The sequence below is a fragment of the Lissotriton vulgaris genome, chromosome 1_1, assembly GCF_964263255.1.
Source record: "Lissotriton vulgaris chromosome 1_1, aLisVul1.2, whole genome shotgun sequence".
Taxonomy (NCBI): Eukaryota; Metazoa; Chordata; class Amphibia; order Caudata; family Salamandridae; genus Lissotriton; species Lissotriton vulgaris.
The window spans coordinates 1,586,488,069-1,586,776,426 of NC_141685.1; the positions used below are offsets into that span (position 1 = coordinate 1,586,488,069).

Below are 288,358 nucleotides of genomic sequence, written 5' to 3' on the forward strand. Positions count from 1 at the left end.
CAACCAAATCCAGAACAGAAATTCAAGAATGGGAATTGCTACTCAATAGCATTTTATTCAATATGTTTTCAAAATTTATTTCAGCATTTGATTCATAGTCCAAAAAAGATTTTTTTAATAAACACATTAAAGCATTAGCCAAACACTCAATCATTCATTCAGCATTTCAAGCATATCACAAACAACCATATCATATACACATACTTAAGGGGGGAAAGTAGAAGTGAAAGAAACAGTGAAAAAAGCAAAAAACGAAAAAAACACGGTCTACAAATATTTTCAAGAACAATTAAACCGGCTATTTTTGCTTAGTACATTCCTATATTTCTGGCAGATCAATTGGAACTCATTGTAATTAATATTGCACGGTAATGTACGACATTGAGCTCCGGGTTCAACCAATTCGATGCCCAGATGCTCCAGTAGACCGGTTGGGGTGGGGCCTACGCGTTTCGAATCCCACTGGAATCGTTGGGGATTCTCTTCAAGGCCTTATAGAATATCTGTGACAAATAAAGAAAGAAGGAGAAAAGAAAACCATAAGTGACGCATATTAGACCATTTTGTTGGCAACCATGTGATACAACATTGGGCAACATCAAGTGCACTGCTAAGCGATACTAAAATCCAGTCGTTACAGAGGCCTACCAATTAGAGGGGATCCTAAGCGTGTATTGAGAGCAGAGTTCTTTCAAAGTGGAATCCTATCCTATGGATTTAAGGAATATTACTAGATGAGGATGTAGCTATTTTCGTTGGAAACGCTAATCTGGCGTGGGGAAAGGAATATGCTACTTACCAGTATGCATCTGTTCTTGGCATAGAGGGCTGCAGAGTGGTACATTATGAATAGATCGCCATCTGGTGTTGGGCTCGGATGATTGCACTTTGTTTTTCTCTTGGAGAGTCTTTTGTAGCTTGGGGACTCCTACTTTGGTTGGTAGTGCGCATGGGCATCGGCTCCATCCTTAGATTGTTTTGCCATAGTTGGGTTAGATGGAGTAGTATGATAGAATACAGATAGGAATGCCCATGTAAGTGTATCTAAATAAGATAATGTTGGAACAGACACAGGTTTCCGGGGAGGCTGGGAGGGCATGTACCACTCTGCAGCCCTCTATGCCAAGAACAGATGCATACTGGTAAGTAGCATATTCCGTTCGAGGTGTATGGGCTGCAGATGGTACATTATGAATAGACTATACAGCAGTTCTCTCCCTAGCGGTGGTTGCCTGTGTCTGTTGCAACTGTCTGAAATAAAGTCTTTAATACAGCTTGTCCCACTCTAGCTTGTTGTGTTGTGTGCACATCTACACAATAGTGTTTTGTGAAGGTGTGCGGTGTAACCCAGGTAGCTGCTTTGCATATGTCATCTAGTGGAATGTTTCCCAAAAATGCCATAGATGCTCCTAGTTTATGTGTAGAGTGAGCTCTAGGAGGAACAGTTAATGTTCTCTTTGCTTTTAAGTAGCATATTTGAATACATTTTACAATCCATCTGGCAATGCCCGCTTTAGAGATGGGATTGCCCTTATGTGTAGGAGAAAACGCAACAAATAGCGGTTTTGTCTTTCTGAAAGCTTGTGTTCTTTCTATATAGTACAATATTGCCCTTCTAACATCCAATGTATGTAGGGCTCTTTCCGCTACTGTTTGTGGTTTTGGAAAGAAAACCGGTAATTCCACTGACTGATTGATGTGGAATGCAGAAATTACCTTTGGTAGGAATTTTGGGTTTGTTCTAAGAACCACTTTATTTTGGTGTAACTGCATGAATGGTTCTTGAATCGTAAAAGCTTGTAACTCACTTACTCTTCTAAGTGACATGATAGCTATGAGGAAGGCCACCTTCCATGTGAGGAATTGTATTTCACACATATGCATAGGTTCAAAGGGTGGCCCCATTAGTCTGGTAAGTACTATGTTGAGATTCCAGACTGGGGAAGGTGGTCGTCTTGGTGGAATGACTCTTTTGAGTCCCTCCATGAAAGCTTTAATTGCTGGTACTTTAAACAGGGAAAGATGTTGCCTGTTTTGTAGGTACGCCGCTATAGCTGCGAGATGAACTCTGATAGAGGTATATGCTAAGTTACATTGCTGCAAGTGTAGTAAATAGCAAATGATTTGTTTAGTGGATGCGTCCAGAGGGTTGATGTGCTTACTGTTACAGTGTATAGCAAACCTCTTCCATTTTGCTGCATAGCATGCTCTGGTGGTAGGACGTCTTGCTTGTTTAATGATTTCCATACATTCTGGTGGTAAATCTAAATATCCAAACTCTATGACCTCAGGAGCCAGATCGCTAGGTTCAATGGTTTGGGATCTGGGTGCATTATTTCTCCATGGTTCTGTGTAAGATGCATGGGTAATAATCTTAGTTTTTGATGTGGCATCTGTGAGAGTTGTAGTAGCGTGGTGAACCACGGCTGTCTTGCCCACGTGGGTGCCACTAGTATCATTGTTATTGAGTGTTGCTGCAGTTTCCGAACAACTAACGGAATTAGTTGGAGGAGGGAAAGCGTAAGCAAATCTGTTGGACCAATTTATCCATAGTGCATTGCCCTGGGACCGTTGGTGTGGGTACCTGGATGCAAAGTTTTGGCATTTTGCGTTCTGATGATTGGCAAACAGATCTCTCTGGTTGACCCCATCTCTGGAAGAATGGCTGCAGTATTTGGTCGTGCAGCTCCCATTCGTGTACTTGTTCTGACTGTCTGCTTAGGATGTCTGCTATCTGATTTTGAACTCCTGGTAGGTGTTCTGCTAACAGATAGATCTTTTGAGGAATGGCCCATCTCCAAATGTCCTGTGCTAGTTTGGATAGTTGGAGAGAGTGTGTCCCCCCTGTTTTTGAATATAATACTTTGCAGTCATGTTGTCTGTTCTGATCAGGACTGCCTTGTTTGTTATTTGCATTCCGGAGAGCGATGCGTCCGCTGTTATTATCACTTGTGGAATTGGTTCTAGGAACGACCGTCCTTTGGAAATGTTGTGTTCCACCACTTCAGAGAGCGATGCGTACGGTCGTCTACCAACACCAGATCTGTAATCTGACCTTGAGCCTGATTCCACTGTGTCGCTAGACACTCCTGTAGTGGACGCATTTGTAGCCTGGCATGTGGTATTAGCAGTATGCAGGAGGACATCATGCCTAACAGTTGCATAAACACTCGTGCTGGTAGTGAGTGTTGTGGTTGAAATCTTTGTATTAACCCGACCATTGTTTGTATCCTGATCGGATTGGGGTATGCTATTGCCTTTTTTGTGTCTATAGTAGCCCCCAGGTATTGCTGAATTTTGTTTGGTTGCAGGTGTGATTTTTTGTAGTTCACCGTAAACCCTAGGTGGTGCAGCAATTGAATTGTCTTCTGTGTGTTGTGAAGACATTCTTCTTGTGACTTGGCCTTTATTAGCCAATCGTCCAAGTAGGGGGAAGACATGTATTTGTTGTCTTTTTAGGTGTGCTGCCACCACAGCTAGGCATTTTGTGAACACTCTTGGTGCCGTTGTGACCCCGAACGGAAGGACTTTGAATTGATAGTGTTGTCCTTCCACTACAAACCTTAGGTATTTTCTGTGGGCTTTGTGAATTGGGATATGAAAGTAAGCGTCTTTTAGATCCAGCGTAGAAAGAAAGTCCCCTTTCTTCAGTAAAGGGAGTACCTGTTGGAGCGTGACCATGTGGAAATGTTCCGAATGTATGTAAGCATTGAGAGGTCTGAGGTCCAAGATTGGTCTTAGGGACCCGTCTTTTTTGGGGATTAGGAAGTATAGAGAGTATACTCCTGTCCCTTGTTGATTTTTTGGGACCTTCTCTATTGCATGCTTTTGTAGAAGTGCTAGTACTTCTTATTTTAACAATGTCAGATGATCTTGACTCATTGGACGCTGTTTGGGGGGGATGTTTGGTGGGGTAGCTGCGAGTTCCAGGCAATAACCATGTTGGATAATCTGTCTCACCCACTTGTCTGATGTGATGTCTTCCCAGACAGGTAGGAACTGTGATAGACGTCCCCCGACCGGTGTTATGTGGTCTGGGGGAAGTTCTATGAAGTCACTGTTTTGGGGTTGAGGCGTTGCGGTTATTATTTCCGCGGCCTCTACCCTTGTTGTTGTTACCCCTGTAATTACCTCTTGAATTACCTTTGGGTGATGTAGGTGTGAAAGAGGTGGATTGCTGATTTGTTCCTGTATTTTTTGAGCCCCCTCTATGGGTGGATCTACGAAAGGAACCTCTTTGTGTTGGCTGTTGCAATGCTCCCATTGGCTTAGCCGTTTCTGTATCTTTTTTCATTTTTTCTAAGGTCTCATCTGTGCTTGAACCAAAAAGTGTCTTTTGATCAAAGGGTTGGTTCAATAAGGACGTTTGTACTTCCTGTTTGAATCCTGAGATTCTAAGCCATGCATGTCTCCTTAACATGACACTGGTATTGATGGATCTTGCTGCAGTGTCTGCTGCGTCTAGGGCGCACTTAATGGAAGTATTAGTTATTATTTTTCCTTCCTGTATTAACTGATCTGCCTTTTTCTGATGTTCTTTGGGGAGATGTGATGAGTTTTTCTAATTCATCATAATGTGCCCTGTCATAACGTGCAAGTAGTGCCTGTGTATTGGCTATACGCCAGCTATTTGCCGCTTGTGATGCTACTCTCTTGCCTGATGCATCTATTAATTTTGACTCTTTATCAGGTGGAGGAGCCTCTCCTGTAGATAATGAGTTTGCTCTTTTACGAGCGTTTGAAACTACAAGCGAGTCCAGAGGTACCTGCCCTTTGATAAATATTGGATCCTTTGGAGCCGCCTTATATTTTTTATCAATTCTTGGGTTTAACACCCTAGCCCTCACTGGGTCTTTGAATATTTCTTCTGTGTGACTGAGAAGACCCTTCAGCATAGGAAGAGTACCTGATGTTCTTTGTGCATTAGGTAGCGTCTCTAATAGGAAATCCTCTATTTGAGGTTCTGTATGTATATCTACTTTATGATATTTTGCTGCCCTATTAATGAGCTGTACAAACCCTGTGTTATCATCAGGTGGTGAAGGCTTTGAGGGATATAACTCTGGGTCGTTATCCTCATCTGACCCTACGTTATAATTTTCCCATGGGTCATCCTCATCTGGGATGGTTTCATCATCCCCTTGAGGTTCTCCCTCCCCTGGATCACTGTCTACATCAGACTGAGGTGTAGATGGTCTTGGTGTGGAAGGTGTAGGAATATTTGGCATAGTGTGAGGAATAGGAGAAGAGGGTGTGACTTTAGGTCGAGGAGAAGCAGGAGGAGTTGCATTTGTCCCCAGTGTTCTCTTTTTGAAGGAAGAGATTTGTCTTCTATCTGTTCATTCTTTCTCTTCTTCGTCACTACTTTGCCAGTTTGCGGATCGATAAACAAAATCTTTTGTTTGGGATCTGTCTGTTGCTCCTGAATCGGTACCGAAGGCCTTGGTTCCGAAAGGTGCTTATGTTTTCGATCGTCAATGTTCGGTGTTTTCGGCACAGAGTGTTTACTCGATTCCGACTTCCTCGGTATCGAGTGAGTCTTGGACGTCGAATCATGTTTCTGTTTCGACATGGAATGTTTCGATGCCGAGCTTTCCCTTGTATGAAGCTTCGGTGTCGAAGTCGATGTCGACCGTTTCTCGGATCCGACATGGTGGGAGGCCGAGTGTTTCGGTTTCAGTTTCGGTTTCGTTGCCGGGCCCGAGGGCGGGGCATCGGAAACTTTTTTCTGCGGTTTGACCGGGCTCGAAGGCGGGGTCGTTACCACACGGGGTCGGTTTTTTGGTAAGGGGACGTCGTCACTCACGGTTTGTTGCACGTCGAGTTCTTCGACCTCCGACTGGTCCCCTTCCGACCCCGACTGATCCTCATGATCCTCTTCTTCCTCAAGTTGCTCGTCTCCGAACAGCTCCGGGATCGCCTCCGACTGCATTCTGGAAACCTCGTGTCTTCTAGCCCGACGATTTCTAATCGTCAGCTTGGAGGAGAATGCTGCGCAGGCTTCGCAGTCCCTGGATTCGTGTTCAGGCGATAGACAGAGGTTGCACCCTCGTGTAGGTCCTGGTGTGGGAACTTAGCACCACACGTTGGACATTTCTTGAATGGAGTCCTTTCCATGGACTCCGGGCTTGACTGCGTCGAGAAAGGCCTCCTGTTCGTCGACGTAGATCAAAGTTTTTTCTTCGATGTTGAAGTCGCAACGCGCCGGAATAGAAATGAAACGCGTTCGATAACAATACCGTCGAATTGGAAAGGGAATACGCGCCGATAAATCACTTTTTTCTGAAGTTGATCTGGAGCGTCTCAATCCTCATCCGAACCAGATGGCGGAAAAAAACAATCTAAGGATGGAGCCGATGCCCATGCGCACTACCAACCAAAGGAGGAGTCACCAAGATACAAAAGACTCTCCAAGAGAAAAACAAAGTGCAATCATCCGAGCCCAACACCAGATGGCGATCTATTCATAATGTACCATCTGCAGCCCATATGCCTCGAACAAAACACTTACTTGTAAGCCTGAGTAACCGCACGTCTAGATGGCATCTGAGTCTGCACTGCTCACTCGCGCATGTGTGGAAAAGCGCGAGTGATCAGTGCAGACTCAGACGCCATCTAGACGTGCGGTTACTCGGGCTTACAAGTAAGTGTTCCCCCCCCCCCCCCCCCCCTTCCGTTACTTGACTCCACTCTCGGGCCCCCCGATTTTCGATTAATCACAGTCGCTTCCCTTTGCTGCAGATTCTCCCACGCTGCTGATGGGCCTTTGCCTTATTCTTCTTTTGAGGCCACGATTACGGGCTTCACTTAATTGCTGCATCTACCCGGCACGGAGACTCGGACGCATAAGCAAGTGTTTCCTCCCCATTAGTTATCTTACTTCATTCCCGCCCACCCCGGTTTTGGATAATCAGAGTTGTTTTTTCTTTTGCTGTAGATACCCCCACTCTGCGGATGGGCATTTGCCCGATGCTTCCCTTGAAGCCACGATTACGGGCTTCTTGTAATTGTTGAACACACCCGGTAAGAACTGGGGATACATCAGCAGTTTTTCGAGATAGAAATAATACTACTTTTTTTGAGTGTTTTTCTTTTTCGTGCTCCCATAGTGACTTCTGCCGGAACAGTTCGGCACCTCGTGTTACCAGTTGGCTCACCACACCTGGAAGCACGTCTTTGACTTAACCAGCTTCGGTTCTTTAAAGTTTTCAAGACCGGTAAGACCCTTTAAAGCAGTTATGTAAACAGCACGATCCATAGCTTCTCCCCGCCACATAAGTAACTGGTTCCCCATTTTTCTTTACAGCCAAGACTGTTGCATTTTTTTAATCCTGCGGTCCACTTGCACAGAAGCTTCGAAATACAGCCAAGTAACGATAAGGGTAAGTTAGCATTGAGCCCCTTTTTTCTATCCATGACGAACAAGTTACTTACCTTCGGTAACGATATATCTGTAAGAAACATTAGTTAGTGTTAGATTCCTTACCTTAGAATATCCCCAGGCGTCAGTCTGGATCCGGAAACTTTTGCGTAGCAGTACCCCTGCGCGTCGGTAGGCGTCGTCTGCAGGCGTCCCCTGCGGCTCCGCGTCCGTCGTCGGCGTCGTGCGCCGTGATGACGTCGCTGGAGTACATAGACGCCGCCTCCGCGCGCTGACGTCAGTTCTTTGCACACAGCTTTTCCGCGCCAGGAGACGCAGAGCCATGAGAGAACCAACACTGGTGCCATGTAAAAACTAGGGCCCTGAAAGGGATGACCTTAACCCTAGGTATCAGTTCGCAGAACGGGGAGGATGGGTGGGTTCGGTAAGGAATCTAACACTAACTAATGTTTCTTACAGATATATCGTTACCGAAGGTAAGTAACTTGTTCATCTGAAAGAAACACGTTAGTGTTAGATTCCTTACCTTAGAATACATACCCCAGCAATACCAACCCCGGTGGTGGGTCTGCGAACCAATACAAAACTACACCAGAAAGTCCTGGAGGACAGAACGGCCAAAGAAGCCATCCCTCCGGACTTGACTGTCCAGGCAGTAGTGCCTCGCAAAGGTGTGCAGCGAGGCCCACGTAGCCGCTTGGCAAATGTCCTGCAAGGGGACTCCCCGGCCCAGGGCAGTAGTAGCCGCCGTGGCCCGAGTGGAATGGGCCCTCAGCCCAACAGGAGGCTCCTTCCGAGCCAAAGAGTAGCACGCTTTGATGCAGAGGACGACCCATCGAGAGATGGTTCGTTTACAAACCGCCCGTCCCTTCTTCGCACCCACGTAGCCAACAAACAGTTGGTCATCCACCCGGAACTGGCGTGTGCGATCCATGTAAAATGAAAGCGCACGTTTTGGGTCCAGACGATGGAGCCGCTCTTCATCCTTTGAAGGATGCGGAGGCGGGAAGAAGGAAGGGAGGGTGATGGACTGCCCGATGTGAAAGGCCGAAACAACCTTGGGCAGGAAAGAAGGTCTAGTCCTCAGAACCACCTTGTCAGGATGAATGGACAGGAAAGGAGGTTGGACAGAAAGAGCCTGGAGCTCACTCACCCTCCTGGCAGAGGTGATGGCAACCAGGAAAGCCGTCTTTAAAGTCAGGAGACGGAGAGGGCAAGAATGAAGGGGCTCAAAGGGAGCACACATCAGGAAAGTTAGAACCAGGTTCAAATCCCACTGAGGCATCACAAACGGAACAGGTGGAAACATGTGAGTGATGCCTTTCAAGAATCGAGTTACAATCGGGGATTTGAACAAAGAAGGCTGATCAGGAAGCCTCAAAAAGGCTGAAAGGGCAGAAAGGTAGCCCTTGATAGTGCCCAGAGCAGAGCCCTGCTGGGCAAGAGAAAGAAGAAACAGAAGAACCTCCGAAAGAGGGGCAGAAAGAGGGTCCACAGCCTTTGCTGTGCACCATGCCACAAATCTGTTCCACCGACAGGCGTATACCGACTTAGTGGAGGGACGCCTGGCTGCCAGAATAACATCACAGACTTCAGGAGGCAAGTCAAATGGCCTCAACTGCCGCCGCTCAATCTCCAAGCATGGAGGTGGAGACTGGACAGGTTCGGGTGGAGGACCGTCCCCTGCTGCTGCGACAGAAGGTCCTCCTGAAGGGGCAGGCGGATCGGGGGACCGACTGGCATGCTGAGTAGCTCGGGATACCAGTACCTTCGAGCCCAGTCCGGAGCCACAAGGATAACTTGGGCCCGGTCGCGCCTGATCTTCTTCAGCACTCTGGGCAGAAGTGGTATAGGCGGAAAGGCGTATAACAGACCGCAACTCCACTCGTGCCGAAAGGCGTCGCCGTGCGAGTGCCGTCTTGGAAACTCCAACGCGCAGAACTGATGACATTGCGCGTTCTCTTCTGTGGCGAATAGATCTAACCAAGGCTCTCCCCATTGCAGAAAGAGGCCTTGCGCCACGACCGAGTTCAGACGCCATTCGTGATCCATCGAGCACCGACGGCTGAGTTCGTCCGCCCTGGCGTTCAGAGAACCTGCCAGGTGTTGAACCGTCAGAGTCACGCCCTGACGTTCCAGCCATTGCCAGAGGCGCAGAGCCTCCTGGCAAAGGGTCCACGACCCCACTCCGCCCTGTTTGTTGCAGTACCACATGGCGGTGGTGTTGTCGGTGAACACCTGCACTACACTCCCGTTGACAAAGGGGAGGAATGCCTTCAGTGCCAGACGAATCGCCCGCAGCTCCAACAGATTGATATGGAGCCGGGACTCCGCCGGAGACCAGATGCCTCTGATCTCTGCCTCTCCCAAGTGGCCACCCCAGCCCTGGAGGGACGCGTCCGTCACGACAACGTGCTCCGGTTGGGGAAGGGAGAGGGACTTGCCCCTGACCCAATCGCGGTCCGTAAGCCACCACTGCAGTTGTCTCGCAGTGCCCTCCGAGATCAAGACGTGGTCGGACAAGTCGCCCTGATGCTGGGCCCACTGAAACTTCAGGTCCCACTGCAGAGCCCGCATCCGCCACCTGGCGTGATGCACCAGAAGGATGCAGGAAGCCATCAGTCCCAGCAGCCGCAGCGTCAACCTGACCGAGACTCGGGATAGCGGCTGAAAGATGGGAATCAAAGCCTGAATATCCCGAACCCGCCGTTCCGGAGGATAAACCCGAAACTGCGCCGAGTCCAGAACCGCTCCGATGAAAAGGAGCTTTTGAGAGGGACACAGGTGTGATTTCGGCACGTTGATGGAGAACCCCAGGTCGTGCAAGAGGTCTGCCGTCATCTGAAGGTGGTGGACGACTGTCTGGGGCGAGCCCGCCTTCAACAACCAGTCGTCTAGGTAGGGGAAGACTGAAACCCCTAACCTGCGCAGATGGGCTGCGACCACCGCCATCACCTTTGTGAACACCCGTGGGGCGCTGGTAAGGCCGAAGGGGAGCACGATAAACTGAAAGTGCTCCTGGCCTACCGTGAACCGCAGGTAACGCCGGTGGGCCGGCAGGACGGGGATGTGAAAATAGGCGTCCTGCAAGTCCAACGCTACCATCCAGTCTTGCGGGTCTAGAGCAGCCAAGACCTGAGCTAACGTCAACATCTTGAACTTCTCCTTCCGGAGGAAGCCGTTGACGTTCCTTAGATCCAAGATAGGACGTAGGCCCCCCTTGTCCTTCTTGGGCACCAGAAAGTAGTGGGAATAACAACCACGCCCTACTTCTGGCCCAGGAACGCGCTCGATGGCCCCCTTGGCCAAGAGGGCCGTAACTTCCTCCTGCAGAAGTGTCAAGTGGTCCCCCGACACACGGTGGTTCTGCGGTGGCATGGCTGGCGGAGAGGTCTCGAAGGGGAGGGAGTAGCCCCTTCGGACAATTTGCAGCACCCACCTGTCCGAAGTGATCGTGCGCCAGTGAGCGTGGTGATGGCGAACCCTGCCACCCACTGGCGTCACATGGGGCCGAAAGCACGGACTAGGAGGATTTTGGGGTAGATGCTGCGGGGGAAGGTGTGGTCTGACCCCGCCGTTGTCCCCGACCGCCACCACGGCGGTTTCCACGGCCGCCACCGCGTTGGAAGGATTGTTGCGGCGCGTGGCTGGCAGCACGTGTGGGGGCGCCCCTTCCTTGGCCACGAAAGGGACGAAACGAACCCGGTTGCTGACGCTGGGTCGAGAGACCCAAGGACTTGGCCGTGACCCTGGAGTCCTTGAAGCGTTCCAGCGCGTGGTCCGCTTTGTCACCGAACAGGTGACAGCCATCAAACGGCATGTCCATCAGGGTATTCTGGACATCAGCCGAAAAATTGGCGGATCTCAGCCAGGCGTGACGACGAATCGCCACCGTCGTAGACATAGCTCTGCCCAGCGAGTCGGTCGTATCAAGACCACACCGAATTGAATATTTCGCTGCATCTCGGCCCTCAGCCACAGCCTGACCGAGCTTTGCCCGCACCTCCATACACAGAGTGGGTGTAGCGGCCCAAGAGGCAGGCGGTGTTGCAAGACCGCAGGCCCAAACTAATGGACGAGAAGACCTTTTTGCCAAACTGGTCATACCTCTTGGATTCCCGGTCGGGCGGGGCCGACGGGAATGCGGACTGGGAGGTCGAGGCCTGGATCACCAGACTCTCAGGAGTGGGGTGGGTAGACAGGTACTTGGGGTCGTCCGGACAAGGACGGTGGCGCCTGGCCACGTTCCGATCAACAGGCGCACCTGAAGCGGGCCTGGACCACGTGCCCAACAGAACGTCAGACAAGGCTTCATTAAACGGCAGCAGTGGCTCCAGTGGGCATGACTGCGGTTTGAAGACCTCGGTGAGGATGTTAGGCCTCACGGCCGCGACGGGGAGCTCAAGGTTTAAGGCCTTGGCAGCCCTCATCAGCACCACAGAATAGGCAGCTCCCTCCACCGATGCCACGGAAGGAGGAGAGATCAAACCAGGGTTAGGGGAGTCGTCCAAACCACTGGCATCCCCCAAGTCACCTGTCCAGTCCGGGTCATACTGGCACTCGCGAGCCAGAGGGTCCTCGGACCCCTCCCAACCTTCACCGTACTCCTCATCCTCTCCGTATTCGGAGTCAATGATGAAGACCGGCTCCTCGGGGTTCATGGGCCCCATCGGCGCCGGGACCGGCGTCGAGCGACGCCCGTCCGGCGCCGCGTCCGGCGTCGGAGAAGGTAAGGGGACGGCGCCGCCCGGAGCCGGCGTCGGAACCCCACCGCCGGCCGGAACCGGCAGCGGAGAACCGGCGCCGCGCGGGGGCGGCGTCGGGGGTAACCCAGATGGCAACGGCGCCGGGGAGGCCGGAAGACCAGCCGGCGCCGATCCCGAAGGCCCCTGCGGCGCCGGGGTTGGAGCCGTCGGCGGCGCCGGGGTCGGAGCACCCGACGGCGCCGAGGCAGGGACACCCGAACCGCCAGGGCCCCCAGACGGTAGCACTGGGCCCGAAGGCGCCGTAGGCCCCGTCGGAGAAGCGAGCGCCCTCATGGCCATGAGGAACGCCTCGATCTCCTCAGGCGTCGCACCATGCCCAGGGACCGGAGGGTATGAGGCAGGCCGCGCCGGCGACTCTCGCGGAGCCGCGGGGTTGGGGTCACCAGAGCCCCCGGCCGCATCGCGCGAGCGTCGGGGGGAGTCGGGGGTACGATGACGACGCCCCGACTTCTTGTGCTTCCTACCTGACGAGCCTGACGAGTGGTGTCGACTTCCGGAGCGCCCGGCGCGGCTCCGCGACCGCTCCCTCGAACGCTCTCTCGACCTCCGGCCGGACCGGGACCGCTCCCGGTCCCGACGTGGGGCCGACACCCGGAGCTCCAGTAGCTTGCGGGACCGCTCCCGCCTAGCCTTGTTGGTAAGGGCCCGGCAGTCGACGCAGGAGTCCAAGTCGTGGTCGGGGCCCAGACACCGGAGACAGAGGCGGTGATGGTCTGTGACCGACATCGTGCGCTCACAGTCATCGCAATTCTTAAATCCAGGCATCCTATCAGGCACAATAGAGAAAAAAACAATCGAAAAACTTGGTCAAAGACCGGAGTACTGCTCTTCAGATCTGCGTCCACTGGCGCGGAAAAAAGAAGAACTGACGTCAGCGCGCGGAGGCGGCGTCTATGTACTCCAGCGACGTCATCACGGCGCACGACGCCGACGACGGACGCGGAGCCGCAGGGGACGCCTGCAGACGACGCCTACCGACGCGCAGGGGTACTGCTACGCAAAAGTTTCCGGATCCAGACTGACGCCTGGGGATATTCTAAGGTAAGGAATCTAACACTAACGTGTTTCTTTCAGATATTCTGTTTCGGGTACACTAGCCTAAACAAAGCCTCTCTATTTTCAGGCAGCCGCCTATTCCGCATCGCATAGGAACTGTGATATCTCTATACGGGGACATCCGTTATAAGGACACACGCCCTTTTGAGTAAAAGCTGAGTATCAAAATATACTGTTATCACCGCTCCGGTTAGGTCAACCCCACGCCAGATTAGCGTTTCCAACGAAAATAGCTACATCCTCATCTAGTAATATTCCTTAAATCCATAGGATAGGATTCAATTTTGAAAGGACTCTGCTCTCAATACACGCTTAGGACCCCCTCTAATTGGTAGGCCTCTGTAACGACTGGATTTTAGTATTGCTTAGCAGTGCACTTGATGTAGCCCAATGTTGTATCACATGGTTGCCAACAAAATGGTCTAATATGCGTCACTTATGTTTTTTTTTTCCTCCTTCTATTTGTCACAGATATTTTATAAGGCCCTGAAGAGAATCCCCAACGATTCCAGTGGGATTCGAAACGCGTAGGCCCCACCCCAACCGGTCTACTGGAGCATCTGGGCATCGCATTAGTTGAACCCGGAGCTCAATGTCGTACATTACCGTGCAATATTAATTACAATGAGTTCCAATTGATCTGCCAGAAATATAGGAATGTACTAAGAAAAAATAGCCGGTTTAATTGTTCTTGAAAATATTTGTAGACCGTGGTTTTTTCGTTTTTTGCTTTTTTCACTGTTTCTTTCACTTCTACTCCCCCCCCCCCCCCCTCCCCCCCCAAGTATGTGTATATGATATGGTTGTTTGTGAGATGCTTGAAATGCTGAATGAATGATTGAGTGTTTGGCTAATGCTTTAATGTCCCACGTGTTTATTATAAAAATCTTTTTTGTACTATGAATCAAATGCTGAAATAAATTTTGAAAACATTTTGAATAAAATGCTATTGAGTAGCAATTCCCATTCTTGAATTTCTGTTCTGGATTCGGTTGGATATTGGTTATGTGAACTATTCATATCAGTACTGGTATTTTTGTTTTGTTAGATAACTATCCGGCTCAGCCTTACTGATTAGAGCCAGCCCCCTGTTGTAACTCGTGGACAGTAGTAAAAATGTCCCTGGGTTGATTTTCGGCCGAGAGGATTTTTGAGGAGAAATAGTTGGTCTTGGCCAGGAGGATGGCTTTTTTGTATTCATTAGGTACAGAAGTGTACTGCAATTTCAGCACAGAGCAGTAGGCGCGTTGTAGGAGAGTAGGGTCTGCAATCCTATGATCACCCAGATTTTTTGCTTTTGTTTCACTGGTTTACGACTTTCTCTGGCTGTGGGCCTGCTAATCAGACCCACAGCCTGGCTGTTCTCTTTCTAAATTAGGATATGTACCCTAGGTGCATTTACCAATTGGTACTGGGCCACCTTATCAGACCCCGTAACGCAGGGCATAGGTGTACCCAGGGCCGCCAGGGGCTGAAGCATGTATTATGCCACCCCTGGCTGGCCTCCTAAATTTGACACAACTGGCTGCACGACAGCTGGGGCGAAGACGTGTAACCACCCTTCGCTTTAGGTATAGTAGCTCTATATCTAACCATACAATGGACACCCGAGTTCCTATCAGTCACTCCTATGGCAGGCCTTAACGATCCTGAAGGCAGAGTGCGTGGGCTCGTGTGAGCTAGGTTCAGGCCCGAGCCGAGCCCGGTTGCAGCTTGCGGAATCAAGACCCAATAGCTGTTCCATGATAACGCGTACCATATCGGTAACTCCGGTGTCGCGTTATCAAGGCATGTCGAGTAAGGTGTCATACGAATCGGGGTGCTGCCCTCTCACCAATTCTGGCAATGAGGTTAGCATCCCACCCGTCTAGAGGGACACGACATGTACGTAACTGTGAACCCCGGTTAAAGTTAACTGAAGCCTCAGCTCCACAAAATGGATGCTGCCACCACAGACACGAGTCTGACCTCCTGCTGCTGGGAGTCCTTCCAGCGAGGAGCACTTAGACAAAGGGTTTCCTGTCGAGGGCGGCGTTCGCACCGTCCCAGACAGGGTTTGTGTATTCTGGGTAGGTAGGGCTTTGGCGAGAAGGTGACTGCGGAGTGGCACCCCGGTGCTCACTACGCATCTGCCGGTTAGAACCAGTTCCAGGGGCGACAGCCCTGGCCTGGGGAAAGTCCGGCAGGGGAGAGGGGTGTAACTACCCCCCTTCCTGGTCCCACCCTTAGGGCAGGACCTAGTCATGTACCCACCCCTTTCTTTAGAATAAAGACCGGAGCGGGGACCCTTCCAAATGAGATCATCTTTGATTCAAGAACTACTTTCTACGAAAGGACATTCAAGACTCTTCTCAAGATTTCTCCCTTGTGGCTAAGGAGTAGTCACCCTGCATCAGCGGGCACCAACTAAGAACTCTGCGGTTTGCTGTAAGTCCTTCCTCAAGGAACCCGACGGCCCAGCTCGACGAGAACCGGCTTCCCTGGCACCTCTGACCTCTACCCACGTCATCAGCTCAGCTGTGATCTGTGGGTGCGACGAGACCTCGAGGGACCGGCCATCATCAGAACCTGCACGCTCTTAAAACCAGCACGACCATCGAGGTAACTCTCTGGTGAGTGCTCTGGGGTCCGAGAAGCCCCGACCCTGAGCCGCTCCAGCACCGAAGTGCAGTCTCCCAGCATCTCCACGATCTGCGTGGGGCCCTTCTGCTCGCTGCTCAGCACGTTGTCTGGTCACTAGCCGCTGGCTGTGCCCTTCTGTGACGACATCCGAGAATCATCACTGCTGGTCTGGTTGCTCCAGACTGGCCCTTGCTTCCATCTTTGCGAGAAGCACCCCGGACCCTCCTGGTCCACTCAAGACGCCATCTTAGGCCCACCACGTGGCCCTGAGATCTGCCAAGGCTTGTTGCCCCATCCTGGGCCCAGCGACGCCGACAGCATCATCCTTCGTGGGACAGCTCGCACCTCCACCGTGGTCGCCGACAACGCCTCCTGGTCCGTGAGACTGCCGAGCCTAGCGTCGCCCACTCACCTGGTCGAGGTGACGGCCAACCGGTGCCTTCCTGGTACCCTCTGACTACTGGCTAGTAGTACGAACTTGGTCCCCTCTGCTTTCAGGTTTCATCAATCTCCGATCCAGGCTTGGATCTCTACGAACTATTCAGCACTGGTCGCCGGCCAGCAACTCCTTTTCTTCCGGCTCCTGGCTCGTCAGCGAAGACCCCGACGCCTGTAAGACTTGTGCAGCCGCAGCCCTCGTGGCTAGGTAACTCGGCATTTCGGTGCCTGCATAGCCTCCTTACTCTAGGGTCCTGAGTCCCTCGCTTCCGACTTGCCTTATCGGGTCCGCCCGAGACATTAATCTTTCCGTGTCCTCGGACACTTGTTTTAATTGTGCACTTGAAGTATTTGCTAAAGAGATTTGGTTTGTGCTTAGTACCCTGTCCTCATAAAGAGTACAGGGCTGTTGTGATTCTTAATAAATATACTGTTTATTTTCATAACACTTGTGTGGTGTCCTTTCACTGGGTGTTCAAGGGGTACATGTGTGGTAAACAGCTGGCTTAACACGCCCTCTCGAGTCTTTAGCCTTAGACTGCTCGTATCCACGCTACTAGGATAGCTGGTCTATAGGTTGACTTACAACCAAACACCATAAGGGTCGTTGGAACGATACATAGCGGTCGCTAGAATAGCGAACGTTGCATATCGGGCCAACTTCTCACATTGGTGAGCAGCGGTTGGGATTTGAGCTTGCTGTTGTTTTACCACACGTATCCTAAGAATATCTTGTTGAAAGATCGCACAAGTACTGTTAGTACATATAACTAAAAGCTTAGAATACTCTGAGTTCTACTGAACCAGCTGTTGTAGCTCCTCAAGGCTTAGCACACCTTGGCTACAACTCTTAGCAAGGGTACAGTAGGTAAACACGTAGTGTAGGTAGGTGCATCACTTACACCACACTAGAAACAGTATGTCGGACAAAGGAGGAAACTCTGGGTCTCCCCTTGTGTCAGTTGACCCTCCACAGGTCATCCCTTCAGGATATACTGTGCTGAGCTTCAAGGAGTTAAGACGACTGTCACTCCAGGAAGATTCAGCAGGGGTCTAACCCCACAACGTCCTTTCTGATTGGTCTCTTGGAGACTTATGATGCCAGAAGAGCTGAGAAACTTCGTAGCTCTTCTAATCCAGAAGGAGACATGCCTCCCCTCGAGGGAACCCGAGACGATCCTGACCTCATCCACCTCGCAACTGAGAACGAAGATGTGGAGGAGGATGAGGATCTCTCTGGGGATGAGGCAGATAAGGGACAGGTAGAAGTCGTCAGACTAAGCAGGTCCAACTTAAGCAAACACGATAGCGGTACTGGGGGACCCCTGGGGCCACTATCAGGTCAGCTTAACATTGGGAATGGACGAGCCCGATCTCTGTCAAGAGGCTCTGGCAGATCCCTTCAAACCAATGGCTCTCACAACTCGTCTCAGAGAGGGATGACGTCCCCTCAGAGGAGAGTGTACGAAACTAAGGAAAGGGCAGCCAATCTAAGGATTGAAAGGGAAGAACTTGCCCTGGCCAAAGAAAGGCTTGCCTTTGCTAGAGAGCAACAGTTAAGTGGGGTAGTCCCCACTGGTGGCAGCAATGTACCTAGTAATAGGGAAAAGAGTTTCGATACGAAACACCTTGGTAAGATAGTGCCCCCCTTTAAACAAGGGGACGACATCCACAAATGGATTACTGCTTTGGAGAGGGCCTGCACTGTGCAGGGTGTTCCCCAGAGTCAGTGGGCAGCTATCTTGTGGCTCTCCTTTGAAGGAAAAGGAAGAGACAAGCTCCTCACCACAAGGGTGGAGGATGCTAACAATTACCAAATCTTGAAAAATACACTCGTTGAAGGGTTCGGCCTAACCACTGAGCAGTACAGGGTGCTGTTCAGGGATACCCAGAAAACGCAGTCTCAAGATTGGTCTGATTTTGTCGATTGTGCCACTAAGGCTTTTGAGGGCTGGTTGCTGGGCAGTAAGGTTACTGATTATCAAGGATTGTATAATTTGATGATGAGAGAACAAATTTTAAACAATTGTCAGAACCAGTTGTTGCATCAGCATCTTGTCGACTCGGATCTGACCTCTCCCCAAGAATTGGGAAAGAAGGCAGACAGATGGGTTCGTACAAGAGTTAAACAGAACCAGGGCCAGAATCAAGGTGGTCAGAAGAAAGCAGACCAGAAGGGTAAAGATTCTAAAGGGGAACAAAATGACCAGAAGTCTTCGACAGGTCCCCAACAACCCAAAGAGGGTGGGGGTCAGGCTCCCCAAAAGAAGAAAGAAGGCCAATCCAAAAGATGGTGCCAGTACTGTAAAAGTAAGTCTCACTGGTTTAGTGAGTGCACCAAGAAAGGAGGAGGGCAGACTCCTGCCACTGCAGCCCCTAAGGCACCTGTGCCCCCTAGTACAGTCAGCAGTGGTAGTGCGCCTCCCAAGGGTTTAGTAGGGTTAACCCTGGGTTCTGAGGGGCGTGACAACTTAGTTGGCACACTCACTCAGGCTGTCCTTGTCAGTACAGGGGACGCGGACGTATCCCCTGACGTAAGCCCCAATACTTTGGGCAAATACCGACAGACGCCTTTCATAAATGGAAAGATGGCTCAGGCCTATAGGGACACTTGTGCCAGCGTCACCATGGTGACGCCTAACTTTGTGGACCCTGGACAGATCATGCCAGGTACAGAATTCCTGGTGACCAATGCAAGCAATGTCACTACCAATCACAGTATGGCAATTGTAGCTTTCTCCTGGGGAGGGGTAACTGGCCAAAAGAAGGTTGTAGTTAGTCCAGACCTCCCAGTGGATTGTTTGTTGGGCAATGATTTGGAGTCGTCACAATGGTCAGAAGTGGAGCACCGGACTCACATGGAAATGTTAGGTTTGCCAGCACATGTGTTCGCTGTGACTAGGTCACAGGTCAGGAAATGCCCCACTGAACAGGTGCTGGATCCTGGAACAACGGACCAGACACCTCCCAAGAAAAAGAGCAGTAGGGTTAAGGCTGCGCCTTCCCCCTTGCCCCAGGTCGAGGATCAAGTCTCAGAGGAGGCTGACCTACAGGAATTGAGGGAAACTGAGCCTAGGGAATTCGAACTTGATCAAGTTGAATTCTTGGGTTCAGGGGGACCCTCAAGGGAAGACCTGGGGAAGGACCAGTTAGACTGCCCTTCTCTTGAACCCCTCAGACAGCAGGCTGCTGCTGAGGCTGCTGGGAACGCCACAGGTACCCACAAGGTATACTGGGAAGATGGACTCCTGTACACTGAGTCAAGAGACCCCAAGCCTGGCATGACCAGGAGGCTGGTTGTACCCTTGTCTCAGCGTGGTTTCCTACTTACCTTGGCCCACGAGATTCCCTTAGCAGGTCACTTAGGCCAGACGAAAACGTGGGACAGGCTTGTCTCACACTTTCACTGGCCTCACATGAACGAAGATACCAAGGAGTTTTGCCGCTCCTGTGTCACTTGCCAAGCCAGTGGTAAGTCAGGTGGCACGACAAAGGCCCCCCTTATACCAATGCCTGTGGTGGGGGTGCCCTTTGAACGGGTGGGGATCGACATCGTCGGTCCCATGGAACCACCTACAGCATCAGGGCACAAGTTTATACTGGTGGTAGTGGATCATGCCACCAGGTATCCTGAAGCTATTCCCCTTAGGACCACTACAGCACCTGTTGTGGCAAGAGCCCTAGTTGGAGTATTCTCCAGAGTGGGCTTCCCTAAGGAGGTCGTCTCCGACAGAGGTGCAAACTTTATGTCGAGCTACTTAACTGCTATGTGGAAGGAATGTGGTGTTAACTACAAGTTCACTACACCCTATCATCCACAATGCAATGGGCTTGTTGAGAGATTCAACAGGACCCTGAAAGGGATGATTCATGGACTACCGGAAAAGCTTCGGCGTAGATGGGACGTCCTGATCCCCTGCCTCTTGTTCGCCTACAGAGAAGTCCCGCAGAAGGGGGTTGGCTACAGCCCTTTTGAACTTTTGTACGGGCATCCTGTAAGGGGACCCCTGTGTTTGGTGAAGGAAGGATGGGAGAGACCTCTCAAAAAGCCTGCAGCCAACATAGTGGACTATGTGCTTGGCCTCCGCTCGCGGATGGCTGAATACATGGAAAAGGCATCTGAAAACCTTAAGGCCAGCCAAGAACTCCAAAAAGCTTGGCATGACTAAAAGGCTGTCTTGACTGTTTACCAGCCCGGACAGAAGGTGTGGGTGCTGGAGCCAGTGGCCCCAGCAGCACTCAAGGACAAATGGTCCGGGCCCTACACCATCCTGGAGAAAAAGGGAGAGGTCACCTACCTGGTCGACCTGGGAACTCCCCGGAGCCCCCACAGGGTGCTTCATGTCAACAGGCTAAAAGCATATGTCGACAGGAAGGACATGAGTTTGCTCATGGCCCTAGATGAGGGACAGGAAGAGGAGAGTGACCCTCTCCCCGACCTGCTCACTCAGAATCCTGACGATGGCTCGGTAGATGGTGTTGTCTTTTGTGGCAGCCTCTCCGAGCATCAACAGAGCGACTGTAAACAGGTTCTTCAGTCGTTCAGACATATGTTTTCTCTAACACCCAGTCAGACCGATTGGTGCACCCATGAGGTTGACACTGGTGACAGCTTGCCCGTCAAGAGTAAAATCTACAGGCAGCCTGATCACGTTAGAGACTGCATCAAGAGTGAAGTGCAGAAAATGTTGGAGCTGGGAGTCATTGAACCCTCGGATAGCCCTTGGGCTAGTCCCGTAGTTCTAGTGCCGAAACCTCACACCCAGGGTGGTAAGAGAGAGATGAGGTTTTGCGTAGACTACAGGGGTCTCAATGCAGTCACTAAGACTGACGCCCACCCAATACCAAGGGCAGACGAGCTTATCGATAGATTGGCTTCGGCCAACTACTTAAGTACGTTTGACCTGACAGCTGGGTATTGGCAAATCAGGTTAGCTGAGGACGCCAAGCCTAAAACCGCATTTTCAACCCCTGGTGGGCATTATCAGTTCGTGGTAATGCCCTTTGGTCTGAAAAATGCACCTGCCACCTTCCAACGGTTGGTGAATCAAGTCCTTACTGGGCTGGATGACTTCTGTGCGGCGTATCTTGACGATATTGCTGTCTTTAGCTCCACCTGGGAGGATCACCTGGTCCACCTGCGGAAGACGTTAGAGGCACTGCAAGCAGCAGGTCTCACTATCAAGGCCACCAAGTGCCAGATAGGGCAGACACAGGTTGTATACCTGGGCCACCTTGTAGGTGGAGGTCAGGTTCAGCCACTGGAGAGCAAGATACAGTCAATCAGGGACTGGGCTCCTCCAACCACCCAGACTCAGGTCCGAGCTTTCTTGGGCCTGACTGGTTACTATAGGAAGTTTGTCAGGAACTATGGTTCCATTGTGACACCATTAAACGAACTGACAAGTAAGAAAATGCCAAAAAAGGTTCAGTGGACAGCGAGCTGTCAAAAAGCATTCGATGACCTAAAGCAGGCCATGTGCACGGCGCCTATCCTCAAGAGTCCGGACTACTCCAAACCATTCATTGTCCAAACAGATGCTTCTGAGTTGGGTGTGGGAGCTGTTCTTTCTCACCTGAATTTTGATGGTCAAGACCAGCCCATTGCTTTTATAAGCAGAAGGCTGACCCCTAGAGAGAAGAATTGGTCAGCTATTGAGAGGGAGGCCTTTGCTGTGGTTTGGGCCCTGAAGAAGCTGAGGCCATACTTGTTTGGCACTCACTTCAAGATTCAGACCGACCATAAGCCCCTCTTGTGGCTAAATCAGATGAAGGGTGAAAACCCCAAACTGCTTAGGTGGTCCATTTCCCTACAGGGGATGGACTTTACAGTGGAACATAGACCTGGTACTGATCATGGCAATGCCGATGGGCTCTCCAGATATTTCCACTTAGAACAAGAAGACTCACCTGGTCAAGGTTAGCTTATTGTTCCGACGTTTGGGGGGGGGGGGGGTCATGTAGGAGAGTAGGGTCTGCAATCCTATGATCACCCAGATTTTTTGCTTTTGTTTCACTGGTTTACGACTTTCTCTGGCTGTGGGCCTGCTAATCAGACCCACAGCCTGGCTGTTCTCTTTCTAAATTACGATATGTACCCTAGGTGCATTTACCAATTGGTACTGGGCCACCTTATCAGACCCCGTAACGCAGGGCATAGGTGTACCCAGGGCCGCCAGGGGCTGAAGCATGTATTATGCCACCCCTGGCTGGCCTCCTAAATTTGACACAACTGGCTGCACGACAGCTGGGGGGAAGACGTGTAACCACCCTTCGCTTTAGGTATAGTAGCTCTATATCTAACCATACAATGGACACCCGAGTTCCTATCAGTCACTCCTATGGCAGGCCTTAACGATCCTGAAGGCAGAGTGCGTGGGCTCGTGTGAGCTAGGTTCAGGCCCGAGCCGAGCCCGGTTGCAGCTTGCGGAATCAAGACCCAATAGCTGTTCCATGATAACGCATACCATATCGGTAACTCCGGTGTCGCGTTATCAAGGCATGTCGAGTAAGGTGTCATACGAATCGGGGTGCTGCCCTCTCACCAATTCTGGCGATGAGGTTAGCATCCCACCCTTCTAGAGGGACACGACATGTACGTAACTGTGAACCCCGGTTAAGTTAACTGAAGCCTCAGCTCCACAAAATGGATGCTGCCACCACAGACACGAGTCTGACCTCCTGCTGCTGGGAGTCCTTCCAGCGAGGAGCACTTCGACAAAGGGTTTCCTGTCGAGGGCGGTGTTCGCACCGTCCCAGACAGGGTTTGTGTATTCTGGGTAGGTAGGGCTTTGGCGAGAAGGTGACTGCGGAGTGGCACCCCGGTGCTCACTACGCATCTGCCGGTTAGAACCAGTTCCAGGGGCGACAGCCCTGGCCTGGGGAAAGTCCGGCAGGGGAGAGGGGTGTAACTACCCCCCTTCCTGGTCCCACCCTTAGGGCAGGACCTAGTCATGTACCCACCCCTTTCTTTAGAATAAAGACCGGAGCGGGGACCCTTCCAAATGAGATCTTTGATTCAAGAACTACTTTCTACGAAAGGACATTCAAGACTCTTCTCAAGATTTCTCCCTTGTGGCTAAGGAGTAGTCACCCTGCATCAGCGGGCACCAACTAAGAACTCTGCGGTTTGCTGTAAGTCCTTCCTCAAGGAACCCGACGGCCCAGCTCGACGAGAACCGGCTTCCCTGGCACCTCTGACCTCTACCCACGTCATCAGCTCAGCTGTGATCTGTGGGTGCGACGAGACCTCGAGGGACCGGCCATCATCAGAACCTGCACGCTCTTAAAACCAGCACGACCATCGAGGTAACTCTGGTGAGTGCTCTGGGGTCCGAGAAGCCCCGACCCTGAGCCGCTCCAGCACCGAAGTGCAGTCTCCCAGCATCTCCACGATCTGCGTGGGGCCCTTCTGCTCGCTGCTCAGCACGTTGTCTGGTCACTAGCCGCTGGCTGTGCCCTTCTGTGACGACATCCGAGAATCATCACTGCTGGTCTGGTTGCTCCAGACTGGCCCTTGCTTCCATCTTTGCGAGAAGCACCCCGGACCCTCCTGGTCCACTCAAGACGCCATCTTAGGCCCACCACGTGGCCCTGAGATCTGCCAAGGCTTGTTGCCCCATCCTGGGCCCAGCGACGCCGACAGCATCATCCTTCGTGGGACAGCTCGCACCTCCACCGTGGTCGCCGACAACGCCTCCTGGTCCGTGAGACTGCCGAGCCTAGCGTCGCCCACTCACCTGGTCGAGGTGACGGCCAACCGGTGCCTTCCTGGTACCCTCTGACTACTGGCTAGTAGTACGAACTTGGTCCCCTCTGCTTTCAGGTTTCATCAATCTCCGATCCAGGCTTGGATCTCTACGAACTATTCAGCACTGGTCGCCGGCCAGCAACTCCTTTTCTTCCGGCTCCTGGCTCGTCAGCGAAGACCCCGACGCCTGTAAGACTTGTGCAGCCGCAGCCCTCGTGGCTAGGTAACTCGGCATTTCGGTGCCTGCATAGCCTCCTTACTCTAGGGTCCTGAGTCCCTCGCTTCCGACTTGCCTTATCGGGTCCGCCCGAGACCTTAATCTTTCCGTGTCCTCGGACACTTGTTTTAATTGTGCACTTGAAGTATTTGCTAAAGAGATTTGGTTTGTGCTTAGTACCCTGTCCTCATAAAGAGTACAGGGCTGTTGTGATTCTTAATAAATATACTGTTTATTTTCATAACACTTGTGTGGTGTCCTTTCACTGGGTGTTCAAGGGGTACATGTGTGGTAAACAGCTGGCTTAACACGCCCTCTCGAGTCTTTAGCCTTAGACTGCTCGTATCCACGCTACTAGGATAGCTGGTCTATAGGTTGACTTACAACCAAACACCATAAGGGTCGTTGGAACGATACATAGCGGTCGCTAGAATAGCGAACGTTGCATATCGGGCCAACTTCACACGCGTCTCCAGGCGCGCTCTACCTGTCGCACAATAAGCTTCTTGTCCTTAAGCTCAGTGTTGAACCATCTGTTGGAGTCATGCACACGCCTGGTTCTAACGCGTCTGAGCGGGGCCACTTGATCACACGCTGTAGGCAACCAGTTGTTAATGGTGTCTGCTTGGGATGAGGAGGACAAATCCGTTAGAATGGGGCAGGAGGTTGAGAGGGAGGAGTACAGAGAGGGTACATCTACCGGGTTCCAGTTCCGGGACCAGGTATTTATAGGAAGAGGGGGTCTTTTAACAAGACTTTGGTCTAAAAAGAAAGAGACCAAAAAGTGGTCGGACCAGGAACAGGGCGTGAAAACAGGAGGGGATACAGCTATATTAAGTGACCAAAGCTGGTCCAAAGTGAGTCGGAGTATGGATGTGGGATGAGAAATTTAAACTAAGGAGGAGTTCGTTGAATTCTTTTGACATTGCGTCCTCTGCCGGGTCAGAGGGCCAAAAATTAAAATCCCCCAGCAGTAGAACCGACGAGTTGTTGACTGCTAGAGTTGCTAGTAAGTCCTGGACAGCAGGGATAAAGTGAGGTGTCTGCTGGGGGGGCGGTAGGCGAGTACACACGTGATGGGGGTAAGGAAGGAGGGCAAGCGAGCGACTTATCAGTCAACCGCCGTAATGGACAGGGAAGATAACAATTGAAAATGAAGCCCAGAACGAGCAATCAGGGCAACGCCGCCTCCAGCCTTTCCCACGGGCCGGTCGGCAGGTAGAACATAGTATGAAGAGGGGAGGGCCGCTAACACGTTAGGCAGCGAATTTGGGCAAAACCAGGTTTCTGTTAAAAACAGAAGATCTGGGGGCGTGGCCAAGATGGCGGGCTGAGAGGACGCTCTTGCCGTGAGCTCCCGAGCCCCTGGAAACCCTGCACCGTTTTCCGCCGCTGATCTCCCCCGGATCGAGCGGAAAGCACGCCCTGTGCACCCCACGGTGGTGTAGAGCAGTCCGCAGCCCTCAATTTCCCTGCTGCGGCGGTGGTACCGCTAAGGAACCAGCCCGCGGCGAGAGCCGTCTGAAGAACCGACGAGAGGCCGGAAACCCATCGATCACAGACCTCCAGAGATCCGGTGAAGAGGTCTTGGAGCACGGGGAAGACTAGCGGCTTGCGGGTGCTCCGACGGCGAGACCCCGACGTGACCTAGACACGGCCTCGAATTAGCGGAGAGTGGTGACGCGGAGCAGACAGGAAGCAGCTACGCAAACCCGGGGATCAAGTAGGCCGCGAGGCCTGCGCCATAGGGCCCGGCCCCGGGCCCCGCCCTGCGCCCCTACCAGGTGATTCCAGCCCCTCGAACGCTCAGAGTCGCCCCCGCTGCCCGCAGGGCCTGACCCTTCCCCGGTCCCGGAACGATCTACTTGGCCGGCCCTCGAACACGTTATAATCGAGTGGGCCCACGATGGACGATTACTGCGATCCCCGGAAGAATTGAGCTACCCACGGACGCGGCCTAGACGGAGTCGCTGGCTGTGGTGTGGAGCGACGACCGGCGGGGGACCTGTCCCGTGGCGCTCTCTCTGTAACAGAAGATCTCGACCCAGGCCCTGGCCAGAGAGGGGCAACACACATATAGCCCAGAAGACTAGACTGCGCCACACCTACGCTGGTCCCCCAGGACGAAGCGGACTGCCATCTTGGACGAGGGCAGACCGATCACACTGGCCCGGTGGAGCAACCATCGCTCCAGGCAAACGGGGGCGTCTAACCGAGTTTTAGCTTGCATCGGCGCTCCTGAGCCCGAAGACTCCACGAGAGGCGAGGATTGCCGCCCTCTAACAGACTGCTGTACAGGCCCGGACCCCTTCCTCGCCATAGCACGTGGGCCTCGGTGACTCCCCGCCCCCACGATGTCGAATGCCAGAGGATCGAAGAAGGGAGACCGGACCTTGCCGGACATGCTGGGCAGAGGCGCCCAGAGACAAGACAGGAACCAGCCAGCCCCGAGCCCCCCCGACCAGCTCTCGAGGTGCGGAAGGCGGGGAACCCCCGGTAACTAGATCTTTTCTGGAGTCACTGTTCAGCTCTTTGAGGGAGGACTTTCAAGTCCTAAAACAGGAGGTGGCCGGGGAGGTTCGAGAGGTTCGGAGAGAGGTTGACTCCCTGGGAGAGAGAGTGAACACGGTGGAGGCGGCTGGCCACTCCAGAGATGAGGAAATCACGCACCTGCAGCAGGAGGTCCTGAGACTGAGAGATCAACAGATTGACCTACAGGCCCATGCCGAGGACCTTGAAAACAGGTCTAGACGTAACATCCGGGTCCGAGGCGTTGCATCCAGTGAGGAGGGTGAGGATGTGGCCGCCTACCTGGGGGCCCTGTTTCGTGAAATCCTGAGAGAATCTGAAGACTTCCCGATCCGAATAGACAGGGCACATAGAGTGGGTCGACCCCGAAGGGCCTCGTCGCCTCCTCCGGACATTTTAGCCTTCCTGCCGGACTTCCCTCTGAAGGAGCGGATTCTCCGTGAGGCCAGACGACAGCAGCCTTTCCGTTTCAGAGACCATCAAGTGGCTCTGTATCAGGATTTGTCCACAATAACGCTGCAGAAAAGGAAGGCCTTTAAAATTGCTACAGATTTTTTGAGGGAACGTGACACAGTATTCATGGGGTCATCCCTTTCGACTCATCTTCCGCTGGAATGGGGCTCTGCACCAGCTCCGATCCCTCCAGGACGTTTGCGGAGTGCTGGGAATCACCGCGACGGACACAGACACTCCAGCGCCTAGTCGCAGGCGGAGCCCACAAGAAGGCTGGCAGCTAGCCGGGGACGGCGATCCCCGCCGCCGCCCACGAGGCCCGACTTGCCTGCAATCCGAGAGGAAATGTCCAGCGCCATACATGAGGCTTCCAGGACTACGGCGACTGGTGATGTGCCCTTGACGGCCTGAACATACTCCGGGGGGAGACTGCAGTAGCCTTGTCTTCATTGCAGGTGCGGGGGTTCCGGGGGTGGGGGGGCACTGGAGGTTGGCTGGACGTCCACTTGAATAACTTTCCACGGCCTTGTCCGTTGAGGACCAGACTGGGACAATGAAGTACTATGCATGGTTGGGGGTGTGGGGGGTGGGCGAGGGAGTTGAATGGGGGAGTTTGAGGTTTGGGGAGTTCACTGGGCGGCGGGAGAGGGGGGGGCGTTGGGCTTCAGGGAGGGGGGTCTCACGGTTGGGGGGGGGGGGGTGAGGGGACCCAGGGACTGTACTGTGCTATGATGTCATTTACTTTCACTGTGTGCTGTGGCTGCGTTCTGTTGCCTTTGAGTTTAGTCCGGCGGACCGTGCCCGACTTACTGAGCGCTGCTGGTACTCCCCTCACTGATTACCCTTAAGATGGTCACCCTGAATGTGAAGGGGCTGAATAATCCGGTCAAACGGAAAGCTGTACTGTCCCTACTTGAAGACTCGCAGGCAGACATTTGTCTTCTACAGGAAACCCACCTTTTAGCTAAAGACTGCCACAGACTGCGAACCCCGAAATTCCCCACGCAGCTCTTCTCTTCCTGCACTTCTAAATCGGCGGGAGTAGCGATCATGGTGTCTAGGAGGTTCAAGGGGGAGATAATGCAAAAGGTAGCGGAACAAAAGGGGAGGCTTCTAGCTTACAGAGTCAAGGTGGGACATCTGGTATTCACTGTAGGCTCGATATATAGCCCCAACGACCATCAGGAACAGTTTTTGAACAGGGCACTGGAAGACAACCACCCCTGACAGACACATTGTTATTGGGGGGGACCTGAATGTGGTCTTTGACGCGTCCCTGGACAGGTCAGCGCAAAGACGCCTACAATCGGGGGAGCTCTTGAGCTCGATTAGGTCCCGCCTGGAAGAACTAGACATGCATGATATGTGGCGCCGCCTGAACCCCACGACCCGTGCCTACTCATACTATTCCCACGCCCACAAATCCTATGCGAGACTGGACCATCTCCTGGTGACGGGTTCGATGTACGAGCTGGCCTCGGCCGCTGACATAGGAGTCCTGTCTCTCTCTGATCATGCCCCGGTGGAGGGCACTTTCCAACTACCTCCTGTGTCTCCTTCATGAGGGGTCTGGCGTCTCAGGGACACTCTGCTGCACAAACAATCAGTAGTGAAGCATATCCGTGAGTCCATAGAGGAATACAAGCGTCACAATGATAATGATGACACCACCCGCGCGACACAATGGGCCGCCTTAAAGTGCCCTCCACCGGGGCATGATCCATGGCGAGTTTATTGCAGTCTCAGCGGAGAATAGAGACCGTCAGCTAAAAAAAGACGAACTTACGCGCAAGGTGAGGGAGCTGGTGCAGGTGCATCAACGGACGGGAGCCCCTCGAGTCTGGAGGCAACTTAAGGCCGCTAGAAAGCTCCTGTCCGCGCTCGACATGGACAGAGCGGAGTACGCAGTACTACGCCTGAAACACAAATACTACACTGGCGGCGACAGGTGTGGCTGGCTCCTTGCGCATAAACTCCGCGTACAACATATGCAGCATCGGGTGAAAGAACTGTCGGTTCCAAATGGGGGAACAGTCACAGAGGAAGGCCAGATTCTGGAGGGCTTCCGTAGATACTACGCCGATCTCTACGCCGGTGTCCCCCCCTCCCTCACCGCAAGCTGAGACAGACTATTTGGAGTCGGTGGCTCTCCCCTCCCTCACGCCGGACCAGGCCCAACATCTTGAGCGAGAGATCCGGATTGAGGAGGTGGTCACGGCCATTTCCCGACTCAAACACGGGAAAGCCCCGGGGCCCGATGGCTTTATACCTCTCTTCTATAAGACATTCTGCCAAGACCTGGCACCACTGCTGACGCGCCTGTTTAACTCGTTCTCTGAACCGGGTGCTTTCCCTCCGGAGTTCCTCCAGGCGACGGTGTCGGTGATCCCAAAACCGGGTAAGGACCGGACTGAGTGCGGCTCCTACCGCCCGATCTCGCTCCTAAACACAGACCTGAATATATACACCAGTATCCTTGCGGCACGTCTAGCACTCCACCTACCGGGTATGGTTGACCCGGACCAGGCCGGGTTTGTCCCTGGCAGGCAGACAGTCGACAATACTAAAAGGGTGACCAACATACTGGAGAAGGCCTCCCGGATTCCCGGGGAACGCATGCTCCTCTCTATCGACGCGGAAAAAGCGTTCGATAGGGTGCACTGGCCTTACCTAGAGAAAGTATTGAGTAAATTGGGCATAGGGGAAAAGTTTAGGCACCTGGTATTCAACTGCTATAGATTCCCATCCGCAGTGGTGAGAGTGAACGGTTGCAGCTCCCAGAAGATCGCGATAGAGAGGGGCACCAGGCAGGGGTGCCCGTTGTCGCCACTACTCTTTGCCCTCTATATGGAACAGTTTGCTCAGAGGGTTCGCCAGAACCCTGATGTTACAGGCGTCCGCATGGGGGAGTTTGTCCACACCCTTAGTCTCTACGCGGACGACGTGATCTTGACGCTCGATGACCCTAGGAGGTCGCTGCCTGCTTGTATTGAGGAGCTGGAAACCTTCCCGACTGTGGCAGGTTTCAAAGTGAACTTTGGGAAATCGGCAGCCCTCGACATCTCGCTGTCCGACACCACTAGAGCTGACTTACAGAGGCTTTTTCCTCTGAGCTGGTCTAAAGACCAAGTGCCCTACCTGGGAATTCTTTTAGCGCCCTCTCTTCCTGCCATGGTCATAGCCAACTATACGGCCTTAAGCAAGAAAATTAAGGAAGAACTGGCCCGCTGGGACAAAGGCACGTTGTCTTTGCTGGGCAGAATAGCCGCGGTGCAAATGACCCTTCTACCGCAAGTCCTGTATCTCTTTCGGGCCCTCCCGTTACAACCCCCCAAGGGGTGGCTCAGACAGACCCAGTCTGATATCGCACGCTTTGTATGGCAAGGTCGTAAATCCAGGCTCAAAAGAACCTTATCCACGCTGGCGCCTGAGTCCGGAGGGCTTGGCATACCAGACTTGCACAAGTATTTCCAAGCTGCTCAACTACGTTACCTAGTAGAGTGGAGTCGGTGGGAATCAGATAAGCATTGGTTGTTTCAGGATCAAGCGGTGGCGGGCAGGACACTGCAGGAAGTGCCCTTCCTACGCAGAGCCCACCGCCCTCCCAACCTTTATGCGGCTTTTGTCACACGGGTTCTGCTCCAAGTATGGGATTCCGTGTCTACCAAACACAACCTTACCACCTTTCCTTCCCCATTTACACCGATACTCGGAAACCCGGACTTTAGCCCCGGTATGGAACCTGGAGCCTTCGAGCTTTGGCGAGCAGCCCGGTGCTCTGCCCTATTCCATATGTATGGCCCGGAAGGTGCCGTCTCCTTCCAGGATCTTCGGCGGGACATCGGCCTAACCGAGACGGAACGCATGATACATGCAGGCGCGTCACTGGGCGCTTCAGCCGCAGGTACGCGCCTTGGCGGACCGGAAGCTCACGCCTTATGAAAGATGGCTAGTGACACGCTCCTCAGACGCCAAGCTTATCTCGTACCTCTATAAACTTTTACAGCCCCCCCCTTTTCATATCTACAATCCCGGACGAGAATGCAAATGCTACTTACCAGTATGCATCTGTTCTTGGCATGTAGGGCTGCTGACATTCATATCTGTGCATAGATCGCCACCTAGTGTTGGGTCCGGATGATTGCACATTGTTGTCCTGGAAGAGTCTTCGAAGTATCACGAGATAGGTGGCTCCTCCCCTGGACTACAGTGCGCATGGGCATCGCCTCCATCCCCAGATTGTTTTTAGCCATTGGCAGAGATGGAGTGAAGAATGTGAGTGATGACCATGCTATGAGCATATACATATATACTTATGAATGAAGTACTGCAGCTGCTACAGGCGCCGGGGAGGAGGGTGGGCGATATGAATGTCAGCAGCCCTACATGCCAAGAACAGATGCATACTGGTAAGTAGCATTTGCAGTTCGAGGCATGTGGGCTGCTGAATTCATATCTGTGCATAGAATACATAGCAGTCCCTACATTAGCGGCGGCCGCCCGTGCCAGCTGCAGCAGTCTGAAAAAGTGTTTTTAGAACAGCCTGACCAACAGCTGCCTGCTGTTTGGAATGCACGTCTACACAGTAGTGCTTAGTGAAAGTATGTGTGGTAGACCATGTGGCTGCTCTACAGATATCTTCTAGGGGAATGTTACCTAGGAAAGCCATAGAGGCCCCCAACTTTCTGGTGGAGTGGGCCCTCGGTGGGATAGTGAGAGTGCGCTTAGCTTTAGCGTAACAGATCTGAATGCATTTTACTATCCACCTAGCGATCCCAGCTTTGGAGATAGCGTTCCCTTTGTGGTGTGTGGCAAAAGCAACAAAAAGCTGCTTGGTTTTGCGAAAATCTTTTGTCCTGTCTACATAGTACATCAAGGCCCTCTTAACATCAAGGGTGTGGAGCATGCGCTCCGCCAGCGTCTCCGGGTTTTGGAAAAACACCGGCAATTCAATTGTCTGGTTTATGTGGAATTGTGATACCACTTTGGGTAGGAATTTCGGGTTAGTGCCGGGCACCACCCTGTTAGCATGTACCTGGAAGAAAGGTTCTTGGATGGTGAGCGCCTGCAGTTCGCTAACCCTCCGTAGCGATGTAATTGCTACCAAGAACGCAACCTTCCAAGTCAGAAACTGAAGCTCACAAGAGTGCAGTGGCTCAAAGGGAGGACCCATCAGCCTTGTAAGAACCACATTGAGGTTCCATTCTGGAGCTGGTGGGGTCCTTGGTGGAATGACCCTTTTGAGTCCTTCCAGAAAGGCCTTGATAGCAGGGACCTTAAAGAGTGACAGGTGTTGCCTATTCTGGAGGTATGCTGCCATAGCAGACAGGTGAATGCGGATGGAAGAGTACGCCAGATTGCATTGATACAGGTGGAACAAGTAACAAATGATGTTTTGAATGGAAGCATCCAGCGGGTCAATATCGTGGTTAACACAGTAGATGACAAACCTCTTCCATTTAGCCGCATAACAAGCTCTCGTAGTGGGCTTCCTTGCCTCCCGAATGATGTTCATGCAATCGGGAGGAAGATTGAGGTAGCCAAACTCTAGGACTTCAGGAGCCAGATCGCCAGGTTGAGCTGTTGCGGATCTGGGTGCTGAATGTCGCCATGGCTCTGCGTCAGAAGGCTGGGAGTGAGATGAAGCCTTTGATGCGGTACCACGGAGAGTTCCAGAAACGTGGTGTACCACGGCTGGCAGGCCCACGTTGGAGCAACCAGGATGAGAGTCATCGAGTGCTGCCTGAGCTTGCGTGCCACCAGCGGTATCAGAGGTGCTGGGGGAAAAGCGTACGCAAATCTGCCTGACCAGTTCATCCACATCGCATTGCCCTGTGATTGCGGGTGTGGGAACCTGGCGGCGAAGCTTTGGCATTTTGCGTTCTCCTTTGTGGCGAACAGGTCTATCTCTGGATGACCCCACCTTTGGAAGTACGGTTGGAGTACTGATGGATGTATCTCCCACTCGTGCATTTGATGGCTGTGCCTGCTGAGCAGATTCGCCATTTGATTGTCCTTGCCCGGGAGATGCTCTGCCATGAGGAAGATGTTCCTCTGAATGGCCCACTTCCACATGCTCTGAGCCAGATGAGACAGCTGTGGAGAGTGTGTGCCTCCCTGCTTCTGAATGTAGTACATGGCTGTCATGTTGTCCGTCCGGATCAACACGACCTTGTTGCACAGATGTACTTTGAACGCCTTCAAGGCCATGAAGATCGCCATCAGTTCCAACACATTGATGTGCATCTTCCTTTGCTGTAGTGTCCAGAGTCCCTGCACCGTGTACTGGAGTACATGCGCTCCCCATCCCTGGAGAGAGGCGTCAGTCGTCAGGATAATCTGTGGCACAGGCTCTTGGAATGGTCGGCCCTTGCAAAGGTTGTGTGGGTTCCACCAATGCAGAGAGTTGTATGCCCGACCGCTCACCAACACTAGGTCTGTCAGTTGCCCATGAGCCTGAGTCCACTGACGTGCAAGGCACTCCTGAAGCGGACGCATATGTAGTCTCGCGTGCGGGACAATGGAGATGCAGGAGGCCATCATGCCGATCAACTGCATGAACACCTTCGCCGGAAGCGAGTGTTGAGGTCTGAACCGCTGGATCAGCGCCTGGATACTGGCGATTCTCACTGAATTTGGCTGCGCAGTGGCTGCCAGAGTGTTTATTGTCGCGCCCAGATACTGTCGCACGTGGGCGGGCTGAAGATGGGACTTTGGATAGTTCAGAGAGAATCCCAGATCGTGCAGGAGATGAATGGTGCGTGACACATGGTCGACGCACTGTCGTTCTGTCCTCGCCTGAATGAGCCAGTCGTCCAGGTAGGGAAAGACGTGGACGTTCTAGCGACGGAGATGCGCCGCCACAGTCGCTAGGCACTTTGTAAATACCCTTGGCGCCGTGGTGACCCCGAACGGCAGAACCCTGAACTGGTAATGCTGGTCTAAAATCGTGAATCTGAGATACTTCCTGTGGGAAGGATGCAGGGGGATATGAAAATAGGCATCTTTCAGATCCAGCGTAGCCAGGAAGTCCCCCTGCTGAAGCAGGGGAAGCACCTGCTGCAACGTGAGCATATGGAAGTGCTCCGAGAGGATGTACCAGTTTAGGGGCCTGAGGTCCAGGATTGGCCTGAGGGATCCGTCCTTTTTGGGGATCAGAAAATACAGGGAGTAAACCCCTGTTCCCCGCTCTTGGAATGGAACGAGCTCTATCGCCCCTTTTTGCAGCATGACTAGAACTTCTTGCTGCAACAAGGTCAAGTGCTCGCCTGACATAGGACGGCTCCTTGGGGGTATGTCCGGTGGAATGGAAGTAAGCTCTAGACAGTACCCGTACTGGATAAGAGACCTCACCCACCTGTCCGTGGTGATGGACTTCCACGCCGGCAGGAACTGCTGGAGTCTCCCCCCGACCGGTGTTGTATGGTCGGGGGGCAGTGACAAGACGTCACTGTTTGTTGGTGGTGGTGGACCTGGAGCTATTGTTTCCACGTCCCCTGCCCTTGACGTTATTGCCTCTGTAACCACCTCTACCCTTGTTGTTGTACGAGGTTTGGGTGTTACTCTTGTAATATTGTGCGGACTGCGATGCCTGACCCCTTGAGGTGCCTCTGGAAGTGGAGCGGCGAAAGGAACCACTCCGAAACTGCTGACTTTGTAAGGCCCCCATAGACTTGGCAGTTTCCGTATCTTTTTTCATTTTTTCCAGGGTCGCGTCCACCTCAGGGCCAAACAGGTGGTCAGGGTTAACTGTTTGATTCAGTATTGTAGTTTGGATGTCGGGTTTGAACCCTGAAATTCTAAGCCAGGCATGGCGTCTAAGCAACACACTGGTATTGATAGCCCTGGAGCTGTTTCTGCCACATCCAGTGCACATTTGATGGATGCATTCGTAATGAGTTTTCCTTCCTGAATCAGCATCTCCCCCGCCTCCTTGTATTGGTCAGGCAAGTGTTGCAGTATGGCCTCTAAGGTGTCATAATGGGCCCTATCATAACGTGCAAGCAGGGCTTGTGTGTTAGATATTCTCCAGATATTAGCTGCCTGTGCAGCAATCCGTTTGCCGAAGGCCTCAAAGATCTTCGACTCTTTGTCTGGGGGAGGAGCGTCACCAGTAGTTTGAGAGTTCGCCCTCTTCCGAGCGTTGGAAACAACTAAGGAGTCCAATGGCAAGTGTCCCCTGATATATGTAGGATCCGTGGGCGCTGCCTTATATTTCCTGTCGATGCGAGGGTTGACCACACGCGCCCGGGTGGGCTCCTTGAAGACCTCCGTTGCATGTTTAAGCACCCCTTTAAGCATCGGCAGAGTTTTGACTGACTTTTCAGCTACAGAGAAAGTGTCAAACAAGAAGTCCACATCCACGGGGTCCGAGTGCAGCTCGACGTCGTGGTTAGCCGCAGCTCTCTCGATCAGAGCGTTAAAGGCCGCCGAGTCCTCAGTCTGGGACGTTTACGCCGCAAAAAGTTGCGCGTCCTGGCCCGACTGCGGGTCATCTGGGTCGCCTCCGGCTGACCAAGGTTCGTGCTCCTCCTCCGGATCAGAGTATGCCGGATAGTTGTACTCGGCGTCTTCCTCGTCCGCATCGCCTGCGGCGGAATGTGTTGGCGAGTGTCCTAGGGCTTGTGGGGACACATGTTCCACCAGCGCCGAAGATTCCGCAGAGTCCCTTTTGTTTTTGAGAGGGATCTTAAAATGTTCCAACGCCGGCTCCGTCGTGATCTTCCTCTTGAGGAGAGACAGTTTCCCGGTGTTGGCGTCGATGAGTACCTCACGACGTTCCTCCTCAGCAAGCGGTTGGAGCCGAAGCTTCGACACCACCAAGGCAGCTTTCGGTGCCAATACCTCCTTCGAGGGTCCGCCCTGTTTCGGCGCGAAGGCCTTCGGTGCCGACTTGGGAGGAAGGGTGTAACGGATAGGCGTTCGCTCCTTCGCAGGCTTAGGCGTGAGCTTAGGCGTCACAGTGCCCGGGGCGGGAACCACACTGTCTTTTCGTATCCGCTGCAGGGATTCCGCCACCTTCTTCGTCAAGGCCGGAGAGGACTTGACCGGCTCGAGCGACTTCTCAGCGTCGAGAGCCTGATCACCCGCTGGCACCTTCTTCGGGGCCGACGCCCCATGCCCATGTAAGTCGTCGCCCTGACGCTTCTTCGGAGCCGTCTTCGGGTCCCCAACCCCTTTCGGAGCCTACGCGGCCGCGTCGGACGATTTCGCCTTCGGCACCGACCCTGAGGGCTTCGGGTCGGCCATCTTGGCGTGGCTCTTCGAGTCGGCCATTTTGATCTTCTTGGAAGTTGACGCCTTCAGAACTTTCTGCACCAGCGCAACTTTCAGTTTCGGTTTCGCATCCGAGGGTGCGTGACCAGTTGGCTTCACTTTCGTTTTCTTCAACGTAAGTGGCGGCTCATAAATGTCCGTGACCGGGCCTGGAGGCGGGGACGCAGGACTCAGAATTAGATCTTGGGTAAGGCCCGGAGGCGATCCCTCGACCTGGGCCGTATGAAGGGGAATAACCCCTGAGTCTGTTTGGGGATGCTCCTCCTCCGAGCTATCCCCCATAGTGGCAAAAGCCTGATAGTCGTCCCCTACCTCGTCGGTGACTTTGTCAAAGTTCTCCTCACCCGCGTCGTAGGTCTCCCCCTCGGACGCGGGACTAGAGCCCGAACCTTGCCCGTCGTCTTCTCCCTCGACAGATTCTTGGAATATGTCGTCTGGTGGGGGCGCCGCAGTCGATAACCTAGCCTGGAGCCTATGGGCCCGACGAATCTTCAAAGTCTTCTTGCACCGGAATTTCGAACACGCCATGCAGCTGTCTTCGTGGTGATCCGGTGACAAGCATGTATTGCACACAGGGTGCACGTCGAGGTGTGAATATTTGGAGTTACACACCGGGCACTTCTTAAACGGAGTTCGCTCCATAGCAAAGTGTAGTGTAGGCCCGTCCGCGCCGAAAGCACGTGGAAGGGCAGCAAGAGATGGGAGCTGAGAGTCAGAAGAGAAACTCGTACGCAACTATACCGACGCCCAGCCTAAAGACCTTTTGGTCTCGATTAGAAGTTGAACAACTATCGGTTCCGACAGAGGGAACCGAAACGCATCCGAACCCAATGGCGGAAAAAAAACAATCTGGGGATGGAGGCGATGCCCATGCGCACTGTAGTCCAGGGGAGGAGCCACCTATCTCGTGATACTTCGAAGACTCTTCCAGGACAACAATGTGCAATCATCCGGACCCAACACTAGGTGGCGATCTATGCACAGATATGAATTCAGCAGCCCACATGCCTCGAACCGCTGGGAGCGGGAGCTGGGACGATCGTTAAGCCACACTGACTGGGACCACATTTCCTACCGGGCACGACACTCTGCTTATCACACTGGGCTCACTGAAACATTCACCAAAATTTCTACTTACTTGTATCGCACCCCCGAGAAACTTCACGAAATGAACCATTCCATACCCCGGACCTGTTGGCGAGACTGTGGACAGACTGGCACACTCACTCATATACTAGTGAGTCCCTACTGGGAAGAGGTGCTGAATGAGGTAGACCGGTGCTTTGATATTAAATTACCCCGCTTCCCTGCCTATGTTCTGCTAGGTTTGCCAAACGGCTTGATGTACCCCCTAAGATCTAAGAAGGGTAGGCAGATAGCGATTGCCTTGGGATCGGCGATTCAGAATATACTCATTCACTGGCGCACTACCACGCTTCCTACTGTTGTTGGTTGGCTACACAGGTTGTGGCATGTCTTAGGCATGGAGAAGATGTCCCTGGTGGTGGCGGGGGATGTGGACACATTTGAAGAGCTGTGGTTACCATTCCATACACTGTTACGGTCAGAATTTAAAGAAATTACCTGTCCTAGATACTTCAGACTGCTACGGCTGACGTCCCAGTCAGCCCCGTCCACCTGAGTTGCCTGGGATGGTGGCTAGGGGGGAGGGATGGACGACTATGCTGCTATGGCGGAGGAGGAAGATTGTTAGCACAGTACAGTGGGTGGGGGGGGGGGGGGGAAGAGAATCGGGGGGGATGGGAGGAGGGCAGTTGGTTGGGGGGTATAGTTTTCCTTTTCCTGTTTTTTGGTTTGTCCCACCCACAGGTGCACTAGCCATAAGACTCCGGAGCAGGATGTGCCCAACACATTACACGAGCGGATTTCACGTTTGTAACGAACTGTATGCACTATTCCGCGTGGGGCACCTGTGGTTATTTGTTTATATTGTTGCCTTTTTCTTTCAATGCTGCAATAAAATACTTTAAACCTAAAAACAGAAGATCTGGTTTTATGGTATAAAAAAAATGAATAAATCGAGATGGTGCTTTTGACAGCCGATCTAGTGTGGAGGAGGAAGGCAGAAATGGGCGGTGCAGGGCGGTTGGGAAGCTGCAGTACTAGGAGGGGTTAGAGTAGGTGGCATATAGGGAGGCAGGGAAGGGGAAGGGTTGGCTTGGCTGAGGCAGAGATTGTTAATGTGCTCGGTGGTAGGGGTACGTAACGGCCAGGGACCTTGCAGTGAGCAGAGTTGCTCTCGGGAGTAGGTTAAAAAACGGACATAGTGGGGGCCCCTAGCCCCGGCCGGCCGCAGACGGGTGCCGGCCGCAGACGGGTGCAGACGGGCTTGCCCTTGGCGCGCCCGCTGCGCGTGCACATGGGGCGTCCCTTAAATGGGATTAGGTGCGCGAAAAATAGAGCGCTAACCTAGCCTCTTCTGCCCTTCCCAAGATGGCGCCAGCAACCCAGCCAGCCCTCCGGTTTCAAGCGGCACTCAGCCGTGCCGGAACGAGGCTAGGGGAGCTGGGAGATGACGAGGGAAAGTGCGGGTGAACAAAAGAAGAACAGTTTTAAAAATCTGTTTTTAAAAAAAAAAAAAATCCAAAAATTGCTGCCGCAGCACACGCGACCCCCCGGCCACTGGGTTGATGCGTCCCTGCGCTGGATGGCTTAGAAAGAAAAGAACGGACATCAGCGTGCCCAGGTGGTGGCAATATAGGTGATGCGGGCGTCACAACAGCGCAGACGCCGGTATTTCTGGAAAAAAAAATCTTCCGGATCCAGTCTGACGTCTGGGAAATTCATTAGTAAGGAATCTGCGGCTAGATGTAGATCAGATAATACAGCTGAACGGCAGCAAACAAGAGCAGAAAACAGGCAAAAGGGGGCAGATCTTTGAATTACAAGTTCCTCAAAGGAAGATTTGTCATGAGCTAGCTGCTATCGCAATCCACCTAAAAGAGGCCTGCATGGACAAATACTTTTAAAATTTAAAAATCCTTTAAAAACAGTACAGATTGCTAAAATGAGTCTTTGGTACAGTTTAAATTCTACCTCAGTCATCAGAAAAAAGCTAAATGATGCCTCTATCAGGTACATAAAGGGCCGTACATCAGAGCAGAAGTTCCTTGAAACCTAGTAAGTAAATAGGAACAGAAGGTGTTAGGTGTGAAATACACTATGTCAACACTAAACAATGAACAAGGGTGACAAAGTTTACACATCATTTTTATTGTACTGCATTGTTCTGGGACACCAAAAAGCAGTGTATACAAAGAGGGTTCAAAATAAAGACAGTATGAAAAACAAATAAGTTAAGCCAATAAGGAAATCCGAAGCTTTTTTATAGCAATGTCATCTTCTTTACATTGTGGTCTGGTCGCTCTTCTTACTTTTGTCTCAATCATAACCGCATACTGCAGAAATAGGGGCCATTTTGTCTTTCAGTTTGTTTAACATGGGTGATGATCTGGTACACGTTTTCTGGAAAACATGTCAAAAGAAATTACAAAGTTTAATGCCACACATTTTGCTTAAGCAGTTTTACACTATATACTTTTTCTTTTACCATTCTAATAAAGCTTGTATCACCTTTTTATTATGTATAGATGACAGTTACAAAACATCAAATTTGGGGATAAAATACTTACCTTTGACAACATCCTTTCTCATGGATATGTATTCTCCTGAAGACTTCTTATGTGAAACAACCCAATACACCACACAAAGCAGAAATTTTAAAGCAACACCAATTACAGTCACTAGATGGCTCTACTAGGCTTTAACAATGGATCAACAAGACACCCCCACCCTTGAATGGCGATGTCGAGTGCCCTAGAGGAACATCAAAAGTGGTGACAATAGTTCGGAACAGATAAAAGAATGAAAATCAAATGCTCTGGCGATTGGTGGTCTAGCTCTCTAGGCTTGATCCATGGATGTACACTGGGATCCACATCAGTTAGTCCTTAGCAGTCCCGGCATTCTCGCCATGGCAGCTAAGGCCTTGCCTGAGGACTCTGGCTCCCACCACCAATTAGGGCTGAGAATAACACCCCCAGAGCCCAAGTTTAGTGTCGCGAGCGGCGCACCAACTTGGCGCATTGCATTTTGGGCCTGCTTGCAGTAAGGCAAATACACATTTCTGCAAGATTGGGTAAGATGGATCTGAGGAGTTTGGACCCTTTTCTTCTTGAAATACAAGGACAGAGATCTGAGGATCATAAGGCTTATCTCCTGGGTGGCCCAGGAACAAAGCTGAAGAGGACATTCCTGTGAATAATCTCAGCAGAACAGTGGCAAATGGAACTGGACGTTGCTTTTGCCCTCTGCCTGACACCTGAGAGTGTTGAAGTTCTCCCCTTAGCCCTGAGCCTTGTAATTGCACTCCAGTGTCTGAGCACCAATTGAAGTTTGGGATCTTATTCAAAACAGAGCTTCAAGGGGACCTGATGCAAATTTTATTTGGCTGGCAGGTCCAGGGCATCTAATTGAATTTCTGGTTTGTCCCATGTGGAGAAGAGTTTTTGATCTGAAAAACACCAAATCCCTTTTCAGATTAAGTAACTTTTTCTAACTTCCCCACATCCTCGACCTTGTGGGGCCAATCTACATTTTGTATCCAACTCAAGCTCCCTCATGGGCAGCCTCAAATCGGACCTGGACTACCGCACAAATGGATTACCATTGACACTTAGTTCGTACAGGCACTAGTTTCACTTAAATCTTAATAAAAAAAATCTTCTCAGAGTCCCCTTACTGAATGTGTGTCTTTTTGCTTAATACATCTTTGCTTTTTGTAAACTGGAGTGGATTTTTTAGTTTTATCATTTTCTTACTGTTTAGAACTTCTAAATGCTTTACCCATTGTGATTAAGTGGAGCTTCTCTGCTCTGTGCCATAGCTACCAAGAATTAAGTAAAGCTTAAATTATTGAAATCTTTGACTGGACACAACATATTTACTTCATTACTTGTGATGGTCACCAATCTACCTCAATTAATACAACTTTTGCACAGGTAGACCCTTGCTAGACCTTTTGTCTACTATTGAATGCTTTGTGTCAACAATTCTAGGTTTCCACCAAGGTACTTGTTAAGAGACTCATTCCAGATCCACACCGACCCCAAGACCACCCTCAGAGGCACCCTCATCTACAGACCCCCCGGACCACGCACACAATTCAGCGAAGACATCGTCGACTTCATCAGCCCGCACGCCCTCCCCTCCGCTGACTACATCCTCCTCGGGGACCTCAACTTCCACCTGGAGAACAACAACGACCACAACACCACCACCCTGCTGGAAAACCTCGACAACCTCCGTCTCAAGCAGCTGGTGACCACCCCCACCCACTACGCTGGACACATACTTGACCCCATCTTCTCCTCCAGCAAGGACATCTACTTCAGCCACGCCACCGGACTCCACTGGACGGACCACAGCTGCGTCCACTTCAGCTTCAGAAAGAACACGATCCACCACCACCAGCAACAGGTTGCACGCAGAAGCTGGAACAAGATCACAGCCGACCAGCTTGCCGCATCCCTGGGCCAGGACCCCCCCGCCAGCTCAGCGAACCCCAGCCAGGCCGCCAACAACCTCACGAAGTGGATCAGCAGCTGCGCTGACGGCCTCGCCCCGCTGAGGACCCCGCAGTAAGAAAGCACCATGGTTCACCGATGAACTCAAGAGCTCCAAGAAGAACTGCTGAGCCCTCAAGAGAACCTGGCGCAGAAACCCAACACCAGACAACATGACCTCTCTCAAGCTCGCCACTCAAAAACACCACCAACTGATCCACGCCACCAAGAAAACCGCATTCAAAGAACGACTGGACAACACACAACAGCAAGGAACTCTTCAACATCGTCAAAGAGCTCTCCAACCCCAACGCCGGAAACATCACCCCATCACAAGACCTCTGCAACTCCCTCGCCTCCTACTTCCACAACAAGATCGCAGACATACACAACAGCTTCAGCACACAACCAACGCACCCCACGACCGCACCGGCACCCCCCACCACCACCCTCCGCGCCTGGACCCCGATCAACACCGAAGAAACCCAACGCACGATGAACTCCATCCACTCCGGATCTCCAACCGACCCCTGCCCCCACCACGTCTTTAACAAGGCAGACGCCGTCATCGCACCCTACCTGCGGGACATCATCAACACCTCCTTCAACACCGCTACCTTCCCGGAGAGCTGGAAGCACGCCGAACTCAGCGCTCTACTGAAGAAACCATCAGCAGACCCCACCGACCTCAAAAACTACCGCCCCATCTTGCTCCTCCCGTTTCCGGCCAAAGACATCGAGAAGACCGTCAACAAGCAGCTGGCCGCCTTCCTCGAGACGAACTGTTCCCTCGACCTCTCGCAGTCTGGCTTTCGGGCCAACCACAGCACCGAGACCGCCCTCATCGCAGCCACCGATGACATCCGAGCCCTGCCCGACTACGGGGAGACTGCGGCCCTCATCCTCCTGGACCTCTCCGTGGCATTCGACACCATCTGCCACCACACCCTAGTGCAGCGCCTCAGCAACGTCGGAATCCAAGAGAAGGCCCTTGATTGGATCATCTCCTTCCTCGCCGGAAGGACAGAGAGTCCGCCTCCCCCTGTTTAGATCAGAAGCCACCAAAGTCATCTGCGGCGTTCAAGGCTCCTCGCTCAGCCCCACCCTCTTCAATGTCTACATGAGCCCCCTCGCGGCCATCGCACGCCAACACAACCTCAACATCATCTCTTACGCCGATGACACCCAGCTGATCCTCTCCCTCACCAACGACCCCGCCACCGCAGGAGCCAACGTACTCGAAGGGATGAAAGACGTCGCAGAGTGGATGAAGAACAGCCGCCTGAAACTGAACTCAGACAAGACGGAAGTCCTGATCCTGGGCTCGTCACCCTCCGCCAGGGACGACTCCTGGTGGCCCTTGGCAGCGCACCCATACCGACAGACCACGCACGCAACCTGGGCTTCATCCTGGACTCCTCCCTCTCCATGACCAGATAAGTCAACGCCGTCTCCTCATCGTACTTCAACATTCTGCGCATGCTACGCAAGATCTTCCGGTGGATCCCCACCGAGACCAGGAAGACGGTCACCCAGGCCCTCGTCACCAGCCGACTGGACTACGGCAACTCCCTCTACGCCGGAATCACTGCCAACCTCCAGAAGAGACTCCAGCGGATCCAGAACGCCTCAGCAAGACTCATCCTCGACATCCCCCGACACAGCCACATATCCGGACACGAGAGACCTGCACTGGCTCCCGGTCAACAAGAGAATCACGTTCCGACTCCTCACCCACGCATACAAAGCCCTACACAACCAGGGCCCAAGATACCTCAACAACCGCCTCAGCTTCTACACTCCCACACGCCAGCTCCGCTCGACCAACCACGCCCTTGCCGCCGTCCCCCGCATCCGAAGGGCCACCGCAGGAGGAAGGTCCTTCTCCTACCTGGCCGCCAAGACGTGGAACTCCCTTCCGACCCACCTCCACCGACTCAAGACCACCTCGCCTGCAGGAAGCAGCTCAAGACCTTGCTGTTCGAGCAGTAGCGGGACAACCCCCCTACCCCCCCCCCCCGTCCCCCAAGCGCCTTGAGACCCTCCGGGTGAGTAGCGCGCTATATAAATGCTTTGATTGAGATACAAATGAATGGGGGACTCCTGTAGAACAAGTTACTTGCCTCCAGTAATTCTTTTACTAGTAGAAACAATCTAATGACAGATTCCTCCGCTTAGAATATTTCCCAGGCTACAGAGAGAATCTGGAAAATCTTCAGCAGAACTTCTGTGTGCCAATAGGTGGCGTTGTTCAGCTCATTGCGGTCTGGATGAAAAGGGACGTTAGGTACCTGTCTAGGCGCCACCTCAGTGTGCCGATATCGGGTCTTTCGCGATTAGTTCCACAGCCACATAAAAATTGTTACTGTTTCAACCAGTGTTAAGTGTCTAAAGGGATCTTTTTGGGGAAAAGAGCCCAGATCACAGATAGGCCCGGTGAGGAATCTGCACTTTGATAGTCTATTGGAAAAAAGCTTTACTGAAGGTAAGTAACTTGTTCTTTTCCTAGAAAAGTCTAACCACAGATTCCTCATATAAGATGTACCCAAGCCATACCTTCCTGGAGGTGGTTCTGCAAACTGGCTTAGACCACAAAATCCTAGAGGACCGAACACGCAAAATACCAATCATGACAGACCAGACTGTGGAAGAAGCAGTGGTGCTTTGCGCACTTCTGGAGGGACATCCACGAGGTAGCTTGACAGATGTTCAGGACAGGTACCCCATGTGCTAAGTGGTGGTGACTTTGGCCCTTGTGGAGTGAGCATGCAAGCCCTTGCAGGAATGGGGAGCTGTGGAGTGGATGGAGTGCGGGACAGGCGCTTCTTTGCCAGCGTGTAGCAGATCTTTATAGAGAGTACAATCCATCAGGAGATGGTACACTTTTAAACAGCCTTGCCTTTCTCTCCGGTGAACCCGATAAAGAGTTGATCACCCACCCAATGGTCTTTTGTGCGATCAATATAGAATGACCGAGCCTCTCCTTCTTGGATGCATGAGGTGGAGCATAAAAGGCAAGCAAAGTGATACTTTGGGCAATGTGAAAAGGGGTGACTACTTTTGGAAGGAAAAGGCTTGTGGCAGAAGGAGCTTGTCAAGTAAGAAGTGTATGGAGGATGAAGCACAGCTTAAATTTCACTGATCCTCCTTGCCGATATAATGGTCACCAGGAACACGGTTTTGAAAGTCAATAGCAGTAGAGGGCTGCTATGCAGGGGTGGAAAGAGAACCTATAAAAGTAAGGACAAGAGTAGGTGGGAACATATTGCAAACCATTCTAAAACAAAGCAACAACAAATGACTTCAAGAGAGTTTGACCGGCTGCTGCAAGAAAGCAGAGATGGTAGACAAATACCCTTTAATGGTGCCCAGAGAAAGGCCTTGCTGGGCTTAAGATGGAATAAATAACAAAACCTCAGCAAAGGGTGCAGAAAAGGGAGCCCACAGGACATGAAGAGTAAACTACAAAAATGATCCCAAAGGTAGGCATTGAAGGTTTTAGTAAAGAGATGCCTGTCTGACAAGATGACATCACATATGTTGGGAGGGAAATTGAAAAACCTCAACGGTCGCCGCTCAGTCAATATGGATTAAGGTGGAGCATGTGTGGATGCTGGATCCTGCCTTTTTGTGAACGGAGATACTCCTGAAAAGGCAGCCTGACCAGGGGACAGATGCGCATGCTCTTGACTTCCGGATACCAGGTCCTCCATGCCCAATCCTGAGCCACTAGGATAGTTTGGGCCCAGTTGTTCCTGATCTGAACTCTAGGCAGGAGTACTATCAGCGGAAAAGCGTACAGGAGTCTCAATTTCCACTTAAGACCAAATGAGTCTCTGAGCAAGTGCCACTTTGAAAACTCCTGCGTGCAGTAGTGCTGATATTGGGATTTCTCCCCGGGGGCAAACCGATCTAACCAAGGTTCTCCTTAATCGTGGGAGAGACCATGCACCACCTCCAGGTATAGACACCATTTGTGATACACAAATCGACTGCAGAGTTGTTCTGCCCTAGCTTTCAGAGATCTTGCCAGCTGTTGCACGATCATGAACATGTCCTGAAGTTTCAGCTATGTCCAGAGGTGCAGAGTCTCCTCGCACAGGGTTCACAACCCCATCCAGCCTTGTTTGTTGCAGTACCACATGGGGGTGGCGTGGTCAACAAACACCTGAACCAGCCTTCCTCTGATGGAAGAAAGGCAAGTTTGAAAAAAGTAGTTTGGAAGCCTCTACAGCGGGGAAGAAAAAGTGGAGAATTACTATCCTGGAGGGATTAAACTGTTTCTATCCAGCACATTTGCGGTGCTGTATACGCAACCTCAAAAGGACGGAGTTCATTGTTTTGACGCAGGTTAAGAGGTATGCCGTGGACTGTGAGCAATCCTCTTGAAACAGCCTCTGGATTTTCAGTATTGGTGGGGAAATTGCGTAGTGGACATCAATAGCACCAAACATCGTGCCACGATGAGACTATCCTTGAATCATTCTAGCACAAAAGTAAGGTACCTACCGTCAGTAACGCTATATCTAGTAGAGACAGTCTAGCCGCAGATTCCTTAACTTTGAATTCTCCCCAGGCGCCAGTCAGGATCCAGAAATTTTTCAGCAGTACCTCTGCGCGCCAGGGGGCAGCGTTGTACAGCTCAGCGGTGACGTCAGTTTCTTCTATTAAACATTCTTCACCAGAACGCAGAGCCACCACAGAAATTGGTGGAGGAAACAGCATGCCAAAAAAAGAACAAAAATCTTTGAAATATTACTAAAGAAGAAACATCAAATGGTAGATTACTACCAGACCGACAAAACTATGCACCCTATGAACCATTCTGCACTGGTAATAAATGGCATGGCAATAGCCAAACAGAACCTACAACACCACCAGGCTGTGTGATAATTCCCACCATTGCGTGGTATATTGACAGTACCAATATAAAGCATGAAGATGCCAAAACTTTCAAAGAAAGAACAAAAGAAATACTACTCGCTGGTGTCATACAGAGGAAAAAAGAAAACGCCCCACTCTACCAACCATACACATTTGGAAATGAATGTTATTGTATCATCTAAACAAAAGCCAGGTCAAGCGATTTGTTTAGTCCAAACACAGATTAAGAGAATGATCACTGGTATATAAATCCAGCACTGTAAGTGTATAACCCTTACCCCAAAGGTAATTAACGGGTAGGATGGGCAGGGTGTTAAGGAATCTGCGACTAGACTACGTCTCTAACAGAGAATCTGTTACCAAAGGTAAGCAACTTGTCCATCTGATAGACATCTAGCGGCAGATTCATATTTTTTTATTAAATGGGGTTGAAGTTTGCTTGGCTCCAAGATGGCCGCAATTTAGAGGAGTTCCGTGAGCCCGGCTCAGAATCCACACGATCCTACAACCCATTGCCAAGATTTTTCCTAAAAATCCTACCTGCAATCAGATGACTCACGAACCACTGGGTGGCTGAAGCCCGCGACTGCTAAAGGCAGCGCAAGAAGCAGAAGAAAGCTGTCTCATTAACAGTGCCCGCTGAGGCCTGCTTCCCCGGAATATTGCTGGTCTGCTGCTCCATCAGGTACGCTGCGGGCTGTGCTATGTGCCAAGGGCCAGCACGAGACCCTGCAGCCCCCCCACAATATGCACAGTGGGAATGATGTGCAGCTTGAGACATTTGCTGCGAGCAACCGAACCAGAACGGGCCAGCTCGTCTAGAGGGCCACTTGGGGCGGAGGCCAGGGACCTCAACCAGCCGAGTGGTGTGACTTGGCGGTTCAGTGCAGAGGCACGTATCCTGTGGGCGGCGGCGAGACATTCCACTGCTGCGGTGAGCACTGGTGAGTGCTTTGGCTGGGAATAAATGTACTGTCACCACCTTGATTACCCATAGAAGGATGCCACATCCAGGGCTGTTTTTGCTCATCTCAAGTCGGGAAACTAACATTTTTCTCTGGCCTACACTGCTGAAATACTGGAGCCATATTGGGAAGAAAGGAGACAGCTTGGACTGCTGCCAGGCCTCAAGAGGACTGCCTATCCATGAGCAGCTTAGAACAATCTGAATAGATGGATATCCCCAGATATTATCATGGTTAATTTGAGGGGATCCCGGCACCTTCCTCTCCATAGCCCTACTGAGGAGATTAAAGCGGTTACAACACTACAGTGCCCCCGTCCAATACGATAGCCATTGGGGCTGTGCCGCTAAGAAGTATGCTTCGAACGCCGGCGCTCCCAAGTCCCCCTCTGTCGTGGGTAGGTATAGCGCTGACAACGCAACCCGACCTCACCCCCCCCCCCCCCCAAGTGGGGCCAAGTGGGCGCTCAGTGGGTAGAGCGTGGATTTCTCCCAGTTCACCTTGAGGCCCGAGACTTCTGCGAAGTCTTCTAGTGACCTTCAAATGGCAGTCAGGTCCTTGGTGGCGTCCCGGACGTATATTAATAAGTCGTCCGCATACAAGGACACAGTGCATTGTGCCTGCTAGGGGAATTACCCAGTCCTCTCCTTCTCGCCGCAGAAGGATCGCCAGGGATTCGACTGCCAGGGCGAACAGGAGGGGCGACAGTGGACACCCCTGCCTGGTTCCCCTCTCCACTGGGAACTCAGTAGAGATGTATTTGCCCATCCGGACTCGAGAGGTAATACGTGTGTACATACGGCCATAACAGGGTATCAAATGCCTTTTCAAGATCTAAAATTAGGCATGCCACGTTGGGAAGTCGCCCTCCTGTCGTGTCCTGAATGTGGAACAGCCTACATATATTTTGCGACGTGTTACGGCGTGGGACCACCCACATTGGGGTGGGTGCACCAAGGGGGTCAGGATTTGGGCAAATCTCTCTGCCAGGATTTTACCCAGGATTTTGCAGTCCGCGTTGAGTAGCGTGATTGGTCTATAGGAAGACAGGAGTGTCGAATCTGTGTGCTTTAACAAAGAGGACTATCATCTATTTCATGAGGGATCCTGGTAATTCCCCTTTTTCGAGTGCATCATTATACATAATAACCAGACGTAGGACCAAGTGGTCCGAAAAAGTGCTATAATATTCAAGTGGAAAGCCATCCAACCCTGGGGCTTGTTCCTAGCCAGCGATCTAATCACCTGTTTGACAGATTTTTCCATGCGCTAACACTCCGTCAATCGCCCGGAGGTCCCCTGGTCTCGGGGCCTGGTAAATGCTGGAATAATACGCGTGGAAGACCGGTTGGGAGGTCTGGATCTGTCCTGGCTGATCCCTCACTTCCGTAACTTGTTTCTGATCGGGGTCTTGCCTAGCAAGCCAGGCCAGAAATGTCCCCCTCTATTGCCCTCCCGGTGTACCCTGGTCGCGTAAGCTCTAAAGGTATATTTGCGGAGGTCTCTCAGGGTTTCAGCGTATCTTGTTTTGGCTTCGGCTACTCGCTCCGGGGTGGCCTCACGCGGTCCTCTTTTTTCATTAGGGTTGCTAGAGTGGGTTCCGTGTCAAATAGCTCTCTCGAGTATATTTCGCACTCCCACCACTTGCTGTATACAGTGACCCATCGCCACCACTTTGTGTGCATCCCACTCCAGGAGTCGTGAGGATGCTGTTCCCTCATTGATCGCGAAGTGTGCCTGTAAGTGTTCCCTGTGTTCATGAGTGAAGGTCTGATCCGTGAGACAGTCCCGGGGTAGCTTCCATTTGGGTACAGGGGGGGTGAGGTGGACGCAACCGAAGGGTTAGCGAGTGGGCGTCGTGATCCGATAGCACCCTCCCCAAATAATCTGTGTGTTGCACTTTGGAGTGTAAGGCTGCTGAACATAAAAATCTGTCTAGGCGCACTATTAGATCGTGGGGAATGGAATGAAATGAATACAGTTTAGTGGTGGGGTGTTGTGCCCTCCATGTATCTATCAAAGCCCAGTGTCTCACCCATACCTTGAAGAGTTCCATTTGTCTATGTATTGGTGAATGTGCCAGTGGGGGCGGGAACGGTCCAAGTCTGTATCTAAACCACAGTTGTAATCTCCACCTAATATCCAGGGGGTGTGCGTATGCTGCGATCGTGTTTTCGTGAGGCGGCTCCAGAAGACTTCTTGCTGTACATTAGGGGCATATATACTGCCCATCAATACCGATTGCCCGTCCAATAATCCTTCTATCAGTGCGCATCGTCCTTCTTTGTCCACCACCCTTGCCTGTTCTCTAAAAGGGGTACCTGCTCTGATCCATATTAACGCCCCTCTGGCAAACGCCGAGTACCCATTAGCACATATGGTGCCTCTCCATTTCCTCTGCAACCGTACTACCTCTAATGCCGTCAGATGGGTCTCTTGTAGGAGGGCTATGTGTGCCTGCTGCCTCTTTAGCATATATTGAGTAACGTTTACTTGCCGTGTGCAGTCCCCTCACGTTTAGCGTAACCAATGTGAAGTCAGTGTTGGGGACACTCGTCATGCCCTTGATTACTTGCAAACGCCTCTTGTCCATTCCGCTCCATCATATAGTCAGGGTCTCCCCCTCCCTCACAGCCACCCTCCATATGTCCAATATCATTTCAGCCATTTGCTCCCGCGAAAGTACCAGGAAAGTGATGGGTAAGGGGGTACATTAAAACAACTTTCGGTAAACATTCCCAACATAAGGGGCCTATTGTGCGAAACAATAAGTCCAAACTGTACATCTTGTACTGTCTCTAGTTAGTTGCGTGTGGGGGGTGTTGTGGAGTCTCCTCTGGTGGTCAGTGGTCTGGCTACCCACATTATAGTGTATCTGCAATTGTGCTCGCACCTGCCATTACTTTCATTTTTGGTTCACGATGCATGTCGGTGCCCATATGCGTGGAGTATATTACTTTTGCCATGTCGCCTTCGTGGTGCGTTTCATATCAGAGGTTTGTGGGGTTTCTATCGGTGGTGAGATGGAGCCCTCATTGGAGGTTGAGTGTCGCTGCGTTCCTCCTCTTCTGACGTGAAGAGATGAGGGCCACGTTCCCCCTCCGAGCTATCTCCTGTGCGCCGGGCTTCCGCCGCCGCCTGCAAGGCCCTCCTTCGGTCCGCTATAATTTGTTCCAGGTCCGGGGAGTTCCTGGTGCTGGGGGTCGACGGACGATTCATCTGTGTAAGGGTGACCCGTTTAGAGCGCAGTCGTCGCTTATTGGAGAGTCCATGGTGTGGAGTGGCTCTGCGTTCATGCAGGTCATCACTGTGTTGCTCCAACCAATTTCACGCCTCTGCAGGATCTGTGAAGTGCGTAGATCCCCCATGAATGATCTTTAGGCGGGCTGGGAAGAGGAGCACATACTGCACGTGTTTTTGACGTAGAGTTTAATTCACCGCAAGAAATGTGGCCCGTTGACGCTGCACTGCCTGGGAATAGTCTGAGAACAGCATTACATGCTTGTCCTCAACTCTTCAGTGTTCTCGCTTGTCTGGCTGCTCGCAGCACTGTGTCACGGTCTCGATAGTGCAGCAGTTAGAGCAAAAACGGCCTGGGTGGGGAGCCCACGGTCGGCTTCCGGGTCGGAACCGTGTGCGCTCTCTCTACCGAAAAGAATGGCGATAGGTCCTGGGTGAAGGTCTTAATCTAGTTTTCTATACATTGTATGGGGTCTGTCCCTTCCACGCCTTCCGGTAAGTTGAGGACTCGTATATAGCTCCGGCTAGAGTGTCCCTCCAAATCATCAGTTTTGCACTCTAGAAATCCCACTTTGCTCTGTAACTCTTTGATGGCCTCTTGATGTGCCTGTACCTGCGGCCCCATTACGTGCAGCGTTTTTTCCCCCTGGTTTACTTTTTCAGCCAGTTTCCTGTGATCATCTCAATAGGTTGAGGTCTGTGGCCAGCTCTCCAAACTTACTCACCATGGTCACCCAGGAGTGCTATTGCAGCCAGTACTTTGTCCAACTTGGCCGACATATCGTCCGCATGTGGGGGTTCTCCATTCTGTGTTTTCCCCAAAGGCCCTGGGGAGGGCTGCCGCCTCGTTGCAGTCGTGGGCACTGTGGTCTCCCCATTGCCACTCAGGCAAGTTGAGGGATCCCAACAGCGAATCTCTCTCTCTTTCTCTCTCTCTCCCTAGCAGTGTTCTGGGTCCAGTTTGATATTAAGGACCAATGAGACTGTCCGGTATCCAGCGGCCCCTACTGCCGCTTGGATCAGGGTGCGGCCCAGATCTTCCGCTCCTCCTTTCGCTCCTCCGGGATCTCACGTCAAAGATGAACAAAAAGAAATGGGGTGGGGGGTTGGGGATTCAAGCATCTGCCTGGGGTTTGTATTGTACTTGCCATCCTGGCGCTGCGTTGGATCCTGTCTTCGGCACCCGCTACCTCACATGCAACGGGGGCAACTGTCTGACGTGGGCTCCCTGTGAGCGGTATTCCCACGGTCGTCCTCTATCGCTGCCGGTTAGGTACTGCGACGGGCTCCCTCTGCGCGGTCTGGCCTCTGGTCCGCCTCACTCCCCTCAGGACCGGTCAATGTGTACCGCCATTTTGTGTGGGCATGGCAGGTATGTGCCCAACCTCTCCATCCCCGTGGCTCCCCAGGTCCCGGTGTCCTGATCCTCTGTGTTGACCAGTAGAGGGGGGGGGGGGGCGAGGCTGCTCGCCGTTCACGGGTGATGTGCCTGAGGGTGCTAGAAGCTCACTCAAATCACTCCCAGGAGCTCCCCACTGGCGGGGCTGTTGTGGCAGAGACACCGCCGCTGTGCCTCCCAGGGAATTGCCGCAGGACCTGTAGCTCATAGGGCACCACACCCCCTCCGTTGATGGATGCAGGGAGGGGGGGCAAGGGGGGGGCGTTCTCCCTGGGTGTGGGGGGGGACTCCCACATCGCCACCTCCCGGCCGCTGCTCCTCAGAGTCGGACCCATCCCCCCCCCCCTGCGCCTCTGGTCCCGATGTTCCGGCGCTTGGCGCCCACCTCCTCAATCGCCCAGGGCCCCTCTGGCAGGCAGGGATCCCCCAAGTCGCAAGCTCGGTGTACCTTCGGGGGCATCCGGGGTTCACCCGGTGTACTCACAGTGATGCCGGGATAGTGTGAGTGAAGCCTCATCAGCGCCGGTGGGCCCCAAGCGGCGGCGCGGTGCCCGGAGTCGCCGGACTGCTCTTCCCTAGCTCCACCAGGGACGGCGGGCTAGAGTACCACCTAGTCCGGCCTGTAGCTTCGTTCCCGCGGTGGGAATCCGGAGCACCGCCAGCATCCTCACCGGCTTCCTGCCGCTCCGCAGAGCAAACTAGTGTGTTTGCGGCATTCTGTACGTGGCAAGGTGGTGTTTCCTTGGGCAGCCGATCGTAGCACTAGGAGAGTGCGTCCGCCATCTTCGCTGGCTTGGCCACGCTCCCCCGATCAGTTGGGTCAGATTGATGTCTGGAGACTGTTCCTCTTGGTAGTTCAGGGTTTACGTACTACTCAGCTGCCTGGCTTCGGCGATTTGAGGTTTTTTTTCTGACAACAATGGTACGGTCAACAGCTTTAAAGCAGATATGCTGAGGCAAGTGCACCGCCTTGTTTCTTGGTTTGAATCACTTATAGTGTTCTTTTTAACTGGTTTGTTGGTGCTCCACAGGAGGCGTCTGACGTCCTGAGACGCTTAAAATTGTAACTGAAAAACATGCTCCTAATGAGACATTAGTTGCATCCCTGTAGGGACTCAGTCTCCCCTCAGCGCGAAATGAGGGTTCTAAACACAATTTGTTTCATAAGTTTTTTTTATTTTTTTTATTCACATAGTGTATTTTCAAGTCTTTTTCATATCTTCCTTCATATTTTTCTCAATTCATTCATTTCCTTATTTCGCTTATATATGCGGCATTATTTGCGTGAAATCCAATGCATTTCAGGCATAATTCACTACCCTTCATCAGGGAACAATGCCGGTTCAGACGTGTTTAAATCGTCCGTGTATCAAAAAACTGATTTATACTCGCGTGTCAGACTTCCTCATGCATCCCGAAAGAGTAGAGGTACTGACTGACCCTTTTGGAACCGAGCAACCCCCCCGATAGCTGCTCTTCCTACAGGCCGCTATCATTACTGAATGTAGACACTAAAGGCAGGCACACATTTAAAATCAACTACCCACCCGCACTCACCAAAAAAGCCGCTAAACGCTTTAAACACAACTTCCTGAGGTCTCACCCTGAAATCCCCTTTGTCGACACCTACTTCTCACCAGTCAATGGATCCCTTAACATCGATATCATCTTCCACACCTCTCGCAGAGCTCAATGGAGAAAAATGTTCCTTACACTGCTCACTGTCTCCACCACCAGGAAATCTGCTCACTGCTTCACTCTCTCCATCACACCCTCCCAACTCTTCCTAGGCAGAACCACTATTACTATCTACAATAACGGGATTGTCCTAATTCAATCCACAGACAGGAACCTGGAACTACTAGACAACCTGTTCCCCACTTTCAAAGAGAACCTCTCCAACCATCGGACCCCCACTCACATCCCCGCCAGTATTATCACACTAGACCTCACAGCCCCCACCGACAACTCTTCTTACCTAGCTCAGCACCAGAACGACACACACCTCACCTCCTCCCCCAACACAACAGCCACTCACCCACCTGCTGCAACCACCCCACACTCCGCAATCACAGACATAAATAACCTCCCATCACACATCAGCCGACCCCACACTCCCATCCCGGTGACACCCACTCATTATACTCCCACCCATCCTCTCCCCCCTGACATCATAGACCCCGCCCACAACCCCTCTAACCTAGTTCAGCACCAGATCGACACACATCGCGACAAATCCCACACCCTGTCCCCCCCCTCTCTCAGCCCCCACTTCCACACGCTAACTAACCATACAGAGCACTCCACATCTACTACCGTATCCCCCCCGCCCCACGACAGGACCATCTCCAACCTCGACTCCCCCCCCACTCTCAGCCCTCACTTCCCTTCAGGCTCCCCTTTCACCACCATCATACACTCCACTTCCACCCCGCTCTCTCCGCCTGCCATGAATCCCCGCCTCCACGCCCCCAATCTCCTTCATACTTCATCCACTCCCATCGCCCCCTTACCCTCTCAACCTAACACCAACCCTAACGACAACACGGAGCCCTGCATGAACACTAACCCTCCCCCCCACCCGCACGCTAAGTCCCAGGTCAGCCACCCAACCATGACTTCCACCCCCAGCACTAATACTCACCCCACGCTAGACAAGATTATGTCCTTCCTCCTACAACTCAAAGAAGAAATTCACACCATCAAGGAAGACATGCACATCATCAGAGAGCTGATCACCACACCCCCTAGACTCGCCTCACCCACCACCATCTCCCCTCTCAACATGCTCCCCTCCCGTCCGGACGACGCTCCTAAGCCATGTCCCACGCACCGGACCGCGATCCATGCCCACAATCGCAACAAGCACAACCGCCACATTCACTGGACCGCGATCCCCTCCCACAATCGCAACAACCGCCCCCTTCGTTCATGCAACTCCCACTCGGACCTCGACACTCTCTCCCTCCTCCGCTCCTACGACCAAGCTCCCCTAAACCTCACAACGGCTCCGCACCTCCCCATCCCCACAATACACTCAAACCCCCGTAGATCCTCCACTCTCAACAACAGAATATCCGTCCCTAATAACCTTAGAAAAGTCCCCCTCTCTATAGCACCCTCATCCTCTCCAGACACACCCCGTCTCAAATGCACTCTCATAAACTGCAGATCGGCTTCTAAACACTCCGCCACCATCGCTGATCTCATCCTCAGATTGGACCTTGACCTAATCATCCTGACTGAAACCTGGTTAACCGAATCCTCTACACCTATAATGGACATTCTGGTCCCCCCTAACTACCACATCATTAGGCTTGACAGGTCTGGCAAGATAGGTGGCGGAATCGCATGCATATACAGGAACAGCCTTTCTGTTCTGAAAGTCCCCATGCCGTCCCTACCCTCTCCAACTTCCTACGAATACATCTGCCTCGATATCATCAGTGATGGCAAACCGATTTGCTCTCTCCATAGCATTTACCACCCTCCCAGAGACCACCTCACCTTCGCCCAGCAAATGATGGACCTGATTTCAACCAACGCAGGACGACAGCTCACCCAAATATACCTGGGCGACTTCAACCTCCATTGGAACGATGCTAACGATGCGGTGGTAAATAGTCTTAAAAGCTTCCTCAGCGCCCTGGACCTCACACAATTATGCAACAGCCCGACCCACGTGAAAGGCTCCATCCTCGACCTCATCATCGCCAAAGAGGGTGCTATTCAACTTGAGGCTATTCAACCCTGTGACTGGTCAGACCATCATATTGTTACATTTCACATCAATGAAAAAGTCAAACTCAACTCTGTTCAACCCACCAGACCTAAAGTCTGGAAAAGAGACCTGAAAAGACTCAACCCATTATCCTTACCTCAGAACAGTCGCGACCTCCTACTCCCCCCTACTGGCGTTACAGATGTCCAATCTCTGACTGACCACTATCTTAGTGCAGTGACCTCAATAATTGATGAGGCTGCTCCCATGCAGCTAAAAAGAGTCCCCGCTAAAATCTCCAAACCATGGTACGACGGGAGTCTCAATGAAGATAGACGAGCCATGAGACTGGCAGAGCGCACCTGGAGGACAGCTCCCTCTGCACTACACCTAAAAACCCTGAAGACAAAGAGAAACGCCTACTTCAGGAAAATAAAGCGCTCGAAAGCAAACTTCTTCAGCCTCCAGCTTGACCAAGCAAAAAACCGCCCTAGAAAACTGTTTGAGTTAATCAGAACACAAGCCAAGGAACAACCCCAACCTCTCAGTACCTTGCACGAAGCACCCTCATGTGATGACTTCGCCACTTTCTTTACCCAAAAAACTGACAACATAAAGAACGACCTCCGCGCGGACGCAAGACTCCACAGCACTCTCAATTGCATAACACCCACCGAACCTAAAAACAATGCAACTTGGTCAACCTTTGAAACCTACTCCGAAGAAGAAATAGGCAAACTGCTCAGCACCTTGAAACCTTCCAATCACCTCTCGGATCCCCTCCCTGCCAACGCTGTCAAAGATTTCATCCCACTGCTCCTTCCCCTCTGGACTAAAATCATCAACAGCTCGCTCCAAGAAGGAACTTTCCCTGACTCCCTCAAAATTGGACAAGTCACACCTTTGCTAAAGAAACCTACTGCCGACCCATCCGACTTAAACAACTACCGTCCCATTACCAATATTCCCACTCTCGCCAAATTACTGGAAAAATGCGCTCAACTACAACTGACTAAACATATCGACCAGTTTGATCTCCTCAACCCGCATCAATCAGGGTTCCGTGCAGGACACAGCACTGAATCAGCTATGACGCACATAATTGACGACGCCCTTCAAATTCTAGATCAAGGTGATACCTGCCTCCTCATCCTGCTTGATCTCTCTTCAGCATTCGACACTGTCAAACACGAGAAGTTACTCGAGCTTCTGAGCACAAGAATGGGTCTTTCTGGGACTGTTCTCAAGTGGTTCACCTCCTTTTTACACAACAGGTCGCAGAAATTCAAGAGTAACAACCGGATGTCCTCTCCAATACCTGTATCGTTAGGCGTCCCACAAGGATCTTCCCTATCACCAACCCTGTTCAACCTAGTTATGGAACCTTTCACCACCTTGCTCCAAGCATCCAATGTACTCTTTCACATGTACGCAGATGACACCCAACTATATCTCAAATTACAATCCCCCAACGACATTTTACTACTGAACTCTACGATCAGAAGCACTCAATCCTGGCTTGCTGATAATCATCTTAAACTCAATGCTCTGAAAACAGAATTCCTGCTGATCTCACCCCCGGCGAAGATCCCCATCACGCAAACCTGGCTTAAACAGTTAACTGCACTCAATGTCCAACCCATCATAGTGGACTCAGCGAAATCTTTAGGCATAACCCTCGACTCCAACCTTAACATGCAACATCATATCAGCAAGGCTACTAAGGGAGCAAACTTCCAAATCAATACACTGAGGAAGCTTAAACCCTTCCTGCCAGCCAAAGACTTCCAAACTGCAGTACAAGCTCTAGTTATCCCTCGAATTGAATACGGCAGCATCGCCCTTTGCGGTCTCCCGTTAACCAGCACTGCACCCCTAAGAGCCTCTCTAAACGCTGCAGCCAGACTCATCACTGGATCAAAAAAACACTCACACATCACCCCTGATCTGAAAACACTGGACTGGCTGCCTTTTGAAGCCAGAATACATCTGAAAATCGCCTGCATGACACACAAGGCTCTACACCCGAGCTCTCCCAGATACCTCACTCAGAAGCTGTCAATCTCTGGCGGCTCTAGAATCACTAGAGGCACAGACAACCTTCTGCTAAAACCTCGAAGATTCCGGAAGGTAAAAACATATAAACGCTCTTTCTCAGGAATGGCACCCAGGATCTGGAACTCACTCCCCCCTGAAACTAGGCTCATCTCCTCCTTCACTCTTTTTAAGAAAGAAGTAAAAGCCATTTTTATGGCCAAATACACTTGACCGATTAGCGTGGTTTTCGGAAGACCCTACTCCGACCTGTATTACTTTGCTCGAACTCTATGCATGTATGATCATGTATGATTATGTATTTCACCTGAATTATTGTTGCTACTACCATCTACGCACACATTTAAATCGCTGTTCGAACTTTATGACTATGTATCTCACCTGTATTATCGATGCTACTGACTATCTATGCACACATTTAACTGTTATATTTGTATTATTGATGTGTTGTTCTACCTATGTGTAACCCCAATCTCTTGCTGGCATTATCGATGCTACTGACTATCTATGCACACAGTTAACTGTTATATTTGTATTATTGATGTGTTGTTCTACCTATGTGTAACCCCAATCTCTTGCTGGCATTCCCAGCCGTGTAAAGCGCTCTGATATCTGCAAAGATCCTGTTCGCGCTATATAAAACTTTCAAATAAATAAATAAATAAATAAATAAACTCTTCGCTAAGATATTAGTGAACCGACTGGCCTCCATAGTGCCAATGGTGGTTCGCCTGGAAAAGGCAGGATATTTCCCCTGTTGGAGAATAACCTCCAATCTCAGAACAGTCTTTGATGTCATTCAAAGAGTAGACCCGGATGTCAGAGCTGCAGCAGTCTTTAGATGATGAAAAAGCCTTTGACTCTGTGGAGTGGACATTTTTATTAAGGGATTGCTCATTTGTATCGGGGTTGGCGAAGTTCTCCTACAGTTGGTTGCTGTGCTACACAGCCCCGGTAGCCATGATACGAATGGGTAATATTGTCACATCACTAGAGGGACTTCGCCGAGATGCCAGTTGTCTCCCCTATTATGTGCACTAGCGGCCAAACCCCTGGAGTGTGCCTTGAGGCACTACCATGGGCACAGGAGATTGAGCTTCCCAGGCTATAACCTAATTGTTTCAGGCAACGCAGACAGCACACTTCTTTATATCCTAGACACAGAGAAGTATCTTATGCCTGTGCTTAACGAGGTTACTCATTTTGGGAAATTGTCGGTCTTAGAGTAAATTGGGATAAATCTATTGTTTTCCCCTTGACTCCATCTAGGACTCCTGTGAAACTAGACTTCCTGTTGCAGTGGACAACAGACTGCCCTATTTAGGCATAGAACTCTATACAGATCCGGATAGAGTACTGTTGGACAACTTTAGGAAAGCAATTCACAAATTGGAGGACGATGTAGCTCGATGGATTAAATTACCCCTTTCCTTGATCGGGCGCATCTCTTATGAAGATGGTTGTGCTCCCCAGATTCCTGTTCTTATTTCAAAATACCCCAATAATACTGCTGCGTACCATAGTTGCTACCCTAAGCTCTTTGATGATCAAATTGGCATGGGCTGGTAAGCAGCCCAGGGTTAAGTGGGATGTTTTTACCTTGCCCGTTAATATGGGTTGACTAAACCTAGAGTTATATTACAGAGCGTCGCAGGACTCACATGCACATTATTGGCTTCACTGCCCCAAGGAATTGCTGCATCTAAATATTGAGAGGGATGATGCTGTTTGACACTACCTCAATTGCTTTTTAGGAACCCAGTGCAGTGGAATAGCACCCTTGATTCTTTAAACTCAACGATGGATGCATGATCGAACTTGCTGTACACCCTCCAGGTCCTGCTGGAATGGTGCTCATGGTAACAGACTTAAAGAGAGGGATGTCGCCTGGGCATTACAGACACTAGGTATAATTAAGATGGGTGACTTCTTTCATGAGGGAGCTGCATGCTACTGGGAGGTCATTTTAGAGGAGGGCTATGAGTCTTCGATTCTCATCAGATATCAGTTCCACAGTGCCAGACATGCTCTACGAGCATACTAGGGGAGGATATGTAGGAGCCCCCAGAGATGTCAGCGCTTTCCTTTTTAATACGTACTCCCAACCCTGCTAAAATACTTACTAGAATCTGTGGATTTTGCGCAGGATTCCAAATATGATGAAGGCGTGCTTAGAAAGGCAGAGAACTTAATTGAGTACTTGATAACTGCTGGTAGTATTGTTGCGAAGTGACAACATAAGTCTCCTTGAATGGTAGACAACTAATTCACTTTAAATACATTACTAGAGTGTATTATACACCAGAGAGGCTTTATCAGTATGGATTCCGAGATACGGTGGAATGTCAGCGTCGTCACGAGCAAGAAGCTGGGTTCATACACATGGCATGGTACTGTACGGAGATCCTAGAGTACTGGGTAAAGATTTTTTGTGCTTTGAATGAGATTACGGGGCTTTCCCTTGAACTTGATTCGTTGCCTGCTTTACTGGGCCATGACACCGGGGTTGATAAAGGCGTTTGAAAACTAGTAGCAATGGGGCGGTTGCTTGCTAAACGCTGCATTACAATGCGCTGGGCTAAGGGCCCAATACAGACTATCAAAGATTTGAATATGGATATGATGTACTGCAATATGCAATCTGACATACAGTGAATTGCTCTCCTTTAAAAACTGACACAAGGGTTTCTGGGGGTTATACCAGCAGTACTTAGTGGGAAAAGGACTGGGGAACAAAGGGAGACAACTCAATTATCCTGTGATGTGTCTGTATCATGGAACACACACATTTTATGTTGCATATGTACGAGTCTACTTGAGAACTTAAATGCGGTTATATATATATATATATATATATATTATTACTGGTCCTCGATTGAATCCACTGGTCACCGGTTGGTACATTGCTATGATGACTGACTGTACTGTTGCCCAATGTGTGCCTCTAACATGTATATTGCGGTGCCATACTACATTCAGCCAGAATATGAAAACAAGTTACTTACCTGTAACTTCAGTTATCCAGTATTGGTATCTTTCATAGATTGACATGCCTGAATCATCCCCAGTCTCCGAGGTGTAGTCCCACAGTATATAAAAAAGCAGTGCCAAAAGTAAATTACAGTAGTAGGCCCTATGAGAAGGCCTGAGGCCTAGATTGTAGTAGCCTATCTACCTCATTATGCTAAAAAGACCAAAGTCTTTGCACCAGCCAATCAGCTCACAGCACCCTCTAGAACCCTCTCTGCAGAGCCAGTTCTCCTCAGATTTCCGTAGCACAAGTGGGAATGAGTATCCCAAACTTAGTGAACTGACTCTCCGGGGAGGAGAGTGGGTGCATGTGAAGCTATGAAAGATATCAATACTGGATAACTGAAGTTACAGGTAAGTAACTTGTTTTCTTATCCAGTATTGGGGTATCTTTCATAGCTTCACATGCCTGAATCAGAATAGCAAGCAGTAAGCCAGGCAAAAGTCGGTTGCGGATAGTGGGAGACTTATTGTGGTGCACCCCCATAAACTTATGTGCAACAACCAACAATTGCAAAGTAAATGATCCACTAATAACAGTATGTCTAAATTCAAAAGACCAGTCATCTAGTACTCCACAGGAAAGGAATATTAGCATAACATAAACAAGCAATCTGTTAAATATGCTCATCTTTTATATCAACAAAACTACTGAATAGTATACACACATTAGAAAAAGAACCAAACATTGTTACCCGAGTATGTTCTTATGGAAACAGGCGACGTAAAACCGCTTGGCCAACTACTGCATCCTCTTGATTTGCTGATATCAGGCAGTAATGTCTTGTAAACGTGTGGACATTCTTCCATGTCGCAGCACGGCAAATGTTCTCTAACGTCACTCCTGCAAACAAAGCTGTAGATGCTGCTACAGCTCTTGTAGAGTGAGACCATACAGTCCTTTGTAGTGGTCGGTTAGCTTTAACATGGCAGAAATGGATCGCAGAGGCTATCCATCTTGAAATTGTGGCTTTAGTGACTGCTTTCCCCAGTGTAGTTTGGCCATAAGCCACAAATAGCTGCTCTGACTTTCTGAAGCTCTTTGTTCTTCGAAGATAAAACTTTAAAAATGGTTTAATGTTCAAAATGAAGTGTTCTTTCTGCCGGGGTTGTAGGATTTGGGAAGAAAACCCTCAAATTCACTGGTTCATTCAGATGGAACCGAGAAGGCACTTTGGGTATGAAAGTTGGATTTGTTCGGAGAGTGACATACTCTTGAGAAAAATGTGAGAAAGGTTCTTTGATAGTGAAAGCCCGAATCTCTCCTATTATTCTGGCAGAAGTTACGGCTAAAAGCAGGGCGACTTTCCATGTCAAGAATTTGAGGTCAGCTTTATGGATCGGTGTAGGAGAGTAGGGTCTGCAATCCTAGGATCACCCCAGATTTTTGCTTTTTGCTTCACTGGTTTAAGACTTCTCTGGCTGTGGGCCTGCTAATCAGACCCACAGCCTTGCTGTTCTCTCACTAAAATGACACGTGTATCTTAGGTGCATTTACCAATTGGTACTGGGCCACCTTATCAGACCCTGTAACTCAGGGCATAGGTGTACCCAGGGCCTACCAGGGGCTGCAGCATGTATTATGCCACCCCTGGCTGGCCATCTAAATCTGACACAACTGGCTGCACGACAGCTGGGGCAAAGTGGTGTAATCACCCTTTACTTTAGATATGGTATACCTATATCTAACCCTAAAATGGACACCCGTATTCCTATCAGTCACTCCTATGGCAGGCCTTGACAATCCTGAAGGCAGAGTGCTTGGAATCGTGTGAGATGGTGCTCTGGCATGAGCTGAGCCCGTTTGCAGCTTGCGGAACCAAGTCCTAATAGCTGTTCCATGATAACGCGTACCATATACTCTTAAGTGCATTATAATCCTCGCGGTTAAATGCTAACTCTGGTATCGCTTTATCAAAACATGTTGAGTAAGGTGTCATACGAATTGGAATACTAACCCCTCGCCAATTCTGGCGACGGGGTTAGCATTCCACCCTTCTAGAGGGACACGACATGTATGTAACTGTGAACCCCGGTTAAAGTTAACTCGAGCCACAGCATCACAAAATGGATGCTGCCACCACAGACACAAGTCTGACCCCCTGCAGCTGGGAGTCCTTCCAGCGAGGGGAGCTTGGACAAAGGGTTATCTGTCAGGGGCGGTGCTAGCACCATCTCAGACAGGGTTTTGTGTATCCTGGGTAGGCAGGGCTTTAGAGGAAGGTGACTGCAAGTGGCACCCAGGTGCTCACTATGCATCTGCCGGCTAGAACCAGTTCCAGGGGCACACCAGCCCCTGAGCTGGGGAAAGTCCGGCATGGGAGAGGGGTGTAACCACCCCCCTTCCTGGTCCCACCCATGGGCAGGACCTAGTCGCGTGCCAGCCCCTTTTCTTAATATAAAGATAGGAGCGGGCCCCCTTCCAAATTAGATCATCTTTGAATCCTGAAACTACTTTCTACGAAAGGAACTCTCGACTTCTTCTCAAGATTTCTCCCTTGTGACTAAGGAGTAGTCACCCTGCATCCGCAGGCACCATCCAAGAACACTGCGGTTTGCTGCACGTCCTTCCTCCGGAATCCGACGGACCAGCACGACGAGAACCAGCTTCCCTGGCACCTCTGACCTCTACCCACATAGTCAGCTCAGCTGAGATCCGTGGGTGCGACGAGACCGAGGGACCGGCCATCTTCAAGACTGCACGACTCTTGCCCAGCACGACCGCCGAGGGATCCTCGAGTGGGTGCTTTGGGGTCCGAGAAGCCCCAACCCTGAGCAGCTCCAGCACCGAAGTTCAGCCTCCACGAGATCTGAGTGGGGCCCTTCTGCCTGTTTGCTGCTCACCGCGTTGTCTGGCTACTAGCCCGCTGGCTTGTGGCCTTCCCGACAACGACCAACAACATCAACACCGCTTGTCTGGTTGCTCCAGACTGGTCCTAGCTCCCTTCCAAAAGAGGGGCACCCCGGACCCTCCTGGTCCACTCCAGACGCCATTTTGAGTCCACCGCGTGGGCTTGAATTTGCCAAGACTTGTTGCCCCAATTCTGGGTCCAGCGACATCGACAGCAGCAACCATCGTGGGACAGCTCGCACCTCCATCCTGGTCGCCGACAACGCCTCCTGGTCCGTGAGACTGCAGAGCCCAGCGTCGCCCACTCACCTGGTCGAGGTGACTCCATCCGGTGCCATTCTGGTGCCCATCTAATCACTGGCTAGTGATTCAGAACTTGGTCCCCTCTGCTTACAGGTGTCTTCCATCTTCGATCCAGGCTTGGATCCAGCGAACAATCTTCACTGGTCGCCTGCCAGCAACTTCTTTCAGGCTCCATAGACTGCAGCGAGGATTCCCGACGTCTTTTCAGACCTATGCAGCCGCAGCCCCTGGGCTAGGTAACTTCGGCATTTCGGTGCCCCAGCATAGCCTCACTTTCCAAGGGTCCAGATCCTTTTTCGTTTTCAGCCTAACTAGTCGGATTCGTCCCATATCCTTAACTTTGTAATTCCTAGCAACCATAGACTTTGTCCCGCATCCCGCGTGAGAGTGCACACTCTGCACCAGAGTCCCCTAGGCCTCCTGCTAGTAATCTGAAGGTTCAGTAGTCCAATCCTAGCGATTCCAAAGCCTATTAGTACAGTACTTACCTGCTAGTAATTTCGCATTCCACTTTCGTAGTATATGGTTTCTCATGCCCCTCGGGCATTTGCGTAAATTGTGCAACTTAAAGTATTTTCTTAAGAGTTTTGTTGTGTGCTTAGTACCCTGTCCTCAAAGAGTACAGGGCTGTTGTGATCTAAATAAATACACTGTTTATTTTCATAACACTTGCGTGGTGTCCTTTCACTTGGTGTTCAAGGGGTATATGTGATGGTATAACAGCTGGCTTAACACGCCCTCTAGAGTCTAGCCTAAAGACTGCTATTGTCCACGCTACTAGGATAGCTGGTCTATCGGTTGACTTACAACCAATCATCAATAAGGGTTGTTTGGACTGATATGCAGTGCTCACTATTCTAGTGATCACTATGTATCAGGCCAACTTCTCACAATCGGTTCGAACGGGTCCTTCATCAGCTGTGAGAACCGTGGTGAGTTCTTATTCCGGTGATGAAGGTTTAATTGGAGGATACGTCCGAAAAAGACCCCTCATGAAATGTTCTATCAATGACGAAGAGCATAGTGATGGAGTGTCAGTCACTTTCCTGAACCTGGATAAAGCCGCCAAATGGACCTTTATCGACGAAAATGAAAGACCAGAGCGAGCCAAATGTAAAAGATAAGGCAGCATTTTCTCAGTTTGAGCTTCGATAGGGTGTAAAGCGTTTGAAGCACACCAGGAACAGAAACGCTTCCATTTGAGACGCTAGGTCTTCAACGTGCTCTGGGCTCGTGCTTTCTTCAAGATGTACCGTCAGTCTTGAAGAATTTGTAGGTATTGGAATTCTAAGAAGTTAGGAGCCATGCGTGCAATTTCAGAGATGGAGGGTCTGGGTGAAGCATTTGACCCCTGTTGCATGACAGTAGTGTTGGAGCCGGTAGAAGTTTGATCGCTGGCTTCTGCGAAGCAACATGAGCTCCTGAAACCAATATTGACGAGGCCATCTGGGAGCAATGAGAAGGAGACGGCAGCTCTCCAATATAATCTTGTGCAACACTCGCGGAATCAGCGGGATCGGAGAAAAGGCGTAAGCATAGATCTGACCATCGCATGGACAGGGCATTCCCTGTTGAGGGTATCTGCTGGCGTAATACCGGCATTTCTTGTTCTGGTGGGTCCCAAATAAATCCAACGTTGGTTTGCCCCAAGTCTGAAACACCTTGATCAATTGTGTGTTGTCCAGCTGCCATTCGTGGCAATCAGACAAGGATCTGCTCAGTATGTCTGCCAGGGTATTGTGCAGACCTTTGACATGTTCCGCCTTGAGAGTTATGTTGTGAAGCATTAGCCATTCCCATAACTCTTGAGCTTCTTTTGATAGTGTAGCTGACCTTGTCCCTCCCTGCTTGTGTATATAAAACATGCTGGTGGTATTGTCCGTTTGGACCAGGACTGAAGACCTCGCAATTCTGGGGAGGAACGCTTGTAGAGAGAGGAAGATGGCTCTCAACTCTAGACTGTTGATGTGGCATTTCTTATGTTTGAGACCATTTGCCTTGCACCTGCAAGTCTTGGAGATGGCCTCCCCAGCCTTCCATGGACGCATCTGTAGTCAGGACGAAGTCTGGAGGAGTTTGCAAGAATGTGAATCCTTGTTTTAGATTGTGAAGCTATGTCCACCATTGAAGAGCATCCACTATACGTGGGGTGACTTTGATAATGTCCTCGAAGGAACCCGACGCTTGCTGCCATTGAAGATGTAGCTCCTCCTGTAGAGGCCGCATTTTGAGACGTGCCAGCGGAATGAGGTTTATGGCTGAGGAACACATTGCCAGAAGAGAAGCAAAGTGGCGAACCGAAAGTGACTCTTTTGGATAGCTTTATGGCTAATGCCTGTAGACGGAGCGGTCTTTCTTGAGACAAGAAAGACTTGCATTGTATCGTGTCCAGATATGCTCCTAAGAAAAGTAGGATTCTTTTCGGAACCAATTGAGACTTCTTTTCGTTGACAGTGAGACCTAGAGCTGCAAAGAGATTGCGGCACACTGTTATGTCGCTCTGCACCCTGCATTTTGATGGACCTTTGACTAGCCAGTCGTCCAAGTACGGGAAAACCTAGATACCTGATGAGCGTAGTGCTGCTGCTACTGGGGCTAGGCACTTTGTAAAAATCCTTGGCGCCGACTTGAGGCCAAATGGGAGAACTTTGAACGGATAATGGGTGCCAGCCACAGTGAAACGGAGATACTTTCGATGTTTTGGATGGATTGGGATGTGGAAGTATGAGTCTTCCATGTCCAAGGACGCCATAAAATCTCCCTCGTTGAGGCAATTTAGAATTTCCGAAAGAGTGGCCATGCGGAAACCCTGCTTCTTGAGATATTTGTGGAGTTTGCGCAGGTCAAGGATCGGTTGCCATTCCCCGGATTTCGTTTTTTGGAGGAAAAAAACAGGAATAGAAGCCTGTCTGCCTCTGATGTATTGGAACTATTCTACAGCGTTCTTGAGGAGCATCGAATCAACTTCCTTGAACAATAAGTGAAGATGAGGGGGAGGGGGACCCCTGGGCGGAGTTATGGGTGGTTTGGAGATAAGCTCCAGAGTGTGACCATGTTGTACTAAGTCCAGTAGCCACTGATTGGATGTAATCCGCTGCCACTGCTTTCTCACCCGGTGATCACTCCCTGCATTTGGTCCGACCACTTCTTGGTCGAGGCCACTCTTACCATCACTGGCCAAATTAGGGTCCCTCCCTCAGAGGGCGGCATGGCACGAAAATGGAGGGCGGTAGACACTCAGGATCTCCTCGACCTCCTCTCGTAATCACGCCCCTCCCTCACGCCCGACCTCAGTACTGGCGAGCTAGCCAACGACATCTTTCGTTGGCTTGCTTCGGCCAGCGATATTTTAGCCCCCCTCACTAAATTCCCTCGGTCCCGGCACAATCACTCCCACAAGTGGTAAAACTCTGATCTCAAACTGCAACACCTTGAACTTCGCCAATTGGAGCGCAGGTGGAGAAGGGATTACTGCATCACAAGTAGGGAGATTTATTTGGTCGCGCGTAATAAATATAAGAAAGCCATCATCGCGGCCAAATCCGCACACATCACTGAAAGAATCCTTTCTGCACCCATGAAATCTAAGGAAATTTTTAAGTCATTGGGGAACTTACCACTGACAGCAGGACCCTTTCCACCCAGGCCCCCACCCAGGAATCTTGCAATGCCCTCAGTTCCTTTTTTGTGGACAAAATCATTATGATTAAGGACTCCATCACCGTTTCCTTTCCTGACGCTGTTACTACCTTGGTTCCTCATAATTCTTCCTCACTTTCGCACTTCCCTACCCTTGATTCAGCTATCCTAGCGAAACTAGTCACCCGGGTTAAGTCTGGTTCCCCGGATGACTGTTGCCCCCCCTCTATACTACGAGACATCTGCCTCTCCCTTCCCGAATGCATTCTACCCCTGTTGAACTCGTCTCTTTCCTCGGGCACGGTGCCTGGCTCTTTTAAGGAGGCCGTTTTAGTCCCTCTCTTGAAGAAGCCGGGGGCCGACCCTTCGGTCCCAGCTAATTACCTACCCATCTCCCTCTTCCGACCCATCTCCCTCCTTCCCTATCTTTCTAAAATTCTGGAAGCCCATGTTACTGCTAGCCTCTCACAGTTTGTCGAAAGTTCGAACTTCCTGGAGGCCAACCAGGCCGGATTCCGACCCGGCCACTCTACGGAGGCAGTCATCTTGGCCGTGCTCAACACTTTGAGAGGCAATGCCGACAAGGGCATCCCCCAGGCCCTGGTCTTGTTAGATCTGTCGGCCGCGTTCGACACGGTGGATCATGACATCCTTATCCGCCGTGTCGAACCAGCCGGCCTCCAGGGCCCGGCGCTGGCCTGGATCCACTCCTTTCTGTCTGGCAGGTCTCAGTCGGTCAGTCTGGGTACCTTCCGTGGACCTAAAGTACCTTCCACTTGTGGTGTCCCCCAGGGTTCCTCTCTGTCCCCCCTTCTTTTCAATCTCTATCTTCGCCTTCTTCTTTCTCTGAGGCAGTGGGACGTCACCGTCTTCAACTACGCTGACGACCTACAACTCATCTTTCCTCTCTCCACCCCTTCTGCTGTTTCCAATTTTCTCTCTGTCATGTCTCATACTCCTCTGGATGAGCCAAAATCAGCTCAAGCTGAACCCTGGAAAGACGGAGCTCCTTCTTCCAGGCAGGAGCTCCACCCACTGGGGTCCACATTTTTGGCCCAGTGGACTTGGCCCTCCCCCTGCCCCTGTGGCATCCGTGAAGAGCTTGGATGTCATTATTGACTCCGAACTCTCTCTTAAGGCCCAGGTGGGGGCAGTGGTCTCCTCCTGCATGCACCAGCTCCGCAGGATCAGGAAGGTCGCTTACCTTCTGTCCCCCGAAGTCCTGCTCCAAGTCACTCTGGCCTTAGTCCTCTCCCGCTTTGACTTCTCGAATTCCATATACCATGGCCTGCCAAAAACCTTACTCTACAGGATGCAGATCGTCCAGAATCAAGCGGCGCGACTGGTATTCAGGATCCCTAAATGGCAGTCGGCCAAGCCTCTTCTTGCCAAATTGCACTGGCTCCCAATCAATCTCAGGGCAGCCTTTAAGATCGGCTGCCTAGTATTCAAGTCCCTCACTGGTCCCTCCCCAAGGTTTCTGAAATCCCTCATCACTCCGTACTGTCCCCCGCGCACTCTCAGATCTTCTCATCTCCACCTCCTGGTTATCCCCCCCTTCAAACTCGCGAGGGTTGGAGGCCGTAGTTTCTCACATCTTGCCCCTACACTTTGGAACTCTCTCCCTCTCTCTCTTAAATCTGCTAAATCACTTATTCTTTTCCGTAAGTCTCTCAAAACGTGGCTTTTCCCCCAATCTGGTTAATCTCTAATCTGCCATTTCTAGAACCCCAATCAGCGCCAGGAAACCTACGGTGACAGCGCGCTCTAAAAGAACCTCCTAACATAACATAACATAACACTGTTCTTGAAAGGCAGAACTTTACGCCCACAGGGAGGGAAGGAAATAAGGTTGGCGCCCGGCTGATCTCACTGTTTTCTGTGAGTGTCTCGCCCTTGATTGTTTGTGCGCTTTCGTCCACCTTGGCAAGAGAAACTAGCTGTTCCGGACTGTCGATAAGAAGACTGATAACCTTGCCGGTACTGAGGCTGATATTGTCTGCCTGGTTGGTTACCGTAGACGGGTGCTTCTTGGTCAAAGAGTGCTTCTTCGTCAAGGCTGTCGTCGACGAATCGTCGACGAGGGTTCTTTTAGCCACCGTACAGATTCTTGTAGACAGGATAGGTGAATTGATGGCTGTAGTGGAGATCATAGCCGTAGATGGAGTAGAAATGGTAGTTACAGGTGAAGAGACGGAAGAGCTCTTACTTACGGTTTTCTTCGTAGATTCCTTGGTGGCCGAGGCTCCAGAGATATTAGATGGAGATCTCGGTTTAGAGCCTGAAGTGGAGTGGGAGGTTTTAACCGGTTATCTCCCCTCACTTGAATTCTCCTCTTGAGATCTCGCTCTCTTACTGGAGGTAGATGCTCTGTCATCATCATCCGTCGCAGCGGATTTTAGCCACAAAAGTACTCTGGCCGTCCTATCCCTTAAAGTTTTAGAAGGGAAGGTGCGGCAGATCTTGCAATTTTTGCCTCATGTTTAGGATGAAAGCAATAAATGCTTATAATGCAACAAGTCCTTATGTTGGTCATCAACATGGACCAACATGGATCTTTTTATCTCGCATGTTCTACAAGGTCTAAACAAGGCCTTCTTGTCAGACATCCTGAAGCTTAGATGAAGAAAACCGAGTCAAGACTCAGAGAGAATCCCTTCCAGACGACGTGCGGTGAAAATCTGAGGAGAACTGGCTCTGCAGAGAGGGTTCTAGAGGGTGCTGTGAGCTGAAGACTTTGGTCGTTTTAGCATAATGAGGTAGATAGGCTACTACAATCTAGGCCTCAGGCCTTCTCATAGGGTCCACTACTTTAATTTAGGCACTGCTTTTTTATATACCGTGGGACTCCCACCTCGGCGACGGGGGGACGATTCAGGCATGTAAATCTATGAAAGATACCCCAATACTGGATAAATGACTATTTACTTTTTGATGTCAAATAAAACTTTTAAATTGAATACCATAGCTATACCCTATACGGAGGAGGGTATGCAAACTAAGCCTACTTTAATTCAAGAGAGCCAGTCAAAATTAACAAGAGACCAGACATGCTTGGTGATTAGATGAAAAGGACCATGAGGCCCCTTACCAAAACTGTGGCAAGGACCACAAGAAATGTAAGCTAAAAACAACCCTGCCGTCATGGATAAACCTGTGACAAGGGTAGTGGGATAATACTGTGTTAGAAGACAACAGATAACCATATGACAATAGTACATTACCCCCAAAGGGTGAAGTGAGTTCAAGGGCTAGTAGGCCAGAGGCAATAGCTAAAGCCATGAAACCTACAGTTCCCTCAGTCAGCAAAGGAGTATATAAGGGAACCCTGTCCTGAGAAACCCAAAGTAAAGGACTACTAGATCAAATCCACATTGGAACTAGGATGAATAAAACCTTTCAATGCAAAGCCGGAAAAAGGTGCGAGTATCTTCCAGACAGGATTTAGTGTATTGGGATGGGGTGGGGGCACGTGCCAGCGCCACCAGACTCCTTTGAAGGGCACATATTGTGCCCTCTTTGTATACTCAAGTTTGAGCCAATTCAGGGAACCTTGGCTCCTGCTCTTGTGCGAAACTGGACAAAGGGCACAGGAGTATCTTACCCTCTCTGTCCACCCCCTCTTGCGGGAGGGACCCCCAAGTCAATACAACCATTTACAAAGGGTACTTAAGGGCTTACCTGTGGGTGGTTCTTTAGATATATCGTGGGACAAGACTCAAGCCCTAAGACCACGTCACTAATTGACCGTCTGGACATTTGAGTTCACCTGGAACCAAGATTGCACCAAGGAAGACTCCTGCTGCTCCCGGTCTCACTGTTTTGCAAGTCTTCTTTGTTATCTGTCTGTGCTCGTAACAGGACTTTCGACAGACCAGTGGGCCTCAAGAACATCCAAAGTAATCTCCTTTGGAGTGAAGGAGTCACTTCCCAGCATCTGCAGGCACGGCAACAAAGCGGCCTTGTCTGCTGCTCTTGAGGTACCACGGACTGTTAAAGGCTCAACACAGGTCGTGGTTCTGTATCTTCGAGGACTGACCGGTCCTCTCTGCAATTTTGAGGCCAGTATCCCTTACCAGCACCTCTAGGACCGAACCCCTGTGCACTGTGTTGACATGCAATTGCCAAGATTTGTTGGCTATGCACTCCAGAGATCTTCAGGCTACAAGAAGTTCCAGCATTTCTTCCTGCCAAGTACAGTGTCCTCACCACATCCCCTGCCCCATGGGACTTCCTTCTTGGTGAGCTGCTCAAGGTCCTCTTGCGACACCTGTGCCTTCGGCATGTGGGTCCTCTCGAGGGTCGCCTCTGCTTCAGAGGGCTCCTCTGCTTGCTTGGGGCCTGCTCAGACTCTCCTGGTGAGTCCCTTCGACCTTGCTGGTCCCAACGTTGCCGCTTCTTCGTTCCTCACACCACTTGCGGCTGGCTTGCTGGTGCTCCCGTCAAACATCGACCCCCTGGCCTCTGATATCCAACGTGGGACAGTCTGTGAACGGCTCCTCGTCTTCCTCAAGGTCGCCTGGTCCTCACAGCTGCAGTGACAAGGTCACCGTCAACAGTTCCGAACTTTACGACATCAGTGGTCATTGCTCTTCTGTGGCTTCTGGTCACCTGAGTGGCATAGACTGTTTCCTCTGCTTAAAGGTTCTGCTCTTCAAAAATCCATACTTTGATTCCACCGGACTTTGCACAGGCTTCTCTAGCTGCATCTTCTTCAAAGTCCTTCATTGTAGTCTAGAGCCGTTTCGGATGTCACTTCCCACCTATGCACCCGGCTTCCCTGGTGTAGGTTCCCTGGGGTTTGCACGTGTGGGGTGACTCTCCAATCATCGGACTTCCACGGGGTCCACTGGGAAGGGTTCCTCTTAAAAACTTCAACTTTCCCGCTGACTTATTGAGCACGCAACTGTTTCCACTCAGTAGACAGCCTCCGTGGGGTTCCAGGGTACTTACCTTGGGTGGTTCCTTGTAACCCCAGCTCATCTGAGTCTTCTGGTCCAAGTCCCGACTACGGGTAAACTTCGCATTCCACTTTTCTAGTATATGATTTGGTCTCCCCCTGCAGCCCACTGTATTTTGTGCTTACTTACCTATTTGCTATTTAAGTATAATTGTGTATTTGTGTTAATATCTCCGGGTAGAAGATTTACAAATTGTTGGACTTGGCCCTTTTTGGCTAAAGTTCCCTAAACTCTGTTTTACCCCTAGACTTTTTTTCCTGACAGTGTTGCCAACTTAGATGCGTTGGGAACTTTGCCACTGCTGATCAGTGTCAAAGTGCAAGTGCTCTGTGTAAATTGTAATGTGTGTATATGACTTTATTCGATATACAATATCATAAAAGTATAAAAACATTTTAAAAGGGTGAAGGGGAAAATCTCCACCCATAAAGTGTAATGGTAATTAGAGGTCCATGATTGGTATGTTGCCTTACTTATAAAGTCCCTAGTAAAAAGCACTGTATGTGCCAGGGCTAGCAATGCCAATGCTACTAGTGGGCTTGCAGCACTAATTGTGCCACCCACACCAGTAGCCTTAAAGAGAACTCAGGCCTGCCATTGCAGTGCCTGTGTGCAGTGTGTTAAACTGCCATGTTCTGACAAGTGCACCCACTTGCCAGAACTTACCCTTCCCTCTATGCATATCAGACACCCCTATGGTAGGTCCAGGGTACCCCCTGGGCAGGGTTCAGTGCATGTGAAAGGTAGGACATGTACTAAAGTCTGTACCATGGCAAGACAGTGAAATAGTCTTTGTTTTTTGCTGTTGAAAGGCTATCTTGCCCATAGGACAGAATGGGGAGGTCGTGTAATATGTTTTCCAGTCTATCTTCCCAAAGGCTTAAGATGGAGAGGTGAAGTTTAGTATGCCTGAACTCAAAATGTAATAACATCTTTCTATAGAGGTGGTTTTTGCATTATGTATTTAGAAGCCAATCTCTTAGAAGTGGCTAGGTTTTTGTGCTCTAACATTTCTGTGTGCCTCTGCCTGGTTATGGATTGAATGTCTGGATTTGAAAGCGATAGGATCTGGGGTGTGTCTTCACCCAGGGGAGGAAGTGAGACAGCAACAGGCTGACCTGCATCTGGAGTGTAGGAGGAGGATTAGCCCCTAGAGGTGAAGCCTGGGTTGCTGCCATAAACGAATATGCTACTTACCAGTATGCATCTGTTCTTGGCATGTAGGGCTGCTGACATTCATATCTGTGCATAGATCGCCGCCTAGTGTTGGGTCCGGATGATCGCACATTGTTGTCCTGGAAGAGTCTTCGAAGTATCACGAGATAGGTGGCTCCTCCCCTGGACTACAGTGCGCATGGGCATCGACTCCATCCTCAGATTGTTTTTAGCCATTGTGGCAAAGATGGAGTGAAACTCTGTGAATGATGACCATGCTAGAAGTATGTGTGAATGCTGCAGTCGCTACAGGCGCCGGGGAGGAGGGCGGGCAATATGAATGTCAGCAGCCCTACATGCCAAGAACAGATGCATACTGGTAAGTAGCATATTCGGTTCGAGGCATGTGGGCTACTGAATTCATATCTGTGCATAGAATACATAGCAGTCCCTTCATTAGCAGCGGCCGCCTGTGCCAGCTGCAGCAGTTTGGAAAAGTGTTTTAGAACAGCCTGCCCTACAGCTGCCTGCTGTTTGGAGTGCACATCAACACAAGTGTTTTGTAAATGTGCGTGTGGTAGACCATGTGGCTGCTCTACATATGTCTTCCAAAGGAATATTTCCAAGGAAAGCCATGGAGGCCCCTAACTTCCGGGTGGAGTGGGCCCGCGGTGGAATGGTGAGAGTGCGCTTGGCTTTCTGATAGCAGATCTGAATACACTTAACGATCCACCTGGCTATACCAGCCTTGGAAATGGGGTTGCCTTTGTGTTGCGGCGAAAAGGCAACAAATAGTTGTTTAGTCTTCCGAAAATCTTTGGTCCTATCAATGTAGTACATTAAGGCCTTCTTGACGTCAAGTGTGTGGAGCATCCTCTCCGCAACGGACTCTGGATTTTGGAAGAACACAGGTAGTTCCATAGTCTGGTTGAGATGGAACTGAGAAACCACCTAAGGGTTCGTGCGAAGCACCACCCTGTTGGAATGAATTTGAATAAATGGCTCTAGGATAGTTAGTGCCTGGAGTTCACTAACTCGTCGTAGCGACGTAATCACTATCAGGAAAGCCACTTTCCATGTCAAGAACTGAATTCCGCATGAATGCAGTGGTTCGAAAGGGGAACCCATCAGCCTGGTGAGGACCACATTTAGGTTCCACTCGGGAGCTGGTGTTGTCCGCGGAGGAATGACTCGTTTGAGTCCTTCCAGAAAGGCTTTAATGGCAGGCACTCTGAAAAGGGAGAGGTGCTGTCTGTTTTGGAGATAAGCAGCTATTGCGGATAGATGTATACGAATGGAAGCCTAGGCCAGATTACATTTGTATTTATTTATTTATTTTAACATTTGTAAAGCGCGAAACGAAGGCCCGTGGGCATCTCGGCGCTAAGTAACTGCAATGTTTGGCCAACAAGGGGACTGTGAGATCATTGATTAAAAAGCCAGGTTTTGAGTTTTTTTCGGAAAGACCAGAGGGACGTGCTGGTCTTGATCGAATGAGGCAGTGTGTTCCATAGTTTTGGAGCAGCCACAAGGAATCTTCTGTCACCCCAGTTGACAGATTTAGTTCGGGGGATCACCAGGTCCAGGGAGCTGGAAGAGCGCAGTGCTCTAGATGGACAGTAGGGGGTAAGGTTCTGAGTGAGGAACGCTGGGACAGCGTTGTGTAAAGCCTTGTATACCAGGCACAAGGTTTTAAACTTAATCCTCTTCCTCACCGGATGTAAGAGTTAACAAATTATGTTCTGAATAGATGCATCCAGCGGGTTAATGTTATGGTCTGCACAATAAATGACAAACCGCTTCCATTTCGCCGCATAGCATGCTCTGGTGGTGGGCTTCCTTACCTCTCTGATTATGTCCATACAGTCAGGAGGTAAGTTGAGGTCGCCAAACTCTAAGACCTCAGGAGCCAGATCGCCAGGTTGAGCTGTTGCGGATCTGGATCCTGAATGTCGCCATGGCTCTGCGTCAAAAGCTTGGGTGTGAGGCGCAGCCTTTGATGCGGTACCACGGACAGTTCCAGAAACGTGGTGTACCATGGTTGGCGAGCCCACGTCGGAGCAACCAGGATGAGAGTCATCGAGCGCTGCTTCAGCTTGCGTGCCACCAGCGGTATTTGAGGTGCTGGGGGAAAAGCGTATGCAAATTTGCCTGACCAGTTCATCCATATCGCATTGCCCTGCGGGTGTGGAAACCTGGCGGCAAAGCTTCGGCATTTGGCGTTTTCCTTTGTGGCGAACAGGTCTATCTCTGGATGACCCCACCTTAGGAAGTACGGATGGAGTACTGATGGATGTATCTCCCACTCATGCATTTAGTGGCTGTACCTGCTGAGCAGGTCCGCCATCTGATTGTCCTTGCCTTGAGGTGTCCCGCCATGAGGAAGATATTCCTTTGAATGGCCCACTTCCACATGCTCGGAGCCAGATGACAACTGTGGAGAGTGTGTACCTCCCTGCTTCTGGATGTAGTACATGGCCGTCATGTTGTCCGTCCGGATCAACACGACCTTGTTGCACAGATGTACCTTGAATGCTTTCATTGCCATGAAGATAGCCATCAGTTCTAGAACATTGATGTGTATCTTCCTTTGCTGTGGCGTCCATAGTCCCTGCACAGTGTAGTGGAGTACACGAGCTCCCCAACCCTGGAGAGAAGCATCCGTCAGAATGATCTGTGGCACAGGCTCCTGGAACGGTCGTCCCTTGCAAAGGTTTTGTGGATTCCACCAATGCAGAGAGTTGTATGCACGACCGGTCACCAACACTAGGTCTTTCAACTGTCCGTGAGCCTGAGTCCACTGACGTGCTAAGCACTCCTGAAGCGGACGCATATGTAGTCTCGCATGCGGGACTATGGAGATGCAGGAGGCCATCATGCCTATCAACTGCATGAACACTCGTGCTGGAAGCGAGTGTTGAGGTCTGAATTTTTGTATCAGCGATTGAATGCTGCTGACCCTCACTGAATTTGGCTGTGCTGTGGCTACCAGAGTGTTTATCGTCGCACCCAGATACTGCCGTATGTGGGCGGGTTGCAGGTGGGACTTTGGGAAATTCAGTGAGAATCCCAGATCGTGAAGAAGGTGAATGGTGTGGGACATGTGGGCGGCACACTGCTGGGCTGACTTTGCCTGGATGAGTTAGTCGTCCAAATAAGGGTAGACGTGAATGTTTTGTCTCCTTAGGTGTGCCGCCACCGTCGCCAGGCACTTTGTAAACACCCTGGGTGCCGTGGTGACTCCGAAAGGTAGAACCTTGAACTGGTAATGTTGGTTTTGGATGGTGAACCGGAGGTATTTTTTGTGTGACGGGTGCAGCGGAGTATGAAAATACGCATCTTTTAGATCTAAAGTTGCGAGAAAATCCCCCTGACTGAGCAACGGTAGGACTTGCTGCAGTGTTAGCATGTGAAAGTGCTCCGACAGAATGTACTGATTGAGGTCCAGTATGGGTCTGAGGGACCCGTTCTTTTTTGGTATCAAGAAGTACAGTGAGTAAACTCCTGTGCCTCTTTCTTCCGCAGGCACGAGCTAGATTGCCCCTTTTTGCAGCATGACGAGGACCTCCTGCTGCAATAAGTGCAAATGCTAGGCGGACATAGGACGGTGTCTTGGGGGTATTTTCGGTGGAGTGGATTTTAACTCCAGACAAAAACCGTACTGGATAAGCTGTGTGACCCACCTGTCTGTGGTGATGGACTTCCAGACTGCCAGGAACTGTTGAAGTCTCCCCCCGACAGGTGTTGCGTGGTCGGGGGGCAGTGACAAGACGTCACTGTTTTTTAGTGGCGAAGGATCTGGAGCGGTTGTTTCCACGACCTCTGCCTTTGGCGCTGTTTCCACGATATCCACCTCTACTTTGTTTGGTGTATGTGGTCTGCGTGCCGCCTTTATAGTACTGTGTGGTTTGGGAGAGCTGGCCTCTGGAAACACCTCTATTGCTTGACCGACGAAAAGAACCACCCCTGAACTGCTGCGACTGTAGAGCCCCCGTGGACTTAGCAGTCTGTGTCTTTTTTGATTTTTTCCAAGCTGGTGTCCACCTCTGGACCAAATAGATGATCAGGGTTTACTGTCTGATTTAGAATGGTGGTCTGTATTTCTGGCTTGAACCCAGAGATTCTGAGCCAGGCATGTCGTCTCGGCATGTCGTCTCAGCAGGACACTAGTGTAAACAGCTCTGGCCGCGGTGTCTGCTGCGTCCAGTGCACATTTGATAGAAGCATTTTTATGAGCTTCCCTTCTTGGATGAGCATCTCAGCTGCCTCTTTGTATTCATCTGGCAGGTGCTGTAACAGGGTCTCAAGTGTGTCGTAATGTGCCCTGTCATACCTGGCTAGAAGTGCCTGAGTGTTTGAAATGCGCCAGATATTGGCCGCTTGAGCTGCCACCCTTTTCACTGATGCCTCAAACACCTTAGATTCCTTATCTGGGGGAGGAGCATCACCCGTTGTTTGCGAAATAGCCCTCTTACGGGCATTAGAAACAACAAGAGAGTCCAATGGCAACTGTCCCTTAATGTAAGTAGGGTCTCCAGGCGCCAGTTTGTACTTTTTTTCAATTCTGGGGTTTATCACCCTGGCTCTTGTAGGCTCCTTAAAGATGTCCCCAGCATGCTTCAAGACACCCTTCAACATAGGCAAAGTCTTGACAGTCCTCTCTGAGGTGGAAAGGTGTCAAAAAGAAAGTCTAGTTCAATGGGGTCAGCATGGAGCTGGACGTCATGATTCTTAGCTGCCCTTTCAATGAGGGCATTAAACGCTGCCGAATCCTCAGTAGGCGACGTTTTCACAGCATACACGAGTGTCTGGGGTAGAGTGAGGATCACCTGGGTCAGCAGCAGCTTCCCAGGGTTCATTTGTATCATCTGGATCAGTGTCCGCAGGATAGCTGTATTCATCATTATCACCTTCCCCAGTGTCCACATCTGAATAAGTGGGTGATGCATTATGGCCATGTCGAGATACAGGTTCTACAAGAACAGGTGTCGAAGTAGAATCCTTTTTCTTCTTCAGTGGAATTTTCTAGGACTCCATTGGCTGTTCCGGGGCGATTTTCCGCTTATAAAGAGAAAGTCTGCCCGTCTCGGCATCGATAAACTGTTCCTGTTGCTCTTCCAACGAGGATTGTCTATGCTTTATGGCCGGGACCACAGTTGACGACTTCGGCACCGAGGACACCTTCTTGGGCGCGTCGGTGGCCATTTTAGAGGCGAAAGCCTTCGGCACCACTTTCGGCGGTAGCGTGAAGTGGATGGGCGTCAACGTCTTCTGAGGTTTATCGGCAGGCTTCGAAGGTGGAGGATCTTTAGGCCCGACACTTGAGGCCTTGTCCTTGATGCGCTTTAGGGAGTCTGCCACCTGCTTTGAGAACGAGGCGGACGGCTGAGTCGACTCGACGGAATCCTTCGAGGCACCACCAGGCGTGGACTCGTGGGTCGTTCCGCTCTTGGCCTGGTCTTGTCGACGCGGAGGCTCGAGAACCTTCGGATCACCGAGTCCTTTGTCGGTGTCGACTGTCTTCGGTGCCGATTTGTTCGGGTCGACTGCCCTGAACTTTGCCTTCGGTGCGCTAGACTTAGTCTCAACGTTCCTGAGCTGTTTCTTCGGGTCGATAACGCTCTTCCGCTTTGTCGGTGCCGACAGGTCCGAGGACTTCGAGCCGACCAAAGCAATAAGCACTTTTGGTTTCGATTTAGGCAGCAGTGCTTTCACTTGCGTCGAGACCGGACCTTTTACTTTCGGTTTCGAAGTTTGCGGCTCCTTAGTAATGTTCGAAGCCGAGCCCGAAAGGCGGGGCCGTAGAACTTATTGGAAGATCTTGGGTAAGGCCTAGTGGCGATCCCGCGACCTGAGCCTTAGAAGCGTTTGGCCCCAATGTCAGTTTGTGTGCTTAGCTCCTCGCTCGAGCTATCTTCCATGGCCCCAAAGGCCCCGTCGTCGTTTCCTACCTAGTCGACGACTTCTTCCGCTTCGAGCATTTCAACATCTGCGTCGTAGTTGGAGTCGACCTCCGATGCGGGATTCGACAGGTTCTCACGAACCTCCCGGTCTGCTCCATCATCCCCGGCATCGAAGATGTCCACAGGCTCCGGTGCAGTCTGCTGGGCTTTCTTGCGCGCAGCGCATCGATGCAGATGTGTCTTCTTGGATCAAAAACGGGAACAAGCCATGCAGCTGGCTTCATCATGATCCAGCGACAGACACTTGTTGCACACCGGGTGGACATCGATGTGGGGATACTTTGAGTTGCACACGGGACATCTCTTGAACGGGCTCCGTTCCATGATGGTTCGTCGATAAGGCCTCTGGCGTCGACCGGGCCTTCAGCGTCGAAAAGCATGCAGCTCTCCTGGAAATCCGGCTCAGAACTGAGCTGGAAAGAACTGGGCACCGAACGCAAGACTATACCGACGAAAAACTAAAGGCCTTTTGGCCTTAAGAAAACTTTTATATCGATTATGACTTGAGTGAAGCAATATGCATCCGAACCCAATGGCGGAAAAAAACAATCTGAGGATGGAGTCGATGCCCATGCGCACTGTAGTCCAGGGGAGGAGCCACCTATCTCGTGATACTTTGAAGACTCTTCCAGGACAACAATGTGCGATCATCCGGACCCAACACTAGGCGGCGATCTATGCACAGATATGAATTCAGCAGCCCACATGTCTCGAACACAATGGTCCTATCTCCTGCTGAGTGATTGAGAATGCAGACCCCCCACTAATCAAAGGAAGGTGTCACTGGCAGGGAGGCACCCAGAACTGGTTTGAACAGGGGTTGGTGCCCCAATGAACACAAAGACATTTAGGGGTATAACTACGAGAGCTGAAGCCCTTGAACATTGGAATGGAGAAATGGAGTGATCCAGACTGTATTCCTGCATAACGAACTACCTGATTGTCGTATGACGCATTGCATTATTTCTGCATAACAAACTACCTGGTTGTTGCGATACGCATCGCATTATTTCTACATTGCCAAGTGCCTGATTGTTGTGTTACGCAATGCATTACTTTTCCATTGCTAAGTGCCTGATTCTAGCATTGCGAACTGCATAACATTGTGCTAGGACTACAGTGGAATGTTTAGAAGTGCTCATTAATATCACTAGAACTGACAAGGACCGACTGGCCTAACAACCAGCCAGAGGAATATTATACGTATGTTGGATTTATATTGAGTGGTCTTATCGTATATCTTTTTATATAAAATGTATACTTGTTTTTTATTAAACTCGTGTGGAGTCCATTTGTGGTACATTGGTTGCTGTGAGCCTGGTTGCAAATACTTTACACATTTGCCTTGAAGATAAGCCTGGCTGCTCGTGCCAAGCTACCAAGGTGGTGAGCGGGTCTACCCGACGTAGAACTTAGGTTCTCTATTTAGCCTAAGGTACCTAACTCAGCCAACCAGGGATCCCGGGTCTAAAACCAATGTGTTAGCAAATGGTGTGTGATAGACATATGTGGTTCTTTTTCGTTTAACCTATACTACATGATGAAACGGGTAAAACAAGCTGCTTAACACTCCAAGATGAGCCTGAAGGCTGCTCTCTCCTCAGTTACCACTTTCTATGGTTTCAAAGACTACTAAAATCACCATAAGGGTTGCCTGAATTAGTGCAAGATGAATCACTTAAATAGGTGTGGACTATATACTAATCCAGCCTCCTACACAGAGGCCAATGTGAAGTCTCTGAAGACAGCATCAGCCGTGCCACGAAGTGTTTCATCTTGAGCACCTTTAGCTTCGGACAGGAGCTGCAATCTTCGGAGTCGTGGTATTCTCTCAAACACCACACAAACGAAAGGATGGTCCGAATCAGACATCTGTCATGCACAAGACCCACAATGCTTAAAGCCTGAAGACATTAGTAAAGGCACATTATTTCCAACAGACGCGTTAGGCGTGAGGACTGCCTGAGGAAATGCTTTTCTAGATTCGCGTTGTATTGCGGAAAAGAAGAAACTGACATCCACTCGCCAGAGGGGACTTGTATGACTCCACTGATGTTATAACCAGAGTCAACTTCATCACGGAGTCGCACAATGCTGTCCCCCCCCCCGGTGCGCGGAGGTACAGCTAAAAGATTTCGGGATCCAGACTGGCACCTAGTTAAGGAATCTGCAGCTAGATGTTTCCATCAGTTAACATGTAAGATCTCTGCATCTGGCTTTCATAAGCCTTCTTGAAGCAGTAATCCAACAGACTACCTCGACCTCGACTTGAACCACTGAGAAAACACTGGTAACTCTAGAGATTAAGATGAAAAGCAGAGATTACTTGGGGAAGGAATTTTGGATTGATTTGAAGAACCCCTTTGTTACGATGTATTTGTAAGAATGGTTCTTGTATTTTTAAAGCCTGGATCTCACTTAGAGAGAGGTGATTGCGACAAGGAAAGCTACTTTCCATGTGAGGAACTGAATTTCGTGTGTAAAGGTTCAAATGGAGGACCCATGAGCCTAGTAAGTACAATGTTTAGATTCCACACCGGAGAGGGTGGCAGTGTGGGAGGAATTATCCTTTTAAGGCCTTCCATAAAAGCTTTGATAGCAGGTACTCTGAACAATGACAAATGTCTTTTGCAGGTAGGCGGCAAGGGTAATCGTATGGAGGAGTATGCTAGATTACATCTTTGTAGATGCAGTAAATAGCAAATGTTCTGAATTGAAGCATCTAGCGGGTCAATTTTGTTGTGATTGCAGTAAATTTGGCTGCATAGCATGCTCTAGTAGTAGGGAGTCTGGCTTCTTTGATAATGTTCATACAGTCTGGTGGGAGGTTAAGGTAAGCAAACTCTAGGACTTCAGGAGCTAGATCGCTAGATTCAGTTGTGCTGATCTGTGAGCCTTATCTCTCCATGGTTCTGCGTTGTCAGTATTGAGGAGAGATGTAATTTTTGGTGAGAAACTACTGAGAGTGCGAGGAGTGTTGTGAACCATGGTTACTGTGCCCATGTCGGAAAAACTAGGATCATTTTGAGACACAGTTGCTTTAGCTTGCATACTACCAGCAGAATGAGTGGGAGTGGCGGAAAAAGGTACACAAATTTGCCTGACCAGTTCATCCACATCGCATTGCTCTTGGAAAACGGGTGTGGAAACCTGGCAGCGAAGGTTGGGCATTTTGAGTTTGTGTGTCCGAACAGATCTTTGTCTGGGTGACCCCACATTTGGGAAAATGGTTAAAGGACTTGAGGATGAAGTTCCCATTCGTGGATCTGCTTTGTCTGACTATTGTGCACTCCTAGAAGATGTTCTGCAAGAAGATAGATATTTTGTGGAATAGCCCATCTCCATATACTCTGTCCTAGCTGAGACGGCTGCAAAGAGTGATCCCCTTGTTTTTGTATGTAATACATTGCTGTTATATTGTCTGTGCAGACCAGGACAGTCTTGTTGAGAAGATGTGCTTGGTACAACTTTAATGCTAGAAATATTGCTAGTACCCGTATTTTCCGGCGTATAAGACGACCCGGCGTATAAGACGACCCCCTACTTTGCTTGATAAAATTTAGGTTTTGTGCTATACTCTCAGTATAAGACGACCCCCACTTCCAGCGCAGTCCAACGCAGTCCTGCATAGCCATTCCGAGAATGTATTTTGAACTTACTGTATTAGTGACTCTAATCCTCCTCCCTGTGGGTGAGCAGTAAGGCTTTATCAGTGGACAGTGTTACCTAAGCGTTTATTTTACAAACTCAAAGACTGAACTCAAACAAATTGGTTGTATAAACAATCTTGCTTTACTCGCAATATTTTTATTTAGAACCATATGAAAAACTGTCACTTCTGAATATACCTGTTTGTCATGAAACATGTACGGTACGGTAAACATAAATTAGTGCATGAAACAGTGCAAGTGGATTAAACTTTCCATAACTTTTCATAAATCCAAGCGATTTCTACAGGATTTACAACGTTCCCTTTAAAAGCCTTCAAAATCCTCCTCGTCGTCATCTGATCTCATAAGTAAGTCAATGAGATCTTGTGGTACATCTGTAAGGCAGTCATCATATGGATCTGGTACCAATTCCGTATCAGATGATGTGGTCTCTTCTTCGGCATCCTCTTCATCTTGCCACAAGTAGTAGTCCTCCATACCATCTAATGAATTTGATATGCCACACTTCTTGAAAGACTTTATTACAGTTTCTGCATCAATGTCGTTCCAGGCCTTTATAACAAAGGTGCACAAAACATCCAACTGTGGAGCACGCATGTTTCCTCCTTTTGTGAATGTTTTTTCACCGCTAACCATCCACTCATTCCACTGTTCTCGGATGCGATCTTTAAATGGCTTGTTTAGGCACACATCCAGTGGCTGCACCAACGATGTCAATCCTCCAGGTATAACTGCAGCATCCGTTTTTAGTCTTGCCAGCCTTTGCTTGGTGCTTGGAGTTAAATAAGCCCTGAACATATCCCACACCAGTAGACTAAGTCTTTGTAGAAGTCCACCTGGTCGCCTGCTCCATACATTATCAAGCCATAGCTTTACCCCTTCTTCATCCATCCATCCTTTCTCATTCACATGCACAAAACAACCAACAGGAAACTTGAGTTTCGGCATTGTTTTTCTTTTGAAAATAACCATTGGTCTCAGCTTTGCGCCATCAGCTGTGCATGCTAGTTCCACTGTGAAACTGGACTTCTCATGTCCTGTTTTTATTAAAATTGTCTTTTCACCTTTTTGATGGACAGTTTTGTTGGCAATCATATCGAAATTCATTGGAGTTTCATCCATATTTCCGATGCTACTTAGCGCATAGCCATGTTCATTGCGCAGCCTAATAACGTAGCGATGGAAGCTATGCATTTTGGCATCAAGATCCGCAGGTAATTTTTGGGCAATTTTTGTCTTTTGCCGCAATACCAGATTATGCCTTCCCAAGAATCTGGTACACCAGGATACAGTGGCCTTAAATCTGTTGCTGAGATCTGGGTTAGATGTGGCCCACTGAAGTGCAACCAATCGGATTTTATTTCGGGTCACGACATAACCGCTTTGCCGATGCTCGGTCACCATGTCTGATACATGCTTTTCGAGTTCTGGCCAATGTGGGGTGCCTCTTCTTAATGCACACTTAACCCTTGGCATACTCCGTAATGCTTTCTCATTTGCTCTCCAGGCCGAACCATCTTTTCTGTCACTCCATATTGTCTTGCAGCAGCACAGTTATTATGTTCCGTGGCAAAATCCACAACTTTAAGTTTGTAACTGGCTTCATATTTCCTTCTTCTTGCCACTGCTGGAGCCTTGCTGGGTTCTTCACTGTCTGCCATTTGCACTAGATGTGCTGCTGGAGCCTTGCCGGGTTCTTGACTGTCAGCCATTTGCACTGGATGTACTGGTGCTGTACAGTATGAACAGGTGCAGAGACTGGTGCTGTGCTGTACTGTCTTCACCACCACATGTACGGTACGGCAAATACGGTATCTGCTCACCAGACTGCCTTTCCTCTTCGCAACAACCAGCCAATCACGGCAAGTGCTCTACTGCCTTTGGGAACATTCGGGAACATTCTACAGTCCCCTTTCTATGCCCACGCCCATGTCAAGGAGAGAGGAGCGCGTGCCAAACGTGTCAACACACCGGGCGCTGCCATCTTCGGCGCTGGCTGCCCGTTACCATATATTTCGGACGTCCTGCTGCCTCGTCTGCCTGGGGATGTGCAAGCGGTTGGAGGCGCGTGTACAGCGGCAGCGGCAGTCGAGGTAAGACTCATGGCGCCATTTGCTCGCTTGTGAAGCGGTTTGACACCTTCGAGTGAAGTCCTTGCTATGAAAAAAAACGCTCGCTTTCAATACTTGCACAGTTCATGGCGCGGGGACTGGGTGTGGACGTTGCCAGTGCCGGTGGCTGTATTTTTTTAACATAAGGTGTGTTGTTTCTTGTTATTTCCTATTGTGAAGCGGTCTGACACCTTCGAGTGAAGTCCTCGCTATGAAAAAGCGCATGAAAACATACCATAAAATTTGGTACCCGGCATATAAGACGACCCCCGACTTTCCAGAACATTTTACGGGGTTAAAAAGTCGTCTTATACGCCGGAAAATACGGTAATTCTAGGTGATTGATGTGGAGCAGTTTTTGTTGGGTGGACAAGTTGCCCTGAATTGTGTGGTTTAGGAGATGGTCTCCCCAACCGGTGAGTGATGCGTTCGCTGTTAGCACGATCTGTGGAATTGGCTCTAGGAACGGCCGCACTCTGGAAAAGTTGTGTGTTCCACCACTGCAGAGAGCGATGTGTGCGGCTGTCCACCAACACCAGATCTGTAAGTTGACATTGAGCCTGATTCCACTGACATGCTAAGCATTCTTGAAGGGGGCATATCTGAAGTCTTGTGTGAGGTACTATGAAAATCCAAGAGGCCATCATTCCTATGAGCAGTATAAACACTCGGGCTGGAAGGGAGTGTTGTGGTTGAAATTTTGTGATGAGGATTTGCATACTTGCTATACTGGCTGGATTGGAGTATGCAAGAGCTTTGGAAGGGTCTATTGTGGCCCATAGATACTGATGTAGGTAGGAGGGCTGTAGATGTGACTTTGCATGGTGGATTGTGAACCCCAAGTGGTGTAGCAGTAGAATTATTTGGTGAGTGTGATGAACACACTGACTGTGTGACTTGGCTTTTATCAGCCAGTCGTCCAGGTATGGAAACGCATGGATCTGCTGTCTTCGCAAGTGTGCAGCTACTACTGCGAGGCACTTTGTGAAGACCCTGGGTGCTGTGGTTATCCTGAATGGAAGAATCTTGTCCTGACAGTTTTGGCCGTCCACTGTGAATCCTAGATATTTCCTAGGAGCAGGGTGTATTGGAATATGGAAGTAGGCGTCCTCTAGATATAATGTTGCAAGGAAGTCACCTTGTTGAAGTAGTGGAAGAACTTGTTGAAGAGTGCTCATGTGAAAGTGATCTGACTATGTAGAATTTGAGAGGTCTGAGGTCCAGTATTGGTCTGAGTGTACCGTCCTTTTTGGGGATTAGAAAATATAGGGAGTAAACTACTGTCCCTTGGTGCTCTAGGGGAACTGGTTCTATTGTATGCTTTTGAAGCAGTGAGAGAACTTCCTGATTGACGAGCGTTAGATGTTCTGTGGACATGGGACTTTGTTTGGGCGGTATGTTGGGGGGGAATTGCAGTAAGTTCCAGGCAGTAACCATACTGGATAATCTGTCTTACCCACTTGTCTGTAGTGTTGGAATTCCAGACAGGTAGGAACTGTGAGAGTATCAGTCCGACCGGAGTGGAATGGTCTGGAGGAAGTCACGGTTTGTTAGTGTTGGAGGAGCGTGTATTGTTACCTCAGCCTCTTCCTTTGTTATTTCCCCTGTACCCACCTCTGAAATATCCCTTGCTTGGGGAGGTTTGTGTGAGACTTTTGTGGGAGGAGGAAGCAGTATCTGTACTGATGTTTTTGGATGCATCCCAATAAAAGGAGCGACGAAAGGAGCCTCATGTAGATGGAGACTGTAATGCTCCTATAGATTTCGCAGTCAGTCTTTTTTAATTTTCTCTAATGTTGTGTCTACAGCTGGACCAAAAAGTTGTTCCTGATTGAAAGGCTGATTGAGGATAGTAGTTCTTGTGACACGGGGTTTTTTTGAAAAATAGGACTATAAGGGCGCGCTACCTGGGTTGATACGTTACAAAGTGTGTGAGAGGCAAGATTGAATATGCTACTTACCAGTATGCATCTGTTCTTGGCATGTAGGGCTGCTAACATTCATATCTTAGCATTAGATCGCCACCTAGTGTTGGGTCCGGATGATCGCACATTGTTGTCCTGGAAGAGTCTTCGAAGTATCCTGAGATGGGTGGCTCCTCCCCTGGACTACAGTGCGCATGGGCATCGGCTCCATCCCCAGATTGTTTTTCGCCATTGTGGCAGAGGATGGAGTGAAAAGTGTAAAGGATGTCCATGCTAATGATTGAATACAATAGTATATCTGCAGCTGCGACAGGCACCGGGGAGGAGGGTGGGCGATATGAATGTTAGCAGCCCTACATGCCAAGAACAGATGCATACTGGTAAGTAGCATATTCAGTTCGAGGCATGTGGGCTGCTAAATTCATATCTTAGCATAGAATACATAGCAGTCCCTCCATCAGCGGCGGTTGCCCGTGCCAGCTGCAGAAACCTGAAAAAGTGTTTTGAGAACAGCCTGCCCAACAGCCGCTTGCTGTTTGGAATGTACATCAACACAGTAGTGTTTTGTAAAGGTATGTGGTGTAATCCACGTGGCTGCTCTGCAAATGTCCTCTAGAGGAATGTTTCCTAGGAAAGCCATGGATGCCCCCAACTTGCGTGTGGAGTGTGCTTTTGGGGGTATTGTTAAAGTGCGCTTGGCTTTATGATAACAGATTTGAATGCACTTAACAATCCATCTGGCTATTCCAGCTTTGGAAATTGGGTTGCCTTTGTGTTGTGGTGAGAAGGCAACAAAGAGTTGTTTCGTCTTCCTAAAGTGTTGTGTCCTGTCTATGTAGTACATCAATGCCCTCCGTACGTCTAACGTATGGAGCATTCTTTCCGCCACCGTTTGTGGGTTCTGGAAGAATGCCGGCAAATCGATAGTTTGGTTGAGATGAAAATGTGACACCACCTTTGGAAGGAATTTGGGGTTAGTACGTAGCACTACCCTATTTGGATGAATCTGAATGAAAGGCTCTTGTATTGTGAGCGCTTGCAGCTCACTAACACGCCTTAGTGACGTAATAGCAATTAGGAAAGCAACTTTCCACGTTAGGAACTGCAGTTCACACGAGTGCATTGGCTCAAATGGTGGTCCCATCAGTCTGGTGAGGACCACATTGAGGTTCCACACCGGAGCTGGCGGTGTTCTTGGGGGAATGACTCGTTTCAGACCTTCAAGGAACGCTTTAATGGCAGGCACCCTGAAGACTGAGAGGTGCTGCCTATTTTGAAGGTAAGCTGCGATGGCGGATAGATGTATCCGAATAGAAGTGAACGCTAGCTTGCACTTATAAAGGTGTAACAGATAGCAAATGATGTTAGGGATAGATGCATCTAGCGGGTTTATGTCATTGTCTGCACAGTAAATGACAAAACGTTTCCATTTTGCGGCATAGCATGCCCTGGTTGACGGCTTCCTCGCCTCCTTGATGATGTTCATGCATTCAGGAGGTAGGTTGAGGTATCCAAACTCTAAGACTTCAGGAGCCAGATCGCTAGGTTGAGCTGTTGCGGATCTGGATGCTGAATTTCTCCATGGTTCTGCGTCAGAAGTCTGGGCGTGAGGCGCAGTCTTTGATGCGGCACCACTGAGAGTTCGAGGAACGTGGTGTACCAGGCTTGGCGCGCCCACGTTGGAGCAACTAGGATGAGTGTCATCGAGTGTTGCCTTAGTTTTCTCGCCACCAGTGGTATCAGAGGTGTCGGGGGAAAAGCGTAAGCAAATTTGCCTGACCAGTTCATCCATATCGCATTGCCCTGCGATTGGGGGTGTGGGAACCTGGCGGCGAAGCTTTGGCATTTTGCGTTCTCCCTTGTGGCGAACAGGTCTATGTCTGGACGACCCCACCTTTGGAAGTACGGTTGGAGTACCGATGGATGTATCTCCCACTCGTGCATTTGATGACTGTATCTGCTGAGCAGATCCGCCATCTGATTGTCCTTCCCTGGGAGGTGTTCTGCCATGAGGAAGATGTTCCTCTGAATGGCCCACTTCCACATGCTCTGAGCCAGGTGAGACAGCTGTGGTGAGTGGGTGCCTCCCTGCTTTTGGATGTAGTACATCGCGGTCATGTTGTCCGTCCGGACTAACACCACCTTGTTGCACAGATGTACAATGAAGGACTTGAGTGCCATGAAGATCGCCATCAGTTCTAGATAGTTGATGTGCATCTTCTGCTGCTGCGTCGTCCATAGTCCCTGCACCGTGTAAGTGAGCAGATGAGCTCCCCATCCCTGGAGAGATGCGTCCGTTGTCAGGATAACCTGTGGCACTGGCTCCTGGAACAGTCGGCCCTTGCAAAGGTTGTGTGGAGTCCACCAATGCAGAGAGTTGTATGCCCGACTGGTAACCAACACTAGGTCTGTTAATTGTCCCTGAGCCTGTGTCCACTGATTTGCTAAGCACTCCTGGAGCGGGCGCATATGCAACCGTGCGTGAGGGACTATGAAGATGCAGGAGGCCATCATGCCTATCAACTGCATGAACACTCTTGCTGGAAGTGAGTGTCCCGGTCTGAACTTCTGGATTAAAGACTGTATGCCGTCTATCCTGACCTGGTTTGGTTGCGCCTTGGCCGTCAGGGTATTGATTGTCGCACCCAGAAACTGCCGGACGTGTGCCGGCTGAAGGTGTGACTTTGGGTAATTCAACGAGAAACCCAGGTCGTGAAGGAGGTGAATGGTAGTCGACATGTCCGCGGCGCACTGCTGTTCCGACCTGGCTTGAACGAGCCAGTCGTCGAGGTAGGGGTAGACATGGATGTTCTGCCTCCTGAGGTGCGCTGCTACTGTCGCCAGACACTTGGTAAACACCCTTGGGGTAGTTGTGACTCCGAAGGGTAGGACTTTGAACTGATAATGCGTGCCCTGGATAGTGAACCTGAGGTACTTTCTGTGGGACGGATGTAGCGGGATGTGGAAATAAGCATCCTTGAGATCTAAGGTTGCTAAGAAGTCTCCTTTGTTTAACATAGGAAGGATCTGTTGCAGTGTAAGCATGTGGAAATGCTCTGACAGTATGTACAGATTGAGGGGACGGAGATCCAGAATTGGTCTGAGAGATCCGTCCTTCTTTGGAATGAGGAAGTACAGGGAATAAACCCCTGTTCCTTCCTCCCCCACTGGCACGAGCTCGATTGCCCCTTTTTGCAGCATCACCAATACTTCCTGCTGCAATAAGTGCAAGTGCTCTGCGGACATAGGTCTTTGCCTTGGTGGAATGTTGGGTGGAGTGGACTTTAACTCTAGACAATAACCGTACTGGATAAGCTGTCGCACCCACCTGTCTGTGGTGATGTTGATCCAGACGGGCAGGAACTGCTGTATTCTCCCCCCGACAGGTGTTAAATGGTCGGGGGGCAGTGACAGAGAGTCACTGGTTGCTTGGGGCAGAGGAGCGTGAATTGTTGCCTCCTTTGCCACGTCCTTTGTTGCTGTTTCCCCTGTAGCCCCTCTTGTTTTGTTTGGGGTACGAGGACTGTGCTCCACCTCTAGGGAACTGTGACTGTTGACCCAACTGTCCTCTGGTGACTCCACGGGCACCTGAGCGACGAAAATTATTGCCACGAAACTGCTGTGATTGTAGGGCCCCCATAGATTTAGCAGTTTGTGTCTTTTTTAATTTTTTCCAGGGTGGTGTCAACATCTGGACCAAACAGTCTATCCGGATTGACTGGTTGATTAAGTATGGTTGTTTGAATGTCAGGTTTGAACCCCGATATGCGGAGCCAAGCCTGTCTTCTGAGCATGACACTGGTGTTAATGGCCCTAGCGGCTGTGTCCGCGGCATCAAGTGCACACTTTATGGCCGCGTTGGAGATCAGTTGTCCTTCTTGTATAATCATTTTGGTGCCCTCTTGAAACTGCGGAGGCAGGTGTTCCACAATCTGCTCTAGTGTGTCGTAATGTGATCTATCATAACGTGCCAGTAGTGCCTGTGTATTTGCAATACGCCAGAAATTGGCAGCCTGTGCAGCCACTCTTTTGCCTCCTGCCTCTAGCACTTTGGACTCCTTATCCGGGGGAGGAGCTTCACCCGTTGTTTGGGAGTTGGCCCTCTTGCGTGCGTTTGCTACCACCAGGGAGTCAAGCGGCAACTGTCCTCGAATGTATGCAGGGTCTGCAGGCGCTGGTCTGTACTTTTTTTCAATACGTGGGTTGACCACCCTCGCCCTGGTAGGCTCTTTAAAGATGTCCGCAGCATGCTTGAGGACCCCTTTGAGCATAGGCAGGGTCTTTACAGTTCTTTCCGAAACTGAAAAGGTGTCGAATAGAAAGTCTTCCTCAACTGGGTCAGCATGCATGTCCACATCATGATTAGCAGCTGCCCTCTCAATGAGTGCATGAAAACCTGCAGAATCCTCTGTAGGGGATGCACGTGTACCGAAAGTCTGTGGGTCTTGTCCCACATCTTGGGTGCCTTGGTCCCCCATGACATAATAAGAATCTGGCTGTGCATCAGGTTCATTTACTGGGAACGTGTATTGTTCATCTTCACCATAGCCCTCACTTTCCGAGTGGTCTGGAGACGGTGTTGGGCTCCTTCCCAGAGGAGGCTGGATAGGTTCCATGAGGCCTGAGGCGTCCTGTGGAAACTTCTTCTTCTTTAGGGGGATGACATAGGATTCCACCGGCTGCGAAGTGATCTTCCTTTTGTAAAGGGTTAACTTCCCCGTGTCCGCGTCTATGAAACACTCCGAATCCTCTTCTGGGTCGGGCACTTGACCCGAAGATGCCCCTGCCGTAGAAGATTCCGACTTCTTTGGCGTCGATTTCGATGAAAAGGCCTTCGGCGCCACTTTTGGCGGTAGAAGGAAGAGGAGTTTACTTGCGGGCTTGACCGGGACGTCTGCCGCCTTCTGCGTCGATGGCGTTGGCGTCGACGAAGAGAAAGCCTTCTCCCTAATTCTTTGCAGCGAAGCAGCCACGAGAGATGCGTCGGTGACCGATGTCTTTGGCACCGACGAGGTGGCCTTGCCTTCGGATGCGACGCTCCGTTGGTCTTTTGGAGGGATGGACGGCGCCGACCCCGAGTCCTTGGAGCGATGCGCAGATGTCCCTGTTGGAGCCGGGGCTGTGTCTGTTGCCTTGGCTGGCTTTGCCTGCGCCGGCGCGCTTGTCTTGTGCGTGCCACCCTTCTTAGAGGATCTCTCCTCGGGCGCCGATTTTGACCCTGTGGAATCGCCGTGTTTCTTCGGCTTCTGCGGACCGGAGGTCGACGGAGTCGATGAGGCCGCCGGTTTATTTGTTTTTGCCGTTGCGACCGCCATCTTAGGGACGATTGAGTCCTTTACTTTCGGTTTCGGTTTCGGGTCGGCCATTTTAGGTGCAGTCGAGACCGTTGCTTTCAGTTTCGGTTTCGAAACCCTCGGCGCAGCAAGTATGTCCGTGGCCGGGCCAGCAGGCGGGGTCGTGGCTTGCGCTACAGGGTCTTGGGTAAGGCCGACAGGCGATCCCGCGACCCTCTCCAGATGTCCGCCAACTTCGGGGCATAGCTCGTCCCCTGAGCTATCTTCCGCGGCCCCATAAACCATATCGTCGTCCCCTACCTCGTCGACGTATTCAAGGCCTTGACCCACGACTCCGTCGTCGTCATATTCCGGATCAGCCTCGACCTCCGTCTCAGGCGGGGAGATTTGAAGATGATGGCTCTGCTCCTCTTCTTGGTCGTCGAAGATGTTCTCTGGATCCGGGGCCGCCTGTTTGGCCACAAGGCGCACCGCGCGCCGAATCGTGAGAGTTTTCTTCGACCTGAAACTCGCACAGGCCCTGCAACTTCCTTCGTCATGGTCTGGCGAAAGGCATTTATTACAGACCGGGTGCATGTCTATATGTGGGTATTTGGACCCACAGAGCGGACAGAGCTTAAACGGGCTCCGCTCCATGTTGGGAACTTAGTGTCGAGTCGCGATGAGAAGGCCTCGATGTCCGAAGAGTAGTAAAAACTCTGCTGATTCCGGCTCCGAGAGACGGAAGAACTCGAGACCGTACGCAAACAATACCGACGTAAAGAACCCAAAGCCTTTTGGCCGTTAAATTAGATGTTTATTCGGTTCCGACGGAGAGACGTCGAGACCGCATCCGAACCCAATGGCGGAAAAAAACAATCTGGGGATGGAGCCGATGCCCATGCGCACTGTAGTCCAGGGGAGGAGCCACCCATCTCAGGATACTTCGAAGACTCTTCCAGGACAACAATGTGCGATCATCCGGACCCAACACTAGGTGGCGATCTAATGCTAAGATATGAATTTAGCAGCCCACATGCCTCGAACAGTCGTTTATGTAGTGCGTGAAGAGCAGACGGCAAAACACCCTTAACCGTCCAAACAAGTCAAAAGACAAAACAATTATACATAGCTAAGCTCTCGCAACTACATTTGTGTTCATCCAAACAAGGTACAATGACCAAAAGTTAAAAAAGAAGCGCAGAAGCAGGTTCTTTGATGTAAGTCTTCTTGTCACAGCAAGATGTTTAATTTTCTCCAGACTTGAGAATAATACAGACGCCGACACGTGTTTCGTCGTGTGCGGTTGAGTCACACGACTCTTCAGGGCTTCCACTCCAATTTCAATGAATGGATGGAGTAAGTCTGGACCTCTGAAAGCTCAGTATCAAGCAATGGGTTTTCTGTGAGTTTATGCAACAGCCGATGCTGTGTGGCACAATATTCAGTTGCAGTGTGAGGATAATAAATGTCTTATCCCACTGGTAGTTTTCATATGAAGGAATAGCACTGCTAGTTGCTATGGTGTAGGGCGGAAAGCCGGGAGGGGATTCTTTATGGCGCCAAAAGAGGAAACGGGTACGTATCCTCCGCGGTGGTGTGCCGCTGCAGGCAATCCCTCCTCTGTTAGTTCCCGGCGGTCGTCTCTCGTGTACGTGTATAGTAGTTTGCACTTCTTGTTTGAAGCCAGAAATGCATGTCATTGCAAAAACACACTAGTGTTGATTGATCTAGATGCAGTGTCTGCTGCATCAAGGGCACATTTGATGGATGAGTGTTGTTAATTTGGACTCCTGAATCAAATCATTGGCTTTAGCCTTGTATTGGTCAGGTAAATGCTGCATTAGGCCCTCAAGCTCGTCGTAGTGAGCCCTATCGTATCTGGCAAGTAATGCTTGTGCATTAGCTATCCTCCAGTGATTAGCTGCTTGGGAGGCAACTTGTTTGCCGGAAGCGTCTAGCAGTTTTGACTGTCTGGAGGTGGAGCATCACCGGAGGTTTGGGAGTTGGCCCGCTTCCTAGTATTGGTCACTACCAAGGAATCTAAGGGAGTAGACCTTTAATGTAGGTGGGATCATTAGGGGTGGGTTTATATTTTTTATCAATCCGAGGATTGAGAATCCTGGTCTCGACAGGGTCTTTGAAGATGCCTGGAGCAAGTTTGATGACACCTTTAAGCATGGGTAATGTTTGTACTGTCCTTTGTGACTGTGCAAAAGTGCCTACCACAAAGTCCTCCTCTGTGGGGTCTGACTACATTTGCACACCATGATATTGAGCAGCCCTATCAATGAGCTGACTAACGCCAATGTTGTCATCTGGTGGAGATGGTCTGGTTGGGTATGCCACTGGATCAGGAAGCTCTGAAGGATCTACAGTGTGATTGTAGTCATCCATGTGTCCTGTGGTATGCAAGTGTGATCATCAGGATCATTTAAGGGGTCATTATTTCCACCCCCACCTCCTGGGTCATAATCATCCTGTGGTGGTGAGTATGGAGGAGTGTAGGAGACTTTGGAGGAGAGAAAGGCTCAGTAGGAAGAACAAGAGAAGAGGGTCTAAATGGTGAAGTTGCAGTCCTTTTTCTTCACAGGCACCTCAGGAATGTGTGGGGTGTCTGATTTTCTCTTGTTGGTGGGGATACTGATAATATGGCCTGTTTTAGGGTCCACCTGCAGTGTTTTTTGTTTCGGTTCAATGGGATCCGGTAGAAACAGTTCCTCCTCATTGTGTGGTTTCGGCAACCGTATTTTCGGTTCTGAACGTGGTTTAGAATTGTGCTCTGGAGCCTTTGAAGGGGTTTTCAAGTCCTTCGACTTTGTGGTCTAACCCAAAATCTTTTTCAGATTCGTAGGTTTTTGGGGTGTCTTCGGGTCTGAGGCCTTTTTTAGAGAAAGCGGGATATGTTCCTGGTTTCAGTGCAGACTGGGCTTTTGGGGCACTGATGTGCGGCTTGCTCGGTCCCGAGCCGCTGGAAGGCTTTACCTTTGTCTTCGGAGCAGGGCCTGAAGGCGGGGCTTCTGAAGTGTTCTTTGGGGCTTCTGAAGTGTTCTTTTGGTCTCGACTAAAGCCTTCAGGCGAAGTTTTGACCGGAGCCGCCTTTTTGGGTGGGGTAGGGTATGGGGCAGTTGTACTGACTAGCTGACCCGGAGTGATCTGGTCATCGGAGTCATCGTCATCAGCCTCAGATACAATGTTGAGCTCCTCTGAATACATCTTGAAAGTGCTGATCACTTTACTGCAAATATGTTATATCTTATGACCACTCCAGGTTCACTAAGATTTTCTGCAGTTAGTTATCAATTCGAGATTATGAACCTTTTTCTCAAGGCAGGCTCCTGAGGACTAAGAAACCACTTGTGAATTCTGCCCATTTTAGATACTTGAAGTCTATATCTAGGTTTTTGTAGAGCACATAGCTGTGCAAGAACAGGCTTCCCAGATCTTATCGAACCCAGAGAGACATACACTATTTTAGTTAAACAGATGCGTTTTCAGCTGTTTCATAAAACCTAACAGATTTTTATTTGCTCGGAGAGCAAGGGGGAGGGAATTACATCATTACGTGAACAAGTATGCACAGGAACGACCTCCACCTTTGGCTCTCCTAATTCTGGGGATCATCAGCAGGGAGAGGTCATTAGATCTCTGCTCTCTGACAGCTGTGAGGAATGATGAGATGCTGGAAGATATTGTCCCTGCTGGATGTTTATTTTAGCTTATGAGCAATAAACAAAGCTTTAAATTGCGTTTTTTTGGCTATTGGCAGGCAGTGAAGTTTAGCAAGGGCAGGACGCACTGCTACAAATTTGGAAAGACCTAAAAAAAAAAAAAATCAAAAACACGGGCCGCAGCATTCTAGATTACTTCCAACTTTGACATAGGAATGACTGACCAGACAAAGAGAATTGCCACAGTCCAAGCTCAATAGAATTATTTTTTTAGAAAGCAATTTTAAGAGCCTTAAATGATTATTTTCTAAACAGCAGTTTATTTTCCTGTAATCATATCCTACTTGATATCAGCACAGCAGTTAGGATAACCAGTCCTATGTTATAAGCCATGTTTATGTCTATAAATTCTGCAGTCAAACAGCTTGAAAATAAAAAGATGTCACATTGTTAAGGTCTGAATTCAATGTAGTTACCAATTGACAATTATACTTGAATGTAGATAATAAACAATACCTTGGAGCTGCCTTAATGATATCATCTACACGAAGAATCATTTCTGCTGCTTCAGCTGCACTTAGCAGAACTTGCCGCTTTACTTGAAAACTTTCAGTTATTCCAAGGTCTGCCATATCACCTATAGAACCATGCCTCATATCTATGGAAAAAGAATCAAACAATGGGAAATGTGATAAAGAAAGCTTGTTTCAGCAAAGTAACTTGCCTGCAACTATAGTTTTCAAATGTTAGAAGGTACTCATGCCACCCACCATGAGAAATACACTACTCTGCCAAAGATGGGTTGGACGCAGGTGAGGGAAGGTTGGTCTTCTGCATTGTGAACCATAGGTGGTTTACATTAGTGGTTCTGCGTGTTTGATACACACACAAATCCAGAGTTAAAAATTGAAAATATATATTGTGATCAAGGCCACCGTCCGGCGGTCAAAACGAGTCATTTAGACCGGATGATGCAATAAAAGGAAAATGCTACTTACCAGTATGCATCTGTTCTTGGCATGTAGAGTTGCAGAGTTGCACACTGTGCATAGATTGTCACCTAGTGTTGGGCCCGGATGTTTGCAGTTTGTTGTTGTCCTGAAAAGTTCTTTGGATGTCACAAGATAGGGGACTCCTCCTTTGGACCACATTGCGCATGGGCATCGGCTTCATCCCCAGATTGTTTTTCGCCATTTGGGAAATGATGGACCTTTGCAAGAAAAGGAAGGATGCCCATGTAATTTGCATCTAAATAAGATATTACTGAAACAGACAAGGTTAGCCGGGGAGGCGGGTGAGCGTGTGTGACTCTGCAGCTCTACATGCCAAGAACAGATGCATACTGGTAAATAGCATTTTCCGTTGGAGGCATATGAGCTGCAGATCGTACACTTAGCATCGATTGTGCAGCAGTGTCTCCCTAGCGGTGGTCGCTTGTATCCGTTGCAGCATACTGAAATGGTGTTCTAAGGACAGCTTGGCCTACTGCTGCTTGGCTTGCCGATCAACACAATAGTGTTTAGTGAAGGTGTGTATTGTAGACCATGTTGCTGCCTTGCATATGTCCTCTAGTGGTATATTTCCTAAGAAAGCCATAGACGCTCCTAGTTTGCGAGTGGAGTGCGCTTTAGGAGGAACCGTTGGTGTACGTTTAGCTTTTTGATCGCCTATTTGAATGCACTTTACAATCCATCTGGCAATTCCTCCTTTAGAGATGGGATTGCCCTTGTGTGGGGGAGAGAAAGATACAAATAGTTGTTTTGTCTTTCTGAAGGATTTAGTCCTGTCTGTGTAGTATAACAGTGCTCTTCTAACATCTAAGGTGTGTAAAGCCCTTTCTGCAACAGAGTCCGGTTTTTAAAAAAAACACTGGTAGCTCTGATTGGTTAAGGTGAAAAGGAGTAATAACTTTTGGCAGGAATTTAGGATTGGGCCCAAGAACCACTTTGTTAGGATGTATCTGAAAAAATGGCTCTTGTATTTTGAATGCTTGTATTTCACTAACTCTTCTGAGAGAGGTGATGGCAACAAAGAAAGCAGTTTTCCATGTTAGGAATTGCAATTCACACTTATGTAAAGGCTCGAAAGGGGGTCCCATAAGTCTTGTAAGGACCACATTTAGGTTCCATACTGGAGCAGGCGGTAACCTAGGTGGGATTATTAGTTTTAATCCTTCCATAAATGCTTTTATTGCAGGTACTCTAAAGAGATAGATGTTGCCTATTCTGTTAATAGGCTGCAATTGCTGTCAGATGCAGGCATATGGAAGAATAAGCCAAATTGGACCTTTGTAGGTGTAGAAGGTAGCAAACAATATTCTGGATGGAAACATCTAGTGGATCAATGTGATTATTGTTACAATATATTGCAAATCTTTTCCACTTAGCTGCATAACATGCTCTGGTAGTGGGTCTCCTAGCTTCTTTTGATTATGTTCACACAGTCTGGTCGTAGGTTTAAGTAACCGAACTCTAAGTCTTCAGGAGCCAGATCGCCAAATTCAGTTGGCTTAGTTCTGGGTGTCTTATTTCTCCATGGTTCTGTGTTAACAGGGATGGAGTGAGCCGTAATTTCTGATGTGGAACCAGTGAGAGATCTAGCAGTGTGGTGAACCACAGCTGACGTGCCCATGAGGGAGCCACTAGTATTAGTTTGAGAGACTGTTGTCTGAGCTTGCGTACTACTAGTGGAATGAGTGGGAGAGGCAGAAAAGCGTACGCAAATCTGCCTGACCAGTTCATCCATATCGCATTCCCCTCCTACCGTGGGTGTGGAAACTTGGCGGCGAAGGTTGGGCATTTTGCATTTTCGTAGGTGGCAAACAGATCTATCTGTGGATGCCCTCACATTTGGAAGAATGGTTGAAGAACTTGTGGGTGTATCTTCCATTCGTGAATCTGTTGTGACTGACTACTCAACAGATCTGCTATCTGCTTGTGAATTCCTGGAAGGTGTTCTACTGTCAGGTGTATGTTTTGAGGAATGGCCCATCTCCAAATGTTCTGTGCAAGCTGGGACAGTTGCAGAGAGTGTGTCCCCTCTTTTTTTGTATATAATACATGGCTGTCATATTGTCTGTCCGGATTAGGACAGCTTTGTTTCGTACTTTTACCTGAAACGTTTTGAGTGCTAGGAAAATTGCTAGCAGCTCTAGATGGTTGATATGGAACGGTCTTTGTTGGTTGTTCCATAGGCCTTGTGTGGTATAATGCAAAAGATGGGCTCCCTATCCTGTGAGGGATGTATCGTGAGCACTATCTGTGGAACAGGGTCTAGGAACGGCCGTCCCTTTGTCAAGTTTTTGGTGTTCCACCATTGCAGAGAGCGAGATGTACGGCTGTCAACCAACACCAGGTCTGTGAGCTGACCTTGAGCCCGATTCCACTGTTATGCTAGACATTCTTGTAATGGGCACATTTGCAGTCTTGCGTGAGGAACTATGAAGATGCAAGACGCCATCATGCCTATTAGTCTCATGAACATCTGGCTTGGAGAGACTGCTGGTGTTGAAAAAGGGAGACTAAGGTCTGAATGCTCTGTATCCTGGCTTGACTGGGATACGCTAGAGCTGTAGGTGTATATGGTAGCTCCTAGATATTGATTAACGTGCGAAGGCTCTAGGTGCGACTTGGTGTAGTTTATTGTAAACCCCAAGTCATGCAATGTCTGAATTGTTTGTTGTGTGTTGTACAGAGTCCATCAGAGCATGTATATATCTCCCCATGAGACATGTGGCATTGGTCGATTTTAGAGCCATACTCTCAGAAGAGAAAATCTTCTTTGCAGTCCAGACTTGCAGGCAAAGGATGAGAGGATAGAAAATCAGGATCACCAGGAGGTACCCTATATCTCCTTCCAACACCCTTAGCCACTGCAGAAGCTGTAAGAGGCCGGTTCCAAACCTCCAATATAGGCTCAGTCAAAGCCTCATTAGAAGGAAGCAATGGTTCTACAACTGAAGATGGGGAATGAAGGACCTCAGTCAATATATTAGCCTTCAATTCAGCTGTAGGCAAAGTCAAATTTAAAAGAGCCACAGCCTTTTTAATGACCACATGGTATGGTGCAACGGCCTTTGAAGGGGCATCAGAAACAGAGGACAGCTCCCATTCAGGGGAAAGCTCCAAGCCACTAGCTTCCCTCAAATCATCAAAATAGTCCTCCTGAAGCTCACCTTCTTCCATCTCAGCCTCTCTATATCTTTGCTCCTCTATGAGACGCTGAGCTTCCCGCCTCGATCTTTTCTCCGCGAGCCGAGCCGTTGGATCCGTGACAGACTCCCCGGAGCAGAGATCGGATCCAGAAGCACAAGCTGCCGCACACGAGGTAGAGTCTGAGCCGGTGTCGATGGAATCGGCGTCGCCGAGAAAAGCCAAGGCGAAGCCTGCGCCGGCATAAATGGCATAAAAGGAGCTGGAGCATAGGAGTGAGGAACTCCTAAATTATATGCCAAAGGACCCATGGGACCCGAAGGTGCACCAGAGGGGTACAAAGCTCTCGAGTAGACTCCATAAATCGCATTTAAAAACGAAGTAGGGTCTTGACCAGGAACTGGGAAGGGCGGGTAAGAACCCATAGGATGCCCTCTGAGGTTCCGAATTCACATCCTCTTTCACAGGTGGATTGACTGGAGTCACCAAGCCCTCTTGTTAAGGAGCCTCTTCTTCCTCTCGAGCCGGGGACAGCGCCGCAGAGGGAACCAACACCGGAGCCGGAGAATGTACCGGCGACTTCAAGGGCGGAGCCTCACCTTCCGGAACACCAAGCGAAGGAGACACCTCAACTTTTCTATGCCTCCTCATAGGCGACTTCAGCCTCGACTCCGAGTCCTTACCGGAGTGATGACGAGATCCATGCCTTCGCTTCTTATGCTTTTTCTTCGCTGACCTCGAAGCATGACCAGAAGACTACTTCGAAGGCGACGCCGTGCGGGACCTCGCCCTACTCGAACGCGATCTCTAAGCCGCCTTCTCTTTTCTACCTTTCAACTTTGCCACCAGAAGTTTTGCTTCCCTCTCTCGAAAAGCCTTCGGGTTCATCTTCTTACACAAAGAACAGTCTTTGACATCGTGGTCCGAACTCAGGCACTAGATACAATCTTCATGTGGGTCCGTAACAGACATCTTGCCGCACTCCCCGCAAGGGTTGAACCCGGTCTTCTTAGTCGACATCCTCTGCGAGAAACAAAGAAGCAAGAAGCCAAACAGAGAAAAACAGTAACAGTTACCAACAGCTACAGAGGCTCCCCAAAACCGTTAGCATCGACGACGCGGAAAAAAGGGAACTGATGTCATCACGCTGGCGTAGACCTATTATAGAGTCTGTGACGTCAGCGGAGCCACGCGCGATGGCGTGCGTTCCTGTGACGTCGTCCACGCTGGCGAGCTGCAAAGAATTTTCCGAACGTTGCTGACGCAGGGGGGATATTCACAAGGTGAGGAATCCACTGGCAGATGTCTCCATCAGAATGATATTTATCTATCCTGGGGATGAGAATACTTGCCCGAACAGGATCCTCAAATAGGTCATCACAGGTCTTAATTACCCCTACTAATTCACCACCCCCATATGCTCAAGGGTATTTTTAACATGTGTTGTGCCTCAGGAGTAGGATGTGATGAATGAGAAGGGTTAGTACCAACATGATTCCTCTTTAAAGGAATGTGATAGGTTTCCTCTGACTCAGATTTGCGTTTACAAGACCATTTGGTTGCAATATGCCCGGTTTTTAGACTGATGTACAGTTCTTTATTGTTTCAGGTCCGGTTTTGAAGGCAGGACATAATTCGGCACCTACATTTTCGGTGCTGGTGTCTTGGGTGCAGAGGATTTTGGTTCCAAAGACTGTTTCGGCGTCGCAGGAGGTGGGGCTGTGACGAGTGTTGGTTTTTGCTTTTAACGCATGAGGGGGGGGGGGGGGGGGGGGGGGGCAACCACACCACACAAAATGTGGGTCAGAGGAAGCCTTCCTCATACAGAAGGGAAAATGCTCTAAATGTTAAGGCACTTGTGTAGAAAAACTCTTCAGGGAGAACATAAAAGGAAATGTAAAACTTCAAACAATTTTAGGACAACACAATCCTGAAAAGAAAACCTCAAAATAGAATGAAACCCCTACGAGATTTACGAGTTACACTCCGCATGAGTCGTCCCAAGAAAAAAACTTCGGTTGTGATGCAAACTGCATGTACAGTGCATGCTTGGGAAAAATAGGCTCACTAAAGGAGGAGTGTGTTTTTCAAGCATGTGTACTTTTTACACTGCCGGCCATCTTTTCTACATTCATGTTTTTCTGTACCCCATAGGAGTTTTCTTTGCCACATTAATAGTTTCAGGACAGGTTTTGTCATGAGCCTCAAATCCACTTTTTTTATTGCCAATATATTATCAGAAGGAAAATTGGACAGTGCTGGCCTGTTCTAGGGTGTCAACCTGCGTTTTGGGAAATGGTACCTAGTTATCCTTTATAAAATAACAAGTGCTCCAGCGTGGCTGCTTGCAGGTGGGCATGTTCTAAGTTTAAGGTTATTATGGAAAATCTATGATGCAGAACGATGCTATATTCCTATGCAGACTTCCAAAATCTTGAGTAGTTGCCTTTACTTCTGGATTGTGTTACAGTCAAAATGCTCTTCATTCCAAAGTCTATAAAAGAGTTCTGGCAAGAATAAAAAATTGAGGAGCAGGTTAACACTTGGACTCAGAGGGTTTTTGCCCTTACAAGGAGTTAGCATTAAGCGAGAAGCATGGACCCCATCCATCATACTTCAGTCTTTAGTTGCACTTCTCGAAAAATTGCTCAGCTGAAAACCAGAATCTGAGATAAATGGTTCAGCCTTGGGGCCCCGGTTTAGGTTCTTCCCGAATCCAGGGCTCTGAACTACCCAGTAGGCTACTGCCATACCTTTCTGTTTCCAAGGATGTTAGTGTCTTAAGCTAAGTGCAGAAAACTGAAAAAATCTACTTTTTTGATGCAGCAGGTTATAGAATGCTGGTAATTGTCTAAGATTTGAACGCCATGATGCCAGTCTCCCAGAAACTGGATGCATCTTTCATCACAGAAACCTGGCTGAACTCCCTGTGCTAGCCCAACATGGACCTAGTGGTGCCGCCTGGTTTCGCAATTATCCACAAAGATAGACCCGAGCACAAAGGGGGCAGCATAGCAATTATTCACAAAAGTAACTTCTCCATCCTAGAAAGTCCCTTTTGCCTTTATAACTTGTTAGAATGCCTTTCAGTCACCATCAAATCGCCCACAAACAGTTCACTACAATGCCACCTCCTTTACCACCCTCCAGGCAACTCCATCGATTTCGGTGCGCAGTTATCTGACCTGATCACCAAATACGCACTCACCAACGATAACATAATTCTGGGCGACCTCAACCTAAGATGGAACAAAACAAAAAATCCAATCTCTCAACAACCTCCTGCTAGACAACGATATGATCCAACACTGCTCAGAGGGGAAACACCATAGAGGAGCCATCCTGGATGCAATCATTGCGGAAAAAAATGCAATCACTATTGACTTCATCATCCCAGTGGACTGGTCCGACCACCACATTATACTCTTTCATATCAACCAACCGGCCCTATCCCAACCACCTATTCAGGCCTCTCCTATGTGGGTCAGGAACACTTCCTGAGTCCCCCGAGAAACTGGAAGGTCTAAGCACGCTCCTCCCAAACACGGCGGATCTCCTCTCAACCACTGAACTCACCTCGCTCTACCATTCCAACTTGAAGCTCACCTTGAACCGGCTGGCATCCTGGAAACTAAAAACAGAAGCACCCCCTCCAGGTACTGGTTCACCACAGACATAAATGAGGAAAGAAGACACCTCAGAACACTAGAAAGAACCTGAAGGAACAACCCCTCCTCACTCCATCGGGGGCCAACTCAAGGCAGCATGCAGAAAGTACAACGATCTCATCAAGAGCAATAAGAAACATTCTCCTGCTCCGCCTTAGACAATGCTAAAAACCGCCCCAAAGAACCCTATCATCAAGAGCCAAACATCCAAACCAGTGACAGCTAACCTGGAGGTGTCCAATATCCACAGTGACAACTTCGCCAGCTTTTTCAACAACAAAAAATTGCCAAAATTGATAGATTGCTCAGCACCAAGCCCTCCACCCACATGCAGTTATGACACCAGCAACTAATAGCAATACCCCAAAGATCACGCCTACTCGCTGGTCTTCCTTCCGTCCCTTCCAGGAACAAGTGATAAGCAACCCGATTGCCACCACTAAACCCTCTTCCCACGCCCTCAACCAGCTTTCCTCAAGACAGACTAAAGACTTGAAGCTTATACTAGCCCCAATTTGGTGCAAGATTATCAACAGCTCACTGAACGCGGGAACCATTCCAGACTGCCTCAAAATAGGACAAGTTACGCCGCTATTAAAAAAAACCTGGCCTCGACCCCAAGGACATGAACAACTTTAGACCGGTATCGAACCTTCCTCTCCTATCCAAAATTCTAGAAAGATTTGTTCTTCCACAGTTAACCCAACACCTTGAGAATATCAAACTACTAGACCCACACCAATCAGGATTCAGAAAGGGCGGCAGCACCGAAACCGAATCTTAAATGTCCTAGACGATCTTCACATGCCACTCTACTCTGACCAATGTAGCCTTCTCGTTTGACACAGTTGACCACACCCTGCTCCTCAAAGTCCTCCAGGAGAGAGTGGGTATTGAAAAGACGGTTCTAAAATGGTTCTCCTCCTTTTTCCACAACCGCACACAAAGAATCAAAATCAACAGCTTTGAGTCTGACCCCTTCCCGTTAGCAGAGGAGTTCCACAAGGGCCAGTACTCTCCCCACAACTTTTCAACATCTACATGGAACCACTCACCAAACTGCTAAGAAACTCCAACATCCTCTTCCACCTCTATGCGGATGACAACTATCTGGAAACCACCGTGATCGCAGACATTCATAGACTTAATGTCACGCTTATGGAGGTCCAACAAAGGCTCTCAACCAACCACCTCAAACTTAACCAAGAGAAAACTGAAGTGCTCCTCATCTCCAACAGGGACGAGAACTCCCAAATCATCGAATGGCTCAAAGCCTTAGACGTCCTCAATGGCGCCCTTACGCCAACAGACACGGTGAAATCCCTAAGGATTACCCTCGACCCCAAACTGGACCTGAAAAAAAAAAACACATTTCAAAGACAGTCAAAAGTGTGTTCCTAAATCTGATACTACTCTACAAAATAAAACCCTTCCTTCCCTCGAAAGATCTTAAACAGGCCACTCAGGCATTGGTGCTCTCCAGAATTGACTATGGCATTGCAGCACTGACCGGGTCAGCAAAATCTCACCTAGGTCCTCTGTCCAATACCCTCAACGCCGCAGCAAGAATGGTCACAGGAACTGAGAAATACGAGCACATCTCGCCGGCACTCAAGGAACTGAAATAGCTCCCTATTGACCAACGAGCCAGCTTCCGTACAGCTTGCCTTACGCACAAAGCCTTGCACACTGGCAAACCAGAATACCTGGCTGCCAAACTCAAAAGGGCCGGTCAGTCCAGGAACCTCAGAAGCTCCAACACACTTCTCATCCCACTCAAATCACGGAAACACAAAACCTTAAATAAATCCTTAGCGGATCTTGGGAAATGCTCCCAAGATCTGGAACTCAAACCCCCCCCCCCCCCCCCCATATCAGAATGACCAACCTCATTCCTGAAATTCAAAACTTTACTCAAAGCCCTCTTCCTACAACGCTCTCGTCCGTAATGAGAATCCAGCTTTTGATTGGGGTAGGACAGCTATCTCCCCCTCTCGAAACCCCACAGCCGGAAGAGGCGCTCTCGAACTCTGTTCCTCGATGCTCTCAAGTTGATGATCTGTAGTCTATTATTTCTCTTATTGCTCTTGTGTTCTTGTTTGCCGCCCAAACATTTCTTGTTCATATCTGTTCATGCTGTGAAGCACTCCGATACCCTTGGGTCCGGCTAGCTCTATACAAAACTTCAATAAATAAATAAATATTAAAGAAGCATTCTCTGAATCTTCTCTTCAAAAATAGGTTTCAAACCTGTAGAATTGGAGCAGCCAGATATGGACTCATCTAGCTCATAAGGCTGAATATATCAGCACAAAGTATGCACTGTGACTAGGCCTCTGGCAATAGTATGGTATTGTCTGCAAAAAAGAAAGTTTCAAATGGAATACTTAGAAGAATGAAAAGACCAGTCTATGAAGAGTTAATGCTTTAGTGTGAAATTGAGCTAGTAAATAAGAATGAAGCTACCAGTCACCAAACTGAGCAAAAAGATTCTGAAGTTAATTTGATAAGCATCCTTTGGAATACATTTTCATAGTAACGAGTCAAACATTAACCCCTGTGTTCTTACCAAGTCCATACGTTGATTTCCCTTCAGTATGAGCAGCTCGGAGCTGGGAAACAAGATCTGCACTATCATATCCAGCATTATCTGCTATAATAATGGGCAGCTACAAATAGAAAGTAAAAACAATCCATCAGTGGATGATACATATCTACATTACTCTAGAAGGTGCAAACAATTTAAAATGGTTCTCCACTGCAAATATCTCCTACAAACTAATACCACTGATAGAAGAAGGTAACACTCAGCCTGACAATCACATTGGTATTAGGTTAGTTATGTCTGCAACAACATAAAAAAGCTGTAAAATAAACTTTCTGCTACAGAATCACCATATTCTTGAGTCACTAAGAATCAAAAATAAGATGCACAAGCCAAATTCAAAAACAGATTTATACGCGAGGTTACATATTTCCAAGAGTTGTTTTTCAGATTACAGCAAGTCGTGATAATAAAAGCTAAGTTCATCAAGTTTCCCTCTAGCACACTAAATATTTGTCAATCGCGATTAGCTTTGAAAATGGAATTTGATGAATGCTACAATCCACTTGCAAATGGTCTTCTTTAAAGAGACTTAACTTTAGCATGAGGATGAAACCAACATCAGATGTTGGTTGGCAGCATTTTGGCTATGTTAATGCTTGTCTTGCAAAACTTGTCAGTCCAGCTGCGGGGCCCTCACCAATATGAAAACATATATATTGTCTAAAAGCAAAAAATATTTTTTGTCTCAGAAAGCACAGATTACCATAGTAATCTGACACATAAGGAACCTATTTTTTGTGAGCGTGCCCCTTGTGAAAGATCAGAATGCAGTCACTCACAGTGAAAGCAGGATGACTGACTGCACCATGTTGTATGCTGAAGTGAGCAGAATAAAAAGTGTGGCACACAATAACATGCCAATGGATGAAGGAGGTTGTCTAAAAGCTGCTGTAAGTATCATACATATAATTATTCAGTAAAATTACAAGGTATTGGCTAACAAGACCTGACAAGTATTTTAGTTATGCAAGGTTGGTTAGGACTTATTTGCTTAACCTGCATATTTGTTATATTACTATGAAAATATCCCAGGCTGCCCAATTAATCAGGAATGTTTTTCACGGCCTTCCATGATTATCATCATTCCTTAATGCTAGAGAGGAAATACTCCACACAAACCAGTAACATTATACCACACATCTCTAAAAAGTTAACATCTCTTGTGTCCTGGATAATTCCTGCTAGAGAGACAAGGACCATTCAAAGTTAAAAGGAGGATGTCAAGAAAGAAATAGGATACCTACCTATAACTAAAAATCTCCAATTTTGAGATCTTTCATGGATGCATGAGTGAATTATCCTCGGACATCGATATTGGGAGCCCATGGTCACTTGTTGATGGTCATTGTTCGTGTTTTCCCATAGTCTACTTTCAGGTTATTCTCCAAGGCATAATTTAGCATTTTGTTAAGGTGATCTTGCAGGCCCACCTATGTGTGGCTGACCAGGACTACATCATCAGCGTACAGGGGACTGGTTCGGGTTTTTCCTTCCAGCCACGGGGTATGAGAGTTGCTGATGTCGAGTTCATGCATAGTCAGCCAAAAATAAATTAAATAAGGTGAGAGCAAGCACGCACCCCTGCGTCAGGCCTTTGGTCGTTGGTACTGGTCTGAAAAGGTGTGTGCCTGCTCTTTGTTTCACCTGTACCCATGTACCCGTATGATGAAGCATCAGCATATTTAATAGAGTGTGGGGAATTTATAAAAGCGTAAAAGCGCCAGCTTCCCCCACAACCATGCCCTGTCCACATGGTCAAAGGCAGCGCTAAAAATCGATAACAGAGGTGTAATGGAAGGTTAGAGGCCCCTGCTGCACCTAGGAGTAGGGTAATTGCCGAGATGTTCGTTATTGTGCCTGAAGTTTTACAGAATCTCGTATGATTGAATGGTATTACTCTGCTGTCCAAGATGAGTTCTGCTAGCATCGTACCTACAAAATATTTTGCCTCATTATCAATCAGCGCCACCAAGCAGCATTTTTTTGCTAAAGACTAGTCTCCGTTTTTGTGGATCGTTAAGCCTTTCCATGAGGCTAGAATTCCCCGAATGGGAGGACTTTGAATTGGCAGTGTTGACCATCTACTACAAACCCGAGGTATTTCCTGTGAGAGGGGTGAATGGGAATATGAAAGTAGGCATCCTTTAAATCCAGAATGGAGAGAAATTCGTCCTGTTGAAGCAGTGGGAGCACCTGTTGGAGAGTGACCATGTGGAAGTGGTCAGACTGAATGTAGAGGTTTAGTGGTCTGAGATCCAATATTGGACTGAGAGCCGTCCTTTTTGGAATTGGAAAATAGAGGGAATAAACCCCAGTGCCTTGATGAGGCAAGGGGACTTGTTTTATTGCACGTTTTTTTGTAATAGAGAGAGAATCTCTTGTTTGAGAAGTGTCCGATCTTCTGAGGACATTGGACCTCGTCTGGGAGGAATATTTGGGGGGGGGGGGGGGGGGGGGGGGTTGGGATGTGGGGGTAGTAGAGGCGAGTTCCAGGCAATACCCATACTGGATAATTTGTCTTATCCACTTGTCTGTTGTGATTGAATGCCAGACAGGTAGGAACTGTGAGACGTCCCCCGACAGGAGTGGGATGATCGGGGGGGAAGTGAAGGGAAATCACTGTTTGGTGGTAGGGGAGTTGGGGGTATTGTTACCACAGCCTCTTACCTTTCAGTTGTTGCCTCTGTAGCCTCCGCAAAAGTATCCTCTGGAGGACGTTTGAGTGGGGCTCCTATAGAAAGAAGGATGTTCTGAGCCAATGGTTTTGGAGCCAGCCCTGTAGAAGGAGCAGCGAAAAGAACCTCTAGGGGAATGTAATTGCAAGGCCCCAATGGAATTAGAAGTGTCAGTATCTTTTTTCATCTTTTCTAAAGATGTGTCAACTGTGGGCCAGAAAAAGATGCTATAGATCAAAGGGCTGTTTAGGATAGCAGATTGCACTTCCTGCTTGAATCCGGAGATTCGGAGCCAACCGTGCCTGCATAGCAAAACGCTAGTGTTATTGGCACGAGATGCGTAATCAGACACGTTGAATACACATTTAAATGAGGTGTTAGTTATTAATTTCCCTTCCTGTATAAGCTAGTTAGCTTTTTGTTTATATTGGTCAGGAAGGTGTTGCATGAGCTTTTCAAGCTCATCATAATGAGCTCTGTCATACCTGGCCAACAAAGCTTGGGCATTGGCAATCCACCAATAATTTGCAGCCTGTGACAATACGTTTTCAGGATGTGTCTATCAGTTTGGATTCCTTATCAGGAGGAGGGGTGTTGCCTGTACTCTGTCGGTTTGCCCTCTTGCGTGCATTTGACACCACAAGAGAATCCAAAGGGACCTGACCTTTAATGTAAACTGGGTCATTGGGAGCTGCTTTATATTTTTTGTCCACTCTGACAGGGTCCTTAAAAACTTCTGGTGCATGTTTCAGCATTCATTTTAACATTGGTAGGGTGTGTGTTGACTTTTGAGAGGGTGCAACGGTTGCGAGTAAAAAGTCTTCCTCTAAGGGATCAGAATGTAATTGTACCCCGTGGTATTGAGCAGCCCTATTAATTAGTTGCACAAAACCAATATTGTTGTCTGGTGGTGATGGCCTGTATGGATAGAGGTCCGGGTCATTATGTGGGTTTGGGATCTGTGTTGTAGTCATCTCAGGGGTCTACGTTGTGTGGGATGGTATGTGCATCATCCCTATCTGGATCTCCATTCCCACCATCGGTAGAAGGATCCTCATCTTCTGGTTGAGGTGTAAGGAATATGCTACTTACCAGTATGCATCTGTTCTTGGCATGTAGGGCTGCAGACATTCATATCTGTGCATAGATCGCCGCCTAGTGTTGGATCCGGATGATTGCACATTGTTGTCCTGGAAGAGTCTTCGAAGTATCACGAGATAGGTGGCTCCTCCCCGGACTACAGTGCGCATGGGCATCCTCTCCATCTTTAGATTGTTTTTTGCCATTGTGGCAGGGATGGGCTATGATACAGTAAGTGATGTCCATGCTATAGAATAAATCCGAGTGCTACAGCTGCGACAGGCACCGGGGAGGAGGGAGGGCGATATGAATGTCAGCAGCCCTACATGCCAAGAACAGATGCATACTGGTAAGTAGCATATTCCGTTCGAGGCATGAGGGCTGCTGAATTCATATCTGTGCATAGAATGTATAGCAGTCTCCCCCCTAGCGGTGGTTGCCCGTGCCAGCTGCAGCAGCTTGAAAAAGAGTCTTGAGTACAGCCTGTCCTACAGCTGCTTGCTGTTTGGAGTGCACATCTACGCAGTAGTGTTTGGTAAATGTATGTATGGTAGTCCATGTAGCTGCTTTACATATGTCCTCTAGAGGAATGTTTACCAGGAAAGCCATGGATGCCCCTAACTTGCGTGTGGAATGCGCTCTTAGGGGAACTGTTAATGTGCGTTTAGTTTTGTGATAACAAAATTGTATGCACTTAATCCATCTGGCTATACCTGATTTTGAAATGGGGTTGCGTTTGTGCTTTGGTGAAAAGGCAACAAACAGTTGCTTAGTTTTTCTGAAAGGTTTTGTTCTGTCTATATAGTACAGGAGAGCTCTTTTAACGTCTAGGGTATGTAGAGCTCTTTCTGCCACTGAATCTGGATTTGGGAAGAACACTGGCAGTTCGATAGTCTGATTGAGGTGAAACTGGGATACGACCTTAGACATAAATTTAGGGTTTGTACGTAGCACTACCCTATTGGCATGAATTTGTATGAATGGCTCCGGAATAGTTAGGGCTTGTAGCTCACTAACTCTTCTGAGCGATGTGATTGCCACTAAGAAATCCACTTTCCACGTTAGGAATTGAATCTCACACGAGTGTAGAGGTTCAAAAGGTGGTCCCATGAGTCTGGTTAGAACCACGTTGAGGTTCCAGACAGGTGAAGATGGGTGTCTTGGAGGAATCACTCATTTGAGTCCCTCCATAAAAGCTTTAATAGCAGGCACTCTGAAGAGTGAAAGGTGTTGCCTGTTCTGAAGATAAGCTGCCACAGCAGCTAAATGTATACGTATGGAACTGTAGGCTAGATTGCATCTATGTAAATGTAACAGGTAACATATGATGTTTTGAGTAGATGCATCTAGTGGATTTATGTCATTATTGGTAAAATAGATGACAAATCGTTTCCACTTTGCCAAATAGCATGCTCTGGTTGTAGGTCTTCTTGCCTCTTTGATAATATTCATACAGTCAGGAGGCAAGGTCAGGTAACCAAACTATGACTTCAGGAGCCAGATCACAAGGTTCAACTGTTGGGGATCTGGGTGCTGAATGTCTCCATGGCTCTGCGTTAAAAGACTGGGTGTTAATCGCAGCCTTTGATGAGGCACCACGGAAAGTTCTAGGAAAGTGGTGTACCATGGTTGCCTCGCCCACGTTGGAGCAACTAGGATGAGTGTCAAGGAGTGTTGTCGCAGTTTGCGTGCCACTAGTGGTATGAGCGGGGCTGGGGGAAAAGCGTACGCAAACCTGCCTGACCAGTTCATCCATATCGCATTGCCCTGAGACTGCGGATGTGGAAACCGTGCGGCGAAGCTTTGGCATTTTTTTCGTTTTCCCTTGTGGCGATCAGGTCTCTCTGGGTGACCCCATTGCTGGAAGTATGGTTGTAGTACTGAGAGATGCATCTCCCACTCGTGCATCTGGTGGCTGTGTCTGCTGAGCAGATCCGCCATCTGGTGGTCCCTGCCTGGGAGATGTTCCGCCATGAGGAATATGTTCCCTTGAATGGCCCCCTTCCAAATGCTTTGCGCTAGATGCGACAACTGTGGAGAGTGTGTCCCTCCCTGCTTCTGTATGTAGTACATGGCAGTCATGTTGTCCGTCCGGATCAACACGACTGTTGCACAAATGTACCTTGAACGCCTTCATTGCCATGAAGATTCCATCAGTGCCAACAGGTTGATGTGCATCTTCTTTTGTTGTGACGTCCATAGTCCCTGTACTGTGTTAATGGAGGACATGCGCTCCCCAGCCCAGGAGAGATGCGTCCGTTGTCAGCACAATTTGTGGTACAGGCTCTTGGAACGGTCGACTCCTGCAAAGGTTTTGTTGGTTCCACCAATGCAGTGTTATATGCTCGACCGGTCACCAACACTAGGTCTTTTAATTGTCCTCGAGCCTGGTTCCACTGCGGTGCTAAGCACTCCTGAAGCGGGCACATGTGTAGTCTCGCGTGAGGGACAATGAAGATGCAGGAGGCCATCATGCCTATCAACTGCATACACACCTGTGCTGGGAGAGAGCGTTGGGTCTGAATTTTTGAATCAGCAATTGAATACTGTTGATCTTTGCTGAGGTTGGCTGTGCCTTTGCTACCAGAGTGTTAATTGTTGCTTCTAGGTACTGTTGTACGTGAGCGGGTTGGAGATGAGACTTTGCGTAGTTTAATGAGAATCCGAGGCTGTGTAGGAGGTGAATAGTTTGAGACATGTGGCTGGCACATTGCTGGACTGACTTTGCTTGGATGAGCCAGTCGTCTAGATAGGGGTAGACGTGGACATGGTTTCTCCTCAGGTGCGCCGCTACTGTCGCCAGGCACTTGGTAAACACCCTGGGTGCTATTGTCACCCCGAAAGGTAGCACCTTGCACTGGTAGTGCTGATTTTGTATGGTAAACCTGAGATACTGTGTGCAGGATGTATTGGTATGTCGGAAGTATGAGTCTCTTAGGTCCAGCGTTGCGAGGAAGTTTCTCTGAGTGAGCATGTGAAAATGTTCTGATAAGATGTATTGGTTTAGGGGCCTGAGATCTAGTATTGGCCTGAGAGACCAGTCCTTTTTGGGTATTAAGAAGTACAGCAAGTATACCCCTGTACCCTGTTCCTGTATGTGGACGAGTTCTATGGCCCCTTTTTGCAGCATGCTGATAACCTCTTGCTGCAATAAGTCTATGTGCTCTGCGGACATAGGACGGTGTCTTGGGGGTATGTTGGGTGGAGTGGAAGTTCGCTCTAGACAATAGCCGTACTGAATAAGTTGCCTCACCCACCTGTCTGTGGTAATGCTCTCCCAGACTGGTGTTATATGGTCCGGGGGCAGTGACAAGGCGTCACTGTTTATTATTGGCAGAGGATCTGGTGTTGTTATTCCCTCGTCCACTGCCTTTGCTGCTTTTGCCGCGGTATCCACCTCTATTGTTTTTATTATAGGTGGTCTGCTTGCTCCCTTTATTGTATGGGATCTGTTGTGATGCCTTGCCTAGTGTAGCTCCTCTATTACTGGAGCGACGAAAGGAACCTCCCCTGAACTGTTGGGACTGCAAGGCACCCATAGACTTGGCTGTGTCTTTTTTTATCTTTTCTAAGATTGTGTCCACATCAGGACCAAATAAAAAAATCAGGGTTCACAGGTTGATTCAATAGTGTGGTTTGAATTTCAGGCTTGAACCCAGAGATGCGCAACCAAGCATGTCTCCTGAGCATGACACTTGTGTTAATGGCCCTGGCTGCGTTGTCTGCTGCGTCTAGTGCACATTTAATAGACGTGTTGGATATGAGTTTCCCCTCCTGGATTAGCATTTCTGCCCCCTCCTTGTAGGCCTCAGGCAAATGTTGCAGCAGTTGCTCTAGAGTCTCATAATGCGCCGTATCGTATCTGGCTAATAGGGCCTGTGTATTAGAAATCCTCCAGATATTAGCTGCTTGAGCAGCCACCCTTTTCCCAGAAGCTTCCAATACTTTAGATTCCTTGTCTGGAGGAGGGGCATCACCCGTAGTTTGTGGGTTGGCGCGCTTACGAGCATTTGAGACCACCAAAGAGTCCAATGGCAGCTGTCCCTTAATATATGTAGGGTCCACAGGCGCCGGTCTGTATTTCCTTTCAATTCTGGGGTTAATAACCCTTGCTCTAGTGGTTTCTTTGAAAATGTCCCCTGCGTGCTTAAGGACACCTTTCAGCATTGGCAAAGTTTTAACAGATTTCTCTGAAGTGGAGAAAGTGTCAAACAGGAAGTCTTCTTCAACTGGGTCAGCATGCATGTCCACATCATGATTTGGTGCTGCCTTTCAATCAGAGCGTTGAACGCAGCTGCATCTTCTGTTGGTGAGGTTTTAACAGAATAAGAAGGAGTATCAGGGGTAGTCTGTGACTCCACCATGTCAGCAGGGTCAGTCCAGGCTTGAGTCTGGTCATCCTGATCAGTGTCCGCAGGGTAATTATATTGGTCATCATCATCATCATACCCCATATCCTCAGCTGTGGGTGAGTGTGCAGAAGTGTCATGGCCATGGCAACTCAGTCTCAAAAAGGACAGGTGATGTTGAAGAATCCCTTTTCCTTTTGAGGGGAATTTTGTACGACTCCAGAGGATTTTCTGACCTGATTCTCCTTTGATAGATGGTAAGTCTACCAGATTCTGAGTCGATATGTAGATTCGACTGGTCATCATATGAGGGCTGTTGGTATATAACGTCCTCTTAAATAGGATGACTCCTTTTCTCCAATGACACCTTTTTGGGTGCGTCAACTCCATGTTGTGGATCGAGCGCCTTAAGGCGTGCAGTCCGAATTTTATCGGTGGCATAGTGTCTTTAGATAGACTGGCCTTCTTCGGGGCCGGCGTCGATGGAGGCCCGACCGATTTTGCTTTTTCGACAATAAGTCTTTGGCCCTGCGTTGACTTTGGGGCTTGTGGCGTCGGAGGCGTGCTCTTGTGCCTCGACTCATCGTGGTCAATTGAGGCGCTTTTGGATCTCGACACTTGATGCTTTGGATCGAGAAGCTTCACAGACTCGAGTCCTTTGTTTGTGTCGCTGTCCGTCGACGTCGACTTGGTCGGTCCGACGTGCTGGTTTTTAATGGTGGCCTTCAGCGCACCGATCTTCGGTTCAACACTCTTTACTTTTGACCCTGCAGGGTCGTCGACACCTTTTTTCTTCGTCGACTTCGATGGCTTTGAGGTCTTCGATCCGAGGACTGTCTTGAGCAGTTTCGATTTTGCCTCAATGGCTTTCGGTTTTGTTTTAAGTAGTTGGACCGATGGCTCATGTGAAATATTCTTAGCCGGGCCTTGACGCGGGGCTATAGAATGTTCTTCAAGATCTTGGCTAAGGCCTTCTGGCGATGCCTCGACCTGAGCCCTCGAAAGTCTTCGAGTGTGTTTCGGGCCCTGTACCCACTGTTGGGCCTGGTTCATCGCTTGAGTCGTCATCAATGGCTCCGATGGGAGATACGTCGTCCCTTACCTCGACTGAGTTTTCAGTTTCGACGTTCTCTTAGTCGTCTTCATAATAGTTGGAGTCATTCTCCGAACCGGGATTAGACTGCTTTCCGGTTCCTCAGTCTCGACGACCTCATCGTCCTCTTCGTCGAAGATATTCACTAGGTCGGGCGCTGACTTCGACATAGTTTGCCTCGCTGCACGCCGGAGTCTAAGAGTTTTCTTCAACCTGAATCGAGCACAAGCTAGACAGTTGTCCTCATTGTGCTCCAGTAATAAGCACTTGTTGCACACTGGGTGTACATCGATGTGCGGGTACTTAGAGTTGCAAAGGGGGCATCGTTTGAACGGGCTCCGTTCCATCGACGATCGGCCTCCAGTGTCGAAAAGGCCACGTGGCTCTCTTCGACGTCCTGCTCAGGAATAACTGGAACAAGAACTCCGCACCGATCGAAACAATACCGACGACCCCAAAGGCCTTTAGAAAAGTTTCCGAACTTCAGTAAAGAAAGGTACATCCGAATCCAATGGTGGAAAAAAACAATCTAAAGATGGAGGATGCCCATGCGCACTGTAGTCCGGGGGAGGAGCCACCTATCTCGTGATACTTCGAAGACTCTTCCAGGACAACAATGTGCAATCATCCGGACCCAACACTAGGCAGCGATCTATGCACAGATATGAATTCAGCAGCCCACATGCCTCGAACAAGTATGTGGTGGGGAGTGTGCTGGAGAAATTAAGAGATTTGCATCAGCTGGAGAAGGAGGTGGAGAAGTGTAAGTGCTCTTTTCCTTTCGTTGCATGGGTATTTCATATTCCTCTGAAGGTTTGGCGACAACTTTACCAGTTTCTGGGTCAATAAAGAGTTATTAGTTTTGGATCCGAAAACTCTGGCACATACTGTGTGGGTAGAATGTCCTTTTCCGGTGCTGAAGATTTAGGGTCAGAATATTCTTTAGACTGAGTCTGAGGTTTTCTGCTGGCTTTTGGGACTCCTTAGGTTTTGGTATAGGAGTTTGTGGCTCCGACGTTTTTTTCTGCTCCAACAGTTTTTTCTGCTCGGACTGTTTTTCCAGCTTCGACGGTTTGTCCTTGGTGTGTTTTAACGCCAAGGGCTTTGGTGTGGAGACTTTCTTCGGTGCCGGCGAAGAAGGGTGTAGCACATCTTTGGTCTTGAGCTTCGGTGCCGAAGAGAACTTTCGGCACCGGAATAGGGCTGGCTCGAGCCAGAAGGCTGGTAGGTTTCATAGTCAGGACGTAGGGCTGGGCATCAGACATGTCGGTGTCTACCTGAGCCCGAGGGCGAAGGTGTTACCGGAGCCTTAGGTTTGGTTTTTGGGGGAGGGGTTTCGGTACTCACGGACCTCTGAGCAGTGGTGACTGTCGCCTCTTCGGCGTCGGAGTAGTCGGTCCGGAGACGGAGAGGTCTCCATCACCTTGTTGCTCCAGCTGCACAATTGGATCTGCTCTGAAGAGGTCTGGCATCGAGCTGCTTCTGCAAGACATTTCATGTCGTCGAGCCAAACGGTCACAGATGGTTTTCTTCAACCTGAACAATGCAGTTCTTGTCTTCATGCTCCGGGGAGAGGCAGAGATTACAAACCTCGTGCAAGTCCGTGTGTGGGAACTTGGCACCACACCGGGGCATTTTTTCAAAGGAGTCCTTTCCATTGACTGCTGGCGTGGTCGGCGCGGATAGGCCCAACGTCCCGCATCGAAGATTGAGGAGTTTGTTTTAAAGATGCGCCTCAAAAGGGAAACGTGATTGAGACAAAACCGTGGAGAGGGCTGGCGCGTCGAAAAGCGGTTCGAAATGGACACCGACCCAGAGCGCAACAAAATCACATTCGAACCCGATGGCAGAAAAAAAACTATCTGGAGATGGAGTTAATGCCCATGCGTGCTATCACCCTACTGAGAAGTCACCTACCCCGTGACTAAAAAAATAGACTTCCTCCAAGACAAAAACAAAGTGCAAACATTCAAGCCCAACACCAGTTGGCGATCTATGCACAAGTATACGATCTGCAGCTCATATGCCTCGAACATATTTAGTTATATTCTTTTCTTAGAAACAAGCAAGTCTGGCACAGGTAAGTGATTTCTACTTCGCAGTACCTGTACAGTTTGAATTGCAGTTGTATATATGCTTTGGTTACAATAGAATTACTGGAAATGCAATACCTAGGATCAGGTATATTACTTTGCAGATTACTTTTCCTACACAGTGTATAATACCTGGATACTACACTGAGACATTTCCTGTAAAAAGGGAAGTAAATGTGTTTTGGTTATTTGTACAGTTGTATAGACTTTTATAGATTTTCCAACTCAACACTTAGAAACTTTTTCCTAGAAAACAGTCAATGTTATCCTATGGGAGGAAATTGAGTTATCGGTTAACAGGCTTTGCTGTGGGAGTTGGTTTTCTGAGGTTAGACCCAGGGATCTCCCAGGGTGAAGGATGCACTCTCAAAGCACCCTCTGCGGCACTAGGGCGGCCGGGTACAGAGTGCTAAGGCACAATGTTATGCAATGGGGGATAGAGGGCCTCTGGTTGGTGGTTGCTCAAGAGAAGGCCACAAGATTGTGGGAGCAAAGCTCCTGAACTTTAGCTTAGGGCAAATGGGGCTTTAAGTTTGCACCAGAAGGTACAACCACAGCGGCACTAGGGCGGCCGGATGCAGCGTACCGTTTTGGCATCAGGAGCCCTGTTACTTTCAATGGGGATTCTCCGGTTTGAAAACACACTGCAGGCTCAGGGACAAAGGACTTCTGGGTGAGACCACCACTTGGAGGGGTAAGTTGGGATGATGGGGGTTGGCTAGACACCGTCAGTTGGGCCACCCAAGGCCGTGGGGCGTAGAGTGCAGGGGTGTCTTAGGGTCAGATCTTCTTACCAGCTCCTGGTCGCAGTTTGGGGACCCTCCAGATTGAGGCTGCAGGCTTTTTGTGATGTGCAGTGATGTTTTTGTATCGTAGATTGAGGCTGCAGGCACGTCAGGGATCACTGGATCTCGGCCCAGGTTGCCGGGGAGACCTCCTCGTGGTGTATGGCCACTCAAACTCTTGTAGTGGGTGACGGGTGCAGATGTGTAGACTAGCGGATTTTGCCGGAGCTAGACTGAGGGTGAACAAATCTGGTGGTTTTTTTGGAAGGCAGGGCCTCAGGGTTCTTGAGGTTGCTGGCTGCAGGACACACCGGAGTTTCACTTCTGCAGGTTTGAGGTGTGGACAGGCCAGTAGGGCTGTAGCCAAGTCAGTGGGCGGTTTCTTCTTAGCTTCCGCACGAATGTTCTGTCCTCCTTTTCATCTTGTTGCTGGTTTGAGGAGGCAAGTTTCGGGGGTGTCACTAAATACTAGATTTAGGGGCGTTATAGGTAATAGGTTGGAATCAATCGGTCCCTTCCTTGGGGTGGGTACAACCCCTATTATGCCACCCTCCAGTGGGAAAGGGGAATATGCCTAATGGTGGTTGGCTGGGTCCCCCCATCTGCAATATGGCGGGGACTAAGTTGTGCTTCACCTAGCCCCCCACCCGAGGGGTGGGGTTGGCAAAGGTGGGCACACCTCCCTTCCTAGCTTTGTTTTCCCCCTGGTTCTCCCGCACAAAAAGGGGGCCAGCACCAGTGGGGACCAGTTGCAGGAAGCAGCAAAAGGCCCGGGGAAGCTCACAAAGGCAGCAAACCTTTGAAGCTTCTGCTTCATGGACCCTGCCCATCCTGGGGAGGAGGCTTGGCACCTCGTCCCAGGAGGTGCATTGTTACAGACCCCCGAGAGCAGCAGGCTCTCGACCCAGGGGGTCTAGAAACATGTCTGGTAACGGCAGCAGGGGAGCAGTCACTCAGCCTGGTCACTAGTGTAAGAATGTTTCAGGGGGCATCTCTAAGATGCCTTCTGTGAGTATTTTTCATTAAATCCCACACTGGCATCAGTGTGGGTTTAATATGCTGAGAAGTTTGGTACCAAACTTCTCAGTTTTCAGTAAAGCCATTATGGTACTGTGCAGTTCGTAATTGTAGGAAAGTGGGTTACTTTTGCAGTAAGCCCCCCCCCCCCCCCCTCCCAACCTTATGCCAGACTACTGATGCACTTTGAATTGATCTGCTCTGGGTCCCTGCCAATCAGGTTCCCAGGGGCTGTGCGCTTTCCCCAACACGAACCCAGTTGCCATTTCTAGCCCCAGGTAAATGGAACCACAGCTACCCAGGGCACTGCGACCAGGGAAGACCAAGAGGTGCAGCAGGTATTGTGCCACCCTTAAAGGCCCTGTACATTTACACACACCATGCATTTGCAGGCTGTGTGTTTTGGTGCTGAACAAAGTGAAGAATCAACATGGCACACATCATGCCTACAACCCACTGCCCTGACATAGAATAGTCATTCCTCTAGCTGGGTAGGGACCAATGGGTCCATTCCCTGGGGTGAATGCACCCCCTATAATACCATCCTCCAGTGTGAGGGGGAGAAATGAGCCTGTCCCTGGTTGTCTGAGTCCTCCCATCTGCAATGGCAGGGACTGACAGTTGTGCTTCACCCTGCCTCCCCCACCTGAGGGGGGAGTTGGCAGAGGTGGGCCCACCTCTCTTCCTCACTTGTTTTTCCCGCTGGTTCTCCCGCCCATAGTGGGGGTCAGAACCAGTGGAGACCAGTTGCAGGAAGCGGCAAAAGGCCTGGGGAAGCTCACAACGGCAGCAAACCTTTTAAGCTTCTGCTTTGTGCACCCTGCCCATCCTGGGGATGAGGCTTGGCACCTCGTTCCAGGAGGTGCATTTTTACAGACCCCAGAGAGCAGCAGGCTCTCGACCCAGGGGTCTAGAAACCTGTCTGGCGACAGCAGCAAAGCCATTATGGCACTGTGCAGTTCGTAATTGTAGGAAAGTGGGTTACTTTTGCAGTAACCCCCCCTTTCAAACCTTATGCCAGACTACTGATGCACTTTGAATTGGTCTGCCCTGGGTCCCTGCCAATCAGGTTCCCAGGGGCTGTGTTCTTTCCCCAACATGAACCCAATTGCCATCTCTAGTCCCATGTCAGCCCCTGGTAAATGAAACCACAGCTACCCAGGGCACTATGACCAGGGTCTAAGGAGTGCAGCACTTATTGTGCCACCCTTAAAGGCCCTGTACCTTTACACACCCTGCATTTGCAGGCTGCGTGTTTTGGTGCAGAACAAAGTTAAGGGTCGACATGGCACACATCATGCCTACAACCCACAGCCCTGACACAGAACAGTCACTCCTCTAGCTGAGTAGGGACCAATGGGTCCCTTCCCTGGGGTGGATACCATCCTCCAGTGTGAGGGGGAGAAATGAGCCTGTCCCTGGTTGGCAGAGTCCTCCCATCTGCAATGGCAGGGACTGATAGTTGTGCTTCACCCTGCCTCCCCCACCTGAGGGGGGAGTTGGCAGAGGTGGACACCTCACTTGTTGTTCCCTCCGGTTCTTCCACCCATAGTGGGGGTCAGAACCAGTGGGGACCAGTTGTTGAAAGCAACAAAAGGCTTGGGGAAGCGCACAGAGGCGGCAAGCATTTGATTACTCTTCGTGAACCCTGCCCATCTTGGGGAAGGAGGCTTGGCATCTCGTCCCAGGATGTGCATTGTTTCAGGCCCAGAGATCAGCAGGCTCTTGGACCAAGGGGTCCAGAAACATGTCGGTTGGTGGCAGTTGAAAGCAACCACTCAGCCTGGACTCTAGTGGTAGGTTAGTTTTCAGGGGGCATCTCCAAGATGCCCTCTGTGTGCATTTTTCATTAAATCCCACACTGACATCAGTGCGGGTTTAATGTGCTGAGAAGTTTGATACCAAACTTCTCGGTTCTCAGTGTAGCCATTATGGTGCTGTGGAGTTCGTAATGACAAACTCCCAGCACATTATACTCTTCAAGGCATTACTGCACTTACAATGTCTAGGAATTGGCTTAGACACTGTGGGGTACAGGGCTCATGCACCTGTACCCTCACCACTGGTATAGTGCACCCAGCTAGAGGGGAGGCTGATCCATGCCACAGCAGTGGGTTGTAGGCATGGCTCACAGGGATGTGTGCCATGTCGACTCTTCACTTTGTTCTGCACCAGAACACGCAGCCTGCAAAGGCAGTGTGTGAGTGTAAAGGTACAGGGCCTCTAAAGGTGGCACAATAAGTGCTGCAGCCCTTAGAGGTCTTCCCTGGTCACAATGCCCTGGGTACCTGTGGTACCATTTACATGGGGATGACCTGTGGCCTGAAAGTGCCAATTGGGTTTGTCTTTAATGCAGTTTTAGGCAAAGAACATAGGACCTGGGTACCTGATCGGCAGGAGCCCAGGGCACATGCAGTCAACGTACATCAGCAGTTCAGCAAAAAGTGGGGGCAACCATGCAGAAAGAGGGCGCTTTCTCACATGTATCCATTAGATTTGCTAGACATTTCCGTGGAGACCAGCAGTGCATAACCACGTAGGTCTACAAAGGGAGACCTGAACACCAAATCCAGTGGGTCACCACTGGATCTAAGAAATAGCTTGCCAACCCCAAATCGATCATTCACAACTGCAGCAGTGTGTGCTCTCAATTGGTCTGGTAGAAGGGGAACCCCTGCCTGTGCAGTCTCCTATAGATAATTAGACTAGCTTGCTAGCAGGCATATGTTGCATAAACAAAGAGCCAGTCTCTCTGATGATTACTTATGCACCATCTTGCTCCACTGAGACATTCCAACAGACAGAGCAGAGGGTAAAGAGACGGTATTAATTCTAGAGTTATCACATGCCTAAAAGTTCAAGCTCTTCAGGTGACGGATGAGGACAGGAGGTCGGGGTCACCTGGAGCATGGTAATGTCAACTAGAAACATGGCAATGGGCAGCTGGGTGGAGACTGCATTACTTCAGGTAATCAAAGTGTCTAGAAGAACCCCTCATTAAAAGGAAACCATGATTTTGAAGTGGAGGAACTGCGCTGGAGAATTTGTATCAATGTTAGTCTGCAGATTGCAAAGAAAAAAGCAAGGAATTCATTCCCGTTGCATAACATTACCTTTTAATAGTGTCCTCCAAATGGATCGCCGAAGGACAATCAGGGATGACCTCAGTCGAAGTAGTGGAGCGAAGGAAACCCAAATAGGAAGCTTCAAGGGTGTGTGCCTCACTACTGACCTTCTAAACCTAAAAGCCCTCAAATGAAGCCTGAGCAAGACCAGCAGTATGCCAACGGCTGGCCTTTCCTGTACTTTCCACTGTGTCCAAAATGGCTGTCTCTAGTCCACGACAAAGGCAGTTGCAGAACTGGCACAATGGATAACATCTGTACCAGCGGCGATACCAAAATAATCAGCAAGGCTTTGGTTCGTAAGGGATGGTCTGCTGGGGAATGCACTGGGGTGGAGGCCACCAGATTAAGGACCCATAGGCAATTTGGGGCTCCAAGGCACACCAGAGGGAGATGGAGCAGGATGGAACATGGCCAGCCAACTTGGGAGAAAGCTTACATTTGAGAGGAAACATCAGTAGGAGAAGGAAAAGCCGGAAGGTTATCAGGAAGCACCAGACACAGAGCTGGAATTGAGTCCAATTCAGGCAGTCAGGAATTTCAGGTACAATTATCCATCAAACTACACAGTTTTTTCAAATGGATCACCCCTATATTTCAAGTGGATCTGCTGGTATCTGACTTTGAACACTAAAACACTGCTGAACAGCTTCCAGTATATTTTCTCAGACACCCTAAGAATTTTGGTTAATTCTGATTGACATACCAGACTAGTTAGCCAGGCTAGAGGAATATGGCGCAGGAAATGCACTAATAGCATAAAGTTCAGAAGTCGCATATGGCTGCAGTAACTCAAAGCATGACAAGGTTGCAACTGCAGCAGCCACAAACTAATGCCAACACAAGTCAAAAGTGAAATGTTCTTACAATTGGAAATGCGTACTTTCTAAATTGGTTCAGGACAGCATAGATTTTGTGCACCTGCATTTGCCTCAAAATAAACCTCCGCCAACTCAGGTAACAAGCCATGACAAGTCAACTGAGGACATGGTGGTATGGAGTTCAGGAACAGCTTGGCTTTTTTCCCCACTTGAAACGAACACTGCCAAGTAGGCATGGCAATACACCCATCTGCTACTCCACAATCATAAACATGCCTCAATTGAGCAGTTTGGGATTTTTACCAAATTGCACGAGAGGAAATGTTTGGGAATTCTCCATTACTTACACTGTCCTTATAAGCTGCCCTTTTCACCACAGAAATAAGAGGGTGGCAAAGTGAGGAGAATGGAGAAGTTATCGCTGTATCCAGTTGTATCCCCTGTATCTAGCTAGAGTGTTGGGTCAAGGAAGGATAGCAGTGGCAAACAGCCTTGGACACTTCTGCAAAACTCTCCCTCAAGCATTAAACTGAGACACACCGATAGACCAGAAAATGAGACAAGCACTGGCGTTGCCAATAGGTCTTGCAGTAAGAAAGTTGGAGCTATTACAATTGCAAATAACAATGCCTTTTATTTTTGTTTTCATTTTAAAAACATAAAGGGCTTTGTCATTTACAAAACCAATAGCTCCAACTTTCCTACTGCGAGACCTATTGTGCACTGCACAGTGTGGGTGGGTGAGTGGCGCTGCGTGGGTGAGTGGCGTTGTGTGGGTGAGTGGCGTTGCGTGGGTGAGTGGCGCTGCGTGGGTGAGTGGCGCTGCGTGGGTGAGTGGCGCTGCGTGGGTGAGTGGCGTTGCGTGGGTGAGTGGCGTTGCGTGGGTGAGTGGCGTTGCGTGGGTGAGTGGGGGGGGCGGTGGAGAGGCAAGCAGGGAACAAGTTAAACAAGTTTTAAAAGGAGACGAAACTGAAAGCCTTTGAAGTACACAGGCATGCTGTGACGGAGGTGTGAGAGGTCTGGCAGGGATGATGTAATGCACATTATGTGCGTGTATCCTGAGGAATAAAAGAATGCTTGATAGCAGTTATTGTGTGGCGTAAATCATCTGAAAGCTCCTGGGTTGGGAAGACGCTACACTTCCCTGCAACATGTCACATCTTTTATACAAAAGGACCATGCATGCTTGTATTTTGTGGTTCATATGTAAAAGGTTGAAGGCAAACTAAAAGCCAATGATGCGCATCGCAGTTATTTAAAATACTGGGACTAGTTGAAGGTATTACACGTGGCATTTGGTACGCTTGGCAGCAACTCATCATAGCCGATGATTGAGGTTTGAAGAGAGGAAAGAAAATTTCAAGTATTAACTAATACATTCAAGTTGCATGCGCTCTCATAATACACCTTCAACACATGAGTTTCCTTATTCTGGCCAGTGCGACGCATTAACTTTAAGAAAGGCGCTCTCCCATGTCTGGATTGCATCTCCCAATTGGATTGCAATGATACAGTGGACTACGTTTCCCAAGTGATTGTTAGTGCCAAAGTTAACCTTCAGGGAAGAGAAAACAATGATCTGTTCTCATCTTCGGAGTTGCTTTTCCACAGAGCGGGCACTTTAGACCTCGTCGAAGAGAGTGTCTAGGAACACTTATGCCTCCAGACCACAGAGGGCATATCGATCACATTTCGTGTTCAAAAAGGTTCACCTTCAGATTGGAGGCGATGTCCAATGTCCGGCATACATTTCCCAGAGGGCCTTGCGAAGCGGTAGGTTCACTGCTAGAGAAGAAACTGTCTATTCATTTGCCACAATAGATGTATGCCATTGTGTAGCGAGTCTCTTCAGAGATAACGTATGGCATACATCGCTTAGAGTATAGTGAGGTTACACGCCGTCTTATGTTACGGTGCTGCTCGTGGTTAGTCTACAATACCTAGAGTGCTGATGCATGCTCCAGCAGTGTTGTGTAACGGGGCGTATCAAAATTAAGAAACTACAATTTCCGGCATGCCTCGGTTGCAAAGAAGCTGAGAAGTGTTTTACTTACCATCGAAAAAATAAAAACAAGCGTTGGCAAAGCAGGCAAGTCTTCCGTGCTGAAAGTGAAACCAGCCCTCGGCATTGCTGTGGTGGGGGAGGGGGGGGGGGGGGGGGGGGGGGGCGGGGGAGAGGCAAGCAGGGAACAAGTTAAACCAGTTTTAAAAGGAGACAAAACTGAAAGCCTTTGAAGTACACAGGCATGCTGTGACGGAGGTGTGAGAGGTCTGGCAGGGAACAGATGGCCTGGCCGTGAAGCAGGGGGCGGGGCAGCGCTGGGGAAGCCTGTGGGAGGGTGATTGATGACTTTGATGTGGGGAGGGAGGAGAGCCTTTTGCGAGCCTGCAGGAGAAATGCTGCTGATGCGCATGCATGTTTAATCACGTGATTCACGCGAACTGCATGAAAACCGCGGGGCTGAAAGCCCTTGGTTTGACGATTTTCGCCACTTGAATTCTCGCTCCGCTCGATGCGCTTGCGCGCATCGATAGGTCACGGGACCTAAAAAACAATGTTAACATTTATGTCACTCCATCTCGTCTTGCCACCTCACTTTAAAGTTTGATAATGTGGTATGAGCAGATTGGGGAAAGAAAATGGAGAGATTGAATGGCCAACCCTACTGCCCGACACATTTGGGTATCAGCAGATTAACATTGTAAGGTGATTGGCTAGGAGCTATTCTACTGATCAGGCCACCCCACTGATCCAAAATGGAAGGACTGCAAGTGGATCGGCCATCTCCTTAACAGAACATTCAGAACATTCAGAAATTCAACAAATATCACTTTATCTGCTGCATATCAATACTGAAGCCCAGGAGTAAACACAGGGCCATCCCAAGAATGTGATTATGTCCAATCACAGGTTAAATGAAGAGAGCAAGCACCACAAAACTTCCACATACTGCCACACACAACCGAGAGGCAGTTGTCCATTTCCTTTTGAGATGGAAGCGACAGGGTTAGCCTACCTAAATAAATAAAAAGCAAAATTGCAGCACAGGAACAGAAAAATTGGGGTTACATTTATATGCTTTTGGATTGAAATATTTTTTATAAGGTGTATAAAGAGGCTCTTGGGGCATTTAAAGGGTTCAATCCACATTCTGAATCCAAGCACTACTTAGTAAGATAATCCAATCCTATTAACATTACAATACATGCAGTAATATCCGACACGCACCACAATGTTTAGGAAACTATTAAAGGTCCTCCATTCACACTGCCTACACATATCGGCAATCACACTCATGATTCAATGTGGCACTCTGGTTTGTCAGAAGTTAGCTCAATGGTTTTCCTTACCATCCTTAGAGCCTTGGCAAAAGACTCCATTGCAACAGATTCCTTTCCTGGTGTTCTGTTAGCAAGGTCTGTGACAGCGTGAGCCATCAACATTTCTGAACAACCTAAAAAGTAAAATGATCAAAAAGGTCAACTCTTTATGAACAAGTACTGTTACTTGGATGTCCTGAAAAGGTATACAGATGTATTTATTCCGCAGTACTAACCTCCACCGTAGACAGTCCGATTATCTTTAACAGTCTGTGCTAGAACACATAGGGCATCATGAAGAGATCTTTCAGCTTCATCAAGGATCTGCTGTGTAGCTCCACGTAAAACTATAGTACAAGCTTCACCTAAAATGACAAATAGTAATCAGTACATGTGTTTTGGGTCCACAAAAAGCTATTCATGGATGATGCAAGCTGAAAGAGGTCTGACATGCAGTTTACATGGCAATTATAACGGTTTAGTAACTGAAATATTTATTTGTAATACTGGAATATTTCATACCCTTCACTAATAACTGACCAATCACTCTTCACATATGCAAGCTGAGTATGCTACTTCTTTCTAGGGTATGAACTCCCACTATAGCCATCATTTGTGGAAGGTAAACAGGACATCTAAATGCAAGACTCATCATTAACAACTCAACTTTACTTGGCTTTCGCAAAAAAACATAAAAGTCAAATAAACAGTATATATACACAAGAAATCATATGTAAAACGTCTACCACGTCACATCAAATACTAACATGAATGAAAATATACTATTAGATTATGTTTTTTTAAAAGGGCTCAAAAAGAATACATAAAACTACATACAAGATAAAAATGCTATCAAGATCACATCACATCCACCCCTAAAAAGCCTTCAACTGTTAATCACAGCCTAACAGCGGATTTTAAAAAGCTAAGAACATAAAATACAAGATTGCCTGAAAGCATTTGTGAAAATGTAAAGGCTGGACGCACCTGCCCAAAATGAGCCTTTTTTAGGATCTGGATGATATAGGTCTTCCTGAGTAACATCTTAGTAGCTACAAAACATTAGAAGTGGAGCATGTTCTGGGGAGACCTACCATTGCAGCCACGCGTGGGGGCGAGAAGATAAAGGTCAAAACAGAACTTAGTCAATAAAAAAACTATCATAGGAGTTTGGTATTCCTAAAAGATATGGTTTTGTAGCTTGCAGTTTTCAAAATGATGAACCTACGCAAGATAGACTTTTAGTTCCAGGTCTTCCCCCCACATCTAGGGTCCAAGGACTCCTTTACTCATTCCAGATCCCTTCAAACAGGTCGATTCAGAGTTAAAGAATAAGTCGGCTCTCCCCAAGGCTTGTAAAACACTCCTTAATATAGTTGGGCCAAGGGATATGATGAACGTGGTCAAGGGCCATACATGCCTTCAAAATCAGAATGTTTAGGGCAGTCTCTTTACTGAGCCATATCTTTATCCACAGTCAGCTGACATGAAAGGCAAAGTTGCTTCCAATTAAAAGAATAGGCTAATCTGGGGCAATGTCCATACAATCTTTGGTAAACTTCTATTAGCTGCATTCAGACACCATGCTTTTGAGTGCAATGATGTTAAGAAAGGATACCGAATATGCCTTTTCAGTGTGAAAAACAGAATTAGTTTGCAAAGCAACTTCTTGTGTGGTCTCACTGATATCTGCAGATGGTCAGTGTATTACAAGAGCAATTATTCAGTCCCTGAAATGTCAGAGCTGGATTAGAAATATTGGAATCAGAGATTGGAAGAAAAATCTAAACTGCCAAGTCCATTGTTCTGGGTCATGGCAAGTTCTTTTTCGAAGATTTTATTTATTAATATCAAGCACCCAGTTGAACACTGGCAAAACTTGGCAGTAAAACCTAGTAGATTAATTCGAAGGCACACTGTCCCAGACAAAAAAAATTAAAATAGTAGGACCTTAAACAACCAGAGGAAAGACTCTGGGGTTTCACTATACTCTGTGCATACTATACCGTACTTTGGTATAGTATATACAGAGCCAGCTTCCTACAGCAGGTGATATCCTTGGGTTCAGAGGTGAAAGGTGGATCCTCTGGGTTTTTCCGGTGAGGAAGGAGGTGATCCATTTAAGCACATCCCTTGGGAGTCTTTCAATTCGGTATGTAGTGGAATACAAGGTCTATGGCTGCAGAGGGGTCAAGGAGGATCAAAGCTGCTGTTTCTCCTTGGTCAAGTAGGGTTCGTTTATCTCAGGAGCTGCAATCAGGGCAGCTTTGGTGCGGTCATTGCTGCAGAAGTCGGATTGGAAGGCGTTGAGCACCAACAATCAACTCCAGGTGTGTCAGGAGTTGATTGTTGGTGATCTGTTCCAGTACCTTGGCACGGAATGGGATCAGGGAGATTGGCCTGTAGTTTTTTAATTCACTGGGGTCAGGGAAGCATTTTTTGAGTAGTGGTCTGCCTTTGGCGTGTTTCTAGGCGTTGGATAATGTTGCAGTGGTGATAAAGGTTTCGAGTTTGGTGGCAAGTTCCTGGTCGATCCTTTGGTTTCCGAGGATGCAGATGTGGTACGGACATGGCTCTGTGGGATCTCCCAAGTAGATCGATTTCATGGTGAAGGAGGTGTCCTGGGTGGAAAGGATGTTCCAGATCGTGAGTATGTGGTTATGGTGGTGGCATATCTGTCGAGGAAGTCTGTAGGTGGGGGTTGGGGTTTGAAGGTTTCGTATAGGATTACGATCTTGTGTAAGAAGTGTGTGTGGTTGTCGCACAGCTCCTGTAAGGGTGAGATGTATTCGCTGGCAGCCCAGTTGGAGAGCCTCTTAACAATATTGAAAAGTTCCTTGGTGTTGTTGGCGACAGTTTTGATCTGTGCGGCAATGGTGGTCTTCTTTGTTCCCCTCAGCAGGCGGTGGTAGAGGTTGAGGGAGGTCTTGAAGGCTGCCCTGTTGGAAGTGTTCTTGCTGGTGCGCCATTCCTCTCCAACGGTTTGCGGTTTCTTTTCACTGTTCTGAGTTCTTGGGTGTACCAGCTAGCCTTTTTAGATTATTTGATCTGGATGTTGCTCTTGATGGGGACAAAGCTTTCTGTGCAATTGGTGATCCAGGCGTTGAAGTTTTTCACTCCCTGTTCGAAGTTGGTGGCAGTAGCTGGGTTGGAGGTATTGAGGGCATTCGCCCAGCTGGTCTCTGATTTTGTTCCCTCTCGATGGGGGCGTTGGTAATCTTGGGGGTGGTGGTGCGGGTGCTGGAGATGCTGAAGTGGACGAATGAGTGATCTGTCCATGTGAGTTCTGTGACATGACTATTTGAGGCAGCTTCTGGAGGTAAAAATTGGGTCATGTGTGTGTCCTGTGGTGTGTGTGTATAGGGTTGTGGACAATCTAGGTCAATCCGAGGCTGCTCATACTGTTGAGGATATGTGCAGTGTCTGTCAAAGATAGTCAATGTGGAAATTTAGGTTACAGAGAAGGATGCATCTGAGTAACTAAAGCACTTAAAATTGTAAACAGCTAAGACTTACCCATAGCTACACCTGAGAAGTGAATGAGCTTGTCTTCCCCAATCAGAACTTCTTCAATAAGCTTACAGCTTCCCAATTTTACCAATTCTGGATGATCAAATGTTGAAGCAATTTCACCACCTATAAAAAGACCAAATACATTAACGAGTACCACTACTTTTGGTCAATGTATGCAGCATGATCAAGAATTTCTTTTTGGTAAATTAACATTTTATAAGCAAAATTTGAATCACTAACGTTAAGTACGACAATAAGACATGCAATAAAGAAACATTTAACAGTTTTCATATCAATGTACGGTCCCATGCTCCACCAATCGCCTTCACTACCTCTATTCAATCATTCCACCATCATGGCCACCTTAACCCTTTCATTGTGGAGGACAAGACATTCATATCATTTAACTTACATCAGTACCCACCACAAGTACCTGTATGAAGAGAGGTGTGGCAACCGCGTGCTTTAAAACTTTTATAGATCCCTGAGCTTTACCTCACAGAATGTGAGGAATATCTGTGATTCTAGCCAAAGTTTGAGTATTACAGATCATTTCGGGTTGGAAAACATAGTGGGATCCGTGCAAGTCACAACACCCTGAACTTCCCTGGGTGACTAGTTTTTAGAAATGCCTTGGTTTCTAGCTTTCTCTTTGTGGCTGTTGAGCCTAGGCCACAATACCATAGCTATTCACACTGCCAGAGTGGGTGAAATTTCAAGGCAAAATGTTGAGGTCTCCACTTAGCACTTACTTTTGTTGCAGACGATAGATCACCCACAAAAGTGAGGCACTGTTTTTCATTGGAAGAAGTGTGGGAACGCACAATAGTGCTTTGTAATAATCAATTGAATTTCTCTCCATTCTTGACTCTCAAATGTAATTGTGCAAGAAAACATCTTGAACAATACCCGCTAAATCACTCCGTAGACTGGATAAGCCAAAATTCAGAGATGTACAAATAACCAGTTTTTCTATCTTGGACACATTTTGAAAATGAAAATGGTTGCATCATGCTCCTTTTTCCTTCATTAGAGGTTACCATATGAACTGATGCATGGCTGAAACACAAAATATAAACTGCAGCTCAGCTGTTGGCACTGGTATTGCATGTTTTTGGCAAACCAACAAAACACATCAGTTCACCCCAACAAGGGTCTGTCAGACATAACTGCATTCTACTTTTGCATATAAGCCATCAGAGCAAATAAAATGACAGATAAAACCTTTCCCACTCATTTTTTCCATTAATTTTGATGTCAACAATTAGTTTGTCCTCTAATAGAATTCTAAATTCTCTCAACATTTCAGAAATATTAGCTTTTTAGGATCACACAGGTTACACTCTTGCTTTACAAACTACAACTAGGTAGAAAAAAAAGGAAAAATGTATTGGCACAGGAAAATAAAATTTCAGCTTTTGTATTTTTCTCTGCTTGAATGATGCGAAGATGGTGATCTTAGCACAGCAAACCTTTGTTGATGTCATTTGCAGACAAAGAAAACGCTTTCTTCCACAGCAATTTTTGCCCCATTCTTCAAAGAAAAAACGAAAAATGTTGCCATATTTTGGCTATTTTTCCTGCTCCTTCCAGGGAAATCCACAATTCTGCGTACATTTATAATCCCCAGCAGGAGGGGGGAAAAAGGACAGAAATCTGTCCTGGATACATTTTATGTAAAATGACTTATGAAGGCTTAAGTACAAAGTATTTCAAATATAAAAATGAAAGGGTTCAGCACAGAGGGTGGAAAAGCCTCAGCAGCCAAGGGGTAGGTATGTTTTTTGTGGTTTAAATTACGCATTTATAAATACAAGAAAAACTACACTTCTGTGGTATTTATTCTAAAGGTTTTAAATAAAGACAGTTTTATGGTGCTCAGTCAACTAACAAGATATAAATGCTATTCTGGCTATAGGGGGAAACATGCAGGTATAAACAACTATAAATCTATGAAAAACCACTCTAAGTTTAGGGTAATTCACTGGGGTAATTCACTGTCAATGCATCCAGTCAGTTAACCTTCATTGTATAACCCAACCTAATTCCATACCTGTAACTAGAGCCAGGCGTTCTACGCCAGCAAAATCTGCATGTTCTATTGCCATGACTCCAGCAGCAGCAAACAATTGTTCAGGATAATTATAAATCAGCTGCCTAAAATAAATTTAAAAAGTGTTGGGTAAAAGGAAGTACATTTTCAATCAACATATCAAACATTTTTAATTTGGGGGATTTTATACCACCAATATACAGATAGTCTGCTTCATGGCACCAAAACAAGAAGATATGACAAGGCAGATAGGAAGCAAAATCAAATATGTAGTCCTATGCTGAAATACTAAATTTTAAATGAATTTGGAGTGTTGGCAGTGATTGCAAGCAGTTCAAACCAGATTGCTTTTCTGTAATCCTAATTCTCCTACACGGGAATCTCCATTGAAATGACAGCACTGAACAGTCACACCAGGCACTTCTTCCAAATGTACATTTCAGTGTTAAATCTTTTTTATGTGACAATAGTCATTTAGCAGACCCTAAAAGCAGGCTATGTAGCCAACTTCACTCTGTTGCTTCACAAATATATATATATATATATATATATATATATATATATATATATATATATATATATATATTGCTAAAAAGTATAAACGTTACTTTTAAAAACGTCTTCCACCAACCTTTTTAAAGTGAATGAATGGAGAGGAATCAGGAAATAGCAATATAGGCTGAAGCCATGCTAAGCTGCAAAGTGACTGCCTAAGGATTCCAAGCCCTTCGCTGTACCATCACTCCTTGTAGAGGGCCATTACCTTAGTTATTGTTTTATTCTTCAAGTAAGGGATAGCATTACACAGAGAAGGAAAATGCTACTTACAGTATGCATCTGTTCTTGGCATGTAGAGCTGCAGATTTTCACACAGAGCATTAGGTCACCACCTGGTGTTCGGCTCGGATGATTGCATGTTGTTGTCGTCTTGGAAGAAGTCTTTGTAGTCACGAGATAGGAGACTCCTCCCTTGGACGATAGTGCGCAAGGGCATCGACTCCATCCTTAGATTGTTTTTCGCCATGATGGGAAATGATGGAGTTAGTAGAAAGAAAAAAGATGTCTATGTGTGTATATCTAAGTAAGATAGAACTGGAACAGATACAGTAGGCGGGTGGGTGTGTGAGAATCTGCAGCTCTACATGCCAAGAACAGATGCATACTGGTAAGAAGCATTTTCCGTTCAAGGCATTAGAGCTGCAGATCTCACACTGAGCATCGATTATACAGCAGTACCTCCCCTAGCGGTGGTCATCTGTATCTGTTGCAGTAGTTTGAAAAAGAGTTTTGAGGACAGCTTGTGCAAACCAAGCAGCAAGCTGCTGTAGGCCATCACCACAATAGTGTTTAGTGAAGGTATGTGTTGTAGACCATGTTGCTGCCTTGCAGATGTCTTCTAGGGGAATGTTCCCCAAGAAAGCCATAGAGGCTCCTAGTTTGCGTGTGGAGTTCGCTCTAGGAGGAATTGTTAATGTGCTTTTTACTTTTTGATAGCATATTTGTATACTTTGTATACATTTTTTACTTTTTGATAGCATCTTTGTATACATTTTACAATCCACCTTGCAATACCAGCTTTAGAGATAGGGTTGCCTTTATGTGGTGGAGAGAAAGCTGCAAACAAGTGTTTTGCGAAAGGATTTAGTTCTGTCAATGTAATAGAGAAGGGCTCTTTTCACATCTAGGTTGTGTAGAGCTCTTTCTGCTACAGAGTCTGGGTTTTCAAAAAACACTGGCAACTCCACTGATTGATTTAGATGAAATGGAGTAATGACTTTAGGAAGGAATTTTGGATTTGTTCTTAGGACCACTTTGTTACGGTGTAATTGTAAAAATGGTTCTTGTATAGTGAAAGCTTGATTCTCACTTACTCTACTAAGAGGTAATAGCTACCAGGAAAGCTGTTTTCCATGTGAGTAATTGCAATTCACATTTGTGTAAAGGTTCAAAGGGGGTCCCTTGAGCCTGGTAAGAACAAGGTTTAGGTTCCACACTGGAGAGGGTGGTAACTCAGGAGAAATTATGCTTTTCAATCCTTCCATAAATGCTTTAATTACAGGCACTCTAAATAGTGACAAATGTTGTCTATTTTATAAGTAAGCAGCAAGTGCTGCAAGATGTAGACGTAATCTAGCATATTCTTCTATACATCTTTGTGAGTGTAGAAGATAGCAAATGATATTCTAGATGGAAGCATCCAGGGGATTAATTTGACTATTGGTGCAGTAAAAGGCAAACATTTTCAATTTTGCAGCAAAGCAAGCTCTAGTGGTAGGTCGCCTGGCTTCCTTAATGCTCATACAGTCTGGTGGTAGGTTAAGGTAGCCAAACTAAGACTTCAGGAGCCAGATCGCCAGATCCAGTTGACTTATCTGGATGTCTGAGGTCTCCATGGTTCTGCGTTAACATGGATGGGAACAGTCTTTGGTGTGGAACTAGATAAAGTTCTAGCAGCATTGTGAACCACGGTTGGCGTGCCCATGTGGGAGCTACTAAGATTAGTTTGAGAGACTGTTGTCGGAGCTTGCGTACTACTAGTGGTATTCGTGGGAGTGGCGGAAATGCGTACGCAAATCTGCCTGACCAGTTCATCCATATCACATTGCCTTTGGACAACAGGTGTGGAAACCTGGCGGCGAAGGTTGGGCATTTTGCGTTTGTGTGTGGCGAACAGATCTAGGTCTGGTTGGCCCCACTTGTGAAAGAACGGTAGAAGAACATGCGGATGTGGTTCCCATTTGTGAATCTGTTGTGTTTGTCGACTTAACAGATCTGCAATTTGATTGCAAACTCCTGGAAGGTGTTCTGCTAGTAGATATATTCTTTGTGGAATGACCATCTCCAAATGTTCTGTGCAAGCTGGGAGAGTTGCAGAGAATGTGCGCCTCCTTGTTTTTGGATGTAGTACATGGCGGTCATGTTGTCTGTCCGGATCAAGACTGCTTTGTTCTGTACATGTATTTGGAAGGATTTTAGTGCTAGAAATATTTTTAGCAGCTCTAGGTGACGATGTGGAGCACTTTTTGTTGAGTGGTCAATCTTCCTGGAGTTGTATGGTCTAGGAGATGGGATCCCCATCTTGTCAGAGATGCATCTGTTGCAAGTACCATCTGTGGAACAGGTTCGAGGACCGTCCACCATCTGGACACATTTTTGGTTCCACCACTGCAGAGTGCGATGTCTGCGGATGTCCACCAACACCAGGTCTGTAAGTGGTCATTGAGCAGGATTCCACTGATGTGCTAGACATTCTTGTAATGGACGCATTTGAAGACTTGCATATGGCACAATAAAATGCAAGATGCCATCATGTCGATGAGTTGCATGAACACTCTGGCTGGGAGAGAGTATTGGTTTTGAAACCTTGTGACTAAGGCTTGAATGCTCTGTATCCTGGCTGGACTGGTATAAGCCAGAGCTGTAGAGGTGTCTATTGTAGCCCCTAGATATTGATGTACATGAGAGAGCTGGAGTTGCGACTTGGTGTAGTTGATTGTAAACCCAGAGTTGTGCAATGTTTGAATTATCTGACAAGGGTGTTGGACACACTGATTGAATGACCTGGCTTTTATCAGCCAGTGGTCTAGATATGGGAAGACATTGATGTGTTGTCTTCTGAGATGTGCTGCTACTACTGCTAGGCACTTTGTAAACACTCTTGGTGCAATTGTGACCCGAATGGAAGGACTTTGAACTGATAGTGTTGTTCTTCTAGTACAAACCTTAGATACTTCCTGTGAGAAGGATGTATGGGAATGTGGAGTAGGAGTCCTTGAGATCTGGTGTAGTAAGGAAACCGCCTTGTTGCAACAGTGGGAGCACTTGTTGTAAAGTGATCATGTGAAAAAGATCTGAGTGTATATAAAGGTTGAGGGGCCTGAGATCGAGAATTGGTCTTAGTGTCCCGTCCTTCTTGGGTATTAGGAAATACAGAAAATAAACCCCTGTTCCTTATTGTTGTAAGGAAACTATCTGTAGTGAGTCTTTTTGAAGCAATGAGAGAAGTTCTTGTTTGAGCAGCGTGAGATGTTCTGTGGACATTGGGCGCTGTCTGGGTGGTATATGTGATGGGGTAGCTGTAAGTTCTAGTCAGTAACCATACCGGATAATTTGTCTCACCTACTTGTCTGTTGTGATGGAATTCCAGATCGGTAGGAACTGTGTTAGTCTCCCCCCGACAGGAGTGGAATGCTGTTGAGGGAGCAGAAGGAAGTCACTGTTTTGTGGTGGGAGAGGTTCGATTTTTATTACCTCGACCTCTTCCCTTGTTGTTGTTTCCTCTTTAGCCTCCTCCAAAATATCTTCTATTGGAGGAGGTTTGTGTATTGGCTGTAAAGGAAGCTGATTTCTCTGCTCCAGTTTGTTTGGAGGTTCCTCTGTAGAAGGAGCAACGATAGGAGCCTCGTGTTTGTGGGGATTGTAAAGCTCCCATAGATTTGGCAGTATCTGTGTCCTTTTTCATTTTTTCAAGTGATGTGTACAGCGGGCCCAAAAAGCTGCTGTTGGTTAAATGGCTGGTTTAAGAAAGTAGTCTGTACCTCTTGTTTAACGCCTGAGATGCGTAGCCATGCATGGCGCCTAAAGAGGACGCTAGTGTTTATTGCTCGAGATGCACTGTCTGTGCATCAAGTGCGCATTGGATTGATGCATTGGAGATTAGCTTACCCTCTTGGATAAGATCATTTGCTTGTGCTTTACATTGGTCAGGTAGATGCTGTAGAAGTGTTTCTAACTGATCATATTGATCCCTGTCATATCTTGCGAGGAGGGCTTGTGTGTTAGCTATGCGTCAGATATTGCTTGCTTGGGCAGCTATTCCTTTACCTGAAGCGTCTATCATTTTAGATTCTTTATCAGGGGGTGGCGCTTCACCTGAGGTTTGAGAGTTAGCGCGCCCTCTTTTTTTTTTTAACAGATTTTATTTGTCTGAGCGCACATATAATGCATAGCTCCGACCACCGGAGTCTGCTGCAAACATTAGTGAAGCAACAATAGCATCTGCAGAATTTCACAAGGAACACAAACACCCCCCCCCCCCTCCACCCACCCCCCCAGTTGCGCTGCAGTTAGCGTGCTTTCTAGTGTTGGAAACGACTAGGGAATCCAAGGGTAGCTGTCCCTTAATATAGGCAGGATCTGAAGGGGCAGGCCTAGATATCTTTTCTATTCTGAGGTTTATGATCCTAGCACGTACAGGATCTTTAAACACCTCAGGGGCATGCTTAATGACCCCTTTAATCATAGGTAGTATTTGAACTGACTTTTGTGATTGTTCAAAAGTATCTAGTAAAAAGTATTCCTCTGCCTCTTCCGAGTGCACTGTGACACTATGATGGATGGCAGCTCTACTGATTAAGTGTCCAAACCCAATATTATCTTCCGGAGGAGATGGTTTGGAGGGGTATGTATGTGGATCTGGGATGTCTGGTACATCTTGTGGGACTGAGTACTCCCAATCAGGTGGATCACTTGAGTAAGTAAAAGGGTCATTTGGGTCATCCCATCCCCCCATGATATCATGATGAGGTGTAGGAGGTGGTGAAAAATGAAAAGGAGAATTTTGAGGTGGAGTAGGTTTATGAAGAGAAGGTGGGATAGAAGGAGGTATCGGAGAAAAAGGGTGCATAGACGATGTGGCAGAGTCCTTTACAGGCACTGCAGGAGCAGGTGCGGTGTCCAACTTCCTCTTCGGTGCAGTGGTAACATGTCCTATCTCTGGATCAATATAGATCTTTTTCTGCTTAGGATCAGGATGAAAAAGCTCCTCTTCTGGAGGAACCACTGTCGGCACCAATTGTTTTGGTTCAGAGCGTGGTCGTTTTTCTTTATCTTTAGCCTTAGGAGGCGTGACCGAGTCCTTAGGCATAGGTTTTGGCTCCGATCTTGGTTTTTGGAGCCAAAGCTGTTTGCCAGTATGTATGTTCGAAGCCGGCTTGTGTACGGGCTTGGGTGTTTTCGGGCCCATTTTATCCTTCGAAGTAGACTGTTTTGGAACGAGTTTCAGAACCGGGACTTCTTTCGCTTTCAGTGCAGAGGGAGCTGGTGGTATCAGTACGTGCGATTTGCTCAGTCCCCGAGCTACCGGAAGGCTTTTGGATTTTCTTCGGAGCCGAGCTCGAAGGCGGGGCTTCTGAAGTAAGGTTTCAGTCGAGACCGGGCCCAGGAGGCAGAGTGTTGATCTATGCCTTCGATTTCGGTGGGGGTGGGGGGGTGGGGGGGGGGGGGGGGGGGTCGGCCTGGGAGCCTCGGTAATTAGAAAAATACCATAGCAGTATATACAAAAGAGAAAGTAAGGCCTAGGCCTCATCACCCTTTGTAGCAGATCCACCTCTTTTTGTAAAAGAGACCAAAACTTAACAACCAATCAGATTAGCCTCACCCCTTAGAACACTCCTGAGAGAGCCTCAGATGTTCGTAGCCGTTGTGTAACAGTAACCAAATCTGCTGAAGGCTGATCTTTCCCAGCGGAGGAGGGTGGGCGCATGGGAATCTATGAAAGTTACCAATACTGGGGAACCAAAGTTACTTGCCCCAGTATTTAAACTTTCATAGATTCCCATGCTTTGTATCAGAGTAGCAGTAAGCCATAAGAGCACATTTTGTTGCACGAGTATCAACATACCTCGGCATACCCATTTACATATGAAGTAATATATCTTGTAAAAATATATCGGAAACATTATCAGATTCAAAATGTGCAATTACAGGAAGAAGGGATAGAAGGGAAAGCTCGCCACTCATTGGAAAAGATTCCTCAGGACTACTTGTCCGACTGCCGCCTCGCTCCTTATGGAAGAGTCCAAGCAGTAATGCCTTGTGAACATGTGGGCACTGCTCCATGTAGCCGCCCTACAAATGTCCTTGATAGGAACTCCAGCGAAGAGTGCAGCAGAAGAGGAGACTGATCTTGTGGAGGGGGCTCGCACAGGTCTTTCAAGCGGTTTTCCTGCCGCTTGATGACAATAATGAATTGCACTTGAAATCCAACGTGAGATTCCTTGCTTTGAAAGAGGGAATCCTTTTTGAGGAGCACCAAAAGCCACAAAAAGTTGTGAGGATTTTCTAAAATCCTTTGTGCATTCCAGATAGAATTTGAGACACCTCTGAACATCCAAGGAATGTAGAGTCCGTTCTGCTGGAGACGTAGGAAAAAAGATTTTAGAACCACCGGTTCGTTCAAATGGCAATCCGAAGGGACCTTTGGAATACATTTTGGATTTGTCCTTCGAAACAAAATGTCCTTTTTGAACTGTAGAAAAGGTTCCAAAATGGAGAGAGCTTGTAGCTCTCCCACTCTCCTAGCTGAAGTGAGGGCCAACAGGAGAGCTAACTTCCAAGACAAATATTTTAAATCCGCTCTGTGGATTGGTTCGAACGGAGGTCTCATGAGGTGAGCCAGAACCAGTTTGAGATTCCAAGCTGGAGGTTGAGGCCGAACTGGTGGGAAGGCCCTTAAAAGACCTGTCGGGAATTGCTTGATAATTCTAGCCGACCAGAGAGAAGAACCAGAAGCGGTCCTTCTGAATCTTGAAATAGCCGCCAGATGTACTTTGATGGAAGAATGCGAAAAACCTTACTTGGCCAGAGACAAAATGTGAGGCAGGCGTAAGGTAGATCCAGAATCTTGTTCTGTACTTACTGTCTAAACCACATGGCTCGCAGCCAACCCTGGCGTCTTAAAACAGCTGACCCTGCTAGCGCTCGGAAGGCAGTAGTAGCTATATCCATAGCGCAGTCGATTACCTCCAAAGAGGCGCGCTCCCCTTCCATTAAGATTTTCCTGACCTCATCCTTAGACCCATCCTGAAGTTCTTCCACAAACGGAGAGAGGTCACACCACATCTGGCGATCATATCTCCCCAGAATCGTCAGAGCATTAGCCGCCCTAACGAGGAGGCTGGCCATTGTGGAGAATCTTTTTCCAACATTGTCCAGACGCCTGCTCTCTTTATCAGGTGGTGTCGTTAGAGGCGTGGATGGATTCTTAGATTTAGACTGTGCGGCCTGGGAGATAACAGAGTCTGGTTTTGGTTGACCTGTAAGACATGCAGGGCTACCCTCCGGCGCCCTATACTTTCTCTCCAGTCTGGGAAGCACTGGAAGGACCGTGGTTGGATTTTGCATAGCCTTTATCCCTTCAGACCAAATATGTTCAATGATGGGGATTGAACAAACCAACTTCCGGAATGGTTCTTTGAAGTCTTACAAAAAACAGTCAGATTGAACAGTGTGAACTGGAAGACCAAATCTTTTGGACGCTCGTTCCATTAGGTTGTGAAAACCTCCAATATCTGCTGGAGGAGAGGTTGCGGTATCAGGCCCTGTAACATCCGGATCTTGAAGGCCATCTTGATTCCAGTCCATATTCTGATCTTGGTCAGGATCCCTCTGCTGATTCGCATCAGATGAGGCATCATCATCATCCCGAATGGCAACTACCTCCTGAGGATGTTCAACGGGCTCTGGGTCATGCATCCTTAAGGTCAAAGAGGCGTCCGCCACTGGTTGAGGTGTGGGAGGACGTTGTTGAACCTCCTGTTGCGTAGGAAAATGCCTCCAATAGTCCTGCAACATTAATTGCAGGTCAGTAAATTAGAGAGGACGGCATCGCTACCATCTCTTGTTGAGACCGACGTGGAGATCTGTGAAAGATTCTGCATGGAAAGCCTCTCTTGCTGGTCATAACAGTCTTGCGGAGAATAGTGGTGTTGCTCCGCCTCACCTTCCTCAGAACTGACCTCCTGTAATTTGACCTGCAAGTCAGATGGGCTATAAGCTGGCCCATAATTGCTATCATATTCCTCCTCAGAGTCATCATCAAGCAATAAGGTAGGAGGCAACAGCATAAGCCGCCGTGGAGATGTCATTTCTGGTGTTATACGTCTCTTCCTTTGAGAAATCCAGATTTTCCCAGTCGTCGACGGGATAGTCGTCGACGGTTGAATCTTCGTCGACTGTTTCGTCGACGGAAGTGCCGACGAAGAGACTGTGCTCGTCGAATGAGTCGTCGACGGCAAGATGGGTTTAGTCGACGATGGCTGAATCGTCGACGGAGTCGTCGACAAGCTAGTCAGAATCATGGTAGCTGGCGTCGACGTAGTCGTAGTTCTCGTCGTCATCGACGTTGAAAAAGTCAGCTTCGTCGACGACAAACAGTAATCAGGCATCTTAAACATAGTCGACGGTGAGGATGCCGTCGTCGTAGCCATAGTCGACGAGCCCGTCGACGAGGCCAATTTTAAAGACAAGTCCTTTTTGACAGGAATCGTCGACGTACCTGTGGTTTTCACCGTCGACGAACGCTGTTTCTTGTCAGAAGGTATGTCCTGAGGCGTAGATGAAGGCTTTTCCACCCCTTTTTCTTTCTCTGAAGGTGGTGAAGTTACATAAATGATTTTCTTAACCTTTTTTGAAGGTTGCAACTCCTCAGGCGGTCCCTGCCTCTCCTTTTCACCGTGGTGAGGAGATTTAAGGGAAGCAGGCCTATCAGACCTATCAGAGGTCCCAGGTAAGGCCTTCACATGGGGCTCATTAGATGTTGCAAGGGGAGACCTACCCCTCTTCTTTGATCTTCTTGATGATACAGCAGAAGAATAGCCCTCACTGTCCGAAGACAGAACTTCCTTGCGATCCTTCATTTTTTGCAACCAGGTCAGCAGGCGGCCTTCTCTGTCCCTCAAGGTCTTGGTGGAGAAGGTTCTGCAAATCTTGCAGTCAGTGGCCTTGTGGTCCGGGTATAAGCAGTATATGCAGTCTTCATGTTTGTCATCAACAAACAACCTCTTTTTTGAGCAAGTAGCACAGGCTCTAAAAAGTGCTTTATTCTCTTTGTCAGACATGACGAAAAAACAGGCAAAAAGTTGTAGAAATGAACTCAGAAGTGAAGAAAAAATGAGCAGAGCTCAATGGAGACTCCCTTGCACAATGTGCGGTAGAAAATCTGAGGCTCTGAGGCGCTCTCAGGAAGGTTCTGTGGGGTGAGGCTGCTCTGATTGGTTGTTGCAAGAATTTGGTCTCTTTTACAACAAGCATTGGAAATGCAATAGGTCTCGCAGCATTAGAGTTAGTGCTTTTAGAATTGTTTATGGGTTTTTTTGTAAATCTTTAGCATTTTTGTTTCCTGTAGCCAATGCTAAAGAATTAAAAATAAAAAAGCCATAAACATTTCTAAAAGCTCTAACTCAAATGCATGAATGTTTTGCCATTGTGCAACATTCCGTACATCATCATGTGTGTTTACCAAAACATATGGTAATAGCATGCGAGATAGTTTAATTGTTTAAACGCTCTCTCCAAATATTTGTAGGTGAACGGTATAAATCCATACAGGGCCTGCCTAGCATTCCATCCTTTTGAAGTAGACAAACAAGAACCACGGCGTTGGCTAACAAGCCAGTATATAAGTAAAAAGCGCTTGTGTTTTTTTGCAGTGCTGTAACAATGGAAACGATTATTCCACATTACATTCGTACAGAATTCCACCCTAACAATTGTCAAGCAAAAGCTTAGATTATGGAGTGGCGTGTGTAAAATCATCTGTAATCAGGCTTATTACAATACGGAAGTTAAGCTCTTTCTTTCTAAAATGTAGCCTACTTTAAAGCTGTTAAAAAATGTAGCTCATGTCATAACAACAAACGTAACTATAGACTGCTTGGGTAAATTAACAAAAGGCACATCGAGTTTTCCCGCGCTCACTTGACACAGTCGATCATCGGACAGAGTATTCTGAAATCGGACAGCAGTTTCTACCTACGATTCTCAGGAAAAAATATTTAGGCCCAAAAAGAAATCCACTGAATTATTCATCATCTGCGTGGACGCTTCGTCCAAAAGGGGCCGCGATATTATCAGAGGAAAAGATGGAAGCCAGCTAGTCATATTATTTATGACAAGCCGCACGTGACAAACTGTTTAACTCCAGCGCTCCTAATAAGTCAGAGCGCGAGCAATTAGCTAACCCCGTACGAGGGCCGTTTGTGGCAATTTATAGATGCTCTCAAGCTGCCACGGCACTTCAAAGCCACACTGGGGGGAAACCTTTTAATGACTCACTTGAGATGACAAGTATTACACAGCACACATGGCAGCGATGAATTTGGCAGCGGATTCTGTTACATGAAGATTTCTCTTCGCAGCAGCTGTTTACGTGCTCGCAGCTCGCGCTCATCGGCTTGAGCGGGACGTTTAGATGAACGCCGAGGAAGGAGACAGCGCGAGGGCGTCCATGGCGAACTTCCAATGGGCAGGAGTACGCACAGGATATCTGTGATTTGACGCAGTTCTATTCTGATAAGGAACCTTCATAGGAGAGGGTTGTTAGGACTAGAAGGATGTCATGGACATTCCATGTGGGTCAGTTGCCATTGGACGGATGAGGTGAATAAACTGCACCTGAAGATCTTACTGAGTGCGCCGTGTTTATTTAAATGTGGTAAACACCACAATATTGATAATGTTAGTGTGCGTATCGTTAAGAGCACTGTCCTATTTTATCCCCCGTTTTACTGTGGCCCAGTACAGCCTGAAGGGTAAGTATGAATTCACTGCTACTGATGGATGGCATGTCGGCGTTCCCGCCCCCACTACATTCTTTAGCAATCTGGTGATCAGAATCCCTGGAGTAGGTGTGTCGAGTGTAATGTTTATTCAGGTCCAGAATTGCCCACGGGACGCTAGGTCAATGGGGGTGATATGTGGTGAAGCTAATGGGCAGGGTTGCGTAAGAATAACCATCACCTACTACCAGCAACTGTCCAAAAATTGCAGCGCTATCAAACAAGACGGAGGGAAGAGAGGGGAGGGGGAGGAGAAATGCGACACGGCGGGAAGGGGAGGGGGCGGAGCGGGTAAAACAAGACGGACGTGCACGCGCTTTTAAGCTCAATGCGCATGCGCATTGAGCTTAAAAGTCACGGGCACTGCAAGGAATCGCCACGATTCCTTGCAGTGGATAAAGAGTGGATAAGCCCCCATAGTCTCGCTTGCTCGATGCGCATGCGCATCGACAGGCGAGACCTAAAAAGGTGGATAAGCTACAAAATGAGATGAGGCCTAGGCCTATTTTTTCACTTTGTGCTTACTACTATGGTATTTTTTATTTACTGAGACTCCCATTCCGACGAAGGGGAATGATACAAAGCATGGGAATCTATCAAAGTTCCAATACTGGGGCAAGTGCAGTTTTCACTAAGCAATGATTGTGCCATTTTCATAGCTAAACCGATAAGGAGTGACTGGGGAGGCTGGCTACAGAAATGGCATGGTTTTAATTAATGTGGACGTGCTTTCCAAGTGGGGGAAAAACTTTCATTTTAAAAGTTCGATTTGGCAGGGGTAAAACGTGGATACTTCCATGAAGAGTGAAAGGAGAATCTCACTATAATAACTAAGTGTTTGGCACACAGGTGAGGCTGCTTTATCTGCGTTAGCCACATGGTAGTCAAACTCTTAACAGCAGAGTAAGAGCTCTGCTTGTGAGGTGGCTGAACCACTCGGTTATCTTTCACAACCACTCTATCAGACAGTCAAACTGACCTCCCAACTTAACTGCAATCAATGCAAGTCCGCTAGGTCAAGAGAAAATCATAAAATCTCACCCGACTTTAGGAACTTGGGGATTTAGCGGGGGGGGGGGGAAATCAGGGTCAATTCAATAAAGTAAAAGGACTGCTGGGAAATAATATTCACAAAACCAATACATTAGCAGGCTGTTAGGGCAGTAGGAATCCCTGGGTAAAAGGAGACTCAAGTAAGCAGTACTACAACAGAAAATCAAGGATTGCATTGATTGAAGAAAACTATCAATAAACCAACTGCAAATGATCATTTTGAATTTCTGAAGTGGGAGCAAAATGGCAGATTTACTATCCAGGCCTGATTCCTTTCCTCCTGAAACAGTTAAAAAAGGCTGCAGATACTTCCGCTGAAACACAAAGCATGCGAAGAATTGGATAACATGTCATGAAAGACGAGTGCTACTCTATTCTGAGAATGTTTTTCAGCAGGTATAGGCAGCACTTTCTCCTCATACTAAACTTCAGTACATTTAGGATGGCACAGGTTGCTTTTTAGGATACTCCAATAATGTCTAGACACAAATATTTGCCTGTAAAAAATACATTAAAACAAGCAAATGCCTTTTCTTGATGCACTACCCTGCAAACGAAGATAACTATATTACTGCCCTGCTGTATGTAAACCAAGCAGTGAAGATTTAAAATACATACCTGTTGATAAAGCAATTAATTCCATGTTTTAAAATGTTCTCAACTTTCTCTTTCATCTTTTCTTTTTCTGCCTGTTCAATTTCTGCAACTTTAGCAGTTGAATCCACTCGTACACGTGAACCAAATATCTGAAGAAAATAAAAAACAACCTTAGGTCATGATCCGAACAGAACACAAAACATTTTGAATTGTGACAGATTTATCACTTCCATATGGTATAGCTGTTTTTGAAGATTACACAATTCATGATCAGTACCTTTCAATATAATACATAGACCAATTTCCTTCAAATCAAGAACACACGTTTAAGTATGTTTACAAGGAAGACCATTCTTCGAAGACACATTAGCGGAAATAATTACCTTCATGGATTCTTAGTTCATGCCCTCTGTAGGAAAGCACTACTTTTTGACATGGTCACCCCTATTTTTGCCTGGGGTTTGATGCAATTTCGACTGAAATGCACTGGGGTACTGTTAACCAGGTCTCCATCGCCAGTGTTCTTTCCCAAACAGAAGGATAACTGAACAATTGTTCCTCAATTGGCAAGACCTTAAGGACCTCTGTAAGTACCAAGTAAATGGTAGCCTGGTACCTAGGGCATGGGTACTAAAGAGGATTCCTGAGGGTTGGAGCATGTGTTGAATACAATGTCCAAGGAATCCATATTGGTTTACAGGGCTTTCTTCAAAAATACCAAGTGCTCTATTTTGTGGTAGTGTGGTTGAGCAACTTAGGCTAATCTAAGGAGTGTGCTGAACATGTGTTGTACACACAGTCAATAAATGGGACTCACTGACTGAATAAAGAAATCAGACACCAATTTATTAAAATAACAGATTTTTATATTATTTAGGGCAGCAAGATCTTCGTGATCAGGTAAATACTTTAAGATATGTTTCCAGCATAAAAATAGATAACACTTTATTTGCTGTAATGTTAACCTATGGGGAAAACATTCACTGCATAAAACTGTACGAAGCTGGCTCTTTATATAGTATACTAAAAAGAGGTATACTATGCAGAGAGTCTAGGAATCCCTTATAAGTGGACTGTAGCTTGCTCAAGCAATCCCAAGGAGCTCTCTCAGGGGGCACTCTAGTCGAACAGCCTTAGACTGATCAGAGGAGTATAAGACATCTACTGCGTACACAAGTCTATAAATGATACACCACTGAAGGAGATCCACATCAAATTCCAAAAATAACACTTATCCTTAGATAACTTTAGGCACCAAGATCATCAAAATTGGGTAAGTTTCGAATTATGAATTTTTACAGTTTTTGAAAACAGACAGTGCAATTTACGGAGCAGCAATGTTATCCTACGGAAGAAAAACATACAGCATAATTATGGGACCAATCTTCTGCACGCAAGGCGAATATAGGGCAAGGTCCAGGCAGCACCAACAGGTCCTCGGGCAGCACTGCGGCAGCCGGAAGCTGAGGTGCTTTTCAGCATCAGGAGCCCCATGTAAGTCTATGTAGCTAGATCCAGTCACAAAGATGCTGCAAGCTGGGACTGGAGGTGGGGAGGGTGGGTGGGGGGGGGTGGACCAGTCCGGCGGAGCCAACAAGGGCTCACAATACTCTGGGATGTCAGGACACCTTTGTTTCTCTTCTCCTCGGGCTGAGCGGCTGGGTGCAGAGGTGTCCTGAGGCATCAGGTTTTTACTGCCGGAGACACTCGCTGTAGAGGGGGCTTGCAAAAAGAAGCTGCATCAGAGAGTCCACTGTTGGCAAACCCAAGGTGGGCTTAGTCTCTGGAGGGTCTGGGGACCACGCTGGCACAGTTGGCCCACTTTGGCTCGGGCTAGGAGACACGGGTGCTGAGGTGCTTTCTAATCTTGGGGTTTCGGCGTACGAGTCCTCACAGTTCTCATGATGTGCCTGCAGGATGCAGGGGAGCCGCCTCGGCTACTCCACGGGAGTTCTCTCGATCTTGGATGAAGGTCTGGTAATCTTCCCAAGCTTTTGGCGGCACAGCAGTTGCGGGATGAGTCTTCTTTGGAGCAAATGTCTAGGACAGCAGGCAGTCCGGCACGTTCAGCCGGCGCAGGCTTGGTTCCTGACCTCTCGAGTTTGAATTTAATAAAAAGGTTTGATACCAACCATCTTTAGTTTTAGTGAAGTCAGAATGTAGCTGAGGATCTCGTTTTTGACCACTGCCCAGCACATTTACTTAAAATGGCTTCCCTGGTCACTTTAACTGGTCAGCACAGGGGCATATTTGTTCATGCAGATATGCCCACACATGTAGTATAGTGCACCCTGCCTTAGGGCTGAACGGCCTGCTGTCAGGGCGACTTACCTTTACAGCATGCAGTTTCTGCAGACATGGCACACAGGCCAAGTGTCATGTCATGTTTTCACTTTGGTCTGCACCCAGGCATGCAGCCTGCGATGGCAGACTGTACGAGTTAGGCGATGGGTCCATTAGGGTGGCACAATACATACTGCAGCAGCTAGGGACGCTCTTTAGCCTCCTTGGCCTAGGTTCCAGGGGTACTACTTACTAGTAACTGGGGGAAGACTTGTCTCTTTCCAGTGATTACATCAGTGACAGGCCCTACTCAGGTAGCGGGAATTCGGTGGGAACTAATTGCTTATCCTATCTTGGGACCAATATAGATCATGCTGGAAGGGAATGTAGGAAGGGCCATTGGGGATTTGTCGGCATTGGCAGATTGGGAGACGATGGGTGTCCAAGTAATAGGTGATTTGTACGAAGACGGGTGTTGCTACCTTTTCAAGCACTACAGGACAGGTATGGTCTACCGCGAGGGGATTATTTGCTGCATGCAGCCCTGACCTCGGCAATACAATGCCATTGGAAGGAGGGGCATTCAGAACCGCTGACCTCTATGGCATGCCAATATGTTGTGATGGCGGTAGGGACGTTTAAGGCTGTTACTTGCCTCTACAGGCAGCTGGTCACAGAAGGCCTACAGCCGCTGCAAGAACTACAGAGAAAATGGGAGGTGGCTATTGGGAAAGATTAATAGGTACTTCCAGATAGATAATGCCCAGTGCCCGAGCTGTAGCTTAGAAGGGGCGGAGTTACATCACATGCTGTGGAGTTGGACAGTTAGGAACATACTGGAAGGAGGCAGTCTAACTGCTCCGTGGAATTACAGAGCACCATATACACACGGACATGGGCACCTGTATATTACATTGGTTTCCGCATACTCCCAAAACGAAAATCCCGAGCAAGTTTTTAGACCTAGGCCTACTACTAGCTAAGAGATCACGGCCCAATGAAAGTCACGGCGAGGGCCATAGGGAAGTGGAACGAATATGCTACTTACCAGTATGCATCTGTCCATGGCATGTAGGGCTGCTGACATTCATATCTGTGCATAGATCGCCGCCTAGTGTTGGGTCCGGATGATTGCACATTGTTGTCCTGGAAGAGTCTTCGAAGTATCACGAGATAGGTGGCTCCTCCTCTGGACTACAGTGCGCATGGGCATCCCCTCCATCCTCAGATTGTTTTTCGCCATTGTGGCAGAGATGGAGTGTAATACAGCGAGCGATGTCCATGCTACATAGTAATTCTGAATGCTACCGCTGCTACAGGCGCCGGGGAGGAGGGTGGGCGATATGAATGTCTGCAGCCCTACATGCCAAGAACAGATGCATAGTGGTAAGTAGCATATTCGGTTCGAGGCATGTGGGCTGCTGAATTCATATCTGTGCATAGATTACATAGCAGTCCCTCTTGTTAGCGGCGGCTGCCCGTGCCAGCTGCAGCAGTCTGAAAAAGAGTTTTGAGAACAGCCTCTCCTACAGCTGCCTGCTGTCTTGAATGTACATCTACGCAGTAGTGTTTTGTAAATGTATGTATAGTGGACCATGTGGCTGCTCTACATATCACTTCTAAAGGAATATTCCCCAGGAAAGCCATGGATGCCCCCAACTTACGTCTGGAGTGTGCTCTTGAAGGAATAGTTAGTGTTAGTTTAGCTTTTTCATAGAAAATCTGTATACACTTAAAGATCCATCTGGCTATTCATGCTTTGGAAATGGGGTTGCCTTTGTGCTGTGGAGAAAAGGCAACAAACAGTTGTTTTGTCTTCCTGAAATCCTTTGTTCTGTCTATTTAGTACATAAGAGCCCTCTTGACATCTAATGCGTGTAGAGATCTCTCTGCGACATTTTCTGGATTAGGATAGAAAACTGGCAGTTCTATGGTTTGGTTCATGTGGAACTGCGAAATCACCTTAGGCATGAATGTAGGGTTGGTGCGCAGTACTACTCCATTTGAGTGGACCTGTATGAATGGCTCTTGAATGGTTAGTGCCTGGAGTTCACAGTGGAGAAGCGTGGCTCAGTGGTTAGAGGCGGCAGACCCAGAAGCTGAGATCGGCCGTGGACCAGGGTTCGATTCCCCGCCTCGGCGGGTCTCGGGCTCAAAAATTCCACAGAGTCGACAATTCTCGCTCTGGTGCCTACTCGACTCATGGGGTCACACTCTGCGACTCTGGGCAATAGCTTGCTTAATCTCCACTACGGCCCCTCGCGGCGGGATGCCTGGCTTTCACCTTGTGGATACCCGGCCGGGGAATCTCACAGGGGAATACCAGGACGGGTTCCCTAAGCAAGCGCCTTGAGGCCCCTGGGTTAAAGCGCGCTATATAAATCGAAACACATTTACATTTACTCTTCTTAGTGAGGTAATGGCTACTAGGAAAACAACTTTCCAGGTCAGAAATTGAATCTCACAAGAGTGTAGAGGTTCAAAAGGTGGTCCCATCAGTCTGGTAAGGACCACATTCAGGTTCCAGACTGGTGAAGGTGGGTGTCTGGGAGGGATCACTCCTTTGAGTCCCTCTAGAAAAGCTTTAATGGCAGGCACTCTGAATAGTGAGAGGTGCTGCCTATACTGAAGATAAGCTGCTATTGCGGATAAATGTATACGAATGGAACTGTACGCTAGATTACATCTGTATAAGTGCAACAAATAACAGATAATGTTTTGAATTGATGCATCCAATGGGTTAATGTCATTATTGTTACAATATACGACAAGCCTTTTCCATTTAGCCGCATAACATGCTCAGGTCGTGGGTCTTCTTGCCTCCTTGATGAGATTCATACATACTGGCGGCAAGTTGAGGTAGCCAAATTCTAAGACTTCAGGAGCCAGATCGCCAGGTTGAGCCATTGCGGATATGGGTGCTGAATTTCGCCACAGCTCTGCGTTAAAAATCTGGGTGTTAGCCGCAGTCTTTGATGCGGTACCACGGAAAGTTCTACTAGCGTGGTGTACCATGGCTGGTGTGCCCACGTTGGAGCAACTAGGATGAGTGTCATCGAGTGTTGCCTCAAGTTTGCGTGCCACAAGCAGTATCAGTGGTGCTGGGGGAAAAAGAGTACGCAAATCTGCCTGACCAGTTCATCCATATCGCATTGCCCTGTGACTGCGGATGTGGGAACCTGGCGGCGAAGCTTTGGCATTTTGCGTTTTCCCTTGTGGCGAATAGGTCTATCTCTGGACAACCCCACTGCTGGAAGTACGGTTGGAGTACTGATGGATGTATCTCCCACTCGTGCATCTGGTGGCTGTGTCTGCTGAGCAGATCCGCCATCTAGTTGTCCTTCCCGGGAGGTGTTCCGCCATGAGGAAGATGTTCCTCTGAATGGCCCACTTCCACATGCTCTGAGCCAGATGAGACAACTGTGGAGAATGTGTTCCTCCCTGCTTCTGTATGTAGTACAAGGCAGTCATGTGGTCCATCCGGATCAACACGACCTTGTTGCACGGTGTACTTTGAAAGCTTTCATTGCCATGAAGATTGCCATCAATTCCAGAAGGTTGATGTGCATTTTCTTCTGCTGTGTGGTCCGTAGTCCCTGCACTGTGTAATGGAGTACATGGCTCCCCATCCTTGGAGAGATGCGTCTGTCGTCAGTATTATTTGTGGTACAGGCTCTTGGAACGGTCGGCCTTTGCAAAGGTTTTGTGGGTTCCACCAATGCAGAGAGTTGTATGCCCGACCGCTCACCAACACTAGGTCTTTCAATTGTCCTTGAGCCGGATTCCACTGACGAGCCAAGCACTCCTGAAGCAGGCGCATATGTAGTCTCGCGTGCGGGACTATGAAGCTACAGGAGGCCATCATGCCTATTAACAGCATGAACACTCTTGCTGGAAGAGAGTGTTGGGGTCTGAATTTTTGTATCAGCGATTGCATGCTGTTTATCCTCACTGAATTTGGCTGAGCTTTGGCTGCCAGAGTGTCTATTGTCGCGCCCAGGTACTGTTGCACGTGGGCGGGCTGAAGATGTGACTTTGGATAATTCAGCGAGAATCCCAGACTGAAGATGAATGGTGTGGGACATGTGGCTGGCACACTGCTGGGCCGTCTTTGCTTGAATAAGCCAGTCGTCCAGCTAAGGGTAGACATGTATGTGCGGTCTCCTTAGGTGTGCTGCTACTTTCGCCATGCACTTTGTGAACACCCAGGGTGCTGTCGTCACTCCGAAAGGGAGGACTTTGAACTGATAATGTTGATCTTTATTAGTGAACCTGAGATACTTTCTGTGTGATGGGTGTATGCGTATATGGAAATACGCATCTTTCAGATCTAGTGTTGCGAGGAAGTCTTTCTGACTGAGTAACGGTAGAACCTGCTGTAAGGTGAGCATATGAAAATGCTCTGACAGAATGTAACTGTTTAGAGGTCTTAGGTCCAGTATGGGTCTGAGAGACACCGTCCTTTTTGGGTATTAAGAAATACAGAGAGTACACCCCTGAGCCTTGGTCTTCTACAGGCACGAGCTCTATGGCTCCTTTTTGCAGCATGCTGACGACCTCCTGCTGCAATAAATGTAAGTGCTCTGTGGACATAGGACAGTGTCTTGGTGGTATGTTGGGTGGAGTGGATGTCAGCTCTAGACAGTACCCGTACTGGACAACGTCTCTCACCCACCTGAAGGTGGTGATGAATGTCCAGACCGGCAGGAACTGTTGCAGTCTCCCCCAGACAGGTGTTATATGGTCGGGGGCAGTGACAGGGCGTCACTGTTTGTTATTGGCAGAGGATCTGGAATTGTTATTTCCTCTTCCTCTGCCCTTGATGTTGTTTCCACGATATCCACCCCTGTTCTGTTTATTGTAGGTGGTTTGTGTACCTCCTTTTATACTGTGTCTGCTTTGGCCTCTTGAAGGTCCTCTATTATTGGAGCGACGAAAAAAGCCACTCCGAAACTGTTGTGACTGCAGAGCCCCCATATTCTTTGCAGTCTCAGTGTCTTTTTTAATCTTCAAGGGTGGTGTCAACCTCAGGTCCAAATAAGTAGTCCGGGTTAACTGGCTGATTGAGGATAGTAGTTTGTATTTCTGGTTTGAATCCAGAGATTCTTAACCAGGCATATCTTAACATTACGCTAGTGTTAATGGCTCTGGCTGCAGTGTCAGCTGCGTCTAGCGCGCACTTGATGGAAGCATTGGTTATAAGCTTTCCTTCTTGGATTAGCAGCTCTGCTCCCTCCTTGTACTGATCTGGTAGGTGTTGCAACAGTGTCTCAAGGGTATCATAATGAGCCCTGTCATATCTGGCTAAGAGTGCCTGAGTGTTGGCAATGCGCCAGATGTTAGCTGCCTGCACTGCCACCCTTTTTCCCGAAGTTTCCAGTACTTTCGACTCCTTGTCAGGAGGAGGAGCATCACCTGTAGTCTGGTAGTTTGCTCTCTTACGTGCATTAGAAACAACTAATGAGTCCAATGGCAACTGTCCTTGTATATAAGTAGGGTCCACAGGTGCCGGTCTATATTTCTTTTCAATTCTAGGGTTTAATACCCTTGCTCTGGTGGTCTCCTTAAAAATGTCATCATCATGCTTAAGGACCCCTCTCAGCATGATTAGAGTCTTGACGTTTCTTTCTGAAGTGGAAAAGGTGTCGACCAGAAAATCTTCCTCAATTGGGTCAGCATGTAATTGCACATCATGGTTACCCGCCGCTCTTTCAATAAGGGCGTTAAAGGCAGTAGTGTCCTCAGTAGGAGATGTTTTCACATTGAGTGTCAGGGGCATTCTGTGGATCCCCTGGTTCAGCTGGGTCTGCCCATGGTTGGTTCTGATCGTCTGGATCAGTGTCCACATGATAAGTGGCATCCTCATTATCATCATCCCCTGCATCCACATCTGAGTATGTGGGTGAAAAAGACTGAGGTTCTTGTCCATAGGATTGCAGAGGTTCCACAAGAACTGGTGATGTTGAACCTCTTCTTCAATGGAATCTTATATGACTCCATGGGCGTTTCTGGTATTATTTTCACCTTATACATGGATAATCTACCAGTGTCTGAGTCGATGAATTGCCTCAGATCCTGTTCTTCAGGCTCTTCTGTAGCCACGTGTCCCATTGACACTCATTTAATGGCTCCGATACCCTTTTTCGGTTTGAACATCTTCGGTCGCACTATGGGTGGCAACCCGAATTGGATTGGTGTTGATGCGCTCTGACTTTTTCCGACCAACTTCGGGGTTGTGGCCTTCGTTGGTCCTACCATCGTAGCCTTTTCTTTGATGCGTTGGAGTGACTCCGACACTTGTTTGGATACGAACGGGGCCGGCTGTGTCGACTCGACAGGGTCCTTTGAGCCAGACTTTGTCTTGGTCTCGGGCCTCGTCCGAGGACCGACCCCCTCTATTGGTTCGAGCCTCTTGTTTGTGTCGACTCTTTGGCACCGACTTAGTTGGTTCGACAGCCTTGACCTTGGTCTTCGGTGCCCCAACATTCGGGTCGATTACCTTTTGGGACCTTTCGGCATTGATGGCCTTCTTCTGTTTCTTCGGCTCCGAGGGGTTTAAGGCCTTGGAACCGACCAGAGTTAGCTGCACTCTTGGTTTTGTTTTTGGTAGCGATGCTTTCGGTTTCGATTTCTCTGGATCGACCGATGGCTTTTTCGATACCGATGGCTCTTTATATATGTTCGTAGCCGGGCCTTTATGCGGGGCTGTAGAACGATTCGATAGATCTTGGGAAAGGCCTAGTGGCGATCCCTCGACCTGAGCCTTATCGAGTGCTTCATAGTCGGCCCCCATATCAACGGTTGGGCCTAGCTCCTCGCCTGAGCTATCTTCTACGGCCCCAAGCGCCTCTGCGTCGTCTCCTACCTTATCAACGACGTTTTCTTCTTAGTCCAATATCTCTTCGTCTTCGGCGTCATACTCGGAGTCATGCCCCGAAACAGGATCAGAGTGTTCTTCCCGATCCTCCAGATCAATGACCTCTTCGTCTTCGGTCCCGAAGATGTTTTCTGGATTAGGCGCTGATCTCTGCGACTCCAATCGCGCCGCGCGTCGCATCGCATCGCATCCGAAGAACCGGGCACAGGCCATAGTTAGCTTCGTTGTGATCCGGGGACAGGCACTTGTTGCACACCAGGTGGACATCGATGTGCGGGTATTTTGCATTGCAAAGAAGACACCTCTTGAATGGGCTTCTTTCCATCGAAGATCGGGTAGAGTGTGGAAAAAAAAAGCCACTGATTCCTCGATGTCCTCTCGAAGCAAAGTTATCAGAACCAAACGAAACGATACCGACGCTGTCGAAAGCCTTTTGGCTTTGTAGAAAGTTTTCCTAACTTGAGCTAAGATAGTAACATCTGAACCCAATGGCGGAAAAAAACTATCCGAGGATGGAGGAGATGCCCATGCGCACTGTAGTCCAGAGGAGGAGCCACCTATCTCGTGATACTTCGAAGACTCTTCCAGGACAACAATGTGCAATCATCCAGACCCAACACTAGGCGGCGATCTATGCACAGATATGAATTCAGCAGCCCACATGCCTCAAACAATGGAACTACTTAAATGGTCTAGGACTGAGAGCACAGTTAGATTGCAACAGGCTAAACGTTCCAATAATGAGAAGGCGATGGACGCAGCAAGGGTGTGGGAAGCGCTAGTAATAGCACTACAGACAGCAGAGACTGATTTGGAGGGGGACAATGCTAAGGAGGCTCCAATGGGTTCACCTCGACTGCTCACGGAGCAGGGACAGAGCTATAAGTCTAGCCATGAGGTGAATGGCTTAGATAATCTGAGATGCACTGAGACCAGTGGGTATTGTCCCCCCCCCCAAACATCCCGTAACAAGACCCGAAGGAACTGGTAATACTACTGTGATAGACTAGTAGGGACCTGGACACACCGGCTGCAGAGGTAGGGGGGAGGGAGTTTGATTGCGATGGCTTATTGTTTTTTATATGACTTGCACTGTCAAACGTAGGCATTAAATGGCCGACAACTAGCTCCTAATAAATGCAAGGGCATATCGGGGTACCTGCAGTCCAGTGACCATTATCTTACAACAATAAAGAAATGACGGCCCATCGAAGGAGAATGTGGGGGTGTTAGGAATGTTCATAAGATGTATGGTACAGACGTTAATCATTGATGTATAGTTGCCATGCGTGGTTTGTAAAATAATGATAACAGATTAAAAACTGTAGTATTGAGTTAATAGTGCTTCTTATCCAGCACAAATCACACATTTCAATTTCCCTATGAGTGCAGAATGAAAGTACACCTCCTGTAAGCTGGAGTACATTCAGTGCCAAGAGCTACTACTTCCCTACCAATTTGTTTATGTTTTTTGCTTTTTTATTTTAAAGAGTGAGTTTGCATTCCAGGCTCCCCCATCTTGGTTGCAAGAAAATAGCATGAATTAATTCCTTGGCTAGTCCAGGCTGAAGGATAAGGTTCATCAGCTCGTTTCTATACCAATAATTGGACTTTTTACCACAGAATTATTTGGGGGGGGGGGGGGGGGGGGGAGATCAGAATATGTGCAATTTTGTTAAGATGGGGCGTCCGTGTCAGATTACTTAAAATATTTCTTCTTGAACTAACAGAGAAGGGGATATGGGTGGATAAAATGAGGTCTCATTTGGGCCACAGTTGTATGTCCGGACACATATGGCTGGCTTCCACACTCTTGGCTGCGTTTTGTCTTAATATTTAGATTTTTATGGTTGATGGTGTAAAACAGATATGGGACCCTTTGAAGTCGATTTTCTGAGGCTCACTATTGTGCTCTATGAAAAATTCTGCCGTCTTAACTTCAACTTTTATATGGTGCACACATCACTGTCTGTGCAACCCCATACAAAGATTGGATTGGGGGGTCCACATAGGGTGCAGAACTGTTCTTGAGTAATCTCTTCATGCTAAAGCACCAGTGGCAGTAGAGGACATGTAGGGCTCGAGGTTGCAGCAAAGTTCCCATTCTCTTGTAGAATGTGAAGATGGTATGTGGAACGCACATCATTTGCTGGTTTCTACCCACGGGAGGGGAACTTAGCCATACACCAATAGGGCAGGAAAAGTTAAAGGTGGAAGGATTCATGAGACTGAGCTCTGTGCCGAAAAAGCCTCACTCACCTCTGAAACAAACAAAGCATTTGCAATGCAGTAGTTCTCGCATTAACGAGAGTTTCAGCTACTGGCATTGTTTTAGGTTTCAAAAACCAAATCATAAAAAGGGCATCGTCATTTACTCAAACGTGCGTAAATGCGAGACCTATTGCATTGCAAATGCTGGTTGGAAATAGCCGAATGGCAGGAAAGAACGTCTGAGCAACCAGAGTCTAGGGTGTTGTGGGGCTACACTAGTGTGGGTGGGCGCGAGTGAGGGGGGGCAGGTGAGGAGGGCTCAGGTAAGGAGCCAGCCAGGAGAAGGGTGGCTCGGTCCAGCCTGCTTTCATGCTCCAGAAACAAGGTCTTTGGCGCGGTTGGGGGCACAGGGCTCGTCATCATCACAGAACGAGGGAGGAAGAGAGAAAGGCGGAAACGGACTTCCACATTGCGCATCACCACCAAAATAACATATGAAAGAGGCCATTTTACGGGTCATTAAAACATAGCGAGGGAGCGAGAGGAGGGGAGGGAAAGAAGAAGACGGTGCAAGGGAGAGAGCCTGGACAGAGGCGGGGGAGGGGTGTGGGAGAGGCAGGGAGAGAAACAGTGAAGAGGTCTGGCAAGGAAGAAACAGACGAGGGGGCAGAGTTAGATTGGACGTTAAGGGGGTGGGGGGGGGCAGAAGGGGGCATTTTATGGTTCATTAAATTCAAAGGGGAAACTGAAGAAAATACAACATTGGATTTAAAAAGAGAGAAGGGCGTGTGGTGGAGGGGAAAGAGATAACATGGCAGAGAGTAGACCGGAGACAGTTTAGAGAGGCGGAGAAAAGAGTCAGGGAGAGGCCGACAGTATGGCATGACGTTGCATCTGACCTGGTTTCCCCTCTGTGCGTCATCTTACGTGCTAGCATTACACAATCTCCTTGGGCACAGCATGTTTGGACTGGGAGGCGTCACGTTTATTGCCGTCAAAGCAATATTATTAAACACTGAACGAGAAATGGGCCACATTAGTGTCATGGGGTCTGCATTGTACAAAAAATGCAAGGAAAAGCAAGATTGGAATCTTCAAAAGAAACGGTCCCACTGGAGACTGCGCGAGGAAGAAATACAGTGGAGTCTGTAGCAAGCACTGGGAAATGCCAGATTATGGGGGAGCAGTGCAACAGGGCAGCATTACAAACTAATGGGACTACAGAGAGCGCGAGGCACTGCGAGATTGAGGTGACTACAGAAAGCACGAGGAAACAGACTCGTGTAGATAAGTGGAGTGTGTGCAGCATGAAGATATGTGAAACCGAGGACTGCATGCGCTGGCTCAGGCGAGACCTAATAAACGTTAGGAGACAACAATAATTTTTCCTGATATGGCAGTTTAAATGTGCTTACAGTAAATACTGAAGTGTGCTGTTAATCCAGTTAATATTAATCTTGGCATACAAATTTAAAGTAAAACATTAATATAAAACTTTAAGCTTACTTTATGGAATTTTTTATTTTGTCAAATAAATCGAACTAAATAAGTCAAGGTTTTGAAAGTTATTATAACACCTGCAGCTCAAGGAAAAGTTTGCAATCAGATTGTTTAAACAACCTAAAAGTCTTGGCTAAAAAGCACTGATCTATACATTTTGAGGCAGTCCGCATTTGAAACAACTTATTTACATACCTTAATTTTGTCAGTATCCATGCCGGTATTTGCAATCAGTATTTTTGCATTCTCAATACGTTTTGGTTGATTGACTCCTATTTTCTTATCAAGTAAGAAACCTGTTCCAAAAGACAGATGTGAGAAGAGTCACTACAAGTGTAAGTACTGCGTGAGGTCAAAAAGATGATCCTATTAATAAACTGATATGTATGGTAGATTTAAGGACCTTACATAAATTGTTAAAACAATGCAGCGTTATTCCTTGAAGCCCTAACATTCATATGACAAACCTAAGTTTGATCACTCTGAACAGTTCAGCAGTGCCGATGGAATGAAAAATCACTCTGTTTCAAACTAAACAAACATGGAAAAACACTATCTTTTAGGAGGTATCCATTGATGATCATAACCACTGAATAGAGCTGCACAAGTGTGAGAACCCACAGCACTTAGGCAACATAAATATAAAAAAAGGCACCTTTCTTTATAAAAGTGAATTGGAAATCTAAATTCTACTTTAGGTAGACTGATTCAAGGCTATATTGGATGAATTTAAATCTCTAAAAAATGACAATTACACTTTAAAAAAAAAGTCTCTAGCTAAAGGAATGACAACTAAAACTTTTTTGCAAAGGAAAATGAGAAAGAACAGCAATGTAGGTAGATAGACTGCAGCTCACAGAGGTTGGGAAAGCACATTCCGAAGATTTTCGCCATGACCTATCAGTGGATGTAGCTCTAATTCTGTGTCCAGCTCCTGCAGTCAGAATCCTGGAGCAGTGTGTTCAACAGGTTACGAGACCAAGATTGTTTTTCAATCTTACTGACTGGTAACAGTTTCCGTTCTTCCCAAAATTACATCCTATTGAAAAGTGCCTAGCATTTGGGAGACAGAAGGTAGAGAAATACCGCCAAGATGCCATCATTTGGCTTCCTGACTCACATTTTCATTAACAAACAAGTTACTTACCTTCGGTAACGATATATCTTTAAGAATCAGTAGTTAGTATTAGATTCCATTGAAACTAGTGCCCTGAAAGGGGGTGACCTTAACCCTAGATATCGGTTCGCAGAACGGGGAAGATGGGTGGGGCGGTAAGGAATCTAATACTAACTACTGTTTCTTATAGATACATGGTTACCGAAGGTAAGTAACTTGTTCATCTGAAAGAAACAGGTTAGTATTAGATTCCTTACCTTAGAATAGATACCCCAGCAATACCAACCCCGGTGGTGAGTCTGCGAACCAATAATCACACCAGAAAGTCCTGGAGGACGGAACGGCCAAAGAAGCCATCCCTCCGGACTTGGCTGTCCAGGCAGTAGTGTCTTGCGAACGTGTGTAGCGAGGGCCACGTAGCTGCCTTGCAAATGTCCTGCAAGGGGACTCCCAGACCCAGGGCAGTGGTAGCCGCTGTGGCCAGAGTGGAATGGGTCCTCAGCCCAACAGGAGACTCCTTCCTTGCCAAGGAGTAACAAGCCTTGATACACAAGACGACCCACTGAGAGATGTCCGCTTGTGTACCGCCCTTCTTAGCGCCCACGTAACCAGCAAAGAGTTGGTCATCCACCCGGAACTGGCGAGTGCGATCCAAATAGAATGAGAGCGCACGTTTTGGATCCAGATGGTGGAGCCGCTCTTCCTCCTTTGAGGGATGCGGAAAGAAGGTGGGCAAGGTGATAGACTGCCCGATGTGGAAGGCCGTGAAAACCTGGGGCAGGAAAGAGGGTCTAGTCCGCAACACAACCTTGTCCGGATGGACAGAAAGGAAAGGAGGTTTAGAGGAAAGAGCCTGGAGCTCACTCACTCTCCTGGCAGTGGTGATGGCAACCAGGAAAGCAGTCTTCACAACTGTCCTATCCGCCTTCTTACTTTGAAGTGGCTCAAAGGGAGCGCACATCAAATAAGTAAGAACCAGGGTCAAGTCCCACTGAGGCATCACAAAGGGAACAGGTGGAAACGTGTGGGTGATGCCTTTCAGAAATCGATTTCCAATAGGGGACTTGAACAAAGATGGTTGATCAGGCAGCCTCAGAAACGTCGAAAGGGCAGAAAGGTAGCCCTTGATAGTGCCCAGAGCAGAGCCCTGCTGGGCGAGATAAAGAAGGAAGAGAAGAACCTCAGAAAGAGGGGCAAAGAGAGGATCCACAGCCTTTGCTGTGCACCATGCCACAAATCTGTTCCACCTGCAGGCATATACAGACTTAGTGGAGGGACGCCTGGCTGCTAGAATGATATCACAAACTTCAGGAGGCAAGTCAAATGGCCTCAACTGTCGCCGCTCAATCTCCAAGCATGGAGGTGGAGACTGGACAGGTTCGGGGGAGGACCGTCCCCTGTTGCTGCGACAGAAGGTCCTCCTGAAGAGGCAGACGAACCGGGGGATTGACTGAGATACTGAGTAGCTCGGGATACCAGTACCTTTGTGCCCAGTCCGGAGCCACAAGGATGACTTGGGCCTGGTCGCGTTTGATCTTCTTCTGCCCAGAGTGCTGAAGTGGTATAGGCGGAAAGGCATACAACAGACAGCAACTCCACTCGCGACGAAAAGCGTCTCCGAGCGAGTGCCGCCTTGGAAATTCCAACGCGCAGAACTGATGACATTGCGCGTTCTCTTCAGTGGCGAATAGATCTAACTAAGGCTCTCCCGGCTGCTGAAAGAGGCCTTGCGCCACGTCCTAGTTCAGACGCCATTCGTGATCAATCATGCACCGGCGGCTGAGTTTGTCCGCCCTGGCATTCAGAGAACCTGCCAGGTGTTGAACCACCAGGGTCAAACCCTGATGCTCCAGCCACTGCCAGATGCGCATAGCCTCCTGGCAGAGGGTCCACGACCCCACCCCGCCCTATTTGTTGCAGTACCACATAGCGGTGGTCTTGTCCGTGAACACCTGCACTACACTCCCCTGGACAGAGGGAAGGAATGCATTCAGTGCTAGACGAATCGCCCGCAGCTCCTAAAGGTTGATATGGAGCCGGGACTCCGCCGGAGACCAGAGGCCTCTGATCACCGCCTCTCCCATGTGGCCTCCCCAGCCCTGGAGGGACGCGTCCGTCACAACTACGTGCGCTGGTTGGGCAAGGGAGAGGGATCTGCCGCTGACCAAATCGCGGTCCGTGAGCTACCACTGCAGCTGTCTCGCAGTGCCCTCCGAGATTAGAACATGGTTGGACAGGTTGTCCTGATGCTGGGCCCACTGAAACTTCAGGGCCCACTGCAGAGCCCGCATCCGCCAACTGGCGTGATGCACCGGAAGGATGCGGGAAGCCATCAGTCCCAGAAGCCGCAGCTGAGCAGAGTCGAGAACCGCCCGATGAAAAGGAGCTTCTGAGAGGGAAACAGGTGTGACTTCGGCACATTGATGGAGAACCCCAGCTGGTGCAGGAGGTCTGCCGTCTTCTGGAGGTTGCTGACGACTGTCTGGGGCAAGCCTGCCTTCAACAACCAGTCGTCGAGGTAGGGGAAGACTGAAACCCCTAACCTGCGCAGATGAGCTGCGACCACCGCCATCACTTTCGTCAACACCTGTGGGGCGCTGGTAAGGCCGAAGGGGAGCACGGTAAACTGAAAGTGCTCGTGGCCTACCGTGAACCGCAGGTAGCGCCGGTGGGCCGGCAGGACGGGGATGTGGAAATAAGCGTCCTGCAAGTCCAACGCTACCATCCAGTCTCCTGGGTCTAGGGCAGCTAAGACCTGAGCCAGTGTCAGCATCTTGAACTTCTCCTTCCGGAGGAAGCCGTTGACGTTCCGTAGGACCAAGATAGGGCGTAGGCCTCCTTTGCCCTTCTTGGGTACCAGAAAGTAGTGGGAGTAGCAACCACACCCTATTTCTGGCCCAGGAACGTGCTCAATGGCCCCCTTGGCCAAGAGGGCCGTAACTTCCTCCTGCAGAAGCCGCAGATGATCCCCGGCTATGCGGTGGCATGGCTTGTGGGGTCGTCTCGAAGGGGAGGGAGTAGCGTCGGACGATTAGCAGCACCCACCTGTCCGATGTAACAGTGCGCCAGTGGGAGAGGTGATGGCGAACCCTGCTCCCCACTGGCGTCACATGGGCATGAAAGCATGGACTAGGAGGGTTTTGAGGCGGATGCTGCGGGGAAAGGTATGGACTGGCCTCGCCGTTGTCCCCAACCGCCTCCAAGGCGATTTCCACAGCCGCCACTGCACTGGATGTTAGTCTGCCGTGCGTGGCTGGCAGCACGTGTGGGGGCACCCCTTCCTTGGCCACGAAAGGAGCGAAAGGCACCCGTTTGCTGGCGCGGGGCCGAGAGACCCAAGGACTTGGCCGTAGCCCTGGAGTCAAAGCGCTCAAGCGCATGGTCTGCCTTGTCACCAAAGAGGCGACTGCCATTAAACGGCATGTCCATGAGAGTATTCTGGACATCTGTTGAAAAGTTGGCGGACCTCAACCAGGCGTGGCGACGAATTGCCACCGTCGTTTCCATCGCTCTGCCTAGTGAGTCGTTGGTATCCAGCCCACACCGGATGGAGAAACGTGCCGCATCTCGACCATCCGCAAGGGCTTGGGCGAGTTTAGCCTTGACCTCTGCCGGGCATTGTGGCAGCATGTCCGCGACAGTGTCCCACAGGGAGATGGGTGTAACGGGCCAAGAGGCATGCGGTGTTGGAAGACCGCAGTCCCAAACTAAGGAAGGAGAATATTTGCTTTCCATAATTCTCATACCTCTTGGATTGCCGATCAGGCGGAGCAGACGGGAATGCGGTCTGGGAATTAGAGGCCTGGTTGACCAGGCTCTCGGGGGTGGGGTGGGAGGATAGGAAACGAGGGTCGCCCGGGCGGTGGCGTCTGGCCACGTTCCTATCTACAGGCTGGCCTGTAGCGGGCCTGGGCCAAGTGCCCAAAAGAATGTCAGCCAAGGCCTCATTAAACGCCAGCAGAGGCTCTATTGAGCTTGACTGCGGTTTAAGGAACTCAGTGAGGAGGTTAGTCCGCAAGGCCCCAACGGGGAGCTCAAGGCCCGAGGCCTTGACTGCCCACATCAACACCACACTGAAGGTTGCCCCCTCCTCTTCCGTAGCCACACTGTGGGGGTGGGGGGGGGGGGACAAAACCAGTGTCTGGCGAAGTGTCCAGACCACTGACATCCCCAAGTCCACCTACCCAGTCCTCCTGGGACCGACACTCACGTGTCAGAGGGTCCTCAGACCCCTCCCAATACTCATCACCCATCTCCTAATACTCATGGTTGTCAAAGGACGGGGCCGGTTCATTGAAGTAGAACTCCCCAAGCGGTGTTGAGAGCGGCGCCCAGCGGCGCCGCTCCGACGCCAGAACCGGGTCGAGAGAGGTATTCGGGACAGCGCCGCCCGAGGACGGTGCCGGAGGTGACACCTGCTGAATCGGCGCCGGTGAGGTAGTCCGGTTGAGCAGCGACGATCCGGATCCAGAAGCGGGGGCCCTGCGGCGCCGGGCCTGAAGGCGGCGGCGGGGCCGAAGCACCCGACCCGCTAGGGCCCCCAGACTGGTCCGCTGGGCCTGAAGGTGCCACGGAGCCAGTCTGAGGAGAGAGGGACCTCATGACCATGAGGAAACGCTCAATCTCCTCCGGCGTCGCTTGCTGCCCAGGGACCAGATGGTAAGGTAAGGAATCTAATACTAACCTGTTTCTTTCAGATAATGTAGTTAGACGTAAAAAACTATCCAGTGCAAAAAAAGGAAAAGGCTGCATTGCAGGAAAACCAGGCGGTGCCCGGAATCTCTTAGCATATCCGAGGAGCATGGAGAAAGGTCATCTTCAACCTTTCCTCCTACTCTTGTATTTACAGACATCCCCAGATGGAGAACCATAAATATATCTTCATCAAGTGTGACACTGAACACATTTGATGTCAAGGTCCATAACTGTGAAAAACTTGTTCACCTGCAACAGCTGGTAGAGTCAAGCTACTCGACTTCAAATGACACTAGAACTTCAAAACCTACTGTTTGTGCTTGCACGCAGTAATGCAAATCTACCTCGAAAGGCGCCATAACGTCACAACATATTGACCCCCAAGAACAACAATACTGAAGCACATAACAAAGGACACCGCTATGCCTCAATGTCAATGGGTATTGAGGAGCGTATTTACCTACAAGAGAATTCACTCCATTGCTATACCAAACACTCTGATACCTTGTTGACATTCTATTTCAGACCACTTATCTCCACCGGGACAAACAATGATTTAATGGAGTTTCCCAACAAAGTCAGTGGTTATGGAGAAATAACAGACTGGTGCCTGCTATGCTACCTGTGGTTCCAGGCACAGCTCTATAAACTCCACCTGAAGCACTGGTCTGTAGGAGCCACACTTGCTTTCTGAACAGGCATATACTTCTCAATGTCCTACCACTTGAAAAAGGCACCATTCAAGTAAACAAACCAAACATTTGCACTAAAGATATCACACTCTTCACAATTATACTCCTAAGAGGAATAGCACTATAACAAAGGAGTAAAAAACCACAGCACGTCATCCTACTTTGCGCACTCACATTCTACGACCAACAGTATATTTATCCTATCAGTTATGAGATTCCCATGCAGACAGTTATCTACAGCAAGGATCGCTCTTACATATGACATTAATACTGTAGATATGCGGATGAGAGATGAACAAAAGCAGGCATTCAATTCCTGCTCCACCGGTTTTTACATTGGTGGCCTGTGAAAATCACAAACACAACAAGATGTGCTGAAACTTCAACCACCCACCTCCAGTCACGAGATCTCGGTTTAAGCCATCATTCTTTTGCTCACTATGCCACCCCAGTTTGGACCCAGCTATATGCAAATCAGTCTTGACCCTGCGCCTCATTGGAACAGTACAGCCCAAGCAACCAGACCAGGCCCTCTCTGGATCGGAAACAAGCATCTTGGACTGGTTACAGGATATTATCATAAGACAGGCTAGCTTGAAACCAGTGGCACAGTGAGCAAGGACCCATGTCTGGGCATAGCCATGGCCTCTTAGGGCGAACATAAACACTACAAGATGATGGACGGAGTGCTGAAACTTTTCACCCACTCACTCCCAGTCAAGAGATCTAGTTTAATCCATTGTTCTTTTGCTCACTATGTCACCCCAGTTTGGACCCAGCCATATGCAAATCAGTCTCGACCCTGCTCCTCATGAGAACAGTCCAGCCCAAATTGCCAGGTCAAGCATCCTGGGACCGGTTTTGGGATTTCAGCCACGTTAACTTGAATCCAGCTGCACAGCGAGCAAGGGGCCCCAAACATATATGTAGATGTGAAGCCAAGAATCCCCATAAGAAAGAGCCAACATGCATAATAAATGAAGGCAAGCTCGTGTTCAAGCCCTTGGATATACTCAGCAGTTCAGTCCTTTCACTGCCCAAGGCAGAAGCACCAACTGCATGCCAACCCAACAAAGCAACAGCACAGCAAAGGGGCAATACTCCTCTTTGCAGTTCTTACAGCTGTTCTTCTGGGCAGGTTCCTTCAATCTAGCGAGTTCTCTCTAAAGTCTTTTCTATCCCCGAGACGTCCAACAGGAGGCAAACTACTTCAAGCCATTTGAGTAAATGGACAGCAGGACGATGAAAGTACAATCCAGTCCTTTCCTGCCCAAGACCGAAGCAGCAGGCCAACACAGCAGAGAACGCAGCAAAGTGGCAGTTCCTCCGGACAGCTTTTCCAGCCCCTCTTCCTAACAGGTTCCTTCGTTCAGCTGTAATGTAAAATACTGGGGTCAGGGCCCCAATAATTATACAGCAAATTTTTTTGTGCTCTTGGTGCAGAGACTGTGCTCAGCCATAACCAGTTCTGTCCTCTCTTCTGATGCAGGACTCTGAATGCAGCCAAGGTCTATTCAGCCCAGCCCTGACTAATTCATGAAAGGAGGGACTCACATCAACCCCCCCCCCCGTGGCTGCCCAAGAGAATGCACCTCCCCAACCCCTGTCACTCCAAAGCTAGACAGTCAATCCACAAACCAGCAGAGGCACAAGGGGTGGCTAAGCTAGAAAATACCCACTTTCTAAAAGTGCCATTTTCAAATTTAAATATAAAAATTATCTTAACTAAAAGATGCATCTTTATATTCGGAGTTCATGCATACTAAACTCGACTATCCTAACTTGTCCCAATGGAAAGTTATATTTATAAGAGGTTATAAATAAACTCCCCTTCTACCCTATGGGGAGGATAGCCTTTCCACAGTGACAAACGAAATGCACTGTAATTCACTACCAGGACATGTCACACGCCAGTACATGTCCTACCTTTCACATACACTGCACCTTACTCACAGGGGTACCTTGAGCCTACCTCGAGGTGTCTTAGAAGTGAGAAAAGGGAAGATGAGGGCTAGGCAAGTGGGTGCACTTGCCAAGTCAACATGGCAGTTACAAACTCTGCAGTGGCAGGTCTGAGTTAACTTTACGAAGCTACTTCTGTGGGTGGTACTATCAGCACTGCAGGGCCACTAGTAGCATTTGCTTTACAGACCCTGGCTTTCTCAGTGCATGGTACTAGGGACTTACTAGTAAATCAAATATGCTAATCATGGAAACACCAATTCATGACAATTTACACAGAGAGCATATGCACTTTAGCACTGATCAGCCGTGCTCAGGGTCCTAAAACCAACAGCCAGGTTAGTAAAAAATAAGAGATAGAAGCAAAAAGTTTGGGGATAATCCTGCAGTAAGGGCCATTTCCAACAGGCAGTCTAAGGATAAAAACAAAGAGTCCTCTAAAAAAACCCCGAAACCTGTTCTCGAGGTTGGCACCACATACAATACAGTCCAAGGGAGGGTACCGGGGTTAAAACTGGGATCCCTAGAAGGCTTGGGGCTTTCATAGTAAGGCCAATTAGCGCAAAACTGGAGACACTAACTGTCCAAAAAAAGCTCCCCTTAGTACACCTTCTGCTGCAGTGGTGAGTCTCCAGATGGGATCCTTGGTGTGCCCTAACCATGTCCGAGAGCACACTGACACAACTTTAGTCTCAGAGGGTGGTGTAGATGCAGCTGCTCTAGCTATCTGGCCCTGGGATCCTTGGTGTGCCCTAACCATGTCCGAGAGCACACTGACACAACTTTAGTCTCAGAGGGTGGTGTGGATGCAGCTGCTCTAGCTATCTGGCCCAGGAACCTAGAGAAATACAGACAACAGCCACATATCAAAGGGATCAGTGATGCAGCACTAAGGGATACAGATGCAAGAGTCACCTATAGAACTGAAAAAATGATATCCACAGAGCAGTACTTGACTGGAGAAACCTATCCAGTCATCAATGCTGCAAATCAAACTACGGTCCATTCCATGGCAATGGTGTCCTCAGAAGGGGAGGGGTGAGTGGCCAAGAGAAGGTGGTTGTATCCTCTGCAATTCCTGTAGCCTATCTGCTAGGAAAAGATCTGGAGTGCTCAGCTTGGGCGAAGATAGATCTGAAGTCCCATGCAGCCAGTCCCATGCAGCCATGCTGCGAATACTTGAATGAGTGTGTGAAAACCAGAGCATAAAGCAAAGGGGAGTGAAAAAGGGAGTAGGAACCTGGAATAATGGCCCATACTCCAAGAGAAAAGTTGAGAAGAAAACAAGTTACTTACCTGTAACTGTAGTTCTCCAGTATTGGAAGCTTTCATCGATTCACATGCCTGAATCATTCCCAGTCATCGAGATGGGAGTCTGCGGTACATAAAAAAGCAATGCTTAGCAGTATAGCAAACTGAAAGAGGCCTAGGCCCATTTCCCTTATGCAACCCATAACACTTGTTATGTAAAAAGGACCAAACTTTTCCCTGAACCAATCAGAGCTCCTCATCCTCTAGAACACTCCTGAGAGAACCTCTTGCTCCTCAGATTTTCGCACACTTGTGCGTAAAACACTTTCCGTGCTGAATCCAAGGTGAGCCTCACAGGGGAGGAGGGTGGGTCGCATCTGAATCTATGAAAGCTTCCAATACTGGAGAACTACAGTTACAGGTAAGTAACTTGTTTTCTTACTCCAGTATTGGAGCTTTCATAGATTCACAAGCCTGAATCAGATTAGCGAGCAGTCATAACAAAGCATATTTGTTCTCTGTATTCCATCATCATGTAAGACCGTATGAATAACATACACAGCGAGTAATAAAAATGTGCCTTTGTAATTAAAAAGGAAGCATGGATGTATAGAGGGCTCACCGTTGTTGGATGATATTTCTCAGCACCGCTTCTCCCACTGCAGCCGCTTCTAAGCAGTAGTGCCTAGTGAAGGTGTGCGTAGATGTCTAGGTTGCTGCCCTGCAGAGGTCCTGGATCGGCACTCCTGCAAATAACGCAGTGGATGTGGACACTGCTCTTGTTGAATGAGCACAAACTCGTGCGTTCAGAGGTTTTCCAGCAGCTAGGTGACAGTAGACAATCGCACTGGAAATCCACTAGCAATCCCACGTTTTGATAAAGGGAAACCTTTTCTGGGTGCGCTGTAAGCGACGAAAAGCTGTGAAGACTTGCGAAAGCTTAGCCTCTTGCAAATAGAATTTGAGACATTGTTGTACATCCAGCGAAGACAAAACTCTTTCCACCGCGGTTACTGGTTGAGGAAAGAAGCGTTTTAAAACGAATGGTTCATTTAAATGAGTCAGTTGGTACTTTAAGAATAAAATGTGGATTAGTCCTAAGAATCATCCTGTCTTCTCTAAATTGCAAAAAGGGGTCTTGAATCGTGAGAGCCTGTAGTTCTCCTACTCGTCTCGCTGACGTTAGAGCGATGAGAAGCGCGACCTTCCATGATGGGAATTTATTATCTGCTCTGTGTATAGGTTCGAAAGGCTGCTTCATCAATTGTGACTGTACTATGTTTAGACGCCAAAGTGGTGGTGGAGGCTTTATTGGAGGAAAAACTCTGAACAAGCCCTTCATAAATTGTTCGATGATCCTTGTCGACCATAAGGATGGGCCCGAGGCAGACCTTCTGTAGCGGAATATTGCGGCTAAATGCACCTTAACCCCTTCCATGCTGGTGACGAACCCCAGCCGTCATGCACTACGGTGCTCGTGTGCTGATGACGGCTGGGGTTCGTCATGGCACGCCCCTGTTCGTTTGTTTACCGCACGGGGGCAGAATCGGGCCAGCAGGGAAGGGGTTAATAGAAGCATGAGTCAATCCTGATTTGGCTAAAAGTAAGATGTATGGGATCATTTCATGAGGTGCCGCAGTTAGAGGATGAATTTTACCTCTGACACCAGAGACAAAACCTCTTCCACTTCATCCTGTAGGTTTTGTTGGTACTATCTGCTATAGCTTTTGACAGGATGTTTTTACATTCTTCTGAAATATTTAGATGCTGAAACTCACAGTGCTCAGGAGAAAGGCTGCTAAGCGCAAAGATTTTAGGTCCGGATGGAGCACTAGACCCTGGGACATTGTGAAGAATTTCTGACCTCTTGTCTCCCTGGTTCTGGTACACGATCAACATATGGGGAAAGGTCGCACCACATTTGTCTGTCCTATCTCCCCAAAATGGCCAGGTTATTTGCAGCTTTTACTAGTAAAGCAGATATTGAGGAAAATCTCTTTCCTGCGTTGTCCAGCCTCCTACCTTCCCTGTCTGGGGGTGCCGTAATTGGTGCTGATGAATTTCGCGATTTCTGTTGCGCCCCCTGTGTAATAATTTGTCTTTTGAGGGATGACCCAAAAGACACGCTGGAGCATCTGCAGGCGCTTTATATTTTTTGTCCAGTTTGGCGAACACTGTAGCTGGTGTTTCCATAACCTTTAGGCCTTCCTCCCAAATATGACTTACAATAGGTAAGGACCGAACAGATCTTCGATAGGGTACCTTAAAGTCATAAGAAACATTTAGCTTTATCCTCCACCATGGTAAGTGAAAATCTTTTATTGGCCCTTTCGATCAGGTTATGAAACCAACCAATGTCCTCTGGTGGAGAATCTACAGGTTTCGGTGTAGGAGACGAAGGTGACTGAATGAGATAATCGTCCCACTCTCTGCAAGGGTCCGTAATCTCTCCTTCATGGTCACTACCAATGGACCTGGTATTGTAAGAAATGAAAGACCTTGAGAGATTTTGTTCTTGTGTCCACCATGTCCCTGCTTGAATCATGACTGGTGTTACTTGGACTAAGTCTTCGAAGGATTCCTCCGCTTGACGCCATTGTAGATCGAGCTGTTCTTGCAACGGGCGCATTCTTAACCTGCAGTGAGGCACGAGGGGAATGAAAGATGACATTATGCCCAGACTTGGACAAGAGACACAATCTTCAGCTGTCTTTCTTTGCAGGGAAACGCCTTGTTTCTCGCCGTATCTAGTATTGCTCCCAAAAAAGTGATTAGTTTTGTTGGTCGAAGGGATGATTTTTCCTCGTGTAGAGTCAAACCTAGTTTGGCAAACAAGTCTATGCAAGCCTTTGTTGATGCTCGAGCTGGTGCTTTTGATGGTGCCTTGACGAACCAGTCGTCGAGGTAAGGAAATATTTGATGTTTTTGTTTCCTTACAACAGCCGCCACTGGAGCCAGGCAATTTTGTGAACACTCTTGGCGCTGACTTTAGGCTGAACTGCAGTACCTTGAATTGGTAATGTTTTCCGGCTACCATGAACCGAAGGTACTGCCTGTGTGAAGGATGGATGGGGACGTGAAAGTACGCATCCTGTAGATCTTAAGTGGTCATATGATCTCCTGGGTTCAATAGTAGAAGGATGTCCTGAAGAGAAACCATCCTGAAAGACTGCTTTTTGAGATAGGTGTTTAGGGATCTGAGATCCAGAATAGGACACCATTGGAGTATGTTTTTCTTGACCAGAAAAAAAAAAAAAAATCGGGAGTAAAACCCCTTTCCTTTTTGGGAGTTTGGCACCGGTTCTATGGCTCCCTTTCGGAGCATTTTCCGAATCTCCTTCCGGATTTGATGCAAATGATTGACTTTCTGATGCATTGGTGGAGTACAAGGAGGCGTCTGTAGAAATTCTAGAGTGTGGCCGAATTGAATAATGTTGAGGACCCATTGGTCCGTAGTTATTTCTTTTCAATTCTGAAAATGATGTCAGAAGTGATGGAATTGGTTGGAGACTAACTGGACGGGCCTCTGACAGCAGCAGGAGTTCTGTGAGCCAGTGTTGTCTGGGCCACCATGGGGCTATCAGGATCAGCCTGTACGGGTCTTTCTTGATCTTCACAAGCACTCGCGGTAGGAGAGGAATTGGAGGAAAAAAGTAGGCAAATACGCCGGACCATGCCATCGAAAACGCATTCCCTCAAGACCCCCTCTGGGGAAGCCAGCTTGCGAAGATCCGGCATTTCTTGTTCTCCCTTGTGGCAAAGAGGTCTACTGTTGGTCTTCCTCATCTTTGAAAAATGTTGTTTAGGATTCCCCTGGTCCAGTTCCCACTCGTGGCAGGACGACCTGAGCCTGCCGAGTGTATCCGCCTTGATGTTTTGATCCCCTGGGAGATGTTCCGCGGTCAAGGTTATCCCTTGCTGTAGTGCACATTCCCATATTCTTTGGGCTTCTTGAGAAAGGGAGAGAGATCTTGTTCCTCCTTGCTTGTTTAAGTAGTGCATCGCAGTCGTGTTGTCCATTCTTATCAACACAGACGAGCCTCATATCCTTGGCAGGAAAGCTTGTAATGCGAAGCGGATTGCCCTGAGCTCCAGCAAGTTTATGTGAAATTGCTGCTCATGCAACTTCCAACGACTGCTGTCCTGGCTTTAACCTTCCGAAGCCAAAGCAGTAGTCTTCCCTCATGATCCCTCGAGGTTTTATTTGGGAAGGTACGACATACCTTACAATTCTTCGCCTGATGGTCTGGATAGAGGCAGTATATGCAGTCTTTATGGGGGTCATCTGTATAAAGTATTTTTTAGAGCAGGTGGCACAAGCTCTAAATAATCCTTTTTTTTCTCCTGGTCAGCCACGGTAGAAGAGTAAGGAACTTCAAATAAGTAAATCTAGAAAAAGAGAGTACCTCAAATCCCAGTCAAAGTGAGTAGAATTGAAGAGTTTGAGCAGAGCTCAAAGGAGACTCCAGAGCACAACGTGCGGTAGAAAATCTGAGGAGCAAGAGGTTCTCTCAGGAGGGTTCCAGAGGGTGAGGAGCTCTGATTTGTTAAGGGAAAAGTTTGGTCCTTTTTACATAAAAAGTGTTATGGGTTGCAAAAGGGAAATGGGCCCAGGACTCTTTCAGTTTGCTACACTGCAAAGCATTGTTTTTTTATTTACCGGAGACTCCCTTCCCAACGACGGGGAAGGATTCAGGCATGTGAATCTATGAAAGCTCCAATACTGGAGTAAGTTCTGGAAACGGATTTCAAATCAGACAAGCTCAGGTACCCTCTTCCTCAGGGACACCACCTGTCAGCTTCAGAGGGAACTGAGACCCAGGAACTTGGGCCTTGATCGGCAGAGCTCCTTGGCAAAGGGTGACCCTCTAGGGAAGATCTGTGCCAAAGACAGAGGACCTGTTCCACTCTTGAGAGCCTGAGGCAGCAAGCTGATGACCAGGAAAAAAAGAGCTGTCAGTGGGTCCCCACAGAACATACTGGGAGGAGGGACTCCTGTACACAGAGGTCAGAGACCAGTGGGCGCTCCTCCACTAAGGGGAGTATCGCTCCACTGAACAAAAGGTCAAATAAAATAACATATCGATATTATCATTTTAGTTTTCCAATTGCAGTCAGTGGCTCTCGGGACGAGGTGGGGATGGCCAGAGCAGGGAAAGGAGTGGTTTGTACTCCTTTAGTGTGCATGTCTGCTGAAAAGGCCTTCTTGGGCCCTTGGGGGAAAAAACCCACAAAAGTACATGAAAGGAAATATGATTGGTAAAAACAAACTGAAGCACAATATTGCCATGAAAGATATTCATAAGCTTGGTTTTGTCAACCTGGTGAACATCCTTTGTGGCAAAAAAATTTGTGAAGTCTCATTTGATGAGAGGTTGTTGGAACCAGTTTAGCAAATTAGTTGTTCATCAGATGCACATGATATTGATCAAACAAGATCTGAAATTACTATAGAAGAAAAAATAAATTGCTTTCCAATTCCACATTGATTGTTTCAGGCATAAACTGCCTGTTTTTAAAAGAACGGTTAGCAGCACAATGTAAAATTACCAATCTCTGCATAATGTACACGGATCTCAAATGGAGAGGGTGCCCCCCTTCAAGATGTGGTTCTCTCTCAAAGATATGCAGACACTCCATATTACATATCTTTACAGCTGTAGTGATTTGATACATTTGCTGCAATGCTCTACTCATGATATATTTTTTAATATTTGGTTTATTTCAGACCTGAACTGGAACACAAGTCCCTTACAGGTATTTTATGTGACCCATCCAGATTTTAGTTCTGAAGCAGGACGTTTCAAATGTCACTCTGGCAAATACATCCTACCCTGAATTCTAAGCAAATATGGTTCATTTAGTAGCTGGAGGAAAAGGTATATAACCACAAATAAAAATTATTTACTTTAGATTTATGATGGTATATAAGCTATAGTTGAACACATAATGCCTGCATTCCTGTTCTAGGGTGCCTTTTTTCTTCCATGCCCATCTTGGCACCCAGCAATAATGCCATCAGTTTCAAAGAAGTTTGGCAGCCTACTTAATAAAGTTTTTCCTCTACTGTCTCAAAGGAATTGTGTACATGCTTGAATGCTTGATATACTACTACCATAACTTAAAGCATTCTGCAGACTTTGGTCAGACTGCCTATGGGAATGTTTTATTACAGCAGGTTGTAGGTCGTCTCTTGCTTAAAAGGGGTGGGTTTGTTTTAATGTTTTGCTATTTGGACAATCTGTTCTCCACTTGGTCCAATTCGTATTTAGGAAGCATGACTGCTGCCACAAAATACAGGTTCCCTTGCCTGAAATGGACTACTCTGCTAATATGTAATTGTACACTTATTCCAAGCATTTATGTCTGCTTTTCAATGCCTGGGCTTGCTTCATAATTTACAAGAAACCAGTATAATTTAGTCTTTCATGCTTTCTGATTAAAGTGTTTGTTTCTAGTAATGAGTGAATCTGAGGAGATCTGAATGACGTTAAAAAAACAAGTACTACAGATGCAGAACTTTGGTCAAGAAATTTTTTTTGGTTCACAACTAATGTAGGAATAATCATTAAAATCAACCAGAAAATTACGTTCTGGCATGAAGATGCAATAATGAAAGGTTACCACTAATCCTAACATTGCTTCAGTGGAATCACAATCGAAATAATAATCCCTGAATTGACTTACCTGTGTGAAAATATTTTAAATAAGTACTTTGGCTTTAGAAAAACTAAACATTTTATTCAAAATATTATTTTTGCCTTCTTAAGAAGGCTTTATTGGCAAAAAGGAACTAATTTTCTTTTTAAAGATGAAGCCACCCACACTTTGAAGCTATTATATCAGTAAAAGTGACATGTGAATGTCTCTGTTTTTAAAAGAAAAATGGGAGGAAAGCAGAGTTCAGATGTATTTAGAAGCACACTCCACCAGTACCTCACCATGCCCTATTAGTAGCTTCACCCCTTTTGTATGGATACTTAAGATTCTGGCAGAGCACACATATATTCGCTCTTCTTTGATTGTGTGTGTGTGTGTGTGGGGGGGGGGGGGCTGCGGCAAGGGGCTGCTTTTGATTTCACATGGTATTCAAATGCAGGAGCACTAGGATTATGAAAGTGTTCCATCTTCTTTCAAGGATCTCAATCGGTGTTTATAAGTAGTGAACAGAGCAGCAACCCCATCCATTGAAAGGATTATGAAGATAAGTGAGAAATAAGCTGTACCTCCAAAGTTTAGTGTGGACTGACCTTGATGTATGATCTTAGGAAATCTACCATATGGAGATCTTCAGAAAGCTGTAGTTGCAGCTTTAACTCCAGTAGAGTGAATTTTGGGTGTACCAATTAAGATTTATTTGGCTTTTGATTTCAACGATTATACAAAAGACTTTCTTCTGATAAGTTGACTGCGTGAGCAGGCTTGTGGTTTACACACTTTTGTCTGTGGAATATATTTGCTCTTGAATAGTTCGAATTTTTTTTAATTCTCCTGGGGTCTTGTTAGTGCAATGATCGTTCTGCCAGAAAGTAAAGATTCGGATTAAAGTCAAAGAGAAATGGAATGATTAACATGGGAGTCGACATTATCTTGGAAATAAGGGTGATGCCTCTATGTTCTTTTGCTATGTCTAGTTCATGAGTACAAAGGGCAAGGAACTTGCCATATTGCATACTAAGGTAAATCGCTGCATCTCCATATAGTGCACCAAAATGAGGTACACTGTGCAGAGAGTCCAGGCGACCCTTACTGGTTTACAGAGGTTACAATAATAATCAAAAATGCTCTTTTGTGGTAGTGTGGGCGAGCAGTTTAGGTTTAGAGGATAGTGTTAAGCATTTACTGCACACACACACAGTCAGTAAGTGAGACACACAACTAATAAACAAATCTAACTCCAATTTATGAAAAATAAAAAATAAATGTATATGAGTTTAGACACCAAGATCGTAATCAAGTACTTTTCAAGGCTTAGAAAATGCACTGTAATGAATGTTTAAAGTGGCAACGTTAACCTATGGGGTAAAACATACTGAAATTTATCACTTCGCAATGACATACAGCGCTGTTCTTCTAGACTGGAGGTAAACACAGGGCAAGGTCCAAGGCAGCACCAACAGGTCAGCTCTGTTGGCCCTGGGGTGTTCCAATGCAGAGGCTGCAAGCAGGGAGCTCAAGTCTTGAAGGTCTTGGGCATGCAGGGATACCATTGGTCCACTCTCAATCAGGCTGGTGGGTTTTTGTGCTGTGGGGCTTTGTCTGGCGGGGTTGCGTCGCTGTAGCTCTCTCAGTACCTGCAAAGAGGCTTCAGGCGGCGACGGGGCGGGGGGAGGAGATCAGTCTGGCCAAGTTTGAGGGTTTTAGGACCATATTGGCACCGTCTTCTCCCTCGGACATGGCCTGGGGAGCATGTTTGCAGGGGTGCTTTGAGGTGTCTTGTTGCAGTCTGAGGCTCTCTGGATCTAGGGGACCTGGTAAAGAGGGGAAACAGGGCAGCAAGACCACTCTTGGTGCTCGTCTGGTGCATCCGGACGTCCTTAAACGGTAGATCTTGCTTTGTGCTGTTGGAGTCCAGACTGGACCACTAACAAGCCTTAGTTGCTGTAACTGCTCAGGTTTCCAGGGTATTGGTGCTGGTTGGCTCCTGAGGGCCACGGCGCCTCCAGGCTGGGCAGATCTGACTTCCTGGAGCACAAAGACCTTTTTCCTGTAACGCTGCTCCTTTGTTGAGCTCAATGACTAGCAACATGGTGTACCAGCAGGTGCTTTGTGGTGCCTGCAAATGCAGTGGAGCAGCTCCGCTACGCCAAGGGAGATCTTTCCCTGTTGAGGTGCTGGGCAGTGATCCAAGGGTTTGGGGAAAGAGTGTCAAGTGTTTGGTGAAGTCGGTCCAGCGAGGTCAAAGTGCAAGCAACCTCGCAGAGTTTTGTGCCAATGTTTGGTGCAGTTTTTCAGTTCTCGTTCGTCGGTCCTTCTTTCTTCATTGGTTCCCAGTAGTTAAATCTGATTTCCTGGTATCAGGGGATCCCCTAAATACTCTATTTAAGGACGCTAAGGGTAGTGAAGGATAGTAGCCAATGGACTACCTACCCTTGAGGGTCACTACATCCCCTAGATAACAATTTCCTGTGGGGAGTGGGCATAACCTTGTCCCAGAGTTCTTAATTCTACCACACATAAGATTGTGAAATTATTTTGTATTTACTTCAGGCTTCCCACCTTAGGGTTGTGACTATCCTGGAGGTGCAACCCGCCTCCCTGCATAGCTAATTTCCCACCTCCCATATTACGCCATGGACTACTGTCCTTACCCTGTATAGGTCATGTAAAACAGTAGTGGCAGCATTCCAAGTTTAAACATTTGTTGCATGACCATGCATTTTTTCATGTTAGTGAGTGCAGTTTTCTGATCCACCTGGTGCAAAGTTCCATTGTTATGTGAAACTCAGAACACTTGCATGGACATCATGTGTGCATGATAAGTGAAAGTGTAGCACATGCATAGTAGCAGTGTTGTATTGTAAATGCATTTACATAGCGCTTACTACCCCATACGAGGCGTCGAAGCGCTTTTACGGCAAGTACCACACTACTCCGGAACCCATGAAGGATTAGTGTTGAATTAGTATAGTGAAATATTAAATTGATTTGAGTGGTGGATATTAGTCAGTTATTTGGATTGCGAAGGATAGCGTACGGATAGAAGAGGGGAAAAGGTCTGCACTTATATAGCGCTTGTTGCCCCGGTTGAAACGCTCTTTTGGGCGAGTAGCACGCTACTCTGGAACCCATAAAGGATTAGTGGTGAATTAGTATAGTAAATATGAAATTTGAGATGTGGACAGGTTAGTCTTATTTTGAATGAAAACTATAGTGGAGAAATTGAAGAGTGAAGATCTAGAATATTTTTTGGGGGGAGGTCATAGCAGTTGAAGGAGACTTGGGATGAGTGAAAAGGGATGTGGTGGGAACCAGACACAAAAATTCCACGCTGGGGTTGCCCACAGTCAACAAATGTAGCAAGAAGATTTTACCAGCGCGTCTCCGGCTCAAGCACAGGCCCAGGTCTCATCGGCAGATTTATCACAACCGCCTTTGCGATCCTACACTACCAACCTACCCGATGTTCCGAGGGTAACGAAGTCTAACGCTAGGTGGCAAGCACTTGGCACGACGACCCAGAAGGAAAGCCGGAGCAGCTCAGATTTGTCTGCCACATCTCAACACTCACAGCTGACATAATGCCCCTCCAATACCACCATCCAGGTGCCCTCGGCGGCAACTCCCTATGTCATTGTACTGGGGGAAGTGCCCCCTTTGTGGAGGGTGCAGAGGAACACTTCAATCAACTTAAAAATAAGACTGTTCACTGGCTGTAACTAGGGCTAAAGCTGAATATCCTCCACGCAGATGCTGGCAGAGAAAGTGCTGTGTGAATCAGAGTACTGAGGCAAGTGGTATCAATTTTGGAAGCCCCTGATTTAGCATGGCAGATTATGGAGGATGGAACAGCTTACCAAAGACTGATGAAGTGTAATGACTAAATTCCTGTAGCTGGAGATACAGACATTAAAGGGTGGAGATGGGGATACCTTTAGAAACTCCATGAAGTTCTTGTATGCAAAGGCCTGCTGATTAGGTCGTCTTAAACCCTGCCATTTGCTATATGGTAGGGTTGCAGAGCAGACTACAGCTTATTTTTCAAGGTAAGGAAATTGATGGGCAGGGCCTGCCCGTCTCAGATTATGGCTTCAGGAAGGTGAGGGGAAAGCCATGAGCAGAGAGCTCAGTTCACTGTACCCACGTTTTGGGTACTTATGCTTTAAGCCACTACTACTTGCTGTGAGTAATCACTTTGCACAACGGCCTTGTAAGGAAAGGGGTAGGAAAGCTAAATTTTAAAGAGCCAACACAAACATGTTCTGAAGCCTTAAGACAGTGGATCCACTTTCTACTGTCTGGACGATGATATAATGTGGGATCTAAACAACCCACTTTGCTCATCTGCTCCCAAAGCTAAATGGCAGGAGTAAGCAGTAATATATGGCCAACTTATACCAGCCAACATGGATAAACAAGCATTAGCAAAGCCAATAGATCTGGCATTAGCTGACAGCCTCTCTGCTTTGTCACCATTTGTTTTGTTATCACTTCTGAAAAAATGTAATTGCTATAAAAATATTTCCGGCATAGTAGCCCCTGGCAATTAAAGGAACTATTTGGTTTCTAAATATGCTCCTTGTGAAAAATCAAGAATGCGATTCCAGTATGGTAAGCCAAAGTCTAAAGAGGGCCTTCCACTAGACCATGCTGCATAGGGGCAGAAGAAAAATGTTAAAGACATTAACAGCAGACTACTGGATGAAGAGGGCTGGCTGAAAGCCCTACAAATAAATAACATTTATAATTTCAGTAACTCAAAACGTTTTGGCTAAAGCCAGAGATCAAAAACGACCATACCTTCATCAAGATATGATTCCAGAAGACTTCCGCCTAGTTTTTTTATAACATGAATTGCTTCCAAATTGCCAGAACCTTTGAGTCGGAGTACTGCTTCTACAGCCAGTTTTGCAAAATGATCTTTATGATGAGTAAGCAACTTAGATGACAGTGTGGTCCTGGAAATATTTAGCAGGTCTTTCTGAAATTTTTCATCATCATTCCTAAAATGTTAAAATAAACAGCAACACAAAAATAATTGATTAGAATGTTATCAAAATTCTTTCCTCAAAAGAAGCCACTCATTCTTTGGCAAGCATTTTAAATCCTCGGGGAAAATATCCAAACCACAAATAATTTAAGCTGTGGTGACCAAAGATATGACTTGAACAAAACTCCACGCTGTGCCCAAGCAACACAGGACTCCAAGACTATGTTACAAGGTCAAAGGACACATCTGTTTTGTGGGGGATAACAAATGGAGGTTAAAATGGCCCTCAAACATTGCTTCTATAGTAAAAGACTGGGCACAGCTGCAAAATATGACTGATTGACAACATTCAAAATTAAGGATCTCAAACAAATAATTTAGTTATACACTTCATTTTCAAATAAACATACATCTGTGATGCAATACAAATTTACAGTATATATCACAGATCCGGTAGAAAACACTTTGCTAAATAATATACCCATGATCCACAGCTGCTTTCAGCAAAGCTTCTCTAGCAGCTTGGGTAGCTTGCCTCCAGCCTGCTATGATAGTCTGAGGGTGAAACTTCTTGGCAATCAGAAGTTCAGCTTCCTAATAAATAAAAAAAGCACACATTGAGTATATAATTATTCTTGTGATGAATATAATTTCGATAAAAATAATCCAATACTAATCAAAAGTTACAGCAATTTTCTACTGGCAAAAAGGATGGTAGTCCAACTCTGTTCTTATATGGCCTCCCCGCTGGAACTCTATAAAGAACTACTACTCCGTAGACTGAAGGCAAAAGGAGATTTGGGCACCTCTCCAAAACCCCCTGTTAAAAAGTGCTGGCAATGAACATGAGCATTCAGAACTGCAAATATGGTCTTGAATAATAATTGTAATGTACAGTGTATGAAGCGGAGATGGTAAGAAAAGTGGGAGTGGAATCCATTGTAGTCTCTCTACTATAATGTTCTATTAAGTTTGTGAAAATAGAAAAAGGTGGCCTATACTTTCAGGGATGCCCTACTATGCTAATGTTCATAGTTAAAGTTTGGCTAGTCCCACATTATCAAAGTTTGCACTGCGATAAATACATAGCATCGTTATGCAAACTTCTGTCAACAGCTGATTTGGAATTTACAGAGATGCATAACAATACAAATAAATTAAGACGTTCTACACAGATTGGAGCACAAAATCTCTTCAGGCAGGCAACCCCCTGTAGTTTGTGAGACCCTTAAATGTTTTTTTCGCCACTGGTTTCTCAATTTTCCATTTTGTAATTTTCCATTTTTAACGCTTTTCACGGCATGTATTAAAGTATTTCCTATTTTAAAAGCAAAAGCACCGAGGACAAGGATTGATTGTATACTATTTGTTACAAGGCAGAGTTTGAGATTCTAGCCGGAGATGGCTCTGCCCGGCTATCCCTTAAAGTTAAATACTAAATTAATTACTTGGGTTTGCAGGACACCAGAGACAAAGACCCCAGTTGGCACAACTGCCACCATGCAACTTTAGACTGTACTGAACTCTCGTACTCAAATTTGGTACACTTACCACATGGAAGGGTTCCCAAAAAAATAAATCAAACAAATGAAAAGGAAATTCACAAATAGTACATGGGATCTAAGCTAAACGGGTTAGAGAGACCTGTTAAACAGATGTGTCATACCAATTTGGCCTTCTTTTCTGAAATGTATCGCTTGATGAGGACAGAAGCATTCACACCTGTTTCTATGACAAACATCAAGTAGGTAGAAACCATAAAAAATATATCTACAACCACTAAAAAAAAGTTTAATTCATTTTTTAACGTTCTTGTTCCTAGAAGCTGGAAAGATGAACACAGTAGCTTATTAAAAACAAATGTGAATGCCATTTTTCAAAAAACGTGGGTGTGGTGTGGGTGGGTGCATCGTGGGGTCCACATTTTGGCTGGAATCCTTTTGTGGTAGAAAGGTTATGAAGCTGTGAGGACACAGTAGCCAAACTTTAAAAGAATTAACTAAGGAGAGGCAAGGGATTTGAGATTCGGCAGCGAAGGGTTTCATTACCTATCAAACCTGTAGAATTTAACGGTCTTCAAGTGTCCTTACTACCAATCAAAATGCACAAACAAACATGAAAGGCGTGTTACCCTTAAAAGTTCAGCTGCCAGAACAGTCACCGATGTTGTTCCATCTCCAACTTCATCATCTTGGACCTTGGATATGTCTACAAATGTAATACATCAATACATTAAGTGTGCATTGTAGTATTTCTTATTCCCAGATACATAAAGCACAAAACATTCAGGACATAATAGGATATTCCTATTATTTAGGTTCACTACCTATTCAGTCACCTAGCTGCAGGACCAACATTTTGCATAGCTGAAGTTCTGTTTCAGTGAGCCAATCAAAGGTCAACAACTCCTAAGCAACATACAGTTCTGGCTGGAACAACCACCCAAAATGGAATACGAGTTCCATAGTTACAGCTAACAGCTATTTGCCGTAGCTTTCCATCCAGATTTTTGTAATATTTCTTTGGCGTATGTAACTAAGAAAATAATTCAGAGATGAGGTTAACAATTTTACTGGGAGGTGCCATGAAAATTGAAATTTAAAAGACAACCAATTTAAAATAGAGCAAAAGCGAAATTAAACTACATCCATTGACAAGTACTAAAGCAAAGAAAAAAGACAAATCTAATGCAGTAAGCGTGATTCCCTTACTGAAGTTGCGCTTGAGAATGCTTTTTAGTAACAGAACACTAAGCACTATACAAGCATTTGCAATGCAATAGGTCTCGCATTAGGAAATTATGAGCTACTCAAATTGTTAATTGAATTTTTATTTATTTATGTGTTTTAGAAAATCGATAAATTAATAGCATAGGCATTTATAATGCCAATAGCTTAAACTTTTACAAATGTGACAGGTATGTGAAGTGTATGTATGTTTTATAGAGTACAGTAAATGTGTGGTGTGTAATTATGTGGTACAGAGTGGCTTTATGTGGAGTGCATGTATGTTGCATAGAGTACAGTAAATGTGTGGTGTGTAATTATGTGGTACAGAGTGGCTTTATGTGGAGTGCATGTATGTTGCATTGAGTAGAGTGTAAATATGTGGAGTGTAATTTTGTGGTACCGAGTGGTATTATTGTGGTAGTATTTATGTTGTATTGAGTAGTGTAATAATGTGGCTTGTAAGTGTGTGGCACTGAGTGGTATTAGGGGTGTATTTAAGTTTTATTGAGTAGTGTGTAAATATGTGGTATGTAATTATGTGGCACGGAGTGGTATTGTGTGGAGTGTGTTGGATTCAGTAGAGTAATTATGTGGAGTGTAATTATGTGGCATGCAATAATGTGGCATTGAGTGGTATTATTTGGAGTGTATGTTGCATTGAGTGTAGTGTAATTATGTAGCATATAAATATGTTGCACTGAGTGGTATTGTGTGGAGTGTGTGTTGTATTTAGTAGTATATAATGTGGCGTGTAATTATGTGGTACTGATTGTTATTTGATGCGCATTGAGAGCAGTGGTATGATGTAGCATATAATTATGTGGCACTGTGTGTGATTATATGTAGTGTATTAATGTTGCATTGAGTAGAGTAAGTATGAGGCGTGTAATTGTATGGCACTGAGTGTTATGTGTTTTCAAACCGTTATGTACCTAAGATGCATATGTATGCATATATATATATATATATATATATATATATATATAATGTGTGTGACTGCGCAGTGCAAGACATTGCAGTGTGTGACTGCGCAGTGCGAGACATTGCAGTGTGTGACTGCGCAGTGCGAGACATTGCAGTGTGTGACTGCGCAGTGCGAGACATTGCAGTGTGTGACTGCGCAGTGCGAGACATTGCAGTGTGTGACTGCGCAGTGCGAGACATTGCAGTGTGTGACTGCGCAGTGCGAGACATTGCAGTGTGTGGCAGCGCAGTGCGAGACATTGCAGTGTGAGGCAGCGCAGTGCGAGACATTGCAGTGTGAGGCAGCGCAGCGCGCCAGTGAGGCAGCGCAGCGCGAGACATTGCAGTGTGAGGCAGCGCAGCGCGCCAGTGAGGCGAGGCAGCGCGCCAGTGAGGCGAGGCAGCGCGCCAGTGAGGCGAGGCAGCGCGCCAGTGAGGCGAGGCAGCGCGCCAGTGAGGCGAGGCAGCGCGCCAGTGAGGCGAGGCAGCGCTCCAGTGAGGCGAGGCAGCGCGCCAGTGAGGCAGCGCGCGAGTGAGGCAACGCGCGAGTGAGGCAACGCGCGAGTGAGGCAACGCAGTGCGCGAGTGAGGCAACGCAGTGCGCGAGTGAGGCAACGCAGTGCGCGAGTGAGGCAACGCAGTGCGCGAGTGAGGCAACGCAGTGCGCGCGTGAGGCAACGCAGTGCGCGCGTGAGGCAACGCAGTGCGCGCGTGAGGCAACGCAGTGCGCGCGTGAGGCAACGCAGTGCGCGCGTGAGGCAACGCAGTGCGCGCGTGAGGCAACGCAGTGCGCGCGTGAGGCAACGCAGTGCGCGAGTGAGGCAACGCAGTGCGCGAGTGAGGCAACGCAGTGCGCGCGTGAGGCAACGCAGTGCGCGCGTGAGGCAACGCAGTGCGCGCGTGAGGCAACGCAGTGCGCACGTGAGGCAACGCAGAGCGTGCGGCAGCGCAGTGCGGGAGGCAATACCATTGTGTAGACAAAAAAAAAAAAGCCTAAAGTAGTCTTGAACCGGAGCGCGAGATATTACACCCGAACCAGTCCGTGAAAAGAGCGCGAGATATTACACCCGAACCAGTCCGTGAAAAAAAACAATCTGGAGTCGATGACCATGCACACAGCCTCGTGACTCGTAAAAACTTCTTGGAACAAAAACAACTTGCAATCATCTGAGCACAACACTAGATGGCGGACTTATGCAAAACATGTGTTTCTACAGCACACATGCCTTGAACATTTTTATTTCAAGGCAGACTCTCTGTTTTCAGTTGCCTGCAGGAGCTGCACAGATGAAGGCTCAGGCACGGCACCCATGGTGTGCAATCTCAGATAAAGTTGCTCTTGCACCAAGCGGTAATGAAAACCAGTCTATTTTGCTTTCCTGTACAGGTCTGTGTGTTAGGTATTTCTCCATCTTGCTGGTCAGGTAATTATCAGCCTAGTATCTGTTGTTGCCCGAACCCAGTCTTGCTTTGGATCTTGGATGTGCATCCTGCCACAGAACAGAATGAGGGAGTTAGATTCTGTTTCAAAGCCACCCCCCACACCCAACCCTGTGCCAGCACATGGCCAAGTGCCTCACTTTTGCATTATCAAGGTCTGCTCTTAGACCATCTGTTGGACAGGGCCTCGTGGCGTGGCCCCACTCCTCCCGCATGGCGAGTCCCGGACTACCTCTACTCCTGTTCTACGACCAAGAGCGGCACCTTCCACGAGTGCCGCCCCTCCGGGCCGCCCCCAGCTCTCCCCCGACGGAACTCTACCTCATCTCCTCAACTCTCCCGGCTGGCCCGGACCATTTCCCGGACAATCGTCTCCGGCCCAGCCGCCATCTTGGACCCTCCACGACCAGGCCTCGTGGCCTCGACCCGACCCCAGCCGCATGCCCAGCAAAGCCCAGACATCGAGGCACCACGATCTGACCAGGGGGTAAAGAGACCACTTGGCGAGTCAATGGGGGAAGGAGTTTCGATGGTCCCCCATCCGCCTAGTTGCGATCGCCCACAGCCTCCCTGGGTGCTGGCTCCACCCCCCTGCTGGGTGTCTGGACTCGCACATCCCGGACCCCCCGACCTCCAAGTGCGAGGGTCCGGACATCAAAGGGCACCAGACCTATAACTGGGGCAGCTCCGGAGCAAGAAGGCAGTTGTATCCTGGAGTCGAGAGACACCGAGACGAACTCATCCTTGGAGTCCTGCTGGCACTGCCGCGGCTCATCTTCGTGAACCATCCTTGGAGTCCTGCTGGCACTGCCGCGGCTCATCTTCGTGAACCATCTTTGGAGTCCTGCTGGCGCTGCCGCGGCTCATCTTCGTGAACCATCCTTGGAGTCCTGCTGCCGCGGCTCATCTTCGTGAACCATCCTTGGAGTCCTGCTGGCGCTGCCGCGGCTCATCTTCGTGAACCATCTTGGGAGTCCTGCTGGCGCTGCCCCTACCGAAGAACCCTCCAGCTCGAGGATTGAGAGCTGTCCGCAAGATATCCCTGTGCCAAACCGGTACCAAGACTGTCCCGCTACCCTCTTCCCACAGAGACTAAGTTCAAGGGGATCCTCGAATCCCGTTTCTACTGTATCGTACGATAACCTGCCAAAGAATACTGATAAAAGAGTTAAGAACCTATCTTTGTGTGGTGTCCATCTGTAGGGGGGTGGTTGCTCGTCCGTACGATCTAAGGAGAGGACCCTCGCCAGGAGGCCTCTCCCCCTTGCTCGGCCGACCCTCAGGTTTCCCGTCTAACACCATCCTGCAACACTGCACTTGCAACAAGCTGGAGCCAGGAAACACACACAATTCTCCAACTCTGCATAGTGAAACTTAAAGCTCTATCTAAAGTCTGCAGGTATTGTCAAATTCACAGGATCATTCAATTTCCACCAGCCCAGGGATACGCAGCCTCTGAAACAGTTGCTCAATTTGGTGCAGGTAACTGAGCCACTCAGGAACCCATTCAAGCAGATGCCCACAATACACTTTTCTCCACTGAACTGCAACTTTATTGATCCTTTACTGCACTGATGGCTGCTCTCTTGTTCCTATGAGGAGCCATAGATCCCCACCCCCAGTGAGTCCCGACTGTACAGGGCCCACTGTACCAGAGTCGCCGCCCACCCTCACTTGCTTGCGCGAGAATGCCTTGCGGATGCCAGTGTAAACGCCAGGTGACCAACTCAAGCTCCGGTCCCCATCAGCACAACTCCGCTACATAGAAAGTGCTGGAAGTCCATGGTTCACTTGAACCATCACTGAAAAGTCCGCTAGAAAAACGCAGATACATCCATCTTTGGTCTTCTACTTGACTCTTCAACCAAGGTATGTTGTACAATGCAGTCTGTGCAACTTAACTTTTGACACACTGTCCTGCTCAGAGGCGGTGAATACAAGGGTGCGCCCTTCAGTGCATTTACCTTATCTTAATAACTTCTGCACAACTGGAAGAAATGCACAGGAACTGGTCGAGGGCAATGCGCCTGTATAGCTCCAACTACAAAGTAAAAACAGAGCTGTGTAGGGTAGTGCATGCTGACAACAGCCACTTCATCAGTAGATTTATCAAATCCATTCAGAATGCTCATATGGTGTGACTGGAGGAAAGAGTACACAACACTAGAATTGTAAAATTATCATTAAATCTGCCTTTGTGAGGAATCTATAGGAAAGCGACTGCCCCCGCCTTTTTCCTGGTAACTGATGCAATAATAGAAGTGCACCCTGCGCCTGCCACCCAGGTCCCCAGTGCCAGAACTCTTTCCCTAAAAATGTACAATTGTTTCCCAATTGACAATACCTTGAAGTCCCTAGTAGATGGCACCCTTGGTACCTAGGGCAGGGGTACTACCCTTGGTACCTAGGGCAAGGGTACTAAATAGGGTCACTAAGGGCCGCAGCATGATTGTGCCACCCTAAGAGACCCCTCACCACACTCATGTGGACTGCCAGTGCAGGCTGCATGACATGGGGATCTGGGTTAGAGTCTCGGTAACAACGCCAAAACCTCCTGTGATTCTGGGCAAATCGCTTAATCTCCCCGTGCCTAAAATGAATGCGTTTCCTCATGTAACATAACTGGTGATATGTAAAGCGCTCCGATACCCGATTCGGTCTAGTTCGAGCTATATAAAACTCTGCACAAAAAAAAAAAAAAAAATACATGGCACACTTCTTGTGTGCCATGCCTGCAGACACTGCATGCAAGATATTCAAGTAATCCCTACAGCAGGCCTTACAACCTTAAGGCAGTTTGCATTAGATTACAAGTCGTATACATTGCAAGTGAACAGGATAGACATCTTAAGGATATGAACAGGACAGTGGTGCACACAAGTTCCCCATCTACATAATGAGTTCACTGAAAGTAAGGATATTTGGTATCAAACATCTTATATTAATATACCCACGTGGATTCCAGCGATGGATTTATTAATACTTGCACCCAGAGGGTACCTCAGAGGTACCACCTGAAAACCTACTCTTCCACTAGTGTGCTGGCTGACTGGTACACTGCCAACACATACATGCTTCTGACCCCATAGTAGGTGAGAGCCCCACTCAGAGGTCAGGAACAATTATTTAGGGCGCTCCCTGAATCCAGAACTTTAGATTCCACGGACTACAAAGAAGAGGACTATGAAGAGGTGATTCCCCGCAAGAACTGAAGACTGCTGTGGACGTTTGGTGTCAAACCCTGCCTGCTGCACAGAAACTCGACAACTGTCAAGAACCGACTTGTCATGCAGCTGTGCAACCTCCACAAGCCCGGATGTTTGCCAGCACTTCGCCAAGCAGCCAGCATCCCCCTTGGAGTAGATGACTACTCCCCTGCAGGAACTGACCGCTACGCCCAGTTTAAATAGGCTGATGTCTGGGTCCACCGAGCAATAGCCACCCAGAAGGTCAGCACACATGGTCAAATCAGTCTTCCTACCAAGCCTGAAAATGCCAGGACCTCAATCAGCCTTCCAGAACAAATACCAGGGGTACCGGACCCTTGCCAAAACCAAAGCTTATTGAAAGTCGACCCAGACTCCAACAACATCACGGACAACAGGGCCACAAGGGAAATCAGTACAGACAGAAGCCCGGCTGTCATGTTTTTGTCCCCCTTGCTGGCCCAGACTGGTAACCATGAGCGCCTTGACATACGAGAGCCAGCCAATCACAAACCCTCTGCACCAGAGCTGCCCAGCCCGGGCCTAAGGAAATAAGGCTGCTCTCCCGGCCCCCCCCCATAGGGAGCTCACGGACTTACCCCCAAGTCCCCTTTTACAGCCCCCCTTCCTGTGTATGCAGTGAATGTTCTTTCACCCATAAGAAAAGATTACACGCAAAAGTGCAGTTGGTTAACATGCTAAAACTGAAAACAGTCTAGTACGAAAGAATACTTACGTAATTACATACTGCTTGGGTTCAAAACATATATAAAAATACCCATTATTTTTCTAAATTGGTGTGGATCTCCTTTTTGAGTAGGTGCATCATTTGACTGTGTGCAACAAATGTCTAAAACTCTTCCCTGATGAGCCTCAAGTTGCTCGACAACACCAACCCCAAATAGAGCACCTTACACTGGTACCCGGACACTCTACACAGCACAACTCTTTTTGGTATACTACATAAAGAGACAGCTTCCTACAAGATCATCGTGGCAGGATTGAAAAACAGTCTTTTTAAGAGCCAGAACCGAACGACAAATTGAAAGGATTTATTTAAACTAGAACCTCTACTAAATTAAATACATAAGCAAGCTCTCTAAGGACATCTTGTGTTTGTGGGTTGGCAAAACATGTCAGACATGAGGTCACTAGAGAAAACTAAAATAAAGCGTGGGAAAGTTTGTAGCCCAGAAACAAGATTTCTCCAAAGTCTAAGATGTCCTTAGAAGACACTAGGGAAGCACAAAAAGACTTCAGCAAAACACTAAGGTGTTATTTCTTGCTTTCTCGGTAGACAAACGCTATATGTAACCATTTCCTGCTTCACTATCACAACACAAGTTTGCAAATTACATCATATAAACGATCAATAGGGGAGCACCTCCTTCGCAAAGTGGCAGAAGCATGTTGATACAAGCACATCAGTTACAAGGTAAAACCACCCCATTTTCATACAATGCCCACTAATGCAGCTTTTCATTTGATAGCGATCAATGGTAGAAACTGCAACGCCTTTTGATTCTCTGACCAATGACCTCAAGCTAATGCAATCATGACACTATGGCGTCCTTTGAGATGCACGGAGTCAACCAGACCATAGGTGTAGTGTTGAATCATGATTTGAAATGATGACATTTAAATAGTCCAAATACAAAAAAACTCACTCAGTAGGAGAATATTTTGGATTTGCACAGTGTAAGGCTACATTGCTGCAATCCAGCTCACTATACACAGAATGGGAAATCGACAATAATATGCAAGGCATTCTGAGCGACTTCTTTTAGGTAACGTCATTAACCCTAAACATTCTTTCGAAGATGGATCAAGCTTAAACATAAAACATACAAGGAAGCACTAGAACGCAAAATCATCCATTCGCTCCTGGGTTCAAAGACTATCTTATTAGTAAGTGGACTACATGTTGAGGAACAGGAATCATCACAGCACAAAACCTCCAACATATTTGACGGGCAAAGAACTCTCCCTTTCTATAGTTAGGAACAGAATATTGCAATCACCAATTGCCTCAAACAATGGCCTGCCTACGAGAACTAACTTGGACACAAAACTGAGCTTCGATAGAACCTGAATGCACTTGCTCATATTTGACAAGGATGCCCTACACTGCACCAAATCAAAAATTATTGGATCACGCAAGTATAATATCCCTACAAATGCGCACAGGCATTGTGAGGCACACCTGAGACTACTCAAACATTCTTGAATCCAGGTTTAAATTCACATTTAATCAATCTTCTTGCAGAGATTATTCAAATGAGAAAGCCAGAGGTATCCCCAAAAAGTTAATGAATAAAACGGAGAAAGCATCACCTGCATGTTAAGAACCTTGCACAGAATGCCTACCCCATGAAATATCATGTTCTGGGACTTTATGGTAAAGAAATGATACATGTATGAATATAAACACACAAGTATGTATAAGCAACTAGGAGTCAACGTATACGTACTGAATATATTCCTGCTATATTGTTACATTCAGCAATATATAAGCTAGTAGGGTAAAAAAAAAAATGAACAAATTCTTGACTAAGCCTTTCCTACAACTTACCAACTAGTACTTGAGCAGCTGGGTTGTCTATTCCAATGGCTTTCAAAATGGTGGCGCCATCATTAGTTACTGTCACAGAGCTGTCTCTTCCACCGCTTATAAGAATTTTGTCCTGTCAAAAAGAAAAAATTACAAAGTAATAAAAAGTTATTTAACTAATCAAATGTTCAGAATTATAATTAAGTGCTCAGGTGGGCTTGCTTATACAGCTGGGTTTTACAGGACTGCAGACTCTGCAGCAGCCATATTTAAATGCCACACTATCACCATTCATTTGTTCTTGTATTCGATGCTCATGACGAGCTCAGCTCGTCATGATGCACAGTTGAGCTGTGCTGAGGACGAGCTGAGCTCGTCATGAAACAACCAAAATAATCAAAAGTCAGAACAGGAGGGGAAAACGCCTAGCAGCCAAGGTGTTAAACCCATTTCAACATTGTAGAAAGCGGGCTCTGTATATACTATACCAAAGTAAGGTATAGTGTGCACAGAGTCGAGGGGTTCCCCAGAGGTATAGCTGAGGCTAAATTAGATAATCACTAACAGCTCTCTTTATGGTACTGTGGTCGAAAATGTAGGCTTATCAGGAGGAAGCATTACCTCTACGTCCCTCGACCCAGTCATAACACATGAGGTATTCCACCCGACAGGAAACAAAACAGGAAACGCTTTAGACTCCACCCACTCTCCTGTCAGGTGCTATAATACACCTTACCACCAGAAGCAAATCCTGTTTTGTTTCCTGTCGGATGGAATTCTGATGGGGGACGCTTGGGTAGGTGCCGGGCACTTACCTGCTTCGCCTGTCCTGTGGTTTCCTCCTTTGCTGGGCATTGGGGGTGCTCATGGACCTCCGTGGGATGTGGACACCGGGCTGCTGGGCTTCCTGTGTTTCCTGGATTGCTGGGGACCTGGGTTGCGGGGCCTCTCGGGTTCCCAGGGATGTCGTAGGATTTGTTGCTGGGAGTGTCTCTGCATCTGTCCTTGGACCTGGCTGCCGGAGTGCTCCGGTTCTCTTTGTGCTGCTAAATTTGTTCTTCTGGCACCGGGGGCTGCAAGTGGATGGCCGGTTCCTTTGGTTGCTGGGCGCTCCGCGCTTTCTCACTCTCAGGACCATTTCCGGGTGTGAAGTGTTCCTGTTGCCGGAGCCCCGCCCACCGCAGTTCTGCTCTTTCCTCCTATTCCAAGCACTGGGTTTCTTTTTCTTCTTGTTGTGCTTCCCTGGGCCTGTCCCCTGCCTCCTGTGACGTTTCTTCTGTTCTTCAGTTTTTTCTGGATGGGTTTCATAAACACTATGCTTTGTCCACTTTGAAGGGTCAGTGGACTGATATCCGGGCTTTTCGGGATCCAGCTTCTCTTCTGCCTTCGGACGGGTTTTTGGTTTCCCGTCTGTTTCGGAGTTTCTCTTTCTGCTCCTGCAGTCCGCTCCCCGGTTCCGCCCTGGGATCTTTCTTTGGTTTTGGGTGCCTTGCAGTCCCCTCCCTTTGAGCCTTTGGAGTCCGTGGACTTGAAGTTCCTCTCTTTCAAGGTGGCCTTTTTGGTCGCTGTTACATCTGCTCGGAGGTTGGGCGAGCTTACGGCGTTGCGCTGTTCTCCCCCCTTCTTGAGGTTTCTGGACGATGCGGTGGTCCTTTCTTTGGACCCGGGTTTTTGCCTAAGATTCGTTCACGTTTCCATTCCTCCCAGGAATTGATTCTTCCTTCTCTCGGTCCTTCTCCTTCCTCGCCTTCTGACTTCTTGCTCCATTCTTTAGATGGGAGGCGTGCGTTGTCTGTTTATGTTGCACGTTCTGCTGGGTTTCGGTCTTCTGACTCCCTTTTCGCTACCTTTGGTTTGGCTGGTAGGGGTAAAGCTGCCTCTCGCCTTACTTTGGGTCGTTGGATCAAGGCTGTGATCTCTTTGGCTTACCGGGGCTCTGGTTTGCCTTGCCTGTCTGGTGTTCAGGCGAGATCCACCAGGGGTGTTTCTGCTTCGTGGGCTGCTTTCCATGGAGTTCCCCTTGATGAGATTTGTAGGGCGGGGACATGGGCGTCGAGTCCACTTTTGTGCGACATTATCGCTTGAATTGTGCTCTGTCTGGCCACCCTAATTTTGGTTCTGGTGTGTTGCAAGCTGTGGGGGTTCCCCCCCTGTTTGATTCTGTTTGTTTCTGTTTATTATTAAACTGTCTTGCTGCACTCCTTTGTGTTTGTCCTGTTTTCTGTATATGGTGGGCCAAAGGCCTTTTTGGGGTTGCTTTGGTATGCCTCGTGTTATGACTGGGTCGAGGACGAGTGACGTAGAGGTAATGCCTTGATTACTGGAGGTAATCCCCATTACTCTTAGTCCTACTCGTCCTCGACCCAGTCATACAACCCGCCCCCCTCCCTTTCCAGGCCTTTGGTGCTTGGTACATCAGGATTTGCTTCTGGTGGTGAGGTGTATTATAGCACCTGAAAGGAGGGTGGGTGGAGTCTAAAAAGCGTTTCCTGTTTTGTTTCCCGTCGGGTGGAATACCTCATGTGTTATGACTGGGTCGAGTAGGACTAAGAGTAATGGGGATTACCTCCAGTAATCAAGGCATTAAGCATTTATTGCATTCATTCAAGATGGCGCACACTCAGAGACACAGTCCAGACCAATTGGGCAAGTATAAAAAAGGTATACTTCGGTTTTATTTCTAGAACCAAGCCAGACTTGGCACAGGTAAGTGAAATATACTCTCAAATGCAAGACTTTATAAGGAAATGCAGTTATGGTTAAATCTACAATCGTTACAGGTTTGTAGTTACTTTCAAAACAGTTTTTTAATACATAGAGATTACTTTTGCATTACATTGGCTCTCTGGGTGATATGCCTAGATTTAACACCATGGATCTTATAATACAAAAGTAAGAAAAACACTTCATTTAAAAGCCTAGTGACTTTTCTTCCATAAAACACAAGTCAACAGACATTTTTAGGAAAAAAAACTCTTAACATTGGTTCCTACAGGTAAAAGAGGGTTAACAGTTTACAGGTAAGTAAAATACCTGCAAGTATGACTTTGAGGTTAGGTCCAAGGTTCCCCAAGGTCCAGTTTGTGAGAAGTTGGCCTGATATGCAGTGCTCACTAGTCTAGTGATCACTATGTATCAGTCCAAACAACCCTTATTGATGATTGGTTGTAAGTCAACCTTATAGACCAGCTATCCTAGTAGCGTGGATACGAGCAGTCTTCGGGCTAAACTCTAGAGGGCGTGTTAAGCCAGCTGTTATACCATCACATATACCCCTTGAACACCAAGTGAAAGGACACCACACAAGTGTTATGAAAATAAACAGTGTATTTATTTAGATCACAACAGCCCTGTACTCTTTATGAGGACAGGGTACTAAGCACACAACAAAACTCTTATGAAAATACTTTAAGTTGCACAATTTACACAAATGCCCGAGGGGCACGAAAAACCATATACTACGAAAGTGGAATGCGAAATTACTAGCAGGTAAGTAGGAATCGCTAGGACTGGACTACTGATTCTTCAGATTACTAGCAGGAGGCCTAGGGGACTCGGGTGCAGAGTGTGCACTGTCACGCGGGATGCGGGACAAAGTCTATGGTTGCTAGGAATTACAAAGTTAGTGATATCGGACGAATCCAACTAGTTAGGCTGAAAACGAAAAAGGATCTGGACCCTTGGATAGTGAGGCAATGCTGGGGCACCGAAATGCCGAAGTTACCTAGCCCAGGGGCTGCGGCTGCATAGGTCTGAAAAGACGTCGGGAATCCTCGTTGCAGTCTATGGAGCCTGAAAGAAGAAGTTGCTGGCAGGCGACCAGTGAAGGGATTCGGATGGATCCAAGCCTGGATCGAAGATGGAAGACACCTGTAAGCAGAGGGGACCAAGTTCTGAATCACTAGCCAGTGATTAGATGGGCACCAGGATGGCACCGGCTGGAGTCACCTCGACCAGGTGAGTGGGCGACGCTGGGCTCTGCAGTCTCACGGACCAGGAGGCGTTGTCGGCGACCAGGATGGAGGTGCGAGCTGTCCCACGATGGTTGCTGCTGTTGACGTCGCTGGACCCAGGATTGGGGCAACAAGTCTTGGCAAATTCAAGCCCACGCGGTGGACTCAAAATGGCGTCTGGAGTGGACCAGGAGGGTCCGGGGTGCTCCTCTTTTGGAAGGGAGCTAGGGCCAGTCTGGAGCAACCAGACCAGCAGTGTTGAGGTCGTCGTTCGTCGTCGGGAAGGCCACAAGCCAGCGGGCTAGTAGCCAAACAACTTGGTGAGCAGCAGACAGGCAGAAGGGCCCCACGCAGATCTCGTGGAGGCTGGGAGGCTGAACTTCGGTGCTGGAGCTGCTCAGGGTTGGGGCTTCTCGGACCCCAAAGCACTCACTCGAGGATCCCTCGGCGGTCGTGCTGGGCAAGAGTCGTGCAGTCTTGAAGATGGCCGGTCCCTCAAGGTCTCGTCGCACCCACGGATCTCAGCTGAGCTGACGATGTGGGTAGAGGTCAGAGGTGCCAGGGAAGCCGGGTCTCGTCGTGCTGGTCAGTCGGATTCCGGAGGAAGGACGTGCAGCAAACCGCAGTGTTCTTGGATGGTGCCTGCGGGTGCAGGGTGACTACTCCTTAGTCACAAGTGAGAAATCTTGAGAAGAAGTCGAGAGTTCCTTTCGTAGAAAGTAGTTTCAGGATTCAAAGATGATCTAATTTGGAAGGGGGCCCGCTCCTATCTTTACAATAGGAAAAGGGGCTGGCACGCGACTAGGTCCTGCCCATGGGTGGGACCAGGAAGGGGGGTGGTTACACCCCTCTCCTATGCCGGACTTTCCCCCGCTCAGGGGCTGGTGTGCCCCTGGAACTGGTTCTAGCCGGCAGATGCATAGTGAGCACCGGGGTGCCACTTGCAGTCACCTTCCTCTAAAGCCCTGCCTACCCAGGATACACAAAACCCTGTCTGGGATGGTGCTAGCACCGCCCCTGACAGGAAACCCTTTGTCCAAGCTCCCCTTGCTGGAAGGACTCCCAGCTGCAGGGGGTCAGACTTGTGTCTGTGGTGGCAGCATCCATTTTGTGATGCTGTGGCTCGAGTTAACTTTAACCGGGGTTCACAGTTACATACATGTCGTGTCCCTCTAGAAGGGTGGAATGCTAACCCCGTCGCCAGAATTGGCGAGGGGTTAGTATTCCAATTCGTATGACACCTTACTCGACATGTTTTGATAAAGCGATACCAGAGTTAGCATTTAACCGCGAGGATTATAATGCACTTAAGAGTATATGGTACGCGTTATCATGGAACAGCTATTAGGACTTGGTTCCGCAAGCTGCAAACGGGCTCAGCTCATGCCAGAGCACCATCTCACACGATTCCAAGCACTCTGCCTTCAGGATTGTCAAGGCCTGCCATAGGAGTGACTGATAGGAATACGGGTGTCCATTTTAGGGTTAGATATAGGTATACTATATCTAAAGCAAAGGGTGTTTACACCACCTTGCCCCAGCTGTCGTGCAGCCAGTTGCGTCAGATTTAGATGGCCAGCCAGGGGTGGCATAATACATGCTGCAGCCCCTGGTAGGCCCTGGGTACACCTATGCCCCGAGTTACAGGGTCTGATAAGGTGGCCCAGTACCAATTGGTTATGTACCTAAGGTACAGGGAATCCATTTTACAGAGAGAGCAGTAGGCCTGGGGCCCTGAATAGCAGGGTCCCAGGTCAACAAAGTCAGAAAACCAGCAAAACACCAGGCAAAAAGTTGGGGGCAGCCATAGTCAGGTATCCACCTTCCTACACAGTTAGGCACTAAAATTGAACCACCAGCGAACTGGGGCGGCTGGGTGCTTAGTGCAGGAGCCCAATCTTAGCCAATAGGGCTATGGGGGACTTTTGTCAGGGGCTGCTTACGAGCAGGCCTCTCTGGTGTGGGGGCACAGTTCCTGGGATTAAGATCAGCACTGTCAGCACAGGAGCTGCACCACCAGTGACAGAGGCAGCCGGATGCAGAGTTCCAAGAAGAAGTTGGGGACCCAGCGGTTTTCAATGGAGATCTCCAGTTCAAATAAAAGTCTGTATACTCTGACAATAAGGCTTCCTGGAGGCGGCCACCATCATGAGAGGCAAGTTGGATTCTTGGGGGTTGCCTTGACACCGTTGGTTGTGCCACACAAGGCTGTGGGGCGTCCGGTGCGTCTTGACTTCGGGTCTTTTTACCAGCTTCCAGTAGGGAGGACCCTTCAGGTTGATGTTCCAGGTATCAGCTTGAAGGTCAGGGGGATCACCACATCCCAGGTCAGGATTGGTGGGGAGACCTTTTGGTGTTGGGCCGTCAGGTGCAGAGTGGTATTGAATTGTAGAGTTGCATGGGTCAGGGTTCTGCGTTGGAGTCTTAGTTGAGCAAATCCGGTGCTCACGGGAGACAGAGTCTTTAAGTTATGTGCAGGTGCTCTGGGCTGCTGGACACGCCTGGGTTTCCGCTGCAGGCTGGTCGGAGAGGGGACAGGCCGGTAGGGCTAGGGCCAAAGCAGTAAGTGTGCTCTTCTTCCTGGGTCAGCACGGCTCTTCAGTCCTTCTTTCCTCCTCAAATCTGAGTCAAAGTTCAGGGTCGCCCCTAAACACTAAATGTCAGGGCATTACAGGGGTGTGCAGGTTGGGTCAATAGGTCCCTCCCCTGGGGAATACACCACCTATTATGCCACCCTTTAGCAGGAGAGGGCATGAGCCTCTCCCTAATTGGCTGGGCCCCCCCCCCCCAGATCAAAACACACTAGGAGAGAAAGGGTATGACGGAACTACTCCTAGTCCCTTTAAGATTAACACAATTAACAAAGAAGGAATCATTCCGGATATAGATTACTGCCTAATGTGGGGCTGGAAAAAGAAAAAAAAATCCCTTTAAGAAGAACCCTCACCCACCAATCTAATTGGTCGCATGCTTCCTCATTTGGTTCCCACCCAAGGGGCGAGTACCTCCCGGGTGTTCTTCGATGCCCGACTTACAGTTCGGACAGTGCAAAGTGTGCGACAAGTGATAGTGATTAAAAATGCCTCTATGACGCCTTGCCGTGTATTGGTGGAGTCATAGGAAAAGATTTGAAACCAAGCGAGGGGGGACTTAATTGTTCATAAACAGCTGTGGTAAGGTCATGATTAGGTTTACAGGTTTCAGGCTTTCATTGCTTAATAGCAAGGCTTTCTTGCCCCAGTATTGGAACTTTCATAGATTCCCATGCTTTGTATCATTTCCTGTCGTCAGCCTGGGAGCCTCAGTAAATAGAAAATACCATAGCAGTATTTATTTATTTTATTTATTTACGCAACTTTTATAGCGCGACAAATACCCGAAGGTGTCTCGGCGCTGTGGAGCAACAAGAGTTCATCATCCTACCGTCTTCTCACTGGTTAAACAACCATGTTTTCAGAAGCCTACGGAAGCTAATCAGATTAGGAGCGGCTTTTATGGCAGTTGGCAGAAGGTTCCAAAGTTTTGGGGTGGCCACAAGAAAGCGCCTATCACCCCAGGTAACTGATCTTGTACGTGGCACCGGCAGAAGACTGGTATTGGCCGATCTAAGGTGCCTTCTGGGGGTATAGAGCTGAAAGGCTTCGATCAAGAATCTGGGTCCTGTGCCATGTATGGCCTTATAGGCAATACAGAGGGCCTTAAATTTGACACGGCTCTCAACTCTGAGCCAGTGAAGCTGGCGAATAGTAGAGGTGGTAGATTTGCGGCGAGGGATATTAAGAAGAATCCTGGCAGCCGCGTTCTGAATAGATTGCAGCTTCAAGATGACACGCTTCTGAGTGTGGAGGAAGAGAGCGTTCCCGTAGTCTATTTTTGAGAAGACTAAGGTAGAAACCAGAGTCTTCCCAGCTGACGGAGGGAGATAAGGTAGCAGCTTCTTAATCTTTTTCAAGATGTAAAATGAAGATGACACAACCTTATTAACATGGTGGTCAAAGACCAGCTTGTTGTCGAAAGTCACTCCCAGGTTTCTGGCTTTTTCCACTGGGACAGGTGGATGGCCGAGCTTATCTGGCCACCAACCGAGAGACCATTCAGGGGAGAGTTTTCCGAAGGTCATGATCTCGGTCTTGTCCGAGTTAAGCCTGAGGCAGTTCAAGGCCATCCAGGTACTGACCTCGAGCATAGCTTTCTGGAAGTTGGCTGCTACAGTAAGGCCATCCTTATGGATACCCAGCACCAGCTGGGTATCATCTGCATACGATGTTAACTGTATCCCATAGGCCTTTATTATCCTCGCTAAGTCCGCTACATAGATGTTAAAGAGCATGGGGCTTAGCGAGGAGCCTTGTGGGACTCCACAAGGGAGTGCAGAGATGGGAGAGTAATAGTCTCCAAGCCTTACTGTCTGGGTACGGTTTGCCAGGAAGGATGAAATAAGATCCTTAGCCCGACCATTTATACCCAGGGTTGTGACACGGTCGACAAGAGTGACATGGTCGACCGTGTCAAAGGCTGCTGACAAATCCAGAAGGATAAGGACAGCCGCCCCTCCCTGATCCATAATCGTCCTGATCTCATCAGAGGCCTTTATTAAGGCAGTCTCTGTTCCATGCCCTCTCCTGAATCCAAACTGCGTTTCGTCGAGAAGTTGGTGAGTCTCGACGAACTCTGAGAGCTGCTGATTCATCAGGTATTCGCATACTTTGGCAGGAAAGGGCAGGCACGCAATAGGTCTATAACTTGCGACAGCAGTAGGATCTAAGGACGGTTTTTTTAGGAGGGGTTTAATAACAGCCTTCTTCCATATACTGGGGAATTGGCCTGTTAGGAATATGTTATTGCAGATTTCCATCAATGGGAGTGAGATCACTTCTGTAAGTTTCTGCATCACGGACGGGGGACAGGGGTCCAAAGGAGAGCCTGATTTAATGGTGGAAATGATTTTGATCACATCCTGATGTGAGACAGGTGAGAAACAGGAGAAGGAGTTGGGATTAGGGTGTGACAGTATTTCTTTCCTGCTGTCACCTCTATGTTCAGCTCTGATATCGTTTCCAAATGAAGCGTAGATATCTGCAACCTTAGTAGTGAAAAAGATGGCCATTTCATTGCAAAAAGTCTGTGAGGGCTCCACTCCAGGTCCAGTGGAGGGGGTGGACAGGGTGGTGACAACGGCGAAAAGTTCTCTGGCAGAGTTGGCAGCAGTCTCAATTTGTGCTGAGTAAAAGACTGTTTTTCGGGCCAGGATCGCCTTTTTATAGATCGTAAGAGCATCTTTATAAGTTTGTCTAGCTGTGTCACAGTAAGCTTTCCTCCAGCGCCTTTCTAAATTCCTACAATGTTGACGATGTAGGCGGAGATCTTCATTATACCAGGGGGCTGAAGGAGATACTCTATTTGGTTGCATAAATTTCTCTGGGGCCACTAAATCAGCGGCACTTCTGATCCAGTCCTGGAACTCTGAAGCTGATGGTGATAAGCTATTTCCTCCCTGAGGACAGGAGGAGGCCAAAGAATGCAGCATCTGAGGGAGATCTGCAGTTTTCCAGGCCCGGGCACCTATCTTGGTGCGAGGTCTGGGGTGCGGAAAGGTGGAGAGTCGTGTATCTAATTGAAAGATAATAGCCCTATGGTCTGACCATGAAATTGGAATAGTATCTGATACAGTAATATCAGGATCATTAGTAAATAGCCCGTCCAAGGAGTGTCCGGCTTGATGAGTAGGACCCTTGACTAGTTGGTGTAGTCCAAGATTGGCAAAATCAGTCATGAGTTGGGCAGTGTCTGGGTTGTCCTGATCTTCCAAATAAAAGTTAAAATCTCCCAATATGGTAAATTTATCAGAGCAGATGACATTGTCACTCAGGTCAGAGAGGGTAGAGAGAAAAGAATTACGGGGGCCAGGGGGTCGATAAAGTATTATACCCTTTAGTGCCCATTTTGGGTTAATACTGATGGAAAAAACTGCTGATTCACAGTTAACCGAGTTTATGGGATCGAGTGTGGTGCGATATTTGTCCTTGTAGATAATGGCAAGGCCCCCACCTCGTCCTATAGGCCTGTCATGTCTAGCGACGCTATATCCAGCTGGTGTAGCGTTGCAGAAATCCGGGCCTGACCCGGCATCTGCCCAAGTCTCGGTAACAAATAGTAGATCTAAGTCATGGGTGACTATAAGCTCATTAATGTAGAAGCTGTGACATGGGAGCGAGCGCGCATTGATAAGCGCAGCTCGACAACCATGTGGGGTTATAGTCTCTCTAACAAATGGTGTGCCACGGATAAGATCAGAGTGGGCTGAGAGACAGGTTGTGGTACATTGATAGTTGCAGCCTGGACATATGAAAGGGCGAGTGGGTATCACAGCGGACAGGACAGCAGTAGTACAGGCCTGACATGGCTTACCGGGATTTAGCTCTAGTAGGTGCCGGGGAGAGTACAGCAGTCGGGAACCAGGGGTTGTGGCCCTGGGCCGGGACCGGCCGCGGACGGACGCAGACGGGCTTGGCTTTGGCGCGGCTTCGGCGCGCGCCCGCTGCGCCGTCTGGGCATGGTTCCAATATATGGGGCGTGAGGAGGGTGGGAGGCCGGCGCGACTGGAGCGCAGCCCGAGCCCACACCCAAGATGGCGCCCGCCGCCGCCTTTGACACAAGCAAGCAGCTAGGCGAGGCAGGAGAAAAGAAGGTCGAGCGTGAAAGGTGTCAGTGTGCCTAACTTCAATTCCCGCTACCTAATAAAGTAATTAGAAACCCCCAAGGAATTTTCACAAGATAAAAATTTTACACGTTTTAAAAATCAATTTCCGAGTGGTTGACAAGCGGAGATGCTGGCAGAACAAAGTTTGCTCGCAGCCCTAGTACTCCCGACTAGGGAGAGCTCTGAAGGCAGCGAGCGACGAGTGCTTCCTGATTAAATAGTCAGGGAGGGCGGGAGGCCGGCGCGACTGGAGCGCAGCCCGAGCCCACACCCAAGATGGCGCCCGCCGCCGCCTTTGACACAAACAAGCAGCTAGGCGAGGCAGGAGAAAAGAAGGTCGAGCGTGAAAGGTGTCAGTGTGCCTAACTTCAATTCCCGCTACCTAATAAAGTAATTAGGAACCCCCAAGGAATTTTCACAAGATAAAAATTTTACACGTTTTAAAAATCAATTTCTGAGTGGTTGACAAGCGGAGATGCATGTACAAAAGAGAAAGAAAGGCCTAGGCCTCATCTCATTTTGTAGCATATCTACCTCTTTTTGTAAAAGAGACCAACATTTTGCAACAACCAATCAGATTAGCCTCACTCCATAGAACCCACGAGAGAGCCTCAGATTTTCTACTGCACGTTGTGCTAAGGGAGTCTCCACTGAGCTCAGCTCATATTTCTCTTCAACTTTTGGATTTCAACTGTATTCTTTTCAGGATGCTGTTTTCCCCTTTTTTCATCAGCAGACATGGAAAAAAAGGCCTTTTTAGAGCTTGTGCTACCTGCTGTAAAAGGGAGGCGTTTAGGGGAATGACCCTCACGACGATGGCAGTGTAGACGACACAGTCGACGACGATGGCAGTGTAGACGACACCGTCGACGACGATGGCAGTGTAGACGACACCGTCGACGACGATGGCAGTGTAGACAACACCGTCGACGAGGTCTACATCGTCTACAACTGTCAACGACAGTATCGACGGATATAAAACAAATTTTTTTTTTTAACTTCTGTCAGGGAGAACCGCCTGTGACAGAAGGGCATGATGTAGTTACAGTGCCAGATGATGATTAGGATTAATCTGATGAGGACCAGAATGTGGAACATATCCAAAATCCTGACGCAGAATAGGACGATGTTATACCAGATCCGGCTTCACCATCCTCGGACCTTGTGCATTTGCCTCCAGCCGACATGGGGTGGGGGTGGGGGGGGGGTTCCTTAATCTAATGGAAAGAGCATCTAAAAGATTTGGCCTTTCTGTTCCCGTGGTACAATCAGACTATTTCCTCTATGATTTTAAAGAACCTTTCAAGAAATCGATTTGTTCCATTCCCATAGTAGAGCATGTTTGGAATGAAGGCAAGAAGGTGATGCAGTCTCCAACTACTGTAACTCCGGTTCTACCGCGTCTGCAGAAAAAATATAAGGCACCGGAGGACAGTCCAGCCTGTCTTATTGGTCAACCTAGACAGGACTCTGTTATTACTCAGGCGACCCAAAGAAAATCAAGAAAGCCGACGGCACCCCTGACTGCACCGCCAGACAGAGGGCAGGCACAGAGACAATGTAGGCAGGAGGTTTTCCTCTATGTCCAGCCTCCTTGTCAGGGCCTCGAACGCACTAGCAATTTTGGGACGATATGATCACCAAATGTGGTGCGATCTCTCTCCTTTCATTGATCATCTTCCAGTGAGAGCCAAAGGGGAAGAGAGAAAGATCCTGGAATAAGGTGAATGGTCTTCATTCGAGATTATAGATTGTGCAATGGACATTGCTACAACAGCTTTTCGTGCCTTGGCAGGTTCAGCGGTCCCGAGGCGTCAAGGTTGGCTGAGATGTACCTGGTTTTGCCTGAAGGTGCAGAATAAAATTCTGGATCTGCCCTTCGATGGAGATATGCTGTTTGGCAAGCATATTGATGATGCTTTGCAAGACATTAAACAAGCATTTACAATTCAATGGTCTCTGCATTAATAAAGGTAGAGCTATTGGCATTGCTCATGACTTTTAAAATTATAAATAAATGGCATTGTCATTTACAATGCCAATAGCTTAATCGCTCGCAAATGCATGACCTATTGCACTAACACCCACACACACAGAGCCCCCCCCACACACACACACACAGAGCCCCCCACACACACACACAGAGCTTCCCCACACACACACACACACACAGAGCTGCCCCACACACACACACACACAGAGCTTCCCCACACACACACACACACACACACAGAGCTGCCCCACACACACACACACAGAGCTGCCCCACACACACACACAGAGCTGCCCCACACACACACACACAGAGCTGCCCCACACACACACACAGAGCTGCCCCACACACACAGAGCTGCCCCACACACACACACACAGAGCTGCCCCACACACAGAGCTGCCCCACACACACACACAAACACACACACAGAGGAGCCCCCCCCCCCACACACACACACACAGAGGAGCCCCCCCACACACACACACAGAGGAGCCCCCCCCACACACACACACAGAGGAGCCCCCCCCCCACACACACACAGAGGAGCCCCCCACACACACAAAGGAGCCCCCCACACACACAAAGGAGCCCCCCCCACACACACAGCCCCCCCACACACACAGCCCCCCCCACACACAGCCCCCCCAACACACAGCCCCCCCACACACACAGCCCCCCCACACAGTCCCCCCACACACACAGCCCCCCCACACACACACAGCCCCCCCACACACACACAGCCCCCCCACACACACACAGCCCCCCCCACAAACACAGCCCCCCCACACACACACAGCCCCCCCACACACACACAGCCCCCCCCCCCACACACACAGCCCCCCCCCCACACACACACAGCCCCCCCCCCACACACACACAGGCCCCCCCCACACACACAGGCCCCCCCACACACACAGCCCCCCCCCCCCCACACACACACACACAGCCCCCCCCCCACACACACACACACAGCCCCCCCCACACACACACACAGACACAGCCCCCCCCACACACAGACACAGCCCCCCCCACACACAGACACAGCCCCCCCCACACACAGACACAGCCCCCCCCACACACAGACACAGCCCCCCCCACACACAGACACAGCCCCCCCACACACAGACACAGCCCCCCCACACACACACACACAGAGGAGCCCCCCCCCCACACACACACACAGAGGAGCCCCCCCCCCACACACACACACCCCCCCCCCCACACACACAGACACAGCCCCCCCACACACACAGACACAGCCCCCCCCCACACAGACACAGCCCCCCCCCCCACACACAGCCCCCACACACACACACACACACACACACACAGAGGAGCCCCCCCCCCACACACACACACACACACACAGAGGAGCCCCCCCCCACACACACACACACACACACACAGAGAGGAGCCCCCCACACACAGCCCCCCCACACCCACAGCCCCCCACACAGCCCCCCACACACACACACACACACAGAGAGGACCCCCCCCACACACAGCCCCCCCACACCCACAGCCCCCCACACAGCCCCCCCACACACACACACAGCCCCCCCACACACACACACAGCCCCCCCACACATACACACACAGCCCCCCCACATACACACACAGCCCCCCCCACACACACAGCCCCCCCCACACACACAGCCCCCCCACATACACAGCCCCCCCCACACACACACAGCCCCCCCCACATACACACACAGCCCCCCCCAACACACACACACAGCCCCCCCCCCACACATACACACACAGCCCCCCCACACACACAGCCCCCCCACACACACAGCCCCCCCACACACACAGCCCCCCCACACACACAGCCCCCCCACACACACAGCCCCCCCACACACACAGCCCCCCCACACACACAGCCCCCCCACACACACAGCCCCCCCACACATACACACACAGCCCCCCCACACATACACACACAGCCCCCCCCCTACACATACACACACAGCCCCCCCCACACATACACACACAGCCCCCCCCCACACATACACACACAGCCCCCCCCACACACACAGCCCCGCCACACACACACACAGCCCCCCACACACACACACACAGCCCCCCCCACACACACACACAGCCCCCCCCACACACAGCCCCCCCCCACACACACAGCCCCCCCCACACACACACAGCCCCCCCCACACACACAGCCCCCCCACACACACAGCCCCCCCACACACACAGCCCCCCCCACACACACACAGCCCCCCCCACACACACACAGCCCCCCCCCCCCCACACACACAGCCCCCCCCCACACACACAGCCCCCCCCCCACACACACACAGCCCCCCCCCACACACACAGCCCCCCCACACACACACACAGCCCCCCCCCCCACACACACACACACACAGCCCCCCCCCACACACACACACACACACACAGCCCCCCCCACACACACACAGCCCCCCCACCCACACACACACAGCCCCCCCCCACACACACACAGCCCCCCCCACTCACACACAGCCCCCCCCACTCACACACAGCCCCCCCCACCACACACACACACAGCCCCCCCACCACACACACACACAGCCCCCCCCACCACACACACACACAGCCCCCCCCACCACACACACACACAGCCCCCCCACCACACACACACACAGCCCCCCACACACACACAGCCCCCCCACACACACACAGCCCCCCCACACACACACAGCCCCCCCCCACACACACACACAGCCCCCCCACACACACACACACAGCCCCCACACACACACACACACAGCCCCCCACACACACACAGCCTCCCCACACATACACACACCGCCTCCCCACACATACACACACCGCCCCCCCACACACACACAGCCCCCCCCACACACACACAGCCCCCCCCACACACACACAGCCCCCCCCACACACACACAGCCCCCCCCACACACACACAGCCCCCCCCACACACACACAGCCCCCCACACACACACAGCCCCCCACACACACACACAGCCCCCCACACACACACACAGCCCCCCACACACACACACAGCCCCCCCACACACACAGCCCCCCCACACACACACACAGCCCCCCCCACACACACACAGCCTCCCCCCACACACACAGCCTCCCCCCACACACACAGCCTCCCCCCACACACACAGCCCCCCCCACACGCACACAGCCCCCCCGCCCCCACACATACACACACAGCCCTCCCCACACACACACACACACACACACACACACACACACACACACACCCACCTGCAACAGCACACACAGGTACCAGCTGGCGCGCAGGACTCCTAAACCAGGGGCGCTTGAGGCAGCAACAGCTTGGGAGGTGATGGTACAGGCCCTCAGAGATAGTGGGGTGGAAGAGAAGGAAGAGACCCTCAGCACGGGCAGGGAAGGCAGGATAAGCTAAGTGACCGACACATAATCATTGGCTATTGGAGACCAGGGAACATACCCTAGGCGGACATGAACGGACATTGCTGGAGACCCTCGGGCAGATGGTTGGAGGGGGGGGGGGGGTGTAGAGGAGTTTCTTTTGTTGGGGGGGGGGGGGGGCATTTACACCAGTTAGGTGAGGAACAAAAAGTAGTCATGCACACACTTCTATGGAATGGTACCCTTGCAACATTGGCATCTGGCATGGAGGGGCTGGGAACCTATTGCCGCCCGACCCCCGGGTTGTGGGCTTACAGGCTGTGTATGATGGGGCAAGAAATGGTAAGCAGCAGCGCCCTGATTAATACAATACATGTATGAGCTTTGGCCTGAGCTATGTGTGACTACAATAAAAATTACTTTAAAAAAAAAAAAAAAAATTCCGGTGTAATAGATTAAGATCCACATGCCTGGATCAGCACTCGTTTATTTCACCCCTGCCGCCTAATGCGCGTTGTGGACATCAATGTATTAAGGTGGCCATCAATAGTTTGCCATCATGCTCATGCTTTCAACCACACTTGTGACACTACGTGTGTGGTCTATTAGGAAAATTCACATGCTATTTGCCGAAACTACCCTATTAAAAGAAAGGACGAACACTGCGGGCTCTCCAGCTTGCCAAATTTAAGGAGGCAATGTGATCGTTCAATTAAAATTGTGGTTAAAAATCCCAATTAAAAATTCAATCTCTTGTCAGACTGAAAAGTCAACAGAACAAGGCGGAGAAAAGAAACTATTTGTGTCTTACGTCGATCGCAAGTGGGACTATGGATCCTAGCAGGGGCGTTGCCTATGGTCAAACTCTGAAAGTGAGCTAGTTGAAAATAATCAGAAAGACCAATGCTCGTTAATAGTCTGGCATTCTGTTGGGCAAGTGCCCTACTCACTCAAGGTCAGCTCCTGCATCTGGCACCTACTTCAGTCCCTGTCCAGGATCCAGAGGATAGCTTCTCTCCCAGGTCGGCCATGTTAAAGGTGCCCGTCTCTATGGCTGCGTCCGTGTGAATCATCCCGCTGAGCTGGATGACGTCAGCACGTATGCCTACTTCCCTGTAAAGTTAACGCCCACTTGCCCGAAATGGCTTGTTGCAAGCAATGTGCTAGCCATTGTGCTGCGATATACAGGCGGATATCTCCCGGTATTGAAGCATACCATTAATCCAGCTGTCACAAGGGATAGCATGCAATATACAGAACATTGTGCTAACCGTGGATCTGCGTTATCCGGGCGGATGGCCCCCGGTATTTAAACATACCATGAATCTAGCTGACATAAGGGACCAATGATGTGTGCAGACTCATGGTTTTATTTGCCCAGATAACTGCAACTCTGCCAATGTAGTTTACCTAATAATGTGCCCCTGTGGCTTAAGGTACGTAGGGATGAACAGCAGAAAAGTGAAACAACGTATCTGCGAACACCGTAGTAACATCAAGTGTAAGTGAAACAACTAAAATGGGAAAACATTATACAAACAGGCCATACAACTAATGACTTTAGTTGGTCAATCATTGAGCAAATACAAACAGGGAACACACACACAGTCCTATTAGAAAAAGAAACAGATGGGTATACAGACTTCTACCTGCAAACAGGGCCTCAATGACAAAATTCCGTGGAACACACTGAACCAGAGATGATACTGCCTTAGGATGACCACGTACATCTGACTCCATATCCAACAGAGCAGAGTCATACTACGTCCAACATTCTAGCGAAGAAATGGGGGTGGTTGTATTTAAACTATCAGAGGTGTAATGGGTTCCATGGTATAGAGTCTACCCACACTAAGGACATCCCCCTTACTCAAGCGGGGTTGTGTTAGTAATTAAATAAAACCCTGAGTCTGCACACATCATCGGTCTCTTATGTCAGCTGGATTCACGGCATGTTTAAATACCGGGGGACATCCACCCAGATGACGCAGATCAACGCCTAGCACAATGTTATGTATATTGTATGCTATCCCTTCTGAAAGCTGGATTAATGGTATGCTTCAATACTGGGAGATAGCCGCCCGGATAATGCAGAACAATGGCTAGCACACTGCTCAATGTTATCTACATTGCTTGCTAGCTATATACAAAGTGGTTCTCGTTACGTTGGGAATGTATAACATTTCTAACTGAGTTTTTCTTAACACCACACGGTAATACCATTGTTACAAAACGATTGGCTACTTTGACCTCAGCTAACACGATAATTTCAGAATTCACGGTCTCAATAATGCTTGCCACGAGCCATGTCGGGCAAGTATGGGTTAACTTTACCGGGAAGTAGGCACGCGTGCCGACATCACGCTCAGCGGGATGACACACGGAAGCAGCCTCAGAGACCAGCACATGTAACACGGTCTGTCCGGCAGACAAGCTATCCTCGGGATCCAGGGCCGGGACTGAAGTAGGCGCCAGATGCGGGAGCTGACCTTGATTAAGTGAGTAGGGCACTTGCCCAACAGAAAGCCAGACGACTTACAAGCATTGGCTTTTCTGATGAATTTCAACTTGCTCACTTACAGGGTTCGACTATAGGCAACGCCCCCGCCAGGATCCATGGGGTATCGCACACTTGCAATCGAACGTAAGATACAAATAGTTTTTTTTCTCTGCCTTGTTCTGTCGTACTTTTCAGTCCGACATGAGATTGAGTTTTTAATTGTGATTTTACCCACAATTTTAATTGAACAATCACATTGTCTCCTTAAATTTGGCAAGCTGGAGGGCCCGCAGTGTTCTGCCTTTCTCCCTTGACAGGGTAATATCGGCAAATCGCATGTGAATTTCCCTATTAATAGACCACACATCTAGTGTCACAAGTGTGGTTGAAAGCATGCGCATGATGGCAAACTATTGATGGCCACCTTAATACATGCTTGTCCACAGCGCACATTAGGCGGCACGGGTGAAATAAAAGAGTGCAGATCCAGGCATGTGGATCTTGATTTATTACACCTGATGAACCTGATGATCATATTACTGCTTTTAGATGCATGATTTTCCTGATTGTAGGATCTTGAACCTAATGTGTTTTTTCTTCCAGAACAAGTCGTTGGTAGCAGAACCGTAAGTTTGAGGTTCATCTTTCACTGAAGGAGTGCACCTTAGCGAGTGCACTTCTCTTTCCACTGATCCTGAAGAAAGCCTTGCTATTAAGCAATGAAAGGGTAAAACATGTAGAGCTAATCACGCCCTTACCACGGATGTTTATGACCAACTAAGTCACAGAGAGCATCCCCTTGCTTTGTTTTAAATCTTGCCTATGACCCCACCAATACATTTCAAGGAGTCAGAGGCAGTTTTAATCACAGTCACTTGTCACTCACTTTGCACTGTCTAAAGAAAACCTGCTCCGCCGTAACTCAGGTGTTGAAGCACACCCGGGAGGTACCCGTTGATGACACATGCCACCAACTAAGTTGGTGGAAGAGGGTTCTTCTTAAAGGAATAGTTTCTTTTTTCCCCCACATTAAGCAGTAATCCATATCCGGAATTACTCCTTTGTTCACTGGGTGTCCTTATATTCAAGATGGAGGTGACAGATGTGTGCTTCACCTCGCCTCCCTAACCTGAAGGGTGGGATTGGCAAAGGTGGGTACAACTCTCTTCCTAACTTGGTTTTCCTGCAGATTTTTCTGCTCAAAGAACGGGTCAGAACCAGTGGGAGCCAATTGCTGGGGCAGCAAAATGTAGGTACAACTTACAAAGGTAGCAGGACTACACACCCTGGGGGGGAGGGGAAGGGGAGATGGGGGGGGGGAGGCATGACACCTCCGCCCAAGATGGGCTTTGCTTCTGGACACAGAGCTGAGGCCCTCTACCCAGGAGTCCAGAAACCTGTCTGGTGGTGGCAAATGTTGGGCAGCCATTTAGAAACCACACCAGGGCTGGTAGTTTTTCAGGGGGCATCTACAAAATGCCCTCCAAGTGCATTTTACATTAAATTCCACACTGGCATCAGTGTGGGAATTGTGCCGAGATGTTTGCTACCAAACTTCCCAGTTTTCAGTAAAGCCATTATGGAGCTGTGGAGCTCATAATGACCAACTACCAGACAAAAATTTCTTATGGCTTTACTGCACTTACAATGTCTACGAATGGACTTAGACATTGTAGGGGTGCAGTGCTCCTGTATCACATCCTCGCCTGGGGGCTAGAGCTACGTACCAGAGAGTGACTTACCTAGGTCACAGACAGTGGATTGCAGGCATGGCACACAGGGAAATGTGCCATGCCGACTCTTCACTTTTCTCTGCACAAAAAACATGCAGCATGCAATGGCAGTGTGCGTGTGTTAGGATGCAGGGTCCCTAAGAGTGGCACAATAGGTGCAGCTGACCTAACCAGGTCAAAGTGCCCTTGGTACCTTTTACAAGGGGCTTACCTGGCCTGAGATGTGCCAATTTTAGGTACAAAGGTACAGTTTTAAGAAAGAACACAGGCCCCGGGAGCCTGATTGGTAGGGGCCCAGGGCACATCAAATCAAAATGCATCAGATGTCAGGCAAAAAGGTGTGGGGGCGGGGGGTGTCACCATGCAAAAAGTGGTACTTTCCTACAAACATGCAGATTATTCAGGTTGCCAAATGACCCCTTGGTATAAATACATGGAAGCTTTTCAACCATTTCTCTCCCTGCAAATCATACACTCTTGTGGAGAGGTTAGACTAACCCTGGGTCAAGAACAGTACCAGGGTTTCAGATAATAGAAATCAATTACCTCAGTTCCAAACAAAATGGGTAGCCATTGGATTGAATGGTACATTGCAACGCTCCACAGACCTAAGACACATTGTTGAACCAACATATTATTCTAATGTTACTTGACCCAGGACTGTGTGCAACAAGCAACGAAGACTCCTTTTCTGGATGAGCTGCGTCCTTAGGAACTTGAGGAGGGACAGACCAAGGGTTCCTGAAGAAAAGGGTACTTCAGCACTGACATTTTCCCTTACTTGTCTTTATGTCCTACCAAATCAGGGTGACTACAACCTTCTACAGCAGAGATAAGGCTGTGCTACTACTTCCACGTGTCCTGGCCCACCAGTCAAGCACATAAATCAAAGAGCCCTAACCCAGTGTACATTTCATGCAATAGAGTACAGCAGTTCCTAATTGTTATTACTTGGAAAAAACAATCAGATTACATTCCCATCAATTCAACATCAAACCACAGAAGGCTCTCTTCACTACTGGCTAGCAATAAACCACATTATTGAGAGAGAATGGTTTCCCAGACAACAGTTCACACAACAATTCTTCCAAGACAACGAGATGAACTTTGGGATACCTAAATCTTCAGAATATCTAGAGAAAACATCTCAAAGAAGCCTTTAGCATGGTCATTATTTAAATCGTTATTACTTTACATGGTTGGTGTAAACAGGACTACGTTGAAGCTTCAAGTCTTTCAAGAACTGGTGATTAACTCTTTTCAATAGATAACCATTATGGACTGACTTGCAATCAAAAGTTAAACCATTTAGGGTTTATGTCCACCAACACTATAATTGAGACAAACTGTGCACTTAACGTAAACAAAAGTATCATCAGCCCCTGAGTCACTTCCAAGCTTAAAATGGGATTAACGTTATTTGGTATCCTCAGATTGGTCTGGAACACCACGAATAAACAAAACACTTCTAAATAAACGGTCTAAAGGCAAGGGATGGCTTAACTGATTGCAAGTTGATTACACAGTCATGGTCATGTTATAAACTTGCTGCAATTGGGCATATTGGAGCAAAGGTCCAATTTATATGCAGACCATAACACTGAACTAGGCAGAGTCCAAGTCATGTCAAAGTACCTTTGCGGTATAGTGGGTGGGTGTAGGGGTCGAACTCAAACAGTAAATTAATCTGTCTTATTAAAGTCCATTGACCATTATGGATGGGAGTTAAGCCCACCCATTACAACCAGGTTTGGTTTAAAATACAATTGATAAATGATCAGATTCATCTAAGAGCTCTGAAAATGACATAACAGCTAATTGAGTACCATAGAAGTAATTTAATTAAACATATGCATGCAAGAATTACAGAGATTAAAACAAACGTCACACAACTACACAATTAGACTTTGCAGAATCTAAAAAGTCACCCCTGACCAGTCACTAGATCACTATAAAGACGCACTATTCTCCATGAAGGAAAATCACAAGCTAGACACCCAATAATAAATTTTACAAAATACAAATGACTCCTTTTCAGTTGAAATTTTAAGAAAGTTTAAACCAGGTATTTTTAGTAAAAACAAATAAAACGTCCTTACCATGCCTTTGGGTCCTAGAGTGCTCTTAACTAAATCGCCAATCGCAATGGCACCAACGAAAGAAGACTGCAATAAAGTAGATTTTTTTAGTAATAAGAATTTGAACACTCCACAATTCTAACTTCTATCCTCCATGTAACATCTATACTTACCAAACGGGCTGTCTCGGCCCGCTCTTCATCCGCGCCAGCTTTGAAAATGTTCATTGGTGTAAGTGAAAGTGAGGCCTAGAAAAGATAGATTTCAGTGGTGCAGGTTAGTTGATTAGGTCTACAGCTACATTGATATTTTCATTGATCGGTCTGACAAAGCTCACCTAGGAAATCTGAGTGAGAAAGGCAACCAAACAAAGCTTTCCTTCCAAAAAAATAAAATGTATTTGAGCATTTTAATGTATTTATTTAGTGCAGAGATGTTACTGTACGGCCACCAAGCCTCATGGCACACTTCACTTTACATATTAAGTTAGTCAATAGAAGAAAAATGGTATAGCATGTTAAGACACGATCCATAAGTGGCTCTGGCCAAAATGTCTCGGGCATATTAGTGTGGGGGCAAGCTGTGGGTAAACGAAGAAACCTAAAAGTGGGCCTCAACAATTAAGGGAATCCACCAAATTTCACCTTCCTCAATAACTGAAAACATTTTGAAAATATGCCCTACAAATAAATCCCATAAGACGGTCTGTATTGTATGTTAAGTAAAATGCTGTGGACAACAAAAGGAAGTCCAAAAATATAAACAATATTAACATGGAGACACAAATATAGAAACCTATAGATGTAAATAACGTTTGGAAAAAACATTGCTCTGTACCAGCTCAACATCATTTGAGCCACTCCTCTTTTTTTAGTGAGCTCCAAATGCTGTGATAAAGTGGCAACTTGCTCCTCATTCTAGCAGACTCCCTGTGTTTTCTTAGAGCGGAGACCTGTGTCGTGGGTGTCCTAACTGATTTTAGCATGTTTTTCACCACAATGCAACAGATTACTTAGAGTGATAGGGGTACTCCCACGGTGATATTGTTCTTTTTAACATGGATTGCTCCTGTCCCCAGATACACTTAGAGGTTGACGTTAGCCAATTATAGTAGTAGGGTTTAAATTATTTCAACCTGCACCCCAGTGGGGAAACAGCCTACTGGTTCACCATGGTTAATCAATGTCATGACTAGCCTCTCTGGTTCTCCACAATAGTATTAAAAGTGCAGGGGAGTGCTTAGGCACATAGGGAGGTGGGGCTCGGCTACACCCTGAATGAATGGAACCCTAAAGTTATGGGGTGCTCCACAGTTTAGCTGTAGTCAATGCTGCAGTTTTCCTTCCAGTATCTGACCCCACCTCCTTTATGCTGCCTAATAGATCTCCTTCCTGTATGCAGAATTCTTTGTAAAGCCCAATGCAGTTCTTCGGCTTGAATTTGCACTCGAGCATAAGGTGCAAGGAGGACATGGTGTTGCTCACTGGGTCTGGACCAAGCCAGTTACAGCAGGTCAGCCTACGGCCTGGCACAAGTAACACCTGAACAATTAATGTGGCCAAATGAAAGACCAAAACAATTCATGCATGGAGACTGGGTACCAGCCCATCCCTACATCGGGTCTTCTGTCCTGCTGGAGAAAGATGACTGAGCCAAGCCCATACAGCATCAGATTGACCAAAAGGGTTAAAATGTCAAGACTAATAACCACAAACGCATGAGCCCACCTATGGGTAGCTGGTGAACTAGCTCATTAGAGGAGAAATGCACTTTGTCATGATAGTTTTCAGATGAAACTTTGTAGATAACTTTTCATTTGAGTGGACAATATGGTTAACGTCAACCACCACCATATCCAATGCATAAGGAACATTTTTGCTTATGCAGCACTCAGTTCTTGCTCTCTCGGGCAAATGCTTTAATCCAATCAAAGCTAAACCAGGCAAACAATTTATCTGGAAGCTCCTGCCAAGCATTTTCGCATGCTCCAGTTAGTGCAAAATAATGCACCCAAGATCATTTTACTGCTCATCACAAGAGAAGATATTACTCTCACCCTCAAGTCTGACTTCTCTTGTACATACAACTTAAGTCACCCATCTTTTCCTTAACCCCTTAAGTGCGGGGAACGTTCAGCGGTCGTCGCGTGCACTACCTCGCTAGTGCTGCGCACGTCCGCTGAACGTTCCAATCTCATTAGCTCAATGGAACGTTCCGCACTAGCGCGAAATATTTTTAGAGCTGGCAACAGGTTAAAGGGTCTTCTTTAAGCAGGGAAAAAATTTCTCTTTTTTTTTATATTTTTTTTTCAGAGCCAGAAAAAAAAAAGAAAAGAACAGAAAAGCAGTCTTAATACAGAGTACAATTTCAAATTGTGAGATAATCCGGTGATAAAAGAAAAAAATATAAAACTCAAAGTATATATTGAAAGAAAAACCATAACAGTTAAGCAATTATAAACCCCCATTCTTCCACTTTATTAGGGGTAGCCATATCGCCTCTCCGCGATTAGCAGCTTTGGGTCCTCTAGTGGCATAAATAGCATTCTCGAGATTAAAAATCGCAAGTAGACGTGCGAGCCACATTTGAAAGCTTGGAGGCTCTTTGTTTTTCCACCTTGCGGCCAATATAATTCTAAAGACAGCGGTACCGATAAATAGGAGTGCTTCCTCGTTTGGTTTTAAATTAAGTGAATTATCGTATCCGAGCACATATAATGTAGGAGAGACGGGAACTTTGTAACCAAACACCTCATCCCAGAAATCGGATATCATTCTTTTAACAAGAGTTAATTCTCTACATTCGCTAAACATGTGGATTAGTTTTGCTGGGCCGAATAGGCATCTAGGACAATGGTCGTTCTCTCTCAGACCCCAGGCAAATAGCTTTGCCGGAGTGTAGTAGAGATTGTAGATAGTTTTATACATCTGAGCTTCAAGGCTAGATGACAACGGTTCTATCAATATCAATATTAGGATTTGAGAGTTTGTCTGCCCAGGTAACTTCAGTTTTTTTCTAAATCGTCTTGGAGTTTTGCCATAAGACAGCCATAAATTGAGCCGATTCGGGTTGTTTTTCTGGCTATAAGCTCGATGATATCAATTGGTACCGTGAAGAGACAGGGTGCTTTAGATTTAAGTATGGTATATACTTGGACAAATTTAATGTAGTCGGCGTTCGACAATTGACATTTTGTCTGTAGATCTATAAAGGTAGTTTCGTAGTTTTTCGCCAAAAAGTCCCAAATAGTATTAATTCCTATCAATTTCCATTTTTTTGATATGACATCAAACCCAAGATCCGAAAATAGATTACAGTGCCAAAGAGGGGTATATCTATTTATTGTTGGTATCTGCATATATTGTCATTTTAGATCGTTTTAAATTTAGTCTTTTTATAGTAGTTTGTTTCCACTTGCCTCAAAAAAAGACCCTTAGCTCTCTGCCCTAGTGCTAGCTGGTAGATTGACGGAATCATTATGACTTCTATGTCATCTGAGGGGGGGATAGAGAATAGGAGCGGACTCATTTGTTGACGAAATGAGGCCCAAAAGTAGAATAGCATATTTGGGATCGCTAATCCTCCCCTATTTAGAGGGAGTGAAAGAAGTTTGAGGGACCTCCTAATTTTGCCCTGCTGCCACATGAACTTGGACATGAAAGATTCAAGAGTTTTTAAAATATTCTCTTCGAGAGTCAGTGGAATCGCTTGAAAGAGGTATAGTGCTCTTGGGAGGACATTAATTTTTAGGAAATTACCCCTGCCAATGATTGTAAGTTGTTTACACGGTCCAAATCTTTCTTGATATGGTTCAATATTGGCTCGTAGTTAATTTCTGGAATAAGTTTAACATCGGGACATATGCTAACGCCCAGGTATGTAGCTATATTAGCTCTCCTATAGTCTTTACACACCGTATTATCTGTACAGAGCAAGATTGTCTTGCCTTTATTTAAGGAATATCCCGAGTAATGTCCATATGTACTTGTTAGATTTTCTATTTCTGTCATTGATTCTATGGGATCGGGTGTGAATATGGCAATGTCGTCGGCATATGCCAAAACCTTAGTTTCATATTGACCAGTTATAACAGGTGTAATTATTTGATTTTCCAGGAGTTTTAAGATAAGGGGATTTATGTATAGGGCAAATAAAATTGGTGAGCATGGGCATCCTTGCCTTGTACCTCTTGATATGTTGATCATAGCTGATTCGGAGTCCATAATCTGTAATTTTGCCGTTGGGCCGCTATACATAGCTTTAATGGATTTAATAAATTTAGAGCCGAAATTATTTTGTTCCAGGACTGCCCAGAGGAAGGTCCAAGTGACACGATCAAAGGCCTTTTCGGCATCAATTAGAATCATCGACATCCGGCCCCCCGTTGCAGCCATGATATCAAAAAGGGCAATAGCCCTACGGGTGTGGTCGGTGGTTCCTTTGCCCGGAATGAAACCATGCTGCCACGGGGAGACCAGGCGTTCGATGACCCCACCAAGCCAAATGGCCATAACTTTGGCAAATAATTTAGAGTCCGAATTGATTAAGGAGATTGGGCGATAGGATGTGAGTTCGTCTGGAGGTTTCCCTTTTTTAGGAAAGACAATAATATTGGTCTCTTTCCATGAAGCTGGAGGGTTACCGCTCCATTGGATCCCAAGAAACAGATCAAGGATCAGGTGTCCGATATGCTTGCTCAATATCTTATATAGATCTAGGGGAATTTTGTCCGGGCCTGCAGCTTTTCCGGACGCAAGTGAGGACAGGGCAAGTTGAACTTCCCCATAGGTAATTTCTTTTTCAAGATCCTCACGGGTAACACTGTCTAAGGTACTAAATGATTACGGGTTATTAAGAAGGTTGTAGAGATAGATGTTTGTTTTGTCCCTGTTTGCTGTTATGCCGTCCTGATACAGATTGTGATAATATTGCTGAAATGTGATAATATTGCTGAAATGCATTAATTATATCGGGGGTCTGTGTGAGTGTCTGCCCTCTCACTCGAATAGCGGTAATGGCATTGGATACATTTTTCTGGCGGGTATAAAACGCTAAGTGTTTGCTGGCCCTTTCACAGTTTTCATATAATTCCTTCTGGTGTACTTTGTATGTCTCAGCAGCTTTCTGTCTAAGCCCCGAGTTAAGCTCAGATTTTAACACTAGCAGTTTATACATGGCATTTTTCCCATCTGTTCCTTGTGAGATTTGTATAATGTGTTCTTCCTCTGCCCTTGCCAGCTCATAAACTTTTTGGGTATATTCATTATTCATTTGTTTCCGTGCCCTAGCTTGAAAGCTCATAGTCTCGCCTCTTAGAGAGAGAGAGAGAGAGAGAGAGAAAGAGAGAGAAAGAGAGAGAGAAAGAGAGAGAGAAAGAGAGAGAGAAAGAGAGAGAGAGAGAGAGAAAAAGAGAGAGAGAGAAAGAGAGAGAGAGAAAGAGAGAGAGAGAGAAAGAGAGAGAGAGAAAGAGAGAGAGAGAAAGAGAGAAAGAGAGAGAGAAAGAGAGAGAGAAAGAGAGAGAAAAAGAGAGAGAAAAAGAGAGAGAGAGAGAGAAAGAGAGAAAATATTTGTGAACTGCATTTTAGCATGAGCAAATATGCATGTGTAGATTTGCTCATGCGAAAAGCTTAGTGTTTGCAAGTTCACTTCCCCTCCAACCACTACCCCCTCCCCCCCAAACTCTGGCAGAAGGTTTACGCCTGCCATTGTCAGGAGTAAATTTCCAACATTTCTCAGTATCTGGAAAATTTAGAGAAGAAGTTGTTGAAAACCCTTAAAACATGCAAGTTAGTAGGTTTGCATAGACTCAAAAGGGCATTCTAACCATGGAACTATTGCTTACTGCCTTCCGCCCTAGTAGGTAGATCTTCGGAAACGTGGCAATATTAGGGGATTGCAAGTATTCAAACAATAATATGGTATGAGCCCTGGCATAATCAGAGATGCTAAATCAGAGCTCTTGTATAATGAGATTAGGGTCATAATTGGTCACTGAACTACATTGCACCAAAGGGACAAGTGGATTTTGTTGCAGGACAAGTAGATTTATTAAGCAACTAGCCCCATGGACAGCCTCTGTCCACATGAACCAGTCCATATCGCTTTGCCAATCCTCGAGCAGCGGAGTTTGTTCAAATCATAATCGGGCTATAGCCATCAATTATTTCGAGCACATCCCAAAATTGCGGTTTAGTTTAAACTGATAAGCCAACAGGAGGTAAAATAACCAAAAGTGGTGGAGAACAATAATTATTACTTTAATCTTTTAACAGTTACAGTACAGTAAAATGAGTTCATCCACAACTGACGTTTTGTTACTCAAACAAGCATTAGTGCCCCTGCACCCCATTCAAACTGCCAGTAGCACCGTTTCCTTCACTCGGATGCTGGGGTGCAGAAAGCTTGACGAAGCAGTAATCGCCTACTTTGTGTACACAAAGATGCTGCAAATGCTTGGTTCACTTCGAAGTTACTACCGTTATAACTCACTCTTATATTCCTCTTCCCATTCCTCAATTAAAAGAAGTAAATAAATTAAAGAAATGAAGGAGATGTGCCTCTCGACTGACCCTAAAGAAGCCACTGCTATTTATAGGTTTTTCCAGCACAGCACTTCCTAAAATCGCTTGAATAAAAAAAATTAACATTTTTTTTTTTTAAAGTGGCATAGAACTTGCCCATTACTTACCTTAAATGACCACTGGCTGGCTCTTGCGTCACTCTCGTGTCCTTGCTGGTCAGCGCCTGGATTGTACTGCTTCCAGTGTCCTTTCACTGGCTACATGCTTCTGGGAGTATTTTTTTTTAATTACAGGACCGCTGGTGCACTCCTGGGCTGTCCTTTGTCATGACATGAAGCTCCACATCAGCTTTCTGCAGCATGGCCACAAGTGTGTGTGTATGTGGTGTCCTTGTGTGAAATGTTCACAGATGTGCCGCAGATCCAGTCAAGAATGCACACGACGAGGTAGGTCATGCGGCGCCCCCTCTCACGCAATGTGACTGAGTTCTGTCCGTGAGGAAGGAGGATATCCACTTGAGGGCTGGTCTGCAGATAACTTCCTGAAGCTTTTTGATGAGTGACTTGTGTTGTGGACCGGTCAAGGAGGATGAGTGTGCAGTTTTTCATTAGTCGAGAATGCTTCTGATGTCTTTGGTGGCCGCAACAAGAGTGGTCCCTTTTCTCTGGTTGGTATCAAAACATGATTGAGAGCTGTCTAGGTATTAGAGTTCTAGGTGGTCTGAGATTTGGGTATTAATTAGCTGGTAAAGACAAGGAGCAAGCTGGGTCTGTAGCTGCAGAGGGTTTTGGGGTTTGCGGTTGGTTTCTTCAATATGGCATTGACTAAGGCATTTTTCCAACAAGACTGGAATGTGGAGGTGATGATGAAGGTATGTACGATAGCGGTGAGGGTGGGGGAGACTAGGGTTCTTCCAAGTTTGTATATGAAGTGGTAGCAGGGGCCTGAGAGGGCTCAGAGTAGAAAGCATTCATCAGGATTGTGGCAATTAAAATATCCAATTAGAACTGGTCCTTCAGAAATACAAGGTACAAAGTGATTTTAAAAAAAGAAAGCGAAATTCATCATAACATTTATACACCAGAAATTACATAATACTTGAAGTTAAAAAACAGGATAGTATATCTAGTTTCTGGTAGGAGCAGTGCAGTTAGCACAGTCGGCAAGCCATTTCTTGAAGAGCTTTGTGTGGACAGAGAGTTTTGGTGTATTTGGGTGGGAGTTCCTGTAATTTCATGGTCCAGTTTTCTTCGAATACTTTGCCCCAGTGACTTGATAGTGCTTTGGTTTTTTTTTGTAGGCTGGCTTGGTGAGCCTTTATCTTGAAATGTATGATGTAGTGTTCGGAACATGCAAGCAGTGTCATGGGGTGATAGTGTTCCTACTAGAGGAGAAAATAGGGTCGAGGGTGTGGCCTGCTGTGTGGGTCCAAAGCTGCGGAGTCTGTGGTGTCTTTCAGGTGGACAATGAGTTCCGAAAGGATGATGTAGTTGGTTGATCGGATGGGAGCACTTAAGTCTGCGATGTGGAGAATTCCGCCTGGGGTCTGGGGGACCATAGGCAAGGGTTTCCTTAAGGGTGGTGCTGCAGTCCATTCGTACTTTGAAGTGGAGGTGTTCCATGAAGTTGGTGTATGAGTCGATGGAGGTGGTGCAGTCTATCGTCTTCTTTATAGATGATCTGGAGTCCTCTGCCTGGTTTGAGGGTTCGGTCCTGTTGTATGAACGCGCCAATGTCCGGATTGGAGGCTGAGTTGGGTCATTTTTCGTCCAGGAAGAGATTGTCCGATGTGTTGCTGTTGAGGAGGTACCAGATTTCAGTAGAGTGTTTCCCGAGGGATGGACACGGAGAAGCATGGCAGACCGTTTGTGCAGGGTAGTGGCTTGCGTTGGTTATCTGGAGGTGGCAGTGTCGGCATCTAAGGTGTCGCAGGTGAAAATTGCAATGGGTGCAGAAGAAAGGTCCTACCGCGTTTGCTTGAGTGTGTTGCTGAGGTCTTGGAGGGTGGAGTAGTAGTGGCGGCGTTCGTTGGCGGGTGTGGTTGTGGCGTTGCATTGCATAGTCGTGGGGGATGGGTTCCTGTCACTGGGAGCAAACTGGTTTGCCTTTGGCGCGGTTGTGCTGCGGCATGCATTAAGTAGGTTCTGGGTTGTAATGGGCTTCTATTGGTGTGAAGAATGGTGAGCAGGAAAAACCATGACAGCAGCAGTGTCAATTGGTTAAAAAGGTGGCAACTGAGTCTGGCTGGAACAAGCAAGAACCGGAAGGCACTAGCAAGTGAGGTGTAAATACACCTCACATAAAAAATAAGGCTGTCCAACAGTATCACCAACTGATGGTTGGCACACAGCTCTAAACGCAAACAGATCTGTAGAACAGTTAATACATATATAATCCACTGAACAAAATCAATAAGAGTCAATTTAAAACAGGAAAGGACATCTGCTGTAAGTGGGAACGGTTTGAAAAAGTGCAAATAGAGATGGGAATACCACTTACAAGGGAAACTCTTGACATGGTAAAAGACAAACAGGAGGAGAAGGAGAACCAAAAGTAGGTTAAGTAAGAACCCTCACTCACCACCTAGTGGTGACATGCTTCATCACTGGGTTCCCACTGGAAAGACCTAGCGTCTTTCCAGTGTGCTACGACGCCTGTTTTGCAGCGGAGCTGGTTGTTGTGAGTGTTGAGGGTGCAAACAGAAAAACCAAATTGTGCTAAGTGAGTGCAAATAATTTAAAAAGTGCGTAGTTGTGACGGTAAACTATTTTATTCAGAGTCCAACCAGCACTGGTTAAAAACAATTTAAAGTGGAAACATAGGGTGGGTCTCAATAATTAAAGACACCCACAGACTAGGTGTCTTTAACACCTTGGCTGCTAGGGGGGTTTTCCCGCTGGGTGCGGAGGATCCTTGATACCCATTGTTCATGACAAGGTCAACTCGTCATAAGCACAGGGCAGGTAAAACCCATGACGAGTTGACCTTGTTATGAGCACTGAAGGGGTTAATTATTGAGACCCACCCTATGTTTCCACTTTAAATTGTTTTTAACCAGTGCTGGTTGGACTCTGAATAAAATAGTTTACCGTCACAACTACGCACTTTTTAAATTATTTGCACTCACTTAGCACAATTTGGTTTTTCTGTTTGCACCCTCAACACTCACAACAACCAGCTCCGCTGCAAAACAGGCGTCGTAGCACACTGGAAAGACGCTAGGTCTTTCCAGTGGGAACCCAGTGATGAAGCATGTCACCACTAGGTGGTGAGTAAGGGTTCTTACTTAACCTACTTTTGGTTCTCCTTCTCCTTCTGTTTGTCTTTTACCACGTCAAGAGTTTCCCTTGTAAGTGGTATTCTGTTCTATCACTCTTCAGTTGTAACTATTCCTTAGGGGTAAGAGAGTGAATTGTCATACCCTTACTCTCTTTTTATTAGCAAATAGAGATGGCCCATGAGCCAGATCTAGGTCTGTCCAAACATGGTCATCTGGCCAGCGTTCTACAGTGTCACTAGTTTGAGAAGTAGCAATGCAAACCAAGTGCTTTGCCTATTGAGATAGTCTTTTCCTGGTGGTTATGCATTAGGTTTTAGACAGTGCTTTTTGTCACTTTGGTTCAGGTGGCACCAAATTTTGTGCCTATAAAAACTGATGTTAGGACACGAGGTGAAAATAACCATACTATTTGGATTCTACATGTAATACCACATCTGGCTGAACTGATGACCAGTGAATTTTTTTATGATAAAGGAACCAATGTATCCGTTTGTGCTATAATTAGAAAAGGTTCCTTAGTGTATACTGGGTTGCCAATTATATAAAGGAAACGACAATAAGCACCATATTGGTATGTGGTGAGCAAAAAGCTGGTCCTTTTGAACAAGATTCATCTTCTTTGTCAGACTCTCAGCTGATAAACCAGGTCAATCAACTCAGGTCCTCCTTTTTTAGGAAACCGCACCAGACAATACCATTGCCATCATCCCCATTGTATGTAATCTAAAGAGATTACGGTGAGACTTGACCATTTGAAGGAACAAAGCCTGATCGATGGTGTGTCCAAAATCAGGTCTAAATGGGAGTGAATAGGGTGATCTAGATAGAATATGGTACTTAAGTTGTAACATTACAGCTACGGCACCCAACCGTATTACACCATGTATCCAAGAAATAGACAAAACTGAAGATTGTTGTTGGCGCTTGACGCGAAAATGGCCTTCGACATGGTGGAGTGGGCCTATCTCTTTGAGGTACTCCAGTATATGGGATTCGGACCCGTCTTCATCTCCTGGATCAAACTGCTATACGCCGCACCGGTAGCGCATGTGGTCGCGAACGGCCACATTTCACGCTCCTTCCCACTCCGGCGCGGCACCCGACAAGGGTGCCCTCTTTCCCCCCCTTCTTTTTGCGCTCTCACTAGAGCCCTTGGCTATCCGCATCAGGACTACCCCTTTGCTTAAAGGGATTAAATGGAAGGAGGGCTGGGAAGACCGCGTCTCGCTTTACGCGGATGATATGCTGGTGTACCTGACGGACCCCGATCACGGCATACCGGCCCTCTTGCGTCTTTGCAACGACCACGGAGAGATATCAGGATACACTATTAATTGGAGTAAATCTGAACTGTACGCCCTGACGGGTGGCCACCCAACGCTTGGACCAGACTGCCCTCTGCGACTGGCCGGCTCCTCATTTAACTACCTTGGTATTCACGTTACGGGTGACCCGGCGGAACACGAAAAACTGAACCTCGCGCCACCGCTGAACCGCCTCAAGCAAGATGCGAGCTTCTGGGCGGGATTACCGTTAACGATGCTTGGGAAAGCAGCCCTGTTTAAGATGAAATCCCTGCCCCGCTTCCTATAGATCCTAAACAATACCCCCTTTGCTGTGCCCCAGAGGTACTTTCAAAGGGTGGCGGCAGTGGTCTCTGGTCTGCTGTGGGACAACCGCCCGGCGCGTATAGCACATGCCAAGCTCTGCAGGAGCTGGTACGAGGGCGGCATCGCACTTCCCAACCTCTATCTCTACTACTGGGCGGCACAGCTCAGACCGATCAACCAGTGGCTGCATGCATCGCAATCGGACCCGGCATTCCAGGCGGACAGGGCCCAACTGGGTACCAGTGGCCTACTGGCCCCGCTTTATGATAGACGGAAACTCAGATCGCTGAAGGGCCCCACTAGGCTCACAGTGGCCACCTGGCACGCAGCCACCGCTGCACTAGGGTGGAAAGACACACTCACTAAACTCACTCCACTCTGGGACTCACGAGCCCTAGGCAACCTTCGGACCAGTAAGGGGTTCTCCCGCTGGGACGATATCGGCATCTCAACGGTGGGGGACATGTGGGAACATGGGGGAGTCATTACTTTTGCCCGCCTGAAAGAACTCTATGACCTAGGGCCACACGAAACCTTCCGATATGTCCAAATCCGTCATGCATTACTGGCAGCTGTTCCGGCAGGATCGACTCTCCCCGAGTCCTCCCCGCTAGAAGATCGCCTTCTGACGGATTACATGGTAGAAAAAGCCACCTCCCTCACCTACCGAAAACTCCTTAACAATTCCCCGGACCCGCTAGTGCCTCTTAAGGAGAAATGGGAGCAGGAAGTGGGCGAGATGGATGAACATGAATGGAACGAGGCACTGGCGTCCCCTAAGGAAGCGGGAATATCGTCAAGAATGAGGCTCATCCAACTCAAAGTTCTACATAGAACATATTACACCAGGACATTGCTTCACCGCATACAACGAGCCCCTGACCCTTTCTGCTTGCGAGGCTGCGGGGAGGAGGGCACACTTTTCCACACATTCTGGGAGTGCTCAGTTATACACTCCTATTGGCGTCAGGTCATGCGCACTGTGTCACAGGTGTTGGAGGTTTCGGTGCTCCCGGAACCGCGGCGTTGCCTCCTCAATGTGTGGGAACCAACAGACTTGTCCCGGCATGGCCGCCTCTGGGTAACATTAGGGATGATGATGGCCAAGAGAGACATCGCGCAGCGCTGGGGGGTGGCGGACCCCCCCGACGGCCTCACAATGGTGCGTAAATATGGACAGGGCCATGGTCACGGAACGCGCAGTTTACTTGAACAGGGCGTGTCCGGCCAAGTGGAACAAGGTGTGGTCCCCATGGAACACATACCGGGGCGACATCTGTGATCCACTACCTGAGGATGACCCACTAGACTCAGACGAAGAAGACGGGTTGGGCTGAGGAGGACTGAGTGATGCGGGGGGATACACCGGGGAGGGCTGGAGGGATGAGGGTGGTTTGCTCACACTCTACCTAGCATAGAGGGCGGCATAGGGTTGGCCCTAACTCAGGACTAAACTCATATCTAACTGGCAATAAGCTTATTTCACTGATTGTACTGTAACTTCCCGAAGTTTTGAATGTTCTTTTCTTAGGTATAAAACAGAAAATGGAAAACCCCGTACTCTAAGCATGGACCATTTGCATTTCGCCATCACCACTTGTTTACCGATCTTTACCCTCATGACTTCGACGACTACCGGCACAACTGTATTGTAAAGATCGTTTTTCTTTGACACCTTATATAGCGGCCGGCCCAATTGGGTTGTAGGCGACAAGCTGTGTAAACTGTGAAGGCACAATAAAGGTTTTCCAAAAAAAAAAAAAAAAAACTGAAGATTGTGTAACAAACTGCCTGAAACAGAAAATGGACTAACAAAAGCAACATTAACCTTGACATCAGAAAAAATAGATTTTCAACACAAGATTGGAGAACAAAGAAACAAAAAAAAGTAAGAACGCCAAAGCTAGTAATTTTAAGAACAATGAATAAACACAGAGTCAGCATTTATATACCACCCACCCGATGAGGTAAGTTGTACCCAAATATTGAGGGTACACCTCAAACTCTTAATCATTTAGAATGTGGCCATACAAGCATTCGTGAATAATTAAACCATGAATTACTATTTTACTAACTGCTCTGCTGCCTGGTTCCTAGTAGGACCAATTAGTGTGCCTTTAGTGCCACATTCAAGACAACTAATAGGATGTTGATAAAGAACTTCATGCTCACCCAAGCATGAAACTCCAACTTAACAGTAATCAATTTGACATCCTAAGTTTAAATAAAGTTTGTGAGTTGTATTGCCATCTTCCTAAACAACCACATTATTCCTTTCAAACTCAGCATTTCTGACTGTTTGCTTAACAGCTTAAAAAACCTATAGAATGTGACTGGACTTGGCAAGCAAAACCTTAAATAAGTAAACACATAATTTTGGTGAAATTCCGTTGCGTCTTGGTGCGCAGGCATATCGGGGTTCAAGCTTTTTGCTTGGTACACAAAGCAAATTGAAGGAGCATACCAGGTATTCTTAAAAGATATGTTGTGTATTTGTGTTTTGAATTCCAACCAAGGTCAGCTCTTGCCAACTTACTTCAGTTTCTTATACTTTCTAAACTCGACACAGGATGAAGAGATTGGATTGCAAGATGTCCAGCTGTAGATTAAGCTTATGGCGGATCTATGTACTACCTTTGTAGGAAAAATACCTTTGCTGTGTGGTCATCCTGGAATTTTTGTCTGTGCTGGACACTATTTTTGCTGGCTTTAAAACGTATTTATCCCTACTGGCCGGGAGTAAAGTGTGTGGGCTCCCCGGTTAGCCATGATTAAATTGGCTTATTCCCGAATGAGCAAAACACACACGTCTGAACTGGGGTGGTGTGGAGTGCAAAAAAAACGATGGATTTAGGCCCAGATCTCTGTACTGGGGTGAATGTATGACATTGTTCTGCATTCTGTCCATCAACTAGTGTTTTTGCATTTGTCACCCCGAGTGGGATGGGTATGCTCAGACGTGAGTCCCATGCTCTCCACACCACTGGAGTCAAGCTATCCTGGCTGAAGACAGCTGATAGCCAGAAACCGGTCCTAGGATGCTTGATTCCGGTCCAGGAAAGACATGGCTTGGCAGTTCAGGCTGGACTGTTCCCATGAGGCAAAGGGTCATGGCTGATTTGCATATGGCCATGTCTGAACTGGGGTGGTGTGGAGTGCAAAAAAACTATGGATTTAGGCCCAGATCTCTGTACTGGGGTGAATGTATGACATTGTTCTGAATTCTGTCCATCAACTACTGTTTTTGCATTATTCCCGAATGACCCATTTATCTTGCATGCAAGTCCCTAGTATACGGTGTAAAAAGGGCACCCAGGACCTTGATGTTAAATTAAATGACTTAGAAACAAGGGTGTGCAGGTCCTAGGAAGGGGTATAGGAGCTAATAGTCTGTCAGGTCAGTAAAATATGCTCCAATAAGAGCAAATGCCCTCACACACCCGAGAGGTGTCATGCTTCATCATCTGAGCATGCTCCTCGTAAGGCCATTGCTGCAATGCCAAACGGGCACCCACAAGGTCGCTCTTTGCCAGAGATCTTTTAATGATGCCATTTAGATGAGTGCGGTATGTGGGGAATGAATAGTAGTGTGGTGAGAAGAGTGCTTTAAATAGATTAAGTGATGCTGGGTTAGGGTAAACTTTCCTAGTGAGGCTCACTGACCTCATTAAAACCAGTGTTGCTCATGTGGGATGCAATGGTCCTAAAGAGCAGTCGTGATTAGTTTCTAAAACATGAGGTCAACATGTTTCTTGGCTGCTTTAGCCCCAATTGGGGTCTATTGGCAATTCACCAGGACCGAATAGAAGTAACCTACACTTCTGTGTGACTGATACTTAATGTGTGCAGATAATCTAAGTAATGAGCCATACCATAAGTACAAAAGTTAGATTCTACCTTGTTTATCTAACTGACCTGAAACATAAGAAGGTAAGACAAAAACATAGAACACATACAAAGTCTTTTTTAGATTCGGATACATATTGATAAGTTAAATATGCCACTAAGGTGTATTTAATTTTTATAATGTTAAAAGGAGAAGCACAGGCATTTTGCTACTGGTTAGCAGGGATAAAGTGCATAGAGTTCTATACCCAGCAAAAATATGGTTCAAGCTAAAGGCAAAAAACGGTGGGATGATCCTGCAGAAAGGACAAATATTCTTGGCATTGCATTGTGTAATAGTAACATATCTTAATTGTCATGCTTAGAAACACATAAGTGCGGTTTATTTGGTAATCAATCAGCCTTTTAATGTTAGTGGCCCATCCATAAAACTTCTGGAAGATTAAAAACATTGCGTAAAGTGTTATCAATTGCACATATTTTAACAGAAAACCCATAACGTGCAGTAACGAAACAATGATCAAAGGCAATGGAAAGACTTCAAAGGCGAGAATCGGGGCAAACGGAACAGCCTAAGGTGGTGTACTCTAACCAAGTATCGCCGCTCGTGTACTCCGGATGAGAGAGAATTGGACGTCAAGGTGCACCATGAACAAAGCAGGGTGATACTTAAATGACAGCAGGCCTAATGCCCTTTAAAGGCAGTGCTCGAGTTGCCTAGGCATAGACTCTGATTTAACGGTCAATACACTTCAGCGTGTAGGAAACCCTTGTACAGGGGCCGAGTTGCCTAATCTCGAAAGAATCTCCAGTAAGACTCAAACACCACGATGCCCGCAACTGTCACAGCGCCCACTGCCGCCGACACTCCCTTCCCTTCTGAAAAGCTGCAGTACTCACCATGGCGACTGTAAGAAGGAAAGAGCCGGCTGAAGAGGCTGCGCGTGCTGCCGGAAAGGCTTTAGATTCTGGCTGTCCCAAAGACGTCAGTGCGTTCTAAGTCAGAAACCCACGTTCCCATAGGCTCCCAACGGCCGCTCGAGTCAGAAACAGACGACGGACCAGCAACATCATAGATGTGGAAGTCACGTTGCTTAGGAATACGCTAAATGTTTGGTGGGAGGAAGCAGCCATTTTAAAACGGTTAAGTTCCCTCTTTGAAGCCGGAGACATTGTGGTTTGTAATAGTTTTGTATAAAGAGAGCGACATTTTTAGAAGGATGAAGTTCACCAGACAATAACTCCATAACACAATTTGACGAACTCGTGTTTTTTTTTTAAAGTTGTCAGTAGTTCAATATAGTATAATGTCGCATCCGCGAATTACAGCTAACTGTAAACATTTTGCCATGTTCAAGAAACAGTTTTGGGTATATTTAGAAATGAATGGAAATAATCTGTGTTAAAAACATAGCATATTAAACTAGAACTCGCTTGTATATTTTTATTTATTTACTTTTTTTTTTTTGGACCAAAGTGAAAATACGCTTCAAGATGGCAGCCTACGTTATAGCCATTAATCAAAGGGCTTTCCATGGTGAAACTTAACGGATTCTTTGAAAATTAAAAAAAGACTAAGCATGCCTTTCTGCAAGCTAACTGGAGTCAGAGATGTCTCCAGTGTAGAGTAGCTGTCAAGTTTTCGGCTTGGTTATGTGTGACATTTCCATGGTTTTCAAAGCCCTTATGAGTGACTTTCAACTGCAAGTGAATATGGCCTGTTACTACCTATACCCCCCCCCCCTCCTCCCTTGCCAAGACCCAAATAACATCAGGAACAAGAGTTTCTTTGGAAAAGTGGGTCGTAGATAACCCCAGGCCGTATTTATTAACAAACAATTAAAGAATTAATATTCACAATATTACAAAATTACGCAGAAAACATACAATTGACATTGATTACATTGATAGGTACAGATGTCAGATGGCTAACCTTAACATAACTCTAATACCAGTTATTCCTATCCGAATCTAAACATATCATCATCAATAATCATAATGGCAATTACTTTTCTGCGTATCCATATTTGAGCCTAAGTGTAGTATCCTGTAAGTGTTTTACCTTTAAGATCTTAGTTCCATTTTATTTTACATTCTGTTAGAGTGCTTGTGCATTCGTTTCCCTTGTTCATTCTGTACCTCCTCGTCAGATTGCTGTTGGTGTTCTCTGCATTGACAACCTCTGCCGTGGGCTCACTATATGTATATTTAAACTGGAAATTAAATATCATATAACTTATTTCCTGTTCGGATTCCTTTGGATTAATTTCATCAAAACCCCTTACTACAATTTGGTACCAGGAGTGGGGTATCCTTTTTATAGAAAAATCCGTTGGAATTTCCTTTACGATTTTTGGTCTTATTTGGAAATTTTTGGAACATTTGGAGCCTTCGGACAAGAGTGCCTCGATCACCCAAGAACTCGATTTCTCGAAGGTGCGTCAGACAGTTTATTTCCCTCTATTTGAGATCTTCATTTGGTTTGGCAACTGCTGTTTCTCAAGCGACATTTGAATCGCTATTCACGCGTCATCTCTGCTCGAGCCATCCACCTCTCCTTCATTCTGCCTGTGACGTCCCTTCTTCGCAAAGACTTCTGGGAGCATTTCGTCACTGTAGTGCAAAGGATTGTGGGATTGGACGTGATTACGTCACACGCTCGGCCGCCATTTTTAATCTGTGAAACTCCGATGTTTACATCGCGCTGATTCCACATTTTTCATCTCATACTTAATAGAGGGTTTGCCGCAATTTTATTACAACGTATTAATTTATAGTACTGTACACACCAGCAACGGTAAGAGATATCTAGGAGGAGCTTAGCGCGCATCCAAGATGGTCGCGTGAGCTGTGAGCTCCCGAAACCCTCGCCCCCTGCACCGTCTATCCTGGTGCAAATCCTGTTTCTGACGACGGGTTCTAATAGCCACGACTCTCCTGATCTGAAAGGCCTTTTTCAGATTTTTAATCGGATGCCGGACGCCCGAATTACTCCTTCCTGAAGCCTGGAGGCCTACACCGTGGCTCATCCCGGGACTTGGGCATCTGGAGCACCCCGAAAGTAGTTGAACAACAACGGCCTGTGGTAGGGGACGGCTACCCGGGGTCTACTTTCGTTTTCGTTTTCTCTGGCTACGAAGATTGGAGGTGGCTGCCTAGTGCTCAAGCTGGCCTGTGAATGCAGTCGCCTGATTGATCTTCACCGACACCCTGCATTTCAATCTCTCGTGGTTTTCCTTGGGGGAAGCCATTTACACCAGGTCCCAAAAGCCCCTGAGGGGCGCGCAACCCACCATGGCGGCCAAGTCTGAGAGTGACAAGCGGTCCCTCAAGAATGTGACTCGCGGTGGTCGTGACTCAGACCACCATTATGGACAGATTTGCGCGCAATAAGGGCTCGCCCAGCGGGACTGGTAAAACCCCGGAGGACCTTGGTGGTGGCCCCCCGGAGTCGGAGGAGCCAACACTTCGAGATGTGATGGGCGCTATCGCTAGCATGCAATCGTCGATGGGCCAACAATAAGAGACCCTGGCAGCCAAGATCGACACAGTGGCGGTGGATGTGGGCCTGATCAGGGCGGACTTGGCCAAGACCAACGAGAGAGTCAAGTCGTTGGATGTCAAGACAGCCAGTCTCACCACTGATGTCTCCGAACTCCAGACTGAGATCCGGACTCTTCGGACCTCGAGTGACCAGTTTACCCGCCGGCTTGAGGATTTCGAAAGTCTAGCTAGGCGCAATAATGTTCGCATAGTCGGAGTTCCGGAGTCCTCAGCCGATCAATCGACGGACTTGCTTGTTAAGGATCTGATCGTCAACCACCTCACCCCTAAGGGCCTGAGTAACCTTTTTGCGGTGGAGCGCGCAAACAGAATTCCGGGCGGCAGACGTAAGCAGGGGACGGCCCCGCGACCCATCATTGCGCGGATCTTTAACTTCAGAGACAGGGACGCCATTTTGCAAGCTTCGAGGACTAGTGGCCCCACTAAGTTCGCGAATGCATCCATCAACTTTTACCCTGATTTTACCCCTTCTGTGCAGATCTGGGCATGAAGTATGCTATGCTTTTCCCCGACCGATTGCGCATCGAACATAACGAGCGGGTGCTCTTCTTTGATATGCCAGAGGTGGTCAGTGACTGGTTGGACACATTATCTATGCCACGGGACAGTGCGGAACAATCCAGAGGTGCCGAAGGCAGCCAACGGGACCAGGAGGAATAGGGGCTCCGGTGTGTGCTACTATCGTATTGTGTTACGGTGGATTGTTATCCTTTTTTGGGTCGATTACTTTCTTCAAGACACCCTGGGGCGGCGGGGAGTTCGGGGACTTTTCCTCCTCCCGGGGTTTTTTCCTTTTCTACTTGTAGTTTAGTTTTCTGGGGTAGGGCGACAGGCACACTGCTGAATGGGGTGGTTTTCTGATTTATTGCAGGGGTGCACGGTGGGGGGGTTGTTGTTTTGGTATTCATGGGGAGGGGGGATGGGTCTTCTTTTTCTTGTTTGCATTGTTTTTGAGGCTACGTATTGTTGCTTATTCTCTGTGTCCTTTTTTTTTTTTTTTGTTTTTTTTTAAATTTGTAAAGCGCCTGGTGACCCGGAGGCATCCCCGCGCTGTAGAAATGCGATATCCAAGAGGAGGGGGGGGGGACCGGACGACTATTTGGGGAATAAGAAAGTCTTAAGTTTTTTTCGGAAGATGGCGTGGGAGGGTTCCAGTCGCAAGTGGCGAGGCAATGCGTTCCACCCTGACGAGGCTTTGACCGAGAAGCGGCGGCCGCCGGTACGAGCCTTCTTAAATTTAGGGACGATGGCTAGATGTTCGTCGTCCGAGCGCAGTGACCTTAGGGCTTTGTAGGGGGTGACAAGGTCTTTCAGGGCGGCCGGGCCGGCACCATTAATGAGTTTATGACTGGTGCACATTGCTTTAAAATCAATTCGCTGGCGGACAGGGAGCCAGTGAAGGGCCTTGAGGGCTGGTTTGGCAGAGGCTCTAGGGGGGAGGTCCATTATGAGCCTAGCCGCAGCGTTTTGTGCCCGTTGGAGTTTGGCTAAGGTGAACTCTGGTGCACCAAGGTAGACGGCATTGCTATAATCAAGTCTGGCTAGGATGAGCCCTTGAACCAGCAGCTTCCTGGAGAGCGGGGGGAGGAGGGGGAGGATCTTGCGGGTAGACCGCAAGAGGCCAAAGCATGTTCCAGCGGTCTTGGTCGCCTGGGTTTTCATGGTAAGGCTTGGTTCGAGCCAGACGCCTAGCGTTTTGACTTCAGTCTTTGGAGTGGGAATCTCACCAAAGGTATCCGGCCACACCGCGGCGGGGATTGAAGACCATTTATTACCCAGGAGCATAATTTCGGTCTTAGCACCGTTCAATTTTAGGGAGGATTCGCACATCCAGGAATAAATGTCCTGGAGACAGTTCCGCAGGCTGTCTGGATGTTTGTCCAGCTGGGAAAGGGAGACGACCAGTTGGGTGTCATCAGCGTAGTTGACAACCTTGATCCCATGGGGGGTCACAACATCTTCCAGGGGGGCCATGTAAACATTAAACAGGGTGGGACTAAGCGAGGACCCCTGCGGGACTCCGCATGTGAGTGGAAGGGGGTCTGAGCGAGAGTTGCCGTCCCACACCTGAAAAGTACGGCCTGATAGAAAGGAGTTAATCCAGGCGTGTGCAGAACCCACGATTCCTGCCCTGGCCAGGCGATGTAGAAGGACACGGTGATCCACCGTATCAAAGGCGGCACTGAGGTCCAGGAGGATCACCGCCACTGATCCTCCTGAATCCAGAATGCGCCTTGATTCCTCAATGACGGAGAGGAGGGCTGTGTCCGTGCCCTGGCCGGGCCGGAAGCCGGTTTGAGATGGGCGCAGGATTTTGTTGGTCTCAAGGAATTGGGAGAGTTGGGAATTAACTAGTTTCTCTGCCATCTTGCTGATGCATGGAAGGAGTGATATGGGTCTATAGTTAGACATGTCGTCAGGATTCAGATGGGGTTTTTTTAGCAGGGCTTTGACAACCGCGTTTTTCCAGCTGGGTGGCACTGTGCCTTGGCGTAAGGAGGTGTTGATAAGATCCCTGATGGTGGTGACTATGCTGGGGGCGGCAGTTTTTAATATTCTAGCCGGGGCTGGGTCAAGAGGTGAGCCGCTTTTCATTTTGGATAACGTGGAGGTGACCTCAGTGAGAGAGGTAGCTCTAAAGGAGGACAGCTGCGGGCTGTTCGTGCAGACCTCAGTATCCGGGGGGTTGTGAGGGGTAATCATGGGGAGGGAGTCCAGTATTCGTGTGATTTTAGAGTCAAAGAAGGAAGCAAGGTCATTGCTTCTGTCTGGGGGGGCATGGGAGGCGCTAGGGGCCGATGGTATGTTGAGGAGTTCTTTGACGATCAAGTACGCTTCTTTTGAGGAATTGGAGGCGTTTTGGATTCTGTTGTCATAGAATCCTGCCTTGGCAAGTTTGAGAGCTGATTTATAGCGTCTTTCTGAACTATTGTAAAGGTCTTTGTTGCTGTGTAGCCAGTCTTTTCTCCATTGCCTCTCGGCCTTTTTGCACTCTTTGCGTAGGTCCCTGAGGTCAGCATTGTACCAGGGGGCTTGGCCCTTTATCCTGTTTTTAATCTCCCGATTTTTTATGGGGATGAGTTTGTCGAGGGTGGACGATATCCAGTCTCTGACTTGGGAGTCAGCGATGGCGGGGTCCTCAGAAAGACTGGGGGTCGAAGCGTCTAGGGCTGTGGACCAATCTTCCACCGAGAGTCTAGCCCACGCTCTGTCTCTGGTGAAGGTGGGGGATTTTTGGGGCCTTTTAAAAGTTCCAGGGAGATGGGTCGTGACCAAAAAGTGGTCCGTCCACGGGAGGGGTTGGGACTTGATGTAAAGGAGGGAGGGAATATTGGAGAACACCGGGTCGAGAAGGTGCCCTTTCGAGTGAGTAGGATCAGAGTTGGCGAGAAGCAGACCCAAGGCCGCTAGGTCGTCGATAAGGTCGGTTGCCCCAGTATCGAGGGGATCCTCGAGATGGATGTTTAAGTCACCAGTTATGATAAAGTTGGATGAAAGGTGAGCTGTGGAGGTGACGGTTTCCAGCAGGGCAGCCGTGAAGGGGCCCGAGTAACCGGGCGGCCGATACACCAGGAGGCCTGACAGGGAGTTGGTCGAAGACAGCTGAATCGTGAAGAGACAGCTCTCTGAGTCTTGGATCGCGCAGTCTTTCGTTCGACAAGTAAAGTGGTCCCTGTAAATAATGGCCAGTCCACCTCCTCTACCTAAGGGGCGAGGTTGAGACATGATGAGGAAACCCGGGGGGAGGGCCATAACAATGTCAGCGTTGGAGTGCTCCGTAATCCAGGTTTCTGTGAGTAATATTATGTCCAGGTTAAGGTCGACAATAAGATGGTTGATAAGCAGGGCGTGTTTAGGGAGTGATCTGCAGTTAAGAGTTGAGATTTTGAGAACAGGGGGAAGGGCCGGGGGTTTTGGAAGGGAGAGATTGCTTGGTTTGCATTTATCGCAACGAGGAAAGGGGACAGTAGGATCGAGTAGTGCCAGACAGGCGCTGTTTTTAGTGGGTCTAAGGCTGAGAAGCTCTCTACGAGAGTAGCTTACCTTGGAGGCGGCTGGGACAGGCATAGTGTCTGGCCCAAGGCCCGGTCGTGCGCGCAAACGGCGCGTCCTGTAGTTGCACATTTTATGGGAGGGGGAAGGGGCGTGGCCTCAATGTGGGCGTGGCCTCCCTTCCTCGCCGGGAATGGCGGTGCAAAGTCGCTTTTACTCGAGCGTTTTGCGTCGGTGCAGCGAAGGAGTCGCTGTTCAAGAGCGTCTCTACCCGCTGAAGAAGCTGGCAGCCGGGTGAGTGAAGAGTTTTAAAAAGTACAGGGAATTCAAGTGACACACAAGTGAATAATAACAAGTTTTTTTAAAATTGGGCGTCTCCCGGCTTCCGCCTCAGGAGTATAGCAGTTTCTGACTAGTAGCGCTGATGGCGGCGCTTAAATACTGTGGCGGGTGGGCGTGGCCTCAATGTGGGCGTGGCCTCCCTTCCTCGCCGGGAATGGCGGTGCAAAGTCGCTTTTACTCGAGCGTTTTGCGTCGGTGCAGCGAAGGAGTCGCTGTTCAAGAGCGTCTCTACCCGCTGAAGAAGCTGGCAGCCGGGTGAGTGAAGAGTTTTAAAAAGTACAGGGAATTCAAGTGACACACAAGTGAATAATAACAAGTTTTTTTAAAATTGGGCGTCTCCCGGCTTCCGCCTCAGGAGTATAGCAGTTTCTGACTAGTAGCGCTGATGGCGGCGCTTAAATACTGTGGCGGGTGGGCGTGGCCTCAATGTGGGCGTGGCCTCCCTTCCTCGCCGGGAATGGCGGTGCAAAGTCGCTTTTACTCGAGCGTTTTGCGTCGGTGCAGCGAAGGAGTCGCTGTTCAAGAGCGTCTCTACCCGCTGAAGAAGCTGGCAGCCGGGTGAGTGAAGAGTTTTAAAAAGTACAGGGAATTCAAGTGACACACAAGTGAATAATAACAAGATTTTTTAAAATTGGGCGTCGCCCGGCTTCCGCCTCAGGAGTATAGCAGTTTCTGACTAGTAGCGCTGATGGCGGCGCTTAAATACTGTGGCGGGTGGGCGTGGCCTCAATGTGGGCGTGGCCTCCCTTCCTCGCCGGGAATGGCGGTGCAAAGTCGCTTTTACTCGAGCGTTTTGCGTCGGTGCAGCGAAGGAGTCGCTGTTCAAGAGCGTCTCTACCCGCTGAAGAAGCTGGCAGCCGGGTGAGTGAAGAGTTTTAAAAAGTACAGGGAATTCAAGTGACACACAAGTGAATAATAACAAGTTTTTTTAAAATCTTCGTGGGGTTTGGGGGACCCGACTACTCACTTTCGGGATGGGGGTATGGGGTTGAGAATCTTGAGTTGGAACGTCAACGGCTTGGGGGACAAAATAAAACGGGGAATTGTACTCCAATATGTGAAGCGCCATTCTCCCGACATTGTATTACTGCAAGAAACGCATCTGGTGGGGAACACGTTCCATGCAATGAACCAGAGGGGCTACCGGTTGGTGGCACACTCGGGATTCACTTCGAGCTCTAGAGGGGCTGGTGTTATGGTCCGTAGTTCCCTTCCCTTGGAGATTGATGAAACGATATTGGATGACAGGGGTAGGTATGCAGCGATTGTTGGTAGATGGGAGGGGAGAACGGTTGCCATCCTCTCGGTATATGTCCCCCCGGGTTTACAGGCCACCACATTTTTCGACCTGGGGAAATTGGTACTGAGGCTTCCTGAGGGGCTTCTGGTGGTTGGAGGGGACTTCAACTCGGTGGTTGATGGCCTGGAAGATCGACATCCTCCCAGGGCTCTTACACCATCGCAGTCCTGCCTTAGTGGTTTCTTGGTAACGTTTGGTATGGTGGATTGTTGGCGGATGCTTCACCCAGGGCAGGCCTAATATACTTTCCACTCCGGGGCCCATGGGAGCTTAGCCAGACTTGATTATTTCCTTGTGCCCGCAGCCCAGGCCACGACGGTGCGAGAGACCCGACATTTGCCTAGAGGCATTTCGGATCACTCCCCGCTATGGACCCATATAGATCTCCATTTAGACGCAGGGGGCCGGGTCGCCCCAATTAATCCCTGGCATCTCCGTGTTCCAGAGACTATGGCTGGGGTGATTAAAGCTATAGATCACTACTTCGCTGACAATGTGGGATCCTGTCATCGTCTGTGTCCCTATGGGAAGCCTTTAAAACGGTGATACAGGGCCAGACACTCTCGCTGGTCGCCAGCTCTAAGAAGCGCCACAATGGGAAGGTTGAACAGTTGGAGTCTGATATAGTGGCTTTGGAGAGGGATCTTGAGAGTGGGGTCACGCGTGAAAAAGTGCATGTTCTGCAACTGAAGCAGTCTGATTATAAAGCCTTGGTTACGAATGCCGCGAAAGCTATGAGTCGAGAACAACAGGGCCGTTTGTATGATGTGGGTGACAAGGCGGGGAAGTTGATAGCTTGGTTGGACAAAAGGGAGAGATTGAATTGTGTGGTGCCTGTGATTGAGCGAGTGGATGGTGTACGTGTGACGATCCGTTGGAGATTGTGGAGGAGTTTGCTTGTCACTTTCGAACGGTGTATGCGCCGGTCTCGGACCGGCCGGAGGAAGACTCCCATCTTTTGCTTAGGGATATTGCTTTGCCTTGCCTGTCCGACTCTGATCGAGAGCTAATGGAGGCGGATTTCTCCACTGATGAAGTAGCGCTCGCTATTAGCTCCATCCGCTCTGGAAAAGCTACGGGCCCAAACGGTATACCCATCGAGCTATACAAGTTGTGTCCGAACAAAATGGCGTTGTATCTTCGCTCGATGTTCTTGGAGTCCAGGGAGAGGGGTTCGCTTCCCCGTGATCAGCGCTTAGCGTCTATCGTGGTGATCCCTAAAGAGGGTAAACCCCGTGAATTCTGTACCTCCTATAGACCTATTTCACTTCTGAATGTGGAACCTAAAGTCTTGGCGAAAATATTAGCTACCCGTCTGATTAAAGTGATCGGAGATTTGGTACACCCGGACCAATCTGGCTTTATTCCAGCCCGTAATACCGCGCTGAATTTACGCCGTCTACATGGCGTGCTGGCGAGGGCGGAGACGCTACCTGAGCCGGCCATTTTGGTTTCTTTAGATGCCACCATGGCATTTGATACAGTGGAAAGGCCATATCTATGGGTGGCTCTGGCGAAGTTTGACTTTGGACCGGTGTTCATCGGGTGAGTCCGATTACTATATGAGGAGCCCCTTGCCCAGGTGGTCGTCAACCGTAAAGTGTCGGCTCCCTTTGTTCTGGGAAGGGGTACGCGGCAAGGATGCCCTCTTTCTCCGCTGCTTTTTGCCTTGGCTCCCGAGCCCTTGGCCGCTGGGTTGCGATGGGAGCCATCCCTCAAGGGTATCAGGTGGGCCCCCGGTTTTGAAGATCGCATTTCACTTTATGCGGACGACATTCTCCTTTACCTCACCTCCCCTCGGAAATCTCTGGGGGTACTGTTCAACATCCTTAATTCCTTTGGAAGGAACTCAGGACTGGTCATCAATTGGGGCAAGTCTTGTGTGTATTCACTCACGGACGATACACCACTCGTACCGCGCAACTGTCCTATACAAATATCATCCACCGGGTTTAAATATTTAGGAATCCATATTTCGCGTGATTCGGCTGTCAGGTATCGACTCAACTTACTCCCCCCGCTTACTCGCTTAAAAGCAAATGTGAAAGCCTGGAGCAGACTGCGGCTGTCCCTGGTGGGCAGGGCAGCCTTATTCAAAATGATGTCCCTTCCCAGATTTTTGTATGCGCTTCAGAATACTTTGGATCTAGTGTCTTCCAGCTACTTCCACGAGATCGAGTGCCTACAAAGGAAACTGTTGTGGGCCGGACGTCCCCGGATTGCCTTGGCCAAGCTTACGCTACCTTGGTATGATGGCGGTATTGCGTTGCCGGATATACAACGATATTACTGGGCCTCTCAACTGAGCTCGGTTAATCATGCGATGTATGGACCCGCCTTTTGCTATGGATAAATGGCTGCTGCCGGGCGGAGACTATAACAGGGCGCTTTATTCCAAACGGTCCGATGTGGCATTGACTGGGCCTACCAGAGTTGCGGTGCGGGTCTGGTACAATGCTAATGCTGCTATGGGCTGGTCGGATACTCTCACTCGGGCGACTCCACTTTACGCTGCTGAGAGGATGGGCAATATGTGGACGACCAAGGGGTTCGATAAATGGGACCTTATTGGGATTAGTAAGGTGGGAGAACTTTGGCGGAAGGACAGGATAAAATCCTTTGGAGAGTTGCAACTGGAATTCAAACTCGGTCCTCGAGAATACTTTCGGTACCTACAAGTCCGACACGCCCTTTCCTCTGTTTTTCCGGCTGGCACGCCCGTTCCAGAATCCTCACCCCTGGAGAACAGAATACTCGATGGACACGTCCCGGACAGTGCGATCTCTCTTATATATAAAAAGTTGATAAACGACCGAGCGGACCTTCTTCTACAGCTCCGCATGGCCTGGACCGGCGATGGACTGGAAATTGATGATGAGGACTGGCAGGCGGCGATATCCTCCCCGAAGGAGGTAGCAATCTCGGCCCGTCTGAGATTGGTGCAGCTAAAAATCCTACACCGAGTGTACATGACGGGTCCTCACTTGTTGCGTATGGGGTATGTCTCAGATGATTTGTGTAAACGTGGGTGTGGCATGGTGGGTACGTTCCTTCATATTTTGTGGGAATGTCCGGCGGTAGCGTCCTTTTAGCATCGTGTGCATGTTGTTATGTCTGAGGTGACGGGTGTTTCGCTTTTGCCAGAGGCCCGAAGGTGTCTCTTACATGTGTGGGAGCCCAATGATTATAATGTGGCCTAGACGCAGTGGGCCACCTTGGGTAACATGATCACCAAGCGTGACATTACGCAATTGTGGGGGTCGTCTAGGGCACCGAGTCTGTTGGCCTCGTCTAGAAACATGGACTGGTGCATGTTTCGTGAAAAAACAGTCTACATTGCTCGGGGCAGGCCCAAGAAATGGGGGAGGGTGTGGAATCTGTGGAACCAATATCGTGGTGAAATTTCTACCCCTCCATTTGAGCCTCCACCTGAGGTGCTACAGTCCCCTTAGCATGATGTTCCTTCTTGTTTGGATTTTGTCTATGTGTTGCTGGCTACCTCTTGTTCCCCCTTTCCCCCTCCCGGCTGCTCTTCCTGTAGACTATGTACAGTTGTGAATGTGGTACGCCCTCCCCAGAAGGATTACTTATGTTTCTGCCTTTCGTTTAGCCTCTGCAGTTATTTTTTTTATTTTTTGGTTGGTGGTTTTTTCAAAAAATACAAAATAAAAACCTTATTTCTCCTGTACTGCAATGTATGACATAACATGATTGTTTAATTGCCGCCGGGCCCTAGGGTTGTCGGCTGAAGGGCTGTGTATTCATTTATCAGATATGATATTGGAACTGTTGCCAGCTTACCCGAAGTGGCTATATGAATGCTATTGTATTTCCATGTTTATCAATAAAGGTTTTAAAAAAAAAAAAAGAGAGATATCTATCTCTTCATGGATTTAAAGGATTTAAATCGCCATCTGTAAGTTTTCTTGCTTTTCATTACTTTATTTTCATTTATTTAATAATTTTACTTAATTTGTTTCATTCATGGCTACACTTCAAGGTGTCATACAGCCATCACCATTCCTACAGAAACCTGGCAAACCAGACTTAAAGTGGTCTGAATGGATAAAAGACTTTGAAAATTATTTAACTGCTATTGATGCTGATGATTATACTAATACTAGAAAATTGGCGTTATTGCTTAATCATCTTGGGACTGCTGGTCGTAGAGTTTTTCAGAACCTCCCTCATTATCCTCCACCAGTTTCAGAAGATGCAGAGTGGAATGTGTACCTTGAAGCAAAGTTACGGTTAGGGAAGCAATATCCGGATGCTACCAGTGTCATTTTAGAGAGATTCAATTTCGCTATGTGCAAACAGTGCAAACTCCCTCGCTAGTCGCTACGCCCTTCACCACCTTTCTTTTTTTCCTTCATCTCATCTTTCATTCTCTGTCTCATTATCTTTCCCTCGTCTCTCTTTCCTTCCCCTTCCCTTTGTGTAATTTCCTCTGGTTTCTTGCGGTCTTGTTTCTGTTTGTTTTTTAGACAGGGAAAAATGAAGTGATTTGCCAAGTCACTCAACGCAACAGCATCACTCAACGCCACAGCATCACTCAACGCCACAGCATCACTCAACACCACAGCATCACTCAACGCCACAGCATCACTCAATGCCACAGCATCACTCAGCACCACTCAATGCCACAGCACCACTCAACGCCACATAACCACTCAACGCCACATAACCACTCAACGCCACATAACCACTCAACACCACAGCACCACTCAACAGCACAGCACCACTCAACACCACAGTACCACTCAACACCACAGCACCACTCAACACCACAGCACCACTCAACACCACAAAACCACTCAACGCCACAAAACCACTCAACGCCAGAGCATCACTCAGCGCCACAGCATCACTCAGCGCCACAGTATCACTCAGCGCCACAGAATTACTCATCACCACAGAATCACTCAGCACCACTGAATGCCACAGCACCCCACAACGCCACAGCACCATTCAGTGCCACAGCACCACTCAACGCCACAGCACCACTCAGCGTACAGCATCCCTCAACGCCACAGCATCACTCAACGCCACAGCATTACTCAACGCCACAGCATCACTCAATGCCACAGCGTCACTCAATGCGACAGCATCACTCAACGCCACAGCATCACTCAACGCCACAGCATCACTCAACGCCACAGCATCACTCAGCACCACTCAATGCCACAGCACCACTGAATGCTAAAGCATCACTCAGCACCACTGAATGCCACAGCATCACTCAGCACCACTGAAGGCCACAGCATCACTCAGCACCACTGAAGGCCACAGCATCACTCAGCACCACTGAATGCCACAGCATCACTCTGTGCAACCATTCAACAACAACTGGTTCTAATATGTTCTCTCAATGTTTCATGATTTATTACAAATGTCACAAAAGATGTTAATATTTCACTTCTGTTCTTGGATTTTCCTCACAATAAAATACACTGATCATAATCTTCCCAAAAGTTATTTACAAAAGTTTAAGCTATTGCCATTATAAACTACAATAACTTTTATTTAAGTATTAATTATTTAAAAAAAAACATTGTTATTTGTAATATTAATACGTCTAAGTCATGTAACAACACACATTGCATTAAAAATGCTATAGGTGTCACGTTTGCGAAAGTTAAAACTATTGGCATTGTAAATGACAAAGCTATTAATTTCGCTATTTTCAAAACCAACACATAAATAAAAAAAATTGCCATTTACAATACCAATAGCTCAAACTTTCATAATGCGAGACCTATTGCATTGCAAATGCTTGTTCTGCCTGTCTTCATAATTCTTTCGATTGCTGTTTCCCTCGCACCAGACTTTATCCTAAATGGAATACACAGCTAAACAGGCTTACCGCAGACCGGGTTGCATTTCCTCTGAGATCCAGCAGATGGAGCAATAGGAATCAGAAACATTATTTCTTTAGTATTCCAGTTTGGACATTCGTGGAATTAAGAGGGAAATGTTGTTACTTTTAAAAATATGCATGTACTACATTGCCCCCCATTGAAGGGACCTAAAATACTGTAAGTCTTGTACATATTTCCTGTTATATTTTCTATCAGTAAGATTCCTATTTTCTAGTGAGCAGCCCAAACTCATACATCATGAAATGTTTTCATTGCTTCGGATCATGTGACGAAAGCACGTGTCGAGATTATGAGCAAAATAATCCAACGATTTGAAGAAATCCTCGTACCCTCCTCAAAAAACAGGGGGGGGGGGGCAGAGTAAAATGGGGCTGTTTGGCCGGGGCTAGCAATACACCAAACGAGGACCAAACCCGAGAACTTCGCCATTTGAGCCCCTCAAACTTTGAGCCCATGTACTCAAGCATTGTGCAGCTGCTGACATTAGTTGTGAGAGACCGTGAGAGCAGAAGCCTCCCTTAGAGACTTTCTTTGTCACAGTCCATCGTGGCGTCGCATGCGGCCTGTGTGTTTTCGCGCCTTATTGCTGCGATTTATTAACAGGCTGAAGCAATGAGTATGGGGCAATAGCCCATTTACATTCCTCCCAACCACATTATTTTTTTACTAATGCTATAAAATGTTTGCGTATTATGTGCTTGTCATTCATATCCAGTCGCATAACTACAACTAGTTCAATAAGTACAAGACACTGGACCTGATGTACTAAAAGGCTGTGCACACTTGCAAAGTTTGCTGTTGTAAATTTGCAGGTTTTGCAACATAAAGAAAGCAGTTAATAAAAGCAAGAGGAAATATGTTTGACATTGTCAAGTTTTAGCACCACCAGGGAAGAACTGATTCGCAGGGATTGAAATGACATGGCCATATGACGAATTTTAGAGGAAAGCTTCAGGTAATTTTCATTAGCCAAAGAGCATTCATATTGCTGTGGGGTGAGCAGAGAGAGAAAATAAGTATAGGCTTGCTGCAGTGATTGGTGGAAAGCATTGCTGTGGCATTCGTGTACACTAATTGTTTAATTAAAGAACCAAATACTACTGTTTTAAAGCACACAGTCTTTGTGAAAGGAACACATGCACACAGAAGCAAAGATGACTACTTGTCATCTGTCCAGCAGCAGAGATGAAAGCAGCAAATAAAATTTAGCTGAAAAGGGGTTGTGTGAGATAAAAACCTATAAAACTCAAAACTAATGTGAAATATCCTATAAAATGATTACAGACGCCAGAAGTATCTTCTCCTTTATGCATCATACTTCAATTATTTTGGTGTGTTTTCCTAGAAGACTCCTTGTAGACATCTTGAACAAGCTTTGGACAGATGCGAAAACAAGAGTAAAGGCTGTCTCTAGGCAAAGTTACTTTTGAATGAATGAATGAATGAAAGCATTTAGAGAGCACAAACAGCTGCTCTAGGAGGAGTGTCCCGGCGCTAAAGGCAGGTATATGTAAGAAGAGCAAACAAACTATAGCTATCTGACCTGATCTAGGGATACAATTCTGAATTCTTTAAAGAGTTGGTTTCAACATAGCTTCTGATGAAATATTGCAAATGTTAGGAAGCGGATTCCACAATTTTGGAGCCAGAAATGAGAAAACTCTACTGCCAGTTCTGGATTTTGATAGGTAAATCATAGGTTGCTATGGGGGGATACCTTTTAATCTTATTTTGAATATAGCTGGGGAATATCGAGCTCACAGCCCTTAAAATGAGTAGAAGTGTTCTATATGTGATTCTCAGCCCCTTTCAAATTGAGTTGTGGTGTGCCGTATTCGGCACAAAGTGGGCCGCAGCGTTTTGAACCTGCTGTAGTCTGTTTACATGTCTTTGATGAGCCCCCAGTAACAAGACATTTGAATAGTCCAGTCTAGATGTAATTAAGGCATGCATGATGCATTTATGTGTATTAGCTGATAAAAATGTGAACATTAGATGATAAAAATGTGAACATTTTACTAGCTATTTGAGGAAAAATAAAACAGACCATAGCTTTAACCTAAGCTGTAAAGGAGGGTGAGGTGTCAATTTTAACCCTCAAGCTCTTGGCCACTGAGGTTGGAGCTGGAAGTCTTCCCAGTTGGATGGTCAAATGATCGCTGTGTTTAATAGTGATATGCCATAAACTAGAACCTCAGATTTATAGAAGTTCAGGCATAGGCAGCCCTAATGCATCCATTCCGCCACTGCCAAAAGGCAACCTTGAAAGTTGGCTATGACAGAATTGTCCACATTGTTGAAGGCGAGCATCAGTTGGGTGTTGTCAGTGTTTGACACAACATTGAAACCTCAGGCTTGTACCACTGCGGCTAGGAGGGGCATAGAAACATTAAATAATGAGGTACTGAGGACCGACCCCTGAGGTACTCTACAGTTTACCTCTTTAAATTCTGATGTGTAGGGGGGTAGTTAGACAGCTTACTGTCTGTCCTCAAGATAGCATGTTATTACATTTTGGGCTGTGTCTGTTATGCCTAGTTCTTCCAGCCGCAGAAGCAGGTCCTCATGTGAGACCCTATCAAAAGCAGCTAATAAATCCAGTAGGACCAAGATTGTTTTCTTGCCAGTATCAAGTCAGGTTCTGAAGTAGTCTGTTACTTCTAGGAGTGCTGATTCTGGACTAAATCCAGCACGGAAGCAGATTGAGAATGATGCAAGCAATTGTTCTCTGCAATAAAGTTAGTGATTTGTACATTAACCTGATATTCTAACATCTTCCCTGTCGCTGGGAGTATAGAGATGGGCCTATAATTACCTGAACTTAGTGGGTCTAAATTTGGCCTTTTCAATAATGGGACCATTTTGCAGGACCATTTTCGATGTATTTGTGCCATATTGTATCTGAAGGTGCCACTGCTCTTGACCCAAAGAAGTTCACCAACTTGGTGGATGGGGGACGGAGAACATGGCGGAAGCGTGTTGAGCTGCTGCTGAGTCTGAAGGTTCTACCCGCTCTCTCCCATCTCTCTCCGCTTTCTCCGTGCTATGAGGAGCGGAATATGATGCGCTGAAAACACAAGTTAAAGCTGAGGATCCTTAACTTTCTGGGGGTCGTTTTGACTTCCGGGGTTTCTTTCCACGGCTCCACTTGCCTGAGTGGTGGCAGCGGCGGCAGCGGCAGTGGCGGCCTCGTCCCGGGGACGGGTGGCTGGTTCTGGCTTTGGTTCTGACGGCTTGCCTGTTGCTTTAGCCACGGTGTGCTCTTCCTCTGGTGCTTTTCCAGGGTGGGGGGGCCTGTCGTTGCCAGGAGCGTTTTGTGTTTCTTTTTATTTTTATTCAAGGCGGCTGCAGCATTCCAGTTCAGGTTTTATCTTACGCAGTGCTGGCAGTCAGATTGTGATTGATATGTTTTGGGCGGAGGAAGAGCAGGCTCTAGTCCAAGCTGTTTGAGCACGGAACCTGTTGCTCCCAATCTCCCCGTCTCTACTGGTCTGACATGCTGGGGTGCCGCGGTACTGGAGCTAAGGAGGAGCCGGAGAGTTGCGGCCCGCTCTCCTTGGAGGCAGCACCAGAGGAGCAGCATCAATCTGGAGCAAATAACAGAAACCGAGGATTTGGAGAGAAGCCAAAAGGGAAGCATTTGTGAAACCGGATTGGTCAGGGCATTCCTGCAGGAGGATTTGGAGGCTCTTCCCCTGGCTCGGCCATAGGTCTGTAGAGGTCGGGGGGGTCGTGGAGGTTCACCATATTCAGGTAGGATCTACCTTAAGTAGTGTGGGCTCCCCTATCTCGGCTTCAGCTTCTGACTTAACCACTGGGATCTACCCCCCTGTAGCGACCGGATTTTCATACCAAGTTATCAGCTTACCAATTATAGCACACCCAGCCGCCACGTACCACCACCCTTCTCAGACCCTATAGAGCACAACACCTAAAATACCTACCTGAGAAAGGGGAAATGACAATAAATTAGAGGAATACTATTATTAGTTGGACTTTCCTGCTCAAGAGCTGATCTCACTTCTATATCAGCAACTACCCATTAGAGGGGAAATAACCATCCCTCCGCGAGCATTTGGTAAAGAAAGGTCTCAATCCTCCCAAGCAAGAACTGTTAGGCCAAATTATTCTCATCTGAAGTTATTCCTTGTCATAAACTACACATTCTACTATCATCAGTTACCTGTAAGAAGGGAATTACACATCCTTCTATACGTCAGCAAATGGCTAGAAAGAAAGGTTAATTCTGCCTCAGAAATAACATTCGAATGCAATGGGTAATCATTGGAGTCTATTACACAACAATAATAAGGTAGAAAGAGCAATAGCATTTATGCAAATGGAAACCTAAGCACAACCGAAAGAGCAAAGAATAAATGGTTATGTATCATACTCTAACTAAGAACGCCCCACCTTGGTCCTGCACATTCCGGCCTTGGCAGTCGAGCTGTCACCTCTCTCACTGTTGCTTCGGTTCATTCGGGACTCTGCTTTGCAATCACGGGGACACATCTGCGCCGCTATGCCTCATCGAAACTGCCACCTTCTTCAGCTTTCACCAGCTATCTGCAAACTCCAACTGCAGCTACGATAGCAATTGCTGCATCCATGGGGACAACTATTGGTACTGACTACAGTCACTACTGGAACTGAACTCCCTCTCTGCTCCACTGCACCTCGATAATATAGAAGGCCCTCTCTTCATGGAAATTTCCAGCCAGCAACCTGCCTCCCACCGAATTCCTGTACCAAGCCCCGCGCTCCCTACGCACCCACAGTGGCCAGCTGCTGTTGCGTTTGGAGCCCGGGAAATAAGCACATTCCTTCGATAAGAGCCGGTCTTCACCGGTTTCTAACTAGCGAACAACAAGTTAAAACTAAAGCACTACCTCTGACCTACAAGCACCTCAGAGAGTCAGGGCAGAGACAAGATGGAGTCCCTCTAGCTTAGGCCTTTAGGCCCGGTAAGAGGCGAAAGAGACATGACATCATGTCCAAGCACATAGGTAAACCTTGCAAATAGGTAGGAAAAAGTCGGAAATAAAGGATTCATAATTATATACTGAGATGGCGGTGGACAACGGTCACCACCAGTCCAATTAGTACAAATTATCCTGTCGCTACACCCCCCTATATGCACTACTGAATGCTCCAGGAAGGATAAGGACAAAAGAAGTTGTGGAGGAGGAGGAGGGTACGCACGGGGCAAAAAAGCCAAGAAGGCCATCAAACAGATGCAGCTGAGTGTTTTTGAGGGCAGCTTGGTAACTAGTGCTGTAATCTCTGGTGATACTTTGAACAGTGACATTGGGGAAGATTACGGTAACAACAGTGATAGCTATATTAGTATTAGTAACAGTTGTGCTAAAAGGAAGGCGAAGCTGAAGTCTGGTAAAGACGGGAAGATCCGTAAGGAAAATATCTCTACTTTCCTGTCTGGGGAAGTTAAAAAAAAGAACTCTAAAATAATTAAGTCTAATCGTCTCCTGCCAGACATTAAGCCTAGGATTACTCCTTCTCTGAGGTCTTACTTCAAGGTTTTACCGGAAGTCTTGTGTTTGGCGAGACAGGGAGAGGCTGGAAGGTTGGAGGAGCAGGCCATAAGAGAACTAGAACCCCGATCTGCTGATTCTGCCTTAAAAACAGTAAAGTTTAAGTACGGAGGCCATACGTCTGGGGAAGACATTGATCTTTCTGATTTGGGAAGCTCTCTGTTGGGGTGCGGAGGCAATAGAATGGAGATTGGGAAAGAAGGGAAAGAAGGGGAAGAGGCCGTAGATCGGATACCCCATTCTGCCTCCCCAGGAAACATTCAGGGTCCATCTAGTGATAAGAGCCATGTCACCACAGAAGCAAATATGGAAAGTGGAGCAAAAGTGCTGAATCCGGAGGGGCGTAGCAAGCAGCCTAGTATGGCGGCAGCATAACAGAGAGGCTCCGGGAGTGAGGCGGCTTCCCACAGCAATCCGTCTACTAATCTGACATTCCAAAACCTCAGAAGGGGCAAATCTGGGTCGAGGACCGAGCGGCGTCCAGCGGAGCGAGTTTGAGCAATACTGCACACCGGGTAATGACTGGACGGAGTCCCGATCGGCGGGGCCTGGGAGCGGCAAATAGCAGCGAGCTGTGGTGAATCCAGAGGCCGGGCGGAAGTGGAGGCGGAGCGGGGACGGGACGCCAGAAGTCGGCCCCGGGGAAGAGCACACGCATCAGAACGGCGATAACGGAGAGGCACATAAGCGGACCCTACCCGACAGCCTGTCAGGGTTCACATAAGTCAGCGGGAGCCCGTTTAGGGGTGGAGGAAGCATTGACGAGTCCGGGAAACACTGGTAACGGCGGCAGAAGATCGTGCTTTTTAGCACGGGCACGGGTGGCAACCCAGCGTCTGGGAGATACTCCGATCGGAGGAAGAGCGCAGCCCCACTCTCTTGCACAGCAGGGCAGATCTGCCTCAGGCGCTGGAGGTCACAATCCAGCCTGCACGTGCAGAGACATTGGCGAAGGCCTGTAGTCGTCTGTGGCAGCCGGAGCTCACACGCAGAGAGAAGCTCACAAGAGATACCGGCACTGAGGGCCCCACTCACGCGGAAGGCTAAGTTGGGCTATCCCATTGAATAAAGGACAATAGAGGAGCCAATTCCAATTTCAATCTTTATTTCGGCCAATTTGACCATCAAAGATATACAATAAAACACATGTAATACAATATAAAACCTTTCCAGCATGAAAATAAAGTAAATACATCTTAAGTAACAGTAGATAAAAGATCATACATTAGAATTCATATTCTTGTACTTAGGTACTCAACTGCGACTTTAAAATACGGGTGCGGGTATGCCAGACACTTGTAAGGAATTTGGCTAGTGCAAAAACCATTGGTCCCGAAACATCAGTTTTTAAAATTCTATACATCGGGAGGTATTGCCTACAACCATAGTTTCTGATAAGGGGTAAAAGCCAATATTTCCTAGCTGCCTTATAGGTTGGACAGAACAAAACCACATGTAGGTCGCTTTCCTCATTACAAGTGCATGCAGGGCACTGCTTGGTGGAGGGCGGTGTTGACCAGGAACTGGTGTATGACCGCAAGGGCAGTGTGCCATATCTCCATTGGAGAAATAGCTTCCTGGTCAGTGCAGGAGTCATCCCATCCAAGACCCTCTCCAGCCTGTAGGAATCCTTGCTTTGTATGAAGGCAGATGTTAATGACCCCTCACGCTGGCCAACTAAAACAGTTGCCAGTTTCTGCTCATAATAAGCCTTGGCCAGGACTCTTCGTGGGATCATAAGTGACGCATTAGCTGGATCGGACCACAGATCAGGGAACCCCATTCTCTCACAGGACATTTTTATATATTTTATCCAGGGAATCTGCAAGGCTTTGGGGTGGGTTAGAAACTCCATCAGTTCTGCCCTGTAGGTAGAAAGTTCCTCACTGCTCCATAACCTTCGCCAGAAAGCTATGGGTCTGAGGCCCAGTTCATCTGCTATGGGTCTCAGTCCCAAGTCCATCCTCAAAGGGAGGAGCGGTGTACTAGGCGGGAGTGCAACTATCTGTCTAATGAATTTATTCTCAGTTAGAGACAAATTGTGCGCGGATGTGTGGCCCCACAATTCCGCCCCATATGTGATGGCACCCCTGGCCTGCGCCTTGTACATCCGTGCAATGCCACCTGTGGTCTGGACAAGTTTAAGGTTAGCCCTAGTCTGGTGTGTCCCCCAGGACATGGTTTCATTCAGCGTTACACCCAGGTATTCAAAGGTGGAGACTCTCTCTAAGCGTGATGATCCCAGCCAGGGGTTCGTGCGAGATCTTTTGGTTGGGTTCAAGACCATGAACTTAGTTTTTATAGCATTAATCTCTAGCCCCCTTTCTGTGCAGAAAACCACAAAAGAATCAAGGAATCAAGTATCCCCATAGGAGTTTTGGACAGCAGCAGGGTATCATCTGCAAACATAATTGCAGGTACCCTGCTGCCGTTCAGTTTAGGGGCATCAGTATATTCGGAGCCATTGAGGTGGGCGATTACCCCGTTGACGAAGAGGCAGAACAGGGTCGGTGCCAATACGCAACCCTGCCTCACCCCTCTGCAAACGGGGAATCTGTCCGTTAATTCCCCAAACTTCCCGCACCTAACTCGGGCATAGTTGTTTTGGTGCAATCTCTGTAGAATTGCCAGTATGTCCAGGGGGACCCCCATCTCAGCCAGAACACTCCAGAGTTTCCCTCTCGGTACCAGGTCGAAGGCGGCCCGCAAGTCCACAAATACAGTCTACAAGCTACCGCCTTCGAATATCGCCGTCCTCCAGTAAATGATGTTCAGACGAAAAACCTGGTCTATTGTGGAAACGCCCTTCCTAAAGCCCGCCTGGTATGGGCTAAGGGCGTCAGTTTCCTCCACCCAATCCTGGAGGCGATTCAATATTATCCTTCCAAAAAGCTTCTGGGGCACGTCAATTAAACTAATTGGCCTGTAGTTGGCTGGGAGCAGAGGCGAGCCCTTCTTGAATATAGGGACCACCTCTGCCCCCAGCCAAGTACTCGGGATTTCCATGCCATGCAGGACTGCATTAAATACAATAGCAAGGTAGGGGGCCCAAACATCGTGCTCCTGCTTGAACAGGTCGCCAGGGAGACCGTCCAATCCTGGTGCCTTGCCCGATGCCAGTCCTGTAATTGCTGCCTTGACCTCTCCTACTGTGATCAGGTCCCCGCCAAACTCAGCCAGTCCATTACTGAGTTAATGGGAGTTTCTCCCAGCTCTGAGCTATAGAGTGACTGGAAATGTGCCTGCCACACCCCTGCTGCAATTTTTGGCTCTATTGCCGAGTGAAGGCTCCCCGAGCCCCCATTTACTACCCGCCAAAACGTTCGGTAGTCCCTTATTGCGAGGGAGCTGGTAAGCTCCTCCCACTGGCCCTCCTCCCATTCCGTTTTAGCATGAGCAACTCATTTTTTGTATGCCCACCTATTTTCACGTATCTTCTCTCCCCCTAATCCCTCCTTGATGCTTCTAAGGAGTTCTCCCTTTGCCTTCCTGCAGGCTGCATTGTACCATGAGAGTTTGTGTTCAAGAATGGATGACCAGTTCGCTAACTGTACAAGGGCGTAGTCCAGGCGGGACTCTCTTCCCACTCTATTATACGTGGGTTTGCTTGGTATATCGGACTTAATACGCCCATTGCAGGCTCTGATTCCATGCTTTAAAGTTAGGGCAGTAATCTGGAGTGCTAAAGGTGTCCATGCCTTCGGGGGAGGTGTTGCAACAGAGGGTACTGACCAGCTAGCCTCTTCTTCCGTAGGAAGTCCCTCTAGAAGGCCAGCCAACGGCTCAAAGTGAGAATTGAAATCCCCTCCAACTACATAGGGGGTGCCCCTTGGAATTTCACCTAAATAAGCCGAAAGCTCGTCTATGGTGGAAGATTCTCGCGAAACCCCCAGTGGCCTAGAATAGATGTTTATCAAGGCAAGCTTCGCTTGGTTTGGCCATGCCAGTAGGACCACTAAGATGTCATCCGATGGCACCGGTATACGTGAAGCCTGGCACCCCAGATGAGATGCCACCCAGGTTGTAAGTCCGCCAGAGGGGCGGCCCTTTCCCTCCCACCTGGCCGGGATGAAAAATGACAGGTAACCCTGCTGGTTATGTTCTTCCCTGGCCCATGTCTCCTGGAACATACAAGCATCCCCCGTCTCAACATAAGTAACCCAATCTTGTGTGTCCAGCTTATTAGCTAGACCGGCCACATTCCACCAGATTAGCCTCAGATGTGTTAGTTTAGGGGGCACAGTGTTAGTGGACGGATTAGCCGCCATTACCCCCACTGACACACCGTTCTTATTATTAGGCGCGCCCTCCCTTCGAGGCATCGTCGCCACGTTTACCCGTCTATTAACTTTTTTGATTCGGTCCTTCCCACTTGTGCGGCCTCGATCGAGGTGCAGGGCCGGTGCATGAACAATAGGCTTGGGATCTGCCACTTCCCCCACCCATGAGTGATCACTGGCTACCTTCACTGCAGACTCTGAATCCTCCCCCCAATTATCTGAGGGCTAGGCAAGTATCGTGATGTCTCACCATACAGAGGGGAGGTAGCTATAGGGAGGGGGACAAATGATGTAGTAGATGTGTATGGGGGACTTATTTGTTCAAAAATGGTGGCGGATGCTAATGGTCAGTCCACCCAATCTAGACATTCGTACCTATTGGCTAGTGGAGGGCCACATCATCCCAGTGATTGAGCGGGGGCAAATTCCTGTTCCCGTTCCCAGACCACCCCCCCCCCCCCGATCCCCGCGTCTATCCCAGTTCCCCACTTGGGTCCACCCCCAGGCTGGGCCTGTATTATATCTAGGTGCTGGGGGATAAAAATAAGACAGCCTATTTGTCCCAATGCCATCCATGGTTGTGTGATCCCCCCACGAGCAGATGTGCTCCACCATGTTAGGATCCACGAAGTTAACAATAATGCAGTCGCCCTGAATATTTTTCGGCACAGCGCCCAACCATGCTACCCTTCTCACTGATGTGACTTTGCTGTCCACGAATGGTGGGAGAGGTCTGTTCGTGGACAGCCAGTGAATCACTTTGTTTTTCAGCGACCAGGGAGTTTCGTGGGCATCTTCCGCCAATTCAGGGACACCGGTCATGATTACCACATATGGGGTGGATTCGGGGGGGAGATGAACAGGTAACCCTCCCCTGTTTCTACTTCTAACGGTGGATTTGGGGGCAACAGGTGTCTTAGTTGTTACAGGATTAGGGATTTGGAGAGGCGCAGGGGCCTTAGGGGGTGGTGGGGCCAAGACAGTTTGTGCGGGTGCTTTGGGGGTGGCGGAACCAGAGCAGTTTGTATTGCCGGTTTCTTCTGTTGCACTGCTCCGGTCACGCTGGGTTTCTTGGGTGGAGGAGGCAAACCCTCCTTAAGTGCTTTTGGGTTTGGTTTGAGAGGCACAGTTTGTATGGCCATAGCATCTCTTTTTACTGAGGCCAGGGTCAGTTCCGCCAGCTGCTTTTCCACCCTCAGGAGGGACTGCTCTAACGGTTTTAGGTGAGTTCTAAATAAATACCAGATTTTTACCAAGATGAGGTCATTGTTACTACATGATTTGCACTCCCCATCTATACTAGTGTCACAAATACTCACACTTTGATTCATGTTGTCCATGAGCGTTGAATTTACGGTTTGTGCAGGTGGGTCAGTAGCCCCCTCCTGCAACAGTAAACCCAGACCTACAGACTGCGCAGTTGGGGGTAGTGCATGCAGGGATTCAGGATTAGGGCAAGTCAGGGAAGAGATGGTTTTATGGGAATTATTCCCTTTGTTACTGCCCTTTTTCCTTGTCTTAGGGATTGCACCCTCTTTTAGCCCCCTACTTACAGATGGACTGGGAGCAGTAGTAAGTTGGGGGGAAAACATTACAGGTGACTTCTCCAGTGACAGGTTAGAGTCGGTGAGGTTTAGGGAGGCCGAGAGGTCCACAATGCCTGGGACACTGTGGACTTCTACTGTTGTGGTCAGCAATGGGGCAGGATCTAAGGGGCGGTGTGGAGTTGTTGCTGCCGCTATCAGGCCCAATGAGGAGCGTCTGGCGACCGCAAGGTCCTGCGAGACTCGGCGCTCCAGCAGAGTGATGCCCTGGGTAATTGCGTTGTTAGCCTTGGCTATAAATTTGTCAATGGGGCCTATGGCCTGGCCTGCAGTTTGTGCCTGTTTATTTACAGTACTCCTCATACTTCTGGGTGACATAATCAGTCACAGGCAATTAGCAGTACAATAATGCAATACCTAATAGGTGATCGGGAAGGGAGAAACGAATAACGGGCCCCTATGTTAAATTTAACTTTACGGAAAAAACGATATTAATAAATATTTACTTAAACACATAAAACCAATTATTAGGGGGGTTGCCCAGTCCAGTCCTGACCAGTCTTGAACGGGCTTAAACGGGCCCGCTCTTTGCCCGGTCTTCGCCCCGAGCTTCGTCCCGTGCGCGTCCCGCTGCGCGTCCCGCTGCGCGTTAAGAATGTACCTTATCTACCCTCCAGGCGTGGGGGCGTTGCCGCTGCGGGAAGAGGCTTCAGGTGTTGCACAGCCTCGCAGTCCCGCAGCGGTGTGGGCGGAGTCGATTTGGTCCCAGCGGCAGCCGAGGAGCGGGAGCCGCGACCTCAACGGAGCTTTCCCTCTGTAGTGCCCAGGTCAGAAGTTCGCCTTTTCCTAGTTGTCACCAGAGTACAGTGCAGTGAGTAGCACCCGCGAAGCGGGTGCTGCGAAATGTAACAATTCAGCCAGGCGGGGGGCGTTGCCGCTGCGGGAAGAGGCTTCAGGTGTTGCACAGCCTCGCAGTCCCACAGCGGTGTGGGCGGAGATGGGCGGAGTCGATTTGGTCCCAGCGGCAGCCGAGGAGTGGGAGCCGCGACCTCAACGGAGCTTTCCCTCTGTAGTGCCCAGGTCAGAAGTTCGCCTTTTCCTAGTTGTCACCAGAATACAGTGCAGTGAGTAGCCGAGGAGCATAAGTGCACGGCGGGGAGTGTAATCTGGCACATCTTACCTAAAGCATTGCGCCCACTCACCAGCCACCCGGCATTCAACGCGCAAGAGAGGTTGTAGGGACGGCCAAGGGACCGGTGGCGGACGTGAGATCCTGGAAACACAACAACAGCCCTGCAGAGGTGCGATACTGATGAAGGGAACCATGGCTGGCAGAGGCCCCAAACACAATTCGACACAATTGAAACTTGAAAAATTTGGCTATGACAAGCACAACTCCCCCCAAGCGGAGCCTCGCACGTCCACGGGGAAGACATCGGAAGGTAAGGGGCCCAAGAAGGCAACGCTGGAAGACGTAATGCGTGCACTGACGCAGGTACAAGCCACAGTGGGGTCGACTGCCATGGAGGTCACCTTATTGCGAGCAGACTTTCACAAAATGAGTGAGAGAGTGAAACAGGTCGAGGTGGTTATGAAATCATTAGTAGAGGACGAGTCAGAATTGCAAACAGCGATGGCGCGAGTGGAGGCCGAAAACAGATCACTCAGGGAGAAACTGGACGATCAGGAAGGGCGCTCAAGAAGGAATAACGTCCGTATTCTTGGGGTTCCAGAATCGGAAGGTACGCGCGCGATGGACCTCTACGTGGAGGAGTTGATCAAGACGCAATTGAAACCCAAGGGGCTCTCACACTTTTTCTCGGTGGAAAGGGTGCACAGAATCCCCGGTGGGAAGCCAAAACCAGGGGCCCCCCCGAGACCAATACTGGCAAGACTCTTTAACTTTCGCGACCGGGACGCCATCCTGCAGGCAGCGAGGGTGTCATCACCCATACAGATTCAAAACTCCAATGTGGTCTTTTTCCCGGATTACACGGCTGAGGTCTCTCGTCGGCGGAGGACTTTCCTGGAGGTCAAGAAGGCACTAAGGGCTAAGGAACTGTCTTACTCAATGCTCTTTCCGGCGCGGCTGAGAGTGGTCGCGGACAATAAGGTCTGGTTCTTTGATACGCCGGAAGCGACCCAAGACTGGCTGGAGGGTTGGAGAAATGTGGGGCCGTACCGCCGCACGCACAGGTCTAACTGGGGCCACCGAGAAGACAGCCAAACGGGATCACAGACGTCGGGCTGAGATGGAGCGGCCCGGTCGCCTCCACAAGAACACCTTGGTGCGGACGGTGGAGAGGAATCCTGAATACCCGATACACTCCTGAGTGCTGCTCGATGAGAACTTTGAAGATTGGACACGCTTGGACACTGGCCTGGGGGAATCCGAAGAGGGCAGGGGAGCCGCCTGCTCCGGGGCTCCGGGGGGGGGGGGAGTACTCTACCCCAGCAAGCAAGTACAATGTTCACTGGAAGGGTAAAGCACTCTGCTAAGTTGGGGGGCGGGCAGTTGTATGTCCGATAAGCAGGGAGGCAGGGAGGGAGGGACAGGGGGTGACAGTTTGGTTGTTTTTGAAGTTTCACAAGTAAGGGCAAGACACACTTCTTTGCATACACAATATTCGGGTCTCTGGGACGGACAACACACCCCGACTATAGGATCCAATTGGTAAAAATATGGCTACAAGGTCGAACATGCACAACTCTCAATCCACTACATGTGAGGGTGGGACACCGAGGTCACAGATCGCACCACTCCGACTAATGACTTGGAATGTGCGAGGGCTGGTAGACAAGGTCAAGCGAGACTGTCAATGCATGCAGTGAAGAGGCAGGGACCGGCCTTGGTGCTTCTGCAGGAAACACACCTCACCGGGGGGGCGTCCAAAACGCTAGACAGACGGGGGTACACAATGGCGGTGCACTCAGACTTCACGTCGGGTTCCAGGGGAACAGGTATTCTAATCAGGAAATCATCACCGTTCATCCTGCTGAGCACTAAGGTCGATGACCAGGGCTGTATTGCGGCGATCCAGGGGCAGTGGGAGGGGAGGCTCCTAAATGTTGTATTGGTGTACATCCCTCCAGCACTCCACTCTGTTACACTTCCAGCACTAGGCAACTTTCTCATGACCTTACCGGAGGGAGACATCGTGGTCGGAGGAGACTTCAACGCGACAGTTTATGCCATGGTGGACAGGTTCCATGGGGTACTGGCTAAGGCGAAGTCGCACTCGGAACAGGCGGTCATATTGGCTAGGAATGCGAAGATGGCCTTCGATATGGTGGAATGGCAATACCTCTTTGAGGTCCTGGCTCATATGGGGTTCGGTCCTAAATTCATTGCTTGGGTTCGGTTACTATACACTAATTCCATAGCGCAGGTTGTGGCGAACGGCCACATTTCCCATACGTTCCCTTTAGCAAGAGGCACCCGGCAGGGATGCCCCTGTCACCGCTACTCTTTGCAATAGCATTGGAACCCCTGGCGACACTGATACGCTCGACCCCACTGTTGAAGGAGATCACCTGGGCAGAGGGGTGGGAGGATCGTCTCTCGCTCTATGCGGATGATATGCTCATGTATCTGAAGGACCCAGATCATAGCATACCGGCACTTCTGGCTCTGTGTGACGAGCAGGGAAAAGCATCAGGATACACCCTTAACTGGGCGAAGTCAGAATTGTATGCACTACAGGGACCGGCCCCGGTTCTTGACGATGACTGCCCCTTAAGAATAGCAGGGTCCTCCTTCAAATACCTGGGCATCCACATCACCAAAGACCAATGGAATTCTTTAGGAAAAATCTGAAACCACCGTTGGAGCGGTTGAAACAAGACGTTCAGTATTGGGCGACGCTACCCCTGACCCTACTGGGCAGAGCGGCGCTATATAAAATGATGTCGCTGCCGCGATTTCTATATGTCCTAGATAACACTCCATACCCGGTGCTACCCGGCTATTTCAGGCAGGTGTCGGCGCTGGTGTCCGGCCTTCTATGGAGTAATCGCCCGGTACGCATAGCGCAGGCTAAAATGAACAGGGGTTGGTACGATGGATGGATCGCGCTGCCGAACCTGCAATTGTATTACTGGGCGTCTCAATTGAAACCTATTAACCAGTGGCTACATGCACCCCAGGACGACCCGGCATACAAGGCTGATAGGGCACAGTTGGGAACCAACAGTATGTTGGCAACTCTCTACGATAAACGCCTTGTGGACAAACTGGTGGGACCCACGAGACCTACTACCACACTGTGGCACACTGCACAGGCAAAATTGGGGTGGAAGGGGCGAATTACTAAGCTTACCCCACTGTGGAACACCAGAGCCTTGGGGAATTTGAGACATTGCAAGGAATTCACACACTGGGACAACATTGGAATTTCCATAGTGGGAGACTTGTGGGTCAAGGGTACGGTGGTCCCCTTCACTCAGTTGCGACAGCAATATGAGTTGGGACTGACGGAATCGTATCGATATGTGCAGATTCGGCATGCCCTGCTTACAGCCATTCAACCCGACTCGGAGGTTCCAGAGACATCTCCCCTTGAAGATCGCCTCCTCACAGATTACATGCAAGAACGAGCTACTTCACTCACTTACCGCAAATTGCTTAACAAACTACGAGACCCTACATTAAAACTGGTAGATAAATGGGTGGCGGAATTAGGAGACATGGACGATTCTGAATGGAACAAAGCATTGGCGTCACTTAAGGAGGTGGGCATATCGGCAAAGTTCTGACTCGTGCAGCTCAAGATTTTACACAGGGTATATTACACGAGAACAACACTACACTTAATATAGCGGACACAGCATCCCTACTGTTTGCATGGATGTGGGGAGGAGGGGACGTTTATTCACACTATGTGGGAATGCCCTCGCATCGTGGAGTATTGGAGGCAAATAATGCGTACCATATCCCAAACAGTGGGGTTGTCACTTGTTCCTGAACCACGAAAATGCCTGTTAAATGTTTGGGAACCTAACGATCTCTCCAGACATGGCCAGCAGTGGTCCACGATAGGAATGATGATAGCAAAACGTGACATAGCGCAGAAGTGGGGTGCGGCAGACGCCCCCACATTGGCACAATGATGTACGAACACGGTTAGGGTGATGATTACGGAGAGGGCAGTATACACCATCAGGGCCTGCCCGCGTAAATGGAACAAGATATGGTCCCCGTGGAATGTATTCAGGGGTGGGATTTGCGAACCCCTGCAGGAAGACAAGCAAATACCTTCCGACGAAGAGGAAGAGGATGAGTAATGAGGAGCTGGGATGGGGGTGCAGGCATAGAGACCTTTGAGATTACCCACGATCAGCAACACAGAGGGGGAGGGAGTATGAAACTGGTTGGCCCGAATCAGTATGTCAATCCAACAGATTTACCCACCTGCAGGGGAGCGCTACACTACGCGAACCACTAGTGGGGGTCGGTGCTCACCCACAGATTGTATATGTCGCGTACAGGGAGGGACAGGTGTTGTACTCTCATTATGTATGTCTACCTTACGGTTTGTATTTTGTTAGTTTTTAGGTCTCGTGACCTACAATGCGCGCAAGCGCATTGAGGGAACGAGAATTCAAGTGGCCAAAATCATCGTCAAACCAAGGGCTTTCAGCCGCGGTTTTCATGAAGTTCACGTGAATCACGTGATTAAACATGCACGCGCATCGGCAGCATTTCTCCTGCACAAGGCTCGCAAAAGGCTCTCCTCCCTCCCCACATCAAAGGCATCAATCACCCTCCCACAGGCTTCCCCAGCGCTGCCCCGCCCCCTGCTTTACAGCCAGGCCATCTGTTCCCTGCCAGACCTCTCACACCTCCGTCACAGCATGCCTGTGTACTTCAAAGGCTTATCACTTCACACGGCCGCAGCCCGTGCAACCAGAGCACTTCAGTTGGTGCGCAGCCCCCCTCCCAGCACTGCCTTGTTACTCTCGGCAGCCGTGAGTCCCTAAACACTTTTTATATTTAATTAGCAGCAGCAGCATTTTTATATTTAATTAGCAGCAGCAGCATTTCTCCTGCACCAGGCCACATCAAAGGCTCTGTGCCACTTTCACCCACACAGCACCACTTACAGACATGCAACGCCACTCACACCCACGCAAGCCCACTATCACCCACTAAACACTATTTATATTTAATTATCAGCAGCAGCATTTCTCCTGCGCCAGGCCACATCAAAGGCTCTGTGCCACTTTCACCCACACAGCACCACTTACAGACACGCAACGCCACTCACACCCACACAAGCCCACTATCACCCACGCAACACCACACTCACCCACACAATGCCACTCACCCAAGCAACACCACTCACACACGCAACGCCACTCACACACGCAACCCCACTCACACACGCAACGCCACTCATCCACGCAACGCCACTCACACATGCAACGCCACTCACACATGCAACGCCACTCACACATGCAACCCCACTCACACATGCAACGCCACTCACACATGCAGCGCCACTCACACATGCAGCGCCACTCACACATGCAATGCCACTCACACATGCAACGCCACTCACACCTGCAACGCCACTCATCCACGCAATGCCACTCACACATGCAACGCCACTCACACACGCAGCGCCACTCACACACGCAACGCCACTCACACATGCAACGCCACTCACACATGCAACGCCACTCACACATGCAACGCCACTCACACACGCAACGCCACTCACACACGCAACGCCATTCACACATGCAACGCCACTCACACACGCAACGCCACTCACACATGCAGCGCCACTCACACATGCAGCGCCACTCACAGATGCAGCGCCACTCACAAACGCAGCGCCACTCACACACGCAGCGCCACTCACACACGCAACGGCACTCGCACACGCAACGCCACTCTCACACGCAATGCCACTCACACACGCAGCGCCACTCACACACGCAGCGCCACTCACACACGCAGCACCACTCACACACGCAGCACCACTCACACACACAGCGCCACTCACACATGCAGCGCCACTCACCCACGCAGCGCCACTCACCCACGCAGCGCCACTCACCCACGCAACGCCACTCACCCATGCAACGCAACTCACTCAAAGCCACTCACACCCACGCAGTGCCACTTTCAACCACACTGTGCAGTGCACAATAGGTCTCGCAGTAGGAAAGTTGGAGCTATTGGTTTTGTAAATGACAAAGCCCTTTATGTTTTTAACCCTTTCGATGCTGATGACGAGCTCAGCTCATCATCACCCACGGGTGTCGTGTGCTGATGACGAGCTGAGCTTGTCATGGTGCCACTAAAATGGCATTTTCCAGCACAGGGGGGGGAAAACGCCCAGCAGCCATGTGGTTAAAATGAAAACAAAAATAAAAGGCATTGTTATTTGCAATTGTAATAGCTCCAACTTTCCTACTGCGAGACCTATTGGCAACGCCAGTGCTTGTTATTCCAGCTATGTTGTTGGTACAAAACAGAAAAACCGGACCTATGAGTTATCAGGTATAAAATGCGAGTTATGTTCACAAATTGTTCTATTGCGCCGCCGGACCCCTGGGTTGTCGGATAATGGGCTGTGTTATTCAGACAGGGTTGAACTGCATTTGATTGTGTTGCGGCCGGCCCATGGGGTTGTGGGCCATAAGCTGTGTAATATTGGACTTGTACAATAAAGGTCTTGGAAAAAAAAAAGTGCTGAATCCAGAATCTCCAGTTTCAGAAGTCCATTCGGTTTCCTCCCTAGAACTGCTTATGGCCTCATTATCTGCAGATATAAAAAAAGGTTTTGAAGTCTCAGCAGCAAATCAGGGGGAGATCAGGAGCTTCTGCGAATCATTGGACAAAAAAGTAGATCTCCTAAATACTAGGGCAGAAGTATTAGAGTCGAATGTGGGGACATTAACGGAGCAGTTAGATGTTGTGAAAGCCGACCTTGTGGCCCTGAAAAAAGAAGATGGGGCTTTACGGGACAGGATAGAAATATTGGAAAATAATTCCAGCAGGAATAATCTGCGAATCTTGAATGTTCTAGAGGGGAGCGAAGACGGCAATCTTAAGCTCTTCATGGTCAAGCTTTTAAAGGAATCACTTGAGTTAGAGATCTCAGACGAGCAATTGGATCGGGACATTCAGAGAATTCATAGGGATCCTTTAGAAGAAACCCGAACCATACAAAGCTGAGGAAAATCCTTATTAATTTCCACACCTACTCAGTGAAGGAGAAGATCCTTAATTTATACCTGTGAGAAAGTCGATGCAACACTTCCCTGTGAATCGTCCCGGAACGGACAGTCCGACGTCCGGAATCGAAACAGTGCATCCTTGGACTTGATGGAAAGGAGTACGCTCAGGACGATTACCATTTCCCTGTGACTTTTCTCCACAGCGAGGCATTGAGGAGTCACCGGAAGTGGGCAGGGTTAAACTCGGAAGCACTTCACAGGAGCAAATGAAAGGAGTCAGGAACTAGGAAGAGGGGTCAAGGACCGAACGCGGGAAAGCGGAGCGAGGAGAGGAGACGGAGAGCGGAGAAAGGGAGAGACCCGGCGAGGACAACGCGGAACTTCTGGAGCGTGCGGAGACTGAAGACAATCGGGAGGAAGAAGACGAGGATGCCGAAGAGCAGTGGACCGAAGATTGGTGGTGTGCGCTGGAGGAGGCTGGAGAGCGGCCGCAACTCTAGGCAGAGTTGCGGTCTCTGGGGACACGGGGGAGGAAGAGGGTGGTGGAAGGAATATCCTGGGGTAATTACCGGTATCACAGCCTTTATTTCTTAATGGTTATAACCGTACTTTTGGTTGCCTTCACACGGGTCAGGGTGCACTGAGCACTGTACGTTTGTTTTTTGTTTTTTTACTTACCCGGGTTACACTCAACAAAATAGACACTTAAAAAAAGAGGCTATAAAATTGTTTTCTTGGCTCCTTCCTATCACCCGATAAAACTTTCATCTGCAACCCTTTAGTCACACCCTTAATTTCACGTCCCAAATGTCCCTAACTCACTCCCAGGTGTGGTGACTGGTAGTGTAAATCATAAATCCCTATTGAGCCCAAATACCTGATGGCTCCCTTCTTTTTATCCTCGCTTCTATGAGCATCCGGGGAGACCCCACCAAGACTCAAGAGGAGCCTGGAACCACGGCCACGGGAACGCCGCCCAATAGAACACCATCCAGCCCTTTACAAAGTGACTCTGAGGAGGATCAAGGGAATTTAGGTTCTGCAAAACCCACTATTCAACTTTTGATAACAAAACACCTTCTTTTAGAAAGTTCATACAGCCTTCTCGCCTGTTTATCAAGCCTGCCCTCCCACAATCCCTCAAATATAAATCTCTGAAGGGTAAGGACTTCCCTTTCCAGATTAGATCAGATCTGGCACAATTCACGTTAGATAGGCAGTGGGAGCTGGGTAGGAAGTTGGAGGATTTCAGGAAGTTGGGAGCGGTGGCCGGGCTTAAATTTCCGGCTTCTCTGAAGATCATGTTTAAAAACAAGATGCACAATGTGAGATCGGTACAGGAAGCTGAAAATGTGTTAGCAGGCATACAGTTGGGTTAAATACATTTACCCTTTAGCCTTTGTTCTAAGGTTCTCCTCCTGTTTTGCTGGCTTTAGTGTCGAGAAATCTATTATAATTATTAGTCATCTAATATTCAGATATATATCTTGTTTTATACCTATTGTAGGATATCGTAGGCCTAGCTAAAGTTAGGTTCCTTTTTATTCATTATTCTTTTTTTTTTTTTCCTCAGCACGTTTGGGTGTGTTTTCTTGGGGAGGGGCTAGAAGGAACCTTCAGGACGCAACCATCGGTGCTTTGTCCGGGTGATTGGGGGCAGGGTTCTCCTTGGGTGGGGGATGATGAGGTTTGGGGGTAGGGGCAGGGATGGAGGGAGGGGGAGTGGGAATCATAAAAATAAAAACAGCCTAATTTCCGTCATCTTTGAGATGTCCATCTTTGGAGCTAGCAGTAAGGGAGTGGAATATGGGTAGATCAGAGCCCAGGTGTTGAGGGGCCTGGGATTTGACCCCGGCATCCTGATAGATGAGAATTGGGAGCCGCCATGAGTTCTTTCCAGAATCTTCCCTGGAATTTCAATGGCCTGCGCACCAGATGACCAAGGAGAGATAAGATCTTGCAGAATTTGCGGGACTGTTCTGCGCAGGTAATTGTCCTCCAGGAAACACACTTATTGGAAACAGAAATGACTTCTCTGTTAAAATCTCAAAGCTGGGTGGGTTCCTATGTTAGCACAAACCAGTCAGCAAATATTAGAGGGGTGTCCATTATTTTTAAGAATTCGACTAGGGCCCATTTTGCTCCCATCTAAAAGATCCAAATGGGAGGTGGGTCATAGTTAAAGCTTTAATAATGGACACCCTGTTAACGCCAACCGGTTATTATGGTCCCAACCATGATGACCCTACCAGTTTGCAGTCCATTTTTTCGCATTTAGTAGACTTCCCAGAGCCAATGGTCCTAGCAGGGGATTTTAACATCATTTTGAGCCCAGAATTAGATAAAACTCTAACTAGCAGGGCTGCTGTCTCTTCTAAATCTCGGGAATATTTGCTTAGGGCCATGAGGCAGTTCGCTCTTTCGGATATTTGGAGGGACAGATCAGGGCAGCAGATGATGGTTTCGTATAGAAATTTTAAATAAAGGCATCAGTCAAGAATTTACTTTGTCTTGGTCAGTTATTCATTGAGAAGCCTGGTAAAGAACATAGCATATCTGGCAGCCCATCTTTCAGATCATTCCAGTGTCCTTTTATATCTGAAGAGCCAATCACCCAGTCTTAGTAGGACATGCTCTTTTAATCGAGCCATACTTCTGGAGGAGGAAGAAGCTCTCTTTCTTTCACAGGAAGCGGCATGGTTTTTGGAGGTGAATGAGGGCACAGCCACAATAACCTCAGCCTGGGATGCGTTAAAAACTTTTTTGCACGGTCAAATTACTAACAGGTCATGCTATAGGAATAAAAAGTATAAGGAAGAGATCCTAGACATTGAAACCAGGATGAAAAATGCAGAGATAGACCTCTCCCTGCCAGTGCCTCCTGAAATCCTACAGGAAAAACGAGATAAGCTCACTGGTTTAAGAACTGAGCTTGAAAATATTTTAAATAGCAGGCTTATTCGAAGATGGGAGGCCAGTAAGATCTCCCATTTCGAATATGGAGAAGGAGCAGGCAAACTCCTTGCTTGGAAGAGTAAATCAGACCGAGCAAAGAGCTATATCAAGGAGATCAGAAACTGAGGGGTTCTTTAGTTACTGATGATGAAATCCGGAACGCCTTTCGGACTTCTTTCAATCCATTTATGATGAGGATGGTGGGGTGGACAGTCAGGGGGCACAGAGGTGGCTGGATGATGTCTCGCTTCCCTCTCTTAGCTTAGAACAACAGCTAAATTTAGACAGGGAATTCTCCTGTGATGAAGTAAGGGAGGCTATTTCCAATAGTAAGAACAGTAAGGCCGCAGGTCCAGACGGCCTACCTTCCGAGATTTATAAAGTATTGGGAACCAGGTCATCCCTTTTATGACCAGACTATTTAATCAGATCTTGCAAGCAGGCCTGCTGCCACCAGATTCATGGAGCGATGCCATCATAGTATTGATCCTGAAACTAGGAAGGCCGGCATTCAATTGTGGGTCTTACAGACCCATTTTGCTATTGAATGCGGACTATAAAATCTTTACTTCTATACTGGCAGCACAATTGAATGTAGTGGCTGGGGACATCTTACATATAGATCAGAAGGGCTTAGTGAAGAGCCGCCAGATATCGTACCTAACTTATGACCTAATCGGGCCATAGATCTGGCTTCAGCATATTCCATCCCTTTGGCAGCCATGAATTTGGACGCCACCAAGGCCTTCGACAGGGTAAATTGGGTATACCTGTCAGAGGTCTTGGGGAAATTCAATCTAGGCGAGACGTTTTGCCGTACAGTGCAATCTATGTATAGGAGCCCCTCGGCCAGACTTCTGATGAACGGCAGCACTACGGCACCCTTTAATATATCTAGGGGTACTAGACAGGGCTGCCCACTCTCCCCTCTCCTCTTTGACTTATACATCGAGCCATTCGCTCAACGACTTAGAGAAGATTTCAATATTCAGCCGTTTAGGTATGGAGGGTGGCAGAGGAAGGTAGCCCTGTATTCTGATGATATTCTAATTTATACTGCCGACCTAGATAAGGCATTTCCAGCTGTCATTAGTCAAGCTCAGGAGTTTGGACTAGTGTTGGGGTACGAGATTAACGCCGCTAAAACCGAGATAATGGCCTGGAACCAGCCCGAAAATAAGTCTCAGCACCAAATAAGCCCCAGAATGAGATATTTGGGGGTTAACATAGTGCAAGACTTAGCCAAGATGGCTGAGGTCAATTTGACTGTGGTGGGGAAAGAGCGCGCAAAGCTAATGAAGACCTGGGCTTCGCTCCCCCTCTCTATCATCGGTAGAGTCAATCTGGCCAAAATATAAATACTCCCAAAGGGATCACTGTCATAATAACGATTACACAAATATAGACTTACCAAAATATCGAGGAAAAAATATAGAATGCAAAAATATCCAATCCCTATCTCCAAACAGGTAAGTACAAAAATATCGAATCAAAAATATCGTTGTAGTTAGTCAAAATATCGATTTTTTTTAATGTCTTTAAAGTAATTGAAAATTAATGAAATAATAAACATAATTAACTTAAACATACTTAAAATACTTAAATAACCTTAAAATTATTAAATAATTAATGTAAGTTAAAAAACAAAACATACAAGTTGATTTTTTAATACATATATATATATGAACATAATATTAATAAACAATATACAATATTTTTACCGTAGGATAGCGGGAGGGTAAAATGTACTATTACCACTCCAGTGAGTGCAACAGTAGAGAAAGCGTTGGATAGCGGGAGGGTAAACATTACTATTCCCACTCCAGAGAGTGCAACAGTAGGGAAAGCGTTGAATAGCGTAGGGGTAAAAATTACTATTCCCACTCCAGTGAGTGCAACAGTAGGGAAAGCGTTGGATAGCATAGGGGTAAAAATTACTATTCCCACTCCAGTGAGTGCAACAGTAGGGAAAGCGTTGGATAGTGGGAGGGTAAAAATTACTATTTCCACTTCAGAGAGTGCAACAGTAGGGAAAGCGTTGGATAGCGTAGGGGTAAAAATTACTATACCCACTCCAGTGAGTGCAACAGTAGGGAAAGTGTTGGATAGCGTAGGAGTACAAATTACTAATCCCACTCCAGTGAGTGCAACAGTAGGGAAAGCGTTGGATAGCGTAGGGGTAAAAATTACTATTCCCACTCCAGAGAGTGCAACAGTAGGGAAAGCGTTGGATAGCGTAGGAGTAAAAATTACTATTCCCACTCCAGTGAGTGCAACAGTAGAGAAAGTAAATACTTCATATATTAATAAAAATAAATTAAATATTGATACCAATTACAAATTAATTAAAAGTAATTACCTTCTACTACTGAGAGACCTTCGTCCTCCCTGGACAGCGCAGATGCACATGTTGGGGCCTCTTTGGGACACATGCCTATCCTGATCCTAGAAACGCGCTGCTGTTCTCCTTTTCGGGCCGCCTCGACAACACCGTGGCATTCGCCAGACAGTGATATTTCCACTTCATGGATGGTATTGCTGTGCTAGGACTTTGTGGCACCCGCGGGCATGATATTGCTGCCCTTGGACTTTCAGCGGCACACGTCTGGATGGACTAGAACTGCTGAACCCTCTTTTGGTATTATTCGGGATTGATTCGCTTGGATCCTTCAGATCCTCCATAAAGTACTGTAACTTGATTGACAAGGGATCATTGGGTGGTTCTGTTGATAGACGAGGCCAGGGGTAGGCATTTTTGGGTTTCGGTGGCCCCCACGTTAACTGACAGTGCTTTGGGTGTGTTTGTACTGGAGATGTATCTTTGATGTGCTTGGTACTTGACGCTCTCCTCGATGTTCCATTTTGTTTTTGGACTTCCTCCACGTACAGGGGCGATGGGCGGAGCCGGGTGGCGATTTTGAGGGCCCTCCTCTATCTATGCTCTTTGTCTTTTCTCTTTCTCTTTCTAATTTTGGGTTCCATTAGGGCGACAGGCACGCAGCTGGGGGGGTAGGCCTTGGCCTTCCGCGGGTGTGCAGGGTGGGGGTAGGTGGGTGGGGTTTGTCCATTTTTTGTTTCCATGGCCCTTTAGTCTTCATCTTTTTCTATAGTGTCGTCTTCATTCGTGGTTCCTGTAACGTGTACTGCTTTGAGGGGTGGGGTTGGGGATTGCTCTTCATCGGATTTGTGCCAATGTCTCTCCTGATTTATGTGCCGTAACCTCACTACTTCGTCTGTGTTTATATTCATTGTGGATATCCTGATTTGCGTGCTGAGTTGTAGGACCACGTGTGATTGTATGGCACTTCTTCAGCTCCTTATATAAAAATGAACCTCTGTGATCCTGATTTCGGACCTGACCGTATGCCCACGAGTTGTTTCCTGTGTACATGTCGTTCCGGCTTTTGCACTGCTCAGATTCTTCGTATTGCTTGCTACCTTTTTACCTTTTTTCGCGGCCGGCCGAGAAGGTTGTAGGCCTGTACCTGTATCTGATTGCAATACAAATAAAGGTTCACCAAAAACAAAAACAAAAAAAAAAGTAATTACCAATTTAATATAATATAATAATTAATCAATTAAAAATACAAATAAAAAATTGATATTGAAAATAATTACCTATTCATACAAATTAATTACCAATTACCAATTAATTAATTAACAATTAAAACATAATTAAAAATTAATTCAAGATAAATACCAATAAATAAATTAAAACATTTAATTAATTAGAATTAAATTACTTCCCACCCTATTCCCCTATAAACCCACAACCCGCTACAGAAAATAAATTAATAAAATTAACATAATTATCAATTAATCAATTAATAAAAATTAATTACCAATTATAATTAAATTAATTACCAATGTAAAATTAATTAACAATTAATTCAAGATAAACACCAATAAATACATTAAAACATTTAATTAATTATAATTAAATTACTTCCCACCCTATTCCCCTATAAACTCACAACCCGCTACAGAAAATAAATTAATAAAATTAATATAATTATCAATTAATCAATTAATAAAATTAATTACCAATTATATTTTAATTGATTACCAATTAAAAAATAATTAACACATAATTCAAAATAAATACCAATAAATAAATCAAAATATTTAATTAATTATAATTAAATTACTTCCCACCCTATTCCCCTATAAACCCACAACCCACTACAGAATTATATTACTCAAAAATTAAATACCATAAAATTAATTACTTAAAATAAATAATAAAATAAACACTTTTCACACATATACTAACATAAAAAACACTAAAAAATTCGATATTACTAAAAAAATCGATATTAACTTACCTCAAATTGGATATTTTTGTTGACTATAGTCTGTCCATTCGATATTTTGTCCATTCTATATTTTTAATTCGATATTACTGCAATTCTATTCGATATTTTTGTTGACTATATTCTGTCCATTTGATGTTTTGTCCATTCTATATTTTTAATTCGATATTACTGCACTTCTAGTAAGTAAGTAAGTAAGTAAATATAGCTTTATTCGATTTTCGTAAAATCATAAAAGCACTACACATACATCAAGACATAATCACAATCATTAAATGTTTACATATGCACTGACAGTTAAAAACAGCAAATGTAATAAACAAACAAAATAAAAGAATTTCAGATGCTGTACATTTTAAAGTGCAATATCTGCTGTTCGAAACAATGAGCAGGGTAAAACCCAGAGCAAGAGATGTTTTAACACATGGTTTTCCGGAACTTTATAACAGATCTTAAAAAACAAGATACAGCAAAGATCACATGCTCATCTTCAAGTTTTAACAATCTGCACTTCTATATTTTTGACTCGATATTTTGACTGTATACCCTTCCAAAGCTCACCTTTCTTTTTAATTGTATCCCTCTTCATTTTGGGAAACCACAAATTGATAAAATTCAGAGGGACATTGATTCTTTTGTTTGGGGCTATACATTTTCAAGGCTAGCTTGGAAGAAGCTGAGACGGCGACGGGAGAAGGGGGGTCTTGCCCTGCCTGATATTCAGGTTTATGCTTGGGCCTTCCAACCTTCCCATGCTCGTATGCTACTGAAAATGCCAGTCAATATAGGTGTAGGAGAGATGTTTTTAGCAATGCTTCAGGGTGCTCATTTACCGGTGGAGGGTTTTTTGTTCAAATTTGGGGGCGTTAAGTATTTCAAAAAAGTCAGGCTTAAGGTTTTGCAGGGTCTGGGCAAAACTTGGGCAGATTTGAGGAGGTCGGTCAATCTTGGTTACTTCCATAGAACGGCTCCCTTATGGGAGTCACCGGGAGGACCAGTGTGTCTGACGGATAGTTTGGCGGCTCCATTAAGGGAATCTGGCCTGGCGGTCTGGGGGGACCTAATCCCAGATGGTACCTTGATAACATGGGAACATCTCAGTGTGAGAGTTGGACCTGGTCTCTCAGATTGAAATATCTTCAGTTGGCCAGCTGGGTCCAGGCGCAGTTACAAACAACATTGGGCATCCATTATGTTGGACATGTTTGCCTCACACACCCCGAAGGATGTCATGCTTCATCATCGGCGGTTGCTCCTCGTCGGGGAGGCGGTGCAATCCCCGACGGGCTCACCTCAAAGAGGGGCTCTTTGGCGGAGATCTTTTTGTCCAGCTGCCTGTTGGTGAAGTGGGGGTATGTGGGCCAGGGCAATCAGTATCCTGAACTGGAAGGGTGAATTAAAATGTAGTAGAGGGTGCCGGAAAAAACTTTATTCTGGAGGTCCTCCTACTACCATTAAAAGGTGTGGTTAGCTCGTTGGGTCACGGAGAGTTAAGTAGCGTAACCCAAAGCAAGACTAAAGTGAAGGTCGGTCAACATGTTTCTCGCATGGGAAATTCCCGCGATTCGTCAGGACCTAGTGATGTAGTGAGTGGAGAGTTAAGTTAAAAAGAAACCATGCTAGTGTCATGAATCTCATGTGGTTTACCTCAGGGGATAATCCTATGCCTGAAGGATGGAGAAAAAAGAAAGAAAACGGTTAAACAGGTATCTCATTTTCTAGAAACAGTAAACAATGGTAACAGCCAATGTAGCAACTCAGTGCAGTGAAATGGTGGTGGTGTGTGGAGTATCACACAAACACGAACATGCCTGTGCTGTTTGTCGAGTGCATTGTCAGGTGAACACTCTTACACAAAATGTTCGTGACTGGTGCGTAGTGAGTTAAAAACAGTGGTTAAAAACGCAACTGCTATCTCAGGGAGAGAACTTTGGTCAACAAGTGGTAAGTCGTTAAGAGGTAACCTGGATTGGTATGCACTCACCTATAGGTCTTGGACTAATGGCCACCTGAGTTGTCGGCGGGTCGGTACAACAGGAGTTGCCTATAAATCAGGCTAGGGGAAAGGAACTATTGGTTATGGACGGTCTTGGTGTGGTGTCACCTAAAATGAGGCTAGTTTGGAGAAGATGTTGTCTTACCTCAAGTTACCCGTGTCCGTGCAGAGTCACCTACCCATCACCGCCGAGCTCGAATAGGTAATGAACCTCGGGGGCGTGGGCTATTTATAGGCGGCCTCGTCATAAGGTAGCGTCGGTAGACGCCCTCTGTGTAGGTCACGTGTTGTATGTTTGAGGCATTGACAGCCATGATGGAATGGTGTAAATGGAGTTCGGCCATGGAGTCAAGTAACTTATATAGTGTGGTGGTTCACAATGGCAAACCTCATCAGGGTGGATAAGTATGTTTAAAGTGCTGGGTTGGAGCATAGTCAGACAGTAAACAATGGATAGGCGATTGCTAGTTTACAGAGAATGCCAGGGAATATCTTCATTCAACCCTTGTCTGTCTGTGGAGAGGCGGTGTACCCACCTTTGTTCTTTACGGAACAGTGCATTCTTAGGGCAATTAGGACTTGACTCAAGGACTACCCACCTAATGGAGTCGGCGCTGTGTTGGTTTTCCAAATAGTGTTTACACATCTTAGTGTGTGTTTTCTTGCACCGAAAGTTGCTGCGGTGTTCAGTGATCCTAGTCTTGATTGTACGGGTTGTCATCCCAATGTATTTGAGACCACAAGGGCAAATTAGCATGTAAATGCAGTGGGTGGTGTTGCAATTCGTGTGGCCCCGGATTTCCCATTTAAAGGTGTCAGTGAGTTGTATTGTTTTCTGGGGGGTAGTGTACTTGCAAACCCCGCAGTTGCCGCATGGGTAGTGGCCCGTGACCGGCGGCAAGTTCCATAAAGTCTGTTGGGAACTCTTTTTGGGAATCTTGGGTCTGGTGTTGATGAGAATATCTTTCACGTTCTGTGACCTTTTGAATGCGAACCTCGGCTGTTCAAAGGTTATATCGCCTGTGTTCAGAATACCCCAATGACGTTTGATCGTACTCTTAATTCTGTTGGATAAAGGGGTAAAAGTCGTGACACAGGTGATTGGTTGGTTTTCAGTGGGTGGTTTATCCCGTCTCTCCAGGAGGGCTTCTCTGTTATTATTTCTGGCCCTTTTCTTGGCTTTCATGACCTCTCTTTTGGGGTAGCCTCTGTCTAGTAGATTCCTTGACAAGAGGGTTGATTCTTTCTTGTAGTCTGCGATGTCACTGCAGTTCCGCCTGATCCGGAGGAATTGTCCAAAAGGTAAATTGGACCGTAGAGCTTTGGGATGGTGGCTGTCGAAATGTAGCAAACTATTCCGATCTGTAGGCTTCCTAAACATTGTTGTATGGAGTCTGCCCTCTAACAATTGAACTGTCAAGTCGAGGAAGGCAATCTCCTTTGGTGAGGAAGACATGGTGAATCAGAGATATGGGTTGAGTGAGTTGACCCATACGAAGAAGGCCTCATGTGAGTTTGGACGGCCAGTCCAAAGGATGAGGATATCGTCAATGAAGCGTTTCCACATTGTGATGTTGGCCGAGAATGGGTTAGATTGGTGGTGGATGAATCTATCCTCAAAATCGGCCATGTACAGACATGCCACCGACGGGGCAAATGTGCTGCCCATCGAGGTCCCTTGGGTCTGGTAAAAATATTTGCCCTTGAACTCAAAGAAATTTTCGGTGAGTGCTAGGGTGGCGCAATCCATGATGAATGAGGGCGGGGTGTTTGAGTTCCATTCCTCCATTCTCAGGCGTGACTCGATTTATTCCACCACCAAAACCCCTATTTCCCTTCAATCCCATGGGTTGGTAACTTAAAAAAATATATATATATTAAGAATGGTACATCTTTGTGTAGTAGTGGTATACAAAGTAATTAAGCGTGCAGTAAAGGCAGATTCCTATATTCTAAATGCTTTTGCGTAGTAATGGTTTGCAAATTAAACTTATGTGGAGTAATGGTAGTTGGGATGTAAAAACATCGCACTAAAAGCATGCGTAGTAATGGAGTGCTAAGTAGTGTCATACATTCCCCTGCACGCCTTGAGATTTCCAAATATGGTAATAAGTGGATGTACCTGATGGTCAGTTATGACTGTAACTTCTTCCCATACACAAACAAATGGAAATGTTCACATGCCCATATCACCACCTGGCTCTTCTGCTTCGCTTTGGCAGTTTAAGGTTTGGCCAGACTCTGACTAGCCTAAGCAATGATCGTGGGGAGACTTTCGATCGTGGTCTTTTTGAGAAAGGCTGGTGCCAAGCTCCATTAGACTGTGATATACATTGCAGAGTACCTCCCAGACCATAAACTGAGTTATAATTTAAATATAGGGATCTACCCAAGTATTCCTAATTGGTTTCATGTAATGAACTTGATGACTTTCAATACTTTTCACAAATATGGATACTTCCCCGTACTTTTATTTTTAAACAAATTATATGGCACAACCTTTTGTGATTTATAGTTTGTCCAATAGATTTTTTATCTTCAACGTTTTATGTTATATTATACTTCATCAAACAAAAATATTTACAATATGAATCAGAATGACACATAACGAAAATTCTGTAATATCACTCATGACAATGTATGACACTTTACATTATACACTACAGAAATTACGTATATTTACAACACATATTTACAAATATCACAAAACCACATATTCTTTGGAAACAATCAGACCAATAATTGCACATTCAGTGTTTTACTGGTGTCCTATTATTCAAAGTCTTGAGGACCTGCTTCCCTTCAGTCCTTCCTGTAATTTACAAAACACGTTATGCGTGTGGGTCCGTGAGAGGTCAGAGCTTCTTGTTTTGATTCCAACCTCCTTAGTCCAGAACCGAATCACTCCCCTTTAGGAGACTGGCATCCAAAAAGATTTTTGTGCACTGACAAGTAAGCCACATTTCTGGAATCCACAATAAAGCCTTTTAGCCCGCCGTAGATGGCTATACTGGCTATTAAAGGCCCTCTCCAGCGTTAAACAAGGGAGAGGGACTTTAATAGCTGGTATAGCCCTGCTACGAAGGGCTATAAGGCTATTAGAACATTCTGCCACTAGAGGGCAGAATGTTCTAACAAAAAAACAAAAACCTTATGAAAGCATGAGGGGATTGGAATCCCCTCAGGCTCCCTGAAGCCTTTGTTCACAGCCAGAGCTGTGAACAAAGAAACATTGGAATGTTGGAGCTCCAGGCTTATACCAGCCATTATAAGCAGGAGCACTCCATTGTTTTCAATGGAGCTACCAACATTCCAATGTTCTAATGTATGTTTTATTGTGTCAAAATCAGCTTTGCAATGATAAGACCAGTGGAAATCATGAGCTTTCCTAGTCAGTTCTTCCAGTGACCTGCTTATGAATGTAAATTCCTGGATGAATTTCCCACAATAGCTGGCCTTCAAGAAATAATCACAGGATCAAGTCACATACCTTCAGTTTAGAATATGTGTCCATAGAACTTCAGTGTTGTTGGTCAAAACTTATATTTATTTATTCTTGTGAAGTGTGAGATTTGCTGATGCAATGCTTGGCAGATTTTCACAAATCTTCATATTTGACAAATGCCAGCGGGAGCATGGTGGGGTTATCACACTCTTGCTGACATTTGTCAAATATTATTAGAACATTGGAATGTTGGGAGCTCCATTGAAAACAAGGGAGTGCTCCGAGCTTATAATGGCCGGTATAAGCCAGGAGCTCCAACATTCCAATGCTTCTTTGTTCACAGCTCTGGCTGTGAACAAAGGCTTCAGGGAGCCTGAGGGGATTTCAATCCCCTCGCTCTCCCTAAAGCCTTTGTTTAATTTGTAAGAACATTCTGCCCTCTAGTGGCAGAATGTTCTAATAGCCTTATAGCCCTTCGTAGCAGGGCTATACCGACTATTAAAGCCCCACTGCCTTGTTAAAGTCCTTTGCCTTCGGCTCGGGCCTTTAACGCTGCAGCGGGCCTTTAATAGCTGGTATAACCCGCTACGGCGGGCTATAAGGCTATAGTATATTGCTGTAGTAATTCAGGTATTTAGGAAAGCCCTCAAGTCCAAATCTTTGAATGAAGAACTTGATTGGAGAAGCTATATACATGAATAGTCGACCTGTTTAAAGTCATGTCACATTTTTTTTGAGTCAAAAGTCGCTGGAATGGGGGCGTGGCCAAGATGGCGGGGTGAGCGGACGCTTCCTCCCGTAGCTCCTCCGGCCCAGCTCAGCCCGAGCCCCGATCCCCGCGCTTCTCTCCCCCCGCGGCTGCACTGCGGGTGAGAGAACTGTGCCGGAGTCCGTGGGGCACATTTTGATGCCACTTTGACTTCTGTGGCCCCGGGGGAAGTCCCCGAAAAGTTTATTCGGAGATCGCTCCGAGGAGTGGAGCCCGGGTCGCCCCGAGGAGAAGAGCCTAGAGGCGGAGCATACGGCGGCGCTGTCCGCGCGCCTCGGCTGGGCCGAGTGCTGAAAAGCTGAAAGCCGGAGATCCCGAGGAAGCGGAATAGACGGACTCCGCGGAGTGAGGAGGCTTCCTGACCGGTGCCCTGGTGGCGAACACCATTGCTGGGCGACGGCCCCAGCCCTGCGCCGGCGACCTTCCTCCTACCCTGGGCTTCGAGGGGTGACGCCTTGCGAACTCCGCGCCTGGAGGCACTGGATGGCGGAGTTCGAGCAGTGCCTGAGCCGGGCAAGTCAACTGGTGGTGAAGGGAGACATCGGTTTCGCACTTTCCGGACCCGTTGCTGTTTGAGAGTCGCCCACGGACTTGCTGGCCCGGGCTGCCCCCTTGGGTTCCACCCTCCCGCCATCTTGTCTTTGTGTAGCTGAGCCCAGTGACCCTTGCCTGCGCCCTTCTCACACGGGCGCCTCGGTTCGTCCTAGCACCGACTCATCTGCTGCCCTCCCTGGGAGTACGAGGCTGGAGGCCTCCACTTTGGACGTTGCTGCCTGCCCTGCTGGCCCGGGGGTCGTCCTGCCCAGGCCCGGGCCGCCATTTTGTCGCCTGTGACGCACTACCCTTGTCCCCGACGAGGGCCCCACATCTGGTGCCCGCGAGCGGTGGCGCTCGCCTACAGCAACTGTCCCTAGGCTTCACCGGGGGCCAAGATGGCTGGGAGACGTGGCGCGGCACGAGGAGATCGCACTTTGCCGGAAATGCTCGGCAGGTCCCAGCAACTACGCGACAGGGCACAGCCGTCCCCGGGGGCCTCCCGGGCATCAACGGACGCAACCGTGGGCGAGCCACCAGTCACGAGGTCCTTCATGGAGGACTTATTCAGCTCCCTCAAGGAGGAATTTCAAACTCTTAAGACCGAGGTGGCTGGAGAGGTCCGGGAGGTGCGCAGGGAAGTCGAAGGCCTGGGCGAGCGGGTCGATACTGTGGAGACGGCGGCCCAACGTCGCGATGAGGAGATAACTCATCTCCAGCAGGACGTCCTCCGCCTCCGGGAGCAATGTGTTGAGCTCCAGGCCCACTCGGAGGACCTCGAGAACAGGTCCAGGCGGAATAACATCAGGGTGCGAGGTGTTCCATCCGCGGACGAAGGTGCGGACCTAGTGGCCTATCTGCAGGACCTGTTCCGCGACATCTTGGAGGAAGAAGCGGATTTCCCGATCCGCATTGACAGAGCACACAGGGTGGGCCGCCAGCGCCAGTCATCGACGCCTCCGCCTGATATCCTGGCATTCCTGACGGATTTCCCCCTAAAAGAGCGCATCATGACGGAGGCCCGCAGGAAGCAGCCGCTGACCTTCCGAGAAAGACCTGTGGCGCTCTATCAGGACCTGTCCGCCATCACACTGCAGAAGCGCAGGTCTTTCCGCATCGCTACGGACTTTCTGCGAGAGCATGAGACACCCTATTCCTGGGGTCACCCCTTCCGTCTTATCTTTCGATGGAATGGGGTGCTGCATCAGCTGCGCTCTTTACAAGATGTTTGTGGAGTACTGGGCCTTACTGCTACGGAGGAGGAAGGGGCTACGCCCGCATGGCGGCGCCCCGAGCGGCGGGGCCGACGGAGATCGAGGAGGCGCCAATCGTCAGCGACGGCGAGTCGTCCAGACTCGCCCACCATCAGAGCAGACATGGCGGAGGCCCTGAGGACTGCGGCCAGGAACTTGCCTGAAGCTACTGGTGTGGCCCTAACGGCCTAACTTTTCTCCGGGGGGAGAGACTCTTAGCTTTACCGATGCTTGGCTGGGGTAGGGGGCTGGGGGGGCGAAAGGGGGGGGGTGTGTGGCTGGACGTCCACTTGACTGTTTTCTGCAGACTCGCCCATTTGGGCTAGACTGAGACTATGGGGTGTTGTTTCCTGTTTTTTTTTGTTTTGGTTGGTTGCCATGGGTTGGCTCTGGGGGGGTTTAACTGTTGGTTTGGTGTGGGGGGGGTCCCGTCCGAAGTTGTCCGAACATGTGCGATGTTGCCTCTGGCCTTCCCTGCGCCCCTACCCCGCGCGCCCCCTCCACTGATCCCTCGCTCGCTGCATAGCGCGTTGTTTCCCTGGAGGCGATGCCGCCCCTGAAAGTAGTGACCCTTAATGTTAAGGGTCTGAATAACCCCGTGAAGCGTAGGGCGATCCTTTCCTTGTTGGAGGGGTCGCAGGCGGATATCTGCCTCCTGCAGGAAACCCATTTACTTTCCAAAGATTGCCATAGGTTGCGCTCTGCCAAGTTCCCCACGCAACTCTTTTCCTCTGCGGCGACTAAGACCGCTGGGGTGGCCATTCTTCTAGCCAGCTCCTTCAGGGGGGAGGTGTTACATAAACATGCTGAGCAGAAGGGGAGGCTTCTAGTGTATCGCATGCGTCTGGGAGGTGTTGCCTTTACGGTTGGTTCGGTATACAGCCCAAATGACCACCAGGATCGTTTCCTGGAATCTGTGTTGGTGGACGTTACTGCCTCGCCCGATCGCCATATCATCTTGGGGGGAGACCTGAATATGGTCTTCGACTCCACCCTGGATAGGTCTGCCCAGCGCTTTCCGCAGACAGGGGAGCTTTCTAGGGCGGTACAGGACCAGCTTGCGGAATTAGACCTGCATGACCTCTGGCGCGCCATGCACCCCACCGATAGGGACTACTCCTATTTCTCCCACGCGCACCGCACGTATTCACGGTTGGATTACCTCTTGGTGAGCGGACCGCTTCGTTCGGCCACCACAGCGGCAGACATCGGGGTCTTGTCCCTGTCCGACCACGCACCGGGTTCCGGGATCTTTGCTTGGCCGGCGGCCCCCCCCTCTAGGGGGATGTGGCGGCTTCGGGACACGCTTCTCCATAAGAAATCGGTTGTGAAGCGAGTGGAGGAGGTCATCCAGGACTACCTAACCCACAATAACAACTCTGCCACGTCCCTGGCAACGCAGTGGGCGGCTTTGAAAGCGGTCGTCAGGGGGGAGTTTATCTCCATTTCCTCGGCGGAAAACAGGGAACGCCAACGCAAGAGGGAGGAACTGACAGCGCAGGTTAGGGAGCTTGAGCAGGTTCACCGCCGAACAGGGGCTCCTCGTGTCTGGAAGCAGCTGAAGGCGGCACGGAAACTCCTCTCTGCGTTGGATCTAGATCGGGCGGAGTATGACGCGCTGCGCCTGAAGCATGTCTTTTACACCGGCGGAGACAGGTGCGGTAAGCTCCTGGCCCATAGGCTCAGGGCTGCGCAGCAACGCAATGTGGTGAAGGAGCTGGTGGGAGTGGATGGGATCCCGGTTTCCGGTGACGCGGAGGTGGCAGATACCTTTCGTTCCTTTTACGAGGCGCTGTATGCTGCAGAGCCTTCCCCACCGGGAGAGGCTGAGGCCTATTTGGAATCCGTGACCCTCCCGGCACTGGACCCCTCCCAGGCGGACCACCTAGAGAGGGACATTCACGTGGAGGAGGTCATCTCCGCGATTGCACGGCTAAAGCATGGTAAAGCCCCGGGCCCGGATGGCTATACGGCCTTGTTTTACAAGACCTTCTGTCCCACTGTCGCGCCTCTACTGGCTCGCTTGTTCAACTCCTTCTCCGAGCCGGGAGCCATCCCACCGGACCTTCTCTCAGCGACTGTGTCGGTTATCCCCAAGCCGGGGAAGGACCGGACCCTGTGCGGCTCGTACCGGCCCATCTCGCTCCTAAGTGTGGACCTCAAGCTTTACACCGGAATCTTGGCGGCCAGATTGGGTCTACACCTACCAGGTTTGGTGGAGGCGGACCAGGCCGGTTTTGTACCCGGTAGGCAGACGGTCGACAACACAAAGAGGGTGACGCACGTGTTGGAAAAGGCCTCACGCGTCCCGGGGGAACGGATGCTGCTATCGGTCGACGCGGAGAAGGCCTTTGATAGGGTTCATTGGCCATATCTCGAGCTGGTCCTTGGGAAACTGGGGATCGGCGAGAAGTTCCGCACTATGGTCTTTAACTGCTATAGGAGACCATCAGCGTCAGTGCGTGTCAATGGACACAGCTCCAATAGCTTTGCCATTGAGCGCGGCACGAGACAGGGTTGCCCCCTCTCGCCGCTCCTCTTTGCCCTTTATATGGAGCCGTTTGCACAGAGGATTCGCGATAATCCGGACGCTATTGGGGTGAAGATGGGGCAATACACGCACACTGTCAGCTTATACGCGGACGATGTCTTGCTGACCCTGGATGACCCCAAGCGGTCGCTCCCTGCCTGCGTCCAGGAACTGGACGCTTTTGCCCGTGTGGCGGGCTTTAAAATGAATATGACTAAGTCGGCTGCACTGGATGTGTCGCTCTCTGCCGACACCAGGCGGGACCTTCAGAGTCTCTTTCCTCTGCAGTGGTCCTCCTCCACGGTGCCTTACCTGGGAATTTTGCTTGCTCCCTCCCTGCCTGCCATGGTCGCAGCTAACTATTCCTCTCTGGGCAAAAAGATCAAAGAGGAACTCGGCCGATGGGACAAGGGCCTACTCTCGTGGTTGGGCCGTATCGCGGCGGTGAAGATGACGATACTGCCTCAGATCCTGTATCTTTTCCGCGCTCTGCCTCTCCAGCCCCCCGTGGGTTGGATACGGCAGACGCAGGCAGACATCTCCCGCTTTGTGTGGCAGGGCCGTAAACCTCGGATGAAGCGGGTCCTCTCTATGCTTGCCCCGGAGGCGGGGGGTCTCGGAGTCCCGGACCTCCGGAAGTACTTTCAGGCGGCGCAGCTCCGGTATTTGGTGGAATGGAGCCGGTGGGAATCGGACAAACACTGGCTCTTTCAAGACCAGGCAGTTGCAGGCCGTACCCTCCAGGAGGTCCCGTTCCTGCGGCGCACTCACCGCCCGCCTAATCTCTACGCCTCCTTTATCACCCGGGTCCCGCTAAGAGTGTGGGACGCGGTGTGTGAGCTGCGTGAGCTCACCACTTTTCCATCGCCGTTCACTCCCATTGCTGGCAATCCGGACTTTACCCCGGGTCTGGAGCCGGGAGCCTTTTCCCACTGGGTGAGCGCGGGTTGCAGGGCGCTTTTCCAGATCTATGGGCCGGAGGGCGTGCTCCCCTTCCGGCAGCTCCGACAGGAGTTTGGCCTGACGGAGGGGGACAGACTGCGTTACATGCAGGTCCGCCACTGGGCTCTTCAACCCCCAGTGCGTGACGTCGCTGCCCGTTCGATTACGCCCTACGAGCGATGGTTGGTAACCCGGACCTCGGACGCCAAGCTCATCACTGATTTGTATAAGTTTCTCCAACCCCCGCCGTTTCATTACCATAACCCAGGGAGGGAGCGCTGGCACAGGGAACTGGGCAGGACCCTAAGTCACAAGGAGTGGGACAGGATTGCGTATCGGGCGAGGCACTCTGCTTACCACACTGGGCTGACGGAAACCTTCACTAAAGTGTCCACCTATTGGTACTACACCCCGGAGCGGCTCTATGAGATGCGCAAAATCGGCGATAAAGGTTGCTGGCGCGGCTGCGGACAGGAGGGCACCCTCACGCACATTCTCTGGGAGTGCCCGGTGCTGTCGGCCTATTGGAAGGAAGTCTTAGATGAGGTGGATAGGCATTTTGAGATCGAGCTTCCGCGCTTCCCCGCGTATGTCTTGCTAGGCCTCCCCAATGACTTGATGTACCCGCTGAAATCCCGCAGGGGCAGGCAGATTGCGATTGCGCTAGGCTCCGCCGTCCAGAACATACTGGTACTCTGGCGCACCCCTACTGCCCCCTCTATCACTGGTTGGCTGCATAGGCTCTGGCAGGTACTGGGCATGGAGAAGATGTCGCTAACGGTGGCTGGGAATGTGGACCAGTTTGAGGAGCTCTGGCACCCCTTTTTGGCACTGCTGTCCACGGAATTTCACGAGCTCACGTGTCCACGGTATTTGCGCCTCCTTAGGCTGACCCCGCCGGCAGCTGCGGCGGAGTGAATGTGCAGATCGGGAACCGGGGGTTGGGGGCGGGAAGAGAGGTTATATGCTTCTAATGCTGACTTTCGGACGGGGATGTTGGGGTATTGTTTTCTTTCTTCTCCTCCTTTGCTTTTTCTTTCCTCTTCTTTTCTGGGGTCGGGGGGTTGGTGGAACGGTATGCTTCTCCTTTACTGTGTTGCGGGGTACTATTCGGGCTCGGCCTTGCCTAGGGGGTGGGGGTCTACAGGGGGGTCGTTCACACTGCCTTATTGCCTTATGTCTTTGCCTTGTTACCCTCTGGGGCTTCCTGCCTCCCTGCTTTTCTTCTGACTCGCTGCAACGTTCCGCTGTATGTTTGCTTGACCTCCTGCTCCCCTCCCCGTGTTTTTGTGCCTTAATAAAATACTTTAAACCTAAAAGTCGCTGGAATGATATCCCTATTTAATGTTCATGATTAAAAAGGTTTGGAAGCACATTGTATTAACATGATTGTAATAATAATTTAAAAAATCCGCCAAAAATGTTAGTGCAGAAAAATTGTTGCATAATTAGGCTGCATTCTCATTTTTATTAAATTTGAGTTTTAATTACTGTAGATAATTTATGTGAATGTTTGTGTTCATTGTCATTCTATAAACATGTTACTGCAGTGATTTGCACATATGTAATTATATCTAGATGATAAGGTTATGAACTGGCTTTTGAATTTGTATTATGTACATAATTGAACTGGTGGTTTTGTTTCAATAGGCACTGGCAGGTTTATGCTACAGTAGTTAGAAGGGAGATAGGTCCCGCTTTCTATAGGAAACTATTCCATTGTATAAACAATTTAAATTCCTGAGTCAGGGTCAGGGTCAGGGCTGGACCTGGGTCAGGGTCAGGGTCGAAAGCTAGGAAGTTACGAAATGTACAGTTATTAATTGGCTTGTGTAAAATATGGGATCAATGTTATATTTGGTTTAGAGCCTACAGTTACATGATAGACAGTTTTGTGTTTTATTTTTTTATAGATTCAATGGCATATTGCTTTTTATTGATTTACATCAAATATTATTTTCTTTCTTGATGAAAGAGAATGAAAATAGCCAGCAGCCTCATAAGGTCAAGCTTGTCTTAAATGGGTATTTAAAATACTCTTGAATGACAATATATAGCCTCTCACGGTAAAATTAACTTTTAGGGATTAGATGATGTTTTTGTCCACAGATAGTCATATATGATATCTAGTGACCTATGTACTACAGTGAAATAATAGCAGTTGTATCTTTCATATTAATAGCTGTGCACTATTCTTAACAAGGTTTTTATGTCTAATATGTGTAATGAAATAATAAAAACAAATATTTTTCTAAATGAATTGTTGACCTGAATTGATGTCAGCCTAGGATTAATGTCTGAACTGGGGTGGCTTGGTGAGCAAAATAACGATGGATTGAACCCAGATCTGTGACTGCGGGTGAATGTTTTGTCATTGTGCAACATTTCGTCCATCAACTTGTGTGTTTTGCTGTTCACCCTACGTGGGAAGGGAATAACCAGACGTGGGTCGCGTGCTCACTAAGCCACTGGAGTCAAGCTATCCTGGCCGAAGACGGCTGATAGCCAGAAACCAGTCTTTGGATGCTTGATTTCGGTGCAGGAAAGACACAGCTTGGCAGTTCGGGCTGGACTGTTCTCATGAGGCACAGGGTCAATACTGATTTGCATATGGGCAAGTCTGAACTGGGGTGGCTTGGTGAGCAAAATAACGATGGATTAAACCCAGATCTGTGACTGGGGTGAATGTTTTGCCATTGTGCAACATTCCGTCCATCATCTTGTGTGTTTTGCTGTTCACCCTATGTGGGAAGGGTATGCCCAGACGTGGGTCCCGTGCTCACTAAGCCATTGGAGTCAAGCTATCCTGGCTGAAGACGGCTGATATCCAGAAACCGGTCCAAGGATGCTTGATTTCGGTGCAGGGAAGACACGGCTTGGCAGTTCGGACTGGACTGTTCTCATGAGGCACAGGGTCAATACTGATTTGCATATGGCCATGTCTGAACTGGGGTGGCTTGGTGAGCAAAATAACGATGGATTGAACCCAGATCTGTGACTGGGGGTGAATGTTTTGCCATTGTGCAACATTCCGTCCATCATCTTGTGTGTTTTGCTGTTCACCCTATGTGGGAAGGGTATGCCCAGACGTGGGTCCTGTGCTCACTAAGCCCCTGGAGTCAATCTATCCTGGCTGAAGACTGCTGATAGCCAGAAACCGGTCCTAGGATGCTTGATTCCGGTCCAGGGAAGACATGGCTTGGCAGTTAGGGCTGGGCTGGGTTGTTCCCATGAGCCACAGGGTCAAGATTGATTTGCATATGGCCATGTCTGAACTGGGGTGGCTTGGTGAGCAAAATAACAACGGATTATTCCTAGATCTGAGACTGGGGGTGAATGTTTTGCCATTGTGCAACATTCCGTCCATCATCTTGTGTATTTTGCTGTTCACCCTATGTGGGGAAGGGTATGCCCAGATGTGGGTCCCGTGCTCACTAAGCCACTGGACTCAAGCTATCCTGGCTGAAGATGGCTGATAGCCAGAAACCGGTCCTAGGATGCTTGATTTCGGTGCAGGGAAGACACGGCTTGGCAGTTCGGGCTGGACTGTTCTCATGAGGCACAGGGTCAATTCTGATTTGCATATGGCCATGTCTGAACTGGGTGGCTTGGTGAGCAAAATAACGATGGATTAAACCCCGATCTGTGACTGGGGGTGAATGTTTTGCCATTGTGCAACATTCCGTCCATCATCTCGTGTGTTTTGCTGTTCACCCTATGTGAGAAGGGTATGCCCAAACGTGGGTCCCATGCTCACTAAGCCACTGGACTCAAGCTAGCCTGGCTGAAGACGGCTGATAGCCAGAAACTGGTCATAGAATGCTTGATTCCGGTCCAGGGAAGACATGGCTTGGCAGTTCGGGCTGGACTGTTCCCATGAGGCACAGGGTCAAGACTGATTTGCATATGGCCATGTCTGAACTGGGGAGGCTTGGTGGGCAAAATAACAATGATTGAACCCAGATCTGTGACTGGGGGTAAATGTTTTGCCATTGTGCAACATTCCGTCCATCATCTTGTGTGTTTTGCTGTTCACCCTATGTGGGAAGGGTATGCCCAGACGTGGGTCCCGTGCTCACTAAGCCACTGGAGTCAAGATATCCTGGCTGAAGACAGCTGATAGCCAGAAACCGGTCCTAGGATGCTTGATTTCGGTGCAGGGAAAACACGGCTTGGCAGTTTGGGCTGGACTGTTCTCATGAGGCACAGGGTCAATATGATTTGCATATGGCCATGTCTGAACTGGGGTGGCTTGGTGAGCAAAATACCGATGGATTAAACCTATATCTGTGACTGGGGTGAATGTTTTGCCATTGTGCAACATTCCGTTCATCATCTTGTGTGTTTTTCTGTTCACCCTATGTAGGAAGGGTATGCCCAGACGTGGGTCTCGTGCTCACTAAGCCACTGGAGCCAAGCTATCCTGGCTGAAGATGACTGATAGCCAGAAACTGGTCCTAGGATGCTTGATTCTGGTCCGGGGAAGACATGGCTTGGCAGTTCGGGCTGGACTGTTCCCATGAGGCACAGGGTCAAGACTGATTTGCATATGGCCATCTCTGGACTGGGGTGGCTTGGTGAGCAAAATAATGATTGATTAAACCCATATCTGTGACTGGAGGTGAATGTTTTGCCATTGTGCAACATTCCGTCCATCATCTTGTGTGTTTTGTTGTTCACCCTATGTGGGAAGGGTATGCCCAGACGTGGGACTCGTGCTCACTAAGGCACTGGAGTCATGCTATCCTGGCTGAAGACGGCTGATAGTCAGAAACTGGTCCTAGAATGCTTGATTCCGGTCCAGGGAACACACGGCTTGGCAGTTCGGGCGGAACTGTTCCCATGAGGCACAGGGTCAAGACTGATTTGCATATGGCCATGTCTGAACTGGGGTGGTTTGGTGAGCAAAATAACGATGGATTAAACCCAGATCTGTGACTGGGGTTGAATGTTTTGCCATTGTGCAACATTCCGTCCATCATCTTGTGTGTTTTGCTGTTCACCTATGTGGGAAGGGTATGCCCAGACGTGGGTCCCGTGCTCACTAAGCCACTGGAGTCAAGCTATCCTGGCTGAATACTGCTGATAGCCAGAAACCGGTCCTAGGATGCTTGATTCCGGTCCAGGGAAGACATGGCTTGGCAGTTAGGGCTGGGCTGGGTTGTTCCCATGAGCCACAGGGTCAAGACTGATTTGCATATGGCCATGTCTGAACTGGGGTGGCTTGGTGAGCAAAATAACAATGGATTATTCCTAGATCTGAGACTGGGGGTGAATGTTTTGCCATTGTGCAACATTCCGTCCATCATCTTGTGTATTTTGCTGTTCACCCTATGTGGGGAAGGGTATGCCCAGATGTGGGTCCCGTGCTCACTAAGCCACTGGACTCAAGCTATCCTGGCTGAAGACGGCTGATAGCCAGAAACCGGTCCTAGGATGCTTGATTTCGGTGCAGGGAAGACACGGCTTGGCAGTTCGGGCTGGACTGTTCTCATGAGGCTCAGGGTCAATACTGATTTGCATATGGCCATGTCTGAACTGGGTGGCTTGGTGAGCAAAATAATGATGGATTAAACCCCGATCTGTGACTGGGGGTGAATGTTTCGCCATTGTGCAACATTCCGTCCATCATCTCGTGTGTTTTGCTGTTCACCCTATGTGGGAAGGGTATGCCCAAACGTGGGTCCCGTGCTCACTAAGCCACTGGACTCAAGCTAGCCTGGCTGAAGACGGCTGATAGCCAGAAACTGGTCATAGAATGCTTGATTCCGGTCCAGGGAAGACATGGCTTGGCAGTTCGGGCTG

The 288,358-nt window shown here is 48.3% G+C and overlaps 1 protein-coding gene across 1 annotated transcript; it reads right to left on the reverse strand.

Annotated features, from left to right (window-relative positions):
- Nucleotides 1-39,703: 39,703 nt before the first annotated feature.
- On the reverse strand, nucleotides 39,704-230,276 carry CCT2 (chaperonin containing TCP1 subunit 2). Its single transcript, XM_086918137.1, has 16 exons — nucleotides 230,070-230,276; nucleotides 214,086-214,160; nucleotides 213,934-213,999; nucleotides 191,599-191,710; nucleotides 182,820-182,896; nucleotides 181,170-181,282; nucleotides 180,499-180,701; nucleotides 159,517-159,617; nucleotides 146,472-146,599; nucleotides 133,243-133,346; nucleotides 131,193-131,312; nucleotides 127,913-128,041; nucleotides 127,707-127,810; nucleotides 107,279-107,378; nucleotides 97,407-97,548; nucleotides 39,704-39,974 (listed from the first exon to the last, which is right to left on the reverse strand). The coding sequence occupies exons 1-16, from the start codon at nucleotides 230,070-230,072 to the stop codon at nucleotides 39,944-39,946; spliced, it is 1,608 nt and encodes a 535-aa protein (XP_086774263.1). The 5' UTR covers nucleotides 230,073-230,276; the 3' UTR covers nucleotides 39,704-39,943.
- Nucleotides 230,277-288,358: the final 58,082 nt, after the last annotated feature.

Bases quoted from the DNA above. Each gene is read 5' to 3' on its own strand.
- CCT2 (XM_086918137.1), bottom strand. The intron at 128,042-131,192 runs GTAAGTCTTAGC...TTGTCATTTTAG, and splicing joins CTTCTCAGGTGTAGCTATGG to GTGAAGCTTGTACTATAGTT. The intron at 107,379-127,706 runs GTAAGGAAAACC...TTCTATTTGTAG, and splicing joins TTGCCAAGGCTCTAAGGATG to CTGCCCATTATTATAGCAGA.